Raw genomic sequence first — 219,097 nt, 5'->3', positions numbered from 1 at the left:
CGCTGTGACGTAAAAACGACTTTGCAACGAATATGAAAACTAGAACGCATAAAACTAATTACGACATGACTGATTCAGCATAGGGTTAGGCAGTAAATACCAGCTGGTGCTCGAGACAGTAATATGCGAATTTACTAATATTCGCGTTGAGTTCAGTGGTACTTGATTCCACATACACGTGCAAAGGATTGTCGGCCAGGTTGAAGCAAAAATCCCATTCAAGTCTACTTTGTATGGGCTATATGATAAGTTTATTTAAGGTCTGAATAATTACTTTCTACAAGGAAGCTTAGAAGGGGTCTTATTTCATGTAGACATGACTATAACAAAGCCCTAAGCAAGTTAGAGAAATTCTTTCGATAAGATTACATCACCTCATTCTATACGCTCATTAGAGATGAAGCAAAATTTCAACATTAAAATTTCAGAATTGTTGACAAAATTTATCATTTTGTTAAAGGAATGAAAATATAAAATGTGCTACATTCTGTTCCAAATCATTAGCAGATGTTGTCATACCACCAAATACTTCTATTGCATGTCAACTTTTGAAATCTTAATGACTGTTCATGTGCCAGTAACAAAGAATGATGGCAACTACATAAAAAATTTGTGCAGGGGGGTCTTCACATCAGATAATAACAAATAGCAAATATTTTTGAGAATATTCATTTTTTAAAAAAAAATTGAAAATTGGAGGGGTAACGTTATTTCACCTATATGTTCTTTATATGTATACACTGTTGGAACTATATAAATTTTAATAGTGTGGTTGCATAATTATATTTCAAGACCTATACAGTAGCTGGCAGGGGAGGAAGACAGGTTGCTGTTAGCAAGCTAGCAACTGCTGAGTTTGTTCTCTTCCTTGCAGTTAAGAAATTAAATTAAACTCCTAAACATGTGGACATCTATGGATTTAGAATGATATAACTCTAGAATTATACTAGATTCAGGTGGGTGGCCATGTTGGTCTGAAGAAGCAGAACAGAGTTCAAGTCCAGTGGCACCTATAAGACCAACAACGTTTTATTCAAGGTATAAGCTTTCATGTACAAGCATACTGGACTCGAATTTAGGGTTGCACTGGGCAGGACCATAGGCATGAGCCACAATGGAGTTTGAATGAAATGCAATAGAAAATTAGTGGTACCTTTGTAATCAACTGAAATTTAAGTAAGATTGTATCTGAACAACATATGTATCTGAAGTAGACAACAGTCTGGAGCTTACCATTCCCCTCAGCTAAGGGTGAAGCCATTGTCCTCTATTTTTAACCTACGTTTACTCTAAACCAGGGGTCCCCAACCCCCCATGGACCAGTCCCAGTCCGTGGCTTGTTAGCAACCGGGCCGTGAGTTGTATAATTATTTCATTATTGTCAGGTCTTTGGTGCCCCTCCCGGTCCCCCGGCGTCGCCGTTGCCCCACCCGGGCACTCTGGGGCGTTCCCCGGAGGTCTCAGAAACAGGGGGGTGGGCACTGGGTTACTTCACCGCAGGCCCCCGTTCCCTCCTGGCTGTGCTATGGCTCCTGTCCCTCTCTCTCGCGAGGCAGCCTCTTTGCGCATCAGCCAGCTCTCTTCAGCGACCTCCTCCCTCCCTCCTTTTATGCTTCCCGACCCATCCTCCCCCCTCCCAGGACCTGCCCCTCTCTGGCTCCTCCCCCCTTCAAAGCCCCAGACGCCCAGGAGAGGTGCGTCGGGGCCGGGCTGACTGGGCGTGCCTCGGGCGTCCCAGCCCTCAGCGGCGTGCTGCAAGGGAGCGTCTCGTGCTGCGACGAGCTGAATGGCTCTCCCTCTTGCTCTCCGGCGTCTTGCCCCGGCCAGACCTCACGGACTCGAAGCCGGGCTCGCCGTCTGGGAGGCATCGCTCGGGTGGCTGCTTTCGCCCCGTCAGTCGAGGTGAGGGGTGGGGCCTCCACAGGGGCTTGGAGAGGTGGGGGGGCTCTTGGGGCGATGCCGGGGGCTTGGAGCGGCTGGCAGGCGCCGGGGGGTCTCCTCCGCGCAGTCCCTGCCCGGGCTGGGCGGGACACACACCCCCCCCCCGTGTCCCTTGCTTCTCCGCTTCCTCCTCGAAGACCCGGGAGAGGTAGTCGGCCACGCGGTGGTCAGCCCCGGCTTGATGGTGCACTGTGAAAGAAAAGGGGAGAAGAGACATATACCAGCGAAGGACTCGGTCATTGGAGTCCTTCATCCTCGACATCCACAGCAGGGGGGCGTGGTCCACCACCAACCGGAAAGGGTTGTTGGTGAGGTAGAATTTCAATGCCCCAACGGCCCACTTGACCGCCAGGGCCTCCTTTTCTACGGTGTACGCCCGCTCGGCGGGCAGGAGCTTGCGGCTGATGAATAGGACCGGGCGTTCGTCCCCAGGGCCCCCCTGGAGCAGGGCTGCCCCGATACCGGTCCCCGAAGCATCTGTGTGCAACACAAAGGGCTGGGAGAAGTCCGGGTTTCTCAGCACGGGGTCTCGGGAGAGGCTCGTACGCAGTGCCTCAAACGCTGCGTCTTGGGCTGGCCCCCACTGGAGGACGTTCGGGCACGCCTTCCGCAGGCAGTCCGTCAACGGGGTGGCCACTGCCGCAAAGTTGGGGATAAATTTGCTGTAATAGCCCGCGAATCCCAAGAAGCGCCGTAGCTGCTTCTTGGTGCGCGGGCGGGGCTGCTGCTCCAGGGTGACGACCTTCTCTGGCAGGGGTCGGAGTTGGCCTTTCCCTACCAGGAACCCTAGATATTTTAGCTCCTGGAAGCCGAGGCGGCTTTTCCGCGGGTTAGCGTGGAGCCCGGCGGCCTGCAGGGCGTGGAGTACCTGGCGGAGGTGGAGCAGGTGGGCCTCCCAGGTGGGACTGCACACCACGATGTCGTCGATATAGGCCCGAGCGAAACCCTCGCATTGGGCTAGGGCCTTGTCCACCAGCCGCTGGAATGTAGCCGCAGCCCCATTCAAGCCAAAGGGCATGCGCTTGAATTGGAACAAGCCTTGTGGGGTGGCGAAAGCGGTCTTTTCTCTGTCGGCCGGGTGCATGGGCACCTGCCAATAGCCCTTGGTGAGGTCCAGGGCGGAGAGGTACCGGGCCTCCCCCAGCTGGTCGATTAGGATATCGGCCCGCGGCATCGGGTAGGCATCGAATTTGGCCAGTTTGTTCACTTCCCGATAGTCCACACAGAAGCGCACGCTGCCGTCGGGCTTTGGCACCAGGACCACCGGGCTGCGCCACTCACTCTGTGATGGTTCGATGACGTCGAGGCGCAGCATCTCCCTTACCTCCCGGGCGATCACGTCCCAGCGCTTCTGTGGGACGGGCCTCCACCGGGCGCGTGCCACCTGGCCTGCAGGGGTTACTACCCGGTGCTTGACCAGGGTGGTCAGGCCCGGCTGGTCGGAGAATACCGTCGGGCACTCGGCCAGGACCTTCTGCAGCTCCTGTCGCTGGCTGGGGGTGAGAGCGGCGTCCAACACCGGGCCTCCCCCGGCGCCCCCCGCGGTCGTCCAGGGCAGGGTTCCGTCCGGGAGCTCGCCCGGATCTTCGGCCACGAGCCCCTGCTCCGGCCGCGCCTCCCGCCGCACCCAGGCCTTTAGGCTGTTCACATGGAGGGTCTTCCTTTGGCGAGCACGAGGCCCGCACTGGACCTCGTACGTCAGGGGACCCAGGACTCGGGTGATTTGGAAGGGTCCCCGCCACGGGTCCCCCTGGCTCTGGCCCATCGCTCCCCTGTGGACCAGGACATCGTCCCCCGCCTGGAACCCGCGGGCCCTAGCGCCCTTGTCATAACGCCTCTTCTGGACCTCCTGGGCCTGTGCGAGGTTCTCCCGGGCCTCCCGCCGCACGTCTTCTAGGCGTCCCTGCAGCTGCCTGACGTACTCCTCCGGGGCCTCTTCCGGCACTGCTCTGCCTTGCACCCACTGCTCTCCGAGCAGGCCCAGGATGCCCCGGGGTTGCCGCCCGTACAGCAGCTCGAACGGGGAATACCCCAGGGATGCCTGGGGCGTCTCTCGGATGGCAAAGACCAGCGGGTCCACATAGAGGTCCCAGGCAGTGGGGTGGTCATATGCTGTCTTCCTCAGCATGGCCTTCAGGGTCTGGTTCATCCGCTCCACCAGCCCGTCAGTCTGGGGGTGGTGGACGGAGGTGAAGAGCTGCTTGATGTGCAGCGCCTGGCACACCTGCCGCATGAGGCTCGCCGTGAAGGGTGTGCCTCGGTCTGTGAGTATCTCCCGGGGCAACCCCACATGTGCGAAATAGTGCATCAAGGCCCTGGCCACGCCCGCGCTCTTCATGGTGGGCAGGGGGATAACCTCCGGGTACCGGGTGGCGTAGTCCATGAGGACCAGGATGTAGCGGGCCCCACGAGGGGTGCGGGGTAGGGGCCCGACAAAGTCCATAGCCACTCGTTCGAACGGGACCCCCACTATGGGCAAGGGGGCTAGGGGGGCTTGCGGCTCGGCCCTAGACGCGAGGCGTTGGCAGATACCGCAGGAGCGACAGTAGGCCTGGACCTCCCGGGCTACGGAAGGCCAGAAGAAGTTGGCTAGCACCCGGGTCAGAGTACTCTTCACCCCCTGGTGGCCCGCCCATTGGTGGTCGTGGGCGCCCTTCAGGACCTCGGGCCGGTACCTGTGAGAGACCAACAGCTGCTTCCCGGGGCCCAGCCGCCCTTTTACCTCTCTGAACCACACGCCCTCTTCCCGGATGATTCGAGGGAGGCGCCGGCTCCGGCGCTCGTCTACAACCACCCCGTCTCGGACTGCTTCGTGCCGCCGCAGCGCCTCCAATTCTTCGTCTTCGGCCTGAGCCTCCACGAACTGCAGGTCCGCCGGCCACGCCTCTCGGCCACCCGCCACGGGACGTTCTGCGTTGGACGGGCCCTCCCTGGGGTCGCTGTCCTCTGTCTCCCCAGCGGGGGCGGCGTCATCATAACCGGCCCCGGCAGGCTGGCCTGGTCGGCCGGGGTTGGCTGCTTCCACTACGTCGCCAAAACGCGGAGCGTCCCGCCCGAGCAGTATTGGGTAGGGCAGGCTGCTTACTTTGGCGACCGGCACGCTCCAGTAGCGGCCTAAGTATTTCAGTGGGATGGACACCACCGGGCTTCTTTCGATGTGCCCATGGACGCACCGGATGGCGGCGGTGCGGATGACAGGCAGCGGGGCGGGCACCAAGTGGGCTCGTATCATAGACAGCGAGCTGCCGTTGTCGACCATGGCCTGCAGTTGCCGCCCTCCCAAGGACACCGGGATCGTCCAGGGGGGGGGGCGAGCCCCCGCCTCAGCCGTCTGCCAGGACTCTTCCCAGCTCACGTCGCACTCCATCAGGGGGCACTCGCGTTTGAGATGGCCCCACTGGCCACAGGTGAAGCAGGGCCCTATGTCTCCTGCTGGACGGCGGGCCTCCGGCGGCGGGTGCCCCTCCTTCTCCCCCTCGCGGCCTCCGGGGCGTAGACCAAGTCCGGGTAGCGCCGGGCGTGCTCCGGGCCTCCACCACCCCGGCGTGGCACGGGCCGGCTGCGTCCGCGCCCGGCCCCCCCGGTCTCCGGCCCCGGGCGCCCTCCCGGGTGTCGCTCCTGGGGCGGCCCGTCCGCCGGGTGGGGGCAAGCCCTTCCCTGGCTTGCCGCCCTCTGCGCGGAAGGGCAGGCCGCGGTGGTCGGCGGCCTGAAAGTTCTCCCACAGCTCCTGGACCTCGCTGAGACGGGTTGGCTTCCAGCAGGCCACCCAATGGCGGGTACGCGGCGGAAGCACCTGCAGCAGCTGCTCCACTACCACCAGCTCCACGATGCGCCGCCCGTCGCTGGTGGTGGGGTTGAGCCACCGGGTGGCGGCATCCTTGAGGGTCGCTATTGCTGAGCGTGGTCGCGTCTCCCCCGTAGGCAGCCAGGAACGCAGCTTCTGGCGGTGGGCCTCAGGCGTGATCTCCAGGCGGTCCAGGATGGCTGCCTTGAGCGCTGTATAGTCCGCCGCCTGAGCCCGCTCCAGGGCCTTCATGGCAGCTTGGGCCTCCCCGGTCAGGTAGGGTCCCAAAATAAAGGCCCACTGCTCTCTGGGCCAATGAGCGGCCTCAGCCACTCGCTCAAACGCTTCCAGGTATGCCTCGACATCGTCCTCCGCCCCCAGCTTCGTTAGAGGGGGCCAGGGGCTCCTCCCGGCGCCGAATGGTGTTGGCCCCGCCGGCTCCGGGCGGGCGAGGAGCGCCTGGTGAAGATCCCGCACGAGGGTGGCTTGGGCCGCCGTCTGCTGCTGGGTGACCTCCCGTAGGAGCTGCGCCTGGTGGTCTGCGAGCCACTGCCCAAACTGGGCCAAATCCACGGGGGCGGGGTTAGTGTCCATGGCGGCGGTCCGCCCCACGTGTATCACGGAGTCCTCACTTGACTCGTCCGTCGACGACTCGCTGGACTCCGGCTCAATGGTTGGGGTCGCCACTCGGCTTGAGTGCCACCCGGGCGGGGCCGGAATATGGGGGCGTGGTCGTCCTAGGCTCGGGAGAGTGCCCGCCTCCTCCACCACGTTGTCAGGTCTTTGGTGCCCCTCCCGGTCCCCCGGCGTCGCCGTTGCCCCACCCGGGCACTCTGGGGCGTTCCCCGGAGGTCTCAGAAACAGGGGGGTGGGCACTGGGTTACTTCACCGCAGGCCCCCGTTCCCTCCTGGCTGTGCTATGGCTCCTGTCCCTCTCTCTCGCGAGGCAGCCTCTTTGCGCATCAGCCAGCTCTCTTCAGCGACCTCCTCCCTCCCTCCTTTTATGCTTCCCGACCCATCCTCCCCCCTCCCAGGACCTGCCCCTCTCTGGCTCCTCCCCCCTTCAAAGCCCCAGACGCCCAGGAGAGGTGCGTCGGGGCCGGGCTGACTGGGCGTGCCTCGGGCGTCCCAGCCCTCAGCGGCGTGCTGCAAGGGAGCGTCTCGTGCTGCGACGAGCTGAATGGCTCTCCCTCTTGCTCTCCGGCGTCTTGCCCCGGCCAGACCTCACGGACTCGAAGCCGGGCTCGCCGTCTGGGAGGCGTCGCTCGGGTGGCTGCTTTCGCCCCGTCAGTCGAGGTGAGGGGTGGGGCCTCCACAGGGGCTTGGAGAGGTGGGGGGGGGCTCTTGGGGCGATGCCGGGGGCTTGGAGCGGCTGGCAGGCGCCGGGGGGTCTCCTCCGCGCAGTCCCTGCCCGGGCTGGGCGGGACAATTATACATTACAATGTAGTAACATAATAATAAGATGACATTGGATTTATATCGTGCCCTCCACGCCAAATCTCAGAGTCTCAGAGCAGCTCACAATCTCTTTTACCTTCCTCCCCACAACAGACACCTTGTGAGGTGGGCAGGGCTGAAAGAGCTCTCCACAGAAGCTGCCCTTTCAAGGACAACTCTGCAAGAGCTATGGCTGACCCAAGACCATTCCAGCAGCTGCAAGTGGAGAAGTGGGGAATCTAACCGGTTCTCCCAGATAAAAGTCTGCACACTTAACCACCACACCAAACAAATAAAGTGCACAATTGTATAATCCCAAAACTATTGTCCCACCCCCAGTCCATGGAAAAATTGTCTTCCACAAAACCAGTCCCTGGTGCCAGAAAGGTTGGGGACCGCTGCTGTAAACACATAGACAATGGGGAGTGAAGCTGTCCACTTAAAGAATTAATAAGACATGCAGGTGGAAAATAAATAACTCTTCTCCATTTGCTTACATTTCTGTAGGCCATCCACCCAAGTTCTTATGACCCAGCCAGGCTCACTTCCAGTATGGAAACCTGCCTGAGGAAAAAGTGACATCAAGGTATAGATAGGGCTGGATTAATAATTAGGCCAAGTAGGCACTGGCCTATGGGCCCCCATGCCTTTAGGGGCCCCGGACCAGCTTTTCCCCATGGTCTTCCCTCTGCTTGCAGCCCTCCCAGCCTACATGCACAGCCAGCAACTGAGCTGCTCTTTGCCCAACGTGCCCGGGGCAGCTGATGCTGGTGTAATCGCCAAGTTTGCCTCTTTCTGCCTCTCCCCCATAGCTTTGTCAAAGGAACTTTTGAGAAGGTGCCTGCATGCTGCAGCAGGCAGCAGGGCGGCCGCTCTAACTCAGATAATTTGTAAGGGGGCCCTTGAGATTTTGACTGCCTAGGGGCCTCCACAAGGTTTAATCCGGCCCTGGGTATAGATGGCAGAAGTGTAAGACAGCTCAGGGTATATCAAATTATTTTTTTCCCAGACTCACTTGGGCATGGTAAGAGCAGCAATGAGTTTGAAAAACTATTCAGCCTTTGACTGGAGAGTCTAGGATTGGCAGATCAGAGTAGACTGGTTTGGAGCACTGCTGCTTTTGTGGGGTACCAGCTGCCATTTTTAGGGCTCCCAACCTCCACTTTACCAGATCATTTTCTGTGGTTTAAAGAATCTCATTTTAACATGAAGTTCATTGTGTCATAAATTATGCTTATTTTTCTAAAAAATCTTATGTAGGGGCAAAATAGAGTTCTACTTGGGGCAGTTGGGGTACCCACTGACCCCACCTGGACTATGGCCCTGTGATCAAATGATCATCTCTTTCCTTCCACATTTCCCACCACCACCTCAATAGAAGCAGATATAATCTTCAAAGTTTACATGGAAGTCAGTCCCTTTGCTTCCAGTGGGACTGAACCTAACAAAGTACTTGGACGCAAGTTTCACTGAAATCAGCTGGACCTACTTCCAAGTGATTGTAGGATGAGTGATTACAAATCTTGTGTTTATATCAAAATTGGGAACCTCAAAGTAGCTGTTTTATAGCAAAGGAATTTCAGAATGGGTGATTGCTAAATTGCAAGGTATTACAACAACACTCAGGACAATGAAACACCCAGGGCTTAACAGAGATATTGAGTTCCTACTTCACTACACATGCTAAGTCACTCAGTGCTCACTTGTATACAGTATTAAACTTTGTTGGACTTAAAGGTGCCACTAGGCTCAAACTTAGTTCTCACATCAGTTATTAACTCTTTTATGATCTGTATGTCAATTTACTGCTATCCATAGGTCTTATCAAATGCATTATTCCAATCCTAGCTGTATTTATTGCTCCGTTACTTATACATCTTGACTCTAATTAGCCCTTTCTGGCAACTAACCCCCCCTTTACCTATTCATAACATTTGAGGAAATCTGATTCAACATATTTGAAAGAGTGTGCATCTACACATGCTAAATCAGGGGTGTCAAACTCATTTGTTACGATGGCCAGATCTGACATAAATGAGAACTTGTTGGGCCAGGCCATGAGCATCATAAAATGTAATGCCAAGAAGCGGCATTTAAAAAAACTTAAAACATTAGCACTCGTTGGTCTAAAGGCGCTTTCTTTGTATCTCTCCCATGCAATCTAGGGAACTGGGCAAAGGAAGCTCTGGCTGTTTCCTTCTTTCCCCAGGGGACCAGGAGGGGAAGGAGCCTCAGCCAACAGAAGGAAGAGTGGCTTGGCTCAGTAGCTCTGCTGTGCAATTAAGAGAGCCTGGCAAAGCAAGCTCTCCCTTCCCCTTTCCTTCTCAAGGGAGAAGCCTCAGCCAATGGAGAAATTAGAGGTTTTGCTCTATAGCTCCTGTGCTATTGAGCAAACCTGGCAAAGCAACCTGTGATGTAGAAGGAAGCAAGAAAGAAGGATAAGGAAGCAGATGACAGCCAGTTGCTCGGGGGGCTGATGGAGCCTTCCAGGGGCCTGATTTGGTGCCTGGGCCACATGTTTGACATCCCTGTGGTAAGTCTCTCAGTTCTCACTTATACCCAGAATTGAACTTTGTTGGTCTTGGATTCAAACTCAGTTCTCACGTCTCTTTGTTAACTCTTGTATTTCTATGCTAATTCACTCCTTTTCACGGATTTTACCAACCGCCTTAAGCCAATATCAGATATAATCACTCTGTTACTTATGCATCTTGACTCTAACTAGCCCTCCCTGGCTGCTAACCCTCTACCTACTCTCTCTCTACCTATATGTAGTTGAAAAGTTTTGTTTCACTGCATCTGAAGAAGTGTGCATGCACACAGAAGCTTATAACTTGAATAAAACTGCTGTTTATTCTGACTGCCTGACTGCTGACAGACTTTGTCATTGCTAATTAGTTTCCTCTCCCTCTCTTTCTCTCTCACACACAAACACACAATTTTTTAAACATGGAAGAATGGTCTCACAGCATATATTCATTTTCAGGCAGGGTGGTGGGAATTGGCTCTGAATTCAAGATTCAGCAAGCAATGGCTTTGGCGGCCTGTGCTGACTTTTGGTCTCCCCCCCTCCCAGTTCTGTTTTGCAGTGGTTGTTTCCAAAACAAATACTGCCCCCCTTTGAATCTGCCAGAAAAGGGGAATATAAAACTAAAGCAGTTAAACTGCAGAAATAAGTGTAAAGCAATTTCTAGAGGAACCAGCTGTACCCTCTTACCCTGAAACCTTCAGTTAAATCTACTTGTAGACCAATCTCCCTAAATTCAGTGGGACTTACTTTCTAGTATATGGACATGGGGTTACAGTATTATTGGAGACTAGAGTAGTCCATTCCCAACAAGTAGTTTGAGAGTCACAGCTTTACAACAGGAGTTGTCTTATTCTCTGCACTAACAAGTAAAAGATTAATGAAGGCCAATATGAGTGATATGCCAGAGCAGCACCAAGAGCTGTTCCATTGCACTAGTGCTGCATACTGGACCCAAACACTAACCCTATGAGAGTGAATGGGCCCATAGGGTTAGTGTTAGGGTTTGAGTCATAGATAGGTTCTGGTTAAAGATTGGGTTAGGTTTAGGTTTGGGTGAGAAGTACCTTTCATATCATAGTGAAAGGTATAATCTTGAGGGGGAGAATTTTTGGGATTTTTTCCCATTCTCTATTATAGCGTATGGTGTTCATTACAGTGAATGGGTTCATAGGGTTAGGGTTAGAGTTCAGGACACACTTACGTTCGGGTTAAAATTGGGGTTTGGTTTAGGGTTGGGAAAGATGTATTTTTCATATCACACTGAATGGTATACTCTTCATGGAGAAAAAATTTGGATGTTTTTCCATTCTCCATTATAAGCTATGGGAATCATTACAGTGAAAGGCAGCCCATGGCTATGGGGATGGAGTGCCTCCTGTGCTCCGAAGGACTGAAGCAATAAAACGGTCTCCAATAATCCGGCGTTTTAAGGTTTAAGTAACCCTGAAGGGTAACTTAACCCTTAAAACGTTGGATTTCAGGACAAAATTGGAATCCACTGCTTTGAGCGTTTTTGGCACACCCGGGAAAGGCAACCCACCCCTGTGGTCATGAGGGCCCTTCTGCGACGCCCACGATCGAAGGAATGCAATGGTCTGCAAAATGCTGCCATTTTCTGTAATCCCGAAAGTTTCGTACTGAAAGGTATAGTGTTGATAGGGAAAAATTTTGAAAGTCTCTCCATTATAGCATATGAGATTCATGAGGGTGAATGGGCTCATAGGGTTAATGTTAGGGTTTGAGTCATAGATAGGTTCTGGTTAAACATTGGGTTAGGTTTAGTTTTGGGTGGGAATTACCTTACATATCATACTGAAAGGTATAATCTTGACGGGGAGAATTTTTGGGATTTTTTTTCGTTCTCTATTATAGTGTATGGTGTTCATTACAGTGAATGGGCCCATAGGGTTAGGGTTAGAGTTCAGGACACACTTATGTTCGGGTTAAAATTTGGGTTTTGTTTAGGGTTGGGAAAGATGTATTTTTCATATCACACTGAATGGTATACTCTTCATGGGGGAAAAATTTAAATTTTTTTGCATTCTGCATTATAACCAATGGGAATCATTACAGTGAAAGGCAGCCCACGGCTACGGGGATGGAGTGTTTCCTGTGCTCCAAAGGACCGCAGCAATAAAACGGTCTGCAATAATCTGGCGTTTTAAGGGTTAAGTAACCCTGAAGGGTAACTTAACCCTTAAAACGTTGGATTTCAGGAGGAAATTGGAATCCACTGATTTGAGCGTTTTTGGCACACCCGGGAAAAGCAGCACCCCCCCTGCGGTCATGAGGGCCCTTCTGCGATGCCCACGTTCGAAGGAATGCTACGGTGTGTCCTGAACATAAGTGTGTCCTGAACTCTAACCCTAACCCTATGGGCCCATTCACTGTAATGAAAACCATACGCTATAATAGAGAATGGGAAAAAATCCCAAAAATTCTCCCCCTCAAGATTATACCTTTCAGTACGATGTGAAATGTACTTCTCACCCAAACCTAAACCTAACCCAATCTTTAACCAGAACCTATCAATGACACAAACCCTAACACTAACCCTATGGGCCCATTCAAATGCCGGATTATTGGAGACCGTTTTATTGCTTCAGTCCTTCGGTGCACAGGAGGCACTCCATCCCTGTAGCCATGGGCTGCCTTTCACTGTAATGATTCCCACAGGTTATAATGGAGAATGGAAAAAGCATCCAATTTTTTTCCCCATGATATGTAAGGTACTTCTCACCCAAACCTAATCCTAACTCAATCTTTAACCAGAACCTATCAATGACACAAACCCTAACACTAACCCTATGGGCCCATTAACTCTCATGAATCTCATAGGCTATAATGGAGAATGGAGAGACTTTCAAAACTTTCAAAACCCTAACCCTAACCCTATGGGCACATTCACTGTAACGAACACCATACACTATAATCGAGAATAGGAAAAAATCCCAAAAATTCTCCCCCTCAAGATTATACCTTTCAGTATGATATGAAAGGTACTTCTCACCCAAACCTAAACCTAACCCAATCTTTAACCAGAATTACAGAATTACAAAACTATATATTTAGTAATGACATGCAAATTATCCTGACACAATTCTCCTGAGAAGGCCGTTGTAAGGCAGCTTAATGTGTTCTTGTGTTTTTCCTGTTGCTTGCTCACTTTTTGGAATCTCGATGGTAGCAGATATATGTAAAGAACTGATGACATGCATTCTATTTTAGTAAAGAACAAAATAAACTTTAACTACAGCTATTTCCTGTCATTTCAATAATATTTTTATTTTTTCTTCTTTGAAGAATATGTGCTTGTCCTGTCCCTGTAGCACAGTGTGCATCTTTTGGCTATGTTTTTGTCTGCACTGAAAAATTGCAGAGCTTGAATGCAGCAAAAAAAATTATATACTTGAAAACATATCATGTGCGTACACTCATTAGAGAACAAGGATTGGTTGTGGGTCTCTGTTTAGGATACCACTACTAGCAAACTCATGTTTGTTGCTGTGTATCGTGTTAAATCTCTTAATGGGATTTTTTCATAGGCCTAAAGAAAAGTTTGTATTTACTGTCACAGAAACCAGAGCCGGATCTAGGGGAGGGCAAGAGGGGGTGCCTGCCCCCAGTGCCAGGGGGTGTGTGTGTGCCAAACTGGCCACCCCACCCACATTTTTCTCCTCCCTGGGTCTGTGTGCACAGGCCCAGGGAGGAGAAAGTCAGGGCATCCCGGTGGTGTTTGCATCGTCCTCAGAACTGAGGAGGGCGCAAACGCTGCCCCTGCCCTTTCTCCTCCCCAACTCTGTGTGCACAGACCCAGTGGGTTGCCCTGAAAGCTGAGGGTGGTGCAAACACCGCTCCCCGCTTTCTCCTCCTTGCGTCTGTGTGCATTGCTGGCAGCAGTGGCACCTTAAGACCAACAAAGTTTTATTTTGTCTGGGTGTAACCTTTCGGGGGCATGCAAAATAAATCAGATTCAGAGTTGGAGTTTGTTTTGCAGTTTGTTTAAATACTGGATTTTGGGAAGTTGCTTTGGCTGGATGGCTGGAGGCAGCTGGAAATATGTCCGAGAGGTCCTAAAGCACCCCCCTCTCCCTCAAGCAGCGTGCTGAAAACTCCCTACAACCCCGTGAGTGTGCACACTTGGTCCTCCTCCCACAGTGGGGTAATAAGGACGTGTGAGTTCCACTTTTTCTGTTCTAGAATATTGTTCTCGAGTGTCTGTGATGCATGCCTGTGTTTTTGTGGTGGCCCAGGTTTGATGCCCGTTCCGGCCAGTTCCAAGATGTTCTGGAGGCATTTGGGCCTGGAACAGGGTAATAAGGACATGTGAGTTCCACTTTGGTGTAGTGGTTAAGTGTGCCAGTTTGGTGTAGTGGTTAAGTGTGCGGACTCTTATCTGGGAGAACCAGGTTTGATTCCCCACTCCTCCACTTGCACCTGCTGGCATGGCCTTGGGTCAGCCATAGCTCTGGCAGAGGTTGTCCTTGAAAGGGCAGCTGCTGTGAGAGCCCTCTCAGCCCCACCCACCTCACAGGGTGTCTGTTGTGGGGGAGGGAGATAAAGAAGATTGTGAGCCGCTCTGAGACTCTTGAGTGGAGGGCGGGATATAAATCCAATGTCGTCGTCGTCGTCATCGTCTTCTTCTTCTTCTTCTTCTTCAGTTCTAGAATATTGTTCTCAAATTCTACTTTGTGAGCTACTAGCAATAAAATGGTGAGCTACTGCATAAATTAGTTTGCTCTGGGGCCATTTTTCCTGAGCTAGCACAAAAATGTGTGAGCTGAAGCCTAAAAAACTGTGAGTTAGCTCACACGAACTCAGCTTGAAGGGAACACATTACATAACTGAAGCAAAGCATGAGCTTTTCTACAGCTTTTTCTACAGTGGTGTAATTACATAGTATGGTGCATACTTACAAGGATAAGTAGCACTACATTAATTTATTGGTTGATTGATTCATTCAACTTAATGAATCACCCTATCCCAGCTAGTGCCGGGCTCTGGGCAATGTACAACAATAGATAACAAATATATACATTTAGGATTGATACAGTTATTCCATCGTCACTGAAAAAGCCAAAGAACAAAGAATTCATTACAGCAGTCTTGTAGTTTATTGTTTCATTTCCTCTGGAGTTGTTTATTATATAGCTATATATAAAAAATTGATCATATACATATATACAAAGAAAAAATATAAGGGGCACCATTTTTTACTTTTGCCCCCCCTCAAAAAATATGTAGATCCGGCCCTGACAGAAACTATCCAGTGATTTAGGCTGATGGTTCTGAATCCTGGCAGGAATCAGTGTATCTTTTCTTCCAATGGTAAGTGTCTTTGTTTCACTTGATGTTTCTTCTGTTTCAACAACTTCCCTACTTTGGGGATCTGTTTTATCACCAGACTCCATTGTGATATCACAAAGCTGAGAGTTTCTCTCACATGCCTTTTTCTTTATTATTAAAATAATTTTTACACATTTTGAAATCTTGATATACAGATATGATTGAAATACAGATTTTATTATGATCATCTCATTTTCTGTCAGTAGTCTTATACCTGAATGAAGACTGGATGTATATTCTAATAATTTACAGATAAACTCCATTTCTGAGTGAGATCCAAGAGTTTCTTCCCTATCTCAAGTTTAACCTTATCATTTTTATTAATTGCAGCAAATCCCAGTGGTTTATGTACTCATTCTTGATTTGCTGGAACAAAAGAATTTTTCCACTACTAAACCCAATTTATTTGTTTTATTAAATTAGACTTTTAGGCTGCCTCCTCTGACAAACAAGACTCAGGGTGGCATATAACACAATAAATGCCAGCACAGGTTATAAATTACAATTAAAATTCCAGAATTAAAATATAAAATACGGGGGGGGGTTGGTAGAAAAAGCCCAGCAGAAGCTCATTTGCATATTAGGCCACACCCCCTGACATCAAGCCAGCCGGAACTCCGTTCCTGTGTGCTCCTGCTCAAAAAACGCCCCAATAAAATATATCTAAGACATAAGACGTAGTCCAACTCATCTGATGGTAAAATTTTGCAGGAGATACTATACTTTTAGCCAAGATTTTTTTTAATCAAGTGCTTTACAATAAAAAGACAATCAACTCAAAAACAGTTTGGTAGAACCAGCAGTGGATAAAGACTTGTGGCATCTTAAAACTGTTTTTAGTTGCAGTTACTGAGATAATTTGTAGCCAATGGGGCAAAAATATCAGCACATAATGCAGAATATTTACAGCAATTAAAAATTCTGATGAGCCTTCCTGGAGTGTTATAACATCTGAAAAACCTTTAAAGTAGACTTTTCTAAGGTGGGAAACCCTACTATAAAAACAATTTTATAGTATTACATCCAAGCATTTTTCTTGATTAGCTTTTCTACAGCATTTCTGCTGCCCATCTTTATTAAAAATGCACAATTCTAGGTTTTCTTTGATTTGTTTTAAGCAATTCTAAGTTACTACAGCATCAGTAACTTTATTTTTCTGGAGTTTTACTAACATTCTCTCTCTCTCTGATCTCATATACCAATGAAATCCATAGATTAAATACGCAATATGTACTTTTTGTCACTTTGAACACTGTGGGTTTTCAGTGTGCCTTATGTTCTTAAACAATGTAAAAGTTAAATAAAGGAACAGAATTTGTCTTTCTTGTGTTATTAATTTATTATCTGCCATGCCTGCACTTCTTAGTCTCTCCAGAATTAAATTGGTCACATATTTTTCATGTCTTAGCATATAAAAGCTGCTGAAGACTTTCATTCATGTTTCTCAACTGTGGAACTTCTCAGTTTCTTTTGTGTTCCCTTTAAAGATTAAGTGAAGGAATCTGAACATGTCTGTGCCAATATGGGTTTGACTCTTATATAACAATTTAATCTGTGGCCTTGTTTTTTAAAATGTTGTCATTTGCAACATTTTTATGTAGTAGAGGGGGGGTGGGGGGGGCTCCCTCTGGGTATCCTACCCCCCCAGGGAAAGTGTATGCGCAATACATAGCCTCTCCTCTCCCGGTGTAGTGAATGCCGCGTGGTCACTGTCTGGCTATGCCTGGCAGATGGTCACTGCAATGGCCTCTCCTGCATTACTGCATCCGTAGCAACACCTTCTCGCTGGTCCCCCCCGTTTTTCACAGAGTTTGCTACGTCATGGTGCGACCGAATTGTCCGGCGGTATAACCGGATGGGCAGGCTGGGCCCACCAACCTTGCCAGCCTAAGAGAAGGAAAACTCTAACATCAAACCCGGGCAGATAGAGCTCGTTAATGTAACACCTACCACCTGGAGGACTCGCTGCCGGCGTCCCGGCTTACTGGGCCATGGCAGATGACCCCCAGGTGAAAGGGTGGAGCCAGTACCGCGCACACTGGGCTTCACCTAAAAAACTCCTCTGCGCAGGCCTGAAGGGCATATCCACATGTCTTGTCAGCCACCAGCGAGCCTGCAGCAGACGTGGACTATTGCACCCTTCCTAAATCTTCGTTCGCGAAGCCAAGCCGAGAGAGAGATGTAGTAGAGCAAACAACAAACACCCAGTTCCATTTGGCTGAAGACCTCTTTATTTACAGTGAATGTAGGGCAGGTAACTTGGCTACTCGAATAAGGAATAGCAATACTTGATGAAGCTGTTTCTAGAGTTGTAGGCCAGGGTTGTCCTGGCCTGGTTCTGCAGATTCTTAGTAGGTGCTGCATTCCTGCAGGCTGCTAGCAGGGCAGCTGAGAAGAGAAGCCCTGAGTCCCTCATACTCTCCAGTTTGCTCTGGGGCCTACTGGGAAAACCTCTTAAAGGAGCACTACACAACACCCATTTCTCCACTATCGGAGAATTTAATCAGTCTCCCTATATACACACTTGGTGAAAAGCTCTGCTGATAACACCATCCTAGGTATAGTTGGTTAGAGTTGGACTATGATCTGGGAGAACCCGAGTTCAAATTTGTACTCTGCCATGGAAACATGCTAGGTGACCTTGGGTCTGACCCAGTCTCACCCTAATCTACCTCTCATAGTTGTCATGAGGGAAAAATGGAGAAGAGGTAGGGTTGCCTGCCTCCAGGTGGGGCTTGGAGATCTCCTGCTTTTACTACTGATCTCCAGCTAGCAGATATCAGTTCCCCTGGAGAAAATGGCTGCTTTGAAGAGTGGACTCTATGGCATTGTACCCTGCTGAGGCCCCTCCCCTCCCCAAGCCCCACCTTCTCCCAGATCGATCCCCAAAGTCTCCAGGTATTTTCCAACACATACCTGGCAACCCTAAGAAGAGGAGAATGATGTAAGCCACTTTGGGTGACCTTTAGAGAGAAAGATGGGGTATAAATGAAGTAAATAAATAAACATCAACATCAAATCAAAAGATTTAAAAGAATAATGAAAAGCAATACAAGCACAACACCATCAGACATCAAACACAGCTCTGAATGAAGGCAAAAGGACCACAGCAGTCTGCTGTTCTACATGCATCACCCTGTCCTGCAGAAATAGCAATCTTGAGGAAGCCTGGCAAGTCTGCCACTAGAAGGAGCTCTATAATCATAGTGCCACGACTGGGAGAACCCAATTGTGCATAGCCAGCCACCTCCAACATTGCATAAATGGGACAACATAGAACAGAGCCTCCAAAGATGACCTAAGTGAATAAGTGTACATACAGGAGGAGGAAGTCTTTAAGCAATCCTGGCTTCAGGCCATTTAGGGCTTTAAATATCAAGATCAGTACTTCCAACTGGGCCCAGAAACCGATGAAGTTGGTAAACAATTTTAGTTATCTGCTGTGTGGGCCGTGCTCTGATTAATATTCTTGCTGCCACAATCTGGACCACTTCTAGCTCTCAAGTGCTTTTCAGAAGCAAGCTGTTTGTAGGCGTAGAGAGCTTAGTTGTGGTCTAATTTGGATGCTATGAAGGCATGGGTGGCTTTGAAGCTTCATGGGTATCTGCGCCTGACTTCTACATTCCATGTCCTGCTTTTTTGTTTCTGTCTGGCTCCTTCAGACTTCCTACATCATCATCTCTATTTCTAACTTCTGTTAAACTATTTTACAGTTCTTTCTCATGGCTGGTTCATGCTTATTTAAGGAAACATGCAATAGACATGTTCTTGCAAGCAACCCTATGGCTTTCTTTTTGTGGGGTTGCCAATCCCCTGGTGGGAGCAGGGAATACCCCAGTTTGGAGGCCCTCCCCCTGCTTCAGAGTAATCCGAAAGTGGGCGGGGGGGGGAGGGAAATGTCTGCTGGGCACTCCATTGTTCTCTATATAGAGATCGATTCCCATAAGATATAATGGAGAATTGATCAGCAGGTATCTGGAGCTCTGAGGGAGCTGTTTTTTGAGATAGAGGCACCATATTTGCAGCATAACAGCCTATGTCTCTCCTCAAAACGCCCTCCAAGTTTCAAAAAGATTGGACCAGGGAGTCCAATTCTATGAGCCCCCAAAGAAGGTGCCCCTATCCATTATTTCCAATGGAGGAAAGGCATTTAAAAGGTGTGCGGTCCCTTTAAATGTGATGGTCAGAACTTCCTTTGGAGTTCAGTTATACTTGCTCAATTATGCCTGGCTCCACCCCCAAAGTCCCCTGATATTTATTGAATTGGATTTGGCAATCCTATTCTTTAGTAATCTAATTGGGATTGTAATTCATATTTTAGGATTTTTGAGTTGTTTATAACCCCCTAAAACCTGGTGGGCTGTGTGTTACTATTCTTAGCAGGCCTCTTACAGAGCATTAATGACTGAAAAACAATAATTTTATTTATTTAATTCATTTATTTGAACCCCAGCAGGACACAAAGCAGTTTATATTTTTCTCCTCTCCTCCATTTTATCCTCATAACAACCCTGTGAGTCTCCATAGGGTATAACGGAATGCCCAGCAGACATTCAACCCCCCCCCTTTCTGTTGACCCTTGAGTGGGGGGGGAGCCTCCAAACCAGGGGATCCCCTGTCCCCAACTGGGGATTGGCAAACAAAAGGCAAAAATCACCTCCATGCAAAAAAGTCTCAAGTATGAAAGATACAAATGAGTAATATTGTATAAATTTTCACAAGGCACTCTACAATAACTTGTTCATATCAAAATATCCAGTTCTATAAATACACAACAGAAAACGTATATAAAGATTGGGTAACCTGTCAAACACAATTTTAAATTTAAAGGGAACCAGTCCCACTCTCAATGAGTATACCTCCATTCCAAACAATTACAGTCCCAAAAGTATCTGTGTTCAGTTGTGTATGTTCTAAGTAGTCCAGCCTCAGTTTACAGGATATACTGATCTCAGTCCTCGTTTCGCTGGCACTTTTTCAAAGCTTAAGGAACGATAAAAACTTTCTCAGAAAATCTTTCTTAATACTTTATCTCATAAACTGAGCCTGGACTACATAGAACATACACAACTGAACACGGATACTTTTGGGATTGTTATTGTTTGGAATGGAGGATACTCGCTAAGAGTGGAACTGGTTCCCTTTAAATTTAAATTTGTGTTTGCTGGGTTACCCATTCTTTATATATGTTTTCCGTTGTGTATTATAGAATTGGATATTTTTATGTGAACAGGTTATTGTAGAGTGCCTTGCGAGAATTTATACAATATATTACTCATTTGTATCTTTGGTACATAAGAACATAAGAGAAGCCATGTTGGATCAGGCCAACGGCCCATCAAGTCCAACACTCTGTGTCACACAGTGGCAAAAAAATTTATATATACACGCACACTGTGGCTAATAGCCACTGATGGACCTGTGCTCCATATTTTTATCTAAACCCCTCTTGAAGGTGGCTATACTTGTGGCCGCCACCACCTCCTGTGGCAGTGAATTCCACATGTTAATCACCCTTTGGGTGAAGAAATACTTCCTTTTATCTGTTTTAACCTGTCTGCTCAGCAATTTCATCGAATGCCCACGAGTTCTTGTATTGTGAGAAAGGGAGAAAAGTACTTCTTTCTCTACTTTCTCCATCCCATGCATTATCTTGTAAACCTCTATCATGTCACCCCGCAGTCGACGTTTCTCCAAGCTAAAGAGTCCCAAGCGTTTCAACCTTTCTTCATAGGGAAAGTGCTCCAGCCCTTTAATCATTCTAGTTGCCCTTCTCTGGACTTTCCCCAATGCTATAATATCCTTTTTGAGGTGCGGCGACCAGAACTGCACACAGTACTCCAAATGAGACCGCACCATCGATTTATACAGGGGCATTATGATACTGACTGATTTGTTTTCAATTCCCTTCCTAATAATTCCCAGCATGGAGTTGGCCTTTTTTATTGCAAACGCACACTGTCTTGACATTTTCAGTGAGTTATCTACCACGACCCCAAGATCTCTCTCTTGGTCAGTCTCTGCCAGTTCACACCCCATCAACTTGTATTTGTAGCTGGGATTCTTGGCCCCAATGTGCATTACTTTGCACTTGGCCACATTGAACTGCATCTGCCACGTTGACACCCACTCACTCAGCCTCAACAGATCCCTTTGGAGTTCCTCACAATCCTCTCTGGTTCTCATCACCCTGAACAATTTAGTGTCGTCCGCAAACTTGGCCACTTCACTGCTCACTCCCAACTCCAAATCATTTATGAACAAGTTAAAGAGCATGGGACCCAGTACCGAGCCCTGCGGCACCCCACTGCTTACCATCCTCCACTGCGAAGACTGCCCATTTATACTCACTCTCTGCTTCCTATTACTCAGCCAGTTTTTGATCCACAAGAGGATCTGTCCTTTTACTCCATGACTCTCAAGCTTTCTAAGGAGCCTTTGATGAGGAACTTTATCAAAAGCTTTCTGGAAGTCAAGGTAAACAACATCTATCGGGTCTCTTTTGTCCACATGTTTGTTCACCCCCTCAAAGAAATGTAACAGGTTAGTGAGGCAAGATCTTCCCTTGCAGAACCCATGCTGAATCTTCCTCAATAACCTGTGTTCATCAATGTGCCTACTCATTCTGTCCTTGATAATGGTTTCTACCAACTTTTCCGGTATTGAAGTCAGACTGACTGGCCTGTAATTTCCCGGATCTCCTCTGGAACCCTTTTTAAAGATGGGGGTGACATTTGCTACCTTCCAGTCCTCAGGAACGGAGGCAGATTTCAATGAAAGATTACAGATTTTTGTTAGAAGATCCACAAGTTCAACTTTGAGTTCTTTCAGAACTCTCGGATGTATGCCATCCGGACCCGGTGACTTATTAGTTTTTAATTTGTCTATCAGTTGTAGGACCTTCTCTTTTGTCACCTCAATCTGACTCAGGTCTTTCAACACCCCTTCCAAAATTAGTGGTTCTGGGGCGGGCAAAATGTTCTCGTCTTCCCCAGTGAAGACGGAGGCAAAAAATTCATTTAGCTTCTCAGCCATTTCCCTATCCTTCTTCAGTAATCCTTTTACCCCACGGTTATCCAAGGGCCCCACTGCCTCCCTGGCTGGTTTCCTACTTCTAATATATTTGAAGAAATTTTTATTGTTGGTCTTTATATTTTTTGCAATATGCTCCTCATAGTCCCTTTTTGCCTGCCTGATCACAGTCTTGCATTTGATTTGCCACAGCCTGTGTTACCTTTTACTAATCTCACTTGGACTGGTTTTCCACCGCTTAAAGGAGTCCTTCTTACCTTTTACAGCTTCCATTACTTTGTTTGTTAACCATGCAGGCCTTTTCTTATGCCTGTTTGTGCCTTTCCTAACTTGTGGTATGTATTTTATCTGAGCTTCTAGGATTATAGTTTTAAATAGTGTCCAAGCTTCCCCAAGGGTTTTGACCGTATGTACCTTTCCTTTCAGTTTCCTCCTCACATGCCTCCTCATCTCAGTGTATTTACCCCTTTTAAAGTTAAACGTGGTTGTGGCGGTCTTTTTGGACAACTCCCTATTTATACAAACGGTGAAGTCAATAACATTATGGTCACTGCTCCCAAGCGGCGCAATCACTTTTACATCTCTCACCAAGTCTTGGGCATTACTTAGGACCAAATCCAGGATTGCCCCACCCCTGGTAGGTTCTGAGACCATCTGCTCCATAGCACAGTCATTGAGAGCATCAAGAAACTCAATTTGTTTCTCTCGACCAGAAAACATATTGACCCAATCAATCTGCGGGTAGTTAAAATCACCTATTACGACACAGTTTTTACATTTAGCCGCTATCTTTAAGCCTTCCATCATATTATAATCATCCTCTCTCTTTTGATTTGGTGGGCGATAACAAACTCCCATAGTTAAATTTCCTTTGGGGCCCTCTATTTCAACCCAAAGCATTTCTAAAAGGGAATCTAATTCTCTGACCTCTGTCTTACTGGACCGTATATCCTCTCTGACATACAGAGCCACCCCACCTCCAACCCTTCCCTCCCTATCCTTCCGATATAGCTTATATCCAGGAATCACCGTGTCCCACTGATTCTCCTCATTCCACCAAGTTTCTGAAATTCCCACAGTGTCTATGTTTTCTCCCAACACTAAACATTCCAATTCACCAATTTTACTTCGAACACTTCTAGCATTTGCATACAAACATTTATAATTTCCCAGGCAAGCTAGGCCCGCCACCTCTGTCCTGCCGCCTCGAGACTCTGGCAGACAGTCCATACTGTTTGTCACCTTCACAGTGGACAACTCTGGTCCGTTACCCGGTAGAAAAATAGCAGCCAACCCTTCATCTCTTTGAGACGAGTCCTCCCGAACCAGAGACATTTCATCTCCTGTCGGCTTTCCCCCAAGATTTAGTTTAAAAACTGCTCTGCCACCTTTTTGATTTTAAGCGCCAGCAGTCTGGTTCCATCCGGGGACAAGTGGAGACCGTCTCTTTTATACAGCTCCCACTTGTTCCAGAAAGCATCCCAGTGCCTAACAAACTTAAACCCTTCCTCCTTACACCATCGTCTCATCCACACATTGAGACTTCTAATTTGTGCCTGTCTCTCCTGCCCTGCACGTGGAACAGGTAGCACTTCTGAGAAGGCTACTTTAGAGGTCCTGGCCTTAAGTCTCCCGCCTAGCAGCCTAAATTTTTCCTCCAGGACCTCACGACTGCATTTCCCCACATCGTTGGTGCCAACATGCACCATGACCACAGGCTCCTCCCCAGCACTGTCTATCAGCCTATCTACTACACGCGTAATGTCCGCTACCTTCGCACCAGGCAGGCAAGTCACCATACGGTCATTATGCGGTTTCGCCACCCACCTGTCTACTTGCCTAAGGATCGAATCACCAACTACCAACCCCCCCCCCCCCCCCTGCTCAGGGATGGTTCCTTGGCGCGAAAGGATTTCCGTTCACCAACTGAAGAAGAGGTCCCTTCTGAGGGCGCATTCCCCTTATCCTCAGCACGGTGCCCTGTTCCCTCTCGACCCTCACACTCTCTGGCAGCAACGGGGCTGCCACGTTCAGAGCGGGACTCATCTAATACGCCCCCGAGAGTCTTCCCCAAGTGCATAACTGACCGTCTCTGCTTCTCCAGGGCAGTCACCTCGGCCTCAAGGGTACGAACTCGTTCCCTGAGGACCAGGAGCTCCTTGCATCGAGCACACACCCAAGACTTCTGTCCTTTGGGCAGATAGTCATACATGTGACACTCAATGCAAAACACTGGAAAGCCCCCACCCCCCTGCTGGCATCCTATCTTCATGATATATATATATTTTAAAATATACAGTCCTCTTTAAATGCTGTTTGTTTAAGTGGCTCCCCTTCTGGAGGGTCAGCTTACCTTACCTTAACTTACCTTATTGGGAGAACAAGGAAATCAGGGATCTGGGTTCCTGGTCCTTAGAGAGCCCCTAGGCGAAGAGCCACAGGCCAAGAGCCCTTCGGCTCGCGCCAAAGGCTCGCGCCTTTGGCAAGGCGCAGCTTAAAATGCAAAGAGGGTGGAGCAGAGGCACTCCTCAGCAATCAGCAGCAATCACTCTCAATCTCTTTCACCCTTAGCCCAGTCAACCAAACAAAGAGCAGTCAACCAAACAAAGAGCAGTTCCCCAGCTATCACACCTCAGAATTTTAGGCAGCCCCACAAACCTTAGAATGAAGTCCTTCAAAACTCAGAAATTCTCAGCAATTTCTCCAGCTGTCTCAGCTATCAGAGCTGCTCTGCTCCTCTCAGACCTCTGTGAGAGGTGTTTTTTGTATAGAGGCAATTTTTGCCTTTTGTTTGCCAATTTTCTGTGTTTCTCACTTTGCTTCCCAACTGGGGATTGGCCACCCTAGCCTGCTCCATTGTGGCCCCCTTTTTCTTGAAAGTTTTCCCTGAGGCCTTCCGACAGGCAGCAAATTTGATGTTTTTTTGGCAATGAGTAAAACCTTTCCTATTTGCCTAGGATTTTCCAGAGGGCTATTTTTATATCTCTCTGAGTTTTTTAAAAATATTTTATTTGGTCCTGTTGATCCCCTGGATCATTTATTTCATTTTGCAACTTAATGCGTATAGTGGGTTTTAGCAATCAGTCAGCTGCTTGTTTCTGGCTACTGCAGTGAAATATATTTAATATTTTAAAATACCTTTTATTTATTCCACTGTTGATTTTTTTTTAAACACACTTTTCTATCTTTCATCCTATTTTCATTTATTATTGTACCAGATTTTAAAATTACTTTTTAATGTGGGTATATTTTGTTGTTGGAAACTGCATTATAAACTGTAAATCGAGGATTTTTCTATGACTGCATTAGAAGAATAAATAAAAATATTCAACGAACAGTCCATAAATTATGTCCACAATTCATCACAGAGTACTGTTTGCTTAAGTCTCATTTATTTAAATTGACTTGTATGCATAAGAGTGGACTGGGTTGTGGCTTTGGGCTGTAATCTATCAATAAATTCTCCTGTATGCTGTGCTGAGGTGAAGCTCCCATTCATTTCAGTGAGGAACATACAAGAGCATTTCTAGATGGATTGAATTTTTTATTTGGGGTGCCGTGAATGTGTAATGTAGAAGCACAAAAGTAAATGTGGAAATACTAAGTAGCTTAGCAGAATTTAATGTTTTCTAAAAAGTAATGGAAAGTGAAACAAAACTTCATAGCGGTGGTGACCAAGTAAGGTTGCCAACCACCAGGTGCATCCTGGAGTTCTTCTGGAATTACAGTTGATCTCCAGATTACATATATCAGTACCTCTGGGGGGAAAGGTAACTTTGGAGTTTGGACTTGTATAGCATTCCATAGCTACTGATCTCCTTCCCCTGCCCAAACTTTGCTGTCCTCTGCCTATACACCCAGCTTCCCAACCCAGAGTTGACAACCCTATAACCAGGGCAGGCTCAAGCTACTGAAGTGCCCCAAGTGACCCCATGCCTCTCTGGGCAGAATCCAAAGTGTAGTGAAGAGGAAGTGATTCTGCACCCTGCCTTGGACCCCAGACAAGGGTGACATGAAAAAATACATGCACCTCCTTCTGGGTCCTGTCAGGATCCAAGCCGGAGTGCAAAGGAAGCACTTCTACACCCCAGGCAACAATGGAGCAGCTGAGAAGGAGACAACAGCACTGCTGCCCTTCCACTAGTTTGGCACCTCAAATGTCCATTTTGGTCACTTGATTGCTTGCAGTGAAGCAGCCCTGATGATAACCGATAAGTAGTATGCAGGGCTTTTATTGTAGCAGAAACTCCTTTGCATATTAGACCACACACCCCTGATGTAGCCAGTCCTCCTGGAGCTTACAGTAGGCCCTGTAAAAAGAGCCCTGTAATCTCTTGGAGGATTGGCTGCATCAGGGGCATGTGGCCTAATATGTGTAGCAGGAAAATAACGGAGCCGCACATATTACTGGTATGAAGCGAGGTATTTTACTTCTGTTACCATAAGCAGGGTCCAGTTGATCATCATAGCTCCAAAAATACTGAACCTCCCCCCCGATCCTCAGACTGTCTTTTTAAGCACAAAGCAAGCTTAGCAGGCAGGCTTCACAAGTTTATCTGATTCAACATTCCCCACCCCCTTGCTCTCCTAATATTTTTCCATACCTCTTGTCTCCATGCGTTATCAGCTCTAGCAAGAAGCTTCTCAGTGAGACCCCTTTGTGTTATCCTAATACACATCTGTGAACCCACACCCACTGAAGGCTGTCTGTGCTTCTAATGAACATTGCATCAGACACCCTCTTTTTGAAGGCAGAAGCATGCTTTCATTCATTATTATAGGGGTATTCATTAATTATTCAGGGATCCCCCTTCATATCTGTTAGCCGCCCTGAGCCCGCCTGGCGGGGAGGGCGGGATATAAAAATAAAATATTATCATTATTATTATTATTATTATTATTATTATTATTATTATTATTATTATTATTATTATTATTATTATTATATGCAAAGGAGTTCCTGCTACACAAAAAAAAGCACTGGTATGGAAATTTGCTTATTCACAAGAAATTGAAAGTAACCTGAAAAGGTTTCAAATAGTGTAATAAAAAGTTGTGTTTGATAAGTACTATAAAGTGTTCCTGAGACTTTGAAACAAGAAGCGAAGAAGAAAGGTTGCTCTGTATCTGATGATGGAGCTGTGTGGGAGGTCCAGTGAATTCTGCTTGCAATTTGTTTTTCACAGTTTCTTGCCTATTTGTCATGTGAGACTTCAGGCATGGATTCAAAGGAGACACAGCAATAGAAGCAAACAAAAGGTACGATAACATGTACCTAGGCATCCCATTTGTTCCTTATCCCAGTGAAGTAGTCCTTGTTTAGTATTTATAGAAATATTAATGGGGAAAAACAGAATCACCTTAACTGCAGAAAATTCTAATATAATACCTTATGTATTATGTACCTTATGTATTATATTCCAATAACATACACACAATAAATTATTTTCTTGTGGCGCTTCTCTTTAGAAGGCAACATTATTCTGTGCTAAAAACTACATTTGCAGCCAGAGTGTATATTCCACCATGAAATTACAATGGATCTGGGTTTAGTTATCCAGTGCTAGATAATTGTCCACTTGCTAAGATGTCTGCATGCTGAGCCCTACCCTCTGCCCATGGGAAGCAGTGCTACACAAGATGCTTTTGGGGGGGTGGGGGGAGGAATTCCCCCCTAAGGAACAGCAGAACCTTCTGTTCCTTTTAACACAAGTAGAAAACTGCAGTAAGGACGGCAAGAGTTATTTTAAGAGGCAAGCAGGGCAGAATTGGATAGTTTTCCAGCTGTCTTTGCATAGGATCTTGCTTGCAGTGCGTGCCTTTGATCCTGTGGTATTATAAAAAAACAAAGGATAAGATCAGGCTACCTATAATTTACCAAAGTAGTTTCAGTGATTTGCTGTGCCACCAATTTTAGAAAAAACAAAAAATCAGAATACCTGTCAATACTTTAGGACCCCAAATATGGCAGTCAAACCCTGATTGTCTGTGCACGTGAGGATCTGTTAAGTCAAGGGTGTTAACCATGCAGCCTGTACACCAAATCCACTCTGTGCAGGGTTCCTATCAGTTCCTTGAGCAACTAGCTGGTTGTTGCTTCCTTCTCCAGCTCCGCTTCTGCTGTGTCACAGCTTGCTTTGCCAAACTCTCTCAGTCTTACAGGAGAGATAGATAGGCAAGCCTTTGTTCTCTGCACTGATTGAGGCTTCTATCCTTCCTTCTTCCAGGGAGATGGAGGGAATGAGCCAGAGTCTGCTTCATGACCAGGCAGCAGCTCCCTCAATTGCATGGGAGACAAAGGCAAGCCTTTCTTCTTTTCCACTGGCTGAGGCTCCTCCCCTTCCTCCCTTTTGCTCAGCTGGGAGAAATACAAAGCACCTTTAAGACCAACACTGTTTTATTTAAGGTATGAGCTTTAGTGTCCCTTGCTACAGTGTGTGTGTATTTTGTTGGGCTCATTATGCTGTGGTTCTCCTGGATGTAACTGGGTTTGCCTCTCCTTTTTCATTATTTTCATGCCCTCATGATCCAGTCTTTCTCTGTAGGAAAGTAATGTTTAGATGAAGAATAACAATGTCCAGAGCTATTCCCATTTATTGTTCTTCTGCCATCAAAGTAGTCTAGTTTGCTTCAGTTCATGGCCAACCTTTTTGCAAAGCAAAGTGAAATAAGTGCGTTGGGTAGGAGATTCCATAATTTACATCGTAACTGAAGAAGATGACTTTTGTATTGAGACCTTCTATACAGCAAGACGGAATTTATTTCTTCTAATTTAATATGGATGTTTCCCTTTAAGGGCTTTGTTGTTATATTATAAATTGCTATTATAGTGCTACACAGTTTGCTACTTCTTACTTGTCGATGTGAAGCTGTGGTTCTTCATTGTTATAATCTATTCTGTTAAGATCTGAGACATACAGATGAGCATTCAGCAGGACTCACTCAAGAGCTGGCCTGCATACAACCCTTCATATTCAAGTCCTTTTATATCTGAGAGATATTTCAGAACAACAGACGCTTTCTTACAAAATATAAATTGACTATGTGGGAGACCTAGAAAGCGGTCCAGGAGTTATCTCCACTGCATCCCCCAATAAAAGTGAACACCCTTGGTTCTTATAAATAGTAAAAAAAGGCGAAAGCTTTATGCGATCTGAAGAGAAACCAGAGTATTCTTATAAATAGTAAAGGTGGTCCCCTGTGCAAGCACCTGTCATTTTTGACTCTGGGGTGATGTTGCTTTCACAACGTTTTCACGGCAGACTTTTTACGGGGTGGTTTGCCATTGCCTTCCTTAGTCATCTACACTTCCCCTCCCGCAAGCTGGGTACTCATTTTACTGACCTTGGAAGGATGGAAGGCTGAGTCAACCTGGAGCCGGCTTCCTGAACCAGCTTCCACTGGGATCGAACGCAGGTTGTGAGCAGAGGGCTCTGACTGCAGTACTGCAACTTTACCGCTTTGTGCCATGGGACTCTTTCTTATAAATAGATGTACACGTATGTGAATAGATGAAAAATGTCAACAGGCTACTATTGTTGCCTACAGAAATAACATGTAGTGAGCATGTTTCAATACAAGGAAGATGAAAAACAGATCTGCATCTCCTGCACTTCTAGCTAATCTAAACCTGACATGTGTTTCTTATAACTGAATAATAGCACAATTACATGTTGTGGGGATAAAAGCTGCGCATGTATCTACAACATATGCTATAACATATGAAAATCATGTCTTCTTTTCAACTGTTTTGCATCCTTGTAGCAAACATTCTGTGGGTCCCATTTACAGTACTATTCTAAACCAGATGTTTCCATTGTTGGCCTAGTTCTGATTAAAACGATGCAGGGATGGAGGTTTCATACAGCAAATTTCATTCTGTTGAGAAACCGTCTCCGAGGCAATCTGTCCACTTCAATCTGATCACTTCCCCCTTCCTTTTCCACCACACAATCTTTCTTGAACTTTTGTTTTGAACATATATAGTGGTACCATCAAAGCATCTCAGTGATACTGCTTTATCACTGAAGTGCTATATTGGTCTAGTGCTATAGTGCTCAACTTAGAAGTTCAAAAAAGTTTGAGGAAGATAGCATGGTAAAAAAGCACACTACTAGAAGTTCTGCAAATATTTTAAACTGCACACTGGAGCTATTCAGAAGCGCAAAGAGATGAAAATGGAAGAAGGCAGTCTACCTCAAGAACAGCTCAGCCACGCTTTGCTAACTGGATGCAAGCAGTTTTGTATGAAAAGGTAAATAAGATCTGTTAGCAGCTGGTTGTTAAAACAGTTGCAAAATGACACACAAAAATCTGTTAGCAACCAGCTGTCAAGAGAGATTACAAAGGCTGTCTGAAAAGGCGCCCGGGTGTACACATGGAGGAAACATGAAGACTGAGTATGGCTGTCAAATGTTAGCGGAAACAACTGGAGCGGAGGCATACATACTTGCTTTTTCTGGTAGAATTGTTTGTGTCCATGATTTGGCCAGTAAGCTTCCTCGCCCTAAGGCAAGGGCTTGAGGTTTCTTTTTTCCTTATTTATTTTTTGTGTTTCAAAAAATCTGATATAGCCAAGAGTTATACGCAGAGCCTGTCAAATAAAGTAAGCACTAGGACGTTTCGTTTATGATGTCCCGACGTCAGCCGCCGCTTGGTATCGTGCAGTTCTTTCTAGGTTCGAGATGTGGCCGCCTTCCTAAGGTTCTCCGCCCCCACACCCCGCCCCCTATTTGACGTTTCTGAGTTTGCCGTTTCCTCACCATTCCCAAGGGATGTGGGAACCTTTCTGCACCTCACGGAACCTTTGCTGCGGAAGCGCCTGTTGCTGCTCGGGGGATCCGCTGGGTGGCTCCGACTGTGGGGACGCTTTACTGTTGCGGACCCCCAAGCGGAGGGAGCCGGAGGGAGACAGAAAAGCGAAGCGAAGGGAGGCGGCGACAACGACGTGGGTGAGACGGACGAACGGGGGCTGGCGCGCCACCAACAGCGTGCCGAGCGCCTCAGCCCCCGCTGTCTCTCCGCGGCCAGGCCTGCAGCCCCACCAGGAGGTGAGAACCGGCCTGGAGGCACAGGGAGGGATCGTCGCGCACAAATGGAGGCGCCGCTGGGGGAACGGATGGGCCCAGGGGTGGGAGGCAGGCAGCCTACCAGACCCCTCCCCCTCGGCAGAGCCAGGCTCTGGGGAAAGGGAAAGAAGGGCAGGCGGCGCTCCAGGAATGTGCAGCTAAGGCGCTGGTTTTGCCTGGGCACCCGGGGGCGGGAAGGCGAGCATGGAGACTAGGCAGAGGGAGGGATTTGATGGCCAAGGTTAACACCAGGCGGAACAAAAACTTAGCACCACGGGAAGCAGGTTTCCTGAACAATGAGGTAGAACCCCGTGGTTTCAGTGTGATACCGGCAGCGAGGTATGGAGGTTTCAGGGATTGCTGAGGAAACTGGAGTTTGCTGATGTACCACAAAAGGCAGAAAAGTCTCAGACTGTGCTTGGACTCGGGGGAGAACTTGTTATTGCATGGGAAGGGAGTATTTGAATTACGGACGAAATCTACTTATGAAAGTGTGGGAGGCTATTTAAAATACTGTTAACTGTTGTTTTTTTTTTATAAATGACTAAATGTTACGGTGAATAAATCTCTGCAGCTAGCTGTAAAGATTAGTTTGGAAGTTTCTTTGGGGAGAAACGTTGAAGCTATCATATTTTTAAAAATCCTTGTCTTAATTATACCAACTGTGATGGCTGGCAAATGGCAGTCTGGTGAAAAAACTTTGAAACTTCCACATGGGGATGCACATAGCAGGCTGCTTTTTTACCTGTCATGACTAAGATTATTAGCATTTTCCAGTCCCACGTAACCCCATGTCCTTAGTTCTGATTTAGTTATATTTGACCAGGTGTATTTTCCACGTTAAGAACAGTCTTTTGCCTATTAATAATGCATGAACACATGCAAAAAAAATGCTGCTACTACTACTTTCTGTCTTGTATGGTTTGCTGGGTGCTGGCTGTATAGATGATTGAAATGACATCTTCTGTGCCTAGAGGAATCTGCTTAGAAAGGTGGAGGGAAAGGGTAGTCTTTGTAAAAATAGTGAGATTGATCAGGAAACACATACTGGTAGAAGGGTAGAAAAGAGATCTTCATAACATTTCCTCATTCTCCTTAAACCATGGCAAACGGAGAAGGGATTCAGAGTATGATAAGCAGCAAACCAAGTGGGGAGAAAACAAAGGAGGGAGACTAAACAAAGATAAACTTAATGTTTCATGTGTGTTGACTTGAGGTGGGAAAAGAAAGTCCCCCTTTCTTTCTGTTTGTGTAGATCTCTGTCCCATCTGAAATATAGCATTGACATATTTCATGCACTGGAGAAAATCAGACTCTTGATGCAGGGATAGCTTTTACAGTTCAAAGGCAGACAAAAATGACATAATCAGAGTGATGTAATAGTATATGGTTTGGAAGAGGGAATCTGAACTGACTTGAGAAGAGAAAGAAGAATTTAGATCAAGGGAAGGCAACCATTGGTTCATGTGGTAACAGTGGCATACCAGTTCATTTAGCTTGGCACCCAGGGACAACTAAAACGCTGGCAGCATAGCTTGGGCCAGCTGTGTGGGAGAAGACAACAGGCTTAGACTGTGTCTTTTCTCACCAACAGAGTCCAAAGTGTCCAACAGAGTCCAGTCCTTGAGATGCTGGCTATGGTGATGGTCCTTACCTTGCTTCAAATATAAAGCCTTTTTGGCTTCTCCCCTGCTCTTTTGTTTGCTAGTGCAACAGTATCTTCACAGGATGTTCTTCACAAGTGGAAATAGTAGCTCAGGTGGACCTCTGTTATGATTTTGGGGGAGAGAGGGATTAATCCCCTTATGCTGTTTTTGCGTGCTTAGTCCCCAGAATCTCCTAGAACATCTGTTAAGCCTGCAAGAAAACCTACAGATAGCATACTGGCATTTATATATCTTTTTCATGAAACAAATAGGAGTGGAGTTTGTGAAAACAGGAGGGAAGGGAAAAGTTTAACCCCACATCATGGCTTCAGTTCAAACTGAGGGTCCTGAACTGGGGAAGGGATTAATCCCAAGTGTTAGGACTAGTTTGCTCCACAGTTAAAAGATATGCAAGAGATATTCAGGCCAGGATTGATAGTTTATATTATTTATTCATTTATTCACTTATACCCCACCTTTCTCTCCAATAAGGACCCAAGGTGGCTTACGTTATTATCCTCTCCATTTTATCCTTACAGCAACCCTATGAGGTAGGTTAGGCTGAAAGAGTGTGACTGGCCCAGAGTCACCCAGCGAGCTTCCAAGGTATGAGTGGGGATTCAAACATGGGCTTCCCATGGCAGATCTTATCTCTCAGAACTGAGATAGTAAGATTGCCTTTTTTGTAACACTCTATGACCAACTTAGAACTACAAGAACAACTGATTCTCTAAAGTCACTTGTCAAAAAAGTGTAACAGAATGGTAGCGAACTTTGCTGTTCTGTCTCTGCTTCTCTGTGTGTGTGTATTTGTAAAAGAGTGTTGGAAGAGAAGGGTGGGACATCATTTGTTCTTCTGTCTTGTGTTTATTCCCTCTGTGTGTACTACCCAACATTCCATATAGAGGACATAGATACAGGTGAAAGCAATAGTTTACTACAGTTAGTGTGACTGTTACTACAAAGATTTAATGGGGAAGAGGAACTCTAGGTAAATCCAGTCCTATGCCTTTTGTGGAGTTGAGTTTCATTTCCAGTGAATTCTAAGTGCACATAGAATTGCTGCTTTGGTTCATCTTGGAACTGAATTAATCCCAGTTATTTGGCCCACTATAATTTGGTACTATTGACCTGGAATTTTTATTTCCCCCCCTCCCAGCTTTATTCATGGTTTAGACCTAAAAATTAGGTGATACCCCAGAATTTTAAATACTCCCTAGCCTGCCAGATCTTAACCAGTGTTCTTCTGGCAGTTTTTACCACCATGTGAAATAGTCTAGTAGTCATCTAGATTGATTCTTATTATGTAAATGAAGAACTGAGTATAGTAAAACAAGTTTTTGGGGGAAGGGAAGAAGTGTACTTAATGATGGATACTGGCAAGGGCTTCTCACACGTTTCTTACGAAACACAAGGTTGCATTGATGTGTGTCAAGTCTGATTTCTTCTCCTTGTCTTTTCTATGAGTTTGCTCAAAAGATACTCTGCTCAAATATGAATAGCATGCCCTCCATGCTTCTGTGCATTTAATGCCAGTCTTTCTGACAAGAAATTTATTAGTGAAGCTTTCCATAGCACGTTAACTCTATTTCAGAAAAATGTTCATCTGCTAAATTTATGTATGTTGAGTTCCTCTTAAAAGGGGCATGAAAGTCTAATCTGTAGCGTAGGATGGCACTAAAATTTGTTCCCTATTTTAAAATGCTTTTAAAGACATGGGGAGAAGACTTGTTCAAATTCAGCATTTCCAGCTTTTTAAACTATTGAGGTAGTAAGTATATTTAATGACCTATCATGTGTCTTCTTTGTTATTATGCTCTTAGTAGAAGAGTCAGTCTTGACTAGGGGATTCATGACTACTCCGTTTGTCTTCTGTGGGTTAATGGCTCTTGATTGTGAACAAACATGAGAGCCAGTATGGTACAGTGAGTAGACTAAGACCAGGGAGATCTGGGTTCAAATACCTACTTTGCCATGAACTTCTCTTGGTCTCTCTCAGGATAAAATGTGGGAAGGAGATCAACCCTGTATGCCAACCCTGAATTCCTTGGTCGAAGAGCAGGATAAAAATGTGATAGATGTTCATTCATTATCTCCCAAATACCAGCTTGGATAAATGTACTTCCTTATTTTTCTTTGAGGTTGTGTTTAATTGTACATTGTTACTTTAAAATAAAATATATTTGCTAAGGCTGTTCTGAACAACAGTAGGACTCCAGTACTGTCAAAGGTTAATGGAGACGGGGAACTTTAAGCCGATGCGGATCTTTGTAGGACTGTAACATGACAAATATAACCTTTCCATCAGTAACATACATTCTTGTACAGGTCTATAAATCAAATGAATTCTGTGGGATTTATTTCTGAATAAACATGTTTAGGGCCACTCTGCAGATCTCTTTGCAAAGCAGCTCTGAATAGTTTTGACTCTAAATGTGCCATTGAATAAAATGGCAACTTGACAAGGTGAAGCAAAATGTTAATTAATTATTTTTGGCTGCTTCTTAATATCAATAATGACCCTGAATAGCTTTCTGCTTTGAAATTAGGAAATGCCATTTGGAAGCTTTGGTCTGTTAATTTCATGCAAGATCAGTTACTGCTTGTAAAAAACTGAAAAAATTAAAACTGGTCATTTTATCAAAATATGGATATGATAAACATTTATGCTAGTAGCAATCATATGTAGTATATTTAAAATATGTAGTATATTTATATTAGAGATAGTTGGCCCACTGTTGGAAGATGTTAGTATAAAAAAAAAAGATGAAGTAACATAAAATCACATTAAACTTGTTAGTATCCCAGTATTAGTATGCTTTATGATGAATGCTGCTGGCTTTCAAATTTCAAGTATGGAGTATATGCTTCCTTAGCCCAGAGCTATACTGTATTATATTGTATTTTTATCTGTGTTTGATTAGGAATGTGCTGGGCAATATGATGAATTCATGGTGCTTTACAGGGTACAATAAGCAAAAAATATGGGTCCCTGCCTAAGGAGTTTACAATTTAAATATTGACAGTGGGGAGAACATAAAGAGAATAGAGGAAGGTGAAAGGCAGAGGTAACAAGGATTGAATGTTGGTAAAATATAATTGTATTAAAAGGTTTGTTGGGGATGACAACTAAGGAGCTAAGCTATAAGCTTCCCAATAAAGGTGACACTTCAAGGGGAGAAATTGGGGTGCACTGTGTAGATAAGTTTGCCAACAAGCATGGAGAAAAATTCCCTGTCCCATTCAAAGAGGCTCTTTATGTGTGGAAATTGTAAGTTAAAGCTTTTCATGGCATGGTGGTAAATGATATCCCATTAAGCTTCTGTCAAAGGACAGGGTTGTTAGCGACCCTATACATAGATGCTCTGAGTGAGAACTCTGGGCAAAGAGGACAGCAAGGGAGAATGCCTGGAGTTCTTATGGGGGGGGGGAGATTTGTTTGTTATTTTTTTGCATCCAAGAGTGGTAGATTTGGAGGAGGATATGCTGGACAGAAAGGTTGGGGTAAGGCAATGGAAAGCCTTAAAAGTACAGATAAGGGGTGTATGCTCTTTGTAAAAGGGGATGGAAAGCAAGTGAATCGTTTTGGCAGCAGAATTTTTGATTCTGATGAGCAGACTACATCTGCTCTTCTGGCACCATTAATAATAAATAATGACTCACCAGCATTATGTAACTGAGAATTATCCAGACTAAACCACGGGGTTTGAATTCTCCTTTTTGAAAAAAAACCTGAAGGATACTTTGGTTACTTCTTTGAAGCAAGTATTTTGCTACTGGGGAAAAAGCAGTGTGAGATACGTTTCTTGCAGGTTGAAGTTGCTATTCTAAATTATCAATCAGGTTAAAAATCATGGTGGTGAATGTCTCCATTCAAGATATTCTGTATCAGTTTTGTTGACAGGTTAGTGTTGCTTACTGAAAAAGAAAGAAGGCAAGGCCTAAATGTATGTCCTATACCAGTGGTTCCCAACTTGTTTGGATGTGAAAAACATCAAAAAGAATGTGTCAGCTGCCAGATCATAGAGAAGATATATAATGACCAAAAGATCAAAATGACAATGCTCGGTGTGCATATCAATTGGTATCAAAATGTTTAAATAAAGAAGGAAGTGGGGGTTAAAGTAATAAGTCATAAAAATAAACCTTTCTGTTTTGCTTCCCATATAACAGTTGTTTCACCTAACTATCCTTCCTGTGTTTTAAGGTCTGAAGTTCTTCTAAGGATACCCCACTTTTATAAGTGAGATGGGATATATGGCCTTTTCTTTGGTGACTGATTATAGAACACCACCTCAGGCATTTTGGTCAGGTGACTGTTGTTCTCTTTTAGGCACCAAGTAAACGCTTGCCTAAGCCCTTGTTAGCATTTAATTTTTGATTTTTTTCATACTTTCCCTGTTATTTTATTAGTGACTGTTTCTATTTTGCTGTTGCTTTTTATTGTTCCTGATAATATTTTTAATTATTACAAGCTACCTCAGGGACAAATAAAAGTTGAATAGTGGTGTATAAAAGCTTTAAATAAATCATAAGACTATGCTTATGGACAGTTTGTGTAACTTGCAGCTCTTTAAACTTGGAGTTGTGCTTATACCTGATTTGAAAGCACAAAAATGTATACCCAGACTAAAGTTTATAGCTACACTAAATCTGCTGGGTTTTTGAAAAACTAGTTTTCTTTCTTGTTTTGGTTAACCTTAATTTAGTTTTCAATATGAGAGGATTTTAAATTACAAAGTAAAGAGAATTTAGTTTTGGAGAACTAAATTCAGGCTGTGACAGTTATCAGTTGCTGATGAATTGTCCAGGCTTGGTAGCTTGCAGCCTCAAGGATCTGTGACTTTTTTGGAGTTGTGCCAGAATCTAGTCAAGTCATCTCTGGCCAGAAGAAGGAATGTGACCCAGAATATTGTGGTATGTTATATGGGCTATGACAGCTAGCCCTGTGGCACAGGCTATATGGTGCTAGGCCAGGAGAAGTAGAGTCAGAAGTTTTGAGTTGCAACCTAGAGCCATGTGCAGGTCGGCTGTCAGTGTTTGATCAATTGACCAGTGTGTCAACTGTTTGGGATTAGTTAAAGGGAAGTTGACGGGGAGAGACAGGAAGGTGATATCCCTTCATGGTGTTTAGAGGTTGTTTAAATCCGCTATAGTAGAGACTTGAGTAAACATACATGCCATGGAATAGGTATGAATGGATCCAGAAGGATGCCAGTGTTGTTCAATAACAGTATCACAGAGGCTGGAAAATGGTAGGAGGTTCCCATTAAAAAGTAGATGTCTTGTCCAAATGAAAACAAAAATCTCAGCCCCTAGGGTTGCCAGGGTAACTTACAAATACAAAAATTGTTAAACACCTCAATGACCCTAATAATATAACTCAGCTATTATGGATGCCCTGGTCAAAGTTCGATTCAGAGTATAAAGAAAAACACCAGCACTTTGAATTGGGCCTCAGAACAAACTGGAAGCCAGTGTAAATATGGAAAACAGGGAACATATGATCCCCTGGAGTGCCCTGATTAATTTATTTACTTTGTTGATCCTTTGCCGTTCTTCTCACTGAGGACCCAAAGGGGCTTACATTATTCTCCTCCTCCAGTTTATGCTTACAACAAGCCTGTGATATGGGCTAGGCTGAAAGTGTGTGACTGGCCCGAAGTCCCCCAGCAAGCTACCATGGCAGAGTGGGTCTCCCAGATCCTAGTCTAAAACTCTAGCTACTGCATAACACTGGTTGACAATGTAGTTGCCATACTCTATACTATCTGAAATTTCTGAACCGCTTTTAGATGAAATCCCATGTACAGTATGTTAAAGCAATCTAACATAGATATTAACATGATATGTGTAACTGAGGCCTAGCCCACTGTCTCCATGAATGTTTACAACGGATAAATTAGCCTATTCTGGGCAGGGGCAGGGAATCATTCCTGGCTACTTCCACTACCAGATTCTCAAGCAGCAGAAGAGGACCCAGGAGCATGCTTTCCCAACATCCAGTGTTTCACTGTTTCTGACTGCTGAGAGAGTCTTCATAATATCTCTAGATTCAGCTGGGAAGAAGAGAGAGAGCTGCGTATCAAAACCATACAGATGACACTGTATTCCAGATGTCCTCTCATAGCAGTATAATGTGGAAACTGAAAAACATAGGAACACTCACATAAACCATGTAGCAAAACAAGTCTTCTGTAGCAGCTTTAATAGCTGCTGAGTTATCTGAAAGCACAACAGGCCCAATGAAGTAACCAGGGCAGTTTCTGTCCAAGAAACAATATGGAAACTAGACTGGAATATGTCTAGACAGTGTGCAAGCTTCTACCATAGCAAACTATGATATTTATGAACTAGGAAATGAGAGAAGATACTGATATGTGTGAATGGAAGAGAAGAGAAAGCATGTAAAATAGAGGTGTGTATATTGGCCCAAAGAAGACCAAGCCTAGCTGAGGATGAAACGGCTTGACTTCTGCAGTGAGAAGCTCTGCCTTTCCATCTTTTAGATATTTTTGCCAGTGTTAGCATACTTGATCCTTGTTATTATTCTTGGTTTTTGAAAAATCCCTCACAAAAGTTTTCAGAATAAAATTAATAGGTTTGGGATAAGATGATGGCTGAATGATAAATCACGTTTTTTTAACAACTCACCCTCAACAACGACAGAAATTACAATCATTACAATGTTATAGATACAATATTTAAAGCTTGCTGGTATAACAGGTCAATCATGACTACTCATTTCCATTATCCTATGTTATGTAAAAGCAAGGCACAATAGTACAAGTCTAATGTTATATTTTCACTCAGGAAACAACAGAAGAAATGCGGTTATTTTAATAGTGAGGCGAGATGTAGCACAGGCAATTGGGCTATAATGCAAAGTTCGACTGAATAGTATCAATAAGACTTCATAGAAAATCTGTCAACATAACCATCATTCAGGTTTACATTCCAACTACAGATGCTGATGAGGAAGAAATTGAAAGCTTTTAGGAAAGTGTTCAGGAAGAAGTTGATCGCACACCTAAACAAGATGTGCTGTTAGTCATAAGTGACTGGAGTGCAAAAGTTGGAAACAAAGCAGGATCAAATATTGTTGGAAAGTTTGGGATACGAGCATGAAATGAAGCAGAAGAGCAGCTCATAGATTTGTTTGAGGATAACAAGTTGTTGATTGCAAACACATATTTCAGGTATCCAAACAGATGATTATATACACAAAGTTTACGATTTGAAATTGAAATTAAAGATTTTCCATTTCTTGACTCAATCATCAGCCGAAAGGGAGATTGCAGCCGAGAAATAAGGAGATTGCGAAGAACAGCCATGAAGGAGCTAGAAAAAAGTATAAGGGTATTTCACAGGTGACCAAGATCAAGACAATTCTTATAGTATTCCCCCTTATTCTGTATGGGTGTGAAAGGTGGACCACAAAGAAAGTTGTTTGAAATGTGGTATTGGAGGAGAGTTTTACAGATAACATGGACCCCCCCCCCCCAAAAAAAAAAGACAAGCAAATGAGTTCTAGATCAAGTCCAGCTTGAACTCTCTGTAAAAGCTCAAATAACTAAACTGAGGCTATTGCCTTTGGTCACATTTATGGGAAGACATGAGACACTGGAAAAGTCAATAATCCTAGGAAAAGATGAAGGCTGCAGGAAAAGAGGAATACCCAACATGAGGTGGATTGACTCAATCAAGGAAGCCACAGCCCTTAGTTTGCAAGACCTGAGGTGGGTTGTTAACAATAGAATGTTCTGGAGGTCATTAATTCATAGAGTTTGCCATAAGTCAGAAATAACTTGACAGCACTTAACACACAAACACAATGTTATATTTAATTCCTGCTTCCAAAATAATAATAAAAAAGATCTCCAGCTATCAGAAAAATGTGCTTTTTTAATACAACCATCTCTAAAGTAAACAAGTTTTGACCACTTTGATAGTTTTGCAATACCCCATACTTTTTGAACTCAGAATTTGATTGTGAGTTGTCTTCTAGTTTTCTGCTAATAGCATTTTTGCAGGCATTTATAGCTTTGCAGCCATAATTCCACAGCAGATTTAATAAATTATATGTGTGAAAATAAGAGGTAGTTATTCAAACACCACATTCTTTTACAAAGTCAAATTCTAGGTTCTGATATTGAGTGGTCTGGGACCAATGTATCTGCAGGACCACATCTTCTGGTATGTCTCAGAGACAGCATTACACTCATCAGATGACAATCTACTGGTGATCCCCAGCCCTAGAGACATACAGCTATCCTTGACCAAGGTCAGAGCTTTTTCAGTCCTTGCCCCAACATGGTGGAACTCTCTGCTAAGTAACACCAGGGCCCTGCAGGACCTTATGCAATTCCATAGGGCCTGTAAGGCAAAGAACTTCCTGACAGTGGTTCCTCAGTGGAACAGGCTTCCTTGGGAGGTGGTGGACTCTCCTCCTTGGAGGTTTTTAAACAGAGGCTAGACCATCTGACAGCAATGCTGATTCTGTGAATTAGGCATATCATGAGACGGAGGGCAGGAAGTGCTTAGTTCTTGTGGCCCTTTCTTACATGCCCAGGAAAATGCTGACTGTCACTTTAGTCAGCAGTTTTTCTCTAAGCCAGTTTGGCAAGGGATCCTGGAGGTTTTTGCCTTCTTCTGGGCATGAAGCAGGTTTCACTGGGAATGTATGCGTGTGGGTGGAGGTATTTGTGAAGTTCCTGCATTGTGCAGGAGATTGGACTAGATGACCCTGGAGGTCCCTTCCAACTCAATGGCTCTATGATTTTATGTTCTGCCAGACTTTTGGTTGAGGGTAGTGACAGTTTGCATTCTGGCTGGCACCTTCGCCCATACCTGTCCTCATAGCCTGACTTAATTCCTCTACCCCATACCCATGAGGCATCCTCAGGCTGGAAACGGGAAGAAAACAAAAATTCCTCCTCTTAATCTCTTAATTTAATTGTATTAATATGTACTGTTTTAATGTTTGCTAATTATATAAATAGCCCAGAGCTCTACAATAGTAGGGATTATTATTTCCTATAATAATCTGTTTTTTAATGCAACATCCCAAGATACCATTGATGTATTCTTATCAGAAATAAACGAAATAGTTCAGCAACTGGTACACTTAATGAGTTGCTAGCCCTTATGAGCAATTTCCCCAGCCATCACAAATTGTGATAAATGTGGAGTGAGATCTACTAAAACTATAATCTGTAGCTCAATCAATTGGTGGCCCAGGTTCAGATATCACTGTCATGGTAAGCTCACTGGGTGACCTTGAGCCAACTCTGTCTTGATAATACAAGCATTTTTAATATTAAAAATGCAGTCCTGACATAGCTGCTACATAGATGCTACAGATGTGTATCGCCCAAACACTTCTGATGCCTGTTGCTATATTACATGACAATGTGAGAGAAGGGAGGAAGAGAAGGGGAATGATCAAAGTGTGATGTTCATCTGTATTTCAATCTGCTTGGGAGGTTGCTTAATTTAAAAAATGAATATCCTACCTTTCTGGATAGGCACAAAGTGACTAACAACAAAGTTTAAGCCGGTAAAATACTTAATGCTATCCCTCCCCCCCCAAAACTATACTTTGAATAAACTTTTGTTTGTCTTAAAGGTTTCACTGGACTCAAAATTGGTTAAATTTGTATAGATTAGTGCGAGGGTAGAAGTTTGTCCATTTATGTAACCTCTGTGGTATTTAGATATGGAAGAATGAAGGGAAAAATTCAAATTTGTTGTCCAATATATTCCACTGCCACTGCATTGAAAAAATATTACTTAAAAAAATAAAGACTGCCTCATTGCTTCAGTGCAGAGGCTGCTGTCTATAGGGTGAAACTGTAAATAGCTACTCTACAAATGCCCACAGGCCCAGCAGTTTTGGGGATCCCAGTGTATGAAATATGTTTAATTTCTAAGAAATTCAGAGGTATAAAGGTAGACACTGAATACATTCTGTGAATCATACAGTAGTTGGGGACTTGGTCTGTGCTTCCACCAATCTGTTATGAATCATATATATTATGGTTGATTTATTTTGCCAAGATTTTTGTGCGTTCCTTACCCTTTTCTCATCCCAACCACGCAATATGATTTCTTAAATCTTTTGATTTCCAGAAAAGTATCAGTATTAGGTGTCTTGAAAATAGCTGGGGCTTCCTATGTTCAAAATTCTTCCAGGTTTCATTATCCTAAAGTGCAGAAAAATTATGACCTGAATTGCTTTTATCAATGTTAGCTCTGTTTCCTAATGATACACAGTGCTCTTGATCAACTTTAAGGATTACCATCTCTCTGACACATTCTCATTCTGCATTGCTTTAAAAACCTAGGAAAGTGATTTGTAGGCAAGATCTTTCTCCTGCATTCAATGCAGTTAGGAAGAGTTTTGATAGGTAAACAACTTTTTTTACAGTTGCTTAAGCATATTCTTATCCTTCCTTCATCAGTCTCTTTCTTTTAGACATACAATGATTGTTGTAATATTCCCCTAAAGCTAAGAAGATGGGGCAGTTTTTCATCCTTCTGCCATATTTTTCAAATCCTTTACAGGCTTTGCTACTATGCTCTAAATTTCTTCATGTGTATAGACTTGAACAGAGCTATGCACAACAGAATGACTGCTGCCTGTGGTTTGCAGAAGATACTTTTTGTTTATACAAAGAAAAGTTGTGTGTGTTTTTTAAATCATTCGATACTTCGCAATATGTTGGTAGAACTGGGTTGTGTGGTTTTTTACAGTGAAGATGTTGTTGCTTAATAACAATATTAGACTGCTTGGTCAAAGTTATTTCATTTTAAAACCTTTCATCTGATTTTTGTTCTGCAGTTCTTCCCAGTTTTGTTTAACCTGTTGTAAGTAAAGAATGGATAAGCATCACTTGTCAAATAGCCATCTATAACTTATCCTTGGGTTCGTATAATCACATGGTAAACTGGTTATCCGGTTATCATGAGAATTTTATCACGTATCTATACTTGATAAGAAGTCTGGAGAGCAGGATATGGAAAAGTTCTCTTTACTGCTTGAGAGACTGGTGCAGACAACTGGCTTACTAAAAGTTTGGTGCTAGAAAGTGCCATCAAGTTGCGACCCCTCATGGGGTTTTCACAGCAAGAGACTAACAGAGGTAATTTGCCATTGCCTAACTATGTACAGTGACCCTGGACCGGTGTTTCCCATTTACAGGGTCCCGATCCAGTACCAGGCCATGGATGCCTCCCATAGAGAAAGCTGAGCTGCATCCCATTGCTGCAACCCTCTCTCCCTCGGACTTTGCCCCACCCCCAGGCCAGCCCTCCTCCTGCTTTGCTCCAGCTGGGCGTAGGCTGCTGGAGACGTCGGGGCTGCTGCTGCTTCAGCCGCTCGGGCCTGGGTGTTGCTTCTCCCCCCCCCCCGCCTTCACAAAGACCATCGGGGCTGATTGCAGCTCTCCTGGCGGCGCCATCATTGGGCGCAGCCGAGCCTGGCCAGGGAGGCTGTGCCTGGAGGACATGTTGGGTGGGACCGTCCCCTCTGCTGCTCCTCGTTGCTGTGTTGGGACCCCACTGGGCGCATACCATCCCTGTCCCTCGCTGTTGGTGAGCCCAGCGGGTCCAAACCCAGCAATGAGGAGCAGCAGCAGGGGCGGTCCCGCCCAGCACATCCTCCCGGTGCAGCCTCCCTGGCCAGGTTTGGCAGCATCTGATGATGTAATGGAATGACTCAGGAAGTTGCTTTTATAAGGGATGGGACTGTAGTCTGTTCCGGTGTTTGTTGTTATGGTAGTGTATTAGGGTTGCCACTCCTCACAACTGGTGGGGATGGGGGGAAGTTACCAATAGAAAGAAGAAGGCCCAGACCATAGAGTTTTTACCCCCAAAGCAGAACGTTGTGTAGAACTTATTGATGTTATGATGTCATTTTCAGTGCGATGCCAGCATTGTGGCCTACTGGTAAGTCCCCCTGCCAGCCAGCTGATTGGCAGCTTGGGCAGGGCCTAGTGGCAGGGGAGCTCTGCCTCCACTAGGGGGTCTGGCAACCCTAAGTCTATTACAGTTTTTTTTTTAATCCTTATAATCCATTTCCTGCATTATGTTTTGTCATTCCGTAGACTGGTGGGTTCCCATCGTGGCGCCTGTGGGTGCCAAAGTACCCACCTGTACCTTTCCTGGTGCCCACCAAGTGCTTTTAAAAAGTGGAAAGGACTGGGAGAGGCTAGAGCAAAACCTCTGATTGGACATTGGAGATTTGATTGTCTGCAGATTTTGACAGCACAAGAATCTTCACTGTGTGGGTGAAGGTAAACAATGTGGCTGGCTCCATTTCCTCTGGCAGCCTGTTCTGTGGCAGCCATGTTGTGGCTGTACCCACACAGAGTCAAAGTTCTAAAGTGCCCACAGGCTCAAAAACTTTGGGGACCCCTGTCTTGTTGTTCAGTCGTACAATTGAGTCCAACTCTTTGTGACCCCATGGACAAAGTCATGCCAGGACCTCCTATCTTCCACCATCTGAAGTCTGCTCAAATTCGTGTTTGTTACATCAGTAACGCTGTCCAGCCATCTCATCTTTTGCTGTCCCCTTCTTCTTTTGCCTTCTGACTTTCCCAGCATCAGGATCTTCTCCAGTGAGTGCTCCCTTCTCATTTGGTGGCCAAAGTATTTGAGCTTCAGCTTCAGCATCTGACCTTCCAGGGAACAGTCTGGGTTGATTTCCCTTAGGACTGACTGATTTGATCTTCTTGCAGTCCAAGGGGCTCTCAAGATTCTTCTCCAGAACCCAGCTCAAAAGCATCTATTCTTCTGCGCTCGACCTTCCTTATGGTCCAGCTGTCAGGAATACCATCGCTTTGACTATACGGACTTTCGTTGGTAGGCTGATGTCTCTACTTTTTATTATACTACCCAGGTTTGTCATAGCTGTCCTCCCAAGGAGCAAAGTCTTTTAATTTCATGGCTATAGTCACCATCTGCAGTGATCTTGGATCCCAGAAATGTGAAGTCTGTTACTACTTTCATGTCTTCCCCTTCTGTTTGCCATGGTGTGATGAGGCCGGATGCTATGATCTTAGTTTTTTTGATGTTGACTTTCAATCCTTCTTTTGTGCTCTCCTCTTTCACCCTCAACAAGAGGTTCTTTAGGTTCTCCTCACTTTCTGCCATCAGAGTGGTATCATCACCATATCTGAGGTTGTTGATGTTTTTCCTGGCAATCTTAATTCTGGCTTCTGCTTCATCCAGGCCAGCATTCCGCATGAGGTACTCTGCATATAAATTAAATAAGCAGGGTGACAATATACATCCTTGTCGAACTCATTTTCCTATTCTAAACCAATCAGTTGTTCCATATCCCGTTCTGACAGTTACTTCTTGACCCTTATACAGGTTTCTCAGGAGACATGTGTGGTGGTCTGGTACTCCCATCTCTTTAAGGACTTGCCACAGTTTGTTCTGATCCACACAATCAAAGTCTTTCGTGTGGTCGATGAAACAGAAATAGACGTTTTTCTGATACTTTCGTGCTTTCTACATAATCCAGCGAATGTTGGCAATTTGATCTCTAGTTCCTCTACCTCTTCAAAACCCAGCTTGAACTTCTGGTAGTTCCCGATCGACGTACTGCTGAAGCCTAGCTTGTAGGGTCTTTAACGTGACCTTGCTGGCATGTGAAATGATTGCAATGGTTCGATAGTTTGAACATACTTTGTCATTACCCTTCTTTGGGATTGGACCTTTTCCAATCCTGTGGCCACTTCTGTGTTTTCCAAATTTGTTGACATAATGTTGACATCACTTTCACAGCATCATCTTTTAGGACTTTGAATAGCTCAACTGGGATAGTGTCATCTCTGCTCGCTTTGCTCTTAGTAATGCTTTCTGAGGCCTATTTGACTTCACACTCCAGAGTGTCTGGCTGGAGGTCAGCGATTTCACCATCATTTTTTGTCAAGGACATTGAGATCCTTCTTGTATAATTATTCTGTGTATTCTTGCCACCTCTTCCTGATCTCTTCGGCTTCTGTTCCCTACTGTTTTTGTCCTTTATCATGGCCATCTTTGCACAAAACGTTCCCTTGATTTCTCCAATTTTCTTGAAGAGATCTCTTGTCCTCCCCATTCTGTTATTTTCCTCTATTGCTTTGCATTGTTCCTTCAGGAAGGCCTCCTTATCTCTCCTTGCTGTTCTCTGGAAGTCTGCATTCAGTTGGGTGAATCTTTCCTTTTCACCTTTGCCTTTTGCTTTCCTTCTTTCCTCAGCTATTTGTAAAGCCTCATCAGACAGCCACTTTGCTTTCTTGCATTTCTTTTTCTTTGGGATGGTGCTGATTGCTGCCTTCTGTACAATGTCATGAACCTCCGTCCATAGTTCTTCAGGCACTCTATCAACTCTAGTTCCTTAAACCTATTCTTCATCTCCACTGTATATTCATAAGGGATGTGATCAAGGTCAAACCTGAATGGCCTGATAGCTTCCCCAGTTTCTTCAGTTTAAGCCTGAATTTTTCGATGAGTAGCTCATGATCTGAGCCGCAGTCAGCTCCAGGCCTTGTCTTTGCTGACTGTAAGGAGCTTCTCCAACTTTGAATGCAGAGTATATAATCAATCTGGTTTCTGTATTGCCCATCAGGTGATGTCCATGTGTAGAGTTGCCTTTTAGGTTGTTGGAAGAGGGCATCTGCTATGACCAGCTTGTTCTCTTGACGAAACTCTATTAGCCTTTGCCCAGCTTCATTTTGTTCTCTAAGGCCAAACTTGTCAGTTGTTCCGGTTACCTTTTGACTTCCTACTTTGGTATTCCAGTCCCCTATGACGAGGAGGACATCTTTTTTTGATGTTAATTCTAGAAGGTGTTGTAGATCTTCATAGAAATGGTCCACTTCAGCCTCTTCTGCGTCAGTGGTTGGGGCATAGACTTGGATTACTGTGATATTGAATGGTTTCCCTTGCATAAGGACTGAGATCATTCTGTCATTTTTGAGGTTGTATCCCATTACTGCCTTCCTCACTCTCTTGTTAACTATAAAGGCCACACCATTTCTTCTACGGGACTCTTGCCCACATTAATAGATGTAGTGATCCTCTGAGTTAAATTCACTCAGTCTTGTCCATTTTAGTTCACTGATTTTCAAGATGTCGATGTTCAGTCTTGCCATCTCTTGTTTGACTACATCCAGCTTACCTTGATTCATAGATCTTACATTCCACGTTCCAATGCAGTATTGTTCTTTGCAGCATGGGACTGTTCTTTCACCATAAGACATATCCACAGCTGAGTGTCCTTTCATCTTTGGCCCAGCTGCTTCACTCTTTCTGCTCTTCTGCTCTTTCTTTCCCTCTGCTTTTCCCCAGTAGCATATCGGGAACCTTCTGACCTGAGGGGCTTATCTTCCAGCGCCATATCTTTTAGCCTTTTGTTACTATCCATGGGGTTTTCTTGGCAAGGATACTGGAGTGGTTTGCCATTTCCTTCTCCAGTGGATCCCATTTTTTCTGGGTTCTCAGCTGTGGCCTGTCCATCTTGGGTGGCCCTACATGGCATAGCCCACAGCCTCACTGAACCGCGCAAGCCCTTTCATCACATCAAGGCAGCAATCCATGAGAGGGACCCTGGCTTAGAGAGTTTTTATTTTAATTGTTTTCCAGTTCTGTAATCCTAGTATTATTTATTGGAGGACTTAACTGTTTGAATTGATTTTTATATTTTGTGAAATCTAGATGAATTGTGTGATCAATTTGAAGGTGATCTGCTTATAATTTTGAAAAGAACTCTGGTTCCAGAGATGAAATAGTGAATTAGGGTTTGGGAGTGGGTTACCTACCAATAAAACAATTGAGGCAAGTGTAATCAGGATGTGTTATGTAATTACCCTTGGTAGAAGTTCTGAACTGGGTCAGACCTGCATGAGAAATGAGGGCAGGCTGGTATTCATAATTCTTACCTGCCTGTGGTGCAGTATTAATGTTCTATATCTGAAGATTGCCAGGCTGATTGGAAGCCCTCCAGAGAAGCACTGCTTATGCAACTGAAAAAAGGGCAGCCACGAGGCATTAAGATGGGAGTGTGATAAACCCTTAAAAAGTTCACCATTGTGTTGTACTAGGATCACTGAAAGCTTGTTTAACTTTTTAGCAAAATAAAACAACGTTCTTGAATCAGAGCTCACTTCATCACACTGCTGAAATTCATCCTGAATGAATGCTTATATTGAAATACTTGTGTGCACATGAAAGCTCATACAATGAATAAAACTTCGTTGCCACTGGACTCTAACGTTGAAATATTGTTAGTCTTTATAGTGCCCCTGGACTTCTGTTTTGTTTTTCTGCAATAGACTAAGGTACTACTCATCTACATTTGTTTACTTTTTAGAAAGCTGTTAACTAGATAGTTACTGATCTTGGTCAGCTGTCTGCAGACTTGAGCAGTGCGTAATTTGAATGTATCTTCTGTTGAGATCAATGGTTCTTTTAAGCATGTGTTGTTTTAGTTAAGGTTCTTTTAAGCAATAACTGAAATATAACCACATATTTCACCAGCAGAAAAATGGTCAGTATAAAAGCCGTTATTTAACTAGAGATTTTAAATTGGATTACAGCATTAAATTTATTTGTTGAAGTGATTTTTTATTTTTAGATAATGCTAGATAGGATGGCGTTTTTGCGCTATTTGAAGTTAAACTTGTTACCAACATGGAGTTGACATGTCCAGCTCCAGATAGCCATGGCAGAGGCTAGTATTTTCAGCTCCGATTTTATTATGATGATTGCCACAGTTATCCCTATTTTTATTTGTATACCTGAACACTTTCCATAGCTTGAACAGAATTATGATAAGCTGTGAAGGTTTTAGCAGTAGGTTTTATGGTAGTAATAATTAGAAAATATTATCATTAAAAACCAAAACTCTGAAGGCTGAAAAATGAATCTGGCACCGAATCCAGGTAGGCCAGTGGATTCAGTTATGCTGACCTTTAAGTAGTTTTTTAGTAGAAATACCGCCTTCACAATTGAAGGACTGAAACCAACCTTGCTATTGTAGTTAAAAAATGCACACTTTCTCATTCTGCGGAAGGCAGGTTTTGTGGAAAACAGATAAATTCTGATGTTTTATCTTTCACTAACACTGTTTATTTCAATGGAGATGTGTTCTAACCTGCTTCTTCTTTGCATGTCTGTTTCATGTCTCCCTTATTTGTCTTTCGCCACCCCCACACCCCACTCCGCCCCACAATGTGTACATGTGCTCTCTCTCTCCCTCCTCCTCCTCCTCCTCTCTCTCTGCAGTTGCTTAATTAAAATAGATGAGAAGGTTTTGTTGATGGGAGAAATGGCAAGCAATCAGGAGATGTTTAAGGACTCAAAATCTGGCATGTTAGTATCAGTACTCATTTTGCCCACAGCTGTTTAGGGTGGTCATCAGCATTTAATACTTTGGAAAGTAGCTTATGTATGAAAATAGTTGAGTGGGACATCATCATCATTATAAGGCATGTTATTGCTTGTTAAGAAATTTCACCTAATTTGTTATTTGGGTCCCATGATCAAAGACTTCAAACTATCTTTAAAACTGTTGACTGCTTTGCCTGTGATGGACAGTCTAGAGCTTGAATTTACATCGGGGAATCAAGGATCATAGGCCTGTTTACCCCCGGAATTTCTTTTTATATAAAGGTGCATGAAAATATTTATCTCATACAACCATTATTCAAGCAGAGCTTGTAAAAACATATTGCTAGAAGTAGATGGCAAATTCGTATGAGATATCCACAAAAATCAATCATTGAATAATTTCTTTTGAAATGGCACTTAAATATGCCATTTATCTTTAATAGCTTAACACTTTAGATTTGCAGTGTGCAACTTTTGAAGGGAGAATGCTTGCTTACATTCTAGTCATTGGAGGAGACAGCACTTTGTTTGAACCAGGATGAAACTGGAGGTAGATTATGGCTCATTCTGCATGGGTACTTTACATTGCATTCTTCTCAGAGTTCCCTTGGGTTTATTCAGTGGTTCTGCATCTCCTGCTGCTGTCAATGCGCCTGTTTTGCAGGGTTTCGCATTCCTTTTTCGAATTTAGCATAAAACAGGTTAAACAAGAGTGCTTTAACAATGAATTAAACCATTTCTCCAAGATCCTTGAAAGCAGACCTGTTATTGCTATATTTCCCCTCTTTTCACATCCCTTGGTTCTCAGCCAACCCCTGTGAAGCTCCTCATCCTCTTCCATTCACTCACCCTCCTGCAATTTGCAAAAGGCTAATGTGACACCAGACAGTAGCCTCGCTCCCCACCCCGTTTTTAAAGTAACATTTTTGTTTATCCATATGAGTTAATTGATAAGCTCAAGCGAGTTACTGTATGTCCACTCCACTATCCACACTTACAGTATATCACAGAAGTGAGTACACCCCCTCACATTTTGTAAATATTTAAGTATATCTTTTCATGTGACAACACTGAAGAAATGACACTTGGCAACAATGTAAAGTAGTGAGTCTGAATCATGTAACCGTTTTCCCTCCCTGGAGTCATGTGACTCATTAGTGGTACAAGATATCAGGTGTGAAGGGGAAGCAGATTATCGTGCTCACTCCCTCATACTCCCTCATACTGGTCACTGGCACCTCATGGCAGTGAACTCTGAGGATCTGAAAAAATGAATTGTTGCTCTACATAAAGATGGCCTCGGCTATAAGAATATTGCCAAGACCCTGAAACTGAGCTGCAGCACGCTGGCTAAGACCATACAGTGGTTTAACAGGACAGGTTCCACTCAGAACAGGCCTCGCCATGGTCGACCAAAGAAGTTGAGTGCCCATGCTCAGTGTCATATCCGGAGGTTGGCTTTGGGAAATAGACGTATGAGTGCTGCCAGCATTGCTACAGAGATTGAAGTGGTGGGGGGTCAGCCTGTCAGTGCTCAGACCATGCACCGCATGCTGCATCAAATTGGTCTGCAAGGCTGTCGTCCCAGAAGGAAGCCTCTTTTAAAGATGATGCACAAGAAAACCTGCAAACAGTTTGCTGCAGACAAGCAGACTAAGGACATGGATTTCTGGAACCATGTCCTGTGGTCCGATGAGACCAAGATAAACTTATTTGGTTCAGATGGTGTCAAGCGTGTGTGGTGGCAACCAGGTGAGGAGTACAAATACAAGTGTATCTTGTCTACAGTCAAGCATGGTGGTGGGGCTGCATGAGTGCTGACGGCACAGGAGAGCTACAGTTCATTGAGGGAACCATGAATGCCAACATGTACTGTGACATACTGAAGCAGAGCATGATCCCCTCCCTTCGGAGACTGGGCCTCAGGGCAGTATTCCAACATGATAATGACCCCAAACACACCTCCAAAACGATCACTGCCTTGCTAAAGAAGTTGAGGGTAAAGGTGATGTACTGGCCAAGCATGTCTCCAAACCTAAACCCTATTGAGCATTTGTGGGCGTCCTGAAACGGAAGGTGGAAGTGCGCAAGGTCTCTAACATCCACCAGCTACGTGACGTCGTCATGAAGGAGTGAAAGAGGACTCCAGTGGCAACCTGTGAAGCTCTGGTGAACTCTATGCCCAAGAGGGTTAAGGCAGTGCTGGAAAATAATGGTGGCCACACAAAATATTGACACTTTGGGCCCCATTTGGACATTATCACTTAGGGGTGTACTCACTTTTGTTGCCAGCAGTTTAGACGTTAATGGCTGTGTGTTGCGTAATTTTGAGGGGACAGCACATTTACACTGTTATACAAGCTGTAGACTCACTACATTGTAGCCAAGTGTCATTTCTTCAGTGTTGTCACATGAAAAGATATACTTAAATATTTACAAAATGTGAGGGGGTGTACTTACGTCTGTGACATACTGTATCCCCAGCAAACCCTTCCCCAAGAATCCTGCAGACCGCATGCTGGCTGCTTTTCTCCCCCCTTGCTGGCAGCTAAGTTCAGCTATGTTTCCAACCCACTCTGCACTGGGATGGCAAGGGGGTGGGGGGAGAAAATGCCGGGGGGATGGAAGCCATGCTATGGGGTGGCTGCACGCTGGCGCTTTTCTGCCCCATTGCTGGCAGAAAATCCCAGCACTTTCTTTTTTTCCCAATTTAAATTTTTTTAATTGCATTTTTTATGTTAAACAACAAACAAACATCCATCTTTTCACACATTAGAATAGTGCAAAAAAATATAGCTATTTCCTCTTTGCAAACATAAAAGAAATATAAACAACATGCAAACAACTACGTAACTTAAGAAAGATCAGTGTTTTACAGGATACATATCGCAGTTATCCCACAGCAAGTGGAAAAAAGCTTTTACTATACAAAGAATTATCCCTTTCTTAGCTCCAAGGCTAAGTCTTACATGAAATTCCATTGTAGAGTTAATAGATCATAATATTCAAATATTTAGAAGGTATCTTCCCAACAATCGTCACATTATTATTTATATACTCAAGGAAGAGGAACCACTTTTCAAGGAACCAATCCCCAGCTTTAGCATTTTCTTGCAACAATATATTAGTAGCTAACTTATCCTGAATTAATATATCCCAGACTTTGTTGAACCAACAATTTAATTTAGGCATATTCAGTTTTTTCCAGCAACTGGCAATAACTATTTTTCCTGCTAACAATAACAGGGATAGTAGCTCTTTCTTCAAAACAGATCAATCAGCATTTGTCCACACATTTAATAAAACAGGTGTAGATGGAATTGTAATCCCAGTTATTTCTGTTATTTTTTCCAGCACTTCTTTCCAGAAAACATTGATCTCTGGGCACTCCCACCAGCAATGAATGAACGTGCCCAGTTGGCCCTTCCAGCAATTTGGATTTTCTTTCACTTTTCCTTTAAAAAGCCTATAGGGAGTCAAATACCACCTTGCGAAGATTTTGTAGTTTTGCAATTGAAAATAATAAGATTTGGAGTTAAATAAAGGTGATTCCCAAATTTGTTCTCATTGGTCCTCATTTATTACAGTGTGGCAATCTTTCTGCCAAGCAGATTGCTGAGTTGAGTTACTGGACCACACTAATTGATTTAAAAGGGTATAGATAATGGAGATTACCCCCCTAACCGAAGTACTGCCTTGGTGAAATAATTTTTCCAGAGGATTGAGAGCTCTGTTAGCCATGACAATTGGTACAATTTGATGCAAAGTGTGGTGTATTTCTCCATTGATCCCATAATTGTAGTGTGTGTTTAAGAAACGGATTAGACAAAACATACTCCCTTCTGTCAGATTTAGAATTCCAAATAAATTCCTGTAATAGTACATTAGGTAGATTATTTTTTTCAATTTGTACCCAGGCTGGAGTTTCATAAGGGGAAGCGTATAATACAATATGTCTTAATTGTGCTGCTATAAAATATTTGTCAATCAAAGGGATGGCTAAACCTCCCGTTTTCCGAGGTTTCGCTAGCAATGAAAAAGCAATTCTTGGTCTACGTTTATTCCATAAAAAGGAAGTCCAGTGATTGCCAATTTGTGAAGTCTTTTTTTGGGATAGGTATAGGGAGATTTTGAAACCAAAAAAAAAAAAGACGAGGAAGTAAAAAGGATTTAATAAGATCTATTTTCTCTAGAATAGAGAAGTTCATCTTAGACCACTCCCCTAGTGTCTGAGTCATAGCGTTATATAACGGTCCGTAGTTAACCTTATATAAGTCTGATAGATTCAGTGGAAATAAAATGCCTAGATGTCTCCACGTTTTTTCAACCCAGGTAATACAGACTTAATAGTCTCTTGCAACTTCTGCGGAATATTGATCGGGTATATTTCTGATTTATTAAAGTTGATGGAAAAGCCTGAGTACATCTATTTTGTCTGTAAGAGACGTTAATGAATTTAAAGGTTTACTAAGATAAAACACCATATCATCGGCAAATAAACTGGCTTTATAAACAACGTTATTGATTGAGATACCCGAGATTTCTGATGCATTCCTGATTGCATAGGCAAAGGGTTCAGTTGTTAGGGCAAATAATAGAGGGGATAAAGGACAGCCCTGACGGGTACCTCTACCAAGATGTAATTCATCTGATCTATAAAAATTAGTATTAATTTGTGTAGAAGGGAAGCTATAAATGGCAAAGATAGACTTCAAAAAACGTGGTCCAAATTTCATAAACCTGAGTAGAGTTTTTAAGTAATTTACTTCCACCTTGTCAAATGCTTTTTCCGCGTCCAGAGAACAGATTAAAGAAGGTACTTTTGAAAATTTTGCTAGGTGGACCAAATTAAGTGATTTTCGGATATTGTCTGTAATAGTACGACCTGGCATGAAGCCGGCCTGGTCTGGATGTATATAATGTGTAATAATCTGTTTCAGTCGCTCTGCAAGTAAAGAAGAAAAAAATTTAAAATCATGATTCAAAATCGAAATAGGGCGGTAGGAGGTGGGATTAAGTTTGTCTTTTCCTTGTTTATGAATTACTTTCATTCATGATTCCAACCAGCTTGGGGGGAGGCACCCCTCTTCCATGACCGAATTACAGGTGTCTAATAATGGTGTTAACAAAGAGGATTTAAAGTGTCTATAAAATTCGATCGGGAATCCATCCCTTCCCGTAGCCTTATTGTTCTTGATTTTTGAAATCACTGATGTTAACTCAGTCAAGTTAAAAGGTCTGTCCAAAAAAGATGCATGCTCTTCCGAAAGGAATGCTTTGAAATCAATGGAATTTAAATAGTTTTCAATTTGGTGTGGGTCTGGATTATTAGATTCATAAAGTTTTTTATAGAAATTAAAGGTTTCAGAGATCTTTTTAGAAGATGAATGTACAACTCCCTGAGGTGTTCTAGTTGTATGTACCATATTTTGGAGTCTTTTCTGATTTGTGCGATATTTCAAAAGTCTAATTGATTTAGAGGTTTTAGTTACATATCTTTGTTTGAGATATAAAAAGTTTTTTTGAATAGCAGAAGATTCTAGCAATTCTAGTTGTTTTCTGACCTGATTTAATTTCCTCAGAGTTTTTTTACCAGCGTACTTAGAATGTTTGGCCTGTAAGAAGGCAATACGGTTGTTTAAGTCCTCTATAGATTTCCTTTTGGCTTTATTACTGGCCAAGGCAATAGAGATGAGATTGCCCCGCATCACCGCTTTGAAGGCATCCCATACATAAACCTGTGATACCCCACATTGGGCATTTAAAGAAAAGAAAGATTGGATTTGTTCTTCTAACTTTTTGCTTATTACCTCACTTGAGAGTAGTAGTTTGTTAAGGGACCAATTTGGGCCTTTTCCATATGGCTGTTGAGCAAGCAGGTCACATTGTACCAAGGAGTGATCTGAAATACTACGTACCTCAATTGTAGCATTTTCAATCAAATTGATCAATGATGGAGAAACTAATAAATAATCAATTCTAGAATAAGAATTATGCACATTAGAAAAAAAGGTATAATCTTTGCTTTTAGGATTCAAAGATCTCCACACATCAACCAAATGACAAGAGTTGAAAATTGAATTTAGTTTTGTCAGAGACGATGAGCTTCCTTTTGGTATATTAGTGTGTTTTGATGTATCCAGTATCATATCTGCCACAAAATTTAGGTCCCCTCCCACAAGAACATTGCCCTGCTGGAAAGATTGCAGTTCCATGAAAGTTGCCCTAAGAAACCTTAGTTGTCCACTATTAGGTGCATATATTGAGGCAATAGTGGTACTGATTCCATTAAGCTCTCCTTTTACAAATAAATATCTGCCCTTGGGGTCTTTTTTAGTTTGCTGACAGACAAAGGGAGTATGCTTTGAGATCAAAAGGGCTACCCCCCTAGCTTTGGAGGAACCAGAGGCTTGAAACGATTGGGAGAACCAACGAGATTTAAGTATGTTAGGGAGTGTAGCCTTTAAATATGTTTCCTGAAGACACACTATATTGAGTTTGCCTTTTTCAAGATAGTTAGCAATCCTTCTACGTTTGATAGGGTTTTTAAAACCTCTACAATTCCACGAGGCAAACTTTAGATTGCGTGACATAGTGTTATTGGTACTACTTTAGAGGTTTAGAAAGAGCTATGACACTGGACAAACAATTTGATTTCCAATTTGTATCCCACTTCACTTTTCAGTTACCAACACTTAAAACCAGTGATGGTTTTAAAATCAAAATTAAATAAAATACCTAGTACAAACAACCCCAAATTGGGGAACCAGATTCACCAGTCCTCCTATCCCTAAGAGGAAAAGGGAGAAATACACTTGGTACTCCCTTGTAGTGAAACTTAACACTCCTTTAGGGGAACTATGTTATAGCAAAACTCAGTTAAAAAATAGAACACCCCAAACATTCCCCCTATAATTAAAGATAGAATAATAACCAGGCTCTTAGCAAAAAGACTTGAACCTTCTTAACTAGGAGAAATAAAGTATGAGCATATTTAGTAGTTAAACGCACATCACTCATAAGCTATAAGCCCCTATACATCTTACCAATAACCAATGCTGTTATAAACATTCATAAAGAGATGTATCCTATACCAACTGGGTTATTACTAAAAAGACTTCTTATTTACCTTTGATTTTCCATAAGTGTTTAAAGCTAAAAAATTTAAACCATTCATTGTAATTAATATATTTACATGCATACTTAATTAATATATTTCATTATTACTACTTCTAACTATATTTAGAAATAAAAAAGCATTCATACCCCATTCGCCATCACAATACATTCATTCAAAAACATTCAACAACACTTACATTCTCCCTATCAGACATATCTCACCAATTTATTACTCCCATTCCTCTGCTAGATTAAAGTTACTTAGATCTTTCATTTATCACCTCAGTTATTTAAAATCACTCACTTACTAGACTTCAGTCATACCTATTAACAAATCACCTTCATGCAGTCATTCCTCTCCAAAATCATTTCAGTCGCATCGTCACCCCCGCTCTTACTTCCCTAATTAAATAACAATTCAAACTCTAGCATATTCATGCAACAATTATGCTATTTAGTTAACAGGTAATCTACTAAACAATTATACCAAGCCATCTCATTCTATCAGTGACTAAGAACAAATGAAGCTCTGGAACAAACGGGGCGCTTAAAGAAATTTTGAATCACAAAAGCCCACCAAAAGTTTCTCCGGCCTAAGCTGCGGCCTGAGACGGAAAAAAGTTTCAGAAAGGCATCTAACAATGTTAGTAGAACACCTTATTTAAACCCCTTTTTATTTGGCTGTAAAATCTCCAGATGGTTAGTTAATTAATATATTTACATGCACACTTAATTATTATTTCATTATTAACACTTCTATCTATCTTTTATAGATAGATAGATAGAGAGAGAGAGAGAGAGAGAGAGAGAGAGAAGCATTCATACCAACATTCCTCACTCTATTTTCACTCATTCATAAACTAGCGTATCACATTCATTCAGTCACTTCTCTGTAATCATATCAGTCACATCGTCACCCCCACCCTTACTTCCCGATTTAAAAGACTATTTAATTTCAAGCATTTCCCATTCAACAATTATGCTATTTAGTTAAAAGATAATCTACTAATCAGTTATATCAATCCAACTAATTCCATTAAAGACTGAAAACAAACAAGGCTCCGGAACAAACAAGGCTCTGGAACAAACAAGGAGCTTAAATTTTTTTTTTTTAATCACAAAAGCCCGGCAAAAGATTTTGCAGTTAAAACAGCAACTTGGATCGGAAAAAAAGTTTCAAAAAGACATCTAGCAACGTTAATAGAACAACTTATTTAAACTCCTGTATATTATGCTGTAGAGTCTCCAGATGGTGGGTTAGCTTTAAGTATTTCCTCTTCTTCCATGGGTGTTAATTCTAACGACAGCGCCTTGAGTAGAGCTCTGCCTGAGTCCATGTCAGCTGCATTATGCAGGTAGCCATTTTTATAAACCAAGATGTCCGATGTGGGGCTCCATCTAAATCTATGTTTGCAGCATGCAGTTTGGAAACAAAATGTCTTAGCTTCCTGCACTTTTCTAGCACTTCAGGTGGTAGGTCTAAAAGCGCCAGAATTTTTTTCCCTTTGAAGATCAGGGCCCCATTCATTCGCACTTCTTTTAAAATGAAGTCTTGTGTTTTGGGGAAGACAAAATGAACTAAAACATCTCTAGGCCTCCCTCTCCTGGCTAAAGCCATTACTCCCACTCTTTGCGCCTTGGCTATAGACAACGTGCTTCCCGCTTCCATCTTCAGAGCTGATTTCAACCAATTTGTTATAAACGTAGCCAAGTCCATATTCCCCTCCTCGCCCTCTTCCAGGCCGCGAAATTTTAAATTTGAGGCTCTAAAACGATTTTCTAAATATTAGAATTCTATTTTCTAGTATAGCCTCCTTTCTTTTAAGAGTTTTCACTTCATCTTGCAGTACAATGGCCGCTTCAGCCGTTTGCTCCGCTACTTTTGTAGCAACAGTGAGTTCTTCCGACATCTCCCGTACTTTAGACTGGATGGGCTTAAGGAAAGAGTCTAAAGATTCTTTAAAGAAACGATGGATGTCTGCTTTCAGGAGATTTAGATCTCTTTTATTTAACAGAGCATCCTCATCCTCTACACTGGGGCTTGGTGGGCTAGAATTATTTGCCGCCATATTTAGAGCTGATCTGGTCACAAGCCTACTAACCTCTTCCAAAACGTCCGCTTTGAAGAAGTCTAAAACAGACTTTTTCCCTTTCTGAGTGGTCTTCTTTTTAGTTCTGTTATGTTGTCCCATCAAAAGCTGAATTTTCTAAGATGCCTGGTGACGTTATATTAGTCGAAATAGGGGGAATGATCAGGAGCTCGATCAGAATGCGTCTGCCATGCTTAAGCGACACTCCGCCCCCCCCATCTCAGCACTTTCAACATGGTGTGCAGAGCTAACCGTTTGCTCTTGGAATCAGGAAAACCTTAAAGGGACACTTCCATGCAAAATGGTAGTGTTTAATACTTAATACAATGAGATGAATCCAGAACTCAGAAAATCAGGAATAGAGAGACTGCAAAATGGGCCTATGTCTTATTTGAAGTAATGAGAGGAGGGTAAGCATTCATTAACAGCTCAAGACCTTCTCTAATATATACCTTCCCCAAGGGGTATATAGCTGTCTAATTTGAAGCCTTCAAGACTCCCTCATACACACCCCATAGCTAGTGATCTATGTATAATGTTGAAGCATCCTCCTTCGCAACAAAACTTTGCTCCTAGAAGCTTCAGAATTAAAATTCGGTGCATATACTTTTGGCTGCTTCTTAGCACCGCTCAGGTTTAGAAAGCCAACCAAGGACTGCAATGGTAGTTTCTGGGGTTGGGAAATGGAGGAGAGTAGGAGTTTGGGGGAAGAAGGTGCTCCTCCCCCCCAACTTGTGCACACACTTTATTGAAAAAGTATCAAAATTACTATTTCACAAAATGAAACAGTCTTATTCCTGTGCTCTGGTAAGTTGTTATTCTTAACACATCTCTATTTTTGAATAGGCTAGAAGTTGGAAAAGGTTGGGGGGGGGAGCAGGGCTTTTTTTGAGCAGGAACTCACAGGAACACAGTTCCAGCTGGCTTGGTGTCAGGAGTGTGGCCTAACATGCAAATGAGTTCCTGCTGTGCTTTTTCTACAGAAAAACCCTGAGCGAAACAATGGTGACATCAGGGGTGTGTGGCCTATTATGCAAATGAGTTCCTGTTGGGCTCTTTCTACAAAAAAGCCCTGGGGGGGGGGAAGGAATGAAAATCAGAAGGTGAGACTTTTTTCTAGAAGGAAATGGGTTTGAGCTCATTGCTTATAACTGAAAATCCTGCTATCTGTACCAGAGGCAACCTATTCCTGAATTTAGTTGTGTAGGGAGGCAGGGGTCAGTCAGGGGTGAGCGGAAGGTGTTCTGTACATGCTCAGAAGTATTTTTTTTGGTGTTCACTTGTAGAGTTGAAAACAATCTCCTAGGCTAAGCCCTCGTGAGATCTTTGCATAAAATTAAGTAGTTAATTCCAGAGATAAATTCCAAAGATGTAGCCATGTTAGTCTATGGTAGTAATACCCAAAAGGAGTTTTGTGCCAGCCTTTAAAACTAAGGTTTATTGTAGCTTCCTATAGAGCCTATTTTATCAGATACATGACACAAATTCTCAGCCCATATACTTACAAATGTGGGGGACCCTGCAACTCAATGGGAATCACAAGGAGACCCTCTCCCCCAGTGCCACTCTCTGTTCCCAACCTTGGAGAAAAGAGGAAAACCACTTCAAGGCAGTCCCCCAGATCTCCATGTTGACGAGATGGTGGATCAGAAGATTGTTTTTCACCTTATCAAACACTGCTGTAAGATCCAAAAGTAATGGCAGTGCTGACCTGCCTCAGTCCAGCTATCTCCAAAGGTCATCTGTAAAGGCAACGAAAGCCGTCTCAGTCCCATGATCGGGTCAGAACCCTGACTGAAAGGGATCCAGGATAGAGGCATCATCCAGGAAAATCTCTCAACTACCTTACCCAGGAACGGAAGATTTGACACTGGGTGGTAGTTCGCCATCAGGTCCAAAGATGGCTTGTTTAGGAGTAGACACACCTCCACCTCCTTCAGCCCCCCTGGGAAAACCCCAGGGACAGAGATTGATTAATAATTTCACAAAGGTGGGTCCAAACCGTATCTCCACAAACTTTCACCAGCCAAGATGAACACAGATTGAGGAGGCAAGTGGTGGGACCCAACGCTGCAAGAGTTCTGTCAACCTCTTCCTGAGAAAGGCAGCTGAATGTGTCCATTATAGAACTAGAAGATGGCCAAGGGGCTTCCGGTTCCACCATTGTTTCAACAGTAGGGGAGAGGTCTCAGTGGAACGACAAGACTTTATCAACAAAATAGCTCACAAAAAGCCTCACAGCCAATATCCAATTCAGTATTTTGCTTGCCCTGCAGCAGTTCTGAATAATTGCCCTGAGGCAGTTCAGAATAATTGTTCTGGCTGGGAGCTCACCAATGCAGTGACAGACGCATAGTAATAGTTCTTTGCAGACTTCATTGTCATCTCATAGGTTCTCATAAACGACTTATAAAATGCTATAGTCACTTAATCATGAGTACACCACCACATTTGCTCTAGCCATTTCAGTTTCTGTTTCATATGCCATAGCTCCAAATGGAGCCAGGTTGGAGCAGGGGTAGAGAGGGCACCAGGGGGCAGTCATTATCAATAGCTTTGGAGAACTGGCAATTCCCGTCTCCCACCAGTCATCGAGCAAATTGCTAGGGGGTATTGGGTCCTGCAGAGCATTCTGGAATCTGTCAGGATCCATAGGCGAGCATAAATTCACTTGCCGCCCAAACAAGGAGGGTTTGAAATGCACATCTGGGCCTTAAGGGCAAAGTGGTCAGACCATGGTACTACATCAGTGTGTATCTGATCCACCTCCATCCCCAAACCAAAGATAAGAATCAGCATGTGGCCAGCTTTGTGTGTGGGGGTTGCTACAGATCAAGAAAGCCCCAATACTGCCATGGATAGAATCAGATCCTTGGTCTGAGATGAGTCTACCTCATCAATGTGGACATTATTAAAGTCCCAAAAATGAGTAGTCTGGGAAACTCCAATGCCCAGGCGGAGGCAGCCTCCAATAGACCTGGCAGGGTATCTGCTAGTGCTTTAGGTGGTCAGATAGCCAAACTCTCCTTCGCCTCCAACAGTAAGCTACTACAGTCAAGTCCAGTAGTCTTTGTGCTGGGGAGTGGCTTAAAGGAGAAAGACTCCTGGATGAGCATTGTCACACGCCCCTGCATTGCCACACGCCACCAGTCTGAGATTGTTGATGGTTGGAGAACCTGGGGGGGAGCAAGTTGGTTCAAGGCGACAGTTTTGCCTTCCCTAATTCATGTCTCGGTCACACAGAACAGGTCCATTTTCTGCCCCTACAGATAGTCTTGTAGGGCAAAGATCTTATTATTTATGGACCTGGTATTACTCAACACCAGTGTCGGAGATGTGATCAAACAAGAGATGGCAAGACTGAACATCGACATCTTGGGAATCAGTGAACTAAAATGGACAGGAATGGGTGAATTTAACTCAGAGGATCACTACATCTATTACTGTGGGCAAGAGTCCCGTAGAAGAGATGGTGTGGCCTTTATAGTTAACAAGAGAGAGAGGAAGGCAGTAATGGGATACAATCTGAAAAATGGCAGAATGATCTCGGTCCTTATCCAAGGGAAACCATTCAATATCACAGTAATCCAAGTCTATGCCCCAACCACTGACGCAGAAGAGGCTGAAGTGGACCATTTCTATGAAGATCTACATCACCTTCTAGAATGAACACCAAAAATAGATGTCCTCCTCGTCATAGGGGACTGGAATGCCAAAGTGGGAAGTCAAAAGGTAACCGGAACAACTGACAAGTTTGGCCTTGGAGAACAAAATGAAGCTGGGCAAAGGCTAATAGAGTTTTGTCAAGAGAACAAGCTGGTCATAGCAGACGCCCTCTTCCAACAACCTAAAAGGCGACTCTACACATGGGCATCACCTGATGGGCAACACAGAAACCAGATTGATTATATATTCTGTATTCAAAGATGGAGAAGCTCCTTACAGTCAGCAAAAACAAGGCCTGGAGCTGACTGCGGCTCAGATCATGAGCTACTCATCGAAAAATTCAGGCTTAAACTGAAGAAAACTGGGGAAACAGACCATTCAGGTTTGACCTTGATCACATCCCTTATGAATATGCAGTGGAGATGAAGAATCGGTTTAAGGAATAGGTTGATAGAGTGCCTGAAGAACTATGGACGGAGGTTCATGACATTATACAGAAGGCAGCAATCAGCACCATCCCAAAGAAAAAAAAATGCAAGAAAGCAAAGTGGCTGTCTGATGAGGCTTTACAAATAGCTGAGGAAAGAAGGGAAGCGAAAGGCAAAGATGAAAAGGAAAGATTCACCCAACTGAATGCAGATTTCCAGAGAACAGCAAGGAGAGAGATAAGGAGGCCTTCCTGAAGGAACAATGCAAAGCAATAGAGGAAAATAACAGAATGGGGAGGACAAGAGATCTCTTCAAGAAAATTGGAGAAATCAAGGGAATGTTTCATGCAAAGATGGCCACGATAAAGGTCAAAAACAGTAGGGACATAACAGAAGCAGAAGAGATTAGGAAGAGATGGCAAGAATGCACAGAAGAATTATACAAGAAGGATCTCAATGTCCTTGACAACCATGATGTGAAATCGCTGACCTAGAGCCAGACATTCTGGAGTGTGAAGTCAAATGGGCCATAGAAAGCATTACTAACAACAAAGTGAGCGGAATTTTCAGAAATTTTCGGTGTTTTTACATGTCGGACCACAAGCAAACCCGTGCAAGGACTGCTTCACTGGAGAATATACAGGACCAATTAGATGCAATGGAAGCCAGGATAATGAAAGTGATGAAGGATATGATAACTGCTTCCAAAAAAGAAATTAGAAAAGATATTGAAGAGCTAAAAAAAGATATAGAGGATCTCAGAAATGAGACTGTGGTAACATCAAAGAAAGTGCAAGAGGTGGAAGGGAGAGTGAAAGTACATGATTCCACCTTGTTAAAAATACAAGAAAAAGTGGCAATTCATGACTGCAAATTGATGGAGACCCAGATACGTCTGAAAGGAGTACCTGAGGATGAAGAAACTTACTTGAAAGAATATATAATAAAAATAATTGGAGAATTTCTGGAGGAAGATCCTGAAGGGACTAGAAACATGTATGACTATATGTATAGAGTGAACTCACTTTATGCAAAAAAAAAAAATCTACCAAGAGATGTGGTTATAAGATATATGACAAAAGAAATGGTGGGAAAAATCATGAATAAAAACTTTGAAAAGACATTGATAGTGGGAGACAGCAGAGTAAGAATTATGAAGGAGTAGCCAAGACAAGTGATAAATGACAGAAGAGCATATAAGAAATTGACAGAAAAATAACAGGACAATGAAATGAGGTATAGATGGATAATACCTGAAGGTTTGAGCTTTGAACTTCAAGGAAAAAGGATTACAATTACAAACACACAGGAACTGCGTAGCTTTTATGAAGAACATAAAGAATTTGCACCATGATGGATTACAAATTATTACCTTGGAATGTAAATGGACTAAATTCACCACAAAAAAGAAAGGCAACATTTCATGGGATTAAAAAGCAAAATTGTAATATAGTTTCTTTACAAGAAGTACATATCAAACAAAAGGATTACAAATTTTTATGGAATAAGCAATTGGGACTAGAATTTCATTCATTGGCTGAACAGAAGAAAAGGGGAGTAATTTTTTATATTAAACAAGAATTGGATCCGAAATTAGTGTTTAAAGATAAAAATGGAAGATTTGTAGCGGTAGAAATAATATTAAATGCAAAAAACCCGTTGTTATTGGGATTGTATGCACCAAATGGAGCAAAGGATGCTTTTTAAAAAGACATTATACAACAATTTGATGAAGTGACATATGATCAAGTTTTGATAATGGGGGACTTTAATGGAACAATTAAGAATACACTGGATAGGTCTGGGAAAATAAATAATAAGGAAGGAAAATTGCCAAAGTTAAAATAAAGAAAGAAAAGTTGGAAACGTATTTACAAAATATTAAAATAGCACCCTTAACAAAATATGAAAAAGTTTTGAATGACCCAATTGAAAAAATAGAAATTGAAGCAGCGATTAATGCAATAAAAAATGGAAAGGCACCTGGGCCAGATGGATATACAGCTAAATTTTTTAAAACCTTCAAAGAACAATTAATACCGAAACTTCAGAAATTGATGAACATGCTAAGAATAAAAGGGAAAATACCAAATACATGGAAGGAAGCTGTTATTTCGTTGATTCCAAAAGAAGATAGAGACGTCACGAATGTAAAAAATTATAGACCAATCTCACTATTAAATAATGATTATAAAATATATACAAGAATATTGGCAGAACGGCTTAAACAACCTCTGATAAATTTTATAAAGGAGGATCAAGCGAGGTTTCTCCCCAAAAAGCAAATAAGAGACAATATTAGAACTGTTGTAAATATTGTAGAATATTATGAAAGACATCCAGAAAAAGAAGTAGCATTACTCTTTGCTGATGCAGAGAAAGAATTTGATAATTTAAACTGGGATTATGTTTGCAGTAATGGAAAAAATGGAGTTGGGGAAACAACGTGCAAGGCTATGTATAAATGCAGATCTTACAGAAGATATGATAATTAGCAAAGGTACAAGACAAGGCTGTCCGCTTTCCCCACTGCTATTTATAATGACTCTTGAAATTTTATTGATGCAAATCCAAGAAGACAAAGAAATAGAAGGATTAAAAGTAAAAGGATTTACTTATAAATATAGAGCATTTGCAGATGATATAATGTTTATAAATGAAAATCCCATACAAGTCACACCTTTGTTGTTAGCTAAAATACAAGAATACGGAGAATTGGCAGGACTTGATATTAATAAAGAAAAATCAAAACTTCTATGTAAGAATATGCAAGTAAATTACCAAAAGGAACTGGAGAAGCTAACGGGTTGTGAAGTTATCTCTAAAGTAAAATATCTGGGTGTGGAGATAACAATGAAGAATATTGATTTGTTTAAAAACAATTATGAGATGCTATGGTGTAAAATGGATGAAGATATGATAAAATGGAATAAACTTAATTTGTCATTGCTGGGCAGAATAGCTGCAATTAAAATGAGTATTCTGCCAAGAATAATGTATTTGTTTAAAACTATTCTGATTGTGAAAGACAGTAAACAATTTAATAGATGGCAAAGAAAAATCTCAGAGTTTGTGTGGGCTGGGAAGAAACCAAGGATTAAAATGAAAATTTTAACAGATGCAAAAGAGAGAGGAGGATTCCAACTACCAGATTTAAAATTATATCATGAAGCAGTTTGTTTAGTGTGGATAAAAGAATGGGTGATGCTGTTAAATAAAAAAATTTTAGCGTTGGAAGGTCATGGAAATAAATTTGGCTGGCACGCTTATTTGTATTATGGGGGGAAAAAGATGGATGGGTTTTTTTCTCACCATTATATAAGAAACAATTTGTTAAATACATGGATGGAATATAAGAAATATGGGGTTGAGAGAAAACCGTTATGGATAGTGCCAGCAGAAGTAATAAAAATAACAGCTGAGACGGGCGAAGAAAAGTGGTTGTCATATAATCAACTATTAAAAATACAAAGTGGCAAAATAGAATTGAAAACTGCTGAAGAGTTGAATAATAAATATGATTGGTTCCAAATGCAACAAATAAAGAGCTTGGTGGAAAATGATATTAAAACTGAAGAAATAAGAGCAAACAGAAATGGGAAAAGTTCTGCTTGGAGATAAACTATATTTCAAAACTATATAAATTACTTTTAAAATGGTCTACGGAAGATGAAATAGTGAAATCTCAAATGATTAAGTGGGCAATTAATGTAAATAAAGAAATACAGATGGAAACTTGGGAATATTTGTGGAAGAATTCTATTAAGCTTTCGACATGTCACAGTATTAAAGAGAACTGTTTTAAAATGATGTATAGATGGTATATGACTCCTAAAAAGTTGGCAAAGATGAACAATAAGATGCCAGATGTTGGAAATGTAAAAACCTGAAGGTTATTTCTACCATATGTGGTGGACTTGTGAAAGAGCAAAAATGTATTGGCAGATGATTCAACAAGAAATTTCTAGGATGTTGGGATATGAATTTAAGAAAGTTGCAGAGACTTTTCTGTTGGGATTACAAATGGAAAAATTTCCAAAAGAAGATAGAACTATAATTTGGTACTTGCTTTCAGCTGCTCGGACATTGGATGCGCAGTTGTGGAAGCAAGAAAAAATACCAGAGAAATGGGATTGGATTGTAAAATTTATGATGTGGAGTGAAATGGACAAGTTAAGAACTTAAAGAGACTATGATTTAGAAGTTTTTAAGATGGAGTGGGAAAAGTTCAGAAGATATGTAGAAAAAGAGTGGAAAATAAAAGGACATTGGACAATTTTTGATAATGATTAAGTATTAGAAGGAAGAAGGATATTAATTTTTGTTTTTATTAGTTAAGGGTATCTATAAATGTTAGTATCTTAAGTAAATAACACTGCCGGGGGTCAAGAAACGGGGGGAGGGGTGGTTAGAAAGTAATATATGGGATAGATAAAAAGAAGTTATTAATAATGCAAGAAATAGATATTGTTACCATATGTTACTAAATAAAAATTGTTTTAAACAACAAAGTGAGCGGAGATGATGGTATCACATTTGAGCTGTTCAAAGTCCTAAAAGACGATTCTGTTAAAGTGATGCACACATTACGTCAGCAAATTTGGGAAATGCAGAAGTGGCCACAGGAGTGGAAAAGGTCAGTTTGTATTCCAATCCCAAAGAAGGGAAATGCCAAAGAATGTTCAAACTATCGCACCATTGCACTCATTACACATGCCAGCAAGGTCACGTTAAAGATCCTACAAGCTAGACTTCAGCAGTATGTAGATCGTGAACTACCAGAAGTTCAAGCTGGAGAGGTAGAGGAACTAGAGATCAAATTGCCAACATTTGCTGGATTATGGAGAAAGCACGCGAGTATAAAAAAACATCTATTTTCTGCTTCATCGACTATGCTAAAGTGTGATTGTGTGGATCACAACAAACTGTGGCAAGTGAGAGTTGGACCATAAGGAAGGCCGAGTGCAGAAGAATAGATGCTTTTGAGCTGTGGTGCTGGAGAAGAATCTTGAGAGTCCCTTGGACTGCAAGAAGATCAAATCAGTCAGCCCTAAGTGAAATCAACCCAGACTGTTCCTTTGAAGGTTAGATGCTGAAGCTGAAGCTCAGATACTTTGGCCACCAAATGAGAAGGGAGCTCTCACTGGAGAAGACCCTGATGCTGGGAAAGACAGAAGGCAAAAGAAGAAGGGGACAGCAAAAGATGAGATGGCTGGACAGCGTTACTGATGTAACAAACACGAATTTGAGCAGACTTCGGAGGATGGTGGAAGATAGGAGGGCCTGGCATAACTTTGTCCTTGGGGTTGCAAAGAGTTGGACTCAACTGAGCGACTGAACAACAATGTCGGAGAAGGGTACTATTCCCTAACCCCACAACCAATATTCCTCAGGATGGGACAAAGACAAGAAGGGGGCTAAGCATTCATTCATTCATTCATTCATTCATTCATTCATTCATTCATTCATTCATTCATTCATTCATTCATTCTCTCTCTCTCTCTCTTAGACAGTGCAGCATAGAGTCCATTTGCAGGCACCAGGAGCCCTGTGGTGCAGAGTAGTAAGCTGCAGTACTGCAGTCCAAGCTCTGCTCACGACCTGAGTTCGATTCCGGTGGAAGCTGGGTTCAGGTAGCCAGCTTGAGATTGACTCAGCCTTCCATCCTTCTAAGGTTGGTAAAATGAATACCCAGCTTGCTGGGGATAAAGTATAGATGACTTGGGGAGGCAATGGTAAACCACCCTGTAAAAAGTCTGCCATGAAAATGTCTTGATGCAACATCACCTAAGAGTTGGAAATGACTGGTGCTTGCACAGGGGACTACCTTTATCTTATGTCCAGCTCCCATTAAAAAGGTAATGTAACTTTTAGCTGTGAGGTTTGCTGGTTTGGGAGGTGCTGATAAAATCTCTGATCTGATTTAGATTCCAATTTGAGGATCGATCTTACATCAGAGGTGTCAGGAGAAACATTCTGCCTGTCAAGGTTGTATGGACAATTTCAGGTTTTTTCCTCTTTTTGGTCCTGTTGGTTTTTAACACTGTTGATCGGCCCCTTCCTGTTTAACCTGTTTATTAACGATCTGGGGAATCATGTAAACTGCCCAGAGGTGCATGCTCCTAAAATTGCCAAGAAACATATCCCCCTTCTCTTATATGCTGACGATGCAGTGCTGATTTCTAGGACCCCTGTTGGTCTTAAATGAGCTATGAAAATCTTAGCTCAATACTGCCATTCCAATTATATTAAAATCAATTACCAAAAGTCGGAAGTCTTAGTCTTTGCTAACAAACCCAGAACATATCATTGGCAAATCAACTCAGTAGACGTTGAACAAGTTCGCTGTTTCAAATATTTGGGAGTAGTTTTTCAATCTTCCGGCTCCAGAAAGGTGCATGTGGATCATGTCATAATGAATGCGACTAGAGGTGTGGGGGCAATGGAGAAATTTTTCTGGAACGCAGGGGGATGGAATGTAGCTGCGGCAGTTATGATCTTTAAGGCCAAATCTCTTGCCCAACTACTATATGGAGCCCCTTTGAGCATATCCCCACATAAGACACACTGACAAGCAGTAGAAAGAGTCCAATCTAAGTTTCTAAGGCATGGTCTTCAAGCCCCACCCAGTGCTTCAAACACTTTCATATGAGTGGAAACTGGCATGGTCACCTTACAGGCCCATTTATGGATTGCTGTCTTTCTATATTGGTACAAACTAATGACTAACTCTACTGGGCTAACAAGCCTGATAATGAAAGACTCCTTGACACCTTACTGGGTTAGAGAAACTGAGCTTAAATTAGTTTATTATGGGCTCTCTAAACAGTTTATGATGCAATTGGAAGGTAGTGCAGTTAAACCTTTCCTTAAACAAAGGATTCTAGATATTCAAAGACAACACAATTTGTCCCAGATTAAAGTAACCTGAATCGAATAGTTCTGATGCCATACTTGCAGAATTTAAATAAACCTGATTATAGAAGAGGCTTCACACTCATGAAAACGAATATGCTCCCTTCAGCGGTCACAGAAGATAAATACAAAAAGTGCCCCTATGAGGAAAGGTTATGTATCTGCAGAGATGGGAGGATAGAGATGAGAGAGCACATTCTCTTTGAATGTAAACTTTATCAGAACATTTGCTCGACTTATATTACTCCTATTTGTGACCAATTCCGGGGGAGAGATTTTAGTTTTTATTTACATAACATTTTAGTGGATAGGAACCAGGAAATTACTATGAAGGCTGCAATGTTTGCTATACAAGCCATAAGACTCCGTAAACAACTAATGGATAAAAACATTGAAATGGCTATGAAATATTTTAATTTATGTTTTATAACTAGAAATGGAAACTGAATTTTTTATCTATAATATTTTGTACTGTGCCCAAGTTCAATTGTAGGCATTGGGGTTTTTTTTAATGCCACTTGTTACCTGTTTTCTTTCTTTTTGGATGGGTCTCTGACCATATTAAACTAAACTTGACTTGAACACTGTTGAGCTTTCCAATGGTTTTAGTTCTTTTTGTCTGGTGGAATGCATAGATATACCATTAACAATACTGAATCAGATGTTTGGGACTTCTGTATGCCTGCTGGCCGCTTTGTAAGAGCCCTTACATTTTCTGACAACACTGGTGCAGGGAGTTGGTCTGTGGCCTGTCAAGGTCCTATATGCCAAGAGGCATGACCCAGTGAAAGAGCATCTGTTTTGCATGGAGGCTGGTCCTCAGTGTGACCCCAACATCTTTGGTAAGAAGGGATTAGGCAGTAGGTGATGTGAAAGATCTCTGCCTGGGGCCCTGGAAAGCCACCTGCTAGTTCAGAACAGCATTTGATTTGTTTATTTTTTTCTGTTTATTGCAGTTTTAAAATGTATTTTAATTTGTGTTTTTTAAATATTATATTTATTTGTTGTTCTGTTTATATTGTGAGATGCCCTGTGTTCTGGAAAGTAGAAACTCAGTTAATAAATATTTTAAATAGAGTAGACAGTACTGACCTTGATAGACCAATGGGCTTACTTTATAAGGGAGCTTCATATTTAAATATTTTAATGAATAAAGATGGTGCTTGAGAGAACTGTACATTACAGAGAATAGGATGCTGACTGGGATAATGAGACAAAAAAGTAAAATATGATTTTGTTAAATGGCATACGTGAGAGAAGCTGAAAAGAGGATAAACATGTAACAACTTTTTTTTCTGGAACCCTGAAGGAGTCCCTTCAAAAATTAATAAGACAAGTAGGCAGGGATATACATGCAAACGGAGAGAGAAGGCCCTGGAATCCTAGAAAGGAGGATAGGAAAGAGAGAATGAACAGGGGAAGGAAGAACCCTTGGGGGGCAAAGACTGGGTGCACCTCAGTCTAGGCTCCAGGTTAACATGTAACAACTTGATTGAATTCTGGATATCTTGGCCTTGAATCGACTACTTGATGATTGCATCATGATAGTGCACACATTTTTAGATGTTTTTTTCATGTTGGTTATAGTGATGTTCTTATCTATAACATACAGAACACAAAAGAAACACTAGGTATGTCCTACCTGAGACTAGGGTCCTTCAGACAAGTGACTTTTCTGTTGGTGGAAGCCTCTTAGGTTGGAGCAAAGCTTCAAACTTTGCTCAGTGGAGTGATGGGTTGCATGCTTCTTTATTACCTCTCTTTGACTTATAAACATGGTTACCAGTGCTCTGAAGAAATTAAATGCTTATTGGTCCTAGGTAGCTATTTTTAGGTTATGGGATCTGGAAAACTTTGATACAGAATGAGGTTAGACTACTACTTTATCACACCAAAGAATTTGTATTTTAGTAACTAAGTTTGCCTGATTCTTAATTTTTCTAACCTTTCTCCCCCTCTTACAGGGCTGCCTTAAATAGACCATGAGCAGGTAATGCACCAGAGGCACTATTGGGAATCATGTCGGACGAGTCAGTCTCAGGGAGTGATCCGGATGTGGACCCGGACTTGGAGCAGGAGGATATGGAAGAGGAGGAGGAGGAAGATGAGGATGAAGCAATGGAGGAGGACAATGATGGGGACGATGAGGAAGATCTACTTGATGAGAATGGTGAGTAATTGACCAGGGAGCCAAAGGACATTTTGCTTTGTGTAATTATTGCAAACATTAAATCTAGTGAATCCTTTGATTTTATGCAAGAGGCGGATGTGCTCAGTCTGGAATTTGTATGTGGAGCAGTACATTTGTACATTTTGGTCTGTAGGTGATATAATGAGCATCAGATTCTGAGTTAATGACTTGGGCTGCAGAGTTTAATCAGGTACAGACACACTAAGCCTGGTTTGTCAAACTCATTTGTTAGGAGGGCCAGATCTGACACAAATGGGACTTTGTGAGGCCAGGCCATGTGTGTCATAAAATGTAATGTGAGGTAGTGGAGATATAAACTTTATAAAGAACACAGGGAAACACAATTAAATATATTGTTTTTAACTTAAAATACAAACATGCTTAAACTCTTGCAGTGTTTTGTTTAAACTGGAAAGGTGGGGGAACAATGGGATTTGGCAATGCAATTTTTGAAATAAAATATGAAGAAAAAGCACAAGGATCAAAGCAGAAACTAAAAATGTAAAATGCTCTGAGCCTGGGAAAACAATTAAATGGCATAGCAAACTTCTTTCTGGGCAGAGGGAAATGAATGGAAAATCCATTCCACGTTTTCCTTGCAGTCAGCAAGATAACAAAGCAGAAAGAGCAGGTAACTTCTGTCATCCTCAGAGCTTCAAAGGGTGAGGACAGGAGGGGCAGCAGGAGGGAGAAAAGAGCCAAGCAGGCCTGATTAAAGCCCTGAGCAGGCCAGTTTTAGCCTGTGGGCGGGACATTTGACACTCCTACAATAAGCCATGTAAAGCCATTTATCTGTATACCTACCGTTATATCTAGAGGAATACTGTGGGGAAAAAATTGTGATTCTTGGTTGTCTAGACATATTGTGAGATTACCAGTTACTTTTCCCCTATAAGATTAATTGGTTTATCCTTTAGACAGTAGACATGAGTGACTGAGAGGGGCTAAAACCAGGTTGCATGTGTTTCATGTTAAAAATACCAAATTCAGTGCTAAGAAAGTATACTTTCTTTTAGTTTGTTTAATATTATCTTCCAAAATTTATTCTGGGTTTGCTATTCAGGGCTAGAGCATGGTCAATGGCTGGGGCTGATGGGAGTTGTAGGCAAATACATCTGGAGAGCTACCGTTTGCCACCCCTGTACTAGAGCATTTCCCCCCCTCCCCAATATTGAATACACTTTATGGCATTTTTCTGCACACATAAGGGCTGGAAGCTTGGTGTCTGTTTTAATGAAAACTGAGATTTTTAGGAAGCTGCATTAGAACATTAGAACACAAGAAGACTCCTTCAGGATTGAGACAAAGGTCTATATAGGCAAGCATTCTATTTCCATTTGTGACCAACTAGATGTCTGTCAGAAACTGACAAACAGGAAATGAAAGGGATGGCATGCCTCTTTTATTTATTGTTTATTTTAGAATGTATGTCCTCCATTTCACAACCCTTACAGGATTTCAGTGTGGCTTATGAATTCCACAACTTGGTATGCAGAAGTCTTTGGTTCCTTTTAACTACCATGGTTTGTAGCTGGATAGTTTGTCTAATATGAACCTATCTAATCTCGTGTAATAGCCACCTAGGCTGTTGACTTGTTAGATCAGACAGCTGTGTGCTCAGTACCAGATTTTATATTCTTATGCAATCCTGACATGTAAACATAGCCCATATTAGAGAAAAATAAAAAGTGTCTCCCATTTTCACCTATGGTTCAAACTTTCTGATGCATCTCCAAGTCTTCCTGTCTCTAACATGTGGCTTAATGCATGGTCCTTTGGTGGTTTCCACAGAATGCTTCTGTGTTACGTGGGAGGAAGCAGAAGGGAAGATGTCTTGTTGGAACATTACTGCTATAAAGGAAAGGGAACCTACATTGGAACATTCAAGTTTGCTGGCCCCCCTGGACAGGCCATTAAATGTCCTTGCTGTTCTGAGGTGCCATGCTCTTATTATTCAGCAGTTTCTCAACCACTGTATTTGAACCACAGTGAACTTAACTTGCTGCATCAGCTTGCAAGGAATCTCATTCCAGCAATCAGTGCCCTCTCCTATCGCAAAAGGGGTCTGTCTATAACACAGATACTCATTGTCACATTGTCACACATTGTGCATTGTCACAAATGTGCTGCTCCCCTGGGTCAACCACTGGAGGCAAAGAGCCCAGTTTCCTCCTGATGAGTTTGTCTGTTGGTTCGGTAGCATGCTACAACATATATTGGAGCCAGAATAAATGCAAATAGAGATTCTCTTGTTATATTTCAATACTTAAACTTTGGATGGCAGTTGCTGTTTGTTTTTGTTTTGTTTTTTTAGTTTTGGGTTGTGATGATGGATTATTTTGAAATATAGTGTTTTTGCTGAGCATGGTGAAGGCTTGGAATGGGAAAGGTAACCTAAAGCAGTCTATGGCAGATAAATTCAGGTACTATGCTTCAGGGTTAAGCATTTATTAATTGATTTGTTAGTTTAAAATACATTATTAAAAAACACACACACCACCAAACCACAACCCGGCTATCCTGCCTTCTTCGCCATAGATATTTTTAAAATAGCAACTTCCCTTCTTACTATTTTGTGGGGGCAGGGGGTTCCCTCTAGGGCTATGTCACAATTGTACTGACAGTACTAGGTTTATGAGCTAGATTGTAGGTCATTCACAAATTCTCTTTTAACTCCGAAAGAAATATTCCTTTGTGTGTTGCCACCTGTGCTTTGTGAATGCAATGTAGGATGTCAGAAGGAATATATGTTTGAAGCTAATTGATTTTTAAAAATCTTTGTGTGAAATAATTGAATGGAATGAAAAACTGATTACTATAGTTTCTCACTTAATCTAACAAAAATTGGGTATATAGAAATATTATGTTAAATAGCTCCTTTACTGCCAGGAATGCTATCTAACCAACTTCAGGGGTCTATCTGGAGAGGAATGTTTTATGTATCTGGAAGTTTCATCTATTGTGTGAATACTTAGTCTAACAAACAGTGGATGGTAAGCTAGCAATAGAGCACCTGGAAACATGCATTTTTTCACAGAGCTACCATGATGTGTGTTGAACTGAGCAGCTTACTTCTTAGCTGAACAAATAGAAGAGCAAACAGAACACAGTGGCTGAGCTGAGTCCCTACCTTTTACTGAGATTGTCATGCGTCCGGTATTTTAGCAAAAGAACATAAGTACCATCATGGGTATAACATGGGTTGGTCTAGTAACCTGTTACCTTAAACAATAGCTAGTTTGAGATGTTCACAATGAAGTAACCTGTTGCCTTAAACAATAGCTAGTTTGAGATGTTCACAATGAAGATATGTGGGCTGGAGCAATCTAATCTGATAATTTTTAAGAAAATGAATTGCGTATTTGAATGAAAAGAAACAATGGCATTGATGTTGCAGTTAAATTTTTTTTTTTAATTCAGGGAGTGTTTGCTATTTAAGGAGAGAAAGTTCTTTTCCTGATTGCACAAATGTGCTGCTAGTGAACCAAGATAGAACTGGAACAGTTCCTGGTAAATTAAAGACAAGGTTTTTCAGTACTGGGCAGTGATTGTTACTTATGATATTTTCCTTTTCCCTTATATTTCAGACCTGGACTTGTTACTCAGCTTGGTATGCACGTTAAATCTGTTTTACTTAGAGCATCCTCTTTGCATAATGGGTCCAACCAGGGTCGAAAGGATAGTTAATTAATTCAGCATCGAACGGTCTAGTGCAGAGGTGTGGAACTCATTTGTTATGACAGCCAGATCTGACATAAATGTTGCTTTGTCAGTCTGGGCCATGTGTGCCATAAAATGTAATGGCAGGTACTGGGGATATAAAGTCGGGCAACTGTTTGGGGAAGGCGCCTTCCTCAAACATCAGTTCTCAAGCTCCAGATTGGACCAAGTTCAGCTTGAATTTTGGGTCATGACATGGTTTATGCCCATCCCTAAGCAGCACCCCTTTTCCCCTTCACTCCTCCACTCACTTCCAAGACTGGGACATCTTTCCTCTCAGAGTGGCGCACACAGGACAGCCCAGTTGCCTTCAAGAACACTCACCAGCGCTCCTCCTCTCTCCCTTGCCAGTCCTGTCCCTTTGTCTGTTTCTTTGCCTTCACTGCCATTCCACCCCCCACCCCCCCGCACACTATTTTACATCAGCCTCATAGTCCCATCCCCTAGCAACTTACTTTCTATTTCTTGACAGTTTCGACCACACACACATCATAAGAACATAAGAGAAGCCATGTTGGATCAGGCCAATGGCCCATCCAGTCCAACACTGTGTCACACAGTGGTTAAAAAAAATTATATACACACACACACTGTGGCTAATAGCCACTGATGGACCTCTGCTCCACTTTTTTATCTAACCCCCTCTTGAAGCTGGCTATGCTTGTAGCTGCCACCACCTCCTGTGGCAGTGAATTCCACATATTAATCACCCTTTGGGTGAAGAAGTACTTCCTTTTATCTGCTTTAACCTGACTGCTCAGCAATTTCATTGAATGCCCATGAGTTCTTGTATTGTGAGAAAGGGGAAAAAGTACTTCTTACTCTACTTTCTCCATCCCATGCATTAACTTGTAAACCTCTATCATGTCACCCCACAGTCGACGTTTCTCCAAGCTAAAGAGCCCCAAGCATTTTAACCTTTCTTCATAGGGAAAGTGTTCCAACCCTTTAATCATTCTAGTTGCCCTTTTCTGCACTTTTTTCCAATGCTATAATATCCTTTTTTGAGGTGCGGTGACCAGAATTGCACACAGTATTCCAAATGAGACCGCACCATCGATTTATACAGAGGCATTATGATACTGGCTGATTTGTTTTCAATTCCCTTCCTAATAATTCCCAGCATGGCGTTGGCCTTTTTTATTGCAATTGCACACTGTCTTGACATTTTCAATGAGTTATCTACCACGACCCCAAGATCTCTCTCTTGGTCAGTCTGTGCCAGTTCACACCCCATCAACTTGTATTTGTAGCTGGGATTCTTGGCCCCAATGTACATTACTTTGCACTTGGCCACATTGAACCTCATTTGCCACGTTGATGCCCACTCACCCAGCCTCAACAGATCCCTTTGGAGTGCCTCACAATCCTCTCTGGTTCTCATCACTCTGAACAATTTAGTGTCATCTGCAAACTTGGCCACTTCACTGCTTACTCCCAACTCCAAATCATTTATGAACAAGTTAAAGAGCATGGGACCCAGTACTGAGCCCTGCGGCACCCCACTGTTTACCGTCTGCGAAGACTGCCCATTTATACTCACTCTCTGCTTCCTATTAATTAGCCAGTTTTTGATCCACAAGATGATCTGTCCTTTTACTCCATGACTCTAGAGTTTTCTAAGGAGCCTTTGATGAGGAACTTTATCAGAAGCTTTCTGGAAGTCAAGGTAAATTACATCTATTGGGTCTCCTTTGTCCACATGTTTGTTCACCCCCTCAAAGAACTGTAACAGGTTAGTGAGGCAAGATCTTCCCTTACAGAACCCATGCTGAATCTTCCTCAATAACCCATGTTCATCAATGTACCTACTCATTCTGTCCTTGATAATGGTTTCTACCAACTTTCTCGGTATTGAAGTCAGACTGACTGGCTTGTAATTTCCCGGATCTCCTCTGGAACCCTTTTTAAAGATGGGGGTGACATTTAATAATAATAATAATAATAATAATAATAATAATAATAATAATAATAATAATAATAATAATAATAAATTTTATTTCTACCCCGCCCTCCCCGCAAAGCGGCTCAGGGCGGCTAACAGTAAGTAATATATTAACATAAATAGTAAAACATTAGATTAACAATTAAAATTACACATAAAAACCCGTTAATTCAATTAAAATACTTAATTTACATTACATTATATATATATCTGGCAGTAATAGCTGTTCTGGCGCTGATTCTGCCAGTTTAAATGGTGTTAAAGATGGCGGTTCTTCGTTCATTGCAACTCAGCAGTCCGTATCATTATAGGCGCGTCTAAAAAGGGCAGTCTTGCAGGCCCTGCGGAACTGGTCGAGGTTCCGCAGGGCCCGCACCTCCTCCGGGAGCTGCTTCCACAGTGCAGGTGCCGCAACTGAAAAGGCTCGCACCCTGGTGCTTTGGAGCCTGGCCTCTCTCGGCCCAGGGATGGTCATTTTGTTTTTACTTGCTGACCTCAGTGCCCTCTGGGGTTCATACGGGGAGAGACGGTCCCTTAGGTAGGCAGGTCCTCGGCCATATAGGGCTTTAAAGGTAATAACCAACACTTTGTACTGGACTCGGTAGATAACTGGCAGCCAGTGCAGTCCGCGCAGCCCCGGCTGTATGTGCTCCCATTTCGGGAGCCCCAGTAACAGCCTGGCCGCCGCATTCTGCACTAGCTGCAGCTTCCGAGTCCGGCACAGAGGTAGCCCCAAGTAGAGGGCATTACAGTAGTCCAATCTTGAGGAGACCGTTGCATGGATCACTGTTGCGAGGTCGCGGCGTTCCAGGAAGGGGGCCAACTGCCTTGCCCGCTTCAGATGAAAGAATGCTGACTTGGCAGTGGCTGCTATCTGGGCCTCCATTGATAATGAAGGCTCCAGTAAAACACCCAAACTCTTTACCTGGCGCACTGGTTCCAATGGTGCGCCGTCGAAGGTTGGGAGAGCTATTTCCCCTCCCTGGGCGCCGCGACCCACGCAAAGGACCTCTGTCTTCGCTGGGTTCAACTTCAACCCACTCAATCTAAGCCACGCCGCTACAGCCTGCAAGGCCCGATCCAGGTTCCCTGGGGCGGAGCCAGGCCGGCCGTCCATTAGTAGATAGAGCTGGGTGTCATCTGCATATTGATGGCAACCCAGCCCAAACCTCCGGACAATCTGGGCAAGGGGGCGCATATAAATGTTAAACAGCATTGGGGAGAGAACTGCTCCCTGAGGCACCCCACAATCAAGTGTGTGCCTCTGGGATCGCTCGCCCCCAATGGCCACCCTTTGTCCCCGATCAGAGAGGAAGGAGGAAAGCCACTGTAAGGCCATTTGCTACCTTCCAGTCCTCAGGAACGGAGGCAGATTTCAATGAAAGATTACATATTTTTGTCAGAAGATCCACAAGTTCAACTTTGAGTTCTTTTAGAACTCTTGGATGTATGCCATCCGGACCTGGTGACTTAGTTTTTAATTCGTCTATCAGTTGTAGGACCTCCTCTCTTGTCACCTCAATCTGACTCAGGTCTTTCAACACCCCTTCCAAAATTAGTGGTTCACATCACCATGTGCACCCACTCCCCACCCCTCAAGCAGCCTCTTGCCTTCCCTTCCTCAAGCCAGTTGCTTGCTGGCTAGGTAAGAGCCCTGGACAGGCCAGTTCCAGCTGCCAGGCTTTGTGTTTGACACCCATGGTCTAGTATATACCTATGTCCTAGTCTGGAGCAAGATTCCAAATAAACAAAACAAATTTTTTTTGAATAGGGGAAATCTTTGTCTCCCAACTAGACACAGAGCAGAAAATAGAATGGCCAGAATAGTAAAACAAAGCAGTATGTTAACAAAAGTTTGTATGTAATGGATAGTTAAAACCTTTGCATGCCTACTGGGGGAAGAGACTGGCTAGCAGTAAGGTAAATGGGTGCTCAATAAAGGGAGAAAGTAAAACGTCTGTTGCCTGGATCTGAGAAGAAAAAAAAATCCAAGGAGTCCAGTCCAGGCAGTGTGATGAAGAATGGATCCAGGGGAGAGGTCCTCTGCAGAACCAACAACAAGAGAGGATGCTGCCATGTCTACCTATAATACTAAACTGGAGATTCCCCCCCCCCCCCAGACAGTATTAGCATCCATGAAGCCAGGAGTTCTTACATGAATGTGGAGGGTCCTGGGGGTGAACTCACAAGGTATCAGACTTTAACTAAGGCCCGCTATTGTTGATCTATTACTGTCACTAATACTTCAATCAAAGTAGACAACCATGCTGGTCTAAAGTAGTAGAACAAAATAGGAGTCGATTGCACCTTTTAAGACCAACTTAGTTTTATTCAGAACGTAAGCTTTTGTTCTGAAAAAAAACTAAGTTGGTCTTAAAGGTGCAGTCGACTCCTATTTTGTTCTACTAATACTCCAAGCTTTCGTACTTCAAGGAGAAGCAAGGAGTGTTGTTCTATATCTTACACTGCCAAGAAGATATGTCCTTTTTTTCTCTAATGAGAGTTGGCTGAATTAAGTGGCAAATCCTGTTCCATGCTGTTCTTGAATGTTATCATTACTAGCAATTTATAATTCCATTTTAAATGAAGTCATAGAGAACGCTGTGCCCTTCAGAATTATCCTTTTTTCTTCCTAGCCAAGATAATTCACTATTAGTGACTCTTTGGAAAACATGGCAATATAAGAAGATTCCTCTCACAGCACAGAAGCACATCAGACTTGATTGCTGCTTAGAGTGCACCCAAGTCTACATTGTAAGATCTTTGAAGCACTGTGTTGCATTTTTAGAGCTTAATTGGAATACAGAAAATGCCAGAATAAAACTCAAGTCTTTTTCTAGTCTAACTCTGAAAAAGGAATCTTAATTTGTATATGGATATACAAGGTTGGCCCAAAAGCATGTGGCACCCCAGGCAGACTTACTGCCCACGTGCCCCCAGGCCAACCCCCTCCCGTTTTTTCTGCGGAGCTGCAACATGGTGCCATGCTTCACTCCGCCACACCACCCACCCCCGGTGTGCTCAGACGCCAGCTTCGTTCTTACCGGCTTCAGCCAGCATCACAATAGACCCTTCTGTTAATATAAAGCAGGAAAAGGCTTTGCTCTCACCCCTTCCTTCTGGATCAGGAAAGGAGGGGGGGAGCAAAGCCTCTTCCTGCTTTATATTAACAGAAAGGTCTATTGCAATGCTGGAAAGGTGGCCTGGTCACCACCTAACTGCCCCTGGGCAATTAGGCATTTGTCTTGGGTACCGGGGAGGGGGGAGCCCAATTTGGCCCCTCCTGGCCCAGCACCCTAGGCAAATGCCTAATTTGCCTAGTGGATGAGCTTGCCCTGTGGATATATAACAAAACAGAATATTTGTTGTATGCTTTTTTCCTTTTTTAAAGAAGAGCTTCTTCAGTTTGTGAAATGTAGCCTAAATATTAATATTAATATAGTTTTGCATAATGTAAGAGGGTTGCTGTTGAGAAGTGGGTAGTATTCTTCAATAAAATGATCAATGCCAGAAATTATTTCACCATCTTAATTCTTGCATGTTGATACAGTGTGAGAAGGCCAGAATCAGGCCCAGTAAAAATATCAGCAACCTTAATTTTCCTTCCAGAAGCATACAGATAAACATTTCAGTGTGTAATCCTACTATAGCTTAGTACTATTTGCCTTTGTTCTTGTGAACATAGTAAGTAGTGTCATATTAAACAGTGTTTCCAGCATTTGAATTCTGTATAGTTGTGTTAAAGTAACTCAGACTATAAATCAGTCCTGTATGATGAGGTAAAGTGGATGTGGGAGGATCCACTTGCCTGGGGCTGACTGCTGATCCCACACTCTTTGCATTTGTAAGGCTGCACCTCGCCAGGCTCTTGGCCTGTGGCTCTTAACTTAGGGGCTCTGAAAGAAAAGCCCATTAAGAACCAGGAAGCCATGGCCCTAGTCTCCTTGTGTTCCCTATAAGGTAAGTAGACTTTCCACAAGGAGAGCCACATAAACACAAAGGGTATTAAAAGGAGAATTGTATATATTTATTTAAAAAACAATTAAAAATTTTAAAAGCAGTTGTGGAGGCAGAATGCCAGCAGGGGGTTGGAGGCAGTGTTCCCTATAAGCTGAGTTAGTGTAAGTTAGCTCACAGTTTCTTAGCCTCCAGCTCACACATTTTTGTCTTAGCTCAGGAAAAATGGCTCCAGAGCAAAAGAATTTGTGCAGTAGCTCACAACTTTAATGTCAGTAGCTCATAAAGTGGAATTTTTGCTCACAAGACTCCACAGAGGGAGTATTGGTTTGGTGCTATCCAGTGTTTTGCACTGATTGTCATATGTACGATTATCTGCCCACTGGATAGAAGTCTTGGATATGTGTGCACTGCAAGGAGCTCCTGGTTCTCAGGGAACGAGTTTGCACCCTTGAGGCTGAGGTGGCTGACCTGGAGAAGCAGAGACAAGCTAATGGAGAAGATTCTCTGGGAGTTGTTACATGTGACCCACTCTGAAAATGGCAGCCCCATTGCTGTCAGAGAGCATGAGAAGCAACAGGGTACTGTGCTGAGGATAAGGGGAATGTGCCCTCAGAAGGGATCTCTTCTTCAGTTGGTGGACAGGTATCCTTTTGCACCAAGGAACTATTCCTCGGCAGGGAGGGAGTGGGACTCTTGGTAGTTGGTGATTTGATCCTTAGGCAGTTAGATAGCTGGGTGGCAAACCTTCATACTGACTATATGATGACTTGTCTGTCTAGTGTGAAGGCAGCAGACATTACACATATTCTAGATAGGCTGGTAGACAGTGCTGGGGAGGGGCCAGTGGTCATGGTATATGTTGGCACCAATGATGTGGGGAAATACAGTTGTGAGGTCTTGGAGAAAAAGTTTAGGCTGCTAGAGCCTAAATTCAAGGCCAGGACCTCCAAGGTAGCCTTCTCTGCTGCCTGTTCCATGTGCAGGGCTAGAGAGACAGGCACAAATTAGGAGCCTCAATGCATGGATGAGATGATGCTGTAGAGAGGAAGGGTTCAAGTTCATTAGGCACTGGGATGCTTTTTGGAACAAGCAGGAGCTGTACAAAAGAGACGATCTCTACTTGTCCCAAGAAGGAACCAGGCTGCTGGCACTTAAAATAAAAAAGGTGGCAGAGCAGTTTTTAAACTAAATCTTGGGGGAAAGCTGATAGGAGATGAACTGTCTTCAGTTCTGGGTGGCTCATCTCAAAGTGATGAAGGGTTAGCTGTTACTTTTCTACAGGGCAATGGATTAGAGCTGTCCACTGAGATGGTGACAAACAATATGGACTGCCTGGCAAGGTCTCAAGTAAAGCAGGAGGAAGGTTTCAGGACTAATGTGCCTAGGAAATTATAGATGTTTATATACAAAAATAGAAGTGTCTGAAGTAAAATCAGGGAGTTGGAATGCTTGGTTTTGGGGGGAAATATAGACATTGTGGGCATTTCAGAAACTTGGTGGGTTGAGGAGAATCAGTGGGACATGGTGAATCCTGGATATAAATTATATTGGAAGGATAAGGAGGAAAGGGTTGGAGGTGAGGTGGCTCTGTATGTCAGAGGGTATACAGCTCAGTAAAACTGAGAAGGTAAGAGAATTAGATTTGCTTCTGGAAATGTTTTGGGACAAAATAGTATGCCCAAAAGGAAGCTAGCTCTGGAAGTTTATCACCCTTCAGATCAAAAGATAAGGGATGATTAAAACATAAAGGAGTACTGGGTCTGATGCTTTTTAACTTGTTAATTAATAATTTATAGTTGGGAGTAAGTAGCAAAGTGGTTAAGCTTGCGGATGACATTGAATTGTTCAGGGTGGTGAGAACCAGGTAGGATTGTGAGGCACTCAAAAGGGATCTGTTGAGGCTGAGTGAGTGGGTGTCAGCGTGGCAAATGAGGTTCAGTGTGGCCAAGTGCAAAGTAATGCACATTGAGGCTAAAAATCCTAACCATAAATAAATGGGGTCTGAACTGGCAGAGACTGACCAAATGAGAGATTTTGGAATCGTAGTAGATAACTCATTGAAAATGTCAAGACAGGATGAATAACCATGGAATTCACTGTCACAAGAGGTGTTGGCAGCTACACTCATAGATAGCTTCAAGAGGGGATTGGATAAACATACGGAGCAGAGGTGCATCAGTGGCTATTAGCCACAGGATATAGATGGAACTCTCTGTCTGGTGCAGTGATATTCTGTATTCTTGATGCTTGGGGAAGCAACAGTGGGAGGGTTTCTAGTGTCCTAGCCCCACTAGTGGACCTCCTGATGGCACCTGGGTTTTTTGACCACTGTGTGATAGTGTGTTGGACTGAATGGGCCATTGGCCTGATCCAACATGGCTTCTCTTATGTTCTTAAGCTGAAACTGAATCCAGACATGATTGAGGTGATGCTGGTTAGCAGAGTTGATGTTTTTGAGGAGATTGACCCTCCTATTTTAAATGGTCTAAAATTATAATTATCTGAGCATGTGAAGAGTTTGGAGTGCTCCTAGGTGCTTATTTTTGAAAAACAATAAAGAGCCTAGATGAAAATGATAAAATCTTATAATACTGATACCAAAACAGTTAATTTGGCTGCCAATCTGCTTAAGGGTTTGATTCAAGATGTTGGTTGTTATCTTTAGATAACTTCATATATCCAGAGGACCTTCTTTCCTGATATAAACTCATGTGCCTGCTCAGGGTTTCACCAGTTTCTTTTTAACTATTCCCTCATCTTGTATAGTCTGGCGGGGTTTAATCAGAAGCCGGCATTTCTTTTTGGCTTCCGTCTTGTGAAATAGTGTGCTCAGTGATGTGTGTCAGATTCTGGCCTTCTGGAAGGCATGCCTGGTTCCAGAGGGCCTTTTCTTGAAAGTGAGTAATTTTCAATATCTAGATTGTTGGATCAATAAATGGTTGGATTTTTTCCTATTGCTTTTTAAAGCTCTGGATACCTATTGCTGAATTATGATTGTGGGTTGTTCAATTAAATGTTTGTCAGGTAATATGAATTGTTTTAATAAACTATATGCATAATTCTTCTGTTTCAATTTTTCCATTAACTGCCCTGAACCTTTTGGGACAATGGGTATTATATGCATTTTTAAAAAATAAAAAGCAAAAAAGTTTGAGAAGAGAACATGAAAGTAAATAAGGTAGTTCCTAAATCTGTTGTAAGCCTCCTTGAGAACTAAGTTTGGCTGAGAGTGTGTGACATAAATGCTGAAAACAAAGAAGTACAGTAATGGAGAACCTGGAGGGAATCTGTAAATCTCACAGTAGGCTCATAGCTCTTTCGGTTTGGTTGTTCTGTTCTGGCGTAATGATGATTTTTTTAAAGCCTTTTAATGGATTTTAAGAACACTTTGCACTTGGACTGTGTGTTTCTCTTTGACTCTGTCTGATATGGAAGAGCTTGTGAACTTGTTTCCCTCACTCTGTTTAACTTTATTGTGGCAGGGAGTATGTGGCGTGGAAGCATCAGAGATCTCAGCTAAATCTGAGGGAAGTCAGGAGAGTAATTTGAAATAAAGACCATGTTATGGGAAGAACCCGTTCTTGTTAATTCTAGAATTTTAACTAACTCTCTGAACTGTTACCTAAGAGATCATCATTGGAGTGGGGCGTGACTTGAATGCTGATGTGGGAAGTGAGGACAAGAACGTTCATTCTTCTCCCTCCCCCAGGGTTTCACAGACGAATGACATTTTGGGCAAGGTTCCTTTTTAAAAATGTAAGCAATGCTTTATTTCATATTTTCATTGAACAGGAAGGTATCATACATCACGATGATCATGTTTCTCCTGATTTGCCCCATCCTGTGCTTTCTGCGATAAATTTCTTTTTTGGAAAAAGTGGCACAGCTTCTGGCAGAGTCAAAACATTACATAACCTAGAGAAATGACTTGCATTACATTTTTAAAAGGAGTCAGTGAAGCCAAGTCCCCTTCTTTCAGATCAGCTGACTGGGTCTTGTTTTCTTGTTCTTCTGTTAATAGCAGTAAAACTGACTGCTTGCTTTTTTTCACTGTAGTTGCCCCAGAGGATGGGATATCAAGTAAAACTGCTGTTTGGAGTACTCTGAACCACTGTTCTATTTGGAGGGGGGGCGGGGGGACACTCCACAAGCAAATTTGGGTCATCCTGTCCTCAAACTTCTTGGTCATATCAACTACAGAATTTTTGAATTAAGAAGCAACACTAGTTCTCATGGACTTGAGAAATAATATCTTCCTGTCCTATTTATTTCCAGGTTTTACTACTTTTTGCTAAGAGCAGCTGAAGTAAACTTTTTCCAATTTCAAACTTTTGTTCCCTTTTTCTTCCTTGCATTCTCATTCTTGCAAAGATTATTTGCAGGTCAGGAAACTAAAGAAGGTGTCCATCCCTAAACAAACCTGGTCTTTAGTAAAAATATTTCAATTCTAAAAAATAAACATAATATCATAGCTTTTATATGATATTATGCTTATTTTACAAATTTGTGGCATAGTTATAACTCAGTCAAGAAGAATGTGGTATTTATCATTCTAAGACAATTTGCTTTCCTCAGTATTATTTGAAACCTCTTTTTGAAAGCTGAAGGTTGAAATTTGAAACTATATATACTTGCAAATTTGTAATAATTGCACTGTGGCTTGAAGGCATGGAATCAATAAATCTTGTCCTTTCCGTGTAGTCTTTCTGCTTCAAACCTATTATGTACTATGCAATTTATTATTCTTGGGTTGTTCATGAATACTGCTTTTAAACATCAAATATACTTACAGGCTGAAGCATTCCGTTTGGGGAAGAAAATACAAAATGGAGTTTGGGGGGTGCCAGTCATGTTTTATGTGTCCAGTAGGCTTTTGGATTAAGCCCATTAAAACAACATTTATATTTGTGATGTAAAGGCATGGAACACTTCTGAAAAACGATTGTAGGGAATATTTTCCTCTCCTGAAGACTCCCCCCCCCTCCGCTTATGAAATGTTATCTCTTAAAATGAGAGAACCTTAAAACAAGGTTTTAAGATACTGTTTTGGTTGTCATTTGATACCTTAACACATGGGTGGCCAATGTAAGAGCCACATAGAATAAATGTCAGATGTTTGAGAGGCGCAAGACATGAACAAAAATTACACACATCTTTATTAAAATTCTTAATACTTCCTTTGCACAGAAAGTTAAAATACATATGTATACATTTTACAACATGACCATGCTAGGAGACTTTTTTTAAAAAACAAAAGCTGGGAATAATATTTCCCAAAAGACTAGCATAGGGAAAGGTTAGGGAATTATTTTTTGGCACTAGTGGGAGAAGGAAACACACATGCACCATATAAATCACTGACCACTGTTTGTATCATTATGCATCTCTCTTTGCCTTGACACCAAGGTTAGTAAATATAGTTCCTACAAGTGCTTTGAAATTAAGGGGAAACCCTGTGTTGCCCTGTTTAATTCTGTCCCTCCTTCCAGTGGCTCTCTCGGCTTTTGCACTCTCTTTACCCACTCTAGGTCTCTGGGAAACCTGTGAGGTGGAAAAAAGCTTGCAATCCTACCTTCGCCTCCCCTTCCCTGCTTCACATATGGTGGAAATAGTCATCTACCTATGGGTCAGTGCTCAGAGGATGAGATCCCAATGCAAAGCATGCTTACTTGAGAGTAAACCTGCATTAAATTCCTCTTTGACCTTTGAGAGCAGCACAACATGTGTAAAAGACCTGCATGTGACTCCTGAGCCACAGTTTGACCACCCCCGCCTTAACATTTTGGTATCCCCTCCACTGGATTTTAGTCACTTTTACATAGCTTGGGATGTAGTTATCTAGCTGCATGTGGGCATGATCCAGCAAAAACTATTTATTAATTTCTGTGCTGCCTCTTCAGGGAAACTGCCTAAGGCAACTTACAAAATAAACCATAATAGAAACATTAAACACCATGAAAGTTGCTAATTAAAACCCAGAATTAAAAGTCCTGCCAGAGTATAAAAGTATAAAAGACTGAACAGCTTAAAATAAATTTTACAGTTTTCAGGTTAAAAGTAAACTATAAAAATTGTGTTTTAAAAGATCAATCCTTTAAAAGTTTGGGCAAAAAGTAATGATTTGCCTGGTGCCTAAAGGAGAGCAGCATAGGCACCAAGTGAACTGCTCCACTGAGTAGCCTTCTCTGTGGTACTGGATGAGGGCTAATAAACTGAATTCATATAAAGCAGAATTGCTGTTGATCGAAGGCAAAGCTGATCCAGGAAGAGGTATACTGAGTGAAACTGAAGTAGGATTGCAGTGTGGGAGTGCTCTTGGACTCTTCTTGGATAATCAGATAACCAGGGGTGCTTTCCCCAGCTTGGCTTGATTTGACCCTGGTTAGTATTTGAATAGGAGAATTCCAGTGTTACTAAGCAGAACTGACAATGGCAAACCACCTTTATTGGTCTCTTGCATTCGAAAACAGATGAATTGTCACCATGATTTCCAGGTGCTCTTATGGTGGAAGAGGCAGCCTCCAGCAGAATTCTGTGCAACCACCACGACCCCATTAAAAACACCAAGGCAGGCAAAAGATGGGAAAAGCCAGGGGGATTCTGTTGCTAAGGCTTAAAAACACCTGTACAGTTGTATTTAAAGTGAAATCATGATTTGACAATTGCTGTACCACTGGGAAATATTTTCAGTGGAACAGGCTTCCTCGGGAGGTGGTCAGCTCTCCTTCCTTTGAGGTTTTTAAACAGAGGCTAGATGGCCATCTGTCAGCTATGCGGATCCTGTGAATTTAGGGGGAGGTATTTGTAAATGTCCTGTATTGTGCAGGGGTTGGACTAGATGACCCTGGAGGTCCCTTCCAACTTTGTGATTCTATGATTTCATCACCTGGCATCTGAAAAAGTAAGTGAACTGTTCCGCTTGCTAAATACTTAGTTTAATCTATTGTATTCTACGTTGATGAAAGGCACCCTGAGTCCTGCTCAGATCCCCATTCTGCCATGAAATTTACTTGCTGACCTTAGATCAGTCACTGTCTCACATGAATGTATAGTGTTGTTTTGTGAATAAAATGGAGGAGAGAAGAACCATGTACTCCACCTCGAGCACCTTGGAGGAAGGGTGGGATAAAAACGTACTAAATAAAAATGTACTTAAACAAACATTTATTAATTTGCCACCTTGGCTCAGATTTCCTTTCCCCAGTAAAGTCTCTATGATGCTTAGATCTTGATCAGTGAACACTATCAGTTTACCAATGATCACAATATACAGTAAATGCTGCTCATTTCTGATTAATCCAAGTCAGCCTGAATCATTTGAATCAAAACAGCTTCCCTCTGGAGAAGAGAGCATAGGGTTGCCAGGTCCAACTCAAAAATTTCTGGGGACTTTGGGGGTAGAGCCAGGAGACTTTCCCATTCCCTGAAATAAATAAAAAATACAGCAGGGAAGTTCTCCTGAATACAATTTTCATTTCCTTATCTTCCCCAGCAGTTGGCTGCAATCCCCTTCTCCCACACACAGAGCAGCCAAAATAGTTTTCAAGCCTTCACATTTGTGATCTTACTGGGGCAATTTACTCACAGGAACTGATGAATGTAAGCATACGTTGCATTTTCACAACTTCTCCAGATTAACAGGAAAACAGAGAGTAGCCTAGGGAGGGGGTGGAGTTTTACTCCAAATAAACACTTTTCTTCCTTTCTCACACATGCTTCACAGAGCCATGTTGTTCTGCCTACTCACCCAGCCCATACAGCTCTAGTCAGTGAGATTTAAAGGCACGCACACACCTTCCAGAGATGATTTCCTTGGGCTTTTGCAAGGCAAGAAAAAAAATTCCCTTTCTCTCCACTCCAAAGAGCAGAGTTAGGTGCAAGTGGGTGTTTCCAACCCCCTGGGCTTTTGCAAGGAGACAGACTGTCCAATTTTCTTGGGTTTTTGCAAGGCAAAAGAGAGTCTTTTCTTCTCCCCAACCCAAGGTCAGAGATGAACAGAGTCAAGGTGCAAGTGAGGTTTTTTTGGGCTTTTGCAAGGAAACAGAGTGTCCGATCTCCCTGGGTTTTGGCAAGGCAAGGCAAGGCAATGCAAGGCAAACACACACTCCAATATCCTTGGGCTTTTTCCCATGGCCCTGGAGAGGCAAACCAGCCTGGGGCCCCTAAAGGCATGGGGGCCCTTAGGCCAGTGCCTACTTGGCCTAATTGTTAATCTGGCTCTGATTACAATGCAGTGCAAATGCTCTCTGCAATCTCTTGATTTTCTTCAAGATCTGTCATTCTCCCAGTACCACTTAAGTATATATTTATAATAGGAGTAAGCCAGTCCTTTGCTGGCAACATGCTCTCAGCAATATTTATTTATTTACATTAGACTTTTATCCTGCCCTCTCCACAAGTGGACTCAGGGCGGCTTACAACAGTCGTTTACACGATTTAAAACAATAAGTCATAAAATCTATAAAACATTAATACAATTAAAATTTAAAAACTATTCCATGGTGCTGTTTATATTATAGGGTCACCATAAGTCGGCTGCAACATGATAACACTTTAAACACATATGAGGCATTTTCCTAAACGTTAGTTGATTTGCCACCTGAGGCCATTCCCAGTGGGGATGGTCAAAGTTGCATATGCTTTGCTAGCATCCAAAGTAGAATATTGTATCATGCTTTATACAGGGATGCATTTTAAGACAGTCCAAGAACCGCAGGAGCAAAAATGTTAACTAGGCTTTCTTCCTTGACCATATAATGCCAATTATATACTAACTTCACTTAAATATTCAGTTTGTTTCTGGGCCTAGTACTGTCCAGTATTGCTGCTGTTGACATTTTAAAGCTCTTAACATTGCAATGTTATGCTCCAGTGTAGGCCCATTGAAATCACCAGGTGTGAGTCTGGTGAGTCTGCAAGAGCAATACAATGGGAGCCTGGTTTGCCAGAGATACACATGAAGGCCTGGTTTTACTTTCATTAAACTTTGTAATTCTCTTCTTGAGAAGTTAGTTTGGTCCCCTCTTTGCTGATCTTGGTTTCAGCACCTATTCTAGGATGGCTTTTAATAGTTATTTTCTCTGGTTTGGCCATGCATATAGTGATAGTTTTAAATATTTTTATTATGTGCCTCAATGTGCATAATTTTATGAAAAGCTGGTATAGAAAGATCCTAAACAAAATATTTGTATCCTGTCATCCGCCCCAGATGTTCAAAGCAAGTTTAAAGTCCCATTGATTTCATTGACAGAATTAAACACATGCATGCTAGTCTAGATCATGCTCTTTAATTTGAAGTCAGTTCCTTTTGCTAGCTTTCAAGTGGAGAACTTGTTGAAAGTGACAGCACGTGGAAGGAACAGCTGGTAAAAATATAGCAGCTTGAGAGAAAACTGAGCATAAATTGGGATGAGTATAAATCGTTTAGCTGGGTCAAAACTTAAGGAGAATGAAATCATTGTTTGGTCCACAAAGTACAGCTGTTGATAGAAGAATAGTCTGGCAAACAATGGTAAAAAAGAGGATCAGTCCACCTAGTTAGGAACATTGAGGAACCAAAGCAGAACTGGTGTACTCTGTGGGAGCAAAGAAAATCAGCAACAGAGAGAACAGGCCAAGAAAATGTAATGTTTTTGCAGACAGGTAAGAGAGGAGATCTTATATAGAACAGGGAGGATCATCAGACAACAGTGGTGAGAGCAAAAGTGTATAGTATGCCATCAAAGAGTAGCAGGATAATAACTATTCCAATTCATGTGAAATTTAGTTATTTTTATATAATTCGATTTAATTGGTCTCCTTAATTGAGCTATCTTGTTTATAAGCTAAAACTGATGGGTCTAATTTTTTCTGAAAGCCATGAACCAGAGGAGTCTCAAGATTGTTTCAGGCAGCAAACTGACACATTTGTAATAAACTAACTGGGGCTATCAGATTCATTCTGTGCTTTGAACTTGTTTTGTTACACATTTGCTGCTGCTACTTTGTCTAGCTTCATGTTTTCATAGTCTCAGTTAATGGATCAGGATCTTGGACCAGAACCCTTTTTAAAACTTGCTAATGGCAGAGAGAAAATGTAGTTTTCTATTATTAGGTGTTCTGAAAATAACAAGACTTCCTAATTTAGCTTCAGACCAGAGGTGGTTAGATCTTGAATTTAAGGTGATAGAGGATTGTGTTACATAGTAATTTAAAAGGTGTCTGGATGTTAGATGTCACTGCTTCACCCACCAGCATACTATTCTTTTAAAACTGTAAATGGTGTTGGTTTGTAGGAGAGTGTTGAAACAAGGATAAGTTAATACTCTATTAGGACTCCAAATAGAAGGCTATAGAAGCTTAATCTGCTACATCACAACCAGCATTATACCTAAATGAAATCTTGGTTGACTGTGGCATACCCAAAGTTAAATCCCTGCTCAGCTGTTAAGTGTGTCAGTGTTTGCTTGGGTTAACTCTTACTTCTTAGTTAGTATGCTTAAGAGTACAGTCTGTTGTGTGGCTTATTCTGAGCCTAGGCAAAGGAAACTAAATAAATTAAGTGTAATGAACAGCTATAATAAGCCCGTTGTGAAGAGAGGTTCTGTTTAGAGTGGTGTTGCCCTATAAAACTCCAGAAATTAAAAGACCTTTTCACTGTCTCTGGATCATTATTGGGCACTGTAGCTAAGCTCGAAAATAAATGTTTACTGTCAAAGCCAAACAGTTAGTGTTGCTTGCCAGTGTCTGGGTCACAAGTTTCCCAAGTGACAAAGTTGTTGATTTCATGCATGTGTAATTACTTGGGGTTCAGCAAGCACTTTTATAAGTTATTGGTGAAGGTAAATCTTCTAAGGCATTCTTGAAAAGCAGGGAGCATACTTATTTATTTATTAATTTGCACCCTTTCCAGCCTCCCCACCCCCAAATGAATTTCTGGAGTTTTTTGTATATCCTACTGTGTGATTTTCTGTTGCCTGTTGAAATTCCCCTGTGTGGGGCCCCTGCTGAGCCTGAATAGTTATGTAAGGATTTTTATTTCTGCTCTCTGTCACTAGTTCAAATGGATAATGCACTGAATAAATGGGATCAGGTGAACATGGTGTGTAAATTTGTTGCAAAAGCCTACAGAGAGAGAAGAGGTCTCCCAGATACATATGTGATTTCTTTCTGCTTAGGAAACTATACAGTTTCTCAGGAGTGGTGCTTGGTACCTCCTCTAATTTATGCTGATTACAGTCAACAAAACAGAATAACTTCTCTGATTGGTTCCAGGCTACCTGCTGGATTATTTATACTCATTGCTTTGAGTACTTGAGTAGGGGAGGAAGATAAGTCCCGGTGCTATTTAGAATAAACCCTAGGCATATTTAATTGGTTATATAAGTGACTTTTCTCAGTCACAACTGAATTACAAGGTGTATTTTTTTGTTGGGTGTGCTCTTTACTTGGGTTTATGGGGTACAGTACTAAACACTGTTTATCAGAATTTCTGAACATTGTGAATTTATTTGGACTTTCTCACAACAGTTTGGAACTACTTGAATAGAAAGCATATTGTGGTCAGAGCATCATCATTTGTGAATTATGGTACTTCAAACTGAGATGGTATGTAGGTTGCAGTGACTCAGACATTTGGTCTGGAACTAGAATAGCTGACAGGATTTGACAGCTTGCCACACTAACTTTTGCTGAAGTTACTGAACCAACTGCTGAAGGAAGCTGTGTTTTCGTAATCATCTGCATGTACTGAGCAAAATGCTCCTCTTGGATGAGTCTCAGCAGTTTCCAGGTAAGATATGGGACTTGGACTCTCTCTCTCTCTCTCTCTCTCTCTGTGTCTCTCTGTCTTTCTCTCTCTCCCTCTCTGTCTCTCTCTCTCTCTTCCCACTGCCCCTCCCCCGATTGCTCTAGCAAGCAATTTATTATAATAGGGAGTGAGAGCTCATAATATTTCTAGGGTGCTCTTGATATTCTCATTGTGGAATCTGATATGATTGGATTAGAATATTTTTGGTACAAATCACCTTGTGAGCCACTAATTCTGCAGTCGATACTGTGGTTAAAATTTAGTACTGTTATTAGTATGATATTCTGGCTTCATACAAAGTATGAGGCTCTTTGCAACTTTTTAATATCTTTAAGTTTTTGGTAAAGGGGCCAGTTAAATCTTTGACTTGGGAGGATTATCATTCAGTTTTAGATATTGTCCCTTTTTCACTTGTTGCTTTACTGACCACTGGTGTGGTATATTCTGTATTGACTGTTAAATGTTTTCTTCCTTTTTGATGCACTCCTGGTTCTTTGTCCATATTATACTAGGACAGTTCATGGAGCTCTCACTGGTCATATTCTTCTTGGGACAGGGTGAATGACAGGGGTGTGTAGGTATGCGTACTCTTTTAAAGCTATTGCTGATTTTTTTCTCTCCTATACTACTATTCACAAGCAGCTTTTTCTTTATCCCCAGCATGATTAGTAGTAGTCTCCTTGGCCTTCTTAGTTCAGTGAAATAGGTTGCAGTGTTGGGGAGCCTTTGTTCTTGTAAATACATCATGTTAAGAATGTCTTGTTTCACAGATCATGATTTTTAGTTTTTTAAACATAGTGCTGCTTTTATTATAGAATCCATCATTCTATACCTAACCAGGCTGCTAATTGATAAAATTCTCTTTCTTTAAAGTTCATGAGGAGAAGGTGAACTTTATAGGAGTCAAAGTTAATTTTCCACTGCCTGAAGGGGTATATATCAACAAGCACAATTTCCTTACCTCTACCCTCCTGAAGCAACCCAAAATGTCCCCCCCCCTTTCAAAGGCTGCTCTTGGGAGGCAAGGAGGATCCTAGGAATGGTATCGGACAGCAGCAGGAGGGGTGAGCCGTGAAAATAGCCTCCACTTGTGTTCATGGAAATCCTCCATGGGATCTAACCCAACATACATATAATTGAAGCTGAGAAAGATAATTCCCTAAATAGTGGAATTTCTGTATATTTTCATTAGACTCTAGATTTGTATAGTTAGCCAACAGAATGTGTGGGCTGGATGATTAAACTAATGCTCAGAATGCAAAAATCATGAGAATTATATTTCAAAATGTATGCAGGAATTAAAATATATTTAATGGATGCTGCCTAAGCAATTCAGTTTGGGTAGTCTGGCTGAAAACCTGGTTATGATGAAAGGAAGGACATGAATCTAAGCTGATTTAGTTCTCACTGCAGTCAGGAGTGTCTGGCATGCAAGCTTAACTGGTTAGTGAATCAGAGTGGAAGTTAAATGTTTAAAACATTTTAAAAGAGATCTTTTTTGTATTAGACTTGAGATCAAGTCTGAGAAACATTAAAATGTATGGCCCCATTTTGGAAGTCACCCGTTTAATCAGACTGCCTCAAAAGATAAAATTGGAGTAAGTTAAAAAAGAATCTGTGAAGAGAAATCACTACAATCTCAGTTTTGTCTTAATTGACTATCTGGCAGATAATGCTGACCTTGAAGGCCTGTTTTGCTATGCAGCCAAGAAGCACTTTGTAACTGTGTATGTTCTTAGAAGATACAGTGTGGAAACCCTCAAGTAAAACTCAAGGCATTCCCTTTAGAGCAGATGGAAGGCCAAGTGAGATCAAACTTGGATCTTCCATGCTAACTTTGCCACACTAGATAGAAAGGCATTCGTTGATGTATCAAACAAAAATTATTTCCTGTAATTGTATGGTTTGCTTTGTGGTAGCTATGAAAACTGCAGTCAGACATTCTCAAATGTATCTCGAGTACCAGCTTTTATAGCTGAATTTTGTTTCTTGGGCCATTTTAATATTTTACATGATTATACCTTGCAGTACATTCATTGCCTTCCTTTTTATAATGTTGAATCATTTTTTGCAGCACACGGTAAGGGATATCAAACATTATTTAGTGGGAGGGGCATAATGAACCTGATTGATTAGTAACAGCAGGTGAGAAAACTTTTATTAGAAGCACCAAGTGTGGGAGGAGACAAGGGTTTCTATTTAACCCCAACTTTATCAATGACATATGACTGTACAAATTTGCTAGGATTATTTGTACAGCACCTTCTTTGTCTGAGATGGCATATTGTGTATCATCAATTTGCCTAGTTAGAATAGCAAGGAAACATTTAAAGTGCATATTCCTGTTTCTTGTTTGGTGTGTATTTTGAAGGGCTGCCTCAACAGTTATATAAAGAAAATCTTCAGTTAGAAAACATTCAGGGGTTGCATTCAGATGTTTCATTAACCAGAGTTAAGGAAAATGTATACAAACTTGGCTTGTCGGCAAGCTGTTTGTATGCCTTGTTCTTCTCTCCTTTTCCTCAAGTAGAGAATCCCAGTTAAAAACTAACTCTAGGTATCCATGGCATACAAATGCAGATTAACAAGAGTTGCCCCCCCCCCCCCCATTCTAAACCAGAGTTTAATCCCAGTTTCGAATTTTGGTTGGTTCTGGGAAACTAACTCTGGTTAATGCATGCACCTACATTCAGATTTAGTTTTCAACAAGTCTTTTTATAAGAGGGGGTGGGAAATGTATAAAAAGTTAATCTGATATTCTTCATATTCAGTACTGTGATGTGAGTATAGGCTTCGTAGCCATCAAGAAATCAACTGATCCCATTGCCTGAGTCATAATAAAGGTAGGTTTTGTATGACTGTTGCAGGCTTATAGGTGACATCAATGACAATTTACCAACCACAAAAAAGTGATGTTGATTTTAATACATTTATAGATTACTCCTCCTCAGATGTTTGGCTACAATTGGATATATTCATTTGAGAGTCAGTATGTGTGGTGGTTTGTCAGATTAAGAAACTTTAAATTGCCTAATATCGCAGTCCTCTCATATGTAGTGGCAATCTGCCAATTAGACATTTTTCTCCATAACACTATGTGGCTTATACCTTGACTGGCTGTGATATTGTGGACAACATTTCCAAGTCTTCATGGGGAGCCACTTCATATAAAAGGGCTCAATAAATATAATACTTATTATAGAGGCAAACGTGGAATCTAATGTGTGCACTAGCTTGTTTTTATCCACTTCTTCCACCAAGCAGTTTAGGGCAGCATACATGGTTTACCCTCCTTTTGTTCTTCCAACAACCCTACAAAGTAAGTTTGACTTAGAGATGGCAGTTTGGATTCCAGCTACACTTTTCATGTACAAAAGGATTTCAATTTATGAAGCACAATTTCTCTGTCTTATTCCTTGACACAAAATACACCCCAAAATGCTGCTTCTGGGGGATGAACACTCCTAGGAATAGCTTGGAGCAGGGTGAGCCAGAGGTCTCCTGTGGTAGGGAGAACTGGCAAAATCACCACTCCCCACTTCCTTTATGTACATTTTAGGATTTATCCAAGCCAGTGACAAAATCATCCACTGAATTTTGTGGTTGAGCAGACACTTCTATTTACTCCTCCGCATTAACTCTTGGATCCAGTAAATCAAATACGTGGTGTGCCTTGCAGGTTAATGTCACAGAATAACTGTTACTCATCGCTATGAGAATGGTGAACTATAGAGCACAAAGCGCACAAATTTCTTAACAGCTGTACAGTAATGGTGCATTTTAGTTGTTTCAGAATCACATGGCCACTAAAACCAGGAAAGGGGCATTTGGTAATTGTGGGGTTTATATATGATGATGTTTGTGTCTGAGTTCATAGCAGGGCTTTTTTGTAGAAGAAGCTCAGCAGGGACTCTTCTGCATATTAGGCCCCACCCCCTGATGCCAAGCCCTGGTCCATAGTTATAAGACTGTGGTAGTTGAGCAGAGTGCAATTTTGGTGTAAAATCATGCACATGGTGCACATGATATTAATAGGCCTTTCACTATTAACTTCCATCAGTTCGAAGATTTAGTATAACACCATGACCTGCAATAACTGCCTACTGTAAACTAAAGCTTATGTAATCATTGCATGCCCTGACTGGGATGTCTCAGGCTAGCCTGATCTCATCAGATTTTGGAAACTAAGCAAGCAGGCCTAGGGCAGAACCCCAATGCGTGCCCCTCCAGTAGATTTTTTTGTGCGTGCGCTTTGCCCGTGATGACATCACCCAGAGGTGACATCATCACACTGGGTGCTCAATGCATCCCCTCCGCAGCACTTACCGAGTTCATTGGGCGCTGCAGATGGGAAGCCCCACTTGTTTTTGGCTTTAAGGGGTCAGAGGGGCTCCCCCTTATAGCCAAGAAAAAATACTCGGCACTTCCCCTCCACAGCACTTGCTTAATTTGGAGGGCACTGTGGACAGGAAGTGAATCCGAGGCTTGGGGATGGTGGGAGTGGAGAGGGGGTGCCCACCTGCTGGAAGTTGCGCCCTAGGCATTTGCCTAGTTTGCCTACTCCCATGCGCTGGCCCTGTAAGCAGGTTGGCCCCAGTTAGTACTTGGATGAGAGGCCACCAAGGAAGTTCAGGGTTGCTATGCAAAAGCAGGCAATGACAAACTGCATCTGAACATGTTTTGCTGTGAAAACCCTACAGAGTCACCATAAGTCAGCTGCAACTTTACAGCACTTTCCACCATCAATCATTGCATAATGCCCCCCCCCCCGGTAATCCAGTCTCCATTTCCCAAATCTCCAGAATTAAAAAACGATGGTATCTACCCTGACTCAGCAGAGAAGACATGTAGCAAAACTAAGATGTAAATATAGTTCCATGGCTCAGAATTTTCCCGAATCCTGTATCTTAATATTTCTGCATTTGAAACAGTTGTATTTTGATATGCTTTTAATATATTCCTTGGGGTTTTTTCCAGGATTGAAAGGTAGTATAAAAATAATTGGTCCTCATGTGGATGTCTGCATGATGATATTTTGCCAGAAAAACTAGATAACAGGGATTTGTCAGAGAGTGTAGTTTCTCATTCTTCCCACATAGTTGGTGAAAGTAATAGCGTTGTTCAAACTTCCTAGCTGAGAAGACTGAAAAATACTGTGGGTCATTGTGACCGAGTCTCTGTTGAAGCGAGAAGGCTGAAAGCAGAAATGTCAGTTTGCAAGAAAATTGCTATGAAATTAAAAGCGTAAATTTTCAGACTTTTAAAATTTATCTAGTGATTTAAATTACTGTATTATAACTTGCAATGCATGAGGGACATTTTTGTTGAAAGTGTTTACATCTCAGGTAGAGTTGGAAAGGTCACAGAGTTCTAGTTTTTAGCAGAATAAACAGAATAGGGTAACAGAATAATTCTACTTTGTCTTCCTTTGCTCCTTCCACATGAGGCTTTTGGATCATTGTGCAGACAAGTAATTAAGTGTGTGTGCACGTGGAAGCTTATACCTTGAATAAAACTTTCTTGGTCTTAAAGGAGGCATTGGGCACATACTTTGTTCTGCAACCATAATATTACAGTATGATTGTGCTATAGCTCAGAACAGAAATTAGTTTTCTAGATTGTTAGAAATGCTTCTGAATTCTGAAAGGAAAAAGGTGAAAGTGTGAGTTGATAACCGTGACAGTAATATTGTCTGCTGTTGTCTAGGTACATGCTATGTAAGTGAGCATGTGTGTGGTTATGGTAAGATTAGCTGCCTGGTTTCTTCTTTTGGTTCTGTGTTGATATTTAGACATATGTCCATGAAGCTTATATAAGTGCTCTTTAGCATTTATGTAATTCAGGCTTCTCTGCTGTGTGCAGAAGTGAGGTCTGGATAGAATAAGAGCTCTTGAGTGTTTGGGGCTTTGGTCAGCTTGCATAATGTTTGAATTAGAAAGTAAATTGCCTGTCACTGAAGTTGGCCTTTAGATGTTCCAGGTTTTGTGTAAGTTTTCTCTGCCTTTCTCCTGTCTTCCTGTTTGGTGTAGCTTATTTCCTCCTCCTCCACCCCAATCTGTGTTCTTCTTCGTTACTATAGTACAGTGGTCCCCAACCTTTTTGGCACTGGGGACCAGCACCAGGGCTGGCCTGCCCACTGCGGCACCAGGGCCGGCAGGGTTGGGGCACCTAATTCAGCCCCCCCCCCCCTGCAGCGCCATACAGCCTGGCCACCCTGCCTCAGCTGATCAGCAGCAGAGGGGGGCGGCCTTTAAAGAGCTGGGGAAGGAGGCGCTTCACCACCCCTTCTTCAGCCTTAAAATGGTAAAAACAGAGGATGGAGGAGGCACCACGGGGGGGGGCGGTGCGGCCAGGCTGCGCGGCCCAGTTGTGAACAGGCTGCGGACCAATACTGGTCCACAGACCAGGGGTTGGGGACCTCTGCTGTAGTAGATCCAGACTTTTACTAAATAATATCTAAAACATGGCAATCAAGAATGAGTGGTATTTTAATTTTTAACTTGTTTGTATGCTTCCATACCCAGAGATAACCTGAGGATTTTCTGTTATCAAATGGGAGGGGGTGGGTCCAAAACTGCAGTTGAATTTAATCCTTTGTACATCATTGCTTTTATTTGCTTCTTGAATTAGTCACAAATACAGCACAATTCTTCCTCTGAGGTGGAGGACATCTCTGTGGGTTATTCCCGTGGTTCCTTTAGGAAGGCAGGAAATACTATTTTCTTCTTCCTTTTGGTGCCGTCAGAATAATCCACACTTTCAGTTTTGTTCCTACTTCTGCAGGCCAGTGAAGCAACACAGCTCCACATGAGCCAGTAAAGTTGCAAGCTTATTCAAGCAGTGACTCTTTCACAACTTGTATATTATGTATACTCTTGAAAAAGGACTATTTTGTCTGAAATGGACTATATTGTGATTTATTCTCCATGGGGCTATTCTTATTCTTCTGTTACTAAAGGTGTATGTTTATTGTAGTTTATGCTATATAGCATGACTTGAATTTTAGGGAAAGAAGCCTTAATATTTGCTTGTTTTGCACATTTGAGAGATACATTTGTAAGCTGGGGAAGGAGACTTGTTATTTTTTTCTAGAAGAGCTGTAGGGTTTAGAGGAAGCTACTTCAATTAAGACAGGCTAGGTGATTTGATTATGGTCATGTTCCAGATTTCTGTTGCCTTTGTCACAATGACAGACTATTTTGTCTGGTGAGTTGGAAGCTGCTTATCTGCATAGGATAAGGGATTGCCACCTGTGCTTTTCTTCCCTGTGAAGATGTTGGTTAACTCATTGAAGAAGCATATCAGGCCTCTAAATATTTGTGGTGACCAGTTTGACAAGGGGCTCAGAGTAAAAATTAGGAAGCAGAAACTAGTGAGGGTAAAATGGAGTGGCAATTGCATGATGAGTGTAGGTTGTAATCAGCTAACTTGTTATAGATCAGGGGTGGCCAAACTTGCTTAACTTAAGAGCCACATAGAATAGATGTCAGATGTTTGAGAGCCACAAGACATGAGCGTCAGATGTTAGAGGGAGGGAGGGAGGAAGGAAGGAAGGAAAATAGATTGGGGTGAGGGAGAAAGAGGTGGAAAGAAAGCAACTTTAAATGCATTCTCCAAGCCACCTGCTGACTTGGCTTGGCAAAGTGATTTAAAGAGACAAATATTTTCTCCAAGCCAGCCAGCTGGGCGGTTGGGGGCTTCAAGAGCCACACAGTATGTGTGAAAGAGCCACAAGTGGCCCCTGAGCCACAGTTTAGCCACCCCTGTTACAGATGCTGTACTTCTTTTTGTAGCAGCAAGTACTAAGGGAAGTACTATGTTCAGTGTGTGGAGAAGGGTTTTGGTGATTTCCTGGGTTGTCTTAGCTTCTAGGGCTCTTGGAAAGAGTATGTCTAGGTAGGTATGATCTTATGCAATCATTATATAATTAGTTCTTTGTCAGGGTGCTCCAGGGTGGGAAGGGCTTAAAGCTTCATAGTTGCCTGAAGAGAGAGACTGCTGTTTTATTAGCTGGCCTGGTACAAGCTGCAGAGTTTTTAAAGACTTGGCACTGGGATGTCTGCCAGAGAGACTGTCTCCTTTATTTATTGTATGTTTGTTTGCGCCAGGATAGAACCAGGAAGACTGTGGCTAGTTCTGGACTGGGTTAATATTTGTCTTGGTTTACAAAGTAAGGATTCGACAGACAAACAATTGCAATTTACCTGCTTGTGTGTTCCCCAAAACATAACCTCGCTAGGAAAGTCTTATGAACATTTTCATAGTGTAGGTGATGCTGTAAAGATTGCTCTGCTTTCTCTGATAACCCCCACCTTGACTAATTATCTAGAGCAATTTTCCTTCATTTCTTAAAATTACGTGACATTGCTATGGCAACTAAAATAATGGTTCACATGGACACAAAATAGGAGTAGTTTATTTGCAGCTTCCTTTGAACCCTGGGTTCTCAAACACCAAAGTAAGAAATTACTAGGAGACAGTTCATATTTCCTCTCTAGCACCCCCTGTCCCCATAGTTTGTATATTTCCTGAATTCGAGAGGGTAGATCATGGACTCCTTCCCTTGCTGTTATTAATACTGGCAATTTTGGATTTCTCTGTTGGTGACTGTAGTGGTGGAGCCCATTAAACCAGTTCTGTCTTTTTTGGGGGGGGGGGGGTCTTCTCTAAAAAAGCTCACTTTGGAGAATTTAGTATGTATCTGGATCTCCTTTGGCAGTGGTACTTGCTCTGCAACTCATAAAGAACCACCTTTGCAGTTGTCATCAACCAAAAAGAGCCACTTGACTACGGTATGCCCTGCAAACCATCCCACCAAACACACACATACAATAATATAACTGTTAATATTAAAATATATAACTATAATCTCTTTAATTACCAGAGTAGCTCTAGATTGTCTCTTCCCATCACTGTTGAACCTTACCTAGCTCTCGTGTATCTGGTGTGAGAAGGGCTTCCCCCTGTGTCTTCCCACTTTCTCCTCAGTGTGAGGTACAGCAGCTCAAGTAGGAGAATGAAATTGCCAAGGTGCCTGTAAGAGGGCTAGTGGGTTATGGTGCAAGGAAAGTAATATTGTATCTATGTATGTAGAGTGGGAAGAAAGAGTATTCAAAACTCCAGATCATTGTGCACCTGTTCAGTGCTGCCTATAATATCTGATACTGAAGCAGGTTCAAACTGGTTTTAGTAACTACTTGGATTCTGGCTGCGAAGCTTTCAAGCTTATGGAGACTGGTTATGATAAGGTTTAAGAACCATTTCCCCTTTGATCCTTATGAATTTTAGGATTCTGAGACTTGTCCCAGAGTAGGTTGCATGTACCTGCTATGGCTAGTGAGGGTTGCTGGACCCAACTGAGTGGGATGCAGAAGGCCTATTCTTATATTGTGTTGTGCAGAGTGGAAAAATGACTCAGAATTATGCCTGGCCTTTGTGTGTAGTAGAATGTGGTGGCAGAACTCTGCGGTGGTAGGATGCATAATTTCAGACAGCATGTTCAGAAAGGCGTTTCTGTCTCCCCATATTGCCCTCTGGGGTTTTGCATACAAAGCTGGTGTGTGGGGGAGAAGTAGATAGAGCAAGCATTGCCTTTTTATTTTTTTCACAGAGTGCAGAAAAGATAGATCAGAATGACCAATCTGCTGCTTGGCCCCAATGTTTTACTGCTGCTTTTGCTGCAAAGTTATGTGAAAAAAATATAAAGATATATTAAAGGTGCTTGTGAGAACTGTGACTATTGCTAATATTTGATTTTTCAGTACCTTAGAATTATGCATGAACTATGGCTTTGTTTTTGGCTCTGGGAAAGTCACTGGTTTAATGACTCATCCTGCAGAATGTGGTCACATGTGCTGCTGTTGGTGCTTCCTATTGCCCTATTTTATCCAATCTTTTGATCTAGTTATATAATTGTGAATGAAGGGGGGAAGGCCACTGGTGTAAAAGAGCTGTGGCTAATATTACTAACTTCACTTGACTTGATGTGCTAGAATTTGTGATTTAACAAGGATAGCAGATTTCTAGTTTGAGAAAATCCAGGAAATTAGATTCTGTATCTAATGCTGGGACTATTTAAAATATATAAATGTACGTAATCCTTAGTCCGTGGGCTCGTTTGTTGTGACATCTCTGTTACCACATGCTTCCCTAATGGCCCTCTCTGTACTAGAAAATGTATCAAGTTCATGTTGTGACCTAGTGTAAGCTTGTGGCAAGAGAGAGGTCAGTTGTGGTTCAGCTACACTTGTTGCTATTGTGAATATCAAGAGTGAATAGCTGTTTGCCCTGTTGATCAGACTATACAGTTCAATCCTTTTCTTTTAAAATGTGTTGTTAGAATAGAGGGTTTGATTTTTTTTATTCATAGATTGGAACTGGAAGACCAAAGCAGTCATGCTTGCTGGCCTATGAAATGGTTCTTGGCATACAGTGATGCTGCTAGATTCAGATCAGCTTTGTCCTTTTTTTCCAAACCATATTCAGACTAGTGGTAACATATGGACAATTCAGATGTAACCTTTGTAGCACAGGAATGTGCCTGTATGGTCCAGGTCCATGCTATTTGAGTAGTTTTGAGGGAATATTACAGTACATTAAGGAGGTATGGTGACCTGGTAAATAACCACACTATCCTCTCCCTGTGGTTCTAGTTTTACTGAAATGGCATAGTACCTCACAGAAGCTGCACCCATGTCACAGACCTTCTTTGAACTGAGCCATTGGTGGCCTGTCTGGAGAACATAATCTTCCTAATTCTATGAAGTCCTGTACAACATTCATTTTGGACACTAGGAGAAAGTGAATGGCTGGTCAAGATCCTTGTGTGTAAAAACCTGTTTCCATACTAACATTCCTCATTTCTTTTCCTGCCTTGGTGGGTTCCCTTGGTGCAATTTGTGCATTTGTAATAAATACATCTGTGACAGTCCTTTCCTACCACATGAGGGTACCTGTATAAAATTTTGGGGAACCAGGTTGGTTTTTAAACTGTAAGCCTTCCTCTCACTTACAAGATAGATGTTCCTGGTGTGACATATGTAAAAGGTTTGCTGCTGTGAGGTAGGTTTTATGGTAAACAAGTAGAACATGGAGATCATTGAGGTAGGAGTTGTCTATAAATAACAAAGAAGCTTTATTTATTTACAGGTTGGTTATAAAGAGCAGATCAGCAGCACAGGTCTCCAGGTAGACAAAGGAGAAACCTAGCGGAGGCTCAGAAATTTAAGCTAGTAATGGCTCCAGAGTGTGATCTGAATTCTCTTTAATGCTTGCATATATAAACAGGCTTTCATTGACTAGCCACTAGGTTGCATCCTTTCACACATATACAGGATTCCACCCACATCAGCCTGCTCTTTACAAAAGAGTCAGACTAAATGGTATGAGATCTGCTCATCACCAGAAATGGGCCTAACAACCTGCTACTCTGTCTTCTCCCAGAGATAGAGTCCAACAGCTCTGCCACACTACCAGACCAGGCTGCCCTTCAACTATCTTTTTTTTTTTCCTCTGAGGCAGACCCAAAACATATCACTGTGCTCTCCCTGAGAAAGCTCTGAACTAAATCCTGCTGTGCTTCCCTCCCACATTCCATCCACCCCATGAAAGGCTATTGGATGCTGAAGCAGTGCTCCCATAGGCTCAGCTGAGTGGGGCAGGACAACCTCCACTCTGTCACAACATCAAAGAATAACACAAGAACTATTTGTGGAAAGTGCCTCTGTCTACTGCGTCAAGGAACAGGCCAAGATATTTACAAGTAGATTGCCTAGAAAGGTTCCATTTGTCACCAGAACCTTTGTTCATGTGTGTAACACTGGAAATACTAGGAGAGAGATGTTGTCTCTGTCCTAGGACAGAGATGTTGTCTTGAAGGCCAAATGATCAATATCAAGAATATAGGAGTTGGATCCAGTGAAGGTGTTGATGGTTGTGGATCTTTTTCATACTGCCCAGCAATCTTTACCATTACTACATTTTTCCTGGGGTTGTGGGTCCCACATAAACTAGCCATGTGGGTTGGATTGCTGCAGAGGGAAGGGGGAAGGGCACAACCCCCTTTCTGCTTTTGTGTTAGCCCAGCTAAGCTGTCAGAATAGGGTAGAGAGAACAGTTCCACACCCTTTCCTATCAGTTGTTCTTAGCTTCCTGACCCATACAGCTTTTAATCTACACCAGGGGTGTCAGACATACAGCCCGGAGACTGAATCAGACCCCCGGAGGGCTACTATCAGGCCCATGAGCAACTTACTGTCGTCTGCTTCCTTCTCCCTCTTTGCTTCCTTCTGCATCACAGCTTGCTTTGCCAGGCTTGCTCAATTGCACAGGAGCAACAGAGCAAAGCTCCTCCCTTGGGGAGGAAGTGGGGGAAGGAAAATTAGCTTTGCCAGGCTGTCTCAATTGCACAGCAGAGCTACTGAGCCAAGGCTCTCTTCCTTCTGTTGGCTGAGGCTCAGCAAGCCAGTGAGGTGGATTAGGTTGAGTGTGTGTGTGTTTGTCTGTGTCATTTATAAAGTTTATATCTCTCTGACCTGGCATTACATTTTATGACTCACATGACCCAGCCCAACAAGGTCAAGATCTGGTCCTCATAACAAATGAGTTCGACATCCCTGGTCTACACTATAGACTATACAGGGTCCCATGACCTCAGGAATAAACTTCCCCAGGGTTGGAAAGAACTGTGGGGTGTAGGGAGTGCAGGAAAGATTCTAGGTCCTTATAACTGAAAGTCACCTGATCTAATCCAGGACTCAAGCCTTTGAATTCGGATCTGAATTAGTATGTGTATATAAAAAAATGAAAACATTTGTGTTTGATGGGTGCTTTTGTGCAACTCACTGTGACTTTGCATTTCAGACCAGACCCATGAAGCAGTGTTTAGCAGCGATCATGTTCAGCATAGTGAAGATGGGGAATGGCAACGCTCTACTTCAACTACCTCATCTCAGAGTGAACAGGCAGAGAAACTGTTGCAGAATCAGCACAAGAGCCTGTCCTCTGAGGACACCAAAAAGAAGAGGGCTCAGAAACCTTCTCACATGAGGAGGAACATAAGGTGAACACCACTAAAAAAAATACTTTTGGAAGTATAGGGACTCTGGACACTTTAACAGGTTGCAAATCACCCTCACTGGATGGAGTGCTGTCTGGTTTATGGTGACATGTGAAGGGCTCCCAGAAAATGTTCAGGTGGGAAGGAAATCACATTGGTGAGGTCCTGAAAAGGAGAGCTGTGGGGGCCTCTGGTAGTTAAAAAAAGAAAATGCTTTTGTTACTTTAGATTTATTAAACACAAATGTAGAAGGCATGCAAAGAGAGATAGTATGTCATAACCATAAACCATATTGTGTAGGGATAGTATGACATAACCAGAGAGCCATGGTTTCAAATCCTTATTAAGCCATTGCATTTACTGGATGACCTTGCATTAGTTGCAACCTCTCTGTACTTTAATAAGTAAAGAGAGATAGCAACTAGTGCAAGTTGTGTCTCTGAACCAAACCTCCATTAGAGGGCAGTTGTGAGGTTGTTGAAGAGAGGAAGGGGAGGAGAATGTTGCAAATAACATCTGAAGAGAGGAAAGAGAAGGTGTAGCAAAGAAATTAATAATATAGATCAGTTGGTTGTTGTGCTTGTTGAAAGAGAGATTATTTGTAGTACTATCGTGTTAGAGAATGAATATAAGCTGATGCTCTTTCTTCTTAGCCAGCAGCTTCTTTTGAGCTCTAATACAAATTAAAGGGAAGTGCAGCATTTCAACATGGTCTGATATTTTTCTTTCTGGCATTTGTGCAGTTCACAACAGTAGCACATTCTAGACAGAGACACACAAAGTTAGTTCTTTTCTTCTGGAATAACCATTTTACATGAGCAACTTAACATCCAGAAGTAGTGTGAGGCTGCATGGACCAGTAAGAGCTCATGGTCTTACACAGGGTTTCTTAAGGGCAGAGATGGGGTGAAGGTCTTAATCATCCCCTTTGTAGCTTATGACAGCCCCTGATAATACAGCTAAGGGCCTTCCTGCTTAGTTGTTTGTTAATTGACAAATGAATTAACGGTACCAAAAAATCTTACAGAGCTTTTATATTGCCCTTTTAAAGAATACTTTTTTTTTTATTCTGGTCTATTGCAGATAGAAGTAATGTTTTCCACATTTTACTGCAGTCAAAAATCAGTTCCACCATCTTGCTCTAGCATGTATTAAGAAAGATCAACATGTTAATGTATCTTTAAAGTCACAAATATCAAATCTTTATTTGGCTAAAAGATTATGGCGTGTAAGGATTTTCCCTTGTTTGTGTAGAAGCGAGTGCTAAAAGAAAAAAATTCCAAACTGAATAGATTAATTTGTTTTAGAATACTATATTTTGTGTTTGGGAACTCAGAAAACTGCTGCGGGAGGACCAGTTGGAGGCTGTGACTAAAGCTGCCCAGCAGGAGGAGTTAGAAAGAAGGAAACGGCTTGAGCAGCAAAGGAAGGATTACCACGCCAGCATCCCTACAGTACCTTTGGAGTTTCTCCCAGGTAAGCAACACAACATACTGAATGTAGTCCAAACCAAGGAGTGGGGATCCAAATCATAACAGCATTCAGGGCCTTTTTTTCTATAGCAGGAACTCCTTTAGATATTAGCGCACACCCCCCTGATGTAGTAAATCCTCCACCACAGAAACAAGACTGGAGAAGGAAACAGAAACCAGCTAGTTGCTCAAGGGCCAGATAGGAACCCTGTGTGGACTGGATGTGTCCCGTTCAACACCACTGCTCTTTGGCTTTGTATCCTTCTGGCATCCCTCCTCTCTCCATACTCTGACCTCTCCAGTCTCCACCCTCAAAGTTTCCAGGAAGTTCCAATCCAGCACTGGCAGTATTAACTACAACCCCAGAAATAAACTTTCCCAATCTCAGAAAGGACTACTGGGAAATGTGGGAAAGTTCTATAATATTTGCATCCGCAGGTCATTGAATTCAGCCAACATATTAATAACGGTTTGCATAATTCTTTACAAGTTAGTAGGAACAAACTTACATAAAATGTTACAACTTGAGAACTGAACTACAAATAAGATTATGAACAGGTGATATTTTATACCCAAAAAATTAAAATCTAAAAAGAATATATCAGACATATATAGAAGAAGATGATGATGATATTGGATTTATATCCTGCCCTTCAGTCTGAATCTCAGAGTGATTTACAATCTCCTTTGCCTTCCTCCCGTACAACAGACAGCCTGTGAGGTAGGTGGAGCTGAGAGAGCTCTCACAGAAGCTGCCCTTCAGGAACAGCTCTGTGAGAGCTATGGCTGACCCAAGGCCATTCCAGCAGCTGCAAATGGAGGAGTGGGGAATCAAACCCATTCTCCCAGATAAGAGTCCGCACACTTAGTCACTCTGCCAAACTGGCTTTCAGGTTTGATGGATAGATTACATACATTCATGGTGATCATGCCCAAAGGCAGAAATCTCCCACTTTATGCACTAAGATTTCACAAAAAAGTGGGCAAATCCCTTTTTCTTGAGTTTGCATTCTCCAGAAAATTTAAAATCTGCATATCATTCATGTTTATAGCATCAAAAAGTACAACAGTGAAAGAAACCTCAGTCACTAAATGAATAAGCTTTTGAAAATATAGGTTTACAGTCAGCTTAGAGTGTCAAAATCTAGGCAAATGTCAGTTTTTGGATGTCATTTATATGTTGTACAGTTTAGAGGAGAGGTGAATAGCAAAGGGCTACAGACTTTTTATGTTATTAATGATGTAATATTATCCACAATTCTGTAGTGGCTTAATGCTATAAATGGAAAGTGTTGATGAATATTTATATTGTAATTGTTCATGCACTGATACACTTAAATATCTGGAATATTAATGTAGACTAAAAATTAAAGAGGGGGAGAATGACAAAAAAATCACCTTATTAACCTGGCAAAACCCAAATAGTCAATTTTAATTTGGGTTTTGGGATGTTGTTATAGTGACATTTGTCTTTCTTTAAATTGGTAAGCTGAAATGTAACTGCATGAAAAAGGAAAAGACAGAACCTAAACTAGTAAACCGATTTTTAATTGCAATAGAAGTAGAAGTCAAGCTGGTTTAACATCAGGGGAAACATTAACGTTTCAGAATAAGTTTTTATATATAGTTATAATCTACTAGAGACCAATTTCTGCTCACCAATCCTGCAGCTCATTTGGCTCACACTATTTTTTTCTTTCTATGAACTCTGCCCCTGTACACTCCCCAGGCTAACCACACAAGTAAGCATTCTTCCATAAGGATATGCATTTTTAGTACATTTTGTATGACAAAAACTAACTATTCTGAAAAAGAAATGTATTAGAGCACCTAAATTTAACAATATGCAGCATTTGGATGTTAATTACTCCAAATATTAGCCATTTCTTGTATAGAATATAACATAATTCAGTTTAGTAATATATTAATTTATATAATTGTTATATTCAACCATTTTACATCTATGCATATATAGTAAAGAATCATAATAACTAACAAGTAGTTAGACAGCAAATATTAATGAACAAACACCAATAACTTATGGAAATGGTAGGATCTCATTCCTCCGAGAGGCAAGGACTCCTATCCTCATTGACTCCTTACTTCACCTTCCTGCCTGTGTCAGTCAGACACTTCTTCCTGCTTGAGGCCTGTTGTCTGACTTCATACAGCCACTCCCAGTTCCTGTCTTCTTTAACTCACTCTGAGGAGACCCTTTCTCCCCAGAAGACCTCTACAGCAGAGGAGGCCTTTCCTCCACAGGGAGCTAGTGCTGGCTCTCATTCACCCCCACTCCCATCTGTTCCTTAACCACTGCTGCAGACACCCTATCCTGCAGACAATTCTAGCTTCCATTGCAAATAGCATGGGTGGTGATAGTTTGGGCGATAACTTGGGTCAGGATGTTCCAGTTCCCTTTATTTTTGGTACTGCATCTCCCTGAGTAATCCTGAATCTGCTGGCCAATTTTGAGACTCCTAGCTTTATTTTCTGGTGGGTTATGTCTGCCTCAAACAGATGGCTAGGCACATCGACAATTTTAATATTATTAGATGATACCACACTTGCATAAATCTAAGCCAGTGATGAAAATAAGAGAACTTTTTTTTTTGCCTGAACTCCTTTTTGATTTCTCGCCTGGTATTTTTAGTGTTACTCATACATTATTGTTTACTAATTTGGTGCAGAGGAGATTGCTTTGAGAACTGCAGAGGTTGCTCAGCTTCCTCCTCAAGTGTTAGCTGAAGAAGTCATCTGTTTAGACAGCACCAGCAGTGGCAGTGAGGATGATTCTAAAGGAAGACTCCACAGCATTAAAGATGGTAAGGATGAATGGTAGTTTTCTGGCATTACTGCACACAATACCCTTCTGTTTCAGGCAGCTGAGTTATTCAGAAAACCAGGAGCTGGATCCTGTGGGCTGGAGCCTATGATACCCTTCTGCTAAGCTGGAGCCACTGAATTGTTTGTCTCTTTTTTGTTAAATCTTCAGTCAAGGGAGCAAAGCTTCCTCCAGTGAAGAATGGTTTTTTTTGTCCTGATGGAGGAAAATCTTCCCTTGTTGAAAGAAGTCTTTCTGTGTTGGAGGGGGGTGGTCATGAAATCCAGCTTGGCAGAAGGCAGTCTTAGAATCCAATCCTAGGGAAAATTTAAAGTGTGTTGATATCTAATGTGCATGTTGGATAACTAGTACTAAGGCTGTCCCCAAACTTATTTTTCCAACTCTTATCATCCCAAGACATTTTGCTTTAGGATAAACAATTTGTTACAATGCATTTGACACTGCTGCTTTACTATAGACTATAGACCTACGCATCTGTGAAACACTGTGTAAACATGTACATCCATAAAATTACTGCAATTAAAAAGTACATTTTATCTGCCATTCACATAGTACTAATTGTTATTGTTAAAATCACTATTCTCCGTATACCTAGTTAGCATTTTAGTGCTGATTTGAAAAATGTTCATGTTTTGCTCTCACCCCCCTTTTCCCCACTGGAAAAATAAGCAAAGTAATGCTATTTTGAAGGTGAAAAGTTTGAACGCTATTATGCTGGCATGTAGAGTAGCTGAATATGCCAATGTGACATCTTGGATTTTTTTCCCCATTGTCAGTAGGCTATAAGTTCCCTTAAAGAGGGGAAAAACAAAATTGCATGATAGCATTTTAAATTTTTGTTTGTAGACAAAATGATGGATGTTCTAACCCCGCACATTTGATTGTTTTGTAGAAGTGATAGAATTAAGTTCGGGAGAAGATGAAGCCCTCCAAATTGTAGACAGCAGTGATTCTGGCAATGAAGGGGATGAAGATGCTACTGAAGAAAGCAGTGGTGCTCATGTGAACGATGCTTTAAATCAGTTAGATGCTTCGGGGCAAGTAATTGTCAACATCAATCATCCTCCAAATGAAGAGGACATTTACCTGGCTCCACAACTTGCACGGGCAGTAAAGCCTCACCAGGTATTGGAGGCTTTGGGTCTGGACACAGAAGGATTTCAACACCTTACCTTCCAGAAGCTTTATTCTAGTGTAACAATTTATAATGCTCAGTATTTTTTGCCTCATAGAGCTGTATGTGCATGTGATTAGATGCAGACTCAGTAATTGTAATTCATTAATTTCCACCCAGGTACTTGTAATCTCTTTGGTGGTAATGTATGTTACTCTTTCTAGATTGGTGGTATCCGGTTCCTTTATGATAATCTGGTGGAGTCCCTAGAAAGATTTAAAACCAGCAGTGGGTTTGGCTGCATCTTAGCCCACAGCATGGGACTGGGAAAGACCCTCCAGGTCATCTCATTTTTGGATGTACTTTTCCGACACATCAAGGCAAAAACTGTCTTGGCCATTGTACCTGTAAGTTGATGAGACAAAAATAATTGATGAGTTTCTTAATGTAGCATTAAAGGGCGTGGGTGGTGGAGGAGAAGGACTCTTTAGAACTCAGAGGAGGCCCTTGGTAGTTCTTGACTTTCATTTTTAATCCTTTAATTCCTTCCTTCCGTGGGATTGTACAGAAGGCCCAGTTCCCCCCTCCCATTGAGGAAAACATGCAGGAACTACCTATACCTCATGATCACCCTTAGTGTTTCTCCCTGATATAATTAGGAGAGGTTTCTTTCAGATTTTGAACTGAATGCATTGTACATTATGTCATATCTGATATATTTACATAAAACAGTATAGTGTAAAATCTGCATATACATAAATCTCTGGATTTAAATCTGAAGGTCTCATTTTGTGTTTTGGGCTTTGGAATTCTACAGCATAAACACCTTTTTCATTCAGAATCCTAAATAACATGTCTTACTCCTCTGCTCCTTTGCTTATAGGTAAACACTCTTCAGAACTGGCTAGCAGAATTCAACATGTGGCTTCCGGCACCAGAGGCCCTTCCTGCTGATTATGACCCAAAAGAAATTCAGCCCCGCACCTTCAAAGTTCATATCCTAAATGATGAACACAAGTAAGTTAATTATTAATATCCTCATAAAGGTAGTTCTGATCTGGAAATAACTGAATTAGTAGCGAAGTTTTTTTATAGAGCTATGATTACTCATCCTGATAAGTAGTATTATGTATTAAGTTTTACTATGTTGCTACTTTGTTTTTATCTTGTAATCCTAATTTTTTTCTGTATGGATTTTGTATTCTTTTAATATGTAAGCTGGCCGTCCCTCTATTTAATATTCTTATAGATGCCAATAAAGGCATAGGTGTGTATAAAGATATTGTGTACACTTATATGCTGCCTTATGTGATCCTCAGAGAGTCCTTAAGGCAGTCTACAAAATATGCATCTATGTGCAATAGATTTCCACCCAGGTACTTGTAATCTCTTTGGTGGTAATGTATTTAACATTCAGCAGTAAGTAAACTATGAAAATCAGAAGAAGGCTACTCAAAAAAATAGTACTTGCTTTAAATATGCTATGCCAAAAATATTCTGAAATTGCTGTGTTTTATATGAGTAACGTTTTATAGAGCTGCCTCAGGTGAACATAAATGGTTCCTGTTGGAGAAAATAATTACACAGGTTTCATTCACCACGTTGGAAGTCAGCAGTGTTACTTGAATACAAATGTCAGATGCTCATTAAGGGTGAACTTCTGCCTGTGTCTTATTTTGGTGTAATTGAAACTTCCAAATGGTATTCAAAAGCTGCCACACGAAAGATAGTCCAGGCAGAGCATGTACAGTATCCATAAGACCAGTTGCTTTGCTATGTTGGATAGGGGAGTAGGGATGGATGATAATCAAGTGAAATCTATTACCGGTATTGAAAAAGATGGAAAACTGTATGAGTAACTGAGGATTATACATTCACCGTTAAGTAGAGGTTTCCCTAAATGCTACCATGTAAAGTCTATCTAAAGCATATTGTTTTAACAAATAAAAGCATAAGACATTGTTCATCACCACTGCTGAATCGAATTTACAGTGCAGTCCTACTCAGGCTTACTGAATGGAGCTTAGCATTCATTAATATAGAAATATATGCTATTTCTTGTTGCTTGAATGGCGGTCTGGTGAAGAAATTAAATTATATGTCTTTATCATAAATAGGTATACCTAATTGACTTGGTTAATAGGTTTTGTACACAGTGTTTTGTTATGTTCAGAAGCACTGATCCTTTTGTGCTTTTTGGATTTCTGTACAGGACCACAACAGCACGTGCCAAAGTGGTAACTGATTGGGTGACAGATGGTGGTGTGTTGCTGATGGGCTATGAGATGTACCGTCTCCTTTCACTGAAGAAATCCTTTGCCACAGGCAGAAAGAAGAAAACGAAGAAGCAAACTGGCCCTGTAATTATTGATTTGGATGAAGAGGATCGGCAGCAGGAGCTCCTAAAAGGTGAGAGGTTTTCACTTAAGAGGTATGGTGCTAGTTTTACTAATATTTAGTCTGAGGTGGAAGGGGCCCTTTAAAGTAAGTTCTTCTGCTTGTACTCAGAAAGGAGATTTACCTGGTAAGACCAAACTACCCTTTATTACTTACAGGTGGTAGTTGGTTTGAAACAAAGATCCTGTATTTTTTTGTAGAGAACCTAGACTGAAATGTCTGTTGGCCAGCACTTTCACTAGTATAATGTAACTCTTTTGGGATGGATTTCATATTTGTTATAGTTTTGCTTCCAATGACGGTTCCACAGAGATGGTTTTAGTTACAAAGAGCTTGTATTTCCAAGTGCTCATTTGCTTGTTTATTTATTTTCAACATTTGTACCCCACCGTTTTGTCTCTCTCAACCCAGAGAGGTAGTGCAAAAGGTTACCATAATCGATGGTATCAAAAGTCACTTGAGAGGTCTAGGAAGAATTTATTCCCTATGTCTCTCTCCTGGCACAGGTCATCCTACCAGGGTGAGGGGGAAAAGGAGGAACAAGATACAAGGAAGAGTAAATTATTGGACCTTTTAGATCCCAGGGTAACCAAGGCCAGGGCAATGGAAGGCTGTTTGAGTCTCATAACCAGGCCTGAAACCTGACTGGAAAGGGTGTAGACAGTCCACTTCATCCAGAAATGCTTGAAGTTATCCAGCCATCACCCAATTCCTATGTTCAGTAATGGAATATTAGAGACTTATCAATAGTTACTGAGATCTTCCAGGTCCAGTGTGGACACAGCACAGCTTGTTTCAAGGCTTGGGCAACCACACCCTTTCTCAAGGTATTACTGTGTTCTTTGGTTGGCTCATATCAAAAAGTTGGAGCTGTTGCCTTTTGTCAGACTTGAATCGATATCACTGAAACTCAGTTATTCTTTCTGAACTGTTTCCTTTTTCCTCAGACTTCATAGTAGGATTTTCACAATTATTATTTTCCTTTCTGTTAAATTAAGATTTATGAATAGCAGATTGCTATGTGTTTTCCTCTTCCTTCAGGAATTGAAAAGGCTTTATCCCGCCCTGGTCCAGATGTGGTCATCTGTGATGAGGGACATCGGATAAAAAATTGCCATGCCAGCACCTCCCAGGCCTTAAAGAACATCCGGTCTCGACGGCGGGTGGTACTGACGGGCTATCCTCTGCAAAACAACTTGATTGAATACTGGTGTATGGTGGACTTTGTTCGGCCAGACTTTCTTGGTACCCGGCAGGAATTCAGTAACATGTTTGAGCGCCCCATTCTAAATGGGCAGTGTATTGATAGCACCCCTCAGGATGTTCGTCTCATGAGGTATCGCAGTCATGTCCTGCATAGCCTGCTGGAGGGCTTTGTACAAAGGTGAGGCTATGTTAGCTTCCCAGAATCTCAGGTTTTTGAAGTTTTTTAAATTCTATGGGCTGAGTAATCGAAATTTGGATATTTTTTTACCTGTTCAAATCAGGCCGCTGAAAAGTAGCTAAAGAATAAGGCTTGTTGGATTGAAGTTGCACTCATCACGCAGATGGCGCTGAGCCAGAGTTACAACTAAATTACTTAAAGACCAACAAGAGTTTTGGAGTACAAGCTTCTGAGAGTCAGGTCTGATAAAGAAAGCTTTAACTCTCGAAAGCTTATATTGTGAAAATCTTATTGGTTTCTAAGGTTCTACTGGATTTGAATCTAGTTATATTTTTTGCATACGAACATGGCGACTTTCTGAAATTGAAAATAAATTACTTTGAAGACTAACCTCAATTTTTTTAAATTTACGTTTTGCCATAGATGTATACAGAAGTTTGAAGTCCATTGTACTTCAAGGTTTCCCGTCAAACCATTCATTCATGAGCTCCAGCTGCTCTGTCCTATGCTGTACTGCTTGGGAGTAGGGATATATTTCTTATGAATGCTTGTAAGGAGCTGTGTCCCACACATGAAGGGACATACTCAGTGGTAACATTTTGATGTTTGCATCATTGAATATAACTTTATTTATTTATTTAATTCCATTTATATCCCGCCCTCCTCGCCAAAGCGGGCTCAGGGCAGCTTACTTTGCAGCATGAATGGCAGTATACTTAATAGCCTTTCCTGTTCAGGATCATGAAAACTTTTACCAACATGTGCTAATTTAAGAATGGCAAATTCAGTTTGAATTGTATAAATATACTCTTATCACAGACTGAAAAACTGAGGAAGTTATGCTTGGATTGGTGGCTTACTATGTACAGAGCCTGTGTCCTGCTGTAATCTGCCAAGGAAATCCACTTCCACTTTAGTTAATGTGTTTGTCATGGTTGAGATTTTGTCTAACTGTTAACCATAGCATAGAAAATGGAGATCCTGCCCCCAAATAAACTGTAAGGACTCCAGAGCGTGAACAGTGTCTCTTCTGACCCATTCTGTGTTGCTTCTCTAGGCGAGGGCACAATGTGCTGAAAGTTCAGCTTCCCTATAAGGAAGAACATGTAATCTTAGTGCGGTTGTCAAAGATCCAGCGGGCTCTTTACACTGAATTCATGAACCGGTTTCGAGATGCAGGCAACAGTGGCTGGCTGGGGCTGAACCCTCTTAAGGCTTTCTGTGTTTGTTGTAAGGTGTGTATAAACAGAGAAAGGGGGTGATGGTCCTGTGCAGACTATGTGGCAAAAGCAGGAATCCCATAAGTAGGGATTATGTGAGGATTTGTGTCACAGTTTTCATGCCCTGCCATTTTCCTTTTGTATCTGGAATACTGTTTTTTTTTTTTTTGCTTTTAATATCAACAATGATGACGACAAGCAAACTCTGCAAGACTAAGTTCCTGCTGGTTAGTATTACATTTTTTGTGAATGCTGCTAGTTTTATGTTACAGTGCTTCTGTTTGTGATTTATTTGAATCTGAGTATTTTTACTACAGTGCTTTGAAGACTTGAAGATAAAAGCTGCTTAGGAAGTAATGAAATAATTTTTTTTCCAGATCAAAGGCTTTTAATTTTATTTTTTGGAATGCCTTCCTTTATTCTCCTCCTTGTGGATAGAATAACTACATTGCAAGTCCCTTGAGGACATTGATCCATATATAGTTTGTGCTGAAATTGCTTTTATCCTGTACTCAGTTCTCCTCCCTCCCCCCAATTTTGTAGCCTATAACTATAAACAAATGGAATAGTTTATCTCTTCCAGGTTACTCCCTAAGAATTATTGTTTGATAACTGGATTTCTGAAGTATTTTGTTGCAAAGTGACAAGTTAAATGTTTTGAACTACTTACAAAATTATGCCTCTTTCTTTCAGATCTGGAATCACCCTGATGTATTATATGAAGCACTGCAGAAAGAAAATTTGGCAAATGAACAGGATCTAGATGTAGATGACCTTGGCACAGCTGGTACCAATTCACGCTGCCAGTCACAGGGAGTGAAAGGGAAATCTGAGAGCAATGCTTTGGCACCACCAATTGGAGAGGCTACCAACAGCAAATACATTCAGGGTATTGGCTTCAATCCCTTTCAGGAGAGGGCCAATCAAGTTGTCACTTATGAATGGGTGAGTATGAAAGTCACAGTTCCAAATGAGGTTGTTTCCAGTTCTTTCTTCCAGTGAAAAGGAAGACTTCTCAACCTAACACTACAAAAATTTCTTAAAGGTTTCCTGTGCATTGTTATGGCTGTTGATAAACTGAGCATGTCCCCCTAATGCATGCCATTCCCCGTGAAGATGTCTGTAGGAAATTTGTACACTGTTGCATGTGAAATCAGGCACATGAGTTAGTTCTGAAAAGGTTTATGGAGCGCAGTAATTTTAATTGCAGTAGAATAAACACGAGACCCTAACATAATTTGTGACAATTTGTATGATTTTCTACAGGTAAGAAAAATGTTCATATGTGAAACAATCTGACATAGCACTGGTATTATCCTTAATCGTTTTCTTGTCATAAGGAGCCTCCTGTCCTGCTGTCCTCTTTGTTATGATCAAGGACAATCTGTGACTCTCAGTGGCTGTTAGTGCTCTATATGCATTTAAAGTCATTTTGAGTAGATAAGCGGAAAATGGTTTCTCTGCTTTTCTCAGAGTGTGACTGGCATTCAGAACTTTAAGCAAATTGGCTGAAGTATAGTCTGTGTAAGATGAACATGCAGATAATGAGCCAAGAGCAACAACTCACAGTACTGAAAAGTGAATTATGTCTGAGAACAGTGATTGAATTTGTCTATAAAGCACTACCAAGAAATTTGAACTCCCTGTGTTTCCCTGTCAATTGCCATTATAGTTGAGGTGCCTTATGCTAATAATCCTCAAGTATGAAACACAGGACATATGGTAAAATGCTTCTCAAGAGGGAAATTATGAGTTTGTTGCTATCCTGATTTTTGAAAGACTTAATGCTCATGTCATAATTTTGTGTGGAAACTTGGTTTCTGGGTGAAAGTCACTTGGAGTATAATATTGAGTGAATTGCCCAGTATTGCCCAATATTCTGTATCTGAGGAAGTTTGAGTAAAATAAGAAATTCTTGAGTGGAAGCATAGAGAACACTGGGAAATTATGAAGTACTAGATACATCTCACTAAAATAGTATAGAATTAAGTGATCACTTGTGACACAGCAACAGCCTTTCCTTAGGTACTGAGTATTGTGTTCATCTACAGGCTAAGGATATCCTTTGTGACTACCAGACAGGAGTCTTGCAGAACTCGCCAAAGATGGTGTTGCTGTTTCATCTTGTGGAGGAAAGTGTGAAACTTGGAGACAAAATATTGGTCTTCAGGTAACAGGCAGTATTGCTGTTTGCTGTTTTTATGTTGCTGTGATTTAAACCATGCTGGGTGCTCTCTTCTAGTGAGATGGATTAGTTAGATTTAGTGGGCTGGAGTAGTTAGAGTGTCAGACTAGGATCTGGAAGGCCCAGGTTTGAATCCCCAGGCTGCCATGGAAGCTTTCTGGATAGCCTTGAGTCAGTGACATTCGCTTGGCTAAATCTACCTCACAAAGTTGTTATGGAGTTAAAATGGAAGAGATCTCCTTTCAGAAGAAAGATGGAGTATAAATGAAGTAAATTAATAAATATTTTCAAAGATACTCTTCCAGAGTGTTGAGAAACTACTGTAAACCCAGCGTTCAGGAGCCAGGCTCTAGCTGGGACTGGCCAGAGGGACCATATTACTCCTTGTTCTTAAAGGTCTGCACTGGTTGCTAGTTTTATTTTTAAAACCCTAAATAACTTAGATCCCAGTTATCCAAACTACTACCATTTCCTTCCCATGTTCCAAGATTGTCTAAAGATAATATTGGAAATATTAGGGTTGGGTACAAATCAGCTCATTAGCAAAAATTCAGGCCAAACTTTGGCCAGTTCAGAGCTCAGGAGCCAATGTTCAAGGAATGCACATTCCCCGAACATTTACCAGACTTGGCCAGTTTGGTTCAGCTGTCAGGTGCCAGCCATTTAAACCTAACAGCTGAGTGGCAGGGTCCACTACTCAGCTGTGTGGTTGAAATGGCTGGCAGCCATTTAATTCTTTGGTTTTGCTCCCCACCCACCCCCAAAGCATAAGAGAGCAAAACAGAAGGGTTAAATGGCTGCCAGCCATTTCAGCCTAACAGCTGAGCTGCATCTGCCAGGAGAAAGGGGGAGCTGTGGCCAGGAGAAAGGGGGAAAGAAATCCCTTTCCCGGGTGATTTCCTCCCCCCCCCATTTCCTCCACCCAACTGAACTTGCTGGACTGGTTTGGTTTCAGTGAACCTATACAATGTGGGCACAGCCCCAAACCCTGAATCGAACCACCTTTTTTTGGTATGTGCCCATCCCTAGGGAATACACCTGGTTTCCAAAGTATATTGGGTGGTTTGAAGATCTGCCACCTTTCTCAGTTGGGGCACACCATCTGTGAAATTATTTACTCAGGGAAGACCATGTGGCCACCTCTTTCTTCACCTTTGGCTAACTGGTAAATGCCTTCTAGAAGGCACTTACTCTTCCTCTATAATGTTGGCATTTGAATTAGTTTAGATTTACATCCAGTAGACCTTAGAGACCAACAAGATTTTCCAGGGTGTGAGCTTTTAAACATCAAAAGATATCCTCCTTCAGATCTGACAAAGACAGCATTGACTCTTGACAGCTTGTACCTCAAAAATCTTGTTGGTCTCTAAGGCGGTACAGGACTCAAATCTAGCTGTTCTACTGCAGACCAACATGGCTACCCTCTGAAATTAGAATCTAGATATTTAGATAGGGATTCTGTTATGTTTTTTATGTTTTTGTTTTTGTTGGACACTATTTCATGGGCTTTGGCCACTAAGAAATTAAAATTTACTCTGGAACTGTAGTGAAAATGCATTGTGTCCTAGCCAATCCTTAGTTGGTAATGTGACAATCATTTTCTCCTCCTTCTGCTATCCTTTAAAATCATATTTTTGGTAGAATAAGCTCAGCAGGAGCTCATTTGCATATTGGGCCACACAGCCTGGCCTGGGAACATGTGGCTGCTGCATGGTGGCCAACCCAGGCAGAGCTCCACTTCTGTGGGCTCCGGTAGAATAAAAGCCCTGATGGTAACTAATGGGCTGAATCCTTGGGTTCCCTTCCACTTAGTGAGGAATGTTCTGTTATCTGAAGGACTCCTTCTGAAAGAGGAGGACTGTCCATTCATGAAAGAGTCTCCTATAAACAGGAGAATCCACACTTAATGGAAGAGAGCCTTAGAATTTGACCCATTTCCCCCTTTAGACAGAGCCATTGTTGAATAGCTTATCTACTCCAATTCCTTCTAGTGCCTCATAAATATGGTGCAGTTGAGACACCCATTCATTTGTGTGAAATAGAAACTCTTGTGTAGTAAAGTGTGAGCAAAGCCTAACTTTAAGTTTTGATTTTCTCATGGCCATCTGAGTTGACAATTTGTCTTTGCAGCCAGAGCCTCTCCACATTGTCTGTCATTGAGGATTTCTTGGCAAAGAGACCAGTGCCTTCCCCCCCAGGTGTGGATGCACATGGAGTCCATAACTGGGTTCGAAATGTGAATTATTACAGTAAGTACAGCATGTCCTTCATAGAATTGGAAAGGACCTCCAGGGTCATCTAGTCCAACCCCCTGCACAATGCAGAAAATTTGCAGATTCCTCCCCCTACCCTCCTTATCATGATCTGCCTAAGTTCACAGAATCAGCATTGCTGTCAAATGGCCATCTAGCCTCTGTTTAAACTTCTCCAAAGAAGGCAAGCTCACCACCTTGCAAGGAAGCCTTTTCCATTGAGGAACTGCTCTGTCAGGAAGTTCTTCATAATGTTTAGCTGAATTGTTTTTTTTATTTAATTGCATCCTGTTGGTTCGGGTCCAACCTTCTGGGGCAATAGAAAACAACTCTGCACCATCCTCTGTATGACAGCCCTTCAAGTATTTGAAGATGGTAATCATATCACTTTTCTGTCATTTTCTCTCCAGGCTAAACATAACCAGCTCCTTCAACCTTTCCTCATAGGTATTGGTCTCCAGACCCCTCACCATCTTCATTGCCTTCCTCTGGACACATTCTAGCATGTCTATATTCTTCTTAAATAGTGGTGCCCAAAACTGAAAACAATGCTCTAGGTGAGGTCTAACCAGAACAGAGTAAAGTGATGCCATCACTTTGTGCAATCTGAACACTATACTTCTGTTGATACAGCCCAAAATCGCATTTGCCTTTTTAGCCACTGCATTACACGGCTGAATCATTTTCAGTGTAGGGTCCACTAAGACCCCTAGATCATTTTAGCAAAACTACTGCCAAGACATGTCTCCCCCAACCTATAATTATGCATTTGATTTTTCCTACCTAATTTTTCCTACCTAATTTACATTTATCCCTGTTAAAAATCATTTTATTGGTTTTAGCTCAGTTTTCCAGCCTGTCAAGATCATCCTATATCCTGACTGTCTTCTACTGTATTTGCAACCCTTCCCAATTTAGTAACATCTGCAAACTTAATAAGCATTCCCTCTATTCCTTCATCCAAATCATTTATGATGTTGAACGAAACAGGTCCCAGGATAGATCCTTGAGGCACTCCACTTGTCACTCCTTTCCAAGAGGATGAGGAACCATTCACAAGCACATTTTGGATGTGATCTGTCAACCAGTTGCAGATCCACCTAACAGTAATAGGATTCAAACCCGATTTTACCGATTTGTCAACAAAAATATTATGGGGCACCTTACCAAAAGCATCACTAGTTGCTTTTGTATACTATCAAAACCTTATCAAAATCATCACCTTCCCTAAGTGTATCAATTTTCTGCAGTTTCTCCATAATCCTCTCTGGTTTCCTGTGGGCATGTCCATGGTTTCGTTTCTTCACCATTTTCAGGCTGATGCTTTGAAGTATTTGGAAAATGTCTCTTCAGTTTCAACAGACGTAACTGGCATTTTCTTACCAAGTACACAGTTTTTAAAATTAATGTGGAGATTAATAATTTTATTTTGTTGAATAGTTTGAACGTATCATTAATAGTTCATCTGCTTTCCCCCTTTTTCAGGACTGGATGGCAGTACTTCAGCCTCTGAGAGAGAGAGATTGATTAACCAATTCAATGATCCCAGCAACACATCTGTATGTCTCTTTCTTCTTTCCACAAGGTGAGCTGACCTCATTATAAGAAAATGGAATGGGGTATGTGCTTGACGTGTGTGTGTGTTGGGGTAGTTTTTAGAAGCACAACTTTTCAGCGCTTGTTGTCTTCAGAAGTTATTATTTTTTTGAGTTTACACTGGGGAGTGAGCAGAAACAGCATCCTTCAAACAATAGAAGAGTCACTGATGCAGCAGAACAGATGAAAGATAAGGCCATGGTTAACTTTTATAATAATCTTTTTTTTTTTTTTAAGAGCTGGATGTTTGGGCGTGAATTTGATTGGTGCAAACAGAGTAGTAGTATTTGATGCTTCTTGGAATCCATGCCATGATGCTCAGGCAGTGTGTCGGGTTTATCGCTACGGACAAAGGAAGCCCTGCCATATCTATCGATTGGTTTCTGATTATACTTTGGAGAAGAAAATCTATGATCGCCAGATCTCTAAGCAGGGGATGTCAGGTAGGCTAAACCTTCCATGCCTCTCCATTAGCTCTGCGTTGGTTTCTGAGCTTTGGAGTCCAGTTCTCACTTTTGTTTTTTGTTGTTACACATGGGCAGGCATTTGGAAATAACACATTGGAAATACAGCAAGTGTAGATAAATCAGGAGCAGCATTTTGATGCTTCTTTAATTTAAAAAAAGCAAGTGTGTGTTCTGCTTTTCTAGATCGGGTTGTAGATGACTTGAATCCGGTGTTGAACTTCACCCGGAGGGAGGTGGAGAATTTGCTGCACTTTGTGGAAGAGGAGATGGAACCTGCTCAGCTTTCATTCAATCCCAGCAAGATTAAAGAATCTGTTTTACAGCTGGCCTGTATCAAGTACCCTCATCTCATCACCAAGGTAAAGGGGTGTGGAGGGGAGAGAGAACCCTATTGCAATTATCTTTGGAAGAACCCTATTGCAATTATCTTTGGAAGCTAACTATAAAACAAATCTAAGAACATAAATTATATCTGGGTTTATAGTGCCTGCTATAAATAGCACAAAAAAAGTGGAAGCTGTCTGTGCCTCCCTGTTCCATTTGATTGCCACTGCAATACCTCTTGGGAACTTCTCCATCAGTATTACTGAAGTTCATTCTTCTGCTTTCTTTCTTTCCCCTAGTTTTCCTCCCCTTTTCTTAGTATGAGTACATGTACTTTCCCACTGGTCCCCATGTTTATCTTGCAATTTCTAAAGCACCTTTAGGAAGTGCTTACATTGTAGCGCAAGCTACCCAGTCACCTAAGGTTTGAGAGCTATAATACAGGCAGAGCTCAACATCTTTTTGTGTCTTCACTGGTTCCCAACAGGCAAGCATCTAGAAACTTTGGTGGTAATCACCAGACAGTCCTGATGCTCTCAGGGAGGGCAAATATTAAATACCGATCATTTAAATTAGTGCCTAAACCTTCCCAAAGTTTTATATAAACATTGATTGGTTACTGACAGGTATCCTATAAAGGATTGTTGCAGTCTGTTTTTTACTTCTTGCTTTCTTTGGTATTTTTGTTAAAGAAGTATGTTTTAAAATGATAACTCCTTGTGCTCTGGTCACAGGAGCCTTTTCAACATGAGTCATTGTTGATTGATCGGAAGGAGCACAAGCTCACCAAGGCAGAGAAGAAAGCAGCCAAGAAGAGCTATGAGGAAGAGAAACGTGCATCCGTCCCTTACACCCGTCCATCGTATGCTCAGTATTACCCAGCCAGTGACCAGAGCCTGACAAGCATACCTGCCTTCAGTCAGAGGAACTGGTGGGTACTTGGTTTCTTTCTCTTCTGCTAGTGACTCCTGTCTATGAAGGAATGGCTAGTCTTGATCTCCTGTTTTTTCTCCCATCTTAGAATCTGCCCCCCCCCCACACACCAGTTTTAAAAACAGGAAGAAGGAGGATGTTGCAACTTCTTAGCCATTGTAAATAATGGCAGGCAAGAGAAAGTCAAGTGAAGGATGGTTAGGTGGCCAGGGTTTGCTGTGAGGAGTCCACTTTTCATCTTTGAACTAGCCTTCAGAGTATTGAGCACTTTGTGTAGGCCTAAACAAGTACAATACATAGCAGTGTGAATTGCCTATTGAGATTTTCAGAGTACTTTTTACAAATCCTGATTTCTTGTAAATGAACTCTGAAGAAATTGAGCATTTCTGTTTTGTATATACTTTGTTACAAAATCTCCCCAGAAACGGTGCAATGAAAATCTATTATTTGTGTTATTACACTGTCGATTTTACAGTGTACACATCTAGATTTTCTGGAACCAGTACTGGGTGATAAAAACAGTCCACAGATCAGAGGAAGCTTAAAATGTTATTGACAGGAGTCAACCAAAGAATTACAGTCTCTGTTGCCAAGTTTTTGTTTTCTGCTATGAAAATACATGCTGAACTAATGTCCCATGTATAAATGTTAAGGTTTTAAAATTTTAATTCATGGTTTTGGATCTGGATGAATGTTGGGATCTTTGTGGGTGTTAATTATTGATTGTTTTGTGTTTGTATAGCTTGTAGGTTGCAATGAAGAACCACTCTGCTCTACGATTTGTTCCTCAGGTTCTTTTACCATCTAAAACAATTTATCTCAAGTTTCAAGTTCAAGACCTTTAATGACATAATAAAATAATAAATAAAAATACAAACTGGATCTAAAATGAAGGAAGCAATTAAGACAATGTCACTAAGAAAAAAAATACTAAAAACAGAATTAATCAAATACTCATTGCCTTTTCCTAGATATTTTTTGTTGTTGTTCAGTCGCACAGTCGAGTCTGACTCTTTGCGACCCATGGACAAAGTCACTTATACAGTACAATAGGCAAGGAGTCGCTTACATGCGAAATCTTACTAATTCTCAACACCGTCGGGCTTTTATGCTTGCCCAATTGAATATTTTCCCATCATCTGTTCTTTCTGGCAGACAATTTATCTATAGCATATAGCATGAAGGGCTTACTTAAATTGTCTGGGTTATTTGCTTGGTAGGTACCTTTCTGAGAAGCCCCTGCCCGTTGCTTGTGGAACCCTGTAGTCTGGGAGGTGTAGGGACTATGTGGCTGGAGCAGAGAGGTCCTGCTTCATATTGGGAAGCTGTTCAGGATGGTCTCCGGGTTCCCTTCACTTGTGTGATTCTGCTCAATATCAGCCCTTCAGTTTCTTTTCCCTTTCCACAGGCGACCAAGCCTCAAAGGTGAGGACAGGCCAGTGGCAAGTGTGCGTCCTGTTCAGTCCACCCCCATTCCTATGATGCCTCGCCATGTCCCCTTGGGCAGTATGGGCTCGGCTTCTGTTTCCAATCCCGGTATCAACTTCCCCATCAACTACCTGCAGCGAGCTGGTGTCCTCGTGCAGAAGATTGTCACCACAACAGGTCAGTTTCTTCATAAGGGTCAGGAAAGCGCTACATGGCTTTACTGCTGGCTAGCCAAGAGCAGCTGCAACATCTGCCACTTGCGTTTAATAAGCTCTTGCCATGTGCTAATGCAGAACACGGAGACGGTACAATTCCTGCTCAAAGAGCTTTCAATCTGATGTGAGAAAGCAGAGCTGTGAAAATCTGACTTGTCGGGGAAAGCATAATGATGTAAACTGCCTTGAATAAGAGGTGTGTCCTGTGACCCAAGTAAGCAGTCTTGTGATTTTTAGATGTAATAAGGCCTGCTACTACAATATTACTAAGCTGCTGCTTTGCCTTTTCCATGCTGCCTCCTCTTCTCCAGCTGCCTTCTAAAACTTTATATTCGGCAGTCAAAGATCTTATACAACCACTTTCTTTTCCACTTATTGAGACTCATGTTTGCAGATGAGGAGGAAACAAATGGCTTTTCCTAGATGGGAAATAGTGTCAAACTTTGCTTATTACTGTAATGTATAAAACCACTCTGAACCTGGCTTCCTTTGATTTCTTATACATAGTTAGGCTGCTTAATTTCCATTGACCACAGTGGGAATTTAAGCAGCCTAATTGTATTCAGGGCTGCATCCCTTGACTCTGTCAGCATTTTTTTTTTAAAAAAAAATTATTAACTTTACCATGTTTATCATGATATGACTGTCATGTAATCAGCCACCATAGGCATTTTTTGTTGCATTCAGTGTCAGTGAAAGCGAGGTATTAGGTGGTGAAATCTTGCTTTCCAACAGTTCTTTGACCCCAAAGGCAAAGCCAGTGGGGAATATAAACTGGACGTTCTTGTAAGAGGCTCTTTAATGTGTTTTAATTCTTTGCTACTCTGGTTAGTCACATAACTAGAGTAACAAGGAATTTAAAAGCAGTGACATCATAAGGTACAGAGTAGCTATCACCTGGCTTACCGTCAAGAGAGCTTGCCTTGCCTCTTGCAAACAAAGGTATTGTTGCTTTAATTGTATAAATAAGCTAGTGCTTTAGACAACTACAGAATGGGATCTAGGGAATCTCCTATTAAATTACAGAGGGATGCACAAGAAGCCCAACTATATTGAATAAGAAGGGTCATCTCTGGCCCAGAGAATTGTAGGCGATAGAAGAGAAAGAGAGGAAAGGTAGGAGACTGATCCCAGTCGACAGTAAAAATGACCCTTCAGATACATTCTCTGATATCAGACTTTCTGTCTGGTTATCATTACTACTTGTCTAGGTTATTGAATATTCCTTCTCAATTGCTAACCTTCCCCCTGCCCCCCAAAATCATCACTTCAATTTCTTTTCCCTTTCCACAGGCGACCAAACCTCAAAGGTACAATCAAATACTGTTTCCTCTTCTAGCTGTAGGTACAAGAAAAAGTTTAAAGCTTTGAGTCCTGCTCTGTAAATGCTGTTTTTCCATTTCAGATATCGTGATTCCAGGCACAAATACTTCCACTGATGTGCAAGCAAGAATCAGCGCTGGAGAAAGTATTCACATTATCCGTGGGACTAAAGGTAATGCTTTTGAATTGAGAAAACATAAATGCATTCCTCAGTTATTCTTTAAAATTGGAGGGAGAGCAGAAATAGTAGCGATAAAGACAAAGAGAGATATTAGCAAGACTCTTTATTTAGCACTAAGTAGCTTTAACACTAAAATTTCCATAGAGCCTTCTGTTCACGTTAGGATATTTTGGAGATGCTTCTTTAATTCAAGATCCGGGTAGGCAACCTTGTTGGTCTGAAGCAGCAGAACAAAGTTTGTATCCAGTGGCACCTTTTAGACCAACAAAGTTTTATACAAGTTCTGCAAGGTCAAGCCCACAATTGATAGTTGACTTTCTTCATCAGTAATTTTTTCTAATTATACATGATTATAGCTAACTTGGCTTCAGTCGGGAAGCTTTTAATGGTTAACCTCACAATTTTATACTGGAAACTGAGCAAATAAATGAGATACAGAACGGAGTTTAGTTTGTGAAGTAAGAATTTTTTTTAATTGAGTCAGCCCCAGCTCACTTCTGACTGTCACTTGTGCCAGCTGTATCTCATTCCATTTCCCTGATTAGCAGTCCCCTTGGCTTCTTTACTTCCCCACAGTAATTTAGACATACACTACCCAATATACAAGCCGTTGTCCTGCCCTCCTTAAGATAATCACTTCCCAGAGCTCTCTGCTAGTTGCATATGCCATATGTCCCTGGCTTGCATAGCTTTAGCTTCTCTGTGCCCCCAGGAAGACAACTTCAGCCATCCCCTCCCCATTATTCATCATGGTTGCATTGGGGTGTGGGTACATAGAGTTTATACGTGGCATTGCTCCCCAAAGGGAACTCAAAGCAATTTGCATCATTTTCCTCTCTTCACAACCCTGCTAGGTAAGTTAGGCTGTGAGAACATGACTGACCCAAGATCACACAGCAAGCTTCTGTGGCAGAGCAGGGAATCAGACTTGGGTCTCCTAAATCCTTATTTAGCATTTAGGTTAAAGTGTTAAGAGGAACAAACACTTATGGATTAGAAGTGCCAGAAGATTATTTCTGGGACAAACTGCAATAATAATTATCCTTCGGTATTTGTTAAATGCTTACAAATTGCTAAGCACATTGCAGCAACAGAAGTAGCCTTGGCTCTGCCTGCACATTTCCATTCTAAAACCATCACTTGAGAATTTGATTAATGCAGCTGAAGTTCCTGTTCTATAGATTTTACCAGTGGAAAGTAATTATCTGTAACGTTTATGTAAGAGGCTCCTACTCTATAAGGCAGGTGTTTTCCCCATTCAGTCTGTAACTGCCATTTTCCCTCTGAATGATCTCCCTGCAGCCATCCTTGTTATCAGTTAAGAGATGGTTGAAGTTTTACATCTTCCACCCATCTGTTTTTAGGGACATACATCCGGACCAGCGATGGGCGAATCTTTGCTATCCGAACTACTGGCAAGCCAAAAAGTAGTGAGGATCGTCGCATGGTTGCCTCAGGTGAGGGACTTGTGTTCTCAAAAATCTCCTTTGGAAGATTTTCCTTAAAGGTTTGTCATCTAGGAGTTAATGAGGTGAATCCCTTCTATATTCCATTTACAGAGGTACAACTCCCTTGCCTTCTTCCTGCGATTTAAGCCTAAAACGATTCCTCAAAGACCTGCTCCTGGGGAATCCCCAGAACTGGTATGGGGGGATGAGTTGAAGGGTTACAGCAACAGGTGGTGAATCAGTGACACCCCCCACCCATGCAGACCTTTTCCATGGGATCCAAACCAGTGTTCTTTTTCCTAGGCATTGCTCAATTGATAGCGCTTTGAACGTCATATTTCCTCTGCTACCTAGTAGTATAAAATAAGCATCTGATGTCAAAACTCTCCTGTGACCGTCAGTCTTTTCCTTGCTTCACTGCTGACTCAGTTAGGCTGCTGCCTCAGACTTACCTATTGTAACTTCTCATTTGCAGGATCCCAGGGTCCATCTCTTGAATCCACAAGCAACGGGAGGCACAACGCCTCCTCACCCAAGCTTCCCAATTCAGAGGAGCTCACTCGACCCATCTCCCCTGACAGTCCTGAGATCATCAGTGAACTGCAACAGTATGCAGAGGCTGCTGCTGCCCGAGAATCCAGACATAACTCTCCCAACACCAATGCTGCACATGGACACCCCACCCGGAAAGACAGTGTGCCCCCCTTAGTGGCTCGTGGAACTGACCAGCGGGCAGGGGCCCATTGTTTGGCTTCATCATCCTCTTCAGCCCTGCCAGCCACAAGCCAGCACACTGACAGCCATGCGGTGCTGGACTTACGAGGCAACAAACGCAAGTCAACTTCACCATCTGGCCCAGAGGAACAGGCTCACCGGCAGCAAAAGAAGCGTCCACTTCCTACAGCAGTTCAGCCATATGAAAGTGGGTACCCTGTCTCTAGTGGGTTCACCATGCCCTCTGTCCCTTTAAACCACAACCTAACCCATCCATTTGCTCCCCAAGCAGGCAACTCCTTGTACATGGGCACTGGCTCCTCCTATTACCAGCTGCCCAGTTTGCTACCAGACCCTCATCTGGTGTTCCCTGTGACTACTGACCCTCTGCTGACAGCCGGCACCGCCAGTTCCTCTGCTGCTACCTCAGCCACCGCCAGTGTCCCCTCTTTCATGTTAAACCCCTCCATGACGGGGATGCTTTCCAACTACTCGCTGCCCTTCACGCAGTCACTCCTACCTGAGCCCAGGATGTTTGCTCCTTTTCCAGCCCCCGTCTTGCCCAGCAGCCTTCCCAGGAGCATGGCATCTGCCTACCCCGGCTTCATGTCCCCCCATTCGGGATATCCAGCTGGGGGCCTCCTCCGGTCACAGGTGCCTCCGTTTGACACCCATGAGGTCTCTGAGGTGGGCTGCAGCTCCAACGATGATGAGGACAAAGACGATGATGTAATAGAGATCACAGGAAAATAACAAGCTTAGTCTCGGTTAGATCGCAGCTCAACCAGGAGGCAAAAATTCCTTACTGGACCTTTCTGGGGGTCAGGATTTTGTATCCAGGACACAGCAGAGGTGGAGGAGGCTGGGAAGGAGGTGGCATTTTTAGTTGTCAAAGATCTGCTTTAGGGAACCTGTTTTGAATGGACAACCCCCCACCCCCCTGCCAAGGAGTGGGGGAAGAGGATTGGCATAGGGAAGCATCATTGCAGACCATAGGAGTGCCTCCTTGACTTTCCCTTCCATGCTGTCTCTCTCTGTTGTCTGAAAGGGAGACCTGCCATTATGTTTCAGTGCCCTTTATTAGGCCTGGAGACATGGGGTTAATAATTTTGTCTGTGGAATAACTCTCACACATGAACTGCCTTATCTGTGAAAGTTCATTACCCCATGGCAATAGGGGGTGAGTTTGTGCCCTAGGACACATGACGATGACTAGCATTATTATTGTAGGGCGGGAGGTGGGGTTGGAAGGAGCAGGTAATGTGTAAGTGGGAGGGTGTGGGTGGGGCAGGGTATATGTGAAAATCAATTTGTCTTTCATCCTTCTGAAAACTCAAGGCAGATGAGCCTGGTGGTCTTTGCCAGGCCCTCATTGAGTGATGACAGGAGTTGGGGAGAAAGCAGTGCTGAAGTGCAACTCTGCCGCCGCCGCCATCCCCAAGAGAACCATTGGAAGGCAAGGACCTTAGTAGGTTTGGCATCTGAAGCAGGGCTGGGTTAGCCCTTGTACCAATCTTTTAGTGGGGTAGTTCTTGGTGGGGGAATTGTGAGGACTTCCCCAATTTCCTCCCCAGCTTTTTGTAGTGATTACTCTCCCTCTGCCATCTTACCCCTTTCTGAGAGCTTAACTGTCAGGCTCCTGCGGACTGCAGTGAGCTGAACTCCTGTGAGAAAGGATGCTCTTGAGAGCCTTCCTGCCTACGTTTTCATTGACACTGTGATCGGAATGACCTTCTTTATTTCCAGAAAGCCAGGAGTTTTAAGTTGAGGTTCTTTTTATTTTCCTTTTCTGCTTCTTAACTTACCTACTTTACAGAAATCTGTGGCCTCTACCAAAAAGCAGTGGTTGTTTGGAAGATGGTCTGTATGTGAAAGAAATGGGGAAACCGAGGACTGCTTGACCAAAGCAGAGGCAATATGCAGGACCAAGAGAGAACATCCCCCTCCAAGTCAGCTTCCATGTTCCCTCAGTAAATAAGGCATCAATTCCTGTACTGTGTGTGCCTTTTTGGTGGGCAGGGGACATACATGATGGGTATTTCAGAGGGTTAGTTTTCAGTATTATATGGAGCTGTGCTTAGTCTCTGCCTGATCAGTTTTGGTGAGTCAGATGCTAAACATCAGTTAAGGTTGGTGTTAAGTTGGTGTTCTCCCCCTCACCCAGTCTTTTAAAAAAAGTGGTTTAGATTATTTATGCCAGTAAAGGTATTGACTGACTGACTAATGGTTTTGATGAGCAAGTCCCCACCATTCCAGTAGATCCACGATGAGGGAGATTGTAAGCCTTTGGGGAGGATATCCTGTCAGTGAGTCTCCGTTGTTGCTAGGGTCTCTTCCAAGCTTCCTCTGTGTTGCATTATTGCAAAAGTCTGCATGGAGAATCCACTTGCTGTTGATGGTTTAATGAAGAAATTAGGTTGTCCCGGTTTAGCAGAAAACCTTCTGGCAGCCTTGTTGTCTGCTGGGGAAATACATGAAGAAAGAAAGGTTGTGCTTGGTGATTGATCTCCTGTGTTTCAGGTTTCTGAGTATTGCCACTTTAGGGTTTGCTACACATCAGTGGAATGTTATACTTGGCAAGAGGTCAGCATTGCTAGAGCCTTGCGCTAAACAAGCCTTTCCAGGACAGCAGTTCTGGTCCTGTTCCTAATTTTAATTACCTTTGCTACACAGTACCGGTTGTACCTTTGCTACAAAGAGACGAGTAGTTCCACTGCTGTGGTTAAAGCTACCCAACCCAACCTGGAAGCTACTTCTCTCTTGCACACAACTCCCTAGTGGCTTGGGCCCCCACATAACTTTGCATTAAGGCAAGCTACCATGTCACAAACATCATGCGAGAACTGGGACTTTATCCTCGCCATTGAAAATCTACAAAATCCCTCAGTTTCTGAGGTAGTGGCTAGGTGTTCTGTTATAGATCAGAGATTATTTTGAAATCTCTCTCTCTCTCTCTCTCTCTCTCTGTGGGGACAAGTGTGCGTTATATGAACCATTAAAAAGCATCTGATGTGGGGGCTTTCTGACTGTCTTTCTGTTTATCAGACACTGTTTGTCAGACTTAACTTCACCATTCATAGAAGCCTTAGATTTACAGTTAGCTATGCAAATTACTTTATTTTAAAATAAAAACATTAAAATAGTGCTTTCTTCTTTAACATATCCTAGGAGTTGAAAACCGAGGGGTTCTGAGCAAACTTCTGGACAACTTGTCTTTGGATGCACCATGGGAATAAAAAAACAAACAAACACAACCCCCCCACAAAAATAACAAAGCATATTAACTGATGGTGTCCATTCGCGTTTCTCCAAAGACTTGGCCATGGTACGTCTGTGAGTCATGCCCTTTTGTGATTTGTATGTGTCCACCTCACAAAAAATACGATGACACTGATTGTATTGCAAACTCACTCAGATGTCTTTTGCAACCCTGTAAGTGGACGCGGGAACTGGATATAGGCAAGGAGTCAGGCCTGCTGAAGCTTAAGCAGGGTTTTTTTTAAAAAAAAAAAATATGACATTTAGGCTTCAGGCAGACTCAGTCTTCTGTGTGTGTTGTTTTGAGCAGCATAGCTGATAAACCTGAGACATCCTACTGGCTCCTGTCTTAACGTCTGTTCACAAGACAAGCTAACATGCTCTGGATGCTGCTTCAAACAGTGCTTCTACCTGATTCTCTTGTTCCCTTGCAACATGTACAGTTTCAGGAAAGTGAATTGGACTAGGCAGGTTGGTTGAACATTACAGGGATTAGATTCAGCTGAGATTAAATAAACTAGGTACCGTAACTAACTTTTAAATAGGAATGGAAAATAAGGTCGTTATTAGCAGTAGGAAATGGTGTACATCTGTAACTTACTGCTCTGGCCACTGGGTGGCAGTGTTGCATCACGCGAAATATTTAGGCTTTAAAATGCCTTATTGTGAAAAAAAATTGGCTTTTGTATTTGGTTAAGAAACCTATGAAAAATGTTAAGTCTATCTTTGTGCATCTCTCTCTGTGTGTCTCTGTCCCTCTTTCCCTCCCTCTTTCCCCCTCATCTAACTTTCTTATGTTTGTGGAATGCTGGTAACATATTTGCATCGCTGAAAAAAATCCACATCCTTATTCTCAGTTGACGTTCAGTTAAACGAGCCACCTTTTATAAACTTTGGAGAGAAGTATGTCTGTTGGGAGAGATGCCTGTACTTCAGCAAGTGCCTGAGCTTGGGTCTCTTTCCTACTCTTAGGGATTTAAACTCATCTGTCAGTTTAAACTGTTGTTCCCCAGCACTTGCCAAGAAACGATCCCCTGGCCATGCTTCTGTTCTGCACTCTTTTGTCTTAACAGGCACACAACTCCCTCTCAACTAAAAATAATGCCACTCTCCTATATGTTAACACTCATTCAAGATGCTGTGGTTTTTAGCAGCAAGAGAGTGACTGCTGTGCCTTGTCTTGGAAGGACAGAAAACCCTGGGCAGGGAGTTTGAGTCAGAATTGCTGAGCAGCTTGCACGTTTATCATGGGTGGCAATTGAGAAGCCATTCTTATGGCTCTTGGTGCCAGAAATTTTGGAATCTACCTGTAGCCACTTGGAGTCCCTTTCTCCTTAATTTCCAGTAACATTTCTGCCTTTGACTGATTTGTATTCCTGAGGACTGCACTTCAGCCTCTTTCTGACTTTCTCTGCTAGATTTCAGGCTACAGAAGAACAGAGCAGATTAGTTTGTAGTTAGCTTTTTACTGGTACTAATATAGAGCCAATACAAGGCCTTAGGATGCTGAAGGGAGGAGGGTTCCATCTCTTCCATACCCTAGAGCTGGAGTCATAACTGGGCTGTCCTTTTCAGGCTACTTTCACTGCAAGTTATGTCCCAAATACTGTTAGTATTTCAGCAGTGATTTTAGAGTAACAGCATGGTACAGAATGAAACTGCTCCCCTGTAAATACTAAGGGGAAAGGAGTGACCTTAAACTGTGATGTTTCTCAGCTCTTCATACTGCAGTCCTCAGTTCTGCTCCAGTACTGGGCAACAAACATTTTGAATCTGGCTAAGGTTTATGTAGACATACATTGCCTGTGATAAAGTACCTTTCTTTCCTCTTCATAGGAACAAATCTTGGTGACTTCTTTCTTGCCAATAAGAATTATACATGTGTATATGCATGCTAGTTTCTGGACTTCGTCTCTTTGTCACACTCCTATATGACCAAGTGATGGAGCCCAGGGCAGGCAGGCTCAGTACTTCATATGGCTCCAATTGAGTTCTATGGGACAAAGTAAATAGGCTGTCATCTGGAATGCAGATAAGGGAAACTAGCCAACCCCAACCCCCCCCCCCCCCCCTCGCCAGTGCTGCCTGGAGTCCCTGCAATATATGGGCCTTTTCTGCTCCCTCATAAGGATTGGCATTTTGCTGTTTTCTGAGGAAGCTGACTTGTACTGACAGTGAATTATTATGGAATTGAATTGCAGCAGTGCAGATGTTCCTGGGAAGATCGTGTAGCAGCTCAATAAAACCTTACATGTATTTGCACTGAAACCTGAGTTGATCTGTCTAGGCACTGTAGATGTAATTACTAAATTGAAAAATGCTTGATCTGTGTACCCGCTGAACAACGGACATATCCATCAATAGATGCACAAATCCTCCCCCCCCCCTTTAACATTAAACCATGGTAATCCAAGTTTGTTGGTTTACCAGTAGGGCACAAAGTCTTGGGAAGTTTTGCCCCTTTTTATTCAAACAAAAAGAAGAGTCTTTTGTAAAGGGGGAGGATACTGCAAGTTTAGGGAGGATCAGTAAGGAGTAGGAGTGGAGTAAAGAGCAGGCAGAGAAAGGGGGATTCTTTTTGTACTCTGTAATAAAATACCACTAACCACTGCCCACAGCTGCATTGCTTTTTTTGGTCTTAGATTGTTAGCTTCCCAGCTTGTGTTCTGTCCCTCCATGAGATCTATTTGTACAGGGGAGCTGAGTAAATCCAATGGTTTTCTTGATTTGTTTTTGTTCCACCTTTAGTTTGTGGCCTGTCTTTTTTGTGATTGGAAAAAGGCATTTCCGTAGCAGGGTCAGTTGGTCGGCTGGTTGCACTCATGGTCATGTGCTTCCCTCATCTCTCTGTCTAATGGGACATGCTCACCCAGTCTCCCAGAACAGAGACATTGAACAATTTTGTTGTTTATATGATGTATTTATTTTTACTTGTGTTTCATGTCATTTTTTTAAAAAAATAATAAATTGTAAGTTGGTATAACGCCTATCAATTCTCTCTTCTTTTTTAAGAAATAAACTTCAAACATTAGAACCAGTCCAGTGATCTTGGTTTGGAATGAATCTGGCCTTTGTTTTCCAGCTCACAGCATTTCTTGCACAGAAACCACACTTGGGCTAACTCTAGTCTAGACTGCCCTGTTAAAAGCAGTGGGTAACTAATTGTTTAATGAATGTATTTATTTATAACAGTCATAGACTAGCAAACAATTCATAAAAATTAATTGTTCTATTGGTTTCAGTGGAACTTAAATCATGCTTAACTTTAGCTGGATGTGGGCATTTGTCATATAGAAGCTGAAGGTTAGTGGATATTTTAAGTGAGGAAGGGTGAATTCACTCAATTCTTCATGCCTGATTCAGCCAAATATGACTGGGTAATGGGGCAGCCTGTTTGTCAGGGAATGGATATTATCAGCAATTCCAACCCCTTTTTTCTACCTCAGAATGTACAGTCCTTTCTGCTGTGTGGTCCTTGATAGGTTGTTGAAATAAGCATGCACTCACTCTCAAAATCTTGAAGCACAGGTCACATTAGTCTGATAAACATTGTCTGTATCCAAGTCATAAAACAGTACTGGCTACAAGAAAATGTGTTTTATGTGTGTGGATTGTTGGAGGGAAGATCTTTACTGCTTTTACAAATAACAAACAGTTTTAATTTCTGCACGGCTTTCTACCTTCATATTGTCACTTTCACCTTGCCCTGTTTCTTAGCATGAGTTTTTACACAGTATGTGGTTTGGCACTGTGCTGGATACTAGCAAATTAACAGTAAGTATCAAAGATTTCAGGTTTTCACGGCTGGTAACATCATTAGGGTTTGTAGAATCTTTCGGGCTCAAGTGCCGTGTTCTACTGGAAGGAAAACTTTCTCCAGTAGAACATGGCACTTGAGCCCGAAAGATTCTATAAACCCTAATAACAGTAAGTAACTTCTTCTGCCTCCCTTCCAATTGGGTAAGGAGGAGGTGGCTTGTTTCCAGGATTGCCAACACAAGGAATTAGTAGGATGTATGGTTTGGAACAAACTTGAAACTTGACATCAGTCTTAGTTCAGTGGGAGCCAGTATGGAAAAGCACTTCAACTGGACACAGCTCTGGTTACAAGCTCTCTGTTGCAGGGAAGCGTGACATATCTTCCACTGGGCATTTCTGCTCGTCTTAGTAGCAGTTATGACTGAGTTGGAAAGTCCATGCCCTTTAGTTCTTGTTCGAGATGTGACAAAATTCAAGCCTGAAGTCACCTCATGCCCTCTTAAAAGAGCCATGCTGTGGCCTGTGCACATACCAGTTCCACATATATTCCACACAGAGGAATTTCTGAGAAAAACAGTAATCAGCCCTGTTTTCCATAGCAATTGCAGAGACCGGTAGTGGAAAGTGATATCAAGTCACACAGCCATCCTTGTAGGATATTCAAGGCAAGAGACATTCAGAGGCTGTTTGCCATTGCCTGCCTCTGCATACTGACCCTGGTTTTCCTTGGTGGTCTCTCTTCCAAATACTAAAGAGGGCCAACCCGCTTCCAAGATCTGAAGGGATCTGGTTAGCTTTGGCCATTCATGTCAGTGCAGGCTACTAGTAGACACTGCTGATCAGGAATTTCATGAGCAAATTCAGTGTGAGCAGCTGAGATGAACTTGAACACTTGAGAAGCCAGATAATCTGTAAAATAGTATTCCGGCTGTATGACACTCTCATGTCTAATTGCCCGATATCATTAGTCTTCCAAAGTCTTATCAACATGTAATACAAACTTTTAAAGATTTAGTTAACTTATTAAAATGTTGCTTCATTTTCTTCTGGCAGAGACAAAAAAAAAAAGTTTATTTGATGCACCAAAATGACAGGTGAGTACAAAAGTGTCCTAGTTCAACATTTCCGTAAGACTGCAAAAAAAATTATAACAACTTTTTATTCCAAGTTAGCAGCAATCCGTTCAAATTGTAACAATTGTATGCTGAGGTAGAGTTCTGTTAAGTTAATGGTATAAAAGATCAATTCAGTTTCACTGAAACTATTTGATAATTATATGCCAATTTTGAAAATGGCTTGTTTAAAAAGTGTGAATAAAATACCGAGGAAATAAGGAGCTAGCATATATCTGCCGTGGTGTGAAAGGTCCACAGACTAAGGTCCCCTTAATTCCAGAAGACCTACTGCACCTGCTCTCAGCTTTTCTTATGTTTTCTGACCTGGCCATTATTTAGTTCCAGCCACATTGTGATTGTGTGTAATATAAGAAGTTGCTGTGTCTGATTTGGACCAGTGGGGCTCAGTTCAGCATTATCTGACTGGTTGGCCTACTACTGGTCTTCCAGTAGTAGGAAGAGAGACCACCAAGGTTTTCCATGTTAGTTTTACTTGATATCTCCCTTTAACTCAGCATTGCCAAAAGCATTTTCTATCACTGAATGATAAAGGCCCTCCCTCCAGTGCTGTGGGGGAGGGTAAGGGCAACAGCTGCGAGGCTAAGAGTGGCAGTGGGGAGAGCAATTAAAATTAAGAGTAAAAGGTCGTGGATGAACTGCTCCTAGAGCAGACATGAGCACAGCAAAACAGTAACGCGCCTATTGCTAGGAACTGAAGTCTGTGTACTAAATGTGTAAGATGTACATCTGAAAGTACGACATCTGCATTTTAAACTGTGACAGACCCAAGGAGATTGGATTAGGCATGTATAGTAGTAGATGTTTGTCCCACTGCACAAAAGGTAAAGCAGCTCCCTATTTGTAGGAAACACAGCTTTTCTCTCTTGCCTCTAAGAAGCCAGTGTCCCACAATTTTGCATCTGCAGATGACACGATACCACTATTTAGAATTATAGGTCTTCCTTTGAATATAAAACAATAGGAAAATTTCTGTCCTCTTGATTTCCCCAGTTAAAACTATTGTACTAAGTAACTGCCATGCATAGAAATACTAGTTTTGTCAGCACGTCTACTGAAAATGAAACAATACAGAGAAGATCAACATGTACAAAATAAAGGATTTTGCAGTATAGTGAGAACTTGATGCTCTCTTGTCTAGCCTATTCTGAAAAGAGTTTTGCCAGTTGCTAGACCAGAAAAGGCAGTCTGTTTGGCCCGAGGCTAGGCATGGAATCCCAGTGCATTCCTCACACATCCCTATTAAGTTATACTGCCAACTTTCCTCAGGTATCCAAGGTGAGGAAGATGGCAACAATTGAAGTTGCACCCTGAGGAAGGACCTGTTGATTTCTCTTAGCCTTGGCAGCAGCAGTTGAAGCCTTGAGGCTCCACCATGGGGCTCTTCAGCTGAAGGGACTCAGAAGGTGAGCTAGTGGGCTTCTTGCATCCCTTTGCAGCACAGGCAAGCCTGCTATGGAGGCCCAGGCTTCCTCCTCACTCTTCCTCTCTTGCTTTCCTGGTGATGCCTTTGCCACTTCCGGTTCCAGTCTTTCTGCCTCCCCCTTCTCCTCTGCTGGAGAGCATTGCAGAACTCATCCAAATTGGAGCTGAATGCACCCAAAGCCCTTGAGTAGCTCTTGTGAGGAAGCTGCGTCTCTGCCAAGGGGATGATACTATGGTGGCTTGCTGCTGTTTCTGTATTTTTGCTAGTCCTGGAGATTAAAACTTCCATAGCCTGATTCCCAATTACATGAAGGCCATAGTGGATAAGAGTTTGGGAAAAGGACTGCTCCATTCCTTGACAGTGGTAGATCCCAGCGTCTTCCTGTGTCAGCTGGCTGATCAGCAGTCCTTGCTCCAGGATTGAAAAGCGGCCAGTGCTCCCAACCTGCAGGGAACAAAACCATGGCCTCTTTAGCCAGAGACAAGATAGAGGAGTTTCCCTTTCCTTCATACTTGTCCTCTCTTAATGTTGCTGTTTCTTCCTTCCATTACTCAGGAATCCCACAGTTTATAAAAAAAAACACCTTTCCTTTAGCTTCCCACCCACATTACCTCTTCCAGGATCGCTGTATTGCTGCGCTGTACAAGCCAGCGAATTGTTGTCTGTGGGGAAGATGGAAGGCACTCAAGAAATGTTGAGTTGTTCTGCACCCCAAATATCACCTTTTCTTCAGCTAGTGAAATCCCTGCATGAAAGGAACAGAGACATGGTGTTTGGCCAGAATGGATAGAAAAAACTAAAGCATTTAACTCCTTTGGAATATACTCAACCATGAAAACTCCATCCAAATCCACCCTGCGCTCTGCTTTTTTAATGTTTACAGTGGAGGATTTAAGCCCTGATGTCACAAGTTTTGGCTCACAGAGTCCAATGATAATGGGCACTCTTGTGATATATATACACAACAATCAGAATTTTTCAACTTCCTTTCCCACTATTGGTGTCAGGACTCAAATTTATTCAATGCCTGCCTGTAAGGAAGAGAAAACCACTGACTGTCATTTTCAAAAAACTGACCCCATCACCTCTGAGGAAGTGAGGCCATGAGATGCCTTCCTGAGTTCTAGCTATGTGGGCACCTGCACCACGCACTGTTGACTTTAAACACCTGTGTAGAAAGAATTGTATGTTCCTTTCTTAAACCATTAGTAGCTGTCCTTGGTTGCTGGTGGACACGGGAAACCCTGCTGCTTGCTTGCCTGTCATCACTGAACTTCAGTATCACTACCCCAAAGAGTTACCGTATTTTTCGGTCCATTAGACGCTCCGGAGCATTAGACGCAGGTGCCTGGCTGGGAGACAAGCAGCAAGATCGCTCTCTCCGCCTCCACCGCAAACCCAGCACTTCGCAGGGAGCGATCTCGCCGCTTGTCTCCCAGCCAGGCATGCAGGCGCGGGGAGACGATCTCGCCGCTTGTCTCCCTGCGTGCCTGGCTGGGAGACAAGCGGCGAGATCGCTCCCTGCGAAGTGCTGGGTTTGTAATGGGGGCGGAGGGAGCGATCTCGCCGCTTGTCTCCCAGCCAAGCACGCAGGCACGGGGGAAGCACGCCGCCCCCTCCACAGCCGGCGCTCGCGAAGCGCTGGGTTTGCGGAGGGGGCGGGTGCTTCCTCCGTGCCTGTCTGCCTGGCTTCAGCTGATGCTTACAGCAAGCGCCAGGATCGCTCCCTCTGCCCTCCAATCCCAGCGCTTGCTTTAAGCATCAGCTGAAGCCAGGCAGACAGGCACGGAGGAAGCACCCACCCCCTCCGCAAACCCAGCGCTTCGCGAGCGCCGGCTGTGGAGGGGGCAGCGTGCTTTCTCCGTGCCTGTCTGCCTGGCTTCAGCTCTGGTGCTTAAAGCGAGCGCTGGGATCGGAGGGCGGAGGGAGCGATCCTGGCGCTTGCTGTAAGCATCAGAGCTGGAGCCAGGCAGGCAGGCGCGGGGGAAGCGCCGGGATCAGAGGCGGAGGCAGCAGATCCCCCCCCCGGAGGAAGGTACATACCTTCATTCCATAAGACGCACACACTTTCCCCCCCACTTTTTTTGGGGGGGAAGTGCATCTTATGGTGCGAAAAATACGGTATGTCTACCATTTTGCACAATGTTCAGCAGAAAATTAATCCGAATACATTTGTATACCAGTTAAATTGTATTTGAACAATTACTACTTTGAAGGAGAAGAAATGTCCTTGTTTAGAGAGCACAGAATACAGAGGTGGGTGATTCCTGCCAGAAGGCAATTTAGCAAGGCAGATATGGAAATTATCATTAGGAGATATGGATGTCCATAACCTACCCATGCAGCTGCCCTGTTAGGGTAATATCAGGTGCCTTGTGTAAAGAAACCTCAGTCTCAGCTACAGAAAGCTGCAGATCTGAATTAATGGTGGGGTTTACATTAATATCCATGGCTAAATGCAGAGCTGACAAGTGTTTATGGAAACTCAGGTGAGCACCTCTATTTATCCATCTTTTGTATAGCTGTGGCTGGATTAATACGAATAGCCCTGTCAACTGCAAACATCAATGTAAATCAATGTGCACTTTAAACAAGATAGATTTCACTTCCCAGGTGGTCGCTTTCCAAATCTGTGTTTAAGTCTTCGCCACTTAAGCCAGTGTTCTGTGGGCTAATCACCCCTAGCAGCTGTGAGAAATAGAGAGGAAGCTGTATCAACTTCTGGCAAGGGATGAGCTTGGGTGCTCTAAAACCTCCTTCAGTGCAAAGGGCTGGATTTAAATAATCTTTGAGGTTTTCTCCAGTTAAACCAGCTGGATGTAGTTTTCTTTCCTTACATTGAAATAGTTTATTTATAGTCGTGCCCAGTGGATGTCCCATGACTCACCCTTTGTAGGATCTTGGCATAGTCTGATTGGGTTGGCTTTTAACAAATCTTGGCATTGTGCTTGCCTGCAAGGAAGACAGTTCAGAGACTAAACCCAGTTTCTTCTGCAACCTCTTCTGCAATACAGTTTCTTCTATACTGATTAGCTCAAGGGTGCTGGTGGGCCAAGACCATGATGGGAATGAACAGGAGAAGAATGTCAATGTAAGGACAGTGCATCTCAGCACTTGGCAGGGAAGTGGAATGCATGTAAGGGGCCACCTCATGCTTACAGACCCAAACAGTTGCTTCCATTATCCTGTCAGCGAGACATAGGAGTTCTCCTTTCCCCACAGTCATCTGGTAATAATTCAATGAAAGGGAGCAAGCCTGGGCTTGCTGCATCATTGTTTCCCAATGATGTAACTGAAAGCTAATGGCCAATGTCCTACATGTCCCTGGTCCAGCAGGAATGGTGGTAGGAAAGGATCTGGGACAGAAGCACCTGAGCAGAGCCTTGTAGGAAAAGCAGCAAGGAGAGCTGCCCACATACTGATCTAAAAGGTATGAAGAACAGGCCCTGCGCTACAGACTGCCAGTGTAAAATACACATCCAATTCACATTCATGTATCAATAAAACAGGAATCCAGTGGCACCTTAAAGATTAACCACATTTATTCCAGTATAAGCTTTCATGAAACGGTCATTTCATCAGATGCATGAAGTATAAACCCACTAGGCAGATATAGTTATAATTAGCTACAAACAACAGAAAAGCAATCCTAATGGTTGTTAGATATATAAAGTGGGATTAACACCAGATTTAACATTTTTATGGCTGATTTAATTTTTGTTTTATTCAATTGCTTTTAAACTCTCATTACCGCTTGTGATGCAGAGCACCTTAACTTCCCTCAAGAGTTAGTGATTACTACAGGACATAGTCCAGCTTGTAGGTGTTTGTGATTTGAGCCTTCCTGCAGCTACCATCTTTATCTCTTTCAAGAAGAAGAGAAGAGATTGGATTTGTACCCTGTTCACTTGGAGTCTCAGCATGGTTTACGATCGTCTTTCCCTTCCGCTCCCCACAACAGACACCTTGTGAGGTAGATGGGGCTGAGAGAACTCTTGAGAACTGCTCTTGAGAGAGCAGCTCTTTCAAGCACTGTGACTGACCCAGTCAAACCAGGCTGGACTCAGGCATGTGGTAATTGGTTAATCACAAAAACCTGTGCTCATCTGTTTAATCAGATGGCAGGAAGGGATTAGGAGCAGACATTGAAGTCCTCAGGAAAGTTCCATCGAGAGATTTCTGATTGGATCCAAAGGACCACCTGATGTCAGCGGGCAAAAAGCAATAATAAAGGTATAGGAGAACCCCATGCCACGCTAGTATACTTTGATATGATGTGCTTCATCATAGAATCACAGAGTTGGAAGGGACCTCCAGGGTCATCTAGTCCAACCCCCTGCACAATGCAGAAAACTCACAAATACCTCCCCCTAAATTTGCAGGTCTTCATTGCTGACTGTACTGTGAAGTGATATCTTTTTAAATCTTTGAAAAGAGACTGCAACATATAGAATATTCTTATACTACAGGTTGGATTCTTGTACTGCAAAAAGATATGCCATCTAATACCAGGTATCCATGCCCCGTGGCACAGAGTGGTAAAGCTGCAGTACTGCAATCCGAGCTCTCTGCTCATGACCTGAGTTTGATTCTGGTGGAAGCTGGCTTCAGGTAGTCGGCTCAAAGTTGACTCAGCCTTCCATCCTTCCGATGTCAGTAAAATGAGTACCCAGCTTGCTGGGGAAAAGTAATGACTGGGGAAGGCAATGGCAAACCACCCCGTAAAAAAAGTCTGCTGTGAAAACGTCATCACCCCAGAGTCAGAAACAACTGGTGCTTGCACAAGGGACTACCTTTACCTTTATCCATGTATTAGATAGAACAGTTAGCTTTTTTATTTTCTCTGTTGCTAAGCTATAGAGACTACTGCGTAGTGATATCTTTTCAAATCTTTGAAGAAACCTCTGTGTGTGTGTGCGCGCGCTTTATCTGTGTGCATTTAACCTCAAGGACCCATATGCCAGGGTATTGTTCTAGGGACAAGGAGCAGTAGACTTACGTCCTGACACCAGTCTTAAGACTCGAAATGCTTTGGAGAAAAGAGCATATATAAATCTTTTAAATAAAATACTCCAGGAAAGGACATGGTGGGATGTGATAAAGCAAATCCAATTAAGATAGCACAGATCAGAATGGTTCCCACTTTTTTGATTGGATATTTTCAAACTGAGCTTGAGGAGTAACATCTACCCTTTCCTCTTTCTGTTGTCTGTAGCTCTATCTGTTTGCCTTACGTATGTACACTTCATGCATCTGATGAAGCAGGCTCTGACTCAGAAAAGCCACTGGCCTCCTGTTTAATTTTGCGGCAATGTGGAAATATTATCATATAAAGACAGTGTTCCAACACATGAATTGAATATACTGGGAAGAGTAAAGGCACTTTTCTAATGGAATAGGTCACAGCCTCACCTTTTTTTAGTATGCAGGAGGGGCCGGCAGGACTTGCCATCCCAGGTGCAGTAGGGATCTCTGCCAAGACAGCAGCCTATGCAGGTTTTACCATAGAGTTCACAGCGGTACAGGGAGAGCTGGACTAAGCCCTTTGTGGTGGTCACAAACATCTCCTGCTGCTCACAGAACCAAAAATAGCAAGAGACATCAAGTTTTGTTTCCCTTTCCACTAAGAAGTCACCTGAAGTGCCAAATTCTTCTAAGTTCACGATGGTACAGAAGCCTCAAACTTTAACTTGTTTTTACTTCCGAAGTGTTGAGGTTGACTTGCCCCTGTTGTAGAAGTAACAGCTCTAGCAAAATGTTACTGAGAAATTCACAAATACAGACTTACCCTCTTTAGAGAGAGCTGCATGTCTAGAATGGCCAAAGGCATCTGCAAAAAACCCAGAAGGGTACCTTAGCATAGACCTTTGTGTGCTTAACAAAATCTAATTTAAATACAGTTTTAATACTTGCATAGCTTAGCAGTTTTCTTTGGTATCTTGGATGTGCGCCTGGAAGTCATAATTGACTTCTGGTGACCCCTACTGGGGCTTGAATGTTCAGAGAGCCATCTTGCCATGGCTTGCCTCTGCATCCCAGCCCTGGTATTCCTTGGAGGTCTCCCATCCAAGTACTTGCCAGGGCCAGCCCTGCTTAGCTTTGGAGATCTGATGAGATTGGGCTTGCCTGGGCTATCCACATCAGGGCTGCTTAGCAGTTTTCAAAATGATTAAGGGGGCCCATTGAGTTAGGATTACCAGCCTCCAGTTGGGCCTAAAAATGTCCTGGAATTATAACTCACCTCCAGACTACAGCTCCCTTGAAGAAAAATGGCTGACTGGATGGTGGACTCTATGGCATTATACCCCACTGAGCTGCACCCTCAAAACTTTCAAGAATTTCCTGATCCAGAATTGGCAACCCTATATGGGTGTCTCCCTGGTCTTCTCAGCAGACAATACCAGAAAATGGAGGCAACAACAGAACGCAGAGTGTGTACAAGCAGATGGTAATCTTGCCTAGCTGTAGGGTGGCATCCCCAGAAGGACCCTGCTTGGATGAACAAAACTGTCAGGGCAGGTAGGAGGAGAGGTGGTGTTGCAGATCAGAGGGTCCTAGGCCGCGAAGTGCCTTGTATGTGATAGTCATCACTTGAACTGAGCTTGGTAACTGGTGGGCAGCCAATGGAGAGACTGCAGAATGGATGTAATGCCTACTCTGAGTAGCTCCCAATAGTAACCAGCTTGCAGCATTCTATACCAACTGGAGTTTCCAAGCTGACTTCAAGGGCAGGCCCCTGTAGAGTACATTACAATAGTCCAGTCTTGATGTTACTGTGGCATGGATCCAGGAGACCAGATCAGCCACTTTCCAGGCAAACTGAATTGGAAGAAAGCATTTTTCACAGCTGTGTTAACTTGCTTCTCTAGCAGTACTGCTCCACCGATATAGCTCCGAGTCTCTTCACTATGTCAGCAAGAGCCAGCTGAATCCCATCAAAAGTGGGAAGCACAATGTCCTTCAAGATCTCAGGCTTCTCAACCAGCATTACCTTTGTCTCTCAGGATTCAGTTTCAGTTTGTTCACTCTTAGCCATTTAACCACTGCAGACAGACAGACAGTGGCTCAGGATCTCCACTGTATCACCAGAGATTTAGATAAGGAGATACAGAGCTGGGGTCATAAGCATATTGAGGACAGCCATCCTCAAAGCTACAATTGACTTGTCTTAAGGGCTTTAGGGAGAGAGCGAAAGGCATGGGGAGCAGGGTGGAGCCCCATGGAACTTCGTCAACAAGCTTGGCTATAAGGGAAGATTGTGGGGATTATTGCCCTACAGCAGGATTCCAGGTGGGGAAGGATCCGCTGCACCAATTGAACAGCATCCTAACAAATGAAGATGAGCCAAGAGACAAGGCAGCTGTTTTCAACAGGCATGATTTGTCAGTGAGGCTTCCTCAATTGAGCCATAGCCACAAAAAGGTAAAGCAGACAAGTAAGGTACCTTTGAAATACTGATCTCTTCCAAGCTAATCTCCTGAGGGTCTTGGCCTCTCATGCTGGCAATGCCCACCTTCAGCACTTTGCCTTCATCTGGAGAAAAAGCAAAAGGTAAGGACATGTCAGGAGAAAAAGACTGTCACTTCCAACTGAATATAATTATTTTCATGGTGTATGAAAGCCACTGGCTATCTCAATCCAGTAAGCCACTTCTAAAAGATGTCACTGTCAGACACTGCTCAGTATACAAACCAGTTGCCAAAAGAATACATCCATCTCCTATAGATCAGTCTTTCTCTGCTGCAGAGGCCTAAAAACCTTGTGAGCATAACACTCTGTGTTCTGACGCAAACAAGTTCTTGGGTCTTTGCATTCTTTTTCAGGCTGCAGGCATATATGTTTGCAATCTGGAACCCAGCAATGGCTTTCCTCTCATTCCATAATGCAGAGGGCCATTGCTTGACCTGAGGACTAGATGAAACAGCTCTCAGTTTTGATGGAAAGATGCCCATGGCCTACTAGAGTTGGCTGTTTTCAGGTGCTGCTCCAAATGGAGTGGTTGGCAAGGGTCAGGCAAACTGAATAAAACAGATGGGAACAGTGTTGATTCCCATTCTGTTTGCAGCTAGGTCAAGGGTTTGTTGTGCCAAAACACTACCAGGAATAGGCCTGCCAAAAAAAATCAAGAACAGCCCGGATGCCTCCTCAGCTTCAGGGCCAGTTGCCAGAATATATGTATGTAAAATTCAGAAGATTGGGCATGTTTCCAGAGTTTTATTAATACAAGGCAGTGGCAACAGGGTTATTTTCATTTATTTCATATGTGTGGATTGTGTAATCCCACCTAAGAACTAGGGAGCCATGTTGTTGAGTTCAACTCCAGCTTGTTGTTTCATTGGGTGCTTCTTCAGATAGTGCTTATCTACATGCTCTACAATTGTCTACCTTGAGTGCTGTTAAACTGAAGTGGTAAGGTAGCAACTCCATCTTAGGGAACTGCTAGCTTTTTTTCTACACTGAAACACAAGCCACAGGAGTGGAAAGCTTTCACTGTTATCTCCACTCCCTCTGCCATTCTCTCCCCCACCCCACATACACACCCCACCTTGGCTCCAAGTCTGCCTCGATAACTCCTTATATAGGTTTGGAATTAAGATGTTTCCCTTGTCTAAAACAATTATTGAAGCTCTGGGCATCTGCAACCTCTCATTCTCTAAAGCATGAATGAGAAATTTTCAAAAATCAGTACAAACACTTTAACATTCAGGAGTTCAGCACTGCTGAGCAAACATCTGTGTAATTTTTTCCTATCTGGAACAGCCTCATGTAGAAGTTATTCCATAATCATCGTGTTGTTCCTTTCCACACATTTTCCTGCTGTGATATCTCTTTCCTGAGAGGGGATGATTGGAAGAACTGCATGCTGAGACCAAGATGTGGACTTATGAAGAATATTTATGCAGCACTATTATGATATTTTTCTTTGTTAATGTTTCATTTTTGTGCTAAGAGTCGCTAACGCTGTTTTGATAGCTGCAAAGAACTGAGCTGATTTTTCCAGTGACTTCTAGCCAAATGGAAACCTGCTGTACATTTTGTATATATAATTTTGTATTTATATTTCAGGATCTTAAATTCTCTTTAGAGAAGCTGATTTTTATTAGCTGGATGCGTGCTTCACTTACAAAATGACCTTTCAAACAAACAACTCCTTTAGTTCTACTGGTGTTAATAAGCAATAGCAAGAACCAATAGCATGGAAGCATACAGATACTTCATGCTGCTGGAGTAGAACCCAAGGCCAAACCAGACATGATAGTGTCACAATCACATTTCAGAACAGAGTTGCAAATGATTCCCTATAAAGATGTGGGGGGGGGGGTTGTGTAAAACACAGCATGCTTGGCTGGAAAATTGCTCCTCAGCAGGAAGTCTATCCCATATAACCCATCCCATAAGGAGGAAAACAGCTGAAGCAAAAGCATTTCAGGAGAAGGGTCAAGTTCCTCCCATCCATTGATCCATCCAAGTTGTACTTTAAACGCCCTGCCACTATCAACAGTTTATGGGGCTTCCGCATGAACCAAGTTGGGTCATGCCTATATTGAGTCTAGATGTGCCCTAAATCCCAGTGTATCGATTACCAACTGAAACTTGGTTACAAGGATGAACAAACCCTCCCTCCTTCCAGATCATTCCTAAAACCGAGTTAACTTAGAAGAAGACCATTCCTAGAACCAAGAACTTAGAATTCAGCAGGACTCCCTTCCTTGTATGTCAGCTAAGTTATAGCACAGAGTTCATCCAGTGGAAGGCATCCCAAATTTCTTGGCCTGTTGGAATCTTAGATTCTACTGAGTGCCACTATCACTTTCCTTTGGAACACAATGCAATAGCTATATATGTAGTGCATGTTTTCCTGACTTTTCCTCTATGTAGCTTGGGATAGTATGCAGGATTTTCCACTATCATCATCATCTAGATCAGGCTGAGAGAAACTAAGCTTGATGGCTTGAGTAGAAATTTGAAGCCAGGTCCTAGTCCTGCACTCTAGCTCTTACATCACACTTGCTTCCAATAGGTAATACTTATTTTTCATCAGTGGAGTTCGGACAGTATACCTATCCTCACCTTCTTTAGTTTGCTGAGCTGGAATGCAGAATCTGAAAAGGGTGGGGTATTTTTAAAATGCAGTATGTAACAAGGACTGTGAGGCACTGTTGCTTAGGACCTCTCTACCTGTTCCAAGGAAAAGGACATCAACATGTCCAGATGCTGTCTCCACCCTGTCCACTACGAGCTGCTTGATTTGGAAAGGCACATTGACTCTCATCAGAACAGGTTTCCAGTGGAGTGGATAAACCGGATCCCACATCAGGTGATGGGTACGCATGAAACTGATAACTTCATCAGGAAAGTCTTTTGTTGACTGGACGAGTGGGTCGTACGTTGCACTGGGACACTGACAGAGAATGAAGATGTTAAAAACTGTAAGTGTGTGAACATTCAATTCCACAAGAAACAATCTTGCCATTTTGTAGTAGGAAGATGACAAAAACTAATCAATTTGTGGTCTAGGTTTTTGTACGCTGTTGCCTATGGATGTGTAAGGCACAACATTAAAATACAACACAGTAACAACTTCTCTTGTGCCTTTAGTTTTTTCCATGATACCACTATCTCACAGTTTGCTTCAACTGCAGTAACAGGCTGGCATATACTGTGGAATATACTGCTTAAATGTTGAATCTAATACATTTTTGTTTTTCTGCATACAGAGAGGATTCAGGATCTCAGCAGGCCATTCCAGAAGGCAAGAATGAGGGGACAGCTTCTCTTGCTGTGTATGGGAACACACATCCCACAGACAATGGTGAACGTTTGCAGTCTCCCTATATGAGGGAACTGAGGGGAGGCATTTGGGAGCTTTTACAATGTTCTTGCATAGGCCTGGAGGCAATACTTATTTTTCACCAGTGAAAAATAATTTCTGCTAGGGAAGGAAGAGGCGGGGGGATTTTTACCAATTCCCCCTCCTGCTGTGGAGACTGGCATACCCTTTTACATCACTCTTCTAGCTGGAGATGCAGGGGATTGAAGTTGGGTCGTTCTGCATGCTGAGCAGATGCTCTATCACTGAGCCATGACCCCTTTGGCATTGCTCTGACATTACTTTAGTTTTATCTGTACTTAATCATCACTATGGCTAATAGTAAAGTGGCTGGTCCATGTATCAATCACAAAAGCAGCACTAGCAGGCCACCATCAGGCATGGTTGGAGCCTCCACAGACTTGAAGGGCTCTCTAGGTAGGCAGGTAATGCAGTATAACTGTAAAGTTTCCAAACTGTTCACCCCTCCAGCAATTCCTCCCCTCCTTGTATTGTCATAAATAATTGTCATGTCTCATTCACAGTATGGCTGAATTGTGGGTTACAGTAACCATTGTCTATGTGTCTGTGCAGCAGACAGAGAAAAGGTTAACTGAGAATTTGGACTTTGTGTTTTACATACGTACTGTTCCTGGACGAGGATAGGGGATCCTTCCCTTGTATTCCACCCACTGATAGTCCAAGCCTTCCTTATGTGCAAAGGGCCCATTGAAAGCAGCCCGAATGGCTGCCAAGGAATAGACACACACAGCAGAGCCACTAAAAATGCCACTAGGAAAGAAAAGGACAGGGGCACACTGACTGGCAAACCCTAAAAACATCTTCTACTAATGCTACAGATCCATAAATCAGCACAAAGGACATGTCTGTGTTATGGTAGGCCCAGTAACTTTCATAAAGATTAGAAGAGAGACTAAAAATGTGCACAGAGGAGCCTAAATTCATTTTTATTCATGGACCTCGATCCCCAAACGCCTAGATGATCTTGCAATTGTTAAACACAAACCAGCATTTTTACATTCCTTAAATAGCTTCATTATCATTGTGTCTTGGAACACATAAACAGTGCTTTGGAACATGGAACACAAACAGTGCTTTCTCCTGCTACCAGGAACTGGCCAACCAGTACAAAACTTTTATTAATGCTGTAACACAAAGGAAGGAAGGAAAAATGACAGAGGAGGGGGCAGCACTCATTGTCATTTTATATTGATTTTTATCTTCTTATTAAGTCTCATCTACCTGACTGCACAAAAATTTAGCTCCAAATGTATTCCCACCCCCACCCCCACTTCACCAAATCTGTTCAGCTGTATAGAGCAACTGTACAGGACCCCTGCTCAGATCTTCCAATCAGTGCCACAGTACCTACTGCACAAGACAACTGTTCCATCTACACCTATGTGAGGCACAAGCACACTCTATAAAATGATATGTTGTCATACACTCCGTCATACAGAAGCACAGCGGACCAATGCAAAAGCAATTATCTAACTTCCTTCATTGTGTGCGTTGTTCATATTTCTACTAACCTGGATACTGTGAAAAGGCCATAAACTAGAGGGTTCTGCAAATTGCGGGTGTGAAGGAGAAAAACATCTTCTGCAGGGGATAAAACAAAAACACAAGATAATCCGCTCAGACAGCTAGGACAATCATAGATACTTAGCTCCTCAGGAAGGGAGACCATTTGTCAAGTTTTTCACCTGTACATGTGACCTTTGACTGACAGTTCCAGAACCAACATCTCCAGCTCTGCAGGTTCTTCAGCAGCTACAGGTAAAGCTAGGGTGTGCAGGGAATGGAGAACAGGGGCAATTGCAAGATTACAATCAGAATAATAGATCTGCTCCATTGCAAAAAAAAAATAAAATTATGTATTAGGAGAGATGAAATTCTGCAACCTACATAAATTATGCAAACTAAGCAAGCTTGTTTTACATAATTTATTCTGCTTCTGACATTGAGGGGTAACAAGATCTGTGGGCTCTGATGCCCCACATACTACTTTACTACTTACCACTGAAAATCTTGCTCAGCCTTCTGCTGCCACGTTTTGATCACATATTGCTTCCATGGTTATCTACCAAGCTTGTAACTGACTTCCTTTATTACAGCTACAGGTTGCTTTTATAAATGTTGCTGAATACTGAGCCAATTGCCACATTTGTGCAGTGCAGTCAGAGAATCTACACAATACTAGTTATGGTGGAGAAGAGATTATGGGCAGTGCAGTTATAGGCTGTAGTGCCCCAGCAAAGAATATGAAATAACGCAAACTTACCCAGTTGATCAAAGTGAGTTGCAGTGCCCTGCAGACCTGGGATTGAACAAACTAGCCGGGCTTTTAGGAATGTACTCCAACGGTTGATAAGGCTGTACCTTCCACCAACATCATTCTGCCAACCACAAAGGAGTAAGAAGACATCTTAATGTCCCTCATGGCCTCTTTGTGTAGAGCTCTGACTGAGAGCAGTTCTGTAAGGGTCACATCAGGTTCTCTACCAATGCAAATCTATCTACCGTCTACATTTTTATTCCATCACTTCTCCAAGGCATGGTTCCTCCATATTTTCATTCTCCTTTGTGAGGAAGGTTAGGAGAGATTGACAGTTCCAGGGTTACTGAGTGAGCTTCATAGCCAAATAGGGATTTGAACCTAGGTCTCCCCCAGTCCTAGAACCACACAAACCACACTGTCATACTGACTCCTGACTTTAGAAACAGCACCTCCAGTGAAGCATTAGCAGAAAGTCAGGACTGTCTATCCTTTTTTGACAACTGCTCTGGGAAATGGTAGGTTTATTTATTTACTTACTTTATTTATACCCCACCTTTCTCCCCCAAAGTGACACAAAGTTCCTTATGTCCTTCTCCTCTCCTCAATTTTATCCTCACAGCATCCCTATGAGGCTGTTAAATACATTAGTAAGTGATTGTGTCACCCTTCAAACTTCTGTAACAGAGCAGGGATGGCCAGTCACAATTTTCTCAGAACTCTCTCAGCCCCACCTACCTCACAAGGTGCCTGTTATGAGGAGAGGAAGAGAAGGTGACTGTAAGCCACTGAGATGCCTTAGGGCAGAGAAAAGTGGAGTACAAACCCAAATCTTCTCAGATCCTAGATCACCCCCCCCCCCCGGCAATTTTCACCTTCTTTCATTCAGGCATGTTTCCATGCATGTTTATTTAGAAGTAAACCCCAATGAGTTCACATGGACACATTCCCAAAAATGGATCATAAACTACAGATTGGTTGTCAGCGTACACTATTCAGTCTTGGGAATAACTGCTCATCTCAGATGGTCCCCATGTTCTAAGGTAGAGAAAGATGGGACTTAACCTGTATGGAGAAACCATAGAAAAGGTAAATACACCTTTTAATGTACTCTCCTCACAGGCTTTTGCTGGCAGCCTCTCATCTGCAGTCCTAGATAAGCCCCACACTGTTAATAGTACAGTCCTTGCAGATGCTAAGGCTAAATATTCAGAGCAGTTCAGCCAACAATGTCTATAGGCTAAGCAGAGCCTGAGTTGGCACCTTCAAGTGGCTGCTATAGCTGACCTTGCAGACCCGAGCAACCCGGGCATGGATGCGTCTTTTCTCCCACTGTCCAGCTTCTACGGCAGTTTCTCGAAAAAAGAAGTACACTTTGTCATCATCACGGTTGTAGGTGTCAGGAATGGCAAAAGCACCAATAAACACAGGTTCTGTGAAGAGGGAAATTTAGGCACAAATCAACATGTTGGCAGAGCAGATTATTCAGAGTCTTTTACCCCCTTCCAGTGGTCTTGATCATAAAGAGCACAGATTATTGTCATCATAGTGCTATATAAAATGGTGCTGCTATAAAAAAGATAGGAATGTTATGGGCTGTTGCTGGCTAGAAAAAGCTTATAATCTTGCAAGAACTGCTACTTGCAGCATGGGGAAACTAGAACAGTAATAAGCTACTGTGCCAGACTCCACGGAGGAATGAGTGTCTGGTGTAGCTTCCTTATCCAGCTGGTGAATTCATTTTTACTGACTGGAGGAAAGAACACTGAAGGCTTATTTGTAGTATCTGATATAAATACAATTGTATAAGTAGAACATGTGTGGAGGCAAAGAGGGAGTCCTATGAGACAGCAGATCTACTATCCCACATTATCCCAGAGAGTGAAGAAGAGAGCACTCCAATATTTCCCAAACCTGGCTTGGTACAATCTTTTTGGAAAGATCACAGCTGAAGTGTGTAGGTATATCTCTGAAACAAAAAGGACTATTTTTATTTATTTATTTTTCAGTTTATATTCCGCTCTCCCTGCTGAAACAGGCTCAAGGCGGCTTACATTTAATAAAAGTCAATAAAAACCAGTAACGATATAAACCTCAATCATAAACATATAAAATTACAGAATAATTAAAAAAATAAACAGTATTGGGTGCTATTTCAATCTCAGAGAAGTCTATAAAAAAATGAAAAATGGTCTAGGTGGTTCACAACGTGAACGCCTCTGTCTCTTCCAGCATCCAAACTGCACTCCCTTTTCACAGAAGCATACATCTGTCCTTTCTCTTCAGCCAACAGGGATGGTGGTAGTTCCCTAAAGCCATTAAAGCTCATTCAGGAGAAAAATCTATAATGGTTAAGAGACATCATCAGTCCTTTTGTGATTTAGGATAACTAAACTAAACTCATTAGTGTATGGCGTGGAAGTTCATAATCTGTTTCCTCCTCCTAAAACTCAGTTAACCTTCCACCGTGACCTGCTCCAGAACATGTACCTAGGCCCTTTATAGCTATAACTGAGGCACCAGTGGTGAAGTGCTGCTTTCTAAAGGACCCAGTTACTGTTATCTGGAGTCTTCTGGGTGGAAGCTTGCACCAAATTTCTTCGGATTCTAACCCTATCGATGTTACATCTGAAAAGTTCAATATAGGACAATGGCAGGTCTACCACCACCTATGGGAACCACTTTCTTAGCAGACTATTCCACCACCAACATAACCCACTTACCATTTAACCAATTATCATGGTTCTGTTCTGTCCGGATGTAGTTCTGGTCAGACCTATCAAGCCATGTGCGGAAGAATGCAGCATTGCTTCCCATGAAGTCAACAGATGCACCTGAATAAAACTCCCCATCTGTGATAACCAAACAAAAGGATATATTGAAAGAAAATTTGTATCTGTGTTTTGAAAAGTCTGCCATGAAAACGTTGTGAGAGCGACGTCACCCCAGAGTTGGAAACAACTGGTGCTTGCACACGGGACCTTTCCTTTTCTTTCCTTTGGATTTTAAAGGATGTCTCTTGCTCCCTCACACACAATTTAGTGAGGGAAAAGATACTGGCTAAGGAAGGCATATATGGTTGCTATCTCTCCCCCCTGCATTTTTTTTTAAATCAGCAGAAATTCAATAGATGAAGTTTTTCCTGGCATAAAGGAGTCACAACGAGGAAAGATTACGGCAGCAAAATCCACAGGTACATGGATAGTCACCAGGATACAGATTCTAGAAGCCTTTGCTGGAAGCAAAGCTGGTAACATCTGCTGGATTCCTTTTTTTAATGTTTCTACCACTGCATTGTCTAGATTTCTCTCACTAGTCTGTTTGCCCTCCTTCTTACCAATGAGCAGCCCCGTGAAAGGCTCATGGGGGCTGTAGGGGCATTTGCCTCTCCCAGATTCAATTGAGTGAGTCACCAATTGCATAGCTGGAATCCCTGGTTTCTGCAGAAAACCAAAGGAGAAATTTTTAGTTCAAGCATAAGCCATGCCAGAAACATCAGTCAAACAGAAACACCATTCTTACATAAAGGGACCATCCTGCCCTGTAAAGCAAAAGCATCCCAACAATTCTGGCTTCTAAGTTTAATCACAACCCAGTCTCATACACAAATTATTTTTCTTCTAAGCATCTTTCTGCATTGTGCTTGTGGTGACTGGTGCTCTGGACTGTGTGTATGGATCTGCAGAGACCTACTAGATGGATGGTTCTGCCTTGTTGCATGGGCTTGGACCAGAGGATTTGTTTGTTCCTTTCCAGGGATTTTTCTGACAGAACTATTCAGTAGTACTTGTTGAAAATTTTACTTTTTCTTATCTTACCCTGATAGCTAAAGATGCTGATGATCAGAGTCAAACTAAATCTTCAGGCATGCTGTGACATTCACATGGCCAAAACATTTACCAGAAAGTTCTACTGTGATTGGAAATTCTAATATGACTGGATTATAGGTACTTCTTGATACAGAGCATAGCTGAACATCCCCCCCCCCCACAAACACACACACAGAATTGCAGCTTCATGTGATTATTTGATTTGTTGCATCAACATTACAGCTTTAGGTGTAGCAGAATCTGAGGTAGTTTAGCCCCACTGCCACCCCAACAACAGCTGTCTATGGTTTCAATTTTATCAGGAATTTGTAACAGAAGTTGGTCTTCAATCTGTACCTGCAAAAGCCTGATCAAAATTGAAGAAGGTGGCATGGTGCTACTAGAGATGGCAGACTTCTGTCCTACTTGAAGACCTCAAATGATTAGGTCCCCACTTTTTGTACTCATCCTAGGCACCTTTACAGAGTGGTGATTCCCCCCCCCCCCCCACTTCCTGTTGAAAAGACAATTTATCAGTCAGGCTTAAAGTTGCCTTGAAGACTGACACATTTATTTAAGCACTGTATTTGAGTCATGCTGCTTACTATAGAAAGGATTAACTAGAGTTTCAATTAGTGCTTTGCCTGTTCTCTGCAGATATGGGAGATATTTTACTGTTTTTTGGCCTTTTTTTAATTTGCTCCCTATTTGGAAAGTCAACCTAACCTTATCCCTTGATCTTTTTTGTTTTAGTGACACCCAAAGATGGGTGCAGAAGCACTGGCATCCCATCTACAACTCACTGTCTGAAATGACTGCTTCTTGGTAAGTCTCTGGCAACTCACCTCCGCTCTCTCTTTGAGCTGTATGAAGGCACACATGGGCTGATAGGAGCCTGTTCCACAGGCAAAAATGTGACTGTTATTGAAACGCTGCAAGAGGCGGATGAAATTTGCACATTCCATCTAGCAAGAATGACATAGAAAAAGGACAGATTTTATTTGAACACCTCTGGTTTGTCCCAGTGTTCCTAGTACAGAGCCCATTGCATCAACATTACAGTTTTAGGTGTAGCAGAATCTGAGGTAGTTTAGCCTCAGATATCAGGATCTGGATTTAATAATATATAATAATATATAGTAAGTATTGCCCTGACCTGGATTGCCCACACTAACCTAATCAGAGGCTAGATGGCCATCTGACAGCAATACAGATTCTGTGAACTTAGGCAGATTATGAGGAGGGCAGGATGGGTTGCATCAGTGCTTAGTTCTTGTGGAGAGCCAGTTTGGTGTAGTGGTTAAGTGCGCGGACTCTTATCTGGGAGAACTGAGTTTGATTCCCCACTCCTCCACTTGCACCTGCTGGCATGGCCTTGGGTCAGCCATAGCCCTGTCAGAGGTTGTCCTTGAAAGGGCAGCTGCTGTGAGAGCCCTCTCCAGCCCCACCCACCTCACAGGGTGTCTGTTGTGGGGGAGGAAAGTAAAGGAGATTGTGAGCCACTTTGAGACTCTTCAGAGTGGAGGGCGGGATAGAAATCCAATATCTTCTTCTTCTTCTTCTTTCTTACATGCCCAGGAAATACTGTTCACCACTTTGGGGTCAGGCAGCAATTTTTCTCTTGGCCAGTTTGGCCAGAGATTCTGTAAGGTGGTTTGTTTGCCATCTTCTGGGCATGAAGCAGGTGCCACTGGAGTGTGGGGATGAGGTGTTTGTGAATTTCCTGCACTGTGCAGGGGGTTGGACTAGATGAACCTGGAGGTCCCTTCCAACTCCATGATTCTAATCTCATCAGATCTCAAAAGCTAAGCAGAATTGCCTCTGGTCAGTATTTGTAATACTGCCAAGGAATACCAGGTATGTGATGCGAAGCCAGCCAGACAATGCCAAACCACCCATGAACAGCTCTTGCCCTGAAAATCCCATAGGGTTACCACTTTCCACTACCATAACTCATTTATAAACAAACCAGGGCTTTTTTTCTGAGGGAATATGGTGGAATGGAGTTCTGGAACCTCTTTGTGGAAACAGAATTCTCAAAAAATGTTTAAAAGTTCATAAGGGACACCCATGTGTTTTTCCTTCACTTCCCTCTTGAGAGTTCTGGCACCTCTTTTTCCAGAATAAAAGCCCTGCATGTCACTCTTTGAAAAGAACAAGAAAAAAGAATGCAAGGTTAACTTTACATCTCAGCAACATTTTTGTCAAGCACTGATATTTCTCAATAACCAGTTCTTTGTTTTAAATCAAAGTAGTTTTATTGTTAGAAACTCAGGAGCTGTACCAAGGACACAAGCCTTGGGAGTAATGACATACACACAGTTACACGGTTGCTATTTAGGATATCATCAAAGGTTACCATACAGATGCATGCTTGAGTCACGGGTTCAATGGTTACTAAACCACTATATTTTATTACTAAGGAATTTTAGACTATTGGAAACATCAAACTACACTACTCTGGGAGAAGATAAGGTTTGTGTGTGTGAAACTGTGGGAGAGGCGACTTGAAGGTAATGTCAGCCAGGCTGTAGCATAAACATCCTAGGGCCAGATGAATTTATTACTTGACCACTGACTAAATAAGGGGGAAGCAATAGAGAGCTGGTGACCTGCTCTTTGTCTAGAAAAATACATTACAGAAATGAGCGCGCTTGACAATTTTATTTCAAGACTACTTTTATCTTCAAAAGTTACCTTTAGCAGTTAAACTGACTAACTTAGAAACATTTCTCTTTCCTTTTAAGTTTTTACCGTTAAATAAGCTATTGATGCGGAATATGGCTTAGGGTTGATGATGATGATTGATGATGATATTGGGTTTATATCCCACCCTATACTCTGAATCTCAGAGTCTCAGAGTGGCTCACAATCTCTTTTACCTTCCCTCCCACACACACACAACAGACACCCTGTGAGGTAGGTGGAGCTGAGAGAGCTTTTACAGCAACTGCCCTTTCAAGGACAACTCCTGCGAGAGCTATGGCTGACCCAAGGCCATTCCAGCAGCTGCAAGTGGAGGAATGAGGAATAAAACCCAGTTCTCCCAGATAAGAGTCCGTGCACTTAACCACTACACCAAGCTGGCTCTTAACCTCTACTGTCAGGCTCTGTTCATTTATGATATTAAGAAATGCTGTTACTAACCATATACAATGCTGCCTAGAAATGCTAACTAACATAGAAGCTGGGAACAACCAGGGGGGAGGGGGAAGAGTAGAGGCCGCTTCCCATGAATATCAAAGGTTGGCAAGATCCCTTTGAAGCATACAGTATGTGCCAAATTCTCACCTCCTCTCCAGAGGCCCAAGGACATTGCCTCTGGGAATTGTAACCACCAACGGACAAGATAAGGGGGGGAAGCGTGGGGAAAAGTCTCATGTGCAAAGCAACCTTTTGCTTTGGGAATCGGGGTAGAAACCATTGCTTTGATGTAGAAGGTTAAATGCCAATAGTTCGAGCTGATCTCCATCAGTTCCAATAACCGCCATGCTGGAGTAACTCTGAAGTATCCAATAAAGACAACTTTGTTTCAAAATACCCAAGTCTGCTTACTTGTGAACTTCAATGAACCTACGCCTGACACCTACACCAAACTGGTTGCCAACCTCCAAGCAGAGATATCCTATGATTAGAACTGACGTCCACACTACAGAAATCAGTTCTGTATATATTATAACTCACTGAGGTCCTGCCCCTCCCCAAATCCTGCCCTCACCAGGCTCTGCCCCCAAATCTCCAAAAATTTCTCACTGGTAACCCTAACAGAGCTAGTGCCACAGTAGTACTAAGAGAGAAGTGTTCCATATAAATATATATGTAAATAACTCCAAAACTCCACAGTTCACCAAGTCATTCAAAAACCCCAGAAGCACCTCTTCTTAAGCCATGAAGTCTCTGTGCAGCCCACTTTACCTCAGGATTCTTCCCAGCCAATCGACAGTGCTCCATTTGCTCTATAGGGGCTGGCCAGAAAATCTGGAAAAGAAAATACAATCAGCACAATAGAAAGTAGGTGTACCCTTCTGGTGAACATTAAGTTGGATTTTGCTCAGGGCCAGCGGTGGGTTTAGAATGTCTGGCAAAATGAGGGGTCTGGTATGCTGACCTCTGGATTTCACTAATGCTGAAGCAGCCAACTCCCTCCATATGTTATTGGGAACACGGCAACCTCCTTTGGTACTGACCTTCTGAGGCTCTTCATTGGGATTGTCAAGGTGCAACAAGAATACGTGGTTCTTAGCGCCTGCCATCAGCCATGCCCTGTTCTCATCCACAAGAAGTGACTGGAATGCAAGGTCATCCTCTGAGTTTAATAGTTGGTGGGAACTGTTTAGCCTGAGCAGATCTGCAAGGTAGAGCATGGAAACAGTGAAGGTTTCACTCCCTGGGTTTAAGAGGGACACAAACGCAGGTGGATGGGTACTCCACTATAGCCATCTCTGGGTCTGTCCCTAGGAAACCAACCCCTTCCCCTGACCAGTGTACAGACACAACAAACAAGCAATACTGGTTGTCTGTGGGTTTAGCGTTAATGTGTTGATTAAAGGGCCTGTCAGGTCTTCTCAAGTAGATGAGCCTGGTAAATGCACACCCAGTCTCACTCACTATTTAAACCACATTAGAGCTTTACTAGATGTTACGTGCCCTGACCTGGTCAGCCTAGGCTAGCCTGATCTTGTCAGATCTCAGGAGCAAAACAGGGTCAGTTCTGGTTAGTACTTGGATGGGAGACTACCAAGGAAGTCCAGGGATCCTACACAGATCCCACACAGAGGCAAGCAATGCCTTGAAAATCCTATGGTGTTGCCATAAGTTGGCTATGCCATGATGGGGAATAAAATAAATAACAAGATATAAAAAAATTACAAGATGGCAAAAAAAGAAAAAAAGACATTATAGTTCTCCCTGGATCCATGTAATTAAACACATATCATAAGTATTTTGTTGGAAAGTCAATCCAAGGCAGGCACACATACCCTATTTAGATTTGGACTCTGTGTGAGGAGAGGAGACTTAAGGCTGTCCCCCTATGCTGTTTTCCTAACTTGAAATGGCACAGGAGCACTTGGGAAACCTAGGTGTACCCCACATCAGTGCATGAGAAACTCTCAGTGGGGCAACAAAAAGATCCTTGAAGTAGGGTTGCCAAGTCCAATTCAAGAAATATCTGGAGACTTTGGGGGTGGAGCCAGGAGACTTTGGGGGTGGTGCCAGGAGACATTGGGGTGGAGCCAGGAACACGGGTGTGACAAGCATAATTGAACTCCAAGGGAGTTCTGGCCATCACATTTAAAGGGACAGCACACCTTTTTAAATGCCTTTCTTCCATAGGAAATAATGAAGGATAGGGGCACCATCTTTTGGGGCTCATAGAATTGGACCCCCTGGTCCAACCATTTTGAAACTTGGGGGGGTATTTTGGGGAGAGGCACTAGATGCTATACTAAAAATTTGGTGCCTCTACCTCAAAACATAGGCCCCCCCCCAGAGCCCCCAATACTCGTGGATCAATTCCCCATTATTCCCTATGGGAATTGTTCTCCATAGGGAATAATAAAGTGCCCAGTAGACATTTCCCTCCCCCCCCCCACACACACTTTCTAAAGCGGGGGAAGGGCTTCCAAACCAGGGAATCCCCTGCCCCCTCCCTCTCTCTCACACACAAATACTTACTGGGTCTTGTTCCTGCAGAACTTTACTTCATCTGAAAACGAAAGCAAAAGAAAGGGAGGGGCCGTTCTCCAAAGCCCTTCCTGTTTCCTGCTTCCTGCTCAGGCTTAAAGGCACATGTTTTAAAAACGGACCTGCAGGAGCTTGTAGGGGGTGAGGCTTCCCCCGCCGGCCAGCTGGCTGGGGGCGGGGAGAAGCCTGTGAAAACGGGGGATCCCCCGCTGGGACCTGGGGATTGGGAAGCCTACCTTGAAGCCATTTCAAGTTGCCTGAGGGGAAGATTGATGCCCCCTCTCTCCAAGGCCTAGGGTTGGAAAATACCTGGCGATTTAGGGCATGGAACCTGTGGAGGGTTGGGTTTGGGAGGGAGGAGAGACCATAGAGTTCACACACACCGCATGCAACCATTTTTATCCCGGGGAACTGATTTCTGTAGTCCTGGAGATCAGTTGTAAAAACATCTCCAGGTCTCGCCTGGAGATTGGCAACCCTAGGACCCTGATCTGAATTGGGCCTGCACATGCCTGGGATTAAGCTCCAAGCCTAGAATTCACAATACACCCTTGATCATGTGGGCCCAGGGATGATATGCGAGAAAACATAATCTACAGCTAGGCCCTAGCAAACTTGCTTTACGTAAGAGCCACGTGAAATAAATGTCCTATGTTTGAGAGCTGCAAGACATGAACAAATATTACACACACATCTTTCATCTAGATCCCCTATGGGAGAAAAGTAAGGTATAATTAAAGTAAACGAAGTAGTGCGAGAACTATGAGCAGGAATGGGGAGTTGCTCCTATGATCAGGACAGGGTTGCCAAATGCAAAACTCTGCTGACTATTTAGATCGCCAAATGCAATCTGCCATAATTTGATTTCCAAGTGAAAGCCTCTGTTAGGGATGGTTTCGAATTTCCCATCCCTGCTGTTTCAACCTCCAAATTGGTTTTTCCCCCTGCTTTTCCCTTATGTAAATCAAATCCATGATTCTTTCTGTTAACATCTTTTCAATTTCCTTACGCTGGAATTTGCTCCATAAATATATGCATTCTTCAATGTGATTTGTAACTCAGTAAATTAGTTTTATACATTACACATATAAAAAATGTGCCATATAATTTGCATATAAAAGCCTTACAGTGTGTGTGTGTATAACAATACAAATGACTGCAGAAAATAAACAGCAAAAAGCAGAGAACTAAAGTCAGCCAGGGGGAAAAAATACACAACATACTATACCATCTGCCATTCAGGGTGCCAAATTCCTCTTTGTAACTCTGCCTGCTTCCTTCCAGTCCTCTCCTGCTTAAATGTTACATTCTGCAATATCCAGCATTTGTCAAAAACACACTGGAAGGCTTTCCAAAGGTCTGAATGGATTTCCAGTCACCCTCACCAAGTTAAAAGTGAAGTTTGGCTTTTCTCTCCCATTCTCAGAGTGTCCTCCTACTTCTACACTTCATGTCTTAAAGATATGAAGTATTAAAAGACAAAATGGTACACAGGTGTTCTATCTGCACTAAACTTCAAATACAGGTCTAGACCAAACCTATTAAGAATGTTGTTTGGGATCAGACAATGCTGCGTGAAGTTTAAGGGGTCAAAGGTGTAACTAGTCCTCACCTTTTTTTTTCCTCTAATAAGATTACAGCACCAGGAGTCCCCCAGACCAAGCAGTCTTTATGTTGCTCAAATAATACAGAAACTCCTATTTCATTTTCTTCTCCTCCTCCTCACCCACATATGTGGAAAGGTCAGACTGGTCTGGTTGGTAATTTAATATTGTTTGATGCAAATATTCTATTTTTTTTCCTGGATAAATTATTATCAGCATGATACTTCTGTATATTTAACCACTGTACTTGTTATAAAGTAGCAATAGTTGTTCTGAGTTCAATTTGCAATTTGCTTTGCTCAACAAAGCACAGACTAGATGTCGGTCTGGGTGAACAGTCCTGTGGTATTTAATTTCACTGCACTTTAGTCATGGTAAGAGGTTTCCCAAATTCCTCCCCCATATGTACTCCTTCCTCTCACATTTTCTGGCTTGGGGGTTTAAATTTTGTTATTAATATAATTTGAATTTTCACAACTGTACCAATTAAATCAGAAGTGGAGAGCCAAAATGTATTGGGTTGGAGATGATGTGATGTAACAGAGCCAACAGAAGATATTTCCTTTTGTCTAATAGATTTGGAAAAGTCTAGCTGATGGGTGATACTCAGCAGCAATTGAAAGGGAATTAAAAATGTTTGTGCATGTCTGTTTGTGTATATGTGAGAAAGAATGCAAGTGACATGAACTATTACAATTATCTTTGAACTAATATGCTCAAGCTTCTGGAAGCAAGCTTCTAAGTTATACAGAATCTTTTGTAAGGGAAACAATTAAAAATAGTTTCAAAGAAAAAAAATGGGACAGTGGCTCAGTGGTAGAGCATCTGCTTGATAAGCAGAAGGTCAGGTTCAGTCCTCAGCATCTCCAACTAAAAAGGGTCCAGGCAAGTAAGCCACCGCCAGTCTGAGTAGACAGTACGGACTTTGATGAGCCAAGGGTCTAATTCAGTATAAGGCAGCTTCCTATGTTCATATCTTCAAACCAAAAATAATAACACTGATCTCCTGGTTCTTTTCTTAAGAACCTGATGTTCTGCTTTTAAGTGATGTTGCTGGCCCTCTTTATCTTCATTATTGGATCACTATTCTGCTGGTTTCACTATTGTTTCAAGATTTTTGTTGATTTACTGTTTGCTGCTGCTTTAGATTTCTTATTCATGTTTATTGGCATTGTTTATTGCTATTGTATTATTTTTATATTGTTAGATAATGTGGGTACCAAATAGGGAGAGTGTATAGGGTATTTTTTTTTTCCTTCAAAAAAAGACATAGTAAATGCTGGCTGCCTTGTGGGAGCAGAGAAAGTGCATCCCTCCTGTCTGCAATGTGAATCTTTCCCCATATGTGTCCCTGCCACTCCCCACTGACAATCACCACTATGAAAGCTACCATTCTGTTGCTGTGGTGTTCTATTGTTCTTGGCCTTATTCTCTCAAGCACATCTTTCCTTTGCACTCCCTGTGTTGGGTTTTCTCATTTCCTTTTGGCGGGCCCATCTGTTTCTTTCTCTCTCCCACTTCTATTCTAGTCCCAGGGTGGAGAGTGTCTCTGTGGGCTTTTCTAGTGTAAACCCGTCACCCTCGTGCCTTGAACTTGGCGTGATGTCTGTGAGTCACACCTCCTGCCATTGTTTGCATTGCCTCTTGGTCCTCTCAGGCTGGGAACTTCCTTTTAGATAAAGAGTTTGTAGCATGCCTGGTCCTAGCGCACAATAAACTTTGAAGCAGGGAATCCAGCTTTGTTTCTGTCCTGTCACAGATTCTCAGCTGCTAGTGTTTCAAAACTAGCCAAATCAATTAATTTTATTTTGTGGGCTATTATCACGTTGGCCTTGTCTCTGTCGGGGTGGTGGGGGGGGAAGCAACACTTCAGAGATATTAAAATTGCAATATCCACCCAACAAAGTGAAAAAAACAAACTGTCAAGGTCAGATGGGTTCTCAGGAACAGAGTACTTGCTCCCAAAAGAGAAAGTGACAGATTATCACTAGTCTCCACTTACAGCTCCCAGCTAAAACTAGTCCAACGTTGCATTAATGAGTTACAGTGCAATCCTAAACACAGTTACACCCTTCCAAGCCCATTAACTTCAGTGAGCTTAAAGGGTGCAATTGGGCTTAGGATGCACTGTTACGGTTCATCCTGGACAGATTGCTTATAGATAGTCCCCAAAACAAATAAATTTCTCACCAGCCACAATTGATTAACTAGCAGAAACATTAGCCTGGGGAGTGAGACCTTGCAGCCACAATTCCAGATGCCAACCCTGTCCTCATATCCAGTCAAGCATTACAGAGCCTAAGAACAAAGGAAGAGTTCTGTAACTCCTTAACTAAAAAGTTTATTGTGGCGGTAGCTTTCATGGTCTTGAGCCCACCATCAAAGGCACACAATGAATTCTCAGCAATATTTGTACAGACAGAGAGGAGTATGGAAAAGGTGAGCTAAAAGGCCTGGTTTGTAAGAGACATTTCCATGCAAAACTGAAAGGTACACAGATAAGCACAATGATCATACGCAGTGACCTAACCACATTAGACATACTATCCAGGGCTCATTTGCTGCTGATCCTGGAGCATGATATATGCAGCAGTCTGTCAACAATGCCCTTGTGCTGGTTATGTAGGAAGATCAGGTCAGTTGCTATGCATATGAATAGGTGGATATAAATCTGATCTAAAATGGCAACATTTATCTAGTTCTGTAGTTGCTCCATTGGTTAAAGATTTATTTCCTGATTCAGTCTGTGGTACTGGTTATTACTAACAAATCTCTTCATAGCCTAGGATCCACATATTTGCAGAACCACCTCTCCTAATGTGTTCCATTATAATACCTTCATTCATCTGAGCAAAGCCTTCTGAAGGTGTGGGGTTGCCAGTCTCCAGGTGGGGCCTGGAGAGCTCCCACTTTTACAACTGATCTTCAGCTGTCAGGGATCACTTCCCCTGGAGAAAATGGCTGCTTTGAAAGGTGGACTCTATGGCATTGTACCATTCTGAGGCCCCTGCCCTCCCCAAAACCCACCCCCTCCCAGATCCACCCCCAAAGTCTCCAGCTCTTTTCCAACACAGAGCTGGCAACCCTATGAAGGTGCCACCCTGCAAAAGGTTGCTCACACCCAAGTCTTTTCTTGGTGGAATGGCCTGCCTCTGCCTGATGAGGCCAGGAAGGTCCCCAAGTTTTTATCATCAGGATACGTAAAACAGAATGTTCAGGAGGACCTTTTTTAAGGAGATTAGGGTCACAGTTAATATCTGTGAAATTTAAGTGGTTTTAAATGCTATGCACAATTCAATTGAAAAGCAATCAGAGTTTGCAATTGGTTCAAAATACTCACTGCCTGGATCACATCATGTAAGATCACACCATCTATTCTGGTTTCCTACTAATTTCTAAGCCCAGTTCACACCGTCCAGCATATATCAAGGGTTGTCTTTTCCTACATAAATACCCAGAGTTTAGAATAGGGTTGTCAGTCTTCAGGTGGCATCTGGAGATCTCCTTCTATTACTACAGATCTCCAGAGGATCAAGATCAGTTCCAATGGAGAAAGTGGCTGCATTGGAAGATAGACTCTGTGACACATACTCTAATGCAGTCCCCCCCCCCTTCCACAAACCCTGCCCCAGAGTCTCCAGATATTTTCCAACCCAGGGCTGGCACTCCTAGTTTACCATCTTCTACAGATACCCTGCCAAATGTGCTTCCACTATGTCAGGTGCACTTTTTCATCAGGGGCACCAAACCTTGCTTTTTAGATAGACCCACCTGGCTCTCTCTGTAATAGCATTTAGGCTCCAGTTGATTTCAGAGAGCATTTGCCCAAAAAACCCAAAAATCTGGTTTTTAATTTTTCGAACTTCTTGCTTTTTTATTATGCGCTTCTGCCTTTTTTACTTTAATTTCCCCTGGTTTCTTTCATTGCGTTATTCATTTATTATACTGCTATTCTCCTTGTAGTGGTTTTTGAAAGATGGTAGCAGCCTTGAGATTTTAATGAAAGGTGCAGGACAATTAATCAGAATAAACAAACACATGTATTATCTGGATGGTGTTGGCAGAATATTCTTTATTGTCAATGACAGAATATTGAAATTTGCAAAATCCCTCCAACAGAAGTACTTCTCAGAAAACATCTGGATCACAACGAACAAGTTACAACTGTATATATATTGTGGTTATCTGGCAAAGATTTGAGTTCAGCTGCAAGTCAGTTGAGATCAGAATGTACAAAATGTGGGCAGGAAGGGGATGAAGAGTCAGATTTACTGTTCAGGCTTTATTGAACGTGACATGAATGAATGCTTCTGCTTAAATACCTGATGTAGTCTGAGAGGCTTAATTTAGCAGGGGTCAAAGGATGAGGTCTTGGGATAAGTGAACATTACAAAGAGAAGGTGTGCCGGGGAAACTTCTAGGTCAAGTATGAAGCCTGCTTCTGCCTCAGTTTTTTTTTTTTTTAACAAATATTGATTATCTGTGCTACTGGTCTGGGCTTGGATCCTAGATATCTACCTGGAAGTGACACGGGAAACTGTCCTACCTTTATATGAGAGGCGGAGACGGGGAACTCCCTGCTTCAAGGTAGTACAGTTCTCAACAGCCAGCAGAACAAGCCCAACTGCTAGGGCTTTGTTGGTTGCCAAGCAGCAGCATCTGCAGAAAATCAAGCTGATCATCCCCTTTATGTTGCAAATTGTTCTTGTTTCAGTGAGAAAGTCTTCCTCATAGGAGTAGTTGTTGTCAGGAAAATTCACTTACCACCTAAAAAACAAATGGGGGGGGGGAATCCTTAACAGGCACATGCCTACTGGTACTACTGAATGGAGCTCACTTGTGTGTTGTTCCAATTCCTTTTCATTCCCAAATGGACATTGTTAAGATGCATTGTACATTTCTGATCTAGAATTATACTGGCAACAAGCACATGTGAAGCGTGGGGTATACATGGCATCACAATTAATCTACCATCTCTGATTTCTTATGTTATTTGACTGCACTGTCTTATATCCAGAAATCTGCCTTGAGTCTCAGTGAGAAAAGGAAATTATAAATAAGGTAGATAAACAAACACACATCTGACACTTACATCAAGTTCTGTGGAAGCTGGCAGGGATGGTGTCCTTATGTCTCATCCCCCCACTGTGCTTGTTGCCACCTTGCATCCCTCTCACACAACAACAATAATGTTGGGCCCTTCTGTGGTCCTCTCATTCCCTTTACCCACTTGAGCTATGGTGTAAAGCTACTTTGTGGTTCAGCTGTGGGGAAAAGCCAATGGGTTTAGATGAATAACTCTGCATAGGATAATAGTGTAAAGCAACAACAATGAACACAAGCAGAGTTCCCTGGGGAAATCATTCCATATATATCATGCCATTGCTAAACTTGTTTTCCACCACATGTCCCAACTTGCAACTTCTCAGGTGCTGAAGGGATCTCAACAGGGTGCCAGATATTTATTGGGGAGATCAGGTGGGTATATGAGGTAGACTACACAACTCTTTTCTTTGGCTAAGTAGAAAGAAAAGAAAACCCTTATTGTTGTATTAGGTGTGATGCCTACAGCCAAGTTTAAATTATGGAAGGTTATATAGTCAACCATACACAATGTGAAATAAATGCTGCTCCTTCATCTCTGTAGTGAGGCATCATATATCTATTTCCAAGCCATGTCATAGAGGATATCTTTAAAGCAGAGCTAAAGAAAGATGAGGCAGGGAGTTCATCAAGCCTGAGGAAAGTCCCAGGCTTGCAGAAATAAATGAAACATGAAAGATGGGAGAATATTTCTGCAAGCCTAAGGGAAGTCCCAGGTTTGAAGAAACACCCCCCCCCCCAAACAACAACAACAACAACAATCCCCCGGGGAGTAAAAAAGGTAAAGGTAGTCCCCCGTGCAAGCACCAGTCATTTCCGACTCTGGAATGATGTCGTATCATGATGTTTTCATGGCAGACTTTTTACGGGGTGGTTTGCCATTGCCTTCCCCAGTTATCTACACTTTACCCCCAGCAAGCTGGGTACTCATTTTACTGACCTCGGAAGGATGAAAGGCTGAGTCAACCTTGAGCCGGCTACCTGAACCCAGTAAAACCCCCCAAAATAATAGAAACACCTGTAACTTTAAGAAAAAAATGCCTACTTGATCAATAGAGGATATGAATCTCTGAACACTAGGATACATACTTCTGGGACACAGGACTGGCTCAGATTTCCCAGTGTTTAAAGATGCATATATATTTTACCCCCCACCCCCATACTGTAGAGCAGGGGTCCTCAAACTACGGCCCGCGGGCCAGATGCGGCCCGCTGAGGACGTTTATGCGGCCCGCCGGGTTATGGCAAAATCAGACCGGAAGTGACGTTCAACCTAAACTCGCGTTAGCAATGCACACTTCTGGCACTGGGCTGAGGTGGCGGAGACAGGGTGTGAGGTGATACCGAGGTGAGGTGAGTTCCCAGGCCGCGGTGTGTGGTGTGGGGAAGGGAGAGAGATGCAGAAGACGGAGAACTGATGGCCCGCGGCCTTGTACAGTAACGGCAGTCCGGCCCTCCAACAGACTGAGGGACAGTGAACTGCCCCCCTATTTAAAAAGTTTGAGGACCCCTGCTGTAGAGTTTACTGCAGAAAACATCAATCTAACAATGCTGTTTGTCACATCATAGGGTTATATCCATTTAGGCTTGCCATATGGCCACAAAGGTTGCTAGGCAACCACAACAATATTACCATACCATACCAAACCTTTAATGGCATAATAGATTCAGATAAAAATACACAGAATATAAAAATTTAAACATTGGAGATAAAATCAAAATAAAACCGAGCTTACAGATACATTCAAACATGCTCAGAATTAAATTTAAGGATGTCAGCCAGAAATTTTGCCACAGCCTCACTAACCACCCCCTCAGTATCACTCAATAAATAATAACAGGGTGGCAGAATAGACAAATCTGGAGAAAAAGAAAGCTTGCCAAATAAATCTTTACGGAGGTTATGGTAAAAAGAACAATCAAGCAATATATGCTGGATTGAGTCAGGGGTATTCGCTCCACAGGAGCAAAGTCTGTCGGCTAAAGGGACTCGCTGATATCTCCCTTGTAAAACTTTGGAGGGAAACGCGTTTAGTCTGGCCAACATAAATGCCCTGCGATGACTTGGAGTGGTTAGGTCTGATAGATAATTGGGCATTTTGCCACAAAAAGCATAAAGACCTAAGGAAGCTGGAGAGCAAATATAAGGGAGAGTTGGCCGTAATTTCGTTTCCTCCAATTCCCACAGTCTCAGTTTAATACATCTGAAGATATATGACTCTTCAGAGGTAGAAAAATCATCTACCTCTAACCCCAATTGATTGAGTTTAGACAGAAGCACTGCTGTCCAGGACGAAATATATGGGTCTCTTTTCATACAATCAAGAAGGCTGTTGGGATCTGTTCTAAAATGAATTTTGAGCCAGAATTTAAACACTGCAATCCAGGCTTTTGTCTCCACCAAAGACTGACCCACTTCAGAGCAGAGAGCAAAGTAGGACACACATTTTGGCAAACCAAGAATTTGTCTAAAGAATGAGGCTTGAATGCCCTCCACTTTCCTGGTAAAAGCTGAGATCCATATAGGGATACCATAGAGGATTTGGGCAAGCGTTTTGGCTTTGAATACTTTAATAGCTGCTGGAACTAATTGGTTGCCCTTTGCAAAGAAAAACTGTTTAATTTGAGCAGCTGAACACTTAGCCAAGTTGATGGTGTTGTTACGATGTGAAACCCAGCTTAACTTGTGGTTAAAAGTGATCCCCAAGTATTTAAAATTTTTTGTTTGCTCGATTGCTATTCCAATATTGCTATTCCAAGCCATGGTTTCTGTAATTTGGAAGCTTAACCAGCCACGTGTTACTGAAAGGCGCTGCATCCCAGTGCAAATAAAGAGAGAGGGTCTCCTATTCTTGGTAAACAAAACGGAGTCTGACCAAATACAGGCCCAGACAACACTCCATCTAAACTGGTGGAGTGGACCCAGTAGAGAGCTCGGTTTGGTTGGCGCCTGCAGTCTGTATCTCAGCACAATCTCACCCATTTCCCCCTCCAGCATCCCCGCCCAAACAGGATGCATAATGACATGGGAACTGCAGGTAAGTAGTACTCTCACTCTGATCTTCTGGAACTTGCCAAAAGTCTTTTCCTCCAGTCTATCACCTCTACCTTGCTAAATCCAATCAAATGCATAATTTGATTGATCCTACTATTAAAATCCTTGATCCCTTTTCCAAGTGTCAGACAAAACCCAGTAACAAATTATGCAGCCCCTCCAAGCTTATCATCCTAGCGAAATGTGCGAAGTTTCCCAACATAGAGATCCAAGATAGCCATCTATGAAACATCAAAGCCCCTTTGGTAACTACCAACCCCCATCCGTCGTACCCCTATAAAGTGTGGGTCAGAACCCCACCTCGGTGTGCATTCTGTAGGACGCCATTTGCAGTCTGTACCACCCGTTACTCCTGTAATTGGGTCTATAGAGCGTGTTATGCTGGTCGTTCATGTTCCTCTCCGTGTATTTTTCCTTTGGACAGACGTCTCCTCTTCTGGATCAGGTGAATAACCTGCTTCAACGACCCTTGAATTCCGCTATCGATAACCTCTATTTTTCTTAGACTCTTGAATGCTTGTACAACATCTATGTGTGTATAAATCCTCTTGATACATACTCTAAGTAAACACTATAAAAGATACAATTGCTTGGTCTATTCTTGGCTGAAAACCTGAACTCCATATTATGGAAAGCAAAGATCTTCGCTCCTAATTCGCTCTACCAAGTCTCTTAGGTAATTTCCCCATCAAAATAAGATACTTAAAGCACTGCCTGTAACAAATGGAAAGGTCCTAGAGGAAAGAAGAAATAGTTGGGTAGGGCAAGAGATGAAAAAATCGGTCTACCCACAAGTTCTTGTGGGTCCCTCACTTGAAATTATTTTAGAAATTGATCCAGCAACTGGGCTGCCAATGAAATTCCTGGTAATTTGGGGGTGAAGCCTAGGGAAGAAATGGTTTGGAGAGAGGAAGAACTTCAGTGGGGTATAATACTATAGAGTCTACCTCCAAAGAAGCCATTTTCTCCATGGGAAAAAAATGGAGCTTCCCACCTGGAGGGTGGCCACACTGTCTAACAGAGACTACAAGATAGATTCAGGTGGCTAGACATGTTCGTCTGAAGCAGCAGAACAAAGTGGGAGTCCAGCAGCACCTTCAAGTCCAGGAAAGCTTTATTCTGGCTACAATCTTTCAGGTTATAGTGGCATACACTTCTTCAGGTACACTGAAACAGAAGTCACCAACTATTACAATTAGAGTCAAGATGAATAATTGGCCCTTCCTGGCAACACCTTCCTCACCCTCTACCTATATGTAATGGTTGGTGATTTCTGTTTCAATGTATCTGAAGAAGTGTGCATGCTCACAAAAGCTTATAGCCAGAATAAAACTTTGTTGATCTTAAAGATGCCACTGGACTCAACTTTGTTCAGGAGTAAGCTACTGGGACATGCTTTGGAGTAATCATGGTTAGGGAATGGCTGGAACTCTGATTAAATCTTGCTCAGATCAATGGGATTGTATTACTTTAAATCAGTGAGATGAAGCTGAAAGTACATTAGTTCATGCGGTTTATGAAGAAAAATGTCTGGCTGCTATCCACATTCCGCTGAAGCAAAAAGAAAAATTCAAGTGGATTGATTCAAATGGTTTGCTCAAAGCCAATTTACTTTCTGCTAAGTAATTTTTCTTTTTTGTTTCATGGCAGGGTCCCTTGTGGGAGGCAATTGTAACCCCAGCCATAAACCATTACCTAAATGCACTCCCAGTTGTGAAGAGCAGAAACCGCTTGTCACAGAGTTTACACATAAAAGGGAGGGAAAGCAAGTATCTAATGGATAGGAAAATCTGTAAATGATAAATCTAAGCTTAATTTAAACATTCCAGTGCAGCTTTAAACAATCAATGCTTCAAAGCTATGAGCATTTGATTTCTAGTTAGCAAGCATAAAAAAGGGGGATTTACTAGTTCAGGAGATATTTTGAAGTTTCAGCCAAGGCTAACTGTAGCTGGGTTTTGTGTGTGACTGTCATGGTTATACTAGTTTGAGAGGAATAAAGAATAACATTTTGGGGTAATGGTTGGGATGGATCAGAGATAATTTTTAGTGACTTATCAAAACAAAAATTACCCCCAAACCCCAGACAAGCTAGTTATCCCCAGACCCGACATTCTTTCCACTATTGCATCCTCTTTTCCTTTCTTAAAAAATAACCTAGCTGCTGCAGCTTATGGTTAAGATTTCAAAAATAAAAGACTCTGGAGCCATTGTGCTTATATTATGATGTGCTAGGGACTTGGGTATTTAAATATATTATGATCTAGGAAGCTACCATTATTATTATCATCTGGCATTGTGTGTAGTACAGCCAGGAGATCTTAAGGTTGTCTGGCAGCCAGAAGTTCTAACTCTTTTAGTTTTATGCACCACTAGATGGTGGGTTGCAAAGAGCCCCGTGGTGCAGAGTGGTAAAGCTCTGCTCACGACCTGAGTTCAATCCCAGTGGAAGCTGGTTCAAGTAGCCAGCTCCAGGTTTACTCAGCCTTCTGAGGTTGGTAAAATGTGAGTACCCAGCTTGCTGAGGGGAAAGTGTAGATGACTAGGGAAGGCAATGGCAAACCACCCCGTAAAAAGTCTGCCATGAAAACGTTGTGAAAGCAACGTCACCCCAGAGTCAGAAATGACTGGTGCTTCCATAGGGGACTACCTTTACCTTTACCTTTTTAAATGGTGGGCTAGATTTGTTTTTAAGGCAAGAGACATTTCAGATTTTCCCTATCCATTGCCTGCCTCTGCATCATTTTATTTATTTATGTAATTGCATTTATATCCCACCCTCCCCTAATGGGCTCAGGGCGGTTAACAACAGTTAAAATAACAGAGTGTTAAAAATCAAAGTACATGGCCCTGGTATTCCTTGGAGGTTGCCCTTCCAAATACTAGCCAAGGCTGACCCTGCTTAGCTTCCGAGATCTGATGAAACTGGACTAGTCTGGGCTTTACATATTCTAGACTGAACAAAGAATAATCATTTCAAATTAGGGCAAATCTTTATATAACAAAGCAGGCAAACTTATTCTGGCCTTCTTTTCAACTTAGGTAACTGCCTCTGACTCGTAGTTAGTTACTGATGACACCATTCATTAAAGACCAGTTTATATTCCATAGGGATATAATATTGAGGGTCGCCAAAGTCAGAAATTTACCCCATTTATTTTACACATGAGACTAGAAAAACCTTAATCAATAGCTTTCCATTTAGGTGGGTAACGAAATCTTGGAGGCATCTGGGAATTAATATTCCTTTACATTTATCCAATTTATATCTTTATAATTATAAACTCCTGAATAGTTCTGTAAAATCTACCTTGGAGGGATGAGAAAAAATAAATATGACATTGTTAGAAAACTTGATTTAATTACAACTTTTATTCTCCCCAAATATCTTTTTTTAAATTCCAAAAGCTTCCTATCCCCATATCCCCCAAGGATTTATATGGTTGGCAAGCCTTATTCTCTAAATATTTTTTCTATAGAGTTTTATACCAAAATGCTAGAGCATCCCTGTGTGATGTGCCCCAATAAATTGGGGGAAATCCTGCCCCTCAAAGGGTGTCTGTTGTGGGGAGAGGAAGGAAAAGGAGATTCTAAACTGCTCTGAGACTCCTTTGGGTAGTGAGGGGCAGGGTATAAATCCAAATTATTCTTATTCTTATTCTTCCTATTACAGCATTTCTAATGCCCATCAGACCCAGCTAGCCTGCAAGATAATTTGTGAAGAGTACTAACTCTGTTCTGAAACAAAGAGAAAATGTTCACTCTTCTGTATGCCCAGTTCTCATTCACTTGAAATACCAATCCAGCTGGTATTTTTTTTTAAGTCTCAGAACTTTCTTCTTCAGCTAATGTCCATTAGAGTCTAGCCAACTAATCTATTAATCATTTTATTCTCTGGCAGAGCACTATCAAAATGTGCTTTCAGCACAAACTTCAGGACAGATCATTCAAAGCCATGTTTTTGAACTGGATCATTTTGGCCTAGTTGTTATTGATTATGGTAAAATGAAGGATTTTAGGCTTCTGAACAGACTACTCGCGCCATTTCTTCAGACTCTTCTCATTGGCCCCAATGAATAACAGCATAGTGCTTTATAATTTTTAGTTCCTTATTGTTTCCTATATGATTCACAAATTTGTGTGATTCCATTATAGTTTGGGGCAACTCAAAGAACTAAAACATAGAATTCAGGACTGGACTCAGTGATTCCAAGATGCAACTCAGGAAGCAGACAGTGGTAATAACAATGAGCAGTGTGTATATACAAAATGTAAACTTAATAAGCTGCGTAAATAAGGAAAAGCCCTTTCATGAAGAAAAAGCATTCTAGATGGATCATGTATAGGCTTATCTAACAATTAGATTGTCAGTGTAGAGTTCACTAATATCTCATCTGTATTTTCATTACAAAACACATTGGCTTGACTCACATGTAATGCCATAGTTTGGCATTACATGAAGCAACTTGGACTCTCACATTATCACCTATGGCTCTTTCCCTTTCATAGCAGACCATAGTTTTCCACAACATCTCAGCCAGCAACCTATGTTTTGCATTTGTCCTCTAAACCAGAATTGGAAACCACCATCAAAAAGTGGTTTCCAATTCTTGTTTGGAAGGCAAGCACAAACCAGAGTCTGCTGATTCAGATGTAACAACAAATTGTGGGAGAAAGAAGGGAGAAAAGAAAAGGGAGAAAAGGAACAGCAATGTGTAAGAGATTAGGAATGGGAAGACTGACTCCACAAACCTAGGGCTTGTTCAGACTATGATTTGATATTGTATCTGAATTGGCCCATTAATTATATTGGATGGCTGTCTTGCAACCAAGTCAGAGCCTGAGGTATGCTTCTGAATGGAATTAACATCATAGACCTAGTATTAATGTTATTAGATCTACTTGTAGAAGTCTTAGAGGGCACTACACGTTCCAGGAATTTTAGGCTAAGGTTATATTCATCTCTTGTTCCTTATAATACTTTCAAAGGCATCATCTGGCTCTTAGGAAAGGACAGCCAACAATCAGTTGGTCACTGTTATGTTAAAAGGCCCCAGAGACTGATAAATACCAGAGAATCATTCACACCAGTCTTTTCAAACAGTAATGTACTTTAGCACTTTCAGCAGCAGCCAAAATTTATTTCTGTATTATCTGCAGTCTTTTCAATGTAGAATATGCCACTGCAGCTTAGCTTTGCCGCATTTAAGAAAGTAGTAGCTATCCTTTGTTCCCTTGCACTGAGAAAACAAGTACAGATGGAGGCTGACAAGGAAATCTACCCATTTCTTCCAAGAGATCAGCAGTTGTCTCTGTTCTAGAATTGTCTCAATTCATTTTTTGCATTCATTCGTATGATTTCTACCCTGCCACACAGTTTCAGTAATCCCTTATTGTTTTCCTCAGGAGGCCTGAAATTACTGCTGAGTCTTCCATTAGTAATTTAATACTAAACTACTGGTCAAGGGCTAACCCTACAGCAGCTGAGTGACTTTACCCAGCAGTAGTCACAGTTGTAAATTATTCGTTTGTACAGCTAAGTTAAGAGAATTTGGTAAAAAACAAAGGATATACAAAATGCCAGAAACCCATGCTGGCTTGAGTGACAATTGTGTCACACTTGTTCACGATCAAGGCATGAGCTGAGGCTTCAGGAAGATTTTCTGCTGGTCAGTCATCTCCTAACAGTTGTCTTCGGGCTTTAACTGAACTACAAGTCTGTCTCAGCACACTTTCTTGAGAATGGTATGGGTGAAATTTTCTGGGATTTCATGAAGTCTACATCAAAATGGGTTAATATTCTAATATCATCACTATTTTCTCTCCTTATGCATGTGTTTATCCACATGGTCGTGTCTGTATATGTACAGTGGACATGTGCTGGATTTGTCTTGGTAAACAGATCAGAATCCCAAACATAAGGCACAGTGTAATACTGTGGGATATATTGTGTGGGAGCCATATTGCTATAGCCTGAAATGAAAATCATGCATCACATTGTATGAGTTTTTATTGCCCTGGAATAAGATGCAACCATGAAAGGTAGGGACATCTGACAAACCTGTATTGTACTGAGATTTCAGTGTATATAGTAAAAGGAAAAGGACATAAGAGCAGCTGCACCAGGCTTATAGGCTGAGTCAAGAAGCAACAGCTGTCACTTTTCTCTAAATAAGACAGAAGAAGAGAAAGGAAGCAAATTCCTCTCCTTCTCTAGGCCCCTTTCCTCTACTCATCTTTCCCCCCTGAATCCAATTTTGTAGAAGCCCTTTACTTGTCTGTCGGGCTACGTGTCGCACTGTTTAGTCATTACAAGTTTGACACTCCAACCCCATCTAAAGGAAGAATATGCTACCTGCAATCTTCCCGATGCACGTGGTTAGCATTTTTTGTTTACAGGGCATCTTCCAACTTCATGACATGCAAACACCTACCCTTAAAAAATGTGTTTGTTTCCAATTGTGTGTATTGAGAAATTGCAGCAACATATATTGAGAGGATATGCATATTGATGAAGGTGTCCACCTGTCTGTCTCTCTCTCTCACACAGCAGACTGCTTTTAACCCACTTGCATCGGAGGTAGCAGGACAATCCACTCCCTGAGCTTGGCTTTTTTTTAGCATGCCAAAAAATCCTTAGCAACCATCTTAAGTTTTGAATCAGTGCACTTCATTGCTTCATACCAGATAAGAACATACACCTGACCTATCTGTCCTCTAGTGCCATCCCCTAGACTGGCTGGCTCCAAATGCTGCATGTTCCCAATGATATCTCTGCATCAAACTCTCCCCCTCACCCTTTGGGGCTGGTTTTATGGCCAGAGGTGCCACAGCATGGATATATTTTTCTACGGGGAAGTGGGCTTCATGCTCCCATTACAATTTAGGTTACAGACAAAACCATTTTTTAAAAATCCAAGTGAAACTTCTGTAAAAAAAACAAAGACTTGTCTATGCCTGTCTTGATTTCTATTAGAGTTCTTTCAGATAATTACAATAGGGTTAAATTATAATAAAATGGTCTGCTGACTTATAAGGTTGTATCCACCTGTAACTTTCTGCCAATAAAAGGATGATTTCAGTGGGTTGTATCCAACCAACTTTTCTGTTAATGAAAAAGAAGAGGGCTTTTCCTCTGATCATGCAAATAGCTATCATGGGAATTGGGCATGAACAAAAGTATGGAGGAACTGAGCAAGACTGAGTGAAAATGTTGGTTGGATCCAATCCATTGCTTTTTCGCTTCCACTGCAGACTTCCAAGTTGCCTCACATGTTGTTCCCGAGGGTTCCCTGTCCCTCAGAGCAGGTGAGTTCAGTGGGCTGCAACTGTAGGGGGAAGGCAAGAAAGTCCTGTTTTGCTGATGGAAGTACATTCTGTTAGTAAAAAATTACTAGTGGATTCAACCTGCCATGAGGCAGCTGCTGCAAAACTGCTATAAAACAAATCATTGAAATGTAATAGATTCCAACATAGCCTAAGTAGATATTAAAATAGCAAGACAAAATAGGCCACAACTTTCTAACCCCAAACTGAAATAGATGGACATTTAACAGTAAGGTGGATCAGAACTTAAATCCTTAATTGTCTTTGGGGTTAGAAAGTTGTGCACTTCCCTGTGCAGTGTAAAATACACAATTTCTATCAAAAACTCCTGTGTAAGACAACCTCCAGTTGGCCTACTTAGCAAGAAAGATGTGAGGCATGTAAACTGAGAATTCTCTCACATTCTCTGTGACCTTCTGAGAATGTTGGCACTTTGGGGACAGCCAGTCTTGAGGCCCCAGCAAATAGCTGACATTTCCACGTTCTGGCTGTCAAGCATCGATATTTCTCAATAATCAAGCTTTTGTTCTTTAATCAAAAGTTGCTTTATTGTTAAAACTCCATAGCTTGCCCAAGGACGGACTCCTTGGAAGTAATGACATACATAGCATCGCATAGTAACTTATAGGCATGCTTCAAAGGGAAAGGTTACAGATAACTTCAAAAAGATAACATAAAGATGCAAATTGAGTTGAGGGTTCAAAGGCTACTCGCTAGTATCTCTTTATGACTAAGGAATATCAGCTAATAAAAACATCTCCCTTTCTCACACATTCTATGGGAAGCGATAAGACCTGGCTGTGTGAATATGGGGGAGAGGCACTCTACACTGTTAGTACAAGGTTACTCTAAACATCCTGGGTCCAGATGGATTTATTATGCACCCTTTGGTTAGAAGGAGACAGCAGGGGGGAGGGTGGGGAGAGCATGAAGAGTGTCCTGCTTTGTATCTGGCCTGTCTGCTGAACACCCTTAGAAAGAGCATATAGAAATGGCATGCATATAGAAATGACACTGGCACAGCCTTGATTTTATTCCACACCTGCAAAGCTTGGGAACCTACAGAGAAAGTGTCTGGTATAGGGTTGCCAGTCTCCAGGTGGGGCCTGGAGATCTCTGATCAGCTGGCAGAGATCAGCTCCCCAGGAGAAAACGGCTGCTTTGAAGGTTGGACTCTATGGCATTGCACCCTGCTGAGACCCCTCCCGTTCTAAACCCCAACCTCTCCTGAGTCTCCAGGTATTTTCCAACACAGACTTGGCAACCATAGTCTGGTTATGAAGATCAAAATAGATGAATCTCTTGGCTATCCTTTCTCCCTAGTAAACCATTGTGTTTCTAGCCAAATATGTTATTCTACTTGTCAGGGCTTTTTTGGTAGAAAAAGCCCAGCAGGAACTCATTTGCATATTAGGCCACACACCTTGATGTCACCAATGTTTCACATAGGGCTTTTCTATAGAAAAGGCCCAACAGGAATTCATTTGCATATTAGGCCACACCCTGTGACACCAAACCAGTCGGAACTGTGTTCCTGTGCGTTCCTGCTCAAAAAAAGCCCTGCTACTTGTAATAATTGCACAAGCACACCTTGCCAGAAGGATTGAAAGTTTTACTGGAACAACAGCAGGGCCTTTCCTGACCTCCGCTTGAACAGAATCTATCAGCCAACAAGAACAGGAAGTAAAAACAAACCATGGCACTTCAGCCTTCAGAGATCAGGGGAAAATAACTAAACAGTTCAAGAAGGGAACATCATCAAATTCACAACTTGCCACAATATAACACTACCAATACTAAAGTCTAGAAAATTTACGAAGTGAATATTGATTATGGATGCTAGTCCCTAGGAAGGGGTGGGAGATCCCCTGGTTTTGGGGGGGGGGCTTCCCCCAATGCCAGCCAATTGGCCAGTGGGGGAAATCCCCTCCCAACAGTCCTTCATGGCCCCATAGGCACTTTGCACACTTACCCCCCAAGTCCTGAATTTTTGGCTTTCAGGGCAAGGTGTGCAGCATCTGAGTGAGACATCGCCTGCCCTTGCCCTCCAGGTTGTGATTTCATGGCTTGGAAGGCAGGAGCATGTGGCACCTGCTTCCACCCCCTCCCCCACTATTTCAAGGGAAGGTTTCTTTATATGGTTGGGGGGAAGTGTGTGTGTGCCTAATGATATCACTCTTTGACAGCATCACATTGAGGACAGCCCTGTTCCCTCCCAGAATGCTCACCAAATTCCCCTGTTGGGGAGAAATTGGGACCTGGCAACCCAAATTTTGACTGAGCCCATAATGCTGTGTGCAGAGAGGGGAGGTATTTGTGAATTTCCTGCATAGTGCAGGGGGTTGGACTAGATGACCCTGGAGGTCCCTTCCAACTCTGTGATTCTACAATTCCATGCTGCTTGTCATTATATGCCTTATGTGACCATTTAGGACTTTCTTCATGATCACTACAACATATTCAAGAGGAATAGCTGCATTAACATGCTGTTGCAAAAAATAGCATATCTTGTGGCACCTCTAACTTAACAAATTGTGAGTTCTTTACCATGGGGAGGGGGCACTTTTCCAAAGCAAGAAGTGGTCATGTCATTGGGTAGGTATACATACTCGGTGTACAGAGAAAACAAATTGGCCAAAAGACATGCTATATTACTATGCAGAGCACAAATGAGTACAAATCAAAGTAAATTAGCGCATGACCCAATCAAATTAATACAGTATGACCCCATTAGTATGTATGAGACTAATTTCTTACTAGCAGCCACTGGCAATGCATAGGCATAACAAGATTTAACAGAATAAATGAATACCCCGAAATTATTTTTTGTGGTGAGCTAACCACTTCCAGTCTCTACTGAATCCACTGTATCAAATGTGCTAATATATTCCAGCCACAGCAGCTTCACTCTGGAGTCTGCTACAGAATGTCCTGGAGGACTAAAGCCCTCCCCACCCACACCACAAGTTTCTGAATGTTCTAGTAGCTGATTTGTATCCGTTTATTCTTTTGCACAGAAACTGACATGTTTGGCCTTTGTAAACGGAAGAAGATAAATGGGCTTGTTCTGGGGTTTGTGTCTCCATCAGGTGGCCCATTGTTGGGGGTGAATACAGGGGTGGTCTTAGTAATTCTGGGGCTCTGGGCAAAAGTCAAGAATGGCCTCCACCCTTACACTCCCTCCCCCAACATTCTCAGTGCTTCTATTTTCATTCTATTTTAATGCACACCATACATTTCCATACACTCCCTGGGACACCGCTTTCATTTTTATTTAATTTCACTCAGTTTCTTTATGCTCAGCATACAAATCTGCTCTCTGCCCGGGAAATTTACTCTCTGAAGTCCCTCTCCTGCATTTCTGTCTCTTTTTGTCCACTACCTCTGTCCCAAAGCAATAGAAATCCAGCCTGAAGAAGGTTTGCAACCTTGCAGGGCCGGATCTGGGGGGGGGGGGGGCAGAGGGGGGTGCTTGCCCCAGGCGCCAACAGAGGGGAGGCGCCAAATTGGGTATGGTATCTATGAGACCATAAGATAGAATGGACCATAAGGGGGCGCCATTTTTTAATTTTGCCCCCCCCCCCTCAAAAATACATAGATCCGGTCCTGCATCCTTGGGTTTTATCTAATAACAGAAAAATTCCATGATGGTGGATTGGGATCCACAAGGGTCCATTTGAGCTTTTCCAGAGAGACCACTGGGTTATTAGCAGAAGGGGATTTGGCACAGGGCAGTGCAAGAGGGTTTCACTTTCATATCAAAGTTCAAGGATGAGCTTCAAGAAGACAATTCCTTCTGTAGGTCCCCTTGATAAACACATTGCTTGGAAACTTGCCTTGAAAGGCAGGGGAGCCTGTGTACCATTTGTTTCAAAACAGACCCAGTTCAGAATGGCATTGAGAAGCTTAATTCATTTAATGTGTTCAGAGTGCTGTGATAATCCCAATGGGAGAGCATAAAAGAAAAACGTGTGTAACTAAAGATCAAGTAACATATCAGAAGCAATACAATCTTTGAAAGACATACATTCCTCAGTTCCCTTTACATAGGGATTCCTTTGTATAGGATGACAAAGACACCCATCACCTGTCTAACATATGGCTTGACATTTAAAACAACAATTCCAAGTCCTGGCAATTTTTTCAACTGAGAAAATTTCTTGCCATTCACTTTGCAAGATTTAGGACAATACAAAGTAGAACCAATCAAGATCTCATCTGTACCTTCTGTAGTCAGTAACATGCTTTATGTCTGGAGGAAAACCATAGTTTTTAAAATAATTACTTTGTAGAGCACTGTTTGCTATGTAAACACTCATTTGCCCCATTGTTGCCTGTGGTTAAGCAGGTTTTTGCTGTGAAATGTGCAAATGGAGATAATGGAATAATTGCAAAACAGAAAAGGTCACAATGGAATTGATACACCTCGGGATCAGTTCATATCTGGGGGAGTGTCATGATCTTAGGCCCAGTGTGGCCTAGAGGGCAGAGAGAAGTAGGGCTGCCAATCCCCAGGTGGGGGCGGGGGATCCCCTGGGCTGGAGGCCCTCCCCCAACTTCAGGGTCACCAGAAAGCGGGGGGGGGGGGGGAGGAATGACTACTGGGCACTTCATTATTCCCTATGGACGATTCCCATATGGTAGTATGGAAAATTGATCTGTGGATATCTGGGGCTCTAGGGGGGCTGTTTTTTGAGGCACGGGAACCAAATTTTCAGTGTAGCATCAGGTGACACTACCCCCTTTCAAGTTTCAAAAAGTTTGGACTGGGGGGTCCAATTCTACGAGCCCCAAAAGAAGATGCCCCCATCCTTCATTCTTCCAAATGGAGGGAATGCATTTAAAAGATCTCTTTAAATGTGATGGCCAGAACTCCCTTCAGAATTCAACTGTGCTTGCCACATCCTTGTTCCTGGCTCCACCCCAAAGTCCCCAGATATTTCTTGAGTTGGACTTGACAACCCTGGAGAGAAGCCTACCTAGGAGCTACAAATGGGCCTACATTTCCTAGGATCCCTTTTCTCCCTCTGATTGGGTGAAAGCAGTTTTGGAGGGAAAACTTGCCCAGAGGGGTGGGACCTGGGAGAAAAGGATTAAAAGGCCAAGCGACAGGGTTGTTCTCTCTGGAAAGGCTGAACTGGAGGCAGGTTGCAGGAGAAGGATCCTTCATCCATGAAGGGGGAGTTGGTTTGAAATTAGAAGGGAATGTCTCTGATTTATTATTGTTCACAATTAAGAAAACTAATGACATAGACATCAGTGTCCAATTCTGATATTTATTGCATTTGCTGTTTTTTTGGCTCAGTCAACCCAAACCAATGATTAGCAGACTCCAACTTGTTATTCTTTTGATTGGTACTAATTCACTGCCCACTCTCTATACATGTAGGACTGTTAATTTCATCCCATACTATTGTCTGATGAAGTGTGCTTTTAGCACATGAAAGCTTACATCGTTAATAAAACTTTCTTGGTCTTAAAGGTGCTACTGGACTCTGGCTTTGTTCTATTGCTTCAGACCAACACGTCTACCCATGTCTAGTTAGTTGCATCAGGCTTTTATTTCTTTGTACCAATCTTTACTGTTTTTCTATATTCACTGTTGCACTAAAAAGTTTTTACAAACCACTTATTGTTTTGAGCACTTACAATAAACTGTTGTTGTTCAAACTATCTGGATCCTCATGTCTCTTTGGTCACAGACAGTTTGCTAATAAAGAAGACAGGAGGTTGTGTGCTCTGGGGTCTCCCAGACAGACCCTGACCAGAGTGATGGCAGCCAGCAGAAGGCCCTCCCTGGTCCCCTGCTGTGTGAAGGGGGTCAAGCACATTTTATGCCTGCAGTAGCACATAAAAGGGAAGCATAACAGAATCCAGATTTCATAAATAGCACAGAGCTTTTTAAATTTTCTTCTTACTAGGTTTCTGTTGCTTAATCTAGTTATGGGGAACTCAGGTCAGAAAGTCAAAATGTCCATAAAATCAATATTAAATGTTGATGCGGGAATCAACGGAGAGCTGGAAGAGCAACATTTTGCAGCTCAAGAGGCACTGAAAGAGGTATGTCTGGGCCTTCTGGAATAATGCAAGGTGTGAAGGTCAGGACTGAGGGGCATTGTGTGTGGTCATACACTCAGCATTTGTCTGACTCTAACAAGCATTATCCACTCATCACTGTCATGAGGAGTCCATTGCAAGGACAAGCTGGATTTGAATACAGAGGCTTTTTGCCTCTAGGTCATTAGCTCCAAATCTGCATCAGGTCAGCACATGCCAGGAATAACTGTGGCTGCTCACTGTACAATGGGGCTTTATGAAATGAGTGGGTGGTCTCAGTCTCATTCCTAGAGGACACATGTCACGAGCACAGCCTTCCCCCTTGGGTCAGTCTTGCCCCTACTAACAGGATGAGCAGAGACACTGATGTCTGAAGATCATGTCTGCTTTAAAGGTGACTCTCTAGGGCATGAGAAGACTGATAAGGACAATGGGAACAGGTGGAATAAGCAGGGAAAGGCCTTGTTCTACTGCACCTGGGTTTGCTTTTTTTGGAATTCTGCAGCCAATGTTGCTAGTTCTGAGCTAACAGAGTAGCAGTGTCCAAAACAAATAGAAAGATTCTTATAATAATAGGAAATAATGTTTAAAATGTACTGGCTTGTTAGCAAGGAGCCTATAACCTTCAACATTTCAGGCTGTGGATGATCGGGTCTTTCAGTGTCAACCTTTCAGTTTTGTGGGGCTTTGTAACTTCTTTTACAGTTCCAGTTGTTTACTCCTTCTCATTAAGTATCTTTGCCTCCCTGGTTTGAAGCATGAAGACTGTATAGTCTTTTAATCAAAATTCTCTACCCCCATTCTTATCTTCACTCCCTTTTGCTTCCTGCTATAATTGGAATAGCTGCAAAGAGAGCTAGTATTTTTTTCTGTCAGGATCCAGAGAAAGTATTTTAATGAGCATTTGAGGTGGGGGGGATCCTTCTCTGTTTTCTGTGTATTGTCAAAGGTTGTCAGCCGGAATTGCTGTAAAATTATGGCCTGTGTTTGGAGGTGGTCTTTCTGGACCATTCTGTGTTCCTTTACATTCTTAGAAGTAAACCCTTCTTCTCTTTGGCATATGATATCCTTGTGTAACCTTTGCCCTGCCCCTAAATGTCATATTTGTTGGTGCACTTCTTTGTTGTTACTGAAAGATCCCAAAATCTCAGGACAATTTCTCATGTTACTTTTTGGGAGCTGTTGGTTCCTGTCCATTCAAGTTGTTGTTGCTGGGGTCGGGGAACAAATCGAGGAAAGAAGGCAGAGGAGAGCTAGGGCAATAATAGTAGCTACAAGATAAATGCCCTTGCTGCTTTGTTTTTCATGCTAGACAGTAAGTCTGGCCACAGGGTGGTGGCGGCTCCTAGCTGAACTCCCAAGTTCATCAATCAAGGGCCTGCTATGGGCTTCCTAACAAAGGATAGAGCCTGTTTGGTGTAAAGGTTAAATGTGTGGACTCTTATCTGTGAGAACTGGGTTGGATTCCCCACTTCTCCACACGCACCTGCTGATGTGATCTTGAGTCAGTCACAAGGTCTCACAGAGCTGTTCCTCTCAAGAGCAGATTCTGGGAGAGATCTCTCAGCTCCACCTATCTCATGGGGTGTCTGTTATGGGGAAGGGGAAGGAGATAGTAAGCCACTCTGAGACTCCCTTGAGTAGTGAAGGGTGGGGTATAAATCCAGTCTCTTCTTCTTAATGTTGTATACTGGGCTAATACCAGTTTGGGAAGGCTGAGGAGAGGATTTCTGTCAGGAAAATTCCGTAGGGGAAAATATTAAATTGCCCTTTGGCTGCGACCTAGATCCAGATTGGGACCTTCAGCTTCTACTTTTTAACCTGAAAGAACATGTTAATAGATCTTCTATGCAATGTACAGTTTCTCTCAGAGAATTAGGGTATACTCCATCTACAGGCTTCAGGACTAGGTCAGTGTTAGAAGAACAAATGTAACCTCCTTTAGATTAGAATCTGTAGTTACCTCAGAATTCTTACTGAGTTCCATTTTAGGACAAATCTTCTCCTGCAATATTGTTAACTCCATGATTTCTCCATATTAGCTTAGTCTATAAAATACAAAAGCTTGGAACAGACTTTGATTGCTGTGCATTCCCCTCCTCTTGAAGAGGCCCTCTTAGTAATCCTCAGGGGGCTGTGTTCAAAGGAGAGAGCAGCTCTAAGGAGCCAAGATTTGCAATAAATCTTCCTTTTTGCTATAAACAGCGCTCCAAGAAGATGTCACCAGAAGCATGGGGTGAGAGAAAGGCAGCATTTTCAGGACAATAGTAAATGATGAGAGAGTCCTGATTTACACTTTTATTTGAATTGTGATCACAGAGAATGGAATTGCATGGCCAAACACTGTGTTGTTGCAGCTTTAATATTTCTCATCAGAAGAGCTAGTAATCTGCAGTCTTTGGCCACCTGATGAGCCAACCATTATTATGAGGCTGTAACTGGGTAACTTGCATTGTAATTCTGAATTTGGTTACATGTTTCTAAACCCATTTACTTTGATAGACTTAGAAAGATGGGAGTTTATTTAAGATTGCACTGTTGGTTTATCATGTGGTTACAGTCACCACGGAGCAAGTTTTTAAGTGGCAACTTGATTGATTCTACCCAGATAGTTCAGTGTGTGAAGAAATACCTTGCTTCACATTTATTATTCTAATTATTTTCCCCTCAGTGGTTTAGTGCATTGAATGACTCCTTAATCAGAGAACTGAAAGGGGAGGGACCAAAAAATAACAAAGCAAATAATTTTTCTGTTCAATAAGCAGGCTATAACAATAGCAAAATCAGTATTCTACTTCAATAAAGATAGTGGAATTTGGGGGAGGGTTTGCAGTGGGCCATTTGCAAATGTTCGCTAATGAGTTTCCCTCTTAAAGGCAAGTCCAGTAGAATTCTCCCCTCCTTGCATGGATTATAACTCCTCCCTCCATAGGACTGCCAGACCACCCCCAGCGGAGGTGGGTGTTCCCCATCACCAGGCCCTGCCCCCCAGCCACTGATCAGCTAGCCAGCAGTGGGGGACTTCCCAGTAGAAAGAAAAAGGCCTAAGTTACAATGCCAGCATCACACAGGAAATGATGTCATCACACCAGTTACTTCCAAGCAACATTTTAGTACAGGGGTGTCATTAGGCTTCCTAATCCCAGGTCCCAGTGGGGGATCCCCCAGTTTTACAGGCTTCCTCCTGCCCCTCAGTCACCATGCACCTCTAGATCTTGGGCAGGTTTAGAAACCTGCAAACAGGTCCGTTTCAAAATGTGTGTGTGTCTCTGTGCCTTTAAAGTTGAGCAGGAAGTATTTCATGGAAAGGGTCAGCAACACAGTCCCTTGGCTTGTTTTGCTTTCATTTCAGAGCAACTGGGTGTGTGTGTGGGTGTGTGTGTGTGTGTGTGTGAGAGAGAGAGAGAGAGAGAGAGAGGAAGGGAGCAGTGTAGCCCCTGTTCTTTTCAGATGTCGTTCTGGAGGAACCAGCTCAACCAGACCCAGTAAGTGTGTGTGTGAGAGAGGGTTGCCAATCCCCAGGTTTGGAACCCCCCCCCCCCCATTTTAGCGTCATCAGAAAGCGGCCGGGGGGGGGGAATGTCTACTGAGCAATTATTCCCTATGGTGAATGATTTCCATAGGGAATAATGGGGAATTGATCCGCAGGTATCAGGAGCTCTGCGGGGGGGGGGGGGGGGGCTAGTTTTTGGGGTAGAGGCACCAAATTTTCACTATAGCATCTAGTGCCTCTCCCCAAAATACCCCCCAAGTTTCAAAAATTGGCCAGGGGGTCCAGTTCTATGAGCCCCAAAAGAAGGTGCCCCTATCCATTATTTCCTATGGAAGGAAGGCATTTGAAATGGTGTGCTGTCCCTTTAAAGGTGATGACCAGAACCATTATGCTTGTCACAATGCCACAATGCTTGCTCCTGGCTCTGCCCCCAAAGTCTCCTGGCTCCGCCCCTGAAGTCCCCAGATATTTCTTGAATTGGACTTGGCAACCCTAGGTGTCATACATGTGGCCCATGGGCTGGAACTGGCCCATCCAGGGCTCTTTTCTGGCTTACAAGCAACTGGTGTGAAAGTTAGTCTGCTCAAGGGGATGAGTGGGTGGAGCCACCCTGATCATGGCTTCCACACAGGAGAACAACCCCTTTGTTTCAGCAGCAGTCTCACTGGTAAGCTGAAGGCTGCCTCAGCCGCATTCACACTGGGTTCCAAGGTGAGGTTGCACAGTTCTCCATTTGACCTGCAGCTCCAGAGATGCTGCTCCAGATGGCCACAGGGATTGTGTTTGCACAGGGAGTGGTGGTTTGCAGACAATCCTCTGCCAGGGCCTGCTGGTGGTGGCATCTGCTGCCACCATATTCACACCCCTACATGCAGCGGCTGTGCTTTGGTCCATGGGGGTGTTCTTTGGCAGTTTCTTCTGCACATTGGGGGCCTAGACCTGCTGCTGAGCATGCAGCCTCGCTCCCCCATGGACCACCCAACAGCCTATAGCTGCTGCCTCAAGGGGGAGCATTGCCAGCAATATTGAGTTATACTGGTTGCTAGGCTGCATGGGGCCTCCACCATACACTCAACCTTGTGTGTGCAGTGCCCCCCCATCAAATAATCTGGCAGCCTTTGACCTGGAGTGGTTGCTACTACTGCACAGGAATAGCACAGATTCTCAGCATTCTCTAGCACTGCTCCCCCATGGATCACCTAGTGGCCACCACCACACAGGCATCTCTGGTTTATTGGGTTTTGCTCAGCCTAGATTCCATTGTGATTGCAGCCTGGCGCCTGGCCTCCACTTATGCAAGTGCGGAAGGGTTAGTTCAACTCATTTTCCTGGTCCTCTTCCACAGTGGCTTGGAGGCAGGTGGGAGCTTGCAATGCACAGATGCTTTGTGTTTTTCCCTGAGGCCTGGATTTACAGCAATGGTGGTGGGAGGCTGGGGAAGGGGTTTGCCCCCCTCAGGCAGTGTGGCATCTGCCCAGTGCTGCACTGCCGACTTTCCAATCCACCCATTAGGGTTTTCTTTTGCATCCACTCACTCTAGCCCATAGAGCCTCATGGTGAGGACACACCAACTTGGAGCTTACCAACTGCTGTCCTTTATAAAGATGGTACCTGGCATGACATTTTATGGCACACATGGCATGGCCTGACAAAATGACATTTTTGTCAGATCCAGCCCTTGTAAGAAATCAATTCTACACCTCTGCTCCAGTATTTGGGCAAAAACTCTATAGTAGAAGCCAATTGAACCATAGAATTTTTGCGCAAATACCAGATCATCACCTGGAAGTTGCTGTCACAATGATGTCATTTCCTGTGTGACAGTGGTGACATGGTCTGGGCCTTTCTCTTGGTAAGTCCCCTAACCCCCCATATCAGGCAAATAAAACCAGATGGTAATGAGTAGTAATGGTCTGAACTAGATTTCTACAGCTATACCTTATCTTGCTAGTGATTTGGCAATTAAGGTAGTCATGGGTCATGATGCCTCACTTTCTATTGTGATGCAGCAGTTCATATTAACATAGTTTAAACAGAATCACAAGCAATGAGCTAAAGGCCAAGAGCCCTTTGGCTCTTATTAAAGACTTGTGCCTTTGGGGCTGTGGCCAATTCTGAACTTTTCAAAGTACCTAAAAAAATGATAGACAAAGGCTCAGCAGTTCAGCTGGTCCTGGTTTCCAAATAATTTCTGTTCCCTGTTCTAATAATACCTTGTTCAGATTTTTCTTTTTTAACTGCTATGTACTGAGTCAAAAATTTTATTCAGCTGTCCACTGAGATTGTAAATCGCCTTTCCTAATCAATCCCCAGTAGTTCATAACTCTTAATGAATATTTAAAGTTAGGAGTTTTTGCCCCGATGTGCACGAGTTTACACTTATTCATACTGAATTTCATTTGACATGTTGTTCATTCAAACCATTTGTATAAATACTTTTGGATCATCTCACAGTCTTTGATCCTGAATAATTTCTTGTCATTTTGCAAACTCACTGTTCACCCCCAATTCCAGATCACTTATGAACTAGTTAAACAGCACTGGTGTCAACAGAAAGTCCCTTAGGGACCTCACTGCTTACTTCCCCCCAGTCTCATTTACTTCTACTTCCAAGTTGTTTAACTAATTTGAGTAATTAAAGAGTAACCAATTATTTCAGGGTATCAGGTTTCATTAGTCAAAGTTCACTTCATCAGATAACAGTTTAACTATTAACTAATCCATGAGAGGATCCATCTGAATAATTTAATTTATCAATCCATCACAGGACCCATTTCTTATTCCACGTGTACATAAGTATGCAAAACGCAAGAATTTTTCTAATACATTCATTTATTTACATTATTAAGGACTATGCTGTTTACTACTTTATATAGCTTGCTGTCAGAAAGATCCTACTATGTAATTCTTACATCATTTAATGGGTTGTGTTCATACTTAGGTTTTGCTTCAGTTCTATTTTTAGATTTCTGGTTGGTTCTACCAGCCTAATACTATTGCATTGTTTATTGAATGTCCTATCCTGTTGATCCTATTGAGTAACTCTGTGTTATCTGCCATGAGTCTAAATTAGACCAATGCACAGTACATTAGAGTAGTTACTTTGGCATGGCTCCAGGTGTTTGGATCTGATGTATTAAGGTAAAGGACCATCTTATGGGCTAGGATGAACTGGAAGAAAGACTTTTGTGCATTAGCTTGCTTCTCCAGTAATAACATTGAATCTAGTATAACCTGTTGGCTCTTAACTGAATCAGCAAGGATCAGCTGAGCTTCATCAAAAGTGGGGAGCACAGTGTCTCCACCTCCCCAACCAGCATTACCTCTGTCTTTTCAGTGTTTAGTTTCAATTTGTTCACTCTTAACCAATTTGCCACAGTAGCCAGGAATTTTACCACATTACCAGGAGATTTGGATAAGGATATATAGAACTGGGTGTCATCCACATGTAGACAACTGACTGCAAAGCGACAATTGATTTGTCTTAAGGGTTTCACATAGATTAAAAATCACGGGAGATAGAATTGCACCCTGTGGAACTCCACAAGACAGTTCCCACACTGATGATAACTAGTTTCCAATAGCAACCATCTGAGTCCAATCTGTGTATAATGATTTCAATCATTTTAGCACACATCCCCTGATACCTACTTCTGCCTTCCAGTGCCTGAACAACATAGTATGATCTATTGTATTAAATGCTGTGGATAAGTCCAACAAGAGCAATAGAGGCATGGCCTTTGTCTATGATCAGACAGAGGTCATCATCTGAAACTAGTAGGGTTGCCAAGTCCAATTCAAGAAATATCTGGGGACTTTGGGGGTGGAGCCAAGAGACTTTGGGGGTGGAGCCAGGAGCAAGGTTGTGACAAGCACAATTGAACTCCAAGGGAGTTCTGGCCATCACATTTCAAGGGACTGAACACCTTTTAAATGCCTTCCTTCCATAGGAAATAATGAATAATGATAGGGGCACCTTCTTTGGGGGCTCATAGAATTGGACCCCCTGGTCCAATCTTTTTGAAACTTGGGAGGTATTTTGGGGAGAGGCACTAGATGCTATACTGAAAATTTGGTGCCTCTATCTCAAAAAACAGCTCCCCCAGAGCCCCCGATACCCACGGATCAATTCCCCATCATTCCCTATGGGAATCGTTCATGGAGGTGCATGATGGCTCTGGGCACGGGGCTTCCCCCGCCGGCCAGCTGGCTGGGGGAGGGGGGAAGCCTGTAAAACCAGGGGATCCCCCTCTGGGACCTGGGGATTGGGAAGCCTAGAAAGTAGCAGAGCCATCTCTAGAGCTGATGAGTTATCCAATAAAACTTGGAGATGGTCTGCTTCTGCTTTTTGCCCAGAAAGGGCAGATTACAGCTTGGGCGGTAATTGGCCACATCATTTTACTGTAGGGAGGGTTTTTTAAAGCAGCAAACACAAGATACCCTGAGTTACTGACTGATTTGCAATAGATGCTAATTTGTTTGTTGATGTGGTTCTTACTTGATTGTAGTGGTGAAGGCCAATACATGTACTCTGGATCCCTGCCCATCCTGGCAACTAAAATCAGGGCTTTTTTGTAGCAGGAACTCCTTTGCATATTAGGCCAAACCCCCTTATGTAGCCAGTTCTCCTGGAGCTTACAGTAGGCCCTGTACTAAGAGCCCTGTAAACTCTTGAAGGATTGGCTACATTAGGGGTGTATGGCCTAATATGCAAAAGAGTTCCTGCTACAAAACAAGCCCTGATTTTAGTTGTCAGGATGGGCAAAGATCCAGAGTACATGTAGTGGCCTTTACCAGTGCCAGGATCTTGTTGACATCCATCATGGAAAATTATTTATAGCGAGACCAGGCAAAGTTGATCTTGCCTCACTAACCTGTTACATTTCTTTGAGGGGGTGAACAAACATGTGGACTGCGGGGTGACATGATAGAGGTTTACAAGATTATGCATAGGATGGAGAAGGTAGAAAAAAAGGACTTTTCTCCCTTTCTCACAATACAAGAACTCGTGGGCATTCAATGAAATCACCGAGCAGTCGGGTTAGAACGGATAAAAGGAGGTACTTCTTCACCCAAAGGGTGATTAACATGTGGAATTCACTGCCACAGGAGGTGGTAGCAGCTACAAGCATAGCCAGCTTCAAGAGGGGGTTAGATAAAAATATGGAGCAGAGGTCCATCGGAGCAGACGTGGACTACTGCACCTTTCTTAAATCTTCATTCGCGAAGTCAAGCCAAGATATATATATATAAATATAAATTTTGGCCACTGTGTGACACAGAGTGTTGGACTGGATGGGCCATTGGTCTGATCCAACATGGCTTCTCTTATGTAAAGTAACAAGTAGTATATAATGACATGAGACAAAAGAAAACCCATTTGGCTTTGTCAGGGGCGCAGGGAATTTGGAGAACATTTTGTGATCATGACATACCATACAGCTGTGAAATTGTGCAGTGTATACAGTGAAAGGTAATTGAACACATCAGTCTCAAGGGCCTGATAACTTTGGTTTTTCATGCCTGGTCTCAATCCAGTTAGGCAGCCTCATGCGCTAAATCTAGCAACGGAGCAACTATCTGCACTAGCCAGTTCCAGAAAGGGATCGTTGTGTAGATGTCTGCTTTTACACAAAGATTGTCCTCACTGGATTAGGACACATATCTTTAATGATGCAAGTATCTCAGTCATGGATGACTGTCAAACTCCAGTTAGTGAGAGGAATTACCACTGTTAGCTACCAGGGGCTTACAACAGTTTGATGCTGGAAATAACATCTCATTTGATGTCATCAGCCTGTTATAAGAGTGGAAACAACTTTTAGCATCCTGAGCCTCTGTGCCAGCAAAGTCCTTTTATTGGGCTCTGTCAGTTGTATTTTACCATTTCCCTCAGCCAGGGAAAATGTGTCACAGCTGTGTAAAGTGCAGTCAGTCTGCAGAAGGTATGTCCTGCAAGTGGAGGGCCTCTTTAAGTAGTAAACTATACCTTGCCCCAATGGAATGTGCTGGTCTTAGCTGAGCTGAGTGGTACAATACAATTCTTTATTATCCTAATTGATGTCATTTGAGGAATTAAAAGATTTCAGATGTAGCATGAGAGACTACAGCCTTTTTATTAGTTATCACTATCACTACCATTATACAAACAATATGGCTTGGCTTTACAAGATCAAGTTAAACATCCCTGTCCAACGGATAGTCTTCAAAGGTCCTTGGTTATAGCAGTATACTTAATTAGTCAGGAGAGGCCCTGCCTCATTCAGAGGGCTTAGCAGTCCTTTCATATTTAAGCTTCAAGAGTAGACAAAATGAGACAGAATACAACTGATTGCCTTAATGTCAAACAGAGCTGCCTGTGGCCAAGCAAAATATTATTTTCGTAATAAGTAAACTGACAATAATGTTGGAGTTGAAACTAAACATGGTGTATTGTTGAAATCACAGAGGTTTCCTGTCCCCAAATATAGAAAGTATTAATCTTATCATTAAACTTACTGAATAAAAGAAAAGCATTAGTGGAGATAGCAATAAAAATCGGCTTAGTGAGGCGTTTCCCATTATATTTTATGACATGCTGAAGGGAGAGTAATCTTAATCTCTGTTCCTTCTTTATTAGAAAGTCTTAGGGAAAGAATAGCTGAAGCACATACTCCTTAAAGGGCTGTGAAATGGGGATGGTTTATCTATTGGTTACATGTGATGTGAGCAAGAGACCTCTAATTTTAGTTATATAGGGACATCATAATCACCCGTTTGGTTGCCAGGGTGCCTGGAGATTCAACTCACATACATCTGCTGTGAAACATGGGTTTTATCTACCATTTTATAAGAGACTTATGTGAATACTAACAGCCTCAGCGTTACAACAGCACTCTATATTTCTGGAAGAGTGCTAGTCAGAAGTACAGATGGTTTTCCAGCTGCTCTGTGCGTGCACCATCTCGGCCGTTGCAGTGGAAGAAGTTGCGCCACCAGGAGCTGTCAGGACAAGCGGTTTCCAGCCTTGACCATGAAAGCCATGTTGGTAGGCTAACTTCATCAGCGACCATCTTTCTGCGGTGCCAGACTCCATGACAGCGAAGCAAGAGGCTCACGTACTCAACAGCTGTTGCTTTTGCATAAGGCAATCAAGCTTATTTTAGGTGTGGATCCTGCCAGACTGCCTAAGCTTTTTGTCCAATGGAACCCAAGACAAAAGATGGTGCTAGCAGAGAAGTTAAGAGGAAGAACAGCTTCACTCAGAGCCGGAGTTCTTTGTATAAATTGGGTGTCACCTTAGGTACCAATTTGGCCCTCTATTGTCACTTTTAGATAAGTTTGGATAGCTTGCTTAATCCCCTCCACCCATTCTTCCACCCATGCCTTGCCCAAACTGTCACCCTGGAGCCTCCCCCTTGCCCATTGTTACCTGGAAACCCAATCAGGTAACCAGAGCCAGGTCCGCTCATTGGCTGGATATGTGTATCCAATCAGGTACCCAGAATAGACTGGCCACTGCCCACTGCACAAGTCCAGCCTCTATGGTCACTTTGGAGCCTCCCCTTTTCTGAGGTCATGTACCAGCTGACCACCTGTCATCCGCCCCTGCACCTCCTACCCTCTAAGGGTTCAAGGTAGTCCTTATAACCTCTGACCCAACTCCCCACACGTGTGCATCTGACAGTACACCATACCCCACTATTAGATATGCCCCCAATACCTGATCAGTTGAGGGTCCATCCCCCATCTCCTTTTTCGTCACGTTGGAGCCTTCCTTGAAGACTACGATAGGTAATTATTACCCTGTTTGTTAATCCTTGTGTTTACCCGTCTATTTCTATCTTATTGTATTAGGATCGTATGTGCGTTGTGTGACTTTATATTCTTGTATGTTTGTCTTTATTTCATAATAAACTTTTTGATATTATATTATATAGTCTCGTTATTGGGTAACTTCCAAAACAGACACCTTCTGTATACATAGATTTTTGATCTTGCTAAAAGGCAGATTGCCCTCCACTCTAAATTCCCCAAAACCCTATTTTTAGGGCAATTTGCTTAACAGTGAATTTCCGTCTTCCTTTAACAAGCTGTGAGACAGATTACAATGAGAAATACTAACTTGCCCATTGTCACTCAGTGAGTACTGATTAACATTTGCATTGTTCTTATTGTGCTAAACACCACAAAGTATAAATGGAAGATCCATGCACCCAAAACACTCAGGTATACTGGGGAGCCATGGATATATATGTAAGTCTGCCCTTCGCTCTTTACAGTGTTTAGCTCTGCAACTACCAATGATTATGTGACAAGCACACAAGGCCAGATGAATATGAATTGGATTCTATCTGGGTTTTCCACAGCCACAGCCACTTTCTAGCTAGGGTTGCCAAGTCCAATTCAAGAAATATCTGGGGACTTTGGTGGTGGAGCCAGGAAACATTAGTGATGGATCCAAAAACAAGGGTGTGACAAGCAGGCTTCAGATTCAGTGGGAGCTCACAGGAGCGCAGCTTCTGCACTTTTCTGAGAGTTCCATTTCCTCCTTCTGAGAGTTCCACCTCCTTGTCCATTGAATAGTAGGTTCAGCTGCATAACAACCCCTGGATGAGCTCTACCACCTATTTTTTTTCTGGTGACAAGCATAACTGAACTCCAAAGGGAGTTCTGGCCATCATATTTAAAGGGACCGTACACTTTTTAAATGCCTCCTCTTCATTGGAAGTAATGAAGGATAGGGGCACCTTCTTTTGTGGCTCATAGAATTAGACCCCCTAGCCCAATCTTTTGGAAACTTGGTGGATGTTTTGAGGAGAGGTACCGGATGCTATGCTGAAAATTTGGCGTCTCTATCTCAAAACACAGCCCCACCAAAGCCCCAAATACTTGTAGATCAATTCTCCATTATACCCTATGGGAATTGATCTCCATAGGGAATAATGGAGTATTCAGCAGACATTTCCCTCCCCTCCCCTGCTTTCTGAAGACCCTGAAGTGAGGGGAGGGCCTCCAAATGGGGGGATCCCCTGCTCCCAACTGGGGATTGGCAACCCCATTTCAAGCATGTGTACTTTGCTAGCTTACTCAAGGCTTATTGTTCTGCAAACACTTGGAATTATGCTTTCCCTTCTTTACTTTGCTAAACAGTGCATGTAGAGAAAGATTAAAGCTTTCTACATTATTTTTGGGATCTATAATGCACCAGGGATCTGAGGATCATAATACAACAATAATAGTAATACTTAGCACAGTGTTCAAAGCTTTTCTCACATGTTGGATTGCAAACATCCCTGTAAAATAGGTCAGTATTATTATTCCCATATTTCAGACTGAGGGATGAGGACCACCTGGTTTGAAGTTCACTCTCTGAGCCATTATACTACACCACAGCAGAAGATGTAGCTGGGGAGGGGGGGGGGGGTCCTGAATGTTGCCTTCCACAGAACTTAAAGTATCTCTCTAAATTTCTGATAAAACAAACATAAAATAGTATCATACATCTAATAGATGTGTCTATTAAATACAGTACCTAATTCTTTCTTACTAGCAATTGCTTTTATAAGATACAAACTTGTATACAGTATTTTAGTATATGAAACCATTATTTCTCTTTGAACAACAGAACACTAGCTTTCTTGCTTTGAATCTAGATGTAGCTTTGCTAAAAGATTACTGAGTTTTAAAATTCTGAGAATGACCACATGACAGACTGATGCTAATTTGTTACATTTAATAGTCGAACATGATGTGTATTTACTCAGAAACATGCACAGCACTACAGTAGTAATGTTAAAGTTTACTGAAACTAAGAATTCTAACATTCTGTAATATGGCATATTATTTTCCAGATCTCCAGCTTGTTCAGATTGTTTGTTCCACCAAGAGAAGTTACTTCCTATGAAATTTAAAAATGTATTTACTATGTAGTATCAAATGCAGCAAGAACACATACTATACACAAATGCAAGACAGAAAAATAGCTTCTATTATACATTGCTATATGTATATGAACCATCAATTTTGATAGAACTATTCTTGAATCATATTATAGTAAATAATAGCAACATTTATAATGTCAAAAATACAGAAAACATTGCTAATTTATTTGCAAAAACCACCCTGTTTAAAAAATTCTACTTTACTCACCTGTCCATGCTTTTCTGGTTCTCAGATAGAATGAATTCCAAAAGCAGAATGGTGCTCTACCTCCTACACTACAGTTCTGTCTCAAACTTAGCAGGCTGTCTTGAATAAGTGCCTGGCACAGAAACACCTGAACCTTACAAAGCAACTCTGTCTTAGGGGTGGAGTGAACAGCCCATGATGTCATTTGGAGACAGCCTCCATTCACAAAACTCAGCAGAAGCTGCTAGTTAACAAACCATCTGTCCTGCCTCATTCCCTGTGCCTAAATGGTTCTTTGGATTACATAAAAGGTAGTGAGATCTGATGACATCTTGTGGTGAATTGTTCATATTTTCCCAGATCAGTTTTTAAATTCTTCTCCAGGGACTGAACTGCATTTGCAAACCAACCCTTGTTCATGGAATGCAGTTTTAGAACGTTATCCTATGCTAATCAACAATGCGTTGTTGTTGATTATCTCTGTATTATTAACATTGCTCAGACAGACAAAGTACTTAATGGAGTCCAATAGTCTCTGGTTATTTGTCTGGTTGAAAAACAAAGGCAAATTTCTGAGAGCTATAGAGGGAAAGCACTTGATGGACACTTTTTCTGTTAGATCTTGGATAGTCCGATGCTACATGTGGCTCCTGAGTCCTCACTTACCCCATCAAATAAGAAGCACTGGAAATTCCATGAGTATATGCTGAATTTGGGACTGAAGAGGAGGGTGCTTTAAACACCAGTTTTCCATAAGTAATATCAAATGTTTTCTACAGTCCCTCTTGACATAGTTAAGTGTACATGGCAGTATTAACAAATAATGTTAACACAAGCAAAACATGCATATTAGACTATTAACTAAACATAAATCTGTTTTACTAACTAAGTTGTAGCACATGACACTTGATGTTCATCAGGGACAGAGAGAGAGAGAGAGAGAGAGAGGCAGGAAATGGAATCGAAACTGCAGAATGATGTTTTCTTACTTATTTGTTTTAGGAATATTGAACAACCAGTCCTGTACCTACTGGGTGCTGTGTCACTCCAATAATTTCTAAAAGAAATTTGTATATTGTCTCCAGGCCCGTAGCTAGGAAATTCTAGGTGGGGAGGCACTGGGGAAAGTGGTGGGGGCCACAGGGCCAAAAATGACATCACACCCAAAGGGAAAGACATTAGGACACAGGTGCTGAACTCATTTATTATGAGGGCTGGATCTGACATAAATGAGACCTTTTTGAGCTGGGCCGTGTGTATGCGTGTTATAAAAAGTAATGCCAGGTAGCATGGATATAAACTTTATAAAGGAAACACAAACACAATTACAGATTTTTTTAAAACTTAAAATAAAGCATGCTTAAAATATTAGCACCCTGGCAATATTTTATTTATTTAACAATCTCTGATAACTGACACTTCTTGCTCTGAATTATTGCATCAAAAACTGGAGATAAGATCTCTGGGGCCTGTTCAGATGCACAGTTTAATCAGTTGCTGCTGTTTTTAAAAGTGGCTGATCAGACAGCAACACCTGCCTCCCGGTAGTCAATCATTGTCGCCCACCCCCCAATCCTTCTCCAAACTGGATTATTTTGTTACTTGCTTGTTTGCGGTGTTTTTTGAGTTGTCCGGTTTCACCTCGTAGCTTTCTCCGTCTATAGTTCTGCTGCGATATTAACCAACTTCCGGAAGTCTGAAGGCTGTCCCAGAGCAAAAGAAGCCTCAGACATAGGCTTCCCAATCCCCAGGTCCCAGCGGAGGATCTCCCGGTTTTACAGGCTTCCCCTGCCCACAGCCACCAGTACCTCTAGATCTCCTGTAGCTTAAGAAACCTGCAAACAGGTCCTGTTTTAAAATGCCTCTTTGTGTGTGTGTGTGCCCCTTTAAAGTGGAGCAGGAAGTACTTCATGGGAAAGGGTCAGAAGTAGAGCCTCCGTTTGTTTTGCTTTCGTTTCACAACAAGTAGGAGTGTGTGTGTGTGTGTGTGTGAGAGAGAGAGAGAGAGCAGTGTAGCCTCTGTAATTGTCAGATGTGGTTGTGGAGGAACCAGGCCCAGTGAGAGAGAGAGAGAGAGAGTATTTTTCAGAAGTCTTTGTAGGGAGGCAGTAATAGTGTGTGTCTGTCTCTGTGCTTGTTTTGCATTGTTTTCAGAGTCTTTGTATAGAGCCTGTTTATGGGATAGAGGAAAACTCCACCTCTCTGTGTTAGGCTGAAGAACAGCAGTTCCTGTGAGTAAAGCCCCAGTGAGATCACAAAAATGTGAGCTTGCAAACTCTTCATTTTGGCTGCTTTTTGTGTGTTTACACTTTCATTTACTAGAATTGGAGCTATTGGGGGATGAGGAAATGATGACTATTCAGGTGAACTGCACTGCTGTATTTTTTGCATTTATTTTGGAAATGGGAAAGTCTGGCTCCACCCCAAAGTCTCCTGGCTCCACCCCCAAAGCACCCAGATATTTTCTGAATTAGACTTGACAACCCTAATCAGACATCTGGTTTACGGTCGCCATTTTTTTTTACTACTTAGCGATATGCGCATAACTGCACAACCACATAATGTTTTCTGACCTTTGCTTAAGTGCGTAATAGTGGGGGAAACAAAAAGAAGAGAACTGCATGGTGCTATTGTGTGGACGGCAGAAGATGGTTTCACCACAGAGTGATTCGAATTGCATTATGGCAGTCTGATCGATAATATCTGGAACAAAGATACAGAGGTAACAGGGCCAGCCCTTTGCTCCCCAAGGATGGAATAACGAGTCAGACACAGAGTGTTGGAATAAAATTGGGCCACTTTATTGAATAAACTCATTAACAGCAAGGGTACCCCACCAGTGGCCTGGCCAGGGCTAGGGGTCACCGTGACCGCTCCCTTGCCATAACGGGCAAGAGACCCAACCCCCCGGCCAGAGCTGAGTGACTCAGCTCTCTCCGGGCAGGCCCATCAGGGAGGCCCACACCAGAGGGCCCAGACGCACGTCTCGCCAGAAAGCACCCTCTAGCCGAGTCTCCCGGCAGTCTGCATTCTCCCCCTGGGTCTTCAAACCCCAAGTTGATCATGCCAGACCCCAAATTCCCCAAAAGGGGGATGCTTCACAGTCCTCCCCTGACCGCATAGTGCCCTAAACCCCCAAAAACCTGCCACTAAAGTGACCGCCTATTTAACAGCACCTCCTGATGGCCAAATCCTCAATCCACTGTAACGCTATGTAGGGTAGGCGAAAATAGGGTTGCCAAGTCCAATTCAAGAAATATCTGGGGACTTTGGGGGTGGGGCCAGGAGACTTTGGGGGTGGAGCCAGGAGACATTGGGGGAGGAGCCAGGAGCACGGGTGTGACAAGCAGAATTGAACTCCAAGGGAGTTCTGGCCATCACATTTAAAGGGACAGCACACCTTTTAAAATGCCTTCCTTCCATAGAAAATAATGAAGGATAGGGGCACCTTCTTTTGGGGCTCATAGAATTGGACCCCCTGGTCCAATACTTTTGAAACTTGGAGGGCATTTTGGGAAGAGGCACTGGATGCTATACAGAAAATTTGGCACCTCCACCTCAAAAAACAGCCCCCCCCAGAGCCCCCGATACCCGCGGATCAATTCCCCATCATTCCTTATGGGAATTGTTCATGGAGGTGCATAATGGCTGTGGGGGTGGGGCTTCCCCCGCCGGCCAGCTGGCTGGGGGAGGGGGGGAGCCTGTAAAACCGGGGGATCCCCCGCTGGGACCTGGGGATTGGTAAGCCTAGGCGAAAAACACACCCTAGCCATCAGCCAATCAGCCAAGGTAACCAGCAAAACGCCCTTTCCATCCCTCCCCCACCAAGGGGCAGGCATGTCAGGAGTTAGGGAGGGAACTCTAGGGCCCCCAACTGTCAGTGGAAGTCAGGGGTGGTAAGTGGTGGGGCTTGGGCCCTGGCCTCGATGTTTAAGTGGTGGGGCCGGGAACCTGTGGGTCTCATTGTGGCAATGGACCTGGTTAGCTCCCCAGATCTTCTCTAGGTGGCTCACAACAATGCTAGAAAACCTATCAATATGATAAAACAATTCAGTAAAACAAATCGCATAATAAAAATTGGTCAATAAAACAGTCAGCGCAGGAGAATAAATACATAAGAACTCAAAGAAATAAAAACACAGCCCAGCAATATGCTAGAACTCTATTTGCTCTGATTCCTCACTTAGGAGTTTGCACCAGAAGAGTTTATATAACAAGCATTCTTGGGATTACAATATTCACTTTAATGAATGATGAAACAAATCAATGAAGCCAGACTGGCACCAAGCAATTGTCCACTATAAGACAGGCCCAAAACAGAATACCACCGGTTGTCAGTTATAGCTCTCAGTTTAAACAAGTCCAAAACAGTGTCAATTATCTATAGCCATCTTGGATAATGATACTTCCCTCTCTTAGGCCTCTCCTTGCTTACAGACAACTTAAAACAGCTAACCTAACTTAAAACAGCTTCTTATCAACAGTAATGGGCTACTTAACAGAAATATAACCACAAGGACAATATTCAGCAAGAAACCAAGATACCAGCTTTGACCCATATACAGTCAGGCAGCGCTATTACAGGATCTAATAACATCAGCCATGCCATGTTCATCCTCCAGTGTGATATGTCATGCTTTCTTATGCTTACTGCATATTATAAACAAGTAATAACATAAGTAGACACAAATTGAACATTAAATATCAAAATATTCAAAAAGTAGTGGGAAAACATTTTGAATATCCCTGAGCGCTCTGTTATTGTCCTACAGGTGCAGGTCACAATCCAACAACAAATATTAAACTGCAGCATGAAACTGTTCAATTAGGATTTATTTGAACATTTCACATCCCCTGTTTCTAACTTGAACTAAGTCCTGGGATTTATGGTCATTACAACATCTACTGTTTTAAGAGCAATAACAATTATTGTGGAATTACTACAATGTGTGAATAGTCTTTTGTTCAGATTTAACCACAACTCATCTTCTAGCAATTAATTGGCACCTCTCTGGAATTTTATCCTCTACTGCTCACATGTTATGCCCCGCCCCCCCAATCTCATACTGGTATATAAAATTCCAGCAAGTGAGCATATACCCATATGCATTTGAAGAAGTAGCTTTGTCCATAAAAGCAGACATAGAAATATTTTGAGGTTTTATTTGTTTGTTTATGTTATTAAGGTGCCACAAGGTTCCTCTGTATTGTTCTCCACAAGGATACTGCAAAAGCCCGTTTGCGGTCTGTACTTCTCAAGGGCCCATTTTCTCACCCCAGCCCAAGCTGTAATCATCTCTGACTCTGCCACCTGCTCCCTATTGTTCTCAGCTTTCTCACCTCTTTTTAGTTGCCTTGATTCTTTGTTCTTTTTTCCTTTCTTATCCTTTCCCCTTAAGCAATTATATGCAGTGTACCCATTGCTACTGAAGTGCTTCTCCTGATACCAACTGCCATTAATGCATTTGCACTGGGAAACACTACACGTATTCAATTTTTTCTACACCATAAAATGTATTTTTAAATGAAGAACTAGAGACTAGCAAGGACACGAAAAAAATCTTCACTGCACTGACGAACTTTCAGCTGCCCTGTGCAACTAGACAACTGAATCTTTGTGCCCTGTAATAGCCCGAAGTTCAGCAAAGTTCTTTCACTCCTTTTGTTTTAATTAACAGGCTCTATCTGTATGTCCACAGAGTAAAATAAATGGAAATAAGTAATATTATGACTACAGCTAGCCTGACCTTGCCAAATCTCAGAAGCTTAAGCTGGCTTGGCCCTGGTTAGTACTTGGGTGAGAGAGACCAAGAAATATCAGGGCCAGGACACAAAAGCAGGCAATGGCAAACCACCTCTGTTAGTCTCTTGCCTTGAAACCTTACAGTGCCATGTGTGTGAAACAGAGGGGGGGATCAACATCACGTTGGCGTGCAATATTGCTTCAGGTGTGCTTATCCTTGCTCCATTAGTTCTGTGGGGCACTGCCAGCTGCTACTTTGTCTCTGATCCAAGCCCTCTGTAGCCACTTTTTGCAGCTCAGTTACAGTGCCGGACTTAGCATGTTTATCCAGAATCCTACTCAGATCCGTTCAGTAGGCTTTATTCCCAGGAAAGTGCTCTTAGGAGTGCACTGCTAGACATCTGAGAATCTGAACGTGGGTCCCACTGTCACTTGCGATTGGTTATATTTTGTTTTCCTACTTTGTTATTACTAGCTCTGGCCACAAGGGGTCAGGCCTAACTTATGTTTGAGAAATTCTGCAATAACCAGATTCCTTTCTGGGTTCAATGTTCCATTGTTGGTAATTTCCCGTCTCATAATTCACAGGGCTTCTGAACTAAAAAAAGGCACTGCTCATTTATAGTGTGGTTTTACTCTAGTACATGGTGAGATCTAATTTGTCAATGATAAGATATGGCTATTATTTATTCTAAAGTGTACATTTATTAACTCTCTCAAAGCAGCTCATGCTAAAATTCATATTACAGAAATTAATCTGTCAAACTGAAAATACGATTGATTAAAACAGTTACTTAGCATCAAGACATTAGAAATAATTAACATGCACCTCCTAATTCCAAGCATCAAAAGTCAGATTTTAACTATATAGGAAGAAGTCAGTCAATTAAATGCCTTTAGGAAGAGAATTTCAAAGGTAGTATGCTATGACTGAGAAGTCTTCAGATTTCATTTTAGGATTGTTGGTTTAAGGTGTAAGTTCAAATTCTGACAATTCCACCTTGCTGGGAGCAAGGCCTGTGAGGAAAATAAGTCTGCACTTTAGAGATTCTGAGGGAGAGGCCAGGACTAAGAGGTTGGATTTTCATTGTAGGAGGTTTCAAGTTCAATCCCAAACATCTTCAATTAATTTTATTAATTAATTAATTAACATTACACTTCCATCCCGCCCTCTCTGCAAGCGGACTCAGGGCGACTCACAACATTCGCTTAAAACAGTAAGTCAATAAAATCTATAAAACATTAATACAATTAAAATTTAAAACTATTCCACAGTGCTGTACCATTACTATGTTGGTGGTTCTGCTTTTCAGACGGTTGGACACCGGATACTCTAACTGATGTCAGGTGGCAGCTCTCTCTCGGTTTAAGCTTCGAAGGCCTGTCGAAACAGTTCGGTCTTACAGGCCCTGCGGAATGTAAGAAGGTCCCACAGGGCCCTTATGGCCTCCGGGAAAGCATTCCATAACTCTGGTGCTGCCACCGAGAAGGCCCTGGCTCATGTCAAATGCAACCTGGCCTCCTTTGGTCCAGGGGTGGACAGCAGATTTTTTGTCCCTGAATGCAGTGCTCTTTGGGGGATATATGGGGAAAGATGGTCCTGCAGATAAACAGGTCCCTGACCATAAAGGGCTTTAAAGGTCAATACCAACACCTTGAAACCGACTCGGAAAACAATAGGTAGCCAGTGCAGCTCTTTCAGCACTGGTTGAATGTGCTCCCATCGGGGGAGCCTCATTAACAGCCGTGCCGCAGCATTCTGCACTAGCTGTAGTTTCCGAGTCAACGTCAAGGGTAGCCCCATGTAGAGAGCATTACAGTGGTCTATTCTTGAGGTGACCATAGCATGGATCACCATTGCTAAGTCATTGTGCTCCAAAAAAGGAGCCAACTGCCACACCCGCCGAAGATGAAAGAAGGCGGATCTAATAGTGGCTGCTACCTGGGCCTCCATTGTAAGGGAGGACTCAAGGAGAACGCCCAAACTCTTGACCTTAGGGGCTGGTATCAATGGCACCCCATCAAGAGCCGGCAGCTGGACACCTCCCCTTGGACCACCCCGGCTCAGATAGAGAACCTCCGTCTTTGTCGGATTCAACCTCAGCCGACTCAGCCTGAGCCAAGATGCTATGGCTTGAAGAGCCAGGTCCAGATTTTCCAGGGTACTGTCGGACTGGCCACCCATCAATAGATAGAGCTGGGTGTCGTCTGCATATTGGTGACAACCCAGTCCATACCTCCTGACAATCTGGGCAAGGGGGTGCATATGGATGTTAAATAACATCGGGGACAGAACCGCACTCTGAGGCACACCACATATGAGTGAGTGCCTCTGGGATGATTCCTCCCCTATCACCACCCTTTGTCCCCGACCTTGGAGAAAGGAGGTCAACCACTGTAAGGCGGACCCCTGAATCCCCACGTCAGCAAGGCGGCTAGTCAGTAGCTGATGGTCAACCGTATCAAATGCGGCTAACAGATCTAATAATAACAGCACTGCTGAGCCGCCCCGATCCAGATGTCGCATGAGGTCATCCATGAGGGCGACCAGAATCGTCTCTGTCCCATGACCTGGTTGAAAGCTGGACTGGAATGGATCCAGGGAGGAAGTGTCCTCCAGGAATCCCTGTAGCTGAATTGCCACCACCCGCTCTATAACCTTACCCAAGAAGGGAAGGTTTGATACTGGCCAATAGTTAGCCAATACGGCTGGATCTGCAGATGGTTTTCTCAAGAGGGGACGGACCACAGCCTCTTTAAGGGGTGTGGGAAAGATCCCTTCTATCAGGGATCTGTTGATAATACCTTGTAGTGGTTCACGTAGCATCGCCTGGCTAGCTTTTATAAGCCAGGACGGGCACGGATCCAACCTACAAGTCATAGGGCATACAGCTAAAATTATCCTGTCAACTTCCTCCAGGCTGAGTGGACTGAAGGAATCTAGAACTGGACCAGAAGACGTGCTCGGTGCCCCAAGTTCTTTCACTGTATCAATTATAGCAGGAAGGTTGTGCCAGAGCGATGAGATTTTATCTGTGAAAAAACTCGCAAAAGCCTCACAGCCTATTTCCAGCTCTCTAATATTTTGTTTACCATGCGGTAAAATTGTTAATGACTGAATTATACTAAACAATTGTGCTGGGCACGAGGTTGCAGATGCAATCCGGGATGCAAAGTAAGTCTTCTTTGTGGCCTGGACTGCCATCTCATAGGTCCACATAAATGACCTATAAGATGTTCTCGTAGTTTCGTCGCGAGTATGTCGCCCTTGTCTCTCTAGTTGTCTTAATCGCTGTTTCATTGATCGCACCTCCAGGGTATACCATGGAGCGGATCGTGAACGAAGATGAAGAGGACGTCAAGGAGCGATCTTGTCGATGGCTCTGGAGAGCTGGTTGTTCCAGTTCCCCACCAGTTCATCCAACGAGTCGCCAGAGGGCCCGGGATCCCGCATAGCCATTTGAAGCCGCAAAGGGTCCATCTGGCTACGCGGGCGAGCTAAAACTTGCTCACCGCCTAACTGGGGTAGAAGTGGCATATCCACATGAGCCCTCAGGGCATAGTGGTCAGACCATGGCACCACCACGGCAGAAATCTGATTCACTCCAACTCCTGCTGCAAAGATCAGGTCTAATGTATGCCCAGTCTGGTGCGAGGGTGCTGTTACACATTGGGAGAGTCCCAGTGCTGCCATGGAAAGCACTAGGTCCATCGCCCAAGTGGAAGCTGCGTCCTCGGCATGGACATTGAAGTCACCCAAGACTATAAGCCGAGGGTGCTCCAATGCCCAGCCTGCTACAGCCTCTATCAGGGACGGTAGGGCACTGGCTGGTGCGTTAGGCGGACGGTACACCAGCCAGATTGCTAAACTCTCCCCCACATCCCACACCAGGCCAACACATTCTATGCCTATGATCTCTGGTGGCGGAAGCGCCCTGAAGGAGCAATCCTCCTGTATGAAAAAAGCCACCCCTCCCCCCCACCCGCTAGTCCGAACCTGGTGAAGGACGGAGAATACAGGTGGGGCTACTTGGGAGAGAGCCACTGTCTCCCCGTCCCGCACCCAGGTCTCCGTCATGCAAGCCATGTCCATGTCCTGTCTGATAAAGAAATCCCGCAGGACTGAGGTTTTATTATTTATGGACCTGGCGTTGCACAATACCAGGGACGGAGGCGAGTGTTTCCACTTGGCCCATCTACCTGCTATCTTTGGGATGGGACACAGGCTGGAAGGGGAACGAGCCCTCTTGTGTCTCAGTCTCCTTCCGTTCCAATTTTGCCTGCTCCCACCGCTGTACCTTCCCCTCCCCAGGAGCACTGGAATCCCTTGACCCGACATCATTTACCAAAAATGCAGAGTCTCGGTCACCAGTCTCAGATCACACAATCACGTATTCTGCTCCTCTCACCCACTCACTCAATTTAATACTCTATCCAATAATATTCTTAAAGACCTAGCTAAAAACACATACTTACTACTAATAATTTATCCAAGCCAACTAAAAAATGAAAACCCTCTCTCCCCCCACCGTCTAATTAATTGGCAAAATTCATGTCCCCGCTCAATTTATTTATTTATTTTATTCGATTTATATCCCGCCCTACCCCACCAAGACGGGCTCAGTAGATAGCTCAGTATTTAGTAGATAAATATTCAATTAGGTCCAAATACAGTCAATGTACAATCAATTTTCCAATGAAAAGTTAAAGAACCTAGATAAAGAACCTAGATAGCAGATCTTGTTAAAAGGGCTTCTCTGCCTGAGATCTTAGAGCAGGGGTGTTGAACTTATTTGTTATGAGGGCCGGATCAGACATAAATGAGACCTTATCAGGCCAGGCCAAGCCATGTCAGACTGGGCCATTTGTGTACCTATATAAGATTAGGTAGCTGAGATATAAACATTATAAAAGACAGAGACAAACACAATTAAAGATTTTATTTTTTAAAAAGTTAAAACATTAGCATTTGTTGGTCTTAAAGTTGCTTTCTTTGTATTTCTCCCATGGGATCCAGGGAACTGGGCAAAGGAAGCTCTGGCTCTTTCCTTCCTTCCCCAGGGGACCAGGAGGGGGAGGAACCTCAGCCAATAGAAGAAAGAGAAGCTTGGCTCAGTAGCTCTGCTGTGCGATTGAGAGAACCTGACAAAGCAAGCTCTCCCTCCCCCCCTTCCTCCCCAAGGGAGGAGCCTCAGCCAAGAGAAGAAAGAGAGGCTTTGCTCTGTAGCTCCTGTGTGATTGAGCAAGCCTGGCAAAGCAAGCTGTGATGCAGAAGGAAGCAAGAGAAAGGGAGAAGGAAGTAGATGACAGCCAGTTGTTTGGGGGCCTGATAGGAGCCCTCTGGGGGCCTGATTTGGCCCCCGGGCTGCATGTTTGACACCCCTGTCTTAGAGAGCCACTATCAAAGTAGACAGTACTGAACTAGGTGGGCCAATGATTCAATACAGTCCAAATGCCACCATCAAACTTGGGTTTATAGTTCGCAGAAATAAACAGAACATTCTCTGCCCAAGAAATATTTGAGAAGAGGTACTCCTTAAGATACCATGAATTCAGGTTTCATAAGGTACGATAACCTTGCCCTCTTCCCTCCAGCAGACTCCCTCTGTTTTTCTCTTCCTTTCTGACTGAGAAGCCCCTTTATCTATTTTCTTCTTTCCTAAAGATCTATGGTTGTCTCAACCTCTCATGTTATTGTATTTTTATACTGGCTCAGCCCAGGAACTTGAGGGGAAAGACAAGATCACCCTCTTAATTTAAACTTCTGGGATGGCACATGAGATGGCTTTATAACATTCAAAAATAAACAAATATTTTATTCAATGTAGGTGGAGGGGAAAGGTCAGGTGAAATCAGGGGTAAAATGTCTGCAGTAAATCTAGGCCCATCATTATGGTGGGGCTCCTGGGGATGATGCCCCTCCCAAATCTGTCCTGCCCCCGAATCATTCCTGACTGTTTGAATTTTGGTGGGAGGAGCCTCCTCCACAACTCGCTAGAGCCTGGTATTATTTAAGTAAGCTGTGCCGCACCCGCCTACAGCACAATTTCACCTATGTGTTCCTCTTTCTGGATTTACTCTAATCAATTATCCTTGTCGGTCCTCCTTCCTTTTGGAAATGTGCTGTTCTTGTCGTTAGTGCATTTCCAGATTAGCTGGCACTCATGGCCTCAGCAAAACTCTGCCTTCCTTTCTTGTTTCCCATGGTAGAGATCTCCTTGTAAATTCCTGCTAGACTGCAAAACTCAGTGATAGCTGCTCTCGGTAGGCACCTTTGTTATTCCAGTTTGTTCTATGGCTTAGAGAGTGGCAGTGGCTCATGGGGGGTGATGAATATTTTCCCAAACTACAGTTCATATGTTTCCAGCAATTGAGTGTTTTAAACTTTTCACACAGTCTTAGAATCTTTGAGATTTTTGTTCCAGTGTTTCCTAAAAACGCCAGTATACTTTCTTGAGTTTAATTGACTATTCAAGTTTCAAAAGGCAGGGATACACTACCAAACACCCAAATAACTGCTCTGAGCTCACCAAGGATCACACTTTAGAGTTATCTCCCTTTCAACTGGGCAGGGAATCTGTTCTCTAACTCAACGATCTATCCCTTTTCCTGGTCTGGATTGACATCTTCTGACATCCACCCACTCCTCCTTGCCAACCTTCCCAGTCCTCAGTCAGCATGAAACTTTCCAGTCACAGCTAAACTCTCCTTAGTCAGAGTTAAACTTTCCACAGTCAGAGGTAAACTCAAACTGAGTTCTTTTTAGTCATCTTCTTTCTGCTCAACTGATGCTAACCAACCAGTTTTCTTTGGGCATCCTGTCACTCAAGGCTCTTTGAGGCATTTAACCCTTCACAGTCCATTACATGTTTATACAGTTCCTATTAGCTTCCAAAGACCAGTCCCTCACATTGCGGCTCCCCTCCTGAGCCATGGCTGACCAGCCATGCCACTGGGAGGCTGTTTTTGCCTCCTTGTTAGGAGGAAGAGTGGGCAGGGCATCATGGGAGTGGGGGTGGAGCTAAAGTAGCTTTAACGGCCAGCTCTGCTCCTGCTCCTCAATCTTCACCTCATGCTCGGAGAGGAAAGAGCTTGCTGTTGCTCTCTTCCTCAGGAGGCTGTTAGTGTGTTCCACGGCCTGTGTTTGGGCCAGGAGTGTCAGTTTCAGCCTTGGCCCTGTCCGAGGCGTTCGGGTGGAGGTTGGCGTTCGGGTGGAGGTCGGCGTTCGGGAGCGTCAGTTTCAGCCTCGGCGTTGTCCGAGGCCTTGCGGGGAGGTCGGCAGTGGCGCGAATCGGTGGGGGGTGTCCTGGAGCGGCAATCACTTCAGCAGCAGCCTCCGGAGCAGTTTGGGGCTGGTTGCGGCATTCACAGCATGGCCGGCGTTTTTTGCTCTCTGTCACTTGTCCTGGCTATTTTCTTGAGGGCCTCTGGGGCTCTCAGGAGGGAGGTTCCATGGGTGGCCAGGGTCATGAGGGTGTCCCTTCATTGTCTTGCTGGCCAGGCAGCATTTAAAAAAAAATTCTTGGGCTTATAGGTCCCTTTTTGAGAGGGAACTCGGGGCATTGCCTTTTGCTCCCTCTTCTTAATTTAGGTCGGGCTGTTTCAGCTTGCTGTGGGACTTGAAAATTTCTCCCCCTTTTTGGGGATTAGCTGGGTGCCCCCCCATTTTTTCCTTAGCTGGGAATTAGCTGGGTCCTTTAAGTTCTGGGGCTTCCTGGTGGCAGCCATTTTAAGTTGCCTAGGCTTTTGCTTCTTCACTGTTGCTAGGGCATTCCAGATATTTTGTGCACCATGTGGTACACATCCTTTGATCAAGCGGTGTCCATGGTGTGACGCTGTGGGGTAGGGGCTGAGATTGCAAAATGTGACATAAAGTCAGCATTTCGCCTTCTCACAGTTCACCCTTTGGATTTTGAATTGCTGGGTTTTCAATTTGAAGGCCAGTTTTACATGGACAGGGCTTTGCCCATTGGGTGCTCCACTTCTTGTGCTGCTTTTGAGCGATTTAGCTCTTTACTAGAATGGGGCCTGCAGGGCCTCTTTGAGCAATGCAGTGCATTACCTTGACGACTTTTTGTTTGCTGGCCCCTTGGGCTCAGGCCAGTGTGCCTGCTTGTTGGCGGCTTTTACAGAGCAGTCTGAGGAGCTGGGTTTTCCCCTAGCCCATGAGAAGACAGAGGGGCCTACCCAGCAATTGATGTTCTTAGGTGTTGAGCTGGATTCGCTTCAGCAAACCTCTTGCCTCCCAAGGGGAAAAGTTTGGGGTCTCCAGGAGATGGTTGCCAAGTTTTTGCAGCGGTGAAAGGAAACTTTGAAAGAGCTGTATCAGTTAGTAGGTCACTTAAACTTCGCTTGTAAGGTGGTCGCTCGTGGTCTTCCTTTTTTGAAGAAGCTGTGTGATGCGATGGCTGGACTTCACCATCACAGAATTAGGATTTCCAGAAGTATGCGGGAGGACCTCTTACTATGGCAGGAGTTTCTGAACTCATTTTTGGAAAGAGGATTTGAAGCTTGAAGCCGAGCTTCAAATCACATCTGATGCAGCTGGGTCCTTAGGATTTGGTGTCTACTTCCGCGGACATTGGTGCGCAGAGAAGTGGCCTACAGGATGGATAGACGCTGGGTGGAACAGGGACTTGACTTTCCTGGAGTTCTTTCCGATCCTGGTAGCCGTTTGGTTGTGGGGGGGAGGAGTTGGCTGACCATACTGTCCACTTTTGGTGTGACAACTTGGCTGTGGTGCATGTTATAAATTCCCTCACTTCCAAATCCACTAGGGTCATGAGGCTGGTACTCTTTGCTGCCTGCGGCTTAGTATTTTATTTTTTGCCAGGCATGTGCCCAGGGTGGATAATGGGGTGGCTGACGCTCTCTCGCGCAAACAGGTGCAGGGGTTCTATCAGCTTGCCCCAGATGCAGATCTTCCAGCAAGGATGCCCCCAGAGATATGGCTGATTGGTGGGTCAAAGCCGGCAGAGTGATAAGTCTCACCATTGCTCCTAGCACCAAAAAATCATACAAAAGGACTTTATGCCAGTTTGAAGATTTTAGGAGAAGAGTTGGTTACCATGGTGTATGGCCTTTTCTGGTGGAACATTTGCTCCACTATAGCATATCATTAAAAGGCAGGGGCTTGGCTGTTCGCTCTATTAGGGGCTGGCTGTCTGCTTTGGTCTTTGCCAGCAAATCTATGGGGTACCAGGAGCATACCAGTGACTTCTGCGTTCGGAAAATGCTCGAAGGGTGGGCTAGAGAGGCTGGCCCTTGGTCTGATTCTAGGCAACCTATTTCCTCTGTGATTCTCAGGGGTTTATAGTCAATTTGGGACCAAGTGTTTGGGACCAAGTGTGTTTGGGACCAAGTTTGAAACGCTGCTTTTTTACGCTGCCTCCCTTGTAGCATTTCTTGGGGCTCTCCGAGTGAATGAGCTGGTGGCTCAGTCCAAAGGGGATGTTTCTGGAAGGAACTTGATGGCTCGGGACATTCGCTTGGTAAACAAATCTGCTTATATTACAGTTCGTCATTCAAAAACTGATCAATCACAGCGGGGGACCACTATTAGATTAGGTTCCTGTTCTGAGGTGGAGCTATGTCCTGTAGCTGCCTTAGCTTGCTGTCTAGCCGCTCGGGGTTCTGGTACCAGTTTATTGTTTCCCCATGGGGACAGTAGCCCCCTGACAAAACATCAATTTTGGTCAGTGACTCTTAAAGCTCTCTCCAGGCTCGGCCTGGAGGGGGTTAAATTTGGCACTCACTCTTTTTGTATAGGTGTGGCTTCTACAGCTGCGGCTTTGGGGTACTCACCACCAAAGGCTGGGTAAGGGTACTCACCATCCAGAGGCTGGGTAGGTGGTGTTCCTTGGCCTATAGAGGCTATGTGCGCCCTCTTGCACTGCATTAGCTGGCTTCAGGTTATGGGGCTGTTTTGTTACTCTTTGTTTCTTCTTTCTGTAGGAGACGACGTGTCCTCATATGCGGACACAGTTTTGTGTTCTGGGCTGCCCATTGGGCAGTTTCATGTTCTGGGCTGCCTATTGGGCCAGGAGGTCTTTGGCTGGTTCACAGCTGGGGCTCAGCAAGTGGGCTTCCATAGAATGGCATGGATAGTGTGGTCTCCGTTGGTCAGGCCTGTTACCCTTATTATTTGAAAATGACTATGGTCAGCCACCACAGGTTATGGTTATATATTTAGGGGGGGGGGGGCGATCTGGGATTACTCAAGGACAAAGCCCTTGTGCTGCAGGACAAGGATGACTTTAGAGTCATTGGCCACAAGCTTTGATTGTGTGGTATGCCATGATCCCGCGCCAGGTATGGCCAGGTATGGCATGGGGTATGGGACCCATGGGCGATTGAGAGAGCTTGCTACAAAGCTAATTTGGAAATCAAAAAAGCCCTTGAGGGTGGGTTGGGACACTTTCTACCTCACCCTGGGATTCATGCTGATTGCATGGATTTATCCAGGACTGATGGCATCCATCTTTCTGATAAGGGGAATGACACCATTTTGGATGACTTGGGGCAGGGGCTTAAGGAAGTTCTGGGTGTTTAGATGGGCGCAGCAGTTTAAGCAGAGGTTTGGCCTCACGGTGGCGGGGTTTGTGCCTAACTTCTGTTATGCAGCTTGGTGAGCAACATTAGCACCCCAGTTTTGGGGCTTGGGGTCTAGCTAAATCATTCCTGGGCCATGTGGCCTGGTTGAGTGATGAAGCAAACTGCCTTGGGTTTGCCTGGATTGATCCTCCCATCAGCTGTGCGGCTGGGGTTGGAACTCCAGGGCATGGCCCTTGCTATGCCGGCTGGGTATGAGCCATTCATTTGGCTATACCTAGGGACAAGGTGGCTCACCTCTCATGCGGCAGGGGAGGGGTGTTTTGTCCCCTGGCCCTGCCGTGCTGCTTGTTATGTTTATAGCCCTTGTTGTTATATTAATAAATAAAGAGAGTGGCCCTTAGTTTACCCAAACCCTCGTGTCTGTCTCTTTCTTCCGTATGTGGGGACAAAAGGTTTTAAGGGATTGTGGCTGGAAAAATTGGCAGCAAGTGCAGCTCCTTAAAGACAGATGATACATGCTCACTTAACATTCTATATATACTTTAGAAGCAGCTCCATCTACAGCACATTACAGCAGCCCAAATAAGAAATTACTATGGCATGGATCCCAATTTTTAGTGTGTTGTTCTCCAAGAAAAAGCACACCTGACACAGTTTCAGAAATGTGCTGTCCACGTGGCAAATCAAGCAGCAGTACATCAAGGACCAATTCCAAGCCCAAACTTGTTTCTTCAGAGGCAGTGTTACACTATCAGCACAGGCACTACAGCTATTCTTAGTGCAACTTGATCACCTATAATCAATATACCCATTTTACCTGGATTGGTTTTCACTGTATTTGCTGATATTCAGCCAATCACTGCTCCCAGACAGTCAAATAGAAATTCCAACCATGACCTTGACAGGAAAGGGAAAGATATAATTGAGTGTCTCCAGCTGAGGACACCTGGGCTAGCTATAAGACTTGCTGGGAGTTATTGCTTTCCCTATTTTATCAGGCAGTGCTTTTAAAAAAACTAATTTACCAAGAATGCGTGCCAAATGGTTCTTGGCCTATGGCTCATGCCCTGGGCTGCATTGGACTGGGAACACCATTGTGGTGGCAGGGACAGAAGGTAGCCTGACTTGCATTGGAGTCTGTCACTGCTTTCCTCTGCTTACTTAGATAGCCAGTATACCATCATTAGGTATGCTTTAAAGCATACCTAATGCAAAGAAAATATGTGCCAAGGTGGCAATGCGAAGGGATAACTTTGAGATTTATGTCTACATCTTTATTGTTATTGCCATTGTATTGCATCTGTTGTTATACCCTTGTTATACCTTACACAATACTTTGTATGTTTTAACTTCTAGTTTACTTTCCATTTTCTTGATATTTTTGTAAATTTGTAACAGCCAATGGCTAATTACAATAAATGAACTGGAAATGGAACATTACAGAGTCCTGGGTGAGTGAAGAGGGAGGAAGGGATGGTTCTCTCCCAGCTTTGCCCCTCAAGCTTCCTTGTGCAGAATCACACTAGGCTTTATGGGCAGGGGTGTTGATGGTTGTGGTCTCTTGGGCTTCTGTGGCACTCACCAGATGTTTCTGGTCCCATATCCACAGCTGGCTGCAAATTCCCTGACAGCTCAGGGTCTGTCATTGCTTTCTTTTCCATGAGTTCTATCACCACAGAGTTCTCATTCTCTGATGAGGGATTGTCAGCCCTAGTTCTGACAACTGTCTGATAAGATTTGGCTAAGACTAAACCAAATCTCCAGTATTCTATAAAGTAAGCAAATCAATGAGTTATTAGGTTAGTGGTAATTTAGTTTCTGGGTGTTTTTACTAAGTACTCAGGCGCTGCCAGGAATGGCACTAGCAGTCTACTCTGTAGGCCAGGGCCGTGGTCAGAATTTGGAAGGTGGGGGGGGGGGACTGATGCCCTGCCCACTGCCACAAACAGCCTTCCCAGATGATAATATTTTTATTTTATAAATAATATACAACATAAAAAGAGAAAAAAACAACAACAACATCAACACAATAACAATTGCACAAACACAAACACTAAAACAAAACAAAAACAAGGACAATAAATGAAAAGTACAAATAAACAAGTAAACAATTTGGAGGAAGGGAACTTTGATCTGATTCTAATATTAAATTCATCTATCAATTTCATCAATCCTTCTTCATCACCCCTCTCCCTTGTAATGACTATTCCTACATATTCAACCAATCATATCAATCAATCATTTTATTTATATCCTGCCCTCCCCGCCAAAGCAGGCTCAGTGCGGCTAACAACATCAAATCAAATACAGTAAGTTATACAATAAATATTTAAAAGCAATAGCTAGTTTAACAGTTTAATTAAGATTCTAAAATTACTAAAATTAACATTCTGGTGCTATTTCAACAGATGGTGAAAGTCACTTAGGCAAGTCCCTCTATCTTTTTAATCGGTGAAGGCCATCCCAAAGAGGATGGTCTTGCAGGCCCTGCGAAACTGTTCAAAGTCCCGCAGGGCCCGCACTTCTTCCGGGAGCTGGTTCCATAGGTATGGAGCTACAATAGAGAAGGCCCGCATGCGAGTGCTCTGTAGTTTTGCCTCCTTCGGCCCGGGGATAGTCATTTGTTTCTTCCCTGCTGACCTCAGTGCTCTTTGGGGTTTATATGGGGAAAGACGGTCCCTCAGGTCGGCAGGTCCTCGGCCATATAGGGCTTTAAAGGTAATAACCAGCACTTTGTAACAAATCCGGTATGTAACTGGCAACCAGTGCAGTCTGCGCAGTCCTGGCTGTATGTGCTCCCATTTTGGGAGCCCCAATAACAGCCTAGCCGCCACGTTCTGCACCAGCTACAGCTTCCGGGTTTGGCACAGAGGCAGCCCCATGTAGAGGGCATTACAGTAATCCAATCTCGAGGTGACCGTTGCATGAATCACTGTTGCTAGGTCCTGACGCTCTAGGAAGGGGTCCAACTGCCTTGCCCGCCTTAGGTGAAAGAAGGCTGACTTAGCAGTGGCTGCTATCTAGGCCTCCATTGATAATCAAGGCTCCAGTAGAACTCCCAAGCTCTTGACCCGGTGCGCTGCTTTCAGCGGCGCCCCGTCAAAAACCGGGAGAGGTATTTCCCTCCCCAAAGCGCCCCAACCCACGCAAAACACTTCTGTCTTCGCTGGATTCAGCTTCAACCCACTCAGCCTTAGCCAAGTTGCCACGGCCTGCAGTGCCAGGTCCAAATTCCCTGGGACGCAGTCAGGCCGGCCATCCATTAGCAGATAGAGCTGGGTGTCATCTGCATATTGGTGACACCCAAGCCCATGCCTCCGGGCAATCTGGGCA

General features: G+C 42.8%; 2 protein-coding genes across 7 annotated transcripts; one reads left to right on the top strand and one right to left on the bottom strand.

The window, feature by feature from the left end:
- Positions 1–30,835: 30,835 nt before the first annotated feature.
- RAD54L2 (RAD54 like 2) lies at positions 30,836–136,785 on the top strand. 5 transcript variants are annotated; one of them, XR_009555450.1, is made up of 23 exons: positions 30,870–31,120; positions 72,349–72,554; positions 106,850–107,048; positions 108,382–108,521; positions 111,205–111,339; positions 112,252–112,484; positions 112,698–112,880; positions 113,357–113,490; positions 114,686–114,882; positions 115,912–116,254; positions 117,312–117,489; positions 118,168–118,419; positions 119,526–119,644; positions 121,790–121,908; positions 123,397–123,496; positions 123,745–123,950; positions 124,158–124,333; positions 125,033–125,229; positions 126,640–126,836; positions 128,280–128,369; positions 129,743–129,835; positions 130,302–132,008; positions 133,709–136,785. XR_009555450.1 is itself a non-coding variant. In XM_060239991.1 (23 exons), the coding sequence occupies exons 2-23, from the start codon at positions 72,404–72,406 to the stop codon at positions 133,774–133,776; spliced, it is 3,975 nt and encodes a 1,324-aa protein (XP_060095974.1). In that variant the 5' UTR covers positions 30,870–31,120; positions 72,349–72,403; the 3' UTR covers positions 133,777–136,785. The 5 variants fall into 5 exon arrangements, 4 of the variants coding, with proteins under 4 accessions (XP_060095972.1, XP_060095974.1, XP_060095975.1 ...); XM_060239991.1 differs by having other exon boundaries at positions 130,302–130,766; XM_060239992.1 differs by having other exon boundaries at positions 30,871–31,120; positions 130,302–130,748.
- A 3,326-nt stretch (positions 136,786–140,111) lies between these two features.
- LOC132572666 (semaphorin-3D-like) lies at positions 140,112–199,704 on the bottom strand. Of its 2 annotated transcripts, XM_060239988.1 has the most exons (18): positions 199,489–199,590; positions 168,870–169,090; positions 161,222–161,382; positions 160,950–161,012; positions 157,880–157,999; positions 156,563–156,665; positions 155,949–156,077; positions 154,513–154,658; positions 153,232–153,346; positions 152,480–152,549; positions 151,574–151,718; positions 150,296–150,518; positions 147,561–147,649; positions 145,905–145,946; positions 145,529–145,686; positions 143,004–143,068; positions 140,728–140,861; positions 140,112–140,560 (listed from the first exon to the last, which is right to left on the bottom strand). In XM_060239988.1, exons 2-18 carry the CDS (start codon positions 169,003–169,005, stop codon positions 140,144–140,146), a joined length of 2,316 nt encoding a protein of 771 aa, XP_060095971.1. In that variant the 5' UTR covers positions 169,006–169,090; positions 199,489–199,590; the 3' UTR covers positions 140,112–140,143. The 2 variants fall into 2 exon arrangements, with proteins under 2 accessions (XP_060095971.1, XP_060095970.1); XM_060239987.1 differs by lacking the exon at positions 168,870–169,090 and having other exon boundaries at positions 199,489–199,704.
- Between the last annotated feature and the right edge of the window lie 19,393 nt (positions 199,705–219,097).

The sequence above is a fragment of the Heteronotia binoei genome, chromosome 5, assembly GCF_032191835.1.
Source record: "Heteronotia binoei isolate CCM8104 ecotype False Entrance Well chromosome 5, APGP_CSIRO_Hbin_v1, whole genome shotgun sequence".
Lineage (NCBI taxonomy): Eukaryota > Metazoa > Chordata > Lepidosauria > Squamata > Gekkonidae > Heteronotia > Heteronotia binoei.
The sequence above is the reverse complement of the archived record's forward strand: the minus strand, read 5'-3'. Positions and strand labels throughout refer to the sequence as shown.

What these genes read in the sequence shown, in the direction of transcription:
- RAD54L2 (XM_060239989.1), top strand. Translation starts at nt 72,404, where the DNA reads ATGTCGGACGAGTCAGTCTCAGGGAGTGATCCGGATGTGGACCCGGAC. An exon ending in AAGTTGTCACTTATGAATGG is followed by an intron (nt 118,420 to 119,525) that starts GTGAGTATGAAA and finishes GTTCATCTACAG; the next exon opens with GCTAAGGATATCCTTTGTGA. An exon ending in CTCTTTCTTCTTTCCACAAG is followed by an intron (nt 123,497 to 123,744) that starts GTGAGCTGACCT and finishes TTTTTTTTTAAG; the next exon opens with AGCTGGATGTTTGGGCGTGA.
- LOC132572666 (XM_060239987.1), bottom strand. Translation starts at nt 199,672, where the DNA reads ATGACATCATGGGCTGTTCACTCCACCCCTAAGACAGAGTTGCTTTGT. An exon ending in AACTCACTTTGATCAACTGG is followed by an intron (nt 152,550 to 153,231) that starts GTAAGTTTGCGT and finishes TATCCCCTGCAG; the next exon opens with AAGATGTTTTTCTCCTTCAC. An exon ending in CCTATCCTCGTCCAGGAACA is followed by an intron (nt 150,519 to 151,573) that starts GTACGTATGTAA and finishes ATTCTCTGTCAG; the next exon opens with TGTCCCAGTGCAACGTACGA.